This window comes from Pelophylax lessonae, assembly GCF_965119305.1.
Source record: "Pelophylax lessonae genome assembly, chromosome: 9".
Lineage (NCBI taxonomy): Eukaryota > Metazoa > Chordata > Amphibia > Anura > Ranidae > Pelophylax > Pelophylax lessonae.
This window is the reverse complement of record NC_138776.1, coordinates 103,821,999-104,110,356: the sequence shown is the minus strand read 5'-3', so window position 1 is coordinate 104,110,356 and position 288,358 is coordinate 103,821,999. Positions and strand designations below refer to the sequence as shown.

The 288,358-nt window shown below is 44.6% G+C and overlaps 1 protein-coding gene across 2 annotated transcripts; it reads left to right on the top strand.

The window, feature by feature from the left end:
- The first annotated feature begins 97,773 nt into the window (after positions 1-97,773).
- Positions 97,774-250,087, top strand: PLEKHA1 (pleckstrin homology domain containing A1). 2 transcript variants are annotated; one of them, XM_082269309.1, is made up of 13 exons: positions 97,774-97,923; positions 141,664-141,824; positions 142,091-142,147; positions 142,273-142,318; positions 169,547-169,644; positions 194,694-194,825; positions 211,365-211,502; positions 215,396-215,464; positions 215,557-215,621; positions 230,199-230,262; positions 233,528-233,617; positions 248,540-248,580; positions 249,189-250,087. In XM_082269309.1, exons 2-13 carry the CDS (start codon positions 141,684-141,686, stop codon positions 249,382-249,384), a joined length of 1,137 nt encoding a protein of 378 aa, XP_082125435.1. In that variant the 5' UTR covers positions 97,774-97,923; positions 141,664-141,683; the 3' UTR covers positions 249,385-250,087. The 2 variants fall into 2 exon arrangements, with proteins under 2 accessions (XP_082125435.1, XP_082125434.1); XM_082269308.1 differs by lacking the exon at positions 248,540-248,580.
- The last annotated feature ends 38,271 nt before the right edge of the window (positions 250,088-288,358 follow it).

Here is a 288,358-nt window from a genome sequence, read left to right as displayed (position 1 = left end):
TGTTCAGATGTTTTGCCTGCCTCAAAAGAATCCCAAAAAATGCCAAAAAAAACGCTAGCGTCAAAAAGAAATGCCCAGGTGTGTTTTTGCTGGCATTTTTTGGGGGTTTTTGGAGGCAGGCAAAACATCTGAACTTGTGCACAGTACCACTATACACAAGTTCAGATGTTTTTCCTGACTGCAAAGAACCCAAAAAAATGCCTGCTATTAAACCGGCAAGGTGTGAAAACCGAGAAGAGAAGCCAACCCCCTGAGCTGAAAGTGTTCTAATACAAACAATCTTTTTTTTATGGTTCTGGACATGCTACAGAGCTGAAACTTTACAGGTACACCTTTTAGACCTCCCAGATACGAAATCACACAAAAAAAGTTCTTAAAAATTGTCATTTTTGATAAAAAAGCCAATTATTGAAAAAATTAAAAAAAAAAAGATTTTTTGATTTTTACTTTGGATTTCAGATCTGGGGGGTCTAAAAAGTGTACATGTGAAGTTTCAGCTCTGTAGCATGTCCAGAACCATAAAAAAAAAAGATTGTTTGTATTAGAACACTTTCAGCTCAGGGGGTTGGCTTCTCTTCTCGGTTTTCACACCTTGCCGGTTTAATAGCAGGCATTTTTTTGGGTTCTTTGCAGTCAGGAAAAACATCTGAACTTGTGTATAGTGGTACTGTGCACAAGTTGTGATGTTTTGCCTGCCTCCAAAAACTCCCAAAAAATGCCAGCAAAAACACACCTGGGCATTTTTTTTTTGACGCTAGCGTTTTTTTTGGCATTTTTTGGGGTTCTTTTGAGGCAGGCAAAACATCTGAACTTGTGTATAGTGGTATATATACACACATAATTATATGTATATAGACACCTAGTCATATATAGGTGTGATAGTAGCAGAAATATATTACTGTAAATGATTTCATTAGCGCAAGCATATATTTCTGCTACTATCACACCTATATATGTCTAGGTGTGTATATAAATATATGTATGTGTGTATATACACCACTATACACAAGTTCAGATGTTTTGCCTGCCTCAAAAGAACCCCAAAAAATGCCAAAAAAAACGCTAGTGTCAAAAAAAATATGCCCAGGTGTGTTTTTGCTGGCATTTTTTGGGGGTTTTTGGAGGCAGGCAAAACATCAGAACTTGTGCACAGTACCACTATACACAAGTTCAGATGTTTTTCCTGACTGCAAAGAACCCAAAAAAATGCCTGCTATTAAACCGGCAAGGTGTGAAAACTGAGAAGAAAAGCCAACCCCCTGAGCTGAAAGTGTTCTAATACAAACAATCTTTTTTTTATGGTTCTGGACATGCTACAGAGCTGAAACTTCACATGTACACTTTTTAGACCCCCCAGATACGAAATCCAAAGTAAAAATCCAAAAATCTCTTTTTTTTTTTAAACTTTTTAATAATTGGCTTTTTTTATCAAAAATGACAATTTTTAAGAACTTTTTTTGTGTGATTTTGTGTCTGGTGGGTCTAAAAGGTGTACCTGTGAAGTTTCAGCTCTGTAGCATGTCCAGAACCAGAAAAAAAAAGATCATATAGGTGTAAAAGGAGGGTCCCACATCCCTGTTCTACTGAAAAAATTATCTTTTTTTTTCATGGTTCTGGACATGCTACAGAGCTGAAACTTCACATGTACACTTTTTAGACCCCCCCAGATACTAAATCCAAAGTCAAAATCAAAAAATCTCTCTCTTTTTTTTTTTTCTTCAATAATTGGCTTTTTTATCAAAAATGACAATTTTTAAGAACTTTTTTTTGTGTGATTAATAGTTAATGGGGCATGACCCAGAACCCTAGGGACTTTTTAGGGGTATTTATTGGGTTTTTGGGCTTAAAAATTGTGTTTTTTGATTACCGAAGTTCGGGTCCCATTGATTTCAATGGGGTTCCGAAATCGGGGCCGAACTTTCGGGAAGTTCGGATGTTCTGGCCGAACCGAACTTTTCAAAAGTTGATCATCCCTACCTATCACAGTCCCACCTCTCCACATCATAAGAGGGTACCATAACCACACATCTAAAATACCAGCTCTCATTCAACCAAGAAACCAGCAGCACCTTACACCCAGTTACAGTCAGCCTCATTGCCGTCTATATACAAGTTACTATTTAGACCAGTTCTCTTAAACAAAAAAAAAAATACTTTTTGGAAATACTTGGAAATACTTTTCCTGTTTATAAAGAGAACAGTTTATACTAGACCTCAATGAGTAATATCTATATTTTTATGTTGATCTCTGATAGATGAAGTCTAAAGAATAATATTGCGTAGATGAACTCATAGGGTCGGAGCTGTGTTTTTATGCTTTTTCTGTGTTTTTGCAGCTTGAGGCAGTTGTTGCCAGATTCTTCACCAGAACAAAGTTGTGTTTTCCTATCCAGAGCGTAACTGGCAGTTAGGAACCTTGTAGGTGCAAGAGATAACCTGCAACAGCTGCTTCCCAAACTAGAAACACATGAATGCACAAAGGCTCTACAGTGTGTTTCACAGCTATATGCCTCAGGGCGCAGTTAGGTAAGCTGTAACTCTGCAGCTATTGTAGAACTTTCCCGGTACCGGAGCAAGTGCTCTGTAAATTGAAGATCCATACCCTTTGTTAGATACAAAGCCTCTCAACCTCTCAGCCAGTGAGCCACATTAGCAGCCAAATATTGTAGAGGGTTTGGTGAAGGACAAAGCTCAGTATACAGAAAACAGACATTTCATCTTTCATCTAGTTGCTGATAAAAAGCTGATTTAATTCTATTGCCTTTTTTCCTTGTTAAAAAGTCGAAAATTTAAACTGTATATAAACCTTAGACACTATAGTAAACACCAAAGAGAAAACTGAAGAGAGGCGACCACACTCAGATATAGAAAAATCCTTATTAATACAAATTCCTAATAAAGGTGTGTTTCCCACCCTACCCATAATTACCCATAAATACCCAGTAATTGAAATTAACATTTGTCTATGTAAAGTGTTACTAAAACCAGGACCTGTATTCACTATATCTGGTCTCCCACAGTACACAGAAAATGGAAATGCAATTATTTTAGTAAATATAAACTTTTAAAAGTAGCTCCTCCCCACGGATGGATAAAATTAAGATGGACAACAATGGAGGTCCGACCTGAAGATTTTAGATGGCGAAGCCTGGGAGGAGGTAGTTGGGTCCCAGTTTACTGGGGTTATAGCGGCAGGAGACAAAATAATCCAAATAAAATATTTACACAGAATCTATTACACACCTTATAGATTATATAGAATGGGAAAATCCCAATCTCCAGATTGTCAGAGATATCAAGCAGCTGTCAGGGATTTCTTTCATATGGTCTGGGACAGCCCTAAGGTGCGTAACTATTTTTTTTTAATGAATCTTTATTTCGTTTTAACAAGAAAACAGAGAAAGTGAGACAACAACGTCAAAAGTGTGGGTGAGGGGCGTTAGCCAAACAGTGCCAAAACCCAGGGGGAACAAAAGTGCAACGTGGTACATGACACAATGAAAAAGGAGCAGCAGATATTAACATAGTACAATGTAAAAACCAACCATCAGCAGACAATAGAGGGCGGCCTGCTGGAGGCCATGAGCCACAGTCAGCCATTAACATCCTCAAGTCTCCAGGAGGCGTGGGACGCAGTCCAGGGGAGCCCCAGGCCGAGGCACACCGCAGGGGGAGGGGGGCCAACAGCCTCCATCAGAGCGTCCCCAGCGCGGCGCCTCCTTCCGTTGCCCCCCCCCCGGCACACCCAACCACCCAAAACGGGTGGAGGGGGGTACATGGCAACAGAGCAGGACCGCACGGAAGAACAGCACAATCCTCAGGCCAGCTCAATGGCCTAGAGGGGCCAGAGGAGAGGGAGAAGGTGCGTAACTTTTGTAGTGAATTGTGTACAATTATTGAAGAGAAGCTGGCTCTTCCTAATGGTTGCACTCCCAATAGATGTTTATTGGGTAATCTGGATGAGGAGTGTACGTTTATCATGGCTCTGAATGCGGCAAATTGATCATACAACATATAGAAATGATAGTTATATAAAAAATATATTTTATTACCACATCATAGAATAAGAGATTGAAAAACACAGTGTATACATGGTATGGACAACTATAAAAACCAACTGTGAGAGATAGTGATAATAAGCTGTAACTTCCTCCTGCCGACATGTTTTAGAGAGTGAATCTCTCCTTCATCAGGGATGTGGGAGGTGTTACTAAACTAAGAAAAAAAACACATAGATCAGAATATATATTTATAATAAACATGTATCATCTTGTACACATGTATCGTGTATACATGTTTATTATATGTATATATTCAGATCTATGTGTTTATTTCCTAGTTTAGTGACACCTCTCACATCCCTGATGAAGGAGAGATTCACTCTCTGAAACGCGTTGGGTAGAGGAAGTTACAGCTTATCATCGCTATCTCTCACAGTTGGTTTTTATAATTGTCCATACCATGTATACACTGTGTTTTGCAATCTTTTATTCTATGATGTGTTAATAAAATATATTTTTATATAATTATCATTTCTCAAAATGTCTTTAAAGTCCCAACATTAGAGGAACTATTGTTTCCCTTGTAGTTCTTTCTCAGGGATGTGGCACAGAGCGGAGCTTAACCACTATTATTGTGATTGCAAAGAAATTATCCCCGGAGCTTAGTAAATGTGGTGAAATTTCACTTTGCAAAAACTACTCCATCACATGCAAGGAAACTAAAAAATTGAATTTTTTCTTGCAAATGATTGGATGATGGAATTCCAAAAAGCTTCATCTCATTCACTAAGCTCTGGGGAAAATTCCCTTGCAAAGCGCAACTTCCCTTACAAAGTGAACAGTCTATTTGCCTTTAGTAAATCAACCCCACCATATGAAGCTGACACATAAAAATGCCATGTATTCTCTCAGTGGCCACATAAAAAGGCCTACACAATAACATAGTGGCCTGCAATACACTTACATAGATTCATATAATAAGCCATGGAGTACCCTGCACATGGGGGTTCCTTTCTCACTCATCAATGCCCAGGACCAGGCAGGGACCACGTTCATGTGAAAATCAAACATTAGGGCAGTTCCCCAACTTAGAGATGATCCTTGTACAGAAATTGTGCAGTGTGCAGAAATTAGGAACACAAAGTCCCTCTTAAAAAGTGCTTTTCCGTGTTACTCCACACTAATCTTGTTGTATGTTGCATTCAGGAGAGACATTGTTAAACCAGTGCCCTCTCCACCAGTCCAGCGAGAGAGAGCCCCAAACCGGACCTTCCTCCTCCATTTATTTCACAAGTCGGATAGGCAGGGTCCAAAAATCCCAGGAACAGAGTGCAGAACAATAGCCCCGTCTCCAATCTGGGTCAGCCAACTATCCTACTAACATACAGTAGGCAACCTGCCTACCAGCAGGCCTTACATGTTTCACAGCAGTAAGGATGAAGAATTCATAACTTTCATAATTTCTAGAACACATCAACACCGTTTCTTGAACAATGATATACAGTGTGTGTGTATATTTATATATATATATATATCTAGTAGATCCACCTTGCTTTTATGGCATATCTACAATTGCACTAATTCCATTTATTCATCCATATGGCTGGTGCATACTGTATTGCTGCAACTAACAACAATTCTTTTATCAGATGACTTATGTCATAATATATCAACTTTAAGGTTATTCCTGTGGCTATTATAGTTTCCCCCCAATGTTTTAGAAAAGCAAAGCAACTCATACGAACATTGTGAACAAAAGTATGTAAGGGGGACTTTAGATTGAGCAGATGTTTGTGCCAAGGAGTACCAGTTCCACCCCTCTTCTTAAATAGAGTACCCATTCCCCTGTCTTTGGCCCCCTCGCACATTCCCTGTCCAACTTAGGACTACACTTGAAATAAAGGAATGCTACAAAAGGAATTTTCAGCACTTTACTTCATCTTCACATTACTTTCTGTGACATACCACATTTGACACACTGGCAGACATTTCAGCGTAGAATGCTACTAGCATGAACATAAATCTTGCAGCAGTCATTTCAGCGCAGAGTACAAGCACACATCTTTTAACCACCTTCCCTCTACTGCATTCCTCTCCTTGGGAGCACCACAGAGTTGGGACCACTTCCCTGTGTATATTAGGTCTCTAAGTATTAGACTTTCCCCTAGCTTGATGCTGCATCGTGTGAGGACTAGCTGTACTCGCCTTGTCTACTGCTGACCTTCTTCTGCAGGTCCTGTAGTGTGATGCATATGGCCTTGGGTTCCTGTAAAGAGTCTTCGTAAATGTAAGTGGCAGTTGAACCTGGGAACAGAAGTATTCAGAGAACGTGCCCAGCTGGCTAGAGATTGGCAGTAAACTAATGGAAGGACCTCAAGGCCATATGTATCATACTACAGGACCTGGAGAAAAAGGTCAGGGTTAGACAATGTAGCTACAGTAAGTCCTCGCATGATCTGTGCCACTTCTCCTGGGAATTCAGCCCTGCACAGGGCTCTTTAGATTAGCTCAATACAGGATTACATCTTTACAGCTCTGGGGTGTCCTGTAACTGGACCCCACCCACAGCTGGCATTTATATGTGTACTAACTCCACCCATTTCACCAGTACAGGAGTGGTTTCTCTATAAGGGGAACTAACCCCTGCTTATAACTTTCCTCTAACTATGCCATAATGGCAACAGAGCCATCTAGTGACAATAAAGCTAATTGCACGTGCCAATAAATATATCCAATAAGACTTCATCTGCTATACTGTATATCATTAATGACCTTCCACTGTGAATACACTTGCTTCAATTATTCCTCAGTACATCCAACCAGGAACAAGCTCACACATTCAATTCATAGTACCACAAGTCAAATGGTTGCCATTTTCAGAATGTGGTTTTGCTGCAAATGTAAAAAATATACCAAATTTGTCATATGAGCTTAGAAGCATAGTGCAAAGCGTACTGCTCCTAGTTGATGCTTCATCCTGATGAATGGGTGATACGCATTGATGTGACGCCATATTTGGATACAGTTGCATGGAGATGTGGGTAGTGTGATGCGTACGTGATTCTGGATACATAAAGTGTTGTGAAAACAGAATATCAGTCCTTTGGTGTAGGGCAGGTGATGGACCATAAACTGTATTTACAAAATGTAGCATGTATTTCCTGAGCATTTGGTCATATTTTTCTGGTCACAGTTTTACAATGCTCAGTATGATACAATACTATATACTTCCTGGTCAGGAAGAAAATGATGTGTACTTAATGTGTCCATGGTTGGTTTTATTATATTTTCTCTTGACCTCAACAGGATTTATTAGAATTTGTTTCATTCCACTTCCTCAGTTATGCAACTACGATAAAGCTGATGATGTAACATTACATGTGACTTTACATTCCAGTGCCACCCAAATAATCTGTTAGGACTTGGTTAAAACTAGGAGCCAGCTACAAGTCATTTACTTTTATTAAAAGTAACCTACAGAAATTGTAATTTGCGTCAATGTTAACATGGTACAACAATCTTTTGCAGGCTGTAAATACGTGATTTGTGAAGCCCACCTGTATAATGTATTTATTTGGCAAAGTAACATGGTAACATTACAGGAAAAACTTTAAAGAACATACAGTATATGATACATATGTATGGCACATTTACAGCACATATTCTACTTATTGTATTTATAGTGATCAGGACTGAAACAAATAAAAATAAATATTTTTCTAATTAAGCAAATATGAGATTTTGCATCTAATCTAATATAAAAGTTTATATTTCTGTTTCTAGCCAGCAGATGGAGTTCTAGGCATTGTTCCATGTGTTTAAGGCTATCCCTATCTGCATTGCTGAAAAAGCTTGCTGTTTACAGGCTCAACATTTTTAAATGAAAATCTACATATGCAACTGAATGGGTTTGTCACATACCTGCTCAGGTGCCTGAAGTGCAGAGGATCAACTTGCTGGAACATGAAAAAAATGTATGGCAGATGACAGCAGGATGTCAGGAATCGGATAGCTGTCTACTCAAAGTCAAGAAATCAAGTTAGGTAAGCAACAGGTAGGCAAGTGTGGCACAGCATGGCAAGCAGGTGCATTGGCAGAGATGCAACAGACAGCAAACAAGCTACAAATGAGTTGGCAGGTGTGTCACTGGAGGAACAAGCAAGAACCAAGAGTAGATGGAAGGACATGCAGAAGAAAGCCAGGTAACAGAAAACTGTTTTGCTTCTCTCCTGTTCTATCTATGCTGGTTCCAAAAACTGTTTTAATATTGGCCCCTTAAGGGCATAAAAAGAAGGACTTTGAACTGAATGAGACTTAATACTCTCAACTCACATGTCTACTTGTCTAAAAATGTAGTTTGGAGATAGTATCAGGTATTATTGAATTAATTTGAATAGAATACAATAAAAAATGAAATTAGTTATTGTATGTATAATATTAGAAGTTAGTGTAATGTTACTAGCTGCTTGCCACGGACACAGTTCCAAGCACGCAGCAAAACTGGCTCAGTCTAGGGGATAGAATTTGTGGATTTTATTGCAGAAACTTGAACAGGAGGGGATTTGGGGGGCCAGCATACTCCAAAACAACATCAGAAATCAACAGGTGGACAAACTTCTTAGCACATATTCTGTAGCAGTAGCCTTGACTGGAGGTAATAGGAAATTGCCAGTAATTCTAGGTCTCTATAAGAGTAGACGTAGACCCAGTCCATACAGTATTTACATACAGCATTTCCTGGCACTCATTTGCCTCTAGCACATGCACACCTAAGTGTTCAAAGCTAGGGCTTATGCACCATGTTCTCACGATTTAGCCTGCAGTTTTGCTGCCTGTGTAATTCTTACCCCCATACTGAAGTGTTTCTTTGATTCCTTTAACATATGTTGTTTGGCTTCTGTGCTCACCTATTGGCTTCACCTGCTATTCTGTGGTATTATACTTCCTTTCCCTTCCATCACTTCCTGGCCTTTATCCTAGTTTGCTTCCCTGTATAACACATGCTCAGTGCAGCCTGCGTTGTCTGAGCAACTTCCCAGTGCTCTGAGCTACTGTGTACCTACTATTATGTGTATTCTGTGTCTGACTTTCAGTGTACCAATGGCGGCTTTGTCTAACGTCTGTGCTTGCCTGCGACTGCCCTGACTTCGGCTTGTTTTCTTGATTTCCTTTTGTCTTCTTGTACTCTGCACACGTGGGTGGTCCCTGTATCCTCAGCTGGGTGAACCTGGGGGCCACAATTTGGTTCCAGCTTGCTAAAAGTCCATCCCCACCATAAGGGGGCCTGTTGAAGAAGCAGGCTGGAACTTAGACTCTGTGCCCTGTGGAACCCCGAGTTGGTAATCTACAAGGGCTCACTATGAGACACCTGTCACTAGGACAGCTGCTGACACCCAGCTTTCACGCGACACTCTCTTAGTTTAATAGGTTTTTAACATACAAAACATTTGTCGAGAGTTTTTATTGTGTTGCTAGCTTTTTTCTCATTTTCTGTGTTCATGATATTTGTCTTGTTTACGTATATATATATATATATACTGTATATATATATATATATATATATATATATATATATAAACATAGAAACATAGAATGTGTCGGCAGATAAGAACCATTTGGCCCATCTAGTCTGCCCAATATATCTGAATCCTATGAATAGTCCCTGGCCCTATCTTATATGAAGGATAGCCTTATGCCTATCCCATGCATGCTTAAACTCCTTCACTGTATTTGCAGCTACCACTTCTGCAGGAAGGTTATTCCGTGCATCCACTACTCTCTCAGTAAAGTAATACTTCCTCTTGTGGTAGTTTTTCTTCTTTTAAATATGCTCTCCTCCTTTACCGAGTTGATTCCCTTTATGTATTTAAAAGTTTCTATCATATCCCCTCTGTCTCCTCTTTCTTCCAAGCTATACATGTTAAGGTCCTTTAACCTTTCCTGGTAAGTTTTTTCCTGCAATCCATGTACTAGTTTAGTAGCTCTTATATATATATATATATATATATATATATATACAGTTTATATATATATATATATATATATATATGTTTATATATTTTATATATATTTACATATATATATATGTGTATGTGTATATATATATATATATATATATATACATATATATATACTTTAACTTAGTTATAGTTATTTATTATATTATAATTAATGATTTTGTGTTACAAACTTTATCATACCCGAGATGTTATAAAGAAGAACACACAGTAAAAAAAAAATCCTATGTAAATTGTTTTTTTGGGCTGCTCGTCCTTAAGAATTACATGCAAAATAATGGTACCGCTTTCAGGACCTAAAATCTGAAATAATCATACAGGGAGGTTAAACGACATTTGATGCTTTTTTTCTACTGTATTATTTAACATGCTGTTGAAAATAATTTCTATGCTACCTTGGTTTTAATGTACACCTGTGTGTTGTCTATGCCATGCAAAGCATTAGGTTGAATTTAAAGCCCAACTATCCCAGCATTCAACTTTCCTTCCTTTGTCCACTGCCCCTTCAAGCATTGGGAGCAAAGAAAATACTTAAAAAACAATGGACAGGGCTGGTGCTCGGTTACTGGTTCAGAACCATCAGCTATGTGAAAAGCTCTGACTAGAGCTTACACTGAGCTATCTTTCCTCGCACCTAGCAGCTAAATGGAGTGGAAAGAAAAGGTTAACCTGCAGACCTTAGATACAGTCTTAGGGGACCATTCATAAAGCAGTAGAAAGGCCTTACAACAATTTCTATTGCTGCTTTAAAAAAAAAAAAAAAAAAACAGAATCACACATTTATAAAGCACAGAAAGATGCTTTACATATGATTGCTTTAGGTCTCTAAAGCAAGCAGAGTGCAAAAAAAAAAAGAGTATGAATCAAAAAAAGCTTCTAGACGAGCCCAATCAATTTACCTGTTAAAGTCATGTGACCAGCTTCTCCTCTATTTACTTAGAGTCCATAACTCTACGTCGTGGCCTGCATTTTTATGAGTGGGCCGTAAAATACAGGCTTTGGTGTTGAGTAATACTGCAGAGTATAAGTGTTTACCTCCATGCTTGGTTTGACCTGAGATGGAACGTGTACATGCAGCTTTGGTCATGGTATCTTCTAAAAGGTCACATGGAAATGTACATTTTCCCCCTGTATTTGCTCAGGTTCCTTGTTATTCACCATGAACTGTTCACTGTGCAACATTTTAATAGGCAAAGTCAAGTAGTGAGAATAATGTTATGTCTGTGTATGATGTTTGCAATTATAATTAGCAACTGGATGACATGGCCTAATTTTGCGGTTTCTTTTAACTTTTAAATTCAGGTCGCTTACAGTGATTATAAAGTTTCGTTTTTTTTTTTCTATTTAAATACAAACATGTTATACTTACTTCCTCTGTACAGTGTTTTTTGCACAGGGCAGCCTGGATCCTCCTGTTCTTGGGTCCCTGGCTGGCACTCCTGGCCCCTCCCTCCTGTTGAATGCCCCCACAGCAAGCAGCTTGCTATGGGGGCGCCCTAGCCGAGCTGCAGTTCAGTGTATCCATTCAGACAAGGAGCTGCAGCTTGGCCCTGCCTCCACTCCTGATTGGCTAACTGCGTTTGATTGACAGCAGCGGGAGCCAAAGGCGCTGCTGCTGTGTCTCAGCCAATCAGAAGAGAGAGTCCCGGACGGCCGAGGCACTCGTGGGGCTCAGGTAAGTATTAGGGGGGCTGAGGGGGAAGCTGCACACAGAAGGCTTTTTATCTTAATATATAGAATGCATTAAGATAAAAAAAAAATTCTGCCTTTACAACCACTTTAAGAGCCTGTTTATGGGGAGCTAATGGTGTAATAAATATTTTGTTTTTCCAGTATGTGCCTGTGTGTCTAGATAATGGATGTTCTGCCGCTCTGACAGTACAGCTCTTTTTTTTTTTTTTTTTACAGGTAAGCAAGCAGAGATGACAAAGATAAATGCCTTTCCACATACGTGGTGGTTCCAGATTCTCTCCAGTCACTACCTAACCATAAGCTGTTATTGCTAGATGTGGGAGGCAGTGAGAATAACTTGTTTTCAGTAGTAAGGTCAAATGTCTTAACAAAACCTGGAAATAAAGTTCTTTATAATATATTATAACCAGATGGAACTAGACTGACTCCACACAATTTAAATAGCTAAAGAGAAACAATTAAACCCAAAGGTTATTCTGCCTATATTTTCCCTTCCCTGGTCCTTCCCGCTCTCCATCAAGAATATACTAGTGAAGTTTTAAAATAAAACCTGTTTTCATTATATATTTATACAGTATCTCACAAAAGTGAGTACACCCCTCACATTTTGATAAATATTTTATTATATCTTTTCATGTGACAAAACTGAAGAAATGACACTTTGCTACAATGTAAAGTAGTGAGTGTAATGTATAACAGTGTAAATTTGCTGTCCCCTCAAAATAACTCAACACACAGCCATTAATGTCTAAACTGCTGGCAACAAAAGTGAGTACATCCCTAAGTGAAAATGTCCCGATTGGGCCCAAAGTGTCAATATTTTGTGTGGCCACCATTATTTTCCATCACTACCTTAACCCTCTTGGGCATGGAGTTCACTAGAGCTTCGCAGGTTGCCACTGAAGTCCGCTTACAGTTCTCCATGATGATATCACGGAGCTGGTGGATGTTAGAGACCTTACGCTCCTCCGCCTTCTGTTTGAGGATGCCCCACAGATGCTCAATAGGGTTTAGGTCTGGAGACATGCTTGGACAGTCCATCACCTTTACCCTCAGCTTCTTTAGCAAGGCTGTGGTCGTCTTGGAGTGTGTTTGGGGTCGTTATCATGTTGAAATACTGCTACAGTCTCCAAAGGTAGGGGATCATGCTCTGCTTTAGTATCTCACAGTACATGTTGGCATTCATAGTTCTTTTAATGAACTGTAGATCCCCAGTACGGCAGCACTCATGCAGTCCCAGGCCATGACCCTTCCACCACCATGCTTGACTGTAGGCAAGACACACTTCTTTGTACTCCTCACCTGGTTGCCACCACACACGCTTGACACCATCTGAACCAAATAAGTTTATCTTGGTCTCTTCAGACCACAGGACATGGTTTCAGTAATCCATGTCCTTAGTCTGCTTGTCTTCAGCAAACTGTGGGCTTTCTTGTGCATCATCTTTAAAGAGGCTTCCTTTTGGGACGACAGCCATGTAGACCAATTTGACGCAGTGTGTGGCGTATGGTCTGAGCACCGACAGGCTGACCCCCCACCCCTTCAAATTCTGCAGCAATGCTGGAAGCACTCGTCTATTTACATCTATTTCCCAAAGACAACCTATGGATATTACGCTGACCTGTCCTGTTATACTGTTGTATGATCTTGGATACTGTGCTGCAGCTCAGTTTCAGGGTCTTGGCAATCTTCTTATAGCCTAGGCCATCTTTATTTAGAGCAACAATTATTTTTTTCAGATCCTCAGAGAGTTCTTTGCCATGAGGTGTCATGTTGAACTTCCAATGACCAGTATGAGAGAGTGAGAGCGATAACACTAAATTGAACACACCTGTTCCCCATTTACACCTGAGATATAATAAAATATGTACAAAAAAGTGAGGGGTGTACTCACATTTGTGAGATACTGTATATTACACTGCTCAAAAAAAATTAAAGGAACACTTTAAAACATATCAGATCTCAATGGGGAAAAATATAATGCTAGATATCTATAGTGATATGGACTGGGTAATGTGCTAGGAACGAAAGGATGACACATCGTTTAATGGAAATTAAAATTATCATCCTAGAGAGGGTTGCATTCAAACCCGCCCCCTCCCCCCCAAAAAAAAATCAAAGTGAAAAAATGATGCAACAGGCTAGTTCATTTCGCTGAAATTTCAGTGCAGCACCTCACAATGTTACTCAGTAGTTTGTATGACCCCCACATGTGCTTGTTGCATGCCTGACAAAGTCGGGGCATGCTCCTAATGAGATGACAGATGGTGCTCTGGGGTATTTCCTCCTAGATCTGGACCAGGGCATCGCCCAGCTCCTGAAAAGACTGAGGTGCAACCTGGTGTCATCAGATCGACCGAAACTTATTTTCCTAGAGGTGTTCTATTGGATTTAGGTCAGGCGGGCGTGGGGGCCATTCAATGGTATCAATTCCTTCATCCTCCAGGAACTGGCTGCATACTCTCACCACATGAGGCCGGGCATTGTCGTACACCAGGAGGAACCCAGGACCCACTACACCAGCCTAGGGTCTGACAATGGGTCCAATGATGATGTGCCATTTTCTAGCCTGTAGAGGTCTGTGTGTCCCACTATGGATATGCCTCCCCAGACCATTACTTACCCACCACCAAACCGGTCATGCTGAATGATGTTACAGGAAGCATAACATTCTCCACGACTTCTCCAGACCCTTTCATGTCTGTCACATATGCTCAGGGTGAACCTGATCTCACCTGTGAAAATCACAGGGTGCCAGTGGCGAACCTGCCAATTCTGGTGTTTAATGGCAAATGCCAATCAAGCTCCACAGTGCCGGGGAATGAGCACAGGGCCCACTAGAGGACGTTGGGCCCTGAGGCCACCCTCATGAAGTCTGTTTCAGGTCATTTTGTAGGGCTCTGGTTGTTGCTCATCCTGTTCCTCCTTGCACAAAGGAGTAGATACCGGTCCTGCTGATGGGTTAGGGCCTTTTACGGCCCCGTCCAGCTCTCATAAAGTAACTGCCTGTCTCCTGGAATCTCCTCCATGCTCTTGAGACTGTGCTTGGAGACACAGAAAACCTTCTGGCAATGGCATGTATTGATGTGCCACCCTGGAGGAGTTGGACTGCCTGTGCAACCTTTATAGGGTCCAGGTATCACCTCACATTACCAGGAGTGACACTGACCCTAGCCAAATGCAAAACTAGTGAAAGACAGTCAGAAAAGATGAGTAGGGAAAAAAATGTCTGTGGCCTTCACCTGCAAAATCATTTCTGTTTTTGAGGTTGTCTCATTGTTTCTTCTCACCGCTTGTTAATTTCATTTACACAAAAGCAGCTCAAACTGGTTAACAACCCCCTCCGCTACTTAACTGACCAGATCAATATCCCAGGGGTTTACTTAAATTGATGCTATACCCTGATTGAAAGGTCTACCTTGAATTTTTTTGTGCAGGGTGTATATATATATATACATAATATATATATGTGTGTAAATATATATATTTATTACAGTTAGAGCTTCAAACAAATAAATATTTTCCCACTAGAGTTTCCCACTCCCACTTTACCCATTAATTATTACATTTTAATACAGTTTGTCTGCTAACTCCTTGGTCTGAGTATGGGTGTGGATGAGACCCCAGGGGTGTTTTAAACGTTGTCAGTTTAAATTCTTGTTGTGTCACCAACATTTTTGCACATATATTGATTGTTAATAAAGATATTTGAAGAGAGATAACGGTTTGTCCTCTGCATAGAATAATAGTGGGTTTTTCCCAACGTTTCTAATCTTAATCTTTCAATGTGCCTCTGATTCTAATTTATTCCCTTTCTCTGTCGCTCATTGACAGACGTAGTCCTCTTTGATTCATATCAATTGGGTTATGCTGCCCTCTACAGGAGTAGGACTAGGCAGAAGGAAAACGTTCTGGCTCCACCTTAGGGGCAGTCCCAGAGGGTATATCCTCTTCCTGTCTGCTGCAGGAAATCAGTTTTTTTTCTGTTTAGTCAGGAGTAAGGACCTAAGCTCCTTGCTGGGATCTTTTGGTCCTGGCAAGATTTTTTAGAAAAAACTTTTTTCTTTTTTTAGGTAGTTGTTTTCTCCAGTTTTCCTGTGAGATCTTCAAGCAAATCACGCCGGATCTGGGCGACGGGCTGGATGTTGAGATCCAGTGGTCACCCCAGCCGGCCTACGAGCGCGCGCAGGCCATAGCTCCGCGCTGGGTCGGCCGCGACACATTCAAGTAAGTATGCGGGACCGGGCGACGGGCTGGATGTTGAGATCCAGTGGTCACCCCGGCTCAGCCTACGAGCGCGTGCAGACCATAGCTCCGCGCTGGGTCGGCCGCGACATAGTCCCATTGGACGGGGACTGACCCTGCGAGTTGAACGTCTCGCTTGAACGCCAGGAACCAGCGTCCGTATTGGTCGACAGCCCCCCATCTCGGTGGAGAGGGTACTGTGAAGAGAGGGTGCCCGTCAGTTCCGGTATGGTGAGTAAATATTCCCCCTTCCCCCCTGTGGGGTTTTTGGGATACGGGCCCCTCTGTGTATGGTCGGATCCTTTCTGACATTAAGGTTCCCCCTTTAGCCTATGACAAATTCACCTATCCCCTGGATAGTGTGATCTGGTTTGGGAGCTGATACTCCAGCAGGCTTGGTTTGGGAACTAAACACTCTAAGCAAACCTTGGTTTAGGAGCTGACACTCTAGCAACCTTGGTTTAGGAGCTGACACTTCAGCTGGCTTGGTTTGGGAGCTAACACTCTAAGCAAACCTTGGTTTAGGAGCTGACACTCTAGCAACCTTGGTTTAGGAGCTGACACTCCAGCAGGCTTGGTTTGGGAGCTAACACTCTAACAACCTGGGTTTGGAAGCTGACACTTCAGCAGCCTTGGTTTCTCTAGCAGATTGATCCAAGGAAGCCTGGTTCGATTTACCAGAGTATACATATAAGTATCCAGAGCAAAGGAGGTATAGCCTACCTTAGTGTGTAAATATCGCCATGCTCCCGCAGGCCGACAGGCCGCCATCAGCCGTTCCAGAGCCGGTCACAGGCCGCTGCACTGGAGGAGCCACGCTAGATCGGCAGTCCGCCGCCATTTTGTTGTAGACCGCATGTCTGCATTGCCTACACAGGCCGCCCGCAGGTCACGCAGGCCGCCATTTTTTCGAAGTCTATTGTCTTCTACATGGGGGCGGCCATGTTTGATGTGCCCAGCCGACCTCGAGGAGTAGCTGGGAACGCCGGAAGGCGTGCACAGGGGGCGGAGCCACTTCCTTTCACCCGGGAAACCTAGTACAGGACTTCCCAGTCTGCATAGGACAACGCTGACAGCAGTTTGATGAGGAAACTTCTCTGCATCAGGTGGTGAGCCCTTGGGGTCTCTCTCTCTCTTCTGTGGGGGTCCAAAGCAGGTACACTGAGGGGCGCTATTGCGCTGGTGGATTACAGATAAAAAAAAAAAAAAGGTATTTTTTATTTAAAAAAAAAAAATTTTTCACTGGCAAAGTGTCCTGGATTAACAGGGACCCTGCCACACATGTATCTCCACCTGATCCCCTCGAAGTGGCTGCAGGACCCTCCAGTTCCCCACTGACTAATGAGTCATTGTCAGCAGTTTTGGAAACTTTTGTATCCCGGGTGGAAGTGGCTTGTCAGGGACAGGGCGCAAGGAGCCCCGTCTACCCCCATTTCATCTGAAAACTTCAGATTCAGAGTCTGAGCCTATCCCTGCAGTTGCAGGTACCTCATCTGGGGTTTGTCTCGGGTACTGTCTCTTCTGACAGTGAGGAGGATGTTTCAACATCTACCATAGCCCGAGAGGAAGCGTTGGTAAACGCATTAATTGTAGCCGTTCGGGAAACCTTAGGACTACAGGTTACACCATCAGAAGTAGTTGATACTGAGATTCCATTTGGTACTAATAAACGCGCCAAAATGGCGAAAGTATTTCCCTTACCCAAGTGTTTCGGTAATGTAATTAAGGTAGAACGGGGTCATCCAAAACGAGCCCCTACTATTTCCAAACGCATTAATAGGCGTTATCCGTTCGAGGAATCCCTCCTCAAGAAGTGGACAGTACCATCTATGGTGGATTCTCCAATCTCCAGATTGAACAAATCTATGGTTATCCCATTGGAGGATGCTCCGTCCTTTAAGGATCCAGAGGATCTTAAGGTGGAAGCCGTGTCTCGCGCCATCCTTTCCCTGATTGGGTCAGCTTCAGACCAGTAATTGCTATTGGTCTGGTTTCTCAAACTGTAACAGAATGGACCAAGTGGTTACGCCGGGATTTAGAAGGCAGATCTGTCAGAACAGATGATACAAGGGTTACAGTTTATCTGCGACGCTGCGCTAGACGCCACTCCATTATTGGGGCGAGCATCAGTCTCAGCAGTGGTTCTCAGGCGTAGACTGTGGCTAAAATGTTGGTCGGCAGACCAAGGTTCCAAGAAGGCTTTGGCTAATCTCCCTTTTCAGGGTGAGCGCCTATTTTGGGCCAACTTAGATGAGATTATCAAGGATCTCTCTGGAGGCAAGAGCACTTTCTTGCCACAAAGTACTAAGGGTAAAGGACTTCGTCAGAGACGGGGGCCTTCCTTTTCCGCCCATAAGAAGTTTTTTCGCCCCACGGGCGAAAAAACAAAGCCCTCCAAAACTCCTTCGGGAGGTTTTAAGGGGCGCTGGTCGGGCAAGCAAAAGCCCGGCCCTTCCAGACCTGAAGATAAGACTACTAAAGCCTGAAGGTGCACCCCCACCCATAGCTGGGGTGGGGGGACGTCTTCGCCGGTTTCCGGATCCATGGCTTTCCAGATTCCCGGTCAAGTGGGTTCGCGAAGTCATAAGGTCAGGTTACAAGATCGAGTTTCGATCTCTCCCACCGGTGCGATTCTTCCCTTCCAATATCCGACTGTCCCCGGATCGCTTAGAAGCTCTGCGGGGAGCGGTCACGGATATACTGCAACAAGGAGTGGTAATCCACGTTCCTTGGACAGAGCGTTTTCAAGGGCTTTATTCAAAACTGTTTACAATACCCAGGAAAGAGGGTAAGGTGCGTCCAATTCTGGACTTAAGAGCACTCAATCTTTTTTGTCAAGATACAAAAATTCAAAATGGAATCCATTTGCACAGTAGCAGCCTCCCTGCATCAAGGGGATTTTCTAGCGTCCATAGACATCAAGGATGCCTATCTTCACATTCCCATTTACGCAGAACATCAGCATTTCCTGCGTTTTTCCGTAGAAGGGAACCATTATCAGTTTGCGGCGTTACCCTATGGTCTCGCCTCAGCTCCTCGGGTCTTCACTAAGGTGTTGGCCCCAGTGTTGGCGCTGTTGCGTCAACGAGGGATATCGATTCTAGGTTACCTAGACGATCTGCGCCGTGCGGAGTCTCCGCAGATCTTGTTACAAAACTTAGAGATCACCATGATCTCTTTGCAAGAGTTCGGGTGGCTGGTAAACCAGCAGAAGTCTTCTCTGGTTCCCACCAGGAGGCTCGAATATCTGGGTCTAATTCTAGACACATCCAGGGCTAAGTATTCCTTCCGGCAGGGAAACTCCGGAAGATTCAATCAGCAATTCAGTTGTTACTATCCGACAACTGGCCTTCTCTTCGGACTTGCATGAGGGTCCTGGTTTTGAGGGTGACTTCCTTCGAAGCAGTACCATTTGCCCAGTCCCATACCCGAATCCTTCAAGGAAGAGATTCTTCTCAAATGGAATCGGAATCCAGAATCTCTGGACAATCGGATCCGATTGAGCGAGCGGACCAGGGAGTCTCTGGTCTGGTGGCTTCGGTCTCCGATGCTCAGCCAGGGGAAGTCATTCTTCCAATATACTGGACGATTGACACCACGGATGCCAGTCTATCCGGGTGGGGAGCAATTCGCTGTCAATTATCTGCTCAGGGGCTTTGGTCCCTGGAAGAGTCCAGGTTACCGATAAATGTATTGGAACTAAGAGCGATCAGACTTTGTCTGATGCATTGGATCGAGCAGCCCCGGGGCAGCCCGGTTCGGATCCAGTCGGACAATGCCACAGCAGTGGCTTATGTCAATCATTTAGGGGGCACCAGGAGTGTCCTGGCGGCCATAGATGTGGCCAGCATTCTTCGTTGGGCGGAACGATTGTTCCAGCTCTCTCTGCGGTATTCATTCCGGGGGTGAATTGGCAGGCAGATTATCTCAGCCGTCAGATTCTGGATCAAGGGGAATGATCTCTTCATCCAGAGGTATTCCACCAACTGTGCCTCCGTTGGGGCACCCCGAATGGGATCTGTTGGCATCTCGGCTCAACAGGAAAGTGCGGAGGTTTGTGGCTCGCTCCCACGATCCTCTAGCAAACACCGCAGACATGCTGATCGCCCCGTGGGGGCAGTATCAGCTACTGTATGCCTTCCCTCCTCTCAAGTTACTGCCGAAGCTTCTTCGCAGGATAGAGGTGGAGGGAATCCCAGTTATCCTGGTACATCAGGACTGGCCTAGTCAGGCTTGGTACGCCGACCTGGTCAGGCTCGTCGCAGACGTTCCTTGGCGATTTCCTCTTAGGGAGGATCTGCTATCGCTGGGACCGATCTTCCATCCTGCTTTACGATCGCTGGCTTTAACGGCCTGGCTATTGAGACCCAGGTGCTGAAGGACGAGGGATTGTCAGCTTCAGTTATTCCTACTCTAGTTAAAGCAAGAAGAGCGACTTCCAGAAAGATTTATCATCGCACATGGAAGTCTTAGATTGCGTGGTGTGAATCCCTTGGGTTCCCTCCACGTTGCTATTCGGTGGGCCGAATATTGGCCTTTCTGCAACAGGGGGTTGAGTAGAAGCTGGCCTTGAGTGCTATCAAGGGTCAGGTTTCAGCATTAGCAATCTTCTTTCAGAAGCTTTTGGCTATTCATTCCTTGGTGCAGAATTTCATCCAGGGGGTGCGACACCTGGCTCCGCCAGTGCGCGCACCTTTACCACCCTGGGGTCTTAATTTGGTGCTGTCGGTTCTTCAGACACCTCCCTTTGAAAATATAAGGGAGATTCCCTTGCTTACTTTATCCCAGAAGGTGGCCTTCTTGGTGGCCATTACTTCTGCACGCAGGGTGTCAGAACTGGCCGCATTATCCTGTCGTTCCCCATATCTGGTGGTTCATAGGGATAAGGTTGTTCTTCGTCCGAATCCATCCTTCCTTCCTAAGTTGGTTTCAAAGTTTCATTTGATTGAGGACATGGTATTGTCTTCCCTGTGTCCTAAGCCCAGTCATCCTCGAGAATTCGCGTTGCATTCCGTGGATGTAGTTCGGGCGATTAGGGTATACTTGAATACTACGGATTCATTTCGTAATACGGAATCACTGTTTGTGATCACGGATGGCCCTAAGAAGGGGTTGCCTGTTTTCTGCCGCGACCATCTCTAGATGGATCAGACAGACGGTGGTATAGGCTTATTCTATTTAAGGGTCGGGATCCCCCGTTCCCTGTTAAGGCGCACTCTACGCGGGCGCTTAGTGTTTCCTGGACCTTCCGCCATCAGGCGTCAGTGGTTCAGGTTTTCAAGGCGACTACTTAGTCGTCGGTTCATACCTTTACAATATTGTATAAGGTTTATGTGATGGCATCGTCAGATGCCTCTTTTGGCCGCAAGGTTTTGCAGGCCGCAATTTGAGGAGACCGGCGGTCTACCTCGAGGGTTTTTTTCAGTTGGATTTTTATTTGAGTCTCATCCCTTTAGTCTGATGAGCCTTTGAACTTCTAGTTGGCACCGGTTGGGCCTTCTAGATTGGATTTGATTTTCGTCAATCCCACCCCTCATTTGTGGCACTGCTTTGTGATATCCCAATTGATATGAATCAAAGAGGACTACGTCTGTCAATGAGCGACAGAGAAAAATAGATTTTTGTAAGATCTTACCGTAAAATCCTTTTCTCTTAGCTCATTGACAGACGTAGTACCCGCCCCTCTATCATTGAGTTGTGTTGGGTTAAATTCTCTGACACTGCTTTGTGACAGAACTGATTTCCTGCAGCAGACAGGAAGAGGATATACCCTCTGGGACTGCCCCTAAGGTGGAGCCAGAACGTTTTCCTTCTGCCTAGTCCTACTCCTGTAGAGGGCAGCATAACCCAATTGATATGAATCAAAGAGGACTACGTCTGTCAATGAGCTAAGAGAAAAGGATTTTACGGTAAGATCTTACAAAAATCCATTTTTTCCATCTTCTTTCTTCCAGCCATATCACTTACTTTTTTCCATCCCAGTCTTTTCTTTCTGCTAATTTTCTTCACGTGTATAATAAAAATGTGTTTCATGAGTTTTGGATAGAATAGGGAACAGTTACAACTCTTCATCTGGGTTATATATATTTAAATGTCAGTTATGGATTGTAGCAACTATACAGAGTAAAAATAATAATAACTAATTACTTATTGTTTTTGTTATTGGTGCTAGTACATTTATTATAACACTAGAGGTCAGCAGTTGTTTATATTGTTAAGTGAATCATACACAATCGCGTTGGTGTTCCATCGAAATATTTAAAAATTAATAGAGTAAACCAACATTTTCCACTGGACTCGAATTTTTACTATTAATGTTAGAGATATCTGTATAGTCATGGAAGTGTTAAGTCTAATTTAAACTTTTGTTAAAGCATTAAATATAATATACTTTCCTATCTATTTACTAGTGCTAGCAGCATAAGGATTAAACATAGTCAGTGTGGATTAAGAGAATTTAGTTGCACTTTAAGAGATTGTGCTTTAGAGATTAGAATATAGGCAGCTGAAGGTACATGCAAATTATGACTTTTTCAATAAAAGCTGAACATTGACACGCTGCCGCCTGTCTTCCTATCAGTCAGTTTGGTTTCATACCTCAGTAAAGCATCAACAAGGAGGTGCAGGGGTTAGTACAACATTATGAGAAAAGGTTTGGGATTTACTTATAAAGTTAGCTGCCTGTATTTCTAGATCTACCGATCATTTTAACATTTTGATTTAGGGCTTATTAAGACATAATTGTTCAACCCTGTACAACAAAAAAAGCCCTTTTGTTTCCTTTTTACTGTAATGGGTGTGTAGCCCAGTCTGCAGCTCTGGCAGGAAAAGGACTCTTTGTCTGTGCTGCAGAGGGGACTTTTACACAGGCACAGCTGCAGGAGAGACTCCTTTTGCTGAACACAGAACAGCCAGTGTTACGCCACCCACCATCCACTAGGGGGTGCACTGAGGATGTGGACTGCTAGAGACTCTAGGTATAAGTGTGGAGGATTGTGGAAGATATAGTTTCTACGGAACTGGCTTTAAATTCTGAGAGGAAAATACTTCAGCTCCCAGCAGCACCATGATGGAGAGGAAAGCGAGTGTTGTAACTTTCCTGGGCTAATGAGGGAGGGCAGGACAACTTGCAGAGAAACTAAAATTGCGTGTGAGTGAAAGGAGACACAGTGGCAGCCATTCTGAAACATTGGAGGATGCCCTGGATGCTGGTGGGCCTGCTGCCTGACTGGGGATCCAGACGCTGAGAACAACATTCAGGGTTTACTTTGCTGGTGAGCGGAAGGAGATCCCTGTTAACACAGAGTGGTGAGAGACTGCTAGTCAACCCTGCACTAAACCTTGATAAAAGAGGGACAGCATTGTCTGCAATAAACACAGTAGCAGTCCCTGCATCGGATCTTAAAAGGAACCTACATTGAGCGTTCCACCATAACAAATACAAAATGGTGCACTGTTCCTTTAAATGTGGCAATCAACTCTGAATTGATCCAACAAATAATAATATTATTTATTTTCTATATGAGAAGTAATAAATTGAAGATCAATAAAAGTGAAAATCATGCACAGTTCCTTTATATCGAACACATGTGATGCTCAACCTGGAGTAGGTATGACCAAATACAGTTTCATATAGAAAATAAATAAGTGCTGAAAATACTTTACAAAGTGCAATAAATATCAAAAGTGTAAATGCAATAAGCATGAAATAAAGTCCTTTTAAAAAATGCCAGCAGAATAAAGTGCTGGGTGCTTCACGACAAACATTCCAAGGTGCTCCAATGTGGGAAAGGTGCTCCTAAATACCAGCAGATGGCCTCTTTCCCAAACTAGTGGATCTCGATTACAGAGATCAAAAGCAGCCTGCACTCAATCTCCAAGGCAGTAACTTTATAAAAACATGTCCTCATGCTGTGGATCAGATGGAATCAACTCATCCACATAACATATATGAAATAGGGAGAAGCCTCATAGTGCAAATCAGCTTAATTAATTTAATATAAAGGTACACTTACATTGAGACAATGAAAACGAGAATTACAAACAAGCCAGCTGCGTTGTCACCCATCCAGCCGGCCGCAATGGTATCACAGGTAGTCTCCACCCGACACGGTTTCCCCAAAAATGGCGTCTTTTGGGATGGGAGGATCACCATAACAGTTGAACCCCAACGAGCTGGCCAGCAAAATAAATAGGGTAGCATATTGCTGAATGCGGAACTGTTCTTGTAATATACAAATACATCTCACCCTAGTTAGGGTTACCTAGTACAGGGTACCAGAGGGGTGTTGTTTTGTAACAATCGTTTCTGCAGCATATTACTTCTATGCGTGTCCATTCACTAATATATGGAGGCCTGCATGCAGCTCAGCAATAGGAAAGAGAAGTAAACTAAGGGCTCCTCATGCTGCATGGGGGTAAGCACCCAAGTGAATAAGCCCTTAATCATATGAAAGCTCAGCTTGAGTTGCCCAGGATTGCGATAGGTTAAACCATACTTTCCAACTTTTTGAGATGGGAAAGAGGGACACCTATAAGCAGGGCTGCCATCAGGAGGGTACAGCCCATACACATGTAGGGGGCCCAGGCGTCCCGAAGGGCCCCAAACAGGGTATGGTTGCCACCTGTCCTCGCAATGCCATTCAATTGTATGCTCCACCGTTCCCTTGCAGACTGGCACTATATTGTGGGTCCTGTCCCTCACTAGCCCTCACACACAGCTGTAGGCCCTGCCCTCCCCTGTTCTCCAGTTGTTCACCCCTGGACAGGAGGGGCGGCATTTACTAGAACCATTCACCTTTATTTTCCTGGGATGGAGAAGATGGGACTGGAGGAGGAAGAGGACATGGAATGCAGGAGGACATGGGGCTGTAGGAGGACAACGACACGGTAGGTGGGCCCTGTGGAATGTTGGTGGTCAGGCCTAGGGGGAGGGGGGGCCCAGGCCAAAAAGTGTGTAAGGGACCCAAAAATTTCTGATGGCTGCCCTGCTATAAGCAAAAGTATGTAGGCATAGCACACTCCCCCTGCCACACCCCCTTAAAGGAGAATTATAAAAAAAAAATTATTAGTTAAACCCACAAGTGATTTTTTTTTAACCACTACTATTCCTTTATATTGTTTTTTGAAATTTAAAAATGCAGCAATTTAGAAACTGGATGAATGTTTTAGCACTGGGAAAATGTTTTTGAAAGATAAATAATGCATTTTATATACAACCATATAGATCAGACCAAAATGAGGGACAAATGAGGAGGAAAGAGGGACTTTGTTCCAAATCAAGGACAGTCCCTCGAAATCAGGGACAGTTGGGAGCTATGGTTAAACCTCTGTTGCAGTCACAAATCGTTGTCATCTCATTACTGTGAGATTAATGTCACCCATGTAGCTAAGACCATGCAATGTCTGTGAGCCAGGCCACAAGCTTTCAGCTCCTCCAGGACTCTTTATTGTTCATTTATGGAACGCGACCTTACATAAATAGAATCAGTAGCCAAAGCTTTACCCTAAAACCTATTTTGTTCTAACTTTTCGCAGCCCTCCCTCAAACCTACCACACTCTCATTGTTTTCCTACCACAAGCCCCAGTTTTCTGTCTCAGCACTTTTTGCATGATGTACCAGTGACTCACTCAGTTGATTATGAGAATTTAAACCTCCTTTTCTATCAGAAATTCTAAAAGCTGGCCTCACACCATTTTAACAGATCTGTTGTTGGATAATCAATGTTCTACATTGTAGTGAAGTCATGTAAGGGAGGGGACCCTGCTCAATTAGGTCATTGTTAAATGAAGAAGTGAAATATTAACATGACCCCCCCCCCCCCCCCCATGGAATTGACTGGTCAATCAGCATAACGCACACAACCCACTGCTGGTTTGTTCTTTACTGTCTGTGACAGTCTGTGACATTGTACAAGGACAGACATAATGGATTCCTTGAATAGAACATGAATATTCAGTAATTAGGAAAGCTATGCTCATTGTCTTCAGACCAGCTGAACTCCAGGAATTAGGCAAAAAGTACCCTTGCAATGGCTGAACCCTCTCCTGACACTGCAAGGATTATTGGCTCCTAAATCTAGGGGTGTCATAAAAAGGAGTAATAATTGCTTTATCCCCTTATCCAACAAGTTTTCTCAATCTGTAAAACAAGTCCAGCACTGCTATCTCTAAGGAACTGATGGTAAAGGTTGCACTCCAGCCTCCACATACAATGCAGGGTTAATGGTCCTGCACTGTATGTGGTGATGACAAAAGACCACCCACAGTCTGAAGTGCGGAAAGTAGAGAAGGTCAGCACCAGAGCAAGCCGAAAAGGGGGGAAGGTAAGTAATGCAGCCTTTTCATCTCCTTCTAGATCAGGGGTGTCAACCTCAATTTAATCACGGGCCGCATCAGCATTATTATTGCCCTCAAAAGGGCCGGTAAGGCTAGATGTCCAGAACATCCCCTACCCTTACATAAGATGTCAAGAGCCTCCCCACCATCAGAAATTGAGTCCTCCACCCTCCCTTACATCACTATGCACCCCCTTATCTTGTGCTGCTGCTGGGAAGAAGCTGTAGGCATTGCTAAAAAGCAAAAAGGAAAGAATCTGGAGGAGGACCAGAAGAGGGCTGGAGCTCTCCTGAAGCTGCAGGAGAGGTGCAAGGGCCACATGAAATGGCCTTGAGGGCCTGATTCGGCCCGCGGGCCTTGTGTTTGACACCTGTGTTCTAGATGTTACAAACATTTAACCATTGTAATTGGGGGGAGGCACTGCAATACATTTTGCCCATGTCATGGTGTTCTGTTTGAAAGTATATGTAAACTGAGTAATTAAAATCTCTCAGCTTTCAAGGTACTTGAGCAGGCACTTCCTTTTATAGGGTGGCAACACTCTATCCTTGTAAAGAATCTGATGTGGCACTTTGCTTAAAATGATTAGATGATTATTGTTGAATAGCGACAAATAATTTTATAATTGTATCCAATTGTATATTCCACCAATTTACCAATCCTTACGTGATATTACCTGCCAGATCCTTTCAAATTTCCAGTATATACAAACTTTAGGAGTCTTCAAAGATATCCTGCAGCATCACCTGAACACCATGACATATTTCGCACCTTCAGGGCTTACCCATAAGTTCTCACTAATACAAGGTAAATTGTTGTTTTGAACCTTTTAATTTTATTACTTTAATGCAGTCAGGCTGCATACTGTGCATGGTAATAAATATGGGCACCTTTTCCTCTAATATGTGCTGCAGCAATGGGTGAAAACACACTGTACTAGCAGCATGCTCAAGAGCCAGACCTCTGCTCAACACAGAGCAAAAACAGTCTGGATCTTAAGATGCCTGACAACCCCCCCCCCCCTTGTTGAGTGGAGCAGTGTGCAGTTAGCATGGTGGTCCACTAGAGACCTGGGCTACTGTGTTCTGTGTTGAGCAGAGGTCCAGCCCTCAAGTATGATGCTGGCATAGGGCATTTTACCTACTTGGCGTCCACGATATAGCCAAATGACGGCTACAGCGAGGACCTAAATTGCCGGGAGGGCATACAATGATGTCCTCTCGCCTGCGCGGCCTGCGCATTCCCTGCAAAGCAAGCCCAGCTTGCCCTGTAATCAGTGAGTCCATGAGACTCGCCTGATCACAGATTGGAGATCAGGGGTGATGCTGCCCCCTTACCACATGATCAGCTGTCAGACAATGACAGCTGATCATGTAAAGTAAACAGCAGCCGGCGATTGGCTGTTTTTTTCCCCTCACACTGTCAGTGTGAGGAGAAAACAACAAAGATCGCCGGCTGCTGTCAGAGGGACATCGGTCCCGAAGAGGAGAGGGATAATTTGTGCCCCCAGTGCCACCTACCAGTGCCATCTGCCAGTGCCCACTAGTGCCACCTACCAGTGCCCACCAGCACCACATACCAGTGTCACCTATCAGTGCTCACCAGGGCCACCTATCAGTGCCCCATCATAAGTGTCCCCTACCAGTGCCTATCATTGCCCATCAGTGCCACCCATCAGTGCCACCTATTAGTGCCCATCAGTGCCGCTTATTAATGCCTTTCAACACCACCTACCAGTGCCCTTCAGTGCCACCCATCATTGCCCATCAGTGCCACCCATCAGTGCTGCATTATCAGTGCCACCTTATCAGTGCAACCTTATCAGTGTCTATCAGTGTGGCCTTGTCAGTGCCCATCAGTGCAGCCTATCAGCGCCCATCAGTGCAGCCTATGAGTGCCCAAAAGTGCAGCCTACCAGTGCCTATCAGGGCTGATCAGTGCCGCCTCATCAGTGCACATCAATGAAGGAAAAAGTTTTTATAACAAACTATAAAAACTGTTTTTTGTTTTTTTCAAAATTTTCTGTCTTTTTTGTTTGTTCAGCAAAAAATAAAAATACCACCAAAAGAAAGCTCTAATCGTTTGAAAAAAATGATAAAAATTTAATTTGGGTACAGTGTTGCATGACCGCGCAATTGTCATTCAAAGTGCGACAGCACTGAAAGCTGAAAATTGGCCTGGGCTGGAGGGGGGCTTAAGTGCCCAGTAGGCAAGCGGTTAAGTAAACCAACAAAAAATAAAAAAAAGCAAAAAAAACACCCATTCATGACTGCGTAATAAGAAAAAAAAAGGGAAAGGGTTAATTGGGCTTCTTACTGTGTTTTAGCATATCCAAAGATAATTTTTTTCTGCATTTATAGATGCATACATGCTATAACTAACTAGAAGTTGAGTAAAGCATGGCTGCTAAATACACAGAGCCATAATAAAGTGCCTGATAGAGTAACATTTGTGTTTTGACATTTATTGCCATCTACAGATGTGTAACTAATGTTTCTTATCAATTCCACCCTTCAGAGCGCATGCGCCAGTGATGTCACTGGCTACATGTAAGGTAAATATCTCCTAAACGGTACATGTTTAGGAGATATTTACAGTACCTATAGGTAAGCCTTATCATAGGACTACCTACAGATAAAAGTTGCAGAGGAGGGTTTACTTCCTCTTGAATAGACAACTTATAAAGGGTTACAGTTATGACACCCAGATGACAGCAGTATTTAAGACCTAAAAACCCTTTATTAAAGAGAATGTAAACTGCCTTCCTTCTAAAAACTGACCATACTAAATAGGAGAGCACATCGTGGTCAGTTCTCTAGCTATGCTGGGAATTCAGTGTGCTCTCCTCCAATGATCAGACTTGTCTTGACAGGCCCCCCGGCAAAGCTAATTTCTGGGAGCTGAGTGTGCTGCTGTTTTTCCTCCCCTAGCTCTTATGCAGCTGAGAACAGACAAAAAAACGTTTTCCTAATATTTTTTTTTTATATCTATACACAAATGTCTTGCCTTTCATTTCTGTTTAATACTACATAGGTTGTTTTGCAAGGTGAGGGTTTAAATATACTTTAATCTTTGTGAATTTTCTTTTACATAATAAAACACTACAACAACCAAGAACATAACAAGGACACCAAAATTTAAAATGAATCTTAAGCTAAACACTTTTTAAGCTTTGGATAGAGTAAGTAAGGGTTACCACCCTATCATGTTTTTATTGCTATAACGTGTATGCCGAAGGGGCTGGATCTTGATGTCTCATCCTCAAGAAAAAACAGTTTTCATGTAGATTTCACTAGTTCTGGTGAAGTAGCTTTCTTAAAACAGGGTGCCCCTAGCTGGGGGAGCAAGAATAGCAGTCTGGAGAAAAAGAGATACAATAAAAGCAACAAACCAATGGCCATCAGTGCTATTCACATTGGTGCGATGCGGGAAGCCTGCGAATCCACTGCGGGTTCCCGCATTGCACTCAAACTGCTGGGAGTGTCAATACAAAGTTAACGGCACCTCCAGATTAGTTTGCATATTGCAGTGCGAACTGTCAGTTCGGAAAGGAATCGGATAGCATAGGTGTGAACATCCATGCGATCTGATTCTGGTGCGGACCAAAAAAGGGTCCTGCGTGACTTCGGTCCAAATGCGATCTGCATTGCATGTGATTTGCATAGCAGTGCGAATCACATGCGATGTCTCACATCGCATATGTGTGAACCAGCACTCAAGTCCAAAAAAGGTTTAGTTGCACATACTGGGTTGAAAGATTTTTATTGCTGTATATGCCCCGATATGTATATCTAGGGCCAAAACTTTCATCCAGGATAGAGTATGAGAGGATTAAAATCATTGTAAGTTTTCTTTTTGCCATCTGTATTTCACTTTCTGTCCTGTAGACTCAACAGGAAGAAAGAGGATATCTTTGTAATATGAGGGACATCCCCTCTGTGACAGTTGTTATGAGAATAATCACGCAAACATATGGCGATGTTCGCGCCCGCCATATTCTTTTACATTGTGAAGAACTTTGACCCATGACACATCCATCAGGTGGTACAGGACAGCCAATTGAGACATTTCAGCACATGGACATACCCCCTACCTTATAAATAGACCTGATCTGGCGGCCATTTTACATTCTGCTTTTTGTCAGTGTAGGGAGAGGTTTGCTGTGCGGAGCAGGGACAGATTGTCAGTGACACAGATCACTCTGTTATAGGTCCACAAAAGTCCTTTCAAGGACTGGTATTTGGTATAGGTGTACTATTGTTTGGTGTGCAGTATATAGGGGTGTAATACACTTATAATATACTTTCTAATATAGAAAGCATATTATAGTGTATTTGGGTACTGCAGAAATTTTGCCTCTTTCGCTGCGTTAACTCTGCTACACACAGTGACAAAAGTTACTAGAAAATATTTTTCATAACTGGTGTGATAAACCAGTGGCCCCCCAAAATGACAGATTGAAACGGGGTGTTATACTTTCATAAGTGTTTTTGGATACTGCAGAATTGTTGCCTCTTTCACGGCATAAACTGTGCTACACACAGTGACGAAAGTTACTAAAAAATATTTTTCATAACTGGTGTGATAAACCAGTGGCCCCCCAAAATGACAGATTGAAGCGGGGTGTTATACTTTCATGATAGTGTTTTTGGGTACTGCAGAAATGTTGCCTCCTTCGCTGCGTTAACTCTGCTACACACAGTGACAAAAGTTACTAGAAAATATTTTTCATAACTGGTGTGATAAATCAGTGGCCCCCCAAAACTTCGAATTGAAGCGGGGTGTTATATGCCTTCTTCCACATATACTGCGCTTCTCCAGAGACTTTTGTCACAGGGTCATCTAAAAAATGACAGGCAAAGGAAGAGGCAGGCCCTTCCGCAGGGGTGGTAGGGTTAGGGCAGGAGCATCAGGGAAGAAAGAAAAGTGAGAAGTTGCAAAAGGTGCGTTCGATTACGTCAAAGGACGCACCAGACTTGGTTGAGTGGCTCACTCAGCCTTCCTCTTCTGCACCCTCCTCATCCTCTCTATCTGCACCCTCTTCACTCTCTGCTGTGTGCACCCGCAAAGACACCAACACCACCACCACCATATACCCTCCGCTTGAGTCAAAGGAATTATTTTCTGATCCATCACAAGACATTTACGATGCGCAGCCATTCTTGGCATCGGATCAGGAAGAGGAGGTAGCAACAGCCGCCACTCAGCAGTCTGACGACAGTACCCAGATCAGCCCAAGGAGGTTGGTCCCCGCTGTTCCTGCCTACCCTGAGATCTCAAATGTTAGTGGTGGGGAAGGTGATGTCGATGATGACGTGTCTATGGACGTCACGTGGGTGCCCACAGGAGAGGAAGAGGAGGGGAGTTCAGAGGGAGAGATGGACCAGCAGATAGGGAGGAGAAGCAAGCCGAACTTACATTGCACAGGAGGGACAAACCAGACTGGTAATGTATCAGAAGCGAGCCATCAACCATGTACGGTCACATCTGGCGCTCCCAGGACGCCGACACATGGCTCCGCAGTGTGGGCTTTTTTTTAACCTGTCCGCTGCTGACAATAGTATTGCCATCTGCAGCCTTTGCAGTCAACGCATAAGTTGCGGTAAGCCCAACACTCACCTAAGGACAAAAAAGGGGTGGATATTGCGCTCAACAATCAAACTCACAATAAGGTGCTAATGTGCATAATATAAAGCCGATAATGTAACCATAAATAGCAACAACTGCAATATTAGGTAAAAACACAGATCAGCTTATACAGTATATAAGTGAATAAATAAATAAATACATATATAAATATAGTCCTTCTTGAGGTAAATATCGTGAATTCAAAATAAATAAATAAAGTCCTTAAAGTTCTCAATTCAGAGTGATGTCTCAGCAATGTGAATCAGCATGGACTTGGTGGAAAAGCCTTCACCACTAAACCTTCACCCAGTGCTCTGATCAGATACTTCTTACCAGAGAGATATGACCCCTTAATTACAGGGGGTCATAATCAGCATTGATCTCCAAAGAGGCTCCAAGCCATCCTTATCGCTGTCTCCTCATCAGCAAGATATCATGACCAAATGCTATAGGAAACTCCGGAAATATGGACATCCTCCTCCAATCTCCTCACACCACTGCCAGCCCAGGCTCGCTCCCGCAGCCACCACGTACGCGCATTAGCCCCGGACCGCCCAGCAAACACACGTGACCATTCCACTTTTTTGTTTATAGATATCACGTTTATACGTTTTTATTGCTGCTCGCAGTGTGGAAGAAATACCCACAATTGCACATTCACATATTTATTTATAATCTTATTGATTTGGCACTCAATAGTGCCATTTTGTCAAATTATCACTCTTTTGCGCAGTTCCTTTTTGGTTTGCACCAAAAAAGTTTTTTCTATAATCACCTAGGGATGACCGCCTTAAGAAGGCACCTGGACTCCCATCACCGAGCCCAGTGGGAGCAACGCCGTCAGAACCCACAAAGCCACACTCCAGGCTCTCACTGTCCAGCCTCTTCTCCTTCTCCTCTCTCCTCACAATTGTCCTCCACTCCACCTTTCATCATGCCATCCTAAAGTTTTTCTGGAAAAAGGCAGGCTTCCGTGGCCCAAATGTTGGAGCGTAAAAAAACTTATGACGCCGGATAACCCTCTTGCCCAACGGTTGCCCGCTGGCTTTTCGGAACTGATAGCCCGCCAACTACTGCCATATAAACTGGTGGACTCTGAGGCCTTTAGAAAATTTGTGGCCATTGGAACACCACAATGGAAGGGTCTCAGGAAGGAAATATTTCTCACAGAAGGGCATCCCAGAGCTATATGGCCATGTTCAGCGGCAAGTGAATGTATCTCTGGCACACAGTGTCGGTGCCAAGATACATATGACCACAGACACGTGGTCTAGCAAACACGAGCAGGGAAGGTATTTAACTTTTACTGCCCACTGGGTGAACCTTCTGACAGCCGTCAAGCATGTAACCTGTGGCACCTGTGTAGATTTGGTTTTACCGCCACGGATTGCATGCAGGCCTGCCTCTTCTTCTCCTCCTCCTCCATCCTCCCTCTCCTCCTCGGCTGACTCCTCCTTTTCCGCTGCAACTGTCTCTTCCACTGCGCCGCCCAAGATCCCCAGAACCTATTCGACATTCCAGGTGAGACGCTGCCATGCTGTGCTGCGTCTGTTGTGCCTTGAAGCCAAGAGCCACACTGGTCCTGCACTCCTTTCAGCTTTGCGTTCACAGGCAGATCAGTAGCTAATGTGTTATAAATAATTGGTGCGCTAAACTTGTTGATGCGATTACAATTAATCCAATAAAATGATAAACACAGTGCTAACAATGTGTTAAATCTTCTGAATGAAAATCCAAAACAATGAAGTCTATCAAATCATTTCCACACTGTGATGATCAATACAATAGTTCTTGTGAAACTGTGGTTACGTTACAGAAGTGCTGGAAAAACGTCCCAAGCAATGTGACATCCACGTGAGTAAATTTCCCACCACCAGCTGGCCGTTCTTCTTACCAGATATATAAATATCATAAGCAATCCAAAAATGCAGAAATCATGCACATCCTCCCTCGTGTGAACCACACTGAAGAGCCTCTTACCAGATGTAGAATGAATTTGGGCATAGGATATATGCTCTCTCTCTCGGTCAGAACATGACAGGTAGCTGGATAGATGGTCTAATCCCCACGGACTCGGTAATAATAGATCTTCTTATTGCCTCCACAAATTGCATGTAATAAATACAAATGGGCCGACAATAGTGTATTATCCCCGGTTTACTGATTAAACATAGGCAAATGTACTTACAGGAGACGATCTTGTATCAAGCGTGTATCATGCAGAGCCTATGGTCTCACATTGTTGTGGCCATGCCACATTGGCTTGCGGTTCAAGCCTCCCTATGAATTAAATTTGATTGGCTCACACGCACTGGCTCCCCAGGTAATGAGTGAGGGTGGGAGCGCGCCCCCGGCGGCACGCGCTCGCCCCCTAGAGTCTCCTGAGTAAAACTGCGGCGGGCGGAGCTAAAGTGGTTAACCAGTTACGGACTGCCCGCCTGCGCAAACTAATGTAGGGGTACGTCTGTCGCGCGCCTGGTGCTGGGCATCGGCCACTAGGCAGCAGAGATGCCGATGCACGGGGTCAGCGGGTCACACAGGCCAGCCACCCCAATTGCTCCCCGCTGAGAGAGAAGAACGGGCAGCTGTTGTAAACACAGCTGGTCGTTCTTCTCTCTGAATTATCACAGAGCGCCTATGATCCTTCTATATAGGATCACAGGTCTCTATGGTCATTTCAAAAGCTCAACCCCCCACAGTTAGTAAACACGCCCCTAGGCTTACATTTAACCCCTTGATCACCAATTAGGTTAACCCCTTCCCTGCGAATGCCATTATTACAGTAACAGTGCATATTTTTTAGCACTGATTACTGTAGTAGTATCACTGGTCCCCCCAAGTGTCAAAAAGGTCATTTAGGGGTCGGATCTGTCCACTGTAATGTCGCTGTCCCGCTATAAATCGTAGGTCGCCGCCATTACTAGTAAAAAAATAAATAAATAAATAAAAATAACATAAATCTTTCCCCAAGTTTGTAGACATAATAAATTGTGCGCAAACCAATCAAAATACGCTTATTGCGATTTTTTTAACCAAAAATATGAAGTAGAATACAAATTGGCCTAAAAGGATGAAAAAATTTGATATTTTTTGGAATGTTATATAGCAGAATGTAATAAATATTGTTTTTTTTTTTTTTCAGAATTGTGCATAGCGCAAAAAATAAAAATCGCACAGGTGGTCGCACCAAAAGAAAGCTCTATTTGTGGGGAAAAAAAGGACATCAATTTTCTTTGGGTACAGCGTCGCACGACCGTGCAATATTCCGTTAAAGTAACGCAGTGCCGAATCACAAAAAATGGCCTGGTCATTAAGGGGGCGAATTCTTCAGGTCCAGAATTGGTTAATTTTTGGGGGGAAACTTGAGCTTCTCTTTAAATTCAAATATGAATTCAGGGGGGAAGTCCTTTTTAAAAATAAACCGTCATGTACATCTGTTCCCTTTTTCAGTGCATAAATTGGCAAAAGGGATGGGAAATTCAGATTATATACATTAGCACTGAGTATTTCCCTTTTATCCTTTTATGACACTTCTTAGTCATAAACTCCCTGCAGCGAACTTTAAAAAAATAACAGATGTCAAAATATGATTTGTTTGCCATGTATTTCCAGAAGCTTTTTATTACATAAAACCATTGGTCCGTGCATTTTATTTTTAGAAAGTATTTTGCATAATATGGACTCTGTGTAGAACATGTAAATATATTCAGAAACATTGTAAAATGTTATTTGTATAACAACATGTCACTGCATCATTCATGTAGCAAACAACAATCAATAAAGATAATAAAGATACAAGCTGTGCTAGTATGGCATAACTGTTGTGTAACAAAACCTGTTATATGTAACAAATGTGCTATCCTACAATGTAACAATACTCAGGCACTTGCAGATCACTAGAATAACCTCTCCTGCACTCAGGAGTGGACACGCTCGGGAAAGATAGGCCAGAACTTTCCTCACAACTATATAGGTTGTGCCTCGTATTGCTGCTCCACAAAGACTGGGGAAGCCCGGTGTAACGTTAAAAAACCCTACCCCGTGAAAATTCCCTACCCTCATCACTTCCGGTGCACGTACGTCATGCATCAGCTGAGCCGCTTCCCAGTGCGCATGCTCAGGCAGTAAATGATCGGCTCACACCGGAAGTTACGAGGGTAGGGAATTTTCACGGGGTAGGGTTTTTTAACGTTACAACGGCTTCCAGTGAAATAACCCTACCCTCATTCCCAGTGCTTAAAGCGTTGGGTTAGCAAATTATGTCGGCTTCCCATGAAAATACCCTACCCTCGTTCCCCGGCAGGTCGAGGGAAATTTAAAAGTGTCTCCTAATGGAGGATACTGTATATATATTTTTATTATTCCATTTCGATTAATATATATACGTTTTCTTCCATTAGGAGGCACTTTTACATTTTTCTGGACCCGCCGGGGAACGAGGGTAGGGTATTTTGACGGGAAGCCGCTGCTTTAAGGACTGGGAGCGAGGGTAGGGTTTTTTCACAGAACCCGAGATGATTTACAGTGCGCGCATGCGCACTGGAAAGCGGCTCAGCTGATGACTGACGTACCCTAACCGGAAGTGACGAGTGTAGGGAATTTTCACGGGTAGGGTTTTTTACAGAACACTTCTAAAATCACAATGGGGGGGGGGGGGGGGGCACATTGACTTAGTGCATTATCCTAAAAAACTTGAATTTAATGTAAAAAAGGTAAGTATTATACTCACAATGTTACAATTGTAAAAGCTCATCACATAGCACAACATTGAAAAGTCCTTGCAGAAGTACGAATGTGACAATTAGTCCATAGTCCGACAATCAACTAACAAGGAGATGAAAATCCCATTGGCTAACGTGTTTCGAGGATGTTCCTCAGAGCCAAAAACCTGGAAGAACTTTTCGATGTTGCACTATGTGATGAGCTTTTATACAATTGTAACATTGTAAGTATAATACTTCCTTTTTTTTTACATTAAATTTTTTTTTTTGCTATTTGTTACTTGCAGATCATTTGAATACCTTTACAAATTACAGATTGTCCATTATATACTGTATGTAGTCCTGTTTTGGAGGGGGGGGGGGGGGGTGGGGTTATGAGAAATTACCCTCTCCATACAAGATATTGTGCTATACCTGTAGGAAAATAAGAGAACCAGTACCTTCGCTAAGTAGATGAGCGGGTTTGATAATAAAGTTGGCAGTGTCTCCATCCAGGACAAGGCCTGTGTGAACAGAGGGGATTCCATTCCTGGGAAGTTAACCAGTAATCTAGTCAAAGTACTTGGGAGCAGAGGAACTACTGCCACCAGAATATAACATTGACCTTAACCACTTAAGCCCCGGAAGATTTTACCCCCATTCCGACCAGGGGGTATTTTGCGATTCGGCACTGCGTGAATTTAACGCACAATTGCGCGGTCGTGCGACGCTGTACCTAAACGAATTTGACGTCCTTTTTTTCCCACAAACAGAGCTTTCTTTTGGTGGTATTTGATCACCTGTGCGATCTTTTGATCACGCGCTATAAACAAAAAAAGAGCGTCAATTTTGCAAAAATAGCAATATTTTTCACATTTTTTTATATGAAATTCCCCCAAAAAAAAATGTAAAAATCAAAATTTTTAAAAATTTTCGGCCAATTTATTTTATGCTACCTATGTTTGGTAAAAAAAATCGCAAAAAGCGTATTTTGATTGGTTTGCGCAAAAGTTATCGCGTTTACTAACAAAGGGAAAGATTTTTGTCATTTTTGTTGTTTTTTTTTTTAACGCGTAATGGCGGCGATCTGCGATTTTTTTTGCGGTACTGCGACATTGCGGCGGACAGATCGGACCCTTGACTGACATTTTTGACACTTTTGGGGTTACCAGTGACATTTCTACAGTAATCAGTGCTATACATATGCACTGTTACTGTAAAAATACACTGGTAGTGAAGGGGTTAACTTTATTTGGAAGGGAGGGGCTGTGTGTGTCCCTAGGGGCGTGGTTTCTACTGTGATTGGCTGTGGCTCTAGCTGTAAGGACACTGATCAACGGATCTACATACCAGATCCGTTTTATCAGTGTCTTTGCAGCGAGGAGAATGACAGGCAGTTTGTTTACACAAGCTGCCTGACATTCTCCCTCTCCCCCGCCGATCGCCGAGTGACCGGCGGACATCGGGTCCGCTGGTCACACGCGCGGGGGGGTCCGTGACCACGCGGGAGCGGGAGCGCGCCCCGGGGGGCGCGCGGGAGCGGGAGCGCGCCCCGGGGGGCGCGCGCTCGCTCCCTAGACCCTCACAAGCAAGCAACGTAGCCCTACGTTAGTTTGCCTGTGGGGGGCTGACCGCCGACGTAGATAGTCGTGCGGCGGTCGGCAAGTGGTTAAGTATATACAGTATATGCATACTAGTATAGAAATAATACCAGCTTTATATGAGAAAAGAATAAATTAATTGTAAAGTTTTTTTAAATAATAACAAACATGTTATACTTAACTCCTCTGTGCAGTTGGTTTTGCACAGTGAAACCTGGATCCTCCTTTTCTTGGGTCCCTTGTTGCTGTTCCTGGCCCCTCTCTCCAATAGAGTGGCCCCACAGCAAGCAGCTTGCTATGGAGGCACCCGAGCCAAGCTGCAGCTCTGTGTAGCAATTCAGACATGGAGCTTCCGTTTGGCCCCGCCCCTCTCTCTCGTGATTGGCTAACTCCCTTTGATTGACAGTGGTGGGAGCCAATGGCGCCGCGGCTGTGTTCCAGCCAATCAAGGCCAAGGGACTCGTGGACATCAACAGACAGAGAACGACCTCAGGTAAGTATTAGGGGCAGCTGGGGAGGCTGCTACACCCAGAAGGTTTTTTTATCTTCATGCAAAGAATGCATGAAAATAAAAAACCTTCTGACTTTGCAACTCCTTTAATACAGTGATACCTTGGTTTGTGAGTAACGTGATATACAAGCGTTTTGCAAGACAAGTAACATTTTTTTTTAAATTGTATCTTAATGTTCGAGCTCTGCCTTGCAAGAAGAGCAGTAGAAGGTTCACAGTTTTAAAGTAAAAAAAAAGTGGAATTCCATTCAGTGTATATCCCGTGTTAAGGAGTCTGGTGCTCATCCATGTAAAGCCACTGGTGTATACTGTAAAGCCACTGGTGTATACAGTATTGTATGTGGCCAGAGGTCCAGGGGCACTTCCTGGAGAACTCAGAGACACTCAGAGACACTCAGAGACACTTCCAGCTGGGTGGGTGGGCGTAACACGCGATCGGAGCACCCGGAAGTGTCAACAGTTCCCAAGTGCCTCCGAGTTCTCCAGGAAGTGCTGGGAGCCACCAGCCCCCCCCCCCTGGACCTCTGGCCACATACAGTAATGTATACACCAGCAGCCTTACTGTATACACCAGTAGCTTTACTGTATACACCAGTGGCTTTACATGGATGAGCACCAGACTCCTTAATGCAGGATATTGTTTTTACCATTGTGAGTGTCTTTCCACTTTTTTTTTACATTAAAACTGTGATCCTTCTACTGCTTGTATTGCCCCTGGACCTCTGGCCACATACTGTATACACCATACACTTTATACTGTACTGTATTTTGTATTGCCGTAATCATTTTTATATGAATAAATGGTTGTGTAATGAATCATCTGAGTTTCAATTATTTCTCTTGGAGAAATTAGCTTTGATATACAAGTGCTTTGGATTAAAAGCATGTTTCTGGAATGAATTATGCTCGCAATCCAATGTATTACTGTAATAGTATATACTGTACATCCAATCCACAAACGGGTATAATTAACAGAACATTTTTCTCTGCAGGTAGTGTGAAATGACCCTTACAAAAATTATTACATGCAAGGGCCCATATAAACAATCAATTCAGGTTGTTGTCCTTGCTAAATTCACAGGTTTGCCCAAAACACAACACATTTCTTTTCTAGTAAAAATTATATTAAACTCTCATTTTTTTAGGCATTTATTGAGTATGCAGGTTCTTTGTCTTTTAATCCTTGCCTATGTCCCAGTTTAAGTTGGTGCCGTGACTGCTGTCCCAGGTTACCTGTTTCAGGGTGGCTTCCCTTCTCTTGCAGCATCCTATGGAGCCACACTTGCATGCTGGGACTAGAGTTGTGTCTCCCTACACTGTATGCAGCAATAGAAACACACAGCCTTGTGCCTTAGGATCACAAGACACTCACCTGCCCCTCCCCCTCCTTCTCCAAGCTAACAGACTGGCTGGAGACAGCACCGTACACTTTCAACTCTTCCCTGTGATGACTGGAAGTTCATGGAAGCAGCACTGAGAAAGCAGGAGACAGCAGCATTGCAAGTTGTAAACTGCAAGTGTAAGGGTAAGGATTGTAACAAATAGTTTCTTGGGGAATGTTTATTTTATTATGCTCAATGTGTTAAGCTATAAAACACTGAGGGTATAATACTACTGCATCCTAATGTGCATGGACAATTGTATATGTAGCGCTACCCTAGTGAGGGCCACTGAATGATATCTGTCCTCTGGAGCTGCCTTGATCTTGTAAGCACCACCCTTCTGACACTGTAGGTTCAGTCATTGATTTGACCCACTATAATTAGCAAACTTGCCACTAGTGATACCCAACACCAATTAATGCAGTAAACCTTAAGTTTAGTCTACACTGTTGTATTGAACACTTCAAAGCAGTTCAGGTTAGTAGTAAAATGAATTTGAAGAGAAGTATGGAGTTTTAAAAAACAAACAGGTGTACTTTCACCTACGTGGATGTAACATTGGTCCGATGAGACTGAGAACTGAATGATCAAAGACCACTGATCACCGCTCTCTGCTCTGCCCCTCCAGCTTTCACTGGGCTGTGCAGGGTGCAGCAGCAGCTGGCTCAGGCTCTCAGTGGCTTGCTGAGAGACTTAAGGCGCTTTTCCACTGCATGGTACGGATCGGTTTGGCTCGGTTTGGAGTTTTTCCACTGCATGGTACGGGTTAGAATGGTTCGGTACGGTTTGGTATAGCGACTCTTTTCCACTACATGGTACCGCGTTGGTACGGCTCGCTTAAACAGTACCACCTCGGTTGGGGTTCCAAGCAGGCCGTACCGATACCATATCCCACAATCCTTTGCATGCAGCATTGATTGTTTGTCACTACTAGCCACTGATTGGTCAGAGAATCGTTGTAATCCCACCCACCTTCTACTAAGTACTACAACAGTGGAAAAGCAAACCGAGCCGAGTAGAGCCTATACAGTGCTGAAAGGTGCCGACTCGTACCACGCAAAGGAAAAGCAAACTGAGCTGAGCTGGGCCAAGCAGTGCCGAGTGGAGCCGAGCCGGTACTTGCAGTGGAAAAGTGCCATTAGCCAGCTGCCTGTCCAGGTATCTGGGTGGATCCTGACTGTAAAGTCAGAATCAATCCAAAGCCTGCACCGGCTGAAAAAGGGTCAGAGGAGTACAGAATGGACTGCACTTTTGTGATCTATAGGAGAAATAGGGTTAAAAAAGTTTTGGCCATACTTCTCCTTTAACATACAGCAGTATACAGTCAACTGATGTATGAGAATTAGATAAGCTGAAGCAGATAACAATGATCTACTGGGTAGAGCAGCATAGACTGTAACAGGGCTCTCCAGAGATTCAGCTCACACTGTGATCAGAAGGCCTACTGATAATGCGTACAAGCTCCACATGGACACAATTGTACACCAGGGACTACCAAACCTAGGCTATATATGGTGCAGCTATGAAAGGAGGGTTTGAAGCTGAATCTTCTGCTGGCAATGTTGGGGCCCTTTAATAGTTGAAGTATATGGGACAATGATGAAAATAAATATGATATGAGTTAAAGTGTTACTAAACCCAGGACCCAGCATTCACTATATCTGGTCTCCCACAGTACACAGAACATGGACATGCAATAGTTTTAGCAACTAGAAGCTGTTAAACACTTTTCCTCATCAGCAGTTAGAGCAGTCTTGTGACTTCTATCAGTGTTTGGTTAAAGCTTGTAGGAGGAGTTTTTATTACGCCCCGACTGTCCTAAAAGGCTCTGTAGAATGGAAATGGTGCAGCGCTAACAAAAATAAATAAAATCCACAGTCCATACAAATGTTCACAATGGATCAAATATAAAATGCAGTAAACAAAGTTCATCAGAGAGTGCTCCAAAGAGAAGGGAAACTGTCCACCACTTCAAACTTGGAAAAAGCCCCGAGTGCAGGAACCGCCACCAAGATAATAAATGGCCTCTTACCAATATGCAATGACCCCCATTACAAGGATCAAAGCCAGCCTGTGTAATCAAACCGGTGCCCAGATCAACATGTACCAATTCCTAATGCTCCCTCAGCAGCTCCAACCGGAACAAATGCACATAAGGAGAAAAGGGACAACTCCAATAGACTCCGATAAAATGGCCGCCGTGTCTCCCTGCTGGCCTCAGCACGACGTACCGCAGGTTCCTCCTCCGACCGGTTTCGTCAACACCTGACTACGTCAGGTGTTGACGAAACCGGTCGGAGGAGGAACCTGCGGTACGTCGTGCTGAGGCCAGCAGGGAGACATGGCGGCCATTTTATCGGTTGGAAACAAAGTTCCTGAGAGTATAGCTCCGAGACATGCTGTGATTTCTTCATACAAATGTGAGTTGCCACTCTGCTTTTACCTAATACGTCAGGTGTTGACGAAACCGGTCGGAGGAGGAACCTGCGGTACGTCGTGCTGAGGCCAGCAGGGAGACACGGCGGCCATTTTATCGGTTGGAAACAAAGTTCCTGAGAGTATAGCTCCAAGACATGCTGTGATTTCTTCATACAAATGTGAGTTGCCACTCTGCTTTTACCTAATAAACCTGTGAACGTACTTCACTATTGGAGTTGTCCCTTTTCTCCTTATGTGCATTTGTTCCGGTTGGAGCTGCTGAGGGAGCATTAGGAATGTCCTCTGTCTGGACAGTGCTGATTGGCCCTGTGCTGATCACATGCACTTTCCCAAGAAAAAAAAAAACTTTTTGCAGCAATAGACACCAAACGGAGCATGCACAGCTTGTCGCCAAGGCTCTGTTCTATCAGAAGATGGTTTGGGGACGGAGAAGAAGACGCTGAACATTGAAGAAAAGATCAAACAGCCTTTTTACACAATGCAGAGAATTAACCCCTTAGGTTCCACAGTGTGTATAACAAGCATGCTTTACCGCATATGTAGACTGATTTTACTGTTGTGGGTTTAGTAACACTTTAAATCTGCTAACAGCGAATGGGGGGGGGGGGGGGAGATAGGATTTCATTAGCTGAGGTGGGAGTGAAGGTATCAGATATCAGTGGAGGAAAAGAACAGAAGTGAGGAAGGGATGTCCATAAATAAGGAACAGAGAAAAGGCTGGGCAACTTCCCTCCCACCAATCTCGTATGATGATAAAGCTCTGATGTAGAAGGAAGGAATGAACAGGTTCAGGAGTAGCAATAAGATGACATGAAGAATACACAAAGGCTGCAGTGTAGATCAGAATCAGTATGGCTGTCTCTTGGTTTTAGTAAGCTGAAGGAGACTGTGGTGCTGGTATTTGGCACTAAATTGTGCAGTGTCACTGAACCTCCATCTGCCTATGCAGGACCATTACCGGGGTACTTGATACATATATACTGTGTTGCTGTCTCTTCCCACACTGGCTGGCAGAGCGGCAGCACTCGACTAAACTCTCTGGAATCCCTACAGCAAGAACCCAGAGTCCACCAATTATTGGTCAAATATATAGACTCTCCCAGAATTATCTGTACTCTCACGCCCATGGAAGCTGCAGTCTCTGAGTGGCTTCACTCTTCAATAAGTGTTAGCTGGTGGACTACATGCCCCAAGGTCCTCTGCTTTCAGGTTCAAGAAGAGTGGCCTCCCTTTAAAGGCAGATAGGTGATGCTCTGATCTATTCATAAACATTAAGGGATAAACAAACAACATGCTGTGTACTCAACAATGTTTCCTCTCCTCCAACACTTAGTGGCCCCGTATACATAGGACCCTTTCACTCTGCTCCCCTGCAGTTTCCCCGCAGTGCGGGTGCAGCGCATGGTACCCTCGGTTTTTGTGCAGTTTACCCGCACTTTGCCATAGATTTCTATTAGATCGAATGGTCTGGCTGCATTTTTTGACTGTGTACCAAAACTTCTGCATGCATGCTTTCAGATGACACACCAAAATCACCCAATCAAATGGAAATCTATAGCACAGCATGGGTTACCCTCACGAAAGCTGTATATATGCTGCACTGCGGGGGAAATTGCAGCCGATCAGTGTGAAAAAGGCCATATGCTCCTTAGTATCCTTATCTGCCCTATAACTTATAATTAACATTAACAATGACAGGCTTACATATCAGGGCAGTGCAAAAGCCTCATAGTATGAATTAACCCCTTTCATTAGTTTACAGTGGTTAGAACAATGAACAATGATTGTTGACTGGATGCTATGGGTTACCCTGCACTGCCTTAGTAACATCATTTGCAGCCTCGCTATATTTTCTATTAGAATACTTCTGCATTAAAGAGGAAGTAAACCCTCCTCTACAACTTGTACCTATAGGCAAGCCTATGATAAGGCTTACCTATAGGTACTGTAAATATCTCCTAAACATGCATCGTTTAGGAGATATTTACCTTACATGCAGCCAGTGACGTCACTGGCGCATGCGCTCTGAAGGAACGGCCGATCGTGCCGTTCCTTCAGAGCCCCGTGCCGTGACTGTCGGCTCCCGCGCGCGTGCGCGGGAGTGACGTCACCGCGGCTCCGGCCAATCAGATGGCCGGATGCCGCGATCCCGGAAGACGGGCGACTAGACATGTCGCCCGTCATAGAGGTGAGTGAGCGGCACGGCGGGGGCTCGTTCTGAGGTAAGTATTGCATAATGAGCTAATATGCGATGCATACTAGCTCATTATGTCTTTCTTTTGCAGGGTGTAAAAAAAAAAAAAAAAATTTATACGAGTTTACAACCTCTTTAACAGTATCTCCAATATGATTACAGATTGTTCAGCAGATAAAAAGCAATGAGGAACAGTTGAATTCTGAATGCACAGGAAGTCAAATCCCCAGCCAAAAAAACAAAAAACAGAGATGATTGGCAGGCAAATAAATTAAGAAAAAAAAACAGAAAAGAAAAAGTAAAGTTTTCTCAGTGTAATGGATGAAACATCTCAAATGTATTGGAGAAAAAAATGCATGGTTATATTTGTGATGTGAAACAAAGGCTGCAAGTAGAAACACCAATTTTACAGATTTCAAATACAAAATCTAACTAACCACACTGGAATAAATTTCAGATAATTGGTGCCTCATATGTTACCAGACAGAATCATCTTTATATGTATTTGTTTTCTTCAGAAAGCATAGGCAATTCAGAGCAATTCAAATCAATGCAATAGAAGCAATTGGAGGTTAAAGTGGCATTAAACCCTCCTATCGTTTTGTGCCAAGGAAGCTGCCATCTTGGCTTCTGTTTAGTCTTCAATGCCATGATACTGCACATGTGATCAGTTCTAACACCAGCCATTTGATCAGTTATGCACATATGATAAGTTATGACACCAGTCATGTGATTAGTTATGCACATATGATAAGTTATGACACCAGCCATGTGATCAGTTATGCACATATGATAAGTTATGACACCAGTCATGTGATCAGTTATGCACATATGATAAGTTATGACACCAGTCATGTGATCAGTTATGCACATATGATAAGTTATGACACCAGTCATGTGATCAGTTATGCACATATGATAAGTTATGACACCAGCCATGTGATCAGTTATGCACATATGATAAGTTATGACACCAGTCATGTGATCAGTTATGCACATATGATAAGTTATGACACCAGTCATGTGATCAGTTATGCACATATGATAAGTTATGACACCAGTCATGTGATTAGTTATGCACATATGATAAGTTATGACACCAGTCATGTGATCAGCTATGCACATATGATAAGTTATGACACCAGTCATGTGATCAGTTATGCACATATGATAAGTTATGACACCAGCCATGTGATCAGTTATGCACATATGATAAGTTATGACACCAGTCATGTGATCAGTTATGCACATATGATAAGTTATGACACCAGTCATGTGATTAGTTATGCACATATGATAAGTTATGACACCAGTCATGTGATCAGCTATGCACATATGATAAGTTATGACACCAGCCATGTGATCAGTTATGCACATATGATAAGTTATGACACCAGCCATGTGATCAGCTATGCACATATTATAAGTTATGACACCAGTCATGTGATTAGTTATGCACATATGATAAATTATGACACCAGCCATTGGAAGGTTTGACAGTTTGGTTGAGAGCACAGCCAATGTGACGTGGCCGGAAATGTAATTTTTTTAAAAACTGTTAAATTGATGGGTTTACTTATGCTTTAACAGTTTTTGAAACAATCTTATTTAATTGAAATCATTTGCCCCTGCATAATGTCCTGGACTTATATTTAAATGAATAGTATTCTTGGATAGGCTCCTGGTTTTTAGCCTTTTTGCCACTTCTGAGTTCTCCTCATCTTCCACTTATCATTGTGGAACCTGGTTAACCCAGTTCCATCTCAGATGAACATTGGTTCAAAGTGGCTCGATAACATCTGGCGACGTAGTACTAAGTCACCAGACATTCCCCTTTCTCGGCGGCGCGCGCCCGCTGTATTCAGTCACAGCGGGAGTCGGGCCAGGGGAGGAGCGGCGCCGATTGCCGCTGCTCTTCCCCGATCATCGGGGAATAGAGTGTGGAGATCCGCCCTAAGTGACAGGCAGGGTCAGATTGCAGGGTTCAGCATAGCTGAACCCTCGATCTGTCCTTGTGTCACATAGTCACCTCCCCCCACACACGTCAGTAAGCACCAGGCATACATTAACCCCTCCCTCTCCAATAAAATTAACCCCTTCCCTGCCAGTGTCATTTTTACAGTAATAGTGCATATATATATACCCCCAAAAGTGTAAAAAATGTCAGTCAAGGGTCCGATCTGTCCGCCCCAATGTCGCAGTCATTGTGATTTTTTTTACCAAACATAGGTATCAGAAAAAAAATTGGCCAAAAATTTAAAAAAATTAGATTTTTACATTTTTTGGGGGGGAATTTCATATAAAAAAAAGTGAAAAATATTGTTATTTTTTCAAAATTTACGCTATTTTTTTGTTTATAGCGCAAAAAGAAAAAATCGCACAGGTGATCAGATACCACCAAAAGCTCTGTTTGTGGGGAAAAAAGGACGTAAATTTTGTTTGGGTACGGCGTCGCACGACCGCGCAATTGTCAGTTAAATTCGCACAGTGCCGAATCGCAAAAAGTGGCCCAGACGTAAGACAGCAAAATCCTCCGGTGGTAAAGTGGTTAAAGGAATTTGTATTGTTGGACTTTAAGCATAAGAAAAATCACTGCTCCTGAAAAAAAACATCTTTTTTGTCCCCAGGGCAGTACTCAGACCCCCCATAGCCCTTTTATGGCCAATTACTTGCATATACTGTAAGCCTTCAAAATGAGCACTTTTGATTTTTCCTGTTCAGCTCCCATAGACTTCAATGGGATTCGCCGTTCGGGTTTGAACATTTACCTGTTCAGGAGTTCTGCTGCGAACCGAACAGGGTTTTTTTTGGCCCACTCCTAGCGGTAACCATGGCTCCATCCATGGATATGGTGGAGCCATAACTGTAGCCACCCAGGGATGGGAAAGGTGATTTTCACACGATTATTAGGGTAAAAAAAAAAATAAGGCTGGAAAAAAATAAAACATGCAGGCATGTTCATTTAAAGCAGTATTAAACCCCAAAACAAAATTGATTAAATTGGAGCTCACCAATTCTTAAATGTGGCGGCTGCTTTTGTTTTCCTTCTTTAGGCTTTTTCTTTTATTTTGACCTGGTGATCTGGCTAGTAAGTCTGTCATTTTTTTTCTTAGCTTTCTTTACCAGATTCATCTACAACAAAAGGCAGAACATTTTTTTTTTCAGTTTCAGTGGAGAGGGATTAGAACATTTGTAAGAACACGCGTCCCCGTTAAGGAGATTCACCATCTCTATTTGTCCTGTTCACCATTATCATTGAAAGTGAAAGTAAAAGAAAATCCTAAATTTGAGGGGGTCCCAAGAAAAGTAATAGAGGGGAAATCTTCCAATGAGGACACTAGTTCTGGTGACCTGGGGGTCCAAGGAAATCCCTTCATTTGCAGGGATTTCCTCTGACTTCCTGTTTGGCTATGGGACAGGAAGTGGGGGGAAATATCCACAATTGGACACAGATGGCAAAAAAAAAAAAAAATCTGCTAGGTGTTATAGCCCTAATTACTCCAAAATGAAATGTATTTTTGCCTATAGTTTTACTTTAAGCTGTCCAGACAAGGTAGCAATTAGAGGGTTGTGACAAACCATTTACCCCTGACAGGGGTGCTTACAATGATCATTTTTTATTCATTAATGTAAAATATTTATCCTAAAAGATAAAAAAAAAAAAAAAAAAACAGTGTTGTAACTGCTTATTAGTGTTGAGCGAACACGGACTGTATTATTCGTGTTCGTACCGAATAATTGGATTTTTTTTACCCGAACACGGACACGGACACTTTACTGTATGTTCGGGTAAAAATCCGTGTTCGGTCGTTTTATTTCCGGGTTTTGCATGCTTTGGCGCTCTTTTCATGGCGGGCTTTCAACAGCCAATCAACAATCGTTTAACTGGTGTGCCTTAAGCCATCCCAGCCATGCCTGCAAATGTCTTAGTAGCTGTGATTGGCCGTCTGAAGCATGTGACCAAGTCTTTATAAGTTCGAGGCAGCCGCCGCAGCAGCGTCATTCTGCTGCTTAGCTAAGGGACAGAGCACACATCAATGTGCTGGCTGCTGATTAGGGAAAGATAGGCAGGAAAAAACCATTTGTGTCCGGATAGAATTGAGGGACAGGTCGGAGTGTTTAGGCAGGGCGAGTTGTAGGCATTTTAGGGATAGAGTCTGCTGAATTATAGGGTCAGTGTCTTCTACAAACTACAATCGATATTGCTGTGTGGGGGGTGGGGTGAATCTGCACTCAATCCTGATCTACGATCTCTTCTCAATCCTGTTAGGGACAGAGTCTGCTGAATTTTAGGGAAACTGTGTTCTACAAACTACAATCGATATTGCTGTGTGGTGTGGGATTGGAGATAGGCAGGTGTCAGTGATCCACATCCATTTTTCTGTGTGTGAGCTGCAGTGAACACAATCTTTTTGGGCTGCAGTGAACACAATCTTTTTGGGCTGCAGTGAACACAATCTTTTTGGGCTGCAGTGAACACAATCTTTTTGGGCTGCAGTGAACACAATCTTTTTGGGGTGCAGTGAACAAAATCTTTTTGGGGTGCAGTGAACACAATCCTTTTTGGTGTGCAGTGAACACAATCTTTGTGGGGTGCAGTGAACACAATCTTTGTGGGGTGCAGTGAACACAATCTTTTTGGGGTGCAGTGAACAAAATCCTTTTTGGGGTGCAGTGAACAACATCCTTTTTGGGGTGCAGTGAACAAAATCCTTTGTGGGGTGCAGTGAACACAATCTTTTTGGGGTGCAGTGAACACAATCTTTTTGGGGTGGAGTGAACAACATCCTTTTTGGGGTGCAGTGAACAAAATCCTTTTTGGGGTGCAGTGAACAAAATCATTTTTGGGGTGCAGTGAACACAATCTTTTTGGGGTGCAGTGAACACAATCTTTGTGGGGTGCAGTGAACACAATCTTTTTGGGGTGGAGTGAACAACATCCTTTTTGGGGTGCAGTGAACAACATCCTTTTTGGGGTGCAGTGAACACAATCTTTTTGGGGTGCAGTGAACACAATCTTTGTGGGGTACAGTGAACAGAATCTTTGTGGGGTGCAGTGAACACAATCTTTGGGGGGTACAGTGAACACAATCTTTTTGGGGTGCAGTGAACACAATCTTTGTGGGGTGCAGTGAACACAATCTTTTTGGGGTGGAGTGAACAAAATCATTTTTGGGGTGCAGTGAACAACATCCTTTTTGGGGTGCAGTGATCAAAATCCTTTTTGGGGTGCAGTGAACACAATCTTTTTGGGGTGCAGTGAACAAAATCCTTTGTGGGGTGCAGTGAACAGAATCTTTGTGGGGTGCAGTGAACACAATCTTTGGGGGGGTACAGTGAACACAATCTTTTTGGGGTGCAGTGAACACAATCTTTGTGGGGTACAGTGAACAGAATCTTTGTGGGGTGCAGTGAACACAATCTTTGGGGGGTACAGTGAACACAATCTTTTTGGGGTGCAGTGAACACAATCTTTGGGGGGTACAGTGAACACAATCTTTTTGGGGTGCAGTGAACACAATCTTTGTGGGGTGCAGTGAACACAATCTTTGGGGGGGTACAGTGAACACAATCTTTTTGGGGTGCAGTGAACAACATCCTTTTAGGGTGCAGTGAACACAATCTTTGTGGGGTGCAGTGAACAACATCCTTTTAGGGTGCAGTGAACACAATCTTTGTGGGGTACAGTGAACAGAATCTTTGTGGGGTGCAGTGAACACAATCTTTGGGGGGTACAGTGAACACAATCTTTGTGAGGTGCAGTGAACACAATCTTTGTGGGGTGCAGTGAACACAATCATTGTGGGGTGCAGTGAACTCAATCTTTGTGGGGTACAGTGAACACAATCTCATACTTCTGAAGATTTGAGGGTGCTGCCTGTTCCATACTCCCCCTACTCCTCATCTAGCCTTTTAGGGGTACAAACAATAGTAATTGGGGCCTAGTGTGGTTGTGTACGTGTGATATACATACACTTTTTTTGGATCATATTTTCTATTCCGCTATTTAATCAAAAACCTTTGGGGATCAGTTAAATTGGGGGATAGTCTGTGTTGGTACGTGTGAGAGAGATCCACCTTTCCAAGTTGTTGGGGTTCATCTCATACTTCTGAAGGTTTGAGGGTGCTGCCTGTTCCATACTCCCCCTACTCCTAGCCTTTTAGGGGTACAAACAATAGTAATTGGGGCCTAGTGTGGTTGTGTACGTGTGATATACATACACTTTTTTTGGATCATATTTTCTATTCCGCTATTTAATCAAAAACCTTTGGGGATCAGTTAAATTGGGGGATAGTCTGTGTTGGTACGTGTGAGAGAGATCCACCTTTCCAAGTTGTTGGGGTTCATCTCATACTTCTGAAGGTTTGAGGGTGCTGCCTGTTCCATACCCCCCCTACTCCTCATCTAGCCTTTTAGGGGTACAAACAATAGTAATTGGGGCCTAGTGTGGTTGTGTACGTGTGATATACATACACTTTTTTTGGATCATATTTTCTATTCCGCTATTTAATCAAAAACCTTTGGGGATCAGTTAAATTGGGGGATAGTCTGTGTTGGTACGTGTGAGAGAGATCCACCTTTCCAAGTTGTTGGGGTTCATCTCATACTTCTGAAGGTTTGAGGGTGCTGCCTGTTCCATACTCCCCCTACTCCTCATCTAGCCTTTTAGGGGTACAAACAATAGTAATTGGGGCCCAGTGTGGTTGTGTACGTGTGATATACATACACTTTTTTTGGATCATATTTTCTATTCCGCTATTTAATCAAAAACCTTTGGGGATCAGTTAAATTGGGGGATAGTCTGTGTTGGTACGTGTGAGAGAGATCCACCTTTCCAAGTTGTTGGGGTTCATCTCATACTTCTGAAGGTTTGAGGGTGCTGCCTGTTCCATACTCCCCCTACTCCTCATCTAGCCTTTTAGGGGTACAAACAATAGTAATTGGGGCCCAGTGTGGTTGTGTACGTGTGATATACATACACTTTTTTTGGATCATATTTTCTATTCCGCTATTTAATCAAAAACCTTTGGGGATCAGTTAAATTGGGGGATAGTCTGTGTTGGTACGTGTGAGAGAGATCCACCTTTCCAAGTTGTTGGGGTTCATCTCATACTTCTGAAGGTTTGAGGGTGCTGCCTGTTCCATACCCCCCCTACTCCTCATCTAGCCTTTTAGGGGTACAAACAATAGTAATTGGGGCCTAGTGTGGTTGTGTACGTGTGATATACATACACTTTTTTTGGATCATATTTTCTATTCCGCTATTTAATCAAAAACCTTTGGGGATCAGTTAAATTGGGGGATAGTCTGTGTTGGTACGTGTGAGAGAGATCCACCTTTCCAAGTTGTTGGGGTTCATCTCATACTTCTGAAGGTTTGAGGGTGCTGCCTGTTCCATACCCCCCCTACTCCTCATCTAGCCTTTTAGGGGTACAAACAATAGTAATTGGGGCCTAGTGTGGTTGTGTACGTGTGATATACATACACTTTTTTTGGATCATATTTTCTATTCCGCTATTTAATCAAAAACCTTTGGGGATCAGTTAAATTGGGGGATAGTCTGTGTTGGTACGTGTGAGAGAGATCCACCTTTCCAAGTTTTTGGGGTTCATCTCATACTTCTGAAGATTTGAGGGTGCTGCCTGTTCCATACCCCCCCTACTCCTCATCTAGCCTTTTAGGGGTACAAACAATAGTAATTGGGGCCTAGTGTGGTTGTGTACGTGTGATATACATACACTTTTTTTGGATCATATTTTCTATTCCGCTATTTAATCAAAAACCTTTGGGGATCAGTTAAATTGGGGGATAGTCTGTGTTGGTACGTGTGAGAGAGATCCACCTTTCCAAGTTGTTGGGGTTCATCTCATACTTCTGAAGGTTTGAGGGTGCTGCCTGTTCCATACCCCCCCTACTCCTCATCTAGCCTTTTAGGGGTACAAACAATAGTAATTGGGGCCTAGTGTGGTTGTGTACGTGTGATATACATACACTTTTTTTGGATCATATTTTCTATTCCGCTATTTAATCAAAAACCTTTGGGGATCAGTTAAATTGGGGGATAGTCTGTGTTGGTACGTGTGAGAGAGATCCACCTTTCCAAGTTGTTGGGGTTCATCTCATACTTCTGAAGGTTTGAGGGTGCTGCCTGTTCCATACCCCCCCTACTCCTCATCTAGCCTTTTAGGGGTACAAACAATAGTAATTGGGGCCTAGTGTGGTTGTGTACGTGTGATATACATACACTTTTTTTGGATCATATTTTCTATTCCGCTATTTAATCAAAAACCTTTGGGGATCAGTTAAATTGGGGGATAGTCTGTGTTGGTACGTGTGAGAGAGATCCACCTTTCCAAGTTTTTGGGGTTCATCTCATACTTCTGAAGATTTGAGGGTGCTGCCTGTTCCATACCCCCCCTACTCCTCATCTAGCCTTTTAGGGGTACAAACAATAGTAATTGGGGCCTAGTGTGGTTGTGTACGTGTGATATACATACACTTTTTTTGGATCATATTTTCTATTCCGCTATTTAATCAAAAACCTTTGGGGATCAGTTAAATTGGGGGATAGTCTGTGTTGGTACATGTGAGAGAGATCCACCTTTCCAAGTTGTTGGGGTTCATCTCATACTTCTGAAGGTTTGAGGGTGCTGCCTGTTCCATACTCCCCCTACTCCTCATCTAGCCTTTTAGGGGTACAAACAATAGTAATTGGGGCCCAGTGTGGTTGTGTACGTGTGATATACATACACTTTTTTTGGATCATATTTTCTATTCCGCTATTTAATCAAAAACCTTTGGGGATCAGTTAAATTGGGGGATAGTCTGTGTTGGTACGTGTGAGAGAGATCCACCTTTCCAAGTTTTTGGGGTTCATCTCATACTTCTGAAGATTTGAGGGTGCTGCCTGTTCCATACCCCCCCTACTCCTCATCTAGCCTTTTAGGGGTACAAACAATAGTAATTGGGGCCTAGTGTGGTTGTGTACGTGTGATATACATACACTTTTTTTGGATCATATTTTCTATTCCGCTATTTAATCAAAAACCTTTGGGGATCAGTTAAATTGGGGGATAGTCTGTGTTGGTACGTGTGAGAGAGATCCACCTTTCCAAGTTGTTGGGGTTCATCTCATACTTCTGAAGGTTTGAGGGTGCTGCCTGTTCCATACTCCCCCTACTCCTAGCCTTTTAGGGGTACAAACAATAGTAATTGGGGCCTAGTGTGGTTGTGTACGTGTGATATACATACACTTTTTTTGGATCATATTTTCTATTCCGCTATTTAATCAAAAACCTTTGGGGATCAGTTAAATTGGGTGATAGTCTGTGTTGGTACGTGTGAGAGAGATCCACCTTTCCAAGTTGTTGGGGTTCATCTCATACTTCTGAAGGTTTGAGGGTGCTGCCTGTTCCATACCCCCCCTACTCCTCATCTAGCCTTTTAGGGGTACAAACAATAGTAATTGGGGCCTAGTGTGGTTGTGTACGTGTGATATACATACACTTTTTTTGGATCATATTTTCTATTCCGCTATTTAATCAAAAACCTTTGGGGATCAGTTAAATTGGGGGATAGTCTGTGTTGGTACGTGTGAGAGAGATCCACCTTTCCAAGTTGTTGGGGTTCATCTCATACTTCTGAAGGTTTGAGGGTGCTGCCTGTTCCATACTCCCCCTACTCCTCATCTAGCCTTTTAGGGGTACAAACAATAGTAATTGGGGCCCAGTGTGGTTGTGTACGTGTGATATACATACACTTTCTTTGGATCATATTTTCTATTCCGCTATTTAATCAAAAACCTTTGGGGATCAGTTAAATTGGGGGATAGTCTGTGTTGGTACGTGTGAGAGAGATCCACCTTTCCAAGTTGTTGGGGTTCATCTCATACTTCTGAAGGTTTGAGGGTGCTGCCTGTTCCATACCCCCCCTACTCCTCATCTAGCCTTTTAGGGGTACAAACAATAGTAATTGGGGCCTAGTGTGGTTGTGTACGTGTGATATACATACACTTTTTTTGGATCATATTTTCTATTCCGCTATTTAATCAAAAACCTTTGGGGATCAGTTAAATTGGGGGATAGTCTGTGTTGGTACGTGTGAGAGAGATCCACCTTTCCAAGTTGTTGGGGTTCATCTCATACTTCTGAAGGTTTGAGGGTGCTGCCTGTTCCATACCCCCCCTACTCCTCATCTAGCCTTTTAGGGGTACAAACAATAGTAATTGGGGCCTAGTGTGGTTGTGTACGTGTGATATACATACACTTTTTTTGGATCATATTTTCTATTCCGCTATTTAATCAAAAACCTTTGGGGATCAGTTAAATTGGGGGATAGTCTGTGTTGGTACGTGTGAGAGAGATCCACCTTTCCAAGTTTTTGGGGTTCATCTCATACTTCTGAAGATTTGAGGGTGCTGCCTGTTCCATACCCCCCCTACTCCTCATCTAGCCTTTTAGGGGTACAAACAATAGTAATTGGGGCCTAGTGTGGTTGTGTACGTGTGATATACATACACTTTTTTTGGATCATATTTTCTATTCCGCTATTTAATCAAAAACCTTTGGGGATCAGTTAAATTGGGGGATAGTCTGTGTTGGTACGTGTGAGAGAGATCCACCTTTCCAAGTTGTTGGGGTTCATCTCATACTTCTGAAGGTTTGAGGGTGCTGCCTGTTCCATACCCCCCCTACTCCTCATCTAGCCTTTTAGGGGTACAAACAATAGTAATTGGGGCCTAGTGTGGTTGTGTACGTGTGATATACATACACTTTTTTTGGATCATATTTTCTATTCCGCTATTTAATCAAAAACCTTTGGGGATCAGTTAAATTGGGGGATAGTCTGTGTTGGTACGTGTGAGAGAGATCCACCTTTCCAAGTTGTTGGGGTTCATCTCATACTTCTGAAGGTTTGAGGGTGCTGCCTGTTCCATACTCCCCCTACTCCTCATCTAGCCTTTTAGGGGTACAAACAATAGTAATTGGGGCCTAGTGTGGTTGTGTACGTGTGATATACATACACTTTTTTTGGATCATATTTTCTATTCCGCTATTTAATCAAAAACCTTTGGGGATCAGTTAAATTGGGGGATAGTCTGTGTTGGTACGTGTGAGAGAGATCCACCTTTCCAAGTTGTTGGGGTTCATCTCATACTTCTGAAGGTTTGAGGGTGCTGCCTGTTCCATACTCCCCCTACTCCTAGCCTTTTAGGGGTACAAACAATAGTAATTGGGGCCTAGTGTGGTTGTGTACGTGTGATATACATACACTTTTTTTGGATCATATTTTCTATTCCGCTATTTAATCAAAAACCTTTGGGGATCAGTTAAATTGGGGGATAGTCTGTGTTGGTACGTGTGAGAGAGATCCACCTTTCCAAGTTGTTGGGGTTCATCTCATACTTCTGAAGGTTTGAGGGTGCTGCCTGTTCCATACCCCCCCTACTCCTCATCTAGCCTTTTAGGGGTACAAACAATAGTAATTGGGGCCTAGTGTGGTTGTGTACGTGTGATATACATACACTTTTTTTGGATCATATTTTCTATTCCGCTATTTAATCAAAAACCTTTGGGGATCAGTTAAATTGGGGGATAGTCTGTGTTGGTACGTGTGAGAGAGATCCACCTTTCCAAGTTGTTGGGGTTCATCTCATACTTCTGAAGGTTTGAGGGTGCTGCCTGTTCCATACTCCCCCTACTCCTAGCCTTTTAGGGGTACAAACAATAGTAATTGGGGCCTAGTGTGGTTGTGTACGTGTGATATACATACACTTTTTTTGGATCATATTTTCTATTCCGCTATTTAATCAAAAACCTTTGAGGATCAATTGAATTGCGGGATAGTCTGTGTCGGTACGTGTGAGATCCACCTTTCCAAGTTTTTGGGGTTCATCTCATACTTCTGAAGATTTGAGGGTGCTGTCTGTTCCATACTCCTCCTACTCCTCATCCATCCTTTTAGGGGTAGAAACAATAGTAATTGGGGCCTAGTGTGGTTTTGTACGTGCGAGATACATACACTTTTTTGGATCATATTTCCTATTCCGCTATTCAATAAAAACCTTTCTAGGGCAAGATCTTAAATTACAGAAATATGAGGAGACCGTCAAATAAGGGCCGTGGCCTGGGTCGTGGTGCTGCTGGTAGAGCTCCTGTTGCAAGGAGAGGACGTGGTCGATCTGTGCCAGCTACACGCACAAGTGAAACACCTTCCTCAAGTGTGAGTAGGCGACAGAACCTGCATCAGTATTTGGTAGGGCATCAAACGCCCCTAGAAGTGATGAGGCCAGAACAAGTTGAGGCGATAGTAGATTGGTTTGCTGCTGACAGTGCCTCCAGTTCCTTCACATTGTCTCCCACCCAGTCTACTGCAGAAAGGTCAGAGTTGGCACCTGCAGCCAATGTCCAACCGTCTTTCACCTCACCCCCTTGCAAATCAGGCCAGCAGTCTGAGCCCCAAGCCATACAGCAGTCTCTTATTCTTTTTGAGGACTCTGTCAGCAGGGTTTCCCAGGGCCATCCACCTAGCCCTGCCCCAGAAGTGGAAGAGATTGAGTGCAGCGATGCCCAACCACTTATTTCTCAAGATGAGTACATGCAAGGATCATCGCAGCACGTCTCCGATGATGACGAAACGCAGGTGCCAACTGCTGCGGCGTTCAGCATTGTGGAGACCGACAAGGAGGGCAGGGGTGAAGACTGGGTGGAAGATGATGTGGAGGACGATGAGGTCCTCGACCCCACATGGAATGAACGTCATGCAGGTGACCTGAGTAGTTTGGAGGAAGAGGCGGTGGTCGCACAGAGCCACCAGCACAGCAGAAGAGGGAGCAGGGTGCAGAAGCGGAGCGGCCGTGCCCTAGACACTACGCCCGCTACTGCCCAACGCAGCAAGGGAACGAGCGCACCAAAGTCAGCTCAAAGGAGTTCTCTAGCGTGGAAGTTCTTTAGAAAATGTGCTGATGACAGGACACGAGTGGTTTGCACCCTGTGCAATCAGAGCTTGAAGCGAGGCATAAACCTTCTCAACCTGAGCACAACCTGCATGATCAGGCATCTAAGTGCAAAGCACGAGCTGCAGTGGAGTACACACCTTCAAAACCAAGAAACGTCTCTGGCTCATCCTGCTTCCTCTTCTGCTGCAGTCTCGGCCGCTCCAGCCACATCTGTAGTGATACCGGCACCTGCCACCCCGCAAACAGACGATCTGTCAGCAACACCACCACCTGGGTCACCAACAACCATCTCCACAATGTCCCGTGGAAGCGTTCAGCTTTCCATCTCCCAAACACTTGAGAGGAAGAGGAAGTACCCCCCTACCCACCCGCGATCCCTGGCCCTGAATGCCAGCATTTCAAAATTATTGGCCTTTGAAATGCTGTCATTCCGTCTGGTGGAGACGCACAGTTTTAAAAACCTTATGTCGGTGGCTGTCCCACAGTACGTCGTGCCCAGCCGCCACTACTTTTCCAGGCAAGCCATCCCTTCCCTGCACAACCAAGTGGGGGAAAATATCAGGTGTGCACTGCGCAACGCCATCTGTGCCAAGGTCCACCTAACTACGGATACGTGGACCAGTAAGCACGGTCAGGGGCGTTATATCTCCCTAACGGCACACTGGGTAAATGCAGTGGCGGATGGGCCTGAGGCGGATAGCAATTTGGCGCATGTCCTTCCACCACCGAGGATTGCAGGGCGCTTCAGTTTGCCTCCTGTTCCTAACTCCTCCTACTCCGCTTCCTCATCCTCTACCGCCTCCTCATCCGGACAGCGTAACACCTTCACCACCAACTTCAGCACGGCCAGGGGTAAACGACAGCAGGCAGTTTTACAACTTGCCTGTTTGGGGGACAAACCACACACCGCGCAGGAGTTGTGGAGGAGCATGGAACAGCAGACAAATGAGTGGTTGCTGCCAGCGAGCCTCAAGCCCGGCCTGGTGGTGTGCGATAACGGGCGAAATCTCATAGCAGCTCTGGGCCTAGCCGGTTTGACGCACATCCCTTGCCTGGCGCATGTGCTGAATTTGGTGGTGCAGAGGTTCCTTAAAAACTACCCCGATATGTCAGAGCTGCTGCAGAAAGTGCGGGCCGTTTGTGCGCACTTTCGGCGTTCTCACCCTGCTGCTGCTCGCCTGGCAGCGCTGCAGCGTAACTTCGGCCTTCCCGCTCACCGCCTCATATGTGACGTGCCCACAAGGTGGAACTCCACCTTGCACATGCTGGAAAGACTGTGCGAGCAGCAGCAGGCCGTTTCAGCTGCAGCACGCACGCGTGAGTCGCTCTGCGGAACAGCACCACTTCACCACCAATAACTGGGCCTCCATGCGAGACCTGTGTGCCTTGTTGCGCTGTTTTGAGTACTCCACCAACATGGCCAGTGGCAATGACGCCGTTCTCAGCTTAACTATCCCACTTCTATGCCTCCTTGAAAAAACAATTCGGGCGATGATGGAAGAGGATGTGGCACAGGATGAGGAGGAGGAGGAGGATGAAGAGGTAACATTTCCAAGGCTTTCAGGGCAGTCATTCGCAAGGGGCTCCGAGGGTGGGTTCCTGCACACGCAAACGCCAGGGACGCAATTGTCCAGCAGGGGCACAGTTCTGGAGGATGAGGAGGATGAGGAGGAGGAGGAGCTGGAGGAGGAGATGGAACCATGTTCACAGCAGGGTGGCACCCAGGCCAGCTCATGGCCATCACTGGTGCGTGGCTGGGGGGATACAGAGGACACGGACGATACACCTCCCACAGAGGACAGCCTTTCGTTGCCTCTGGGCAGCCTGGCACACATGAGCGATTACATGCTGCAGTGTCTCCACAACGACCGCCGAGTTGCCCACATTCTAACTTGTGCTGATTACTGGGTGGCCACGCTGCTGGATCCCCGTTACAAGGACAACGTACCGTCCTTAATTCACTCACTGGAGCGCGATCGCAAGATGCGCGAGTACAAGCGCACGCTGGTAGACGCCATGCTGCTGGCATTCCCATCTGACAGCGGGGCCACAGTGGAAGCACAAGGCAGAGGAGGAGGAGGAGGAGGTCGCCAACGCAACCAGGGCACCGCCAGCACCTCAGAAGGCAGGGTTAGCATGGCCGAAATGTGGAAAAGCTTTGTCAGCACGCCACAACAAACAGCAGCACCAGCAGCTCAGATGGAACGTCTTAGCAGGAGGCAGCATTTTACCAACATGGTGGAGCAGTATGTGTGCACACGCCTACATGTAGTGAATGACGGGTCTGCCCCCTTCAACTTCTGGGTCTCCAAATTGGGCACATGGCCTGAGCTTGCCCTTTACGCCTTGGAGGTGCTGGCGTGCCCTGCAGCCAGTGTATTATCTGAACGGGTATTTAGCACGGCTGGGGGCGTTATAACAGACAAGCGCAGCCGCCTGTCCAGAGACAATGTGGACAAGCTCACGTTCATTAAAATGAACCAGGCATGGATCCCACGGGACTTTTCCGTACCTTATGCAGAATAGCAATGGATACCGACCTTACCCACCCATTGTTCCATTTTTGCTCTTTCTCACTCTTTTGGGGTGTACCCTCATTTAAAATTTTTGAAAAGAAGCAGTGTTGGCTACCTCGTCCTCCTCCTCAGGGCCAGATTAATGTAGGGGCTATTGGAGCTGTAGCTCCAGGCCCCTACCTTTTATATAGGCCCCGGGTTGGCCATATTCACTGTTACCGCTCTTCTGTCACTTGTAAACACAGAAGTCTGGCTTCTATGCTCGCTTCCCCAGGCAGCACCCTCAGAACCTCCCCACACAGCGTGAAGGCCGGACAAGGAGGGACAGTTGGCGATGCATGGATGTGTTTATGGGCTTCAGAGACAGCATCCCATGTTGAATTAGGCATGCATGGCTGCACCCTTCCTCCTCTGGGTGCATGGCAAGGCACGGCCCTTAAGGCCCTTCAAAATCCTCAGCACCAAGCCCATGATGCTGTTAATCCGGCCCTGGTCCTCCTCCACCGCCGCTTCCACCTACACCGCCCATAGGTGTGCGCAGCCTATTGCATTAAGGTGTGCACCCCAAAGTTGAAATACACATGCATGTGTTTGCCAGCAGGGAGAGTAATGTATCGGGGCCATGTACCTGTAGGCAAGGAGAAATAGAGCAGAGCAGGTCCCAGGGAGATCTTTCCCATCTCCTCACTGGCAATGCTATGTGCCCTAGGTGATTAGGGTGTGCCCAGGCACACCCAGCACACCCTGTGCGCACGCCTATGTCACCGCCACATCCACCACCACCTCAACCTCCCTCCTACTCCATATGGGCCTCGTCCTTCAGAGATGAAGAAGAACATTGTTTTATTTTTCTGTTTTTTTTTGTTGTTTTAAGTTATTTCCCTATCCACATTTGTTTGCAGAGCACTTGCCATGCTCTTAATTACGTTTTGCTGCCATTTGCAGCACTCTAGCCCTTTCCTTTGGTGTTTTAGAGCCATTTTAGTGCCTTAAAGTTCGGGTCCCCATTGACTTCAATGGGGTTCGGTGTCCGGGAAAAGTTCGGTAAAAGTCCGGGACACGGACCCGGACTTTTTTTTAAAGTTCGGCCGAACCCGTCGAACACGGACATCTAGGTGTCCGCTCAACCCTACTGCTTATAAACTGTTAACTGGAGTACAGCTTTAGTTTGTAGGTCATGTCAGTCTAAATCTGCTAGATCACCTAGCACTAACAATACCCTTCCCTCACACTTGAGAATGCTGCTGTTCAAAAGTGTCTGCTTTACTACTTAAGGCCCCTTTCACACTGCAATCTCATATCAATTGGGATGCAGCTGCTGCACGAACACAGCTGCTGCTCCCCATTTGACATCCATGTGGATGCGTGTCCCTGCATTCAGACAGTGTGAGTTTGCTGACATACACCCATATACAACCGCACAGATGTCAAATTGGAAGTAGCGGCTGTGTTCTTACAGCTGCTGCATCCCAGTTGAGTTGATTATACGCTATGTGCACAAAGCCAACATCTGTATCATCTCAAGTGTTAACTATGCCACAGTCCTGTCTCAGTTGGCTGCTAAGGATGAAAGACACAGAAGTCACAGATATACAAATAAAACTGTCACATAGACTTTGAAAATTGAGAGGCAGTCTGATTTGCTCACTCGGTATTTGATACATGTCTGCCAGCAAGTTTTACCAGTTCAGCTGTTAACCCTCTATACAGGGCTGGCCCAAGACATTGTGCTGCCTGGGTCCAAGAATTAAATGCTGCTCCCTCCTCAAAAGAAAAATCACTCCCATCAAAAGGCCCCCACATCCATTATTTTACATAAATATAACATTTAGAAAATATTATATATATTGTTATCTTCTTCCATAACTCATCCCTGGACCGGTCCACCAAACACCCACTGCCTGTCCTCAGTCCTCCTGTGTCTGCCATGCCCACCGCCCTAGAAGATCCAGCCTGCCTGCGTGAGATGGAGTGCGCTGATGTCTGACGTCATTGAACACGCTACGTTCCCGTAAGTGACGTTCCCAGGAGAAGACGCTCTGCCTCCTCATACTCATCTGCTTGTATTACGGGCGGCAGTTTGAGATGGGGATGCAGAAGTAAACCATAACAAGTTATCATACAATAATAGAAAAAAAAAAAACTGTACAAAAAAATTAATTGATGAGAGAATTGGATGAAGGAGATATTCAGGGAAATTTAGGGCCTACTACAGGTAAATCAGTGGTTGAAAACAGGAGTTGTATTTCTTTTTTTCCACTGACAGGTTTGTTGTAGCTAACTGCAAGATAACATGCAGTGTGTTTTAGATGTGTTTTACACACATTGTAGACCAGAGGTGTAACTACAACCTTCAGGGCCCCTGGTGCAACAAACTATAAAGGGCTCCCCTTACCCCCAGCTGAGACCTTTCCCTCTGGACCCGTGCCCTTCTCACTTATACCGGAGCCCTTAACTCCTGTCACAAGGCCCCAGTGGCGTACCAATGGGGGGGGGGGGGGGGGGCGGCCCGCCCCGGGTGCCACGCACTGGGGGTTGTCAGCCAGTGTTCTGCCCGGCGTATTCTGACAGATCCCGTCAGTGGCAGCTCCTTCAGTCCGCGCTGCTAGCGGGGGGCGGGCCGCAGCGGTAATAAGGAGGCGGGCCGCGGTGGGAAGAAGGGGGCGGAGCTGCGGTGGGAAGAAGGGGGCAGAGCCTCGGCGGGAAGAAGGTGAGTACGTGCCCATTGCCCAAGTGTGTGTGCTGGATAGGAGGGGGATGGGGAAGCTGCATATAGAGGAATTCATCTTTCCCTATTCTTCCTGCAGCTGCTGAATAACTGATTGTCCTCCTCTCCCTCCTGCAGGAAGAATAGGGAAAGATCAATTCATCTATATGCAGCTGCCCCATCCCCTTCCTATACAACTTCTTTTGCTGGCCCCCCAGTGCTCTTAACCCTCCCTCCTCTCCAGTGCTCCTAATCCCCCCTCAGTGCTCTTAACCCCCCCTCAGTGCTCTTAGCCCCCCCAGTGCTCTTAGCCCAGTGCACTAGACCCCCATGTTCTTTAGCCCCCCCCGATGCTCTTCAGCTCCCCACAGTGCTTTTCATCTCCCTCCCCTCTATGCTCCCTGTCCCTCCCAGTGCTCTCCACCCCCCTGGTTTTCCCTGCTCGCCCCCCAAGTGCTCCCTGTCCCCCCCAGTGCTCTCCACCCCCCTGGTTTTCCCTGCTCGCCCCCCAAGTGCTCCCTGTCCCCCCCCCAGTGCTATCCACCCCCTGCGCCTTCCAACCCCCTACAATGCTTTCGAAAACCCCCTCTTAATTCTCTCCAGTCCCCCCCCCCCCCACCGTGACCTTCAGCTTCTCCAGTGCTCTCTGCTTCCCCTGTGCTCTCCGGCCCCCCTAGTGCTCTTCTATCTTCTATCATGTCCTCAGTCTCTGACCATCTCCTGGATCATGTCTGCAGTCTCTGACAGTCTCCTGTATCATATCTGCAGTCTCTGACCATCTCCTGTATCATGTCTGCAGTCTCTGACCATCTCCTGTATCATGTCTGCAGTCTCTGACCATCCACTGTATCATGTCTGCAGTCTCTGACCATCTCCTGAATCACGTTTGCAGTCTCTGACCATCTCCTGTATCACGTCTGCAGTCTCTGACCATCTCCTGAATCACGTTTGCAGTCTCTGACCATCTCCTGTATCACGTCTGCAGTCTCTGACCATCTACTGTATCATGTCCTCAGTCTCTGACCATCTACTGTATCATGTCTGCAGTCTCTGAGCATCTCCTGTATCATGTCCTCAGTCTCTGACGATCTACTGTATCATGTCTACAGTCTCTGACCATCTACTGTATCATGTCTGCAGTCTCTGAGCATCTCCTATATCATGTCTGCAGTCTCTGACCATCTCCTGTATCACGTCTGCAGTCTCTGACCATCTACTGTATCATGTCCTCAGTCTCTGAGCATCTCCTGTGTCATGTCTGCAGTCTCTGACCATCTCTTGTATCATGTCCTCAGTCTCTGACCATCTCTTGTATCATGTCCTCAGTCTCTGACCATTTCCTGTATCATGTCTGCAGTCTCTGACCATCTCTTGTATCATGTCTGCAGTCTCTGACCATCTCCTGTATCATGTCCTCAGTCTCTAACCATCTCCTGTATCATGTCCTCAGTCTCTGACCATCTCTTGTATCATGTCTGCAGTCTCTGACCATCTCCTGTATCATGTCTGCAGTCTCTGAATATCTCCTTTAGCAAGTCTCCAATCTCTTACTCAAACTTAAACACATTGCTAATAATATTAGCTATCTATTTATGCTGAAGGTAGGACTGTGCAGGGGAGGCAGAGAGTGCAAAAGGGGGAACTGTGATTAGAGAGACGGAGGGCAGACTGCAAGGGGCACTGTGATGGGGGCTGTGAAATTTGTGCAATAAATATTCTTGAAAACATTACAAATTTTTGTGGGTGTTTTTACATTTTAAAGTTGGGGGGGTGCCAGATATAGGATCCGCCCCGGGTGCCAAATGCTCTAGGTACGCCACTGCAAGGCCCTTTATTACAGTCCAGCATCAGGACCCATTCACATGTTCATCAGCAGGTTCATGACCTTTCTGTCATCTTGGAACCCCACGCGGTGGCAGAATTCCAAGGTCCGGTCACAAGATACCGCCACTGGTATCAGTAGGACTGTGAATGTCAGTCAGTACAGCAGTGGACGGCGTTAGTATCGCAGCGGATGTGGTCAGTAGGGCAGTGGACTTTGTCAGTAGGGTAGTGGATGGGGTAATTTTTTTTATTTTTGTTATTTTATTTTTTTATATTTACTATTTTATTTTATTCTTTACCATTTCATTTCCTTTTATTTATTTATTTATTTTTTAGAATTTTTTAGGAGCCCGTTGAGGGGCTTTTGTGAAATATCAGGAGTCTAAACACACCTCTTATGTTTCACACAGCCCTTAATCTTCCTCTGGTAACTCCACGCCAAAATAAAAAAAAAGCGTGCCCCTCCCCCGAAACACATACCAGGCCCTATGGGTCTGGTACAGATTTTAAGGGGAACTCCACGCCAAAATGTAAAAAAAAACGTTGTGGGGTCCCCCCCAAAAAACATGCCAAACCCTTATCCGAGCATGGAGCCTGGCAGGTTAGAAAAGGGGGGGGGGGGTGAGCAAGTGCCCCCCCCAAACCATACCAGGCGACTTGCCCTCAACATAGGGAGGGTGCTTTGGGGTCCAGTCTAACCTCTTCAAAGCTAAGCAATGGCCTTTTCCATGCTCTCGCTGTGGTGTGTTTAGTAGCCATAAATACTGTATGCAGTATGCGTGATTAATGTACACTCCCAAAGTGAAAAATTGGGTATGGGTTAGGGCAGGAGAGCTTCCTATTGATTTTCCTGCAAGTTAACATGGAGGATTATATTGACCATCATGAACACCCGAATCCACAACCTTTTAGCCTTTGGAAAGGTCCACCAAATATGCTTAATGTCACTCAGGTCCAAACACCCCCGGAAGCAAGTAGACTGATAGGTTGGGAAATATCGGGCATTTCTAGCGTAATGTCGCTTTCGAGTGTACTACCACCGGGACCCAATCATATAGGAATTCTCAATTGCAACAATGTTACAAGCAGATTTGTGGAACGTCTCCCATATCTTATGCCAATCCTCGGGGGGCTTAGAAATTGCGTGGTCTTGTTCTCACTGCAAAAACAGTCTGAGAATTAGTATTACCCAGAATAGTGGGGCGTATGAAAGAAAGCAAGCCATTTGTCTTGGATGAGAGCGAGACCTAGACTCAAACACCATCAGAGGAGCAGACAAATCGTGATTTGTAGTGAGATACTCAAGAAGGTGATGGATCTGCAGATAGTGAAATCTTTTGATGTCTGGTATTTGATTTGATTCTCTGAGTTGCTGAAAGGACCAAATGCCTCCAACACAAGAGAATGGACTGTTGTATATTACAAACTTGTCTTAAGTGTTGAAAAAATGTTAAAGCTTTGGAACCTCTGGCAGGTTCTTATTGCTGTTTGTGTGCCTGTTGGTGGGATTTAATCTCACTTTCTGTCTTGTGGGCTTTGTCTTGGATACAAAAAAGTGATGAAAAATCCAAACTGTTTGAATTGTCCCAGGAACAACACTTGAGGGAAAAACTTTTTCTTTTTTAAACTGCAACTTTATTGGGTTTTGTTACATAATAAACAAACAGCACAATAACAGAGAGCATATAATACTGTACATGCAGATACCATAACCGGACATACAAAGCAAAGCCAGAAGTTCAGAGAGTGCTGTGTCACATAGCTATAAACATCAAAAAACTGTAAAAAGAAAACAATTAAATAACGTCAGGCAAAAAGGCAGCGGTATGATGTATTATATCACCACAGGCAAATCATCAAAAAAAAAAAAAAAAACATTAGAAAGTGGTCAGTACAGCAAACATACCTCCAAGCGGTGTGCAGAACCAGGGATGGGACCCCCCCCCCCCCCTGTACCCGCGCGACCCTCTTCAGTTAAAATGAAGGGATAGTGTACTCGCGCCTAGGTATATGGTTTGATATTACAGGAAGCAGCAAGTAGTCAAAAACACTGTCTATAATAGATAGTGATCTCAGGTGAAAAAAATGGTAAAAGATACTGCGCTACCCTGGTATTAACATAGCAATGAAAAAGTGCACGTGCAAACGTGTAAACAATGCTTACATATTAACTTATTGCTGATATGATATAGTAATAAAATAATCATAAAATATTTCTGTGATGAAAACAATGTGTGGTTAGCCACTAAAGTGCAAAACGTGTACACGTGTATACTATAAATATTATATATAGTTAATAAGCTTTACAATAAAATAAATTAGTATATGTTGTTAAAATTGATATAATGCAAAAGTCCAATGTAGAAAATACAATGTCATCCGCATAAAGAGAAACACGCTCTTCAAGAGTCTCCATACACATATACTGGATGTCTGTGGAAGTTCGGAGCAATTGGGCAAGAGGTTCTATGGTGATCGCAAAAAGGAGGGGGGACAGAAGGCAGCCCTTTCGCGTACCCCTACCTATATGAAGCGGATTAGATACAACACCATTCACCCGAATATGTGCCAGTTGCCGATCATATAAAATCAGAAGCCAGGTAAGAAAGACCTTCCCGAAGCCAAACTTAGGGAAAATCTTTAAAGTGTTTGTAAAGCCCAAATTTTTTCTATAGTGTTGGATAGAATATGAAGGGTTTGGAATCTCTGTCAGGTTCTTACTACCCTCAGTATTTGTCATGGTAAGTATTGTCTTGGGTACAGAAAATTATGGGAAATCAGAAATGTTGTCCCAGGAACAGAAGTGGAAAGAAAATCTTCCACTGGGTAAACCTGTCCTGCTGTCTTTGAAGGAATTCCCCCTCTCTTTATAAAGGTCTCTTGTTACTTTCAGTTTGGTCTCTGGGACAGAAAGAGATGAGAAATCTTTCTGATGGGCACAGATGAAAAAAAATAGCAAAATAGACAGCAGCAGTCTTAACCACTCTCTTTGTGTCCTCTATACACTCATTTGAAGTGGTTAGGGGATTTTTCATAACAATGTGCTGTGGTACATTATTTTGGCAATAAGTCTTGCATTCCATGTTACCATGCTTTGACCTGCATTTGAGACAATTTTATTATGCAATGCAAAAACACATAAAATGTATGTCAAAGCAACATCCATTGATGCATTTGTCTTGGTATGTACAAACCCTCAAACATGATGCTGATGGGCTAGTGGTTATACTAAGAAAGATCACCTAGATCAAGCCCATTGACACAATACAGGTATTGAGCATTGTACAGTATGTCCTGAATAGACAAGTGTTTATTGAAAAGGCTGCCATAAAACCTTATCTAAATTGCAACAAATAGCAGCTTTATCAGAGTTTTCTCACTAATGGTTAACATGATAACATGCATAACCTGTGCTATAAATATTTTTATTATATCGAACTTACGGGTATGATTCAACACTCTCACCTACTGTATGTTAGGCACAGAACTCTCTATTGTCCACTCATTTAAAAGAGAAGTATGGCTTTTAAAAAAAACAAACACCCATACTCACCTACAGTAGGTGGATGCATCATCAGTCCGATGCTGCATCTGTCCCCTACCACCTCCTTCAGTAGTCAGAGAACCAGTGACTGTCAGTTCCCAGATAGCAAGGATAACTTGCTACAAATGTGTGGCAGTGTTGAATTGTAAAGCCCCGTACACACATACCGATCGTCGGCCGAACGATCGGCCGTCTTTTGTCCAGGGCTGTCGGTGTCTGTTGAAAAGTGCAAAAGACTGCACAAATATTTGTCCGCCAACTACAGCCGACTGCAGAAGTGATGTCATGTAATGGTTAACTTTCCCTGTGTTTTTTCTTTTCTGAGCATGCCCAGTCTTGCAAATCTGCTGTCTGTCGGCCGAATTCTGTACTGACTGGCGAACAATCGGCCGCTCTGGTGTCGGCATACAAAAATTTTCATGCTTGCAAGACAGATTCTTTTCGGCCGAAAGTGCGCTGTCGGAAGCATCATACTAACAAGCCTACAATCGGCAGATCGGTCGTCGGCCGAAGCTTTTCGGCCGACGATCGGTACGTGTGTACGGGCCTTAAGTCTATTAACTTGCTGCACATTTTTACTGGCAAGTTGTACACTTGCAGAGCACTTGAAGCACAAGTTCTAGTTGATACTTCTAATTTGTAACAAATTTGCATGGCAAGTCTCTAGCAAGAGCAAAGTTGCAGGGGTGAGTCTACAGCAAGGGCGCTGCAAGTCTTCAGCATGAAAATTCAGCCACAGTGACCCCTTTGGTGGGATGACTATAGCACAACATAACAGAACCAGAACTTGCAGCAGACTTGCTAAAATTGTGCAACAAACTTGTGAAGCCTGGCAAGTCTAGCAATAGCTTAGCAAGCCTGTACCAGCTCAATGACGTCAGGGGACAGCGAGCTTTAGCTTGCTGTAAGTTGAATACAGGCCACAATAGTGGATAACTAAGTTCACTCTTGTGACTCACAGGAGAAGTAGGGCCAAAGGAGCTTTGGCCCTACTTCTCCTTTAAAGCTGGCTCTACTTTGGCACTAAATATTTAATTTTCTTTATGTTTAAATTCAAATGACACCTGACATCTGTCTATTGGGAATCCCTCAGCTGCAAGTAGGGGCGGTTTCACACTACAATGCTGGGTCAAACAATGCAATGTACCTGTGGTTTTTATGTGGGTCACCTGCGATTTCCTATAAATTTCTATTAGATTGCGTGTTTTGGTGCATTTTCTGAACGCACACCAAAATTCCAGTATGCTGTTTGTATGTAGGTACAGTCTGCATTCTCCACTGCAGGTGGTGTTCGTCTGCAGCAGCACTGCAATTGGCGAGTAAGTCAAGAGGATAGTTCCTCTATGATTTCCTGGGTCACTGGGGAAGCACCCAATTCGCTGCTGCCGCCCCATGTCATTCCGGCAGCCATCTTGGATTAGGCAGAGCCTAGTTAAGGACCTGGCTCCCTAGTTTGGGGCTAATATGCATGTTGATAGAATAGGTGCAGAACCTTGACTGTTAGGGACAGATCAAGTGGCATGGAAAGGTTCCTGATGAGGAGAGAAAGCTAAGGGCTCGCAACTTTTCTGAACATCTGCCTGTTGGGCACAAGACAGCCAGGCTGCATTCTTTCCCCTCCCGACAGATTCTGACAGTTCGGCTACATTCTGCTCTCTACATGCTGTTGGAATTGTGAGTTTTCCTGGTTGGGCTGCCTTCCTACTGGGTTGTTTGTGAACTGCATTATAACAATACAAGTTCTTTCATGTCATGTCTATTTTTTCAGAGTGACAGGGCCCCTAACGTAAAACAAACAATATATATATATATACAGTGGGGATCGAAAGTTTGGGCACCCCAGGTAAAAATTTGTATTAATGTGCATAAAGCCAAGGAAAGATGGAAAAATCTCCAAAAGGCATCAAATTACAGATTAGACATTCTTATAATATGTCAACAAAAGTTAGATTTTATTTCCAACATTACACTTTAAAAATAACAGAAAACAAAAAATGGCGTCTGCAAAAGTTTGGGCACCCTGCAGAATTTATAGCATGCACTGCCCCCTTTGCAAGGCTGAGACCTGCCAGTGTCATGGATTGCTCTCAATCATCGTCTGGGAAGACCAGGTGATGTCAATCTCAAAGGTTTTAAATGCCCAGACTCATCTGACCTTGCCCCAACAATCAGCACCATGGGATCTTCTAAGCCAGGAGTTCCCAAACTGTGGGTCGGGACCCACTGGTGGGTCGCGAGCTGCATTTGAGTGGGTCGCGATGAGCTGGAAATCACTGAGAGCGGGCCTGCTTAAATTGTGCTGTGCGAGTCCGTGCAAATTACAGAGAGCCAGAACAGTAAAAATCGCGATGGATTCAGGACCCCGCCCATGCAGTTTATGGAGGCTGGCATTTCCCACGTGGAGGATACTTGCATCAGTGAGTACGTATGTGGGCTGATATGTAGGATATGTTCATGGGGTGCAGAGCCAGCTCTCCTCGGTCCTGCTGGCAGCAGCGGTGGTGGCTAGATTCCCTCCGCTATAGCGGACAGAGACAGCAGCCTTGGTGTCATAGGAGGACCAGGTGGCCTGGCGGTGTCAGGAGTTCATGGCAGCTTCTGTGACCCCAGTAGAGGATCTGAAGGAGAAGAGCCAGGACACCAAGACCAGCATAGAGCTCCTCATCATGGAGACTCTGGGTGAGGTGTGCTGGGCCCTGGAGAGGGCAAACAGGGGCTTCACCTTCACTGTGGACCGCTGGGAGAGGAAGGAGGGTGAGTGCTATATAGCCTTATATTTATTTAAATATTAAGTGTATTCAAAAATAAATTGATTGATATTTTTAATTTAACATCCCCTCCCTTTAAAATATGCATTATTATTATTAATATTCACATTTATATAGCGCCAACAAATTCCGTAGCGCTTTACAATATTCAATTACAAGCAAGCGGGTCCCTAAAAATAACTGTATTCAGAAGTGGGTCTCGGCCCAAAAAAGTTTGGGAAGCCCTGTTCTAAGCAGTTGTCTAGAAAACTGAAACTGAAAATAGTTGACGCTCACAAAGCCGGAGAAGGCTATAAGAAGAGAGCAAAGCGTTTTCAGATGTCAATATCCTCTGTTCGGAATGTAATTAAGAAATGGCAGTCATCAGGAACAGTGGAAGTTAAAGCAAGATCTGGAAGACCAAGAAAAATATCAGACAGAACAGCTCGCAGGATTGTGAGAAAAACAATTCAAAACCCACGTTTGACTGCACAATCCCTCCAGAAAGATCTGCCAGATACTGGAGTTGTGGTACACTATTCCACTATAAAGAGATACTTGTACAATTATGGTCTTCATGGAAGAGTCATCAGAAGAATACCTCTTCTACGTCCTCACCACAAAAATCAGCTTTTGAACTTTGCAAATGAACATATAGACAAGCCTGATGCATTTTGGAAACAAGTTCTGTGGACAGATGAGGTTAAAATTGAACTTTTTGCCGGAATGAGCAAAGGTACGTTTGGAGAAGAAGGGGCACAGAATTTAATGAAAAGAACCTCTGTCCAACTGTTAAGCATGGGGGTGGATCAATCATGCTTTGGGGTTGTATTGCAGCCAGTGGCACCTGGGAACATCTCACGAGTAGAAGGAAAAATGGATTCAATAAAATTTCAGCAAATTTTGAATGGTAACTTGATGCCATCCGAGAAAATTCTGAAGGTAAAAAGAGAATGGCTTCTACAAATGGATGATGATCCTAAACACACCAAAGGTTTTGCCATGGCCTTCACAATCTCCTGACCTCAGCATAATTGAAAATCTATGGATAGACCTTAAAAGAGCAGTGCGTGACAGACAGCCCAGAAATCTCAAAGAACTGGAAGACTTTTGTAAGGAAGAATGGGCAAAGATACCTCAAACAAGAATTGGCTGGCTACAAAAAGCGTTTACAAGCTGTGATACTTGCCAAAGGGGGCAGTACAAGATATTAACTCATTTTTTTGTTTTCTGTTATTTTGAAAGTGTAAATGATGGAAATAAAATCTAACTTTTGTTGACATATTATAAGAAAGTCTAATCTGTAATTTGATGCCTTTTGTAGATTTTTCCATCTTTCCTTGGCTTCTTTATGCACATTAATACAAATTTGTACCTGGGGTGGCCAAACTTTCGACCCCCACTGTATATATATATATATATATATATATATATATATATATATATATTTATACTGTATATTTTTCTCTCTCTCATGCTGGATATCTGTACTGATATTTGTGAGTAATGTGTGAGGAACAAAAGGATACCACATTGTTTGATGGAAATGAAAATTGTCAATCTAGAGAGGGCTAAATTCAAAGACCCCCTGAAAAGTTAAAAAATGATGCAGCAGGCTAGTCTATTTTGCTGAAATGTCATTGCAGTAACTCAAAATGATACTCAGTAGTTTGTATGGACCCCAGTGCTTGTATGCATTCCTGACAATGTTGGGGCATGCTCCTAATGAGATGACGGATGGTGTTCTAGGGTATTTCCTCCCAGATCTGGACCAGGGCATCACTGAGCTCCTGAAAAAAAGAAGTGCAACCTGGCGGTGTTGGATGAACCAAAACATAATGTCTCAGAGGTTTTCTAATCAAATTAGGCCAGGCGAGCGTGGGGGGAATTCAGTGTTATCAATTCCTTCATCCTTCAGGAACTGGCTGCATATTCTCGCCACATGAGGCCATGGACCAAAACATAATGTCTCAGAGGTTTTCTAATCAATTTAGGCCAGCCGAGCATGGGGGCAATTCAATGGTATAAATTCCTTCATTCTTCAGGAAATGGCTGCATACCCTCGCCACATGAGGCCAGACATTGTCGTGCACCAGGAGGAACTCAGGACCCACTGCACCAGCGTAGGTTCTGACAATGGGTCCAAGGATTTTATCCCAAAAAGGAATGGCAGTCAGGGTACCATTGTCTAGCCTGTAGAGGTCTGTGCATCCCTCCATGGATATGCCTCCCCACACCATCATTGACCCACCACTAAACTGGTTATGCTGAACGATGTCACAGGCAGCATTATGTTCTCCACACCTTCTCCAGACTCTTTCACATCCTGCTCTCATCTGTGAAAAGCACAAGGTGCCAGTGGCGGACCTGAGCAGATACTGGTCCTGCTGATGGGTTAAGGACCTTCTACAGCTCTGTCCAGCTCTCCTACAGTAATTGCCTGTCTCCTGGAATCTCCTCCATACTCTTGAGACTGTGCTGGGAGACACAGCAAACCTTCTGTCAATGGCACGCATTAATCCATCCTGGAGAAGTTGGACTGCCTGTGCGACCTCTATAGGATCCAGGTATCGCCTTACGCTACCATTAGTGACACTAACCCTAGCCAAATGCACCTTTTAAATTAATTAACACCAAAGCAGCTGAAACTGATTAACAACCCCCTCTGCTACTTAACTGACCAGATCAATTTCCCAGCAGTTTAATTGATTTGATGCTATACTCTGATTAAAAAGTGTTCCTTTAATTTTTTTTGAGCAGCGTATGTTTCTAATTTACCTGTGTTTTGGAGTAATAAGGATAACTCCTCTATTGGCTATTCAGCACCCAATCCTTCCTCTTTCCCCCCCCCCCCCATATATTACTTTTGTATATAAGCACACAAAGGTTGAATTGCTTTTTTGCATCCACTATTTAATCCACTACTTAATGGCCCTGTAATCTATTTTTCATTAAATCAAGTATTACTGTGTTTCTACCTCCTTGTAACATTCTCTGGGAACTCCTGGACCTTTCCTTTTCCCCTCACTGCCATTTGCTTGTGTCAAGAAGTTGTGGTCACGTGCACTGTTCTATGCTCACTACAAATTCCATAGTCCATATTTAATCTCTGAAGCAAGCAAAAGAAGGTAGCTATGTTCCTAGATACAGTGGAACCATGGAAAAAGAACGCAGTGACCTTCTAACAGGAAGTCAGATCACAGCAGTAAAAAAAAAGAAAGAAAAAGGAGTTTTGGAGGAGGCTGAGAGCAATGGAAAGTTTTTTTTTTGAGTTAAAGTCAAATACTAAGGTCTGCATTCTGCATCACTTACTACTAACTTCTGCACTGTGTGTCACTACTGAACCCTGAGTCACCTACTACTGTCCTCTGCACTACTTACTACTGACCTCTGATCTCTATTACTTAGTACTGACCTCTGCACTACTTACTACTGACCTCTGAACTATATTACTTAGTACTGTCCTCTGCACTACTTACTACTGACCTCTGAACTCTATTACTTAGTACTGCCCTCTGCACTACTTACTACTGACCTCTGAACTATATTACTTATGTAGCGGACCCCCAGAACCCCCTAGGGCCTAGTGATGACCTTCAGAGGCAGAGAGGGGCTACATACCTCCTGTGGGTGTGGATTGTCAGGCATGGTGGGTAGCGATGCAGGTAAAATAAATGCAGGGCGCCAGTCACTTTTATGCTGAAGTAAAAGAATAGTTTATTTCTTCTCAACAGGACAAGAATAAACCGGGGGAGAGAGGGGTAGGGTCCAGGACACCCTTTAAGAACAGTCTATTAGGCAGACTCCCATTGCAAAAGACAGGTATTTAGACAGCAGTACAGTACAGGATAGCAGACCTTGAGAATCATTAGGTATCCATGAGCTTCAGATTGATCTGGGAGACATCTTCTCTCCACTAGACACAATCCCTTTCTGTGGTCTGTACTGTCTGGATAGCTGTCCTCCATAAGAAACAAGCAGGTTACTCACACAGGTTACTGGATGTCTGTGGATGATCTTTCCCATGTGGGTCGCTGGCTCTCCTCAGCAGAATCCCAGGTATCTGACCAGGCCTCAGGCTTCAGGCCTAGTCAGCAGCAAACAGCAGCACACACCCTCCCCCAAGGGGGTCCGGGCGGGAAGAGACCGATTATTGGACCTCCCCCCTCTTAAATAAGATCTCCCAGAATGCCGTAGTGACACTGTAATTGGCTGAGAGACCCATGGACATTAACAGTTTGTTTAACTGTAATTCTCACACTAGAGTCAGAGGCAACAGTGCCACCTACTGACGGAAGGGAGAAACGCAGTCAAACCAGATTAAGAGGGGAAGTTCAATTAACCACAGTAAAATTACAGCCAGGCTAGTTAAGGCCCAGCAACTAAATTTAACAGCAACCTTGCATTAAGACAAGGGTGCTACACACTCCCCCTGCCAAGGAGACTACGTCCTCGGAGTCTGCAGAGACAGAAACTCTCAAGCCTGAGAGTGGATGTCCTGGCAAAAATGGATGGGTAAGGGTAAAAAAGGAAAGGGTTAAACTTTGGTGTACAAATACGTGTGGCATTCCACACGAAACAAAAATAGGAAACAATATGTACATTACAATACTTCCTAACTGACTAACTGACTGTCAGTACATCCTACAGTGTTATAAGGCAAAAACCATACTCACCAAAGGCACTGTCTCACCTCAGCCGAGAGAGAACGCTGTGGGTATGAAAAATTAGCAACATACTCATAATATCAACTACTATACTATAGACATATATACATCTAAAATGTTGTTTAACCTCAGCCGAGGGAAACAAGATTTTAATAAGCAAACACATATTATCACATCCTAATACTCTACTCAATTTACCATGAATATATACAAAATATTGCATGTCAGAGAGAAGGTGCCTATCTCCAGGGGTAGAAGAAGAGATAAGACCCCCTAGATAAGGGCACATCCCCTGAAACATGCCAACACATCAGAGAAAATAATCCACTTTAAACTATATTAATAATAGTATAGAATTTTACTGCTCACTAGGATAGACACTCTCACGCCATCTAGTGGAGAAAACAGAAAACACTTTGCATCATAAAAAAAAACTTTTTAGTCCATGAGGTCCAAAAATGCAGGTGAAGGACTTGCCGGTTTCCAATAGCACAGCCTACCTGACTAACTAACTATTTTACAAGGTCTCTGTGACCCCAGAGTCCCAATAGTCTGTGCACCAACATTGCTATCGAAGATCATTTCTTGCTGGCTCTGTTACACCAAAGTCCAGCAGGCACTTTAACTTATTGCGTAGGTTTCAAAAATAGGAAAACACACTCCTTTCTAGGAAAGTTTGAGTTCAGTAGTTTGTACCAAAACTGTCTTACATAGTAAATTAAGCCTTAAATCAACGCTTAGTTCCAAAAACTGAACTGTAGTGTTGCAAACATCAGGCAACACAAATAACTGAAAGATAGCATCAGCCAATTTCTCCAGGAGGCTGAGGCTAGTTTTCTTCACACCTGGATGGGAAGCATGCTGACCATTCAAAAGCATAAGCCAGCAGGTATTTAACTTGAGCTTGTTTGCATGGCTACTTCCAGGAGCAACACAGCCACACAAAAATTGCAGAGGACTATCATCATCATGAACTTTGCTGATTCACTTCCATAGCAACAAAGTCCCACTGCATATGTAATTACATCTCACCTTTTCCATAAGCAAGACACGCTGACAATGAAAAGGGACCGGTCAGCATGTCACTTGTCAGGGCACCTCCTGTAGCTGCTGGCAATTCAGAGCACAGCCCAGCAGTAGCATAGCACAGACAGGAGTGTCCCCAAGCAACTTTTAAAAGAAGAACAGCTTCTGGTGAGACAGATACAGCTTCAAACTTGACATCACATAGCTGTATTCCATAGGATTTTGACACAGAAACTCAGACTTTATACATCACCAGTAGTATCCTGGATCAGGCAGTTGAATAGGCTTCCCAGAAGATCCAATGGTGGTGATGTAATGCCTTGCATCAGCTTGATTGGGTCTCCTTATAATGACACAATCCGGGTATATATGCCGACCATAGTCCCAGGTTTTCAGAACTTTAGTGTACTGTTCTGATTGTCTGGGTGATAACTCAGAGATTTTTCGGTAGACAGGAATTCTCAGGTAATCTCTGATTGCACTGTCAATCCATTGAGCCCGCTTGTCTTGAATTTCAGCTACAAGAGACTCTGGCACATAAGGATACAAATAGCCATATTCCTCAGCTATTTTCTTCATCACAATTCGCTGAAACTTAGACAATTTTGACAAGATTCTAGGGTCTCCATAGCCAGGCAACACAGGCTTATCTGGAGCACACTTGACAGGACCAGATTCATGACTTGCAGGCAAAGGCAAGGTAGGCCTTATACTGGAGGTAATATTGGGTGAATGGACATCCTCCTTTGTAGGCTCAACTTGCGGTTCAGTCTCACTATCAGACCAATGTTCACAAAATGACACAGTGTCAGAGAACAGTTCTGAGATTCGGTCAGACATTATATCAGAGTCTGACTCTGCGGAGAACTCTTCAGCTGGGAGCAGGTTAGGCCGGGAAATTATAGCAACAGACTCTCCTGACTCTGCTCCCAAGGAAGACACTGGCTTCACAGTCCCCACAGGTACGCCACCCTCACCCACATCAGGCTTACCAGGTTCAGGCGATTTCTTTTCCGGTGGTCCCATCATTAAAGCAAGTAGGCGACCTCGACTGCGACCACGGCGGGAGGTCACTGGGATGTCCGGCATTGCAGCGGTCACTGTAGCTGAAGAAGTAGAAGGAACAGGAGCTTCAGCAGGTAGAGCAACAGTAGGAGTGACCACTGGAGCCAGTCCGGAATCAGCAGCTGCAACACATTTGAGCCAGTCCACTTGCAGCACCCGGGGTGATAAGGCCGGTGAGACTACCTCCAACAGCCATTCCCCGCAACTTCCGCAGGTGATCCAGGGCCGAATACTAGTAGCCAGTCCAGAACATTTCACGCATGTCAGCCCGATCGCTTCGTAGCCTCCAGCCGTGTACAGCACCAGGTTCCCTTTAGGTGTGTACCGCACCCCGGTGTCAGTGATGACTTCCTTCAGCCCAGCGGGGCTAGAACCGATGCCTGGCACAAACACTCTCAGGTCAGAAGAAGGAATTCCAAAGTGCGCCATCTTCACACTCTTCCAACACGTGCAGCCAGGTAACTGCGCACACAAGCGCGGTTTAATTTCCTCCGCGTGGGAACAGCGACCCCTCCCCCTGCCAAGGGATTGGTCCAGCCGCTCAGCAAAATCTTCAGCGCCCGCCTCTTTTCCTTTGCGGGGCCAAAAATCTTCTGGAGTCTGCCTTAACCCCTTCAGCCCTGGCGTAAAGTGACAAAAGACCAGGCTGACACTCTCCCCAGAGCAAAGAGACAGTTAGGTTCTTCCCACGTTGTTAAAAGGACAAAACACAGTCTTTGAGGTATAAAGATGTTACTTGCCACTCTCCCACGGAGCCAAACGGTGATTCCTGCGCGGTTGCTATAGGCGACCACCACAAAAATACCGCTTCGCCCCACGTTGGGCGCCAGATGTAGCGGACCCCCAGAACCCCCTAGGGCCTAGTGATGACCTTCAGAGGCAGAGAGGGGCTACATACCTCCTGTGGGTGTGGATTGTCAGGCATGGTGGGTAGTGATGCAGGTAAAATAAATGCGGGGCGCCAGTCACTTTTATGCTGAAGTAAAAGAATAGTTTATTTCTTCTCAACAGGACAAGAATAAACCGGGGGAGAGAGGGGTAGGGTCCAGGACACCCTTTAAGAACAGTCTATTAGGCAGACTCCCATTGCAAAAGACAGGTATTCAGACAGCAGTACAGGATAGCAGACCTTGAGTATCATTAGGTATCCATGAGCTTCAGATTGATCTGGGAGACATCTTCTCTCCACTAGACACAATCCCTTTCTGTGGTCTGTACTGTCTGGACAGCTGTCCTCCATAAGTAACAAGCAGGTTACTCACACAGGTTACTGGATGTCTGTGGATGATCTTTCCCATGTAGGTCGCTGGCTCTCCTCAGCAGAATCCCAGGTATCTGACCAGGCCTCAGGCTTCAGGCCTAGTCAGCAGCAAACAGCAGCACACACCCTCCCCCAAGGGGGTCCGGGCGGGAAGAGACCGATTATTGGACCTCCCCCCCTCTTAAATAAGATCTCCCAGAATGCCGTAGTGACACTGTAATTGGCTGAGAGACCCATGGACATTAACAGTTTGTTTAACTGTAATTCTCACACTAGAGTCAGAGGCAACAGTGCCACCTACTGACGGAAGGGAGAAACGCAGTCAAACCAGATTAAGAGGGGAGGTTCAATTAACCACAGTAAAATTACAGCCAGGCTAGTTAAGGCCCAGCAACTAAATTTAACAGCAACCTTGCATTAAGACAAGGGTGCTACACTTAGTACTGTCCTCTGTACTACTTACTACTATCTTCTGAACTCTATTACTTAGTACTGTCCTCTGCACTACTTACTACTTACCTCTGAACTCTATTACTTAGTACTGTCCTCTGCACTACTTACTACTTACCTCTGAACTCTATTACTTAGTACTGTCCTCTGCACTACTTACCTCTGAACTCTATTACTTAGTACTGTCCTCTGCACTACTTACTACTGACCTCTGATCTCTATTACTTAGTACTGTCCTCTGCACTACTTACTACTTACCTCTGAACTCTATTACTTAGTACTGTCCTCTGCACTAATTACTACTGACCTCTGAACTCTATTACTTAGTACTGTCCTCTGCACTACTTACTACTGACCTCTGAACTCTATTACTTAGTACTGTCCTCTGCACTACTTACTACTGACCTCTGAACTATATTACTTAGTACTGTCCTCTGTACTACTTACCTCTGAACTCTATTACTTAGTACTGTCCTCTGCACTACTTACTACTTACCTCTGAACTCTATTACTTAGTACTGTCCTCTGCACTACTTACTACTTATCTCTGAACTCTATTACTTAGTACTGTCCTCTGCACTACTTACTACTTACCTCTGAACTCTATTACTTAGTACTGTCCTCTGCACTACTTACTACTTACCTCTGAACTCTATTATTTAGTACTGTCCTCTGCACTACTTACCTCTGAACTCTATTACTTAGCACTGTCCTCTGCACTACTTACTACTGACCTTTGATCTCTATTACTTAGTACTGCCCTCTGCACTACTTACTACTTACTTCTGAACTATATTACTTAGTACTGTCCTCTGCACTACTTACTACTGACCTCTGATCTCTATTACTTAGTACTGCCCTCTGCACTACTTACTACTGACCTCTGATCTCTATTACTTAGTACTGCCCTCTGCACTACTTACTACTTACCTCTGAACTATATTACTTAGTACTGCCCTCTGCACTACTTACTACTTACCTCTGAACTCTATTACTTAGTACTGTCCTCTGCACTACTTACTACTTACCTCTGAACTCTATTACTTAGTACTGTCCTCTGCACTACTTACTACTGACCTCTGATCTCTATTACTTAGTACTGCCCTCTGCACTACTTACTACTTACCTCTGAACTATATTACTTAGTACTGTCCTCTGCATTACTTACTACTTACCTCTGAACTCTATTACTTAGTACTGTCCTCTGCACTACTTACTACTTACCTCTGAACTCTATTACTTAGTACTGCCCTCTGCACTACTTACTACTTACCTCTGAACTCTATTACTTAGTACTGACCTCTGCACTACTTACTACTTACCTCTGAACTCTATTACTTAGTACTGTCCTCTGCACTACTTACTACTGTCCTCTGAACTCTATTACTTAGTATTGCCCTCTGCACTACTTACTACTGACCTCTGATCTCTATTACTTAGTACTGCCCTCTGCACTACTTACTACTAATCTCTGAACTCTATTACTTAGTACTGCCCTCTGCACTACTTACTACTGACCTCTGAACTCTATTAATTAGTACTGCCCTCTGCACTACTTACTACTGTCCTCTGAACTCTATTACTTAGTATTGCCCTCTGCTCTACTTACTACTGACCTCTGATCTCTATTACTTAGTACTGCCCTCTGCACTACTTACTACTTACCTCTGATCTCTATTACTTAGTACTGCCCTCTGCACTACTTACTACTTACCTCTGATCTCTATTACTTAGTACTGACCTCTGAACTCTATTACTTAGTACTGTCCTCTGCACTACTTACTACTTACCTCTGAACTCTATTACTTAGTACTGTCCTCTGCACTACTTACTACTGACCTCTGAACTCTATTACTTAGTACTGCCCTCTGCACTACTTACTACTGACCTCTGAACTCTATTACTTAGTACTGACTTCTGCACTACTTACTACTGACCTCTGAACTCTATTACTTAGTACTGTCCTCTGCACTACTTACTACTGACCTCTGAACTCTATTACTTAGTACTGCCCTCTGCACTACTTACTACTGACCTCTGAACTCTATTACTTAGTACTGTCCTCTGCACTACTTACTACTGACCTCTGAACTCTATTACTTAGTACTGCCCACCTGCACTACATACTACTTACCTCTGAACTCTATTACTTAGTACTGACCTCTGAACTCTATTACTTAGTACTGTCCTCTGCACTACTTACTACTGACCTCTGAACTCTATTACTTAGTACTGCCCTCTGCACTACTTACTACTGACCTCTGAACTCTATTACTTAGTACTGTCCTCTGCACTACTTACTACTGACCTCTGAACTCTATTACTTAGTACTGACCTCTGCACTCTGCATTACTACAGAATCCTGAACTCTGCATCAAATACTATTAACCTTTGCCGTCCGCATCATTACTGACCACTGAACTATGCGTGACTTATTAACCACTTAAGCCCCGGAAGATTTTACCCCCTTCATGACCAGGCCCTGTTTTGCGATTCGGCACTGCATGATTTTAACGGACAACTGCGACGCTGTACCTAAACAAATTTGATGTCCTTCTTTTCGCACAAACAGAGCTTTTTTTTGGTGGTATTTGATCACCTCTGCGATTTTTTGATCATGCGCTATAAACAGAAAAAGAGCGTCAATTTTGCAAAAATAACAATATTTTTCAAATTTTGTATATGAAATTCCCCCCCCAAAAAAAATGTAAAAATCAAAATTTTTTAACATTTTTGGCCAATTTGATTTCTGCTACATATGTTTGGTAAAAAAAATCACAATAAGCGTATTTTGATTGGTTTGCACAAAAGTTATTGCGTTTACTAACTACGGGAAAGATTTTTGTCATTTTTGTTGTTTTTTTTAACGAGTAATGGCGGCGATCTGCGATTTTTTTTGCGGGACTGCGACATTGCGGCGGACAGATCGGACCCTTCACTGACATTTTTGACACTTTTGGGGGTACCAGTGACATTACTACAGTAATCAGTGCTATACATATGCACTGTTACTGTAAAAATGACACTGGCAGGGAAGGGGTTAACTTTATTGGGGAAGGAGGGGGTTAAGTGTGTCCCTAGGGGCGTGCTTCTTACTGTGCAGGGATGTGGCTTTTCATGTAACAGCAGAGATCTACGGTCCTACATAGCAGGACCGTATGATCTCTGCTGTTACACAAGGGAAAATGACAGGCGGCTTTGTTTACATTAGCCGCCTGCCTTTCTCCCTCTGTAACTGACGATCGCGAGTGACCGGCGGACCCGATGTCACTCGCGCGGAGTTGTCCGTGAACGAGCGGGGGCGGGAGCACGCCTCCGGCGGCGCACGCTTGCCCCCTATTGGCTCACAGGCTAGTGACGTACCCATACGTCACTTTGCCTGCACGGGGCTGACCGCCGCAGTATATGTACTTGCGGCGGTCGGCAAGCGGTTAATGAGCCCTGAACACTGCGTCACTCCTGACCCCTGAACTTTGCATAACTACCGATCCCTGAAGTCTGCATCACTTACACCTGAGCTCTGAAATCTGCATCACTTACTATTGACCCCTGAACTCTGTGTCACTTACTGCTGGCCCATGAACTCATAACTTACTACTGAACCCTGCACTTTGCCTCACTACTGGCCCCTGATTTCTGTGTCACTCAATACTGACATCTGCGCAATGCATCACTTACTATTGAGTACTGGATCACTTACTAATGACCCCTGAACTTTGTGTCAATAACTACTAACATTTGCAGTCTACAGCAAATATTAATGACCCATGCAGTTTGTGTTACTCATTAACCACTAGCCAACCACTTACGTTGCTGCTACTGCAGCAGAGCGGCTCGGCTGGGTCCAGCGATGTAGACCTACGCCGCTGGATTCCTCCCACTCTCGGCGGCGTGCGAGTGCCGCCGGAGGCTCGCTCCCGCTGTATTCAGACACAGGGGGAGTCGGGCCAGGGGAAGAGAGGCGGTGATCACCGCCACTCTTCCCCGATCATCGGGGAAAGAGTGAGGAAATCTGCCCGCTTGTGTAAACAAAGCGGGCGGATCTCCACTGTGACAGGCAGGGACAGATCACAAGATTCAACATAGCTGAACCTGCGATCTGTGTCTGTGTCACACAACCCCCTCCCCCCACACACATCAGTAAGCATAAGGCACACATTTAACCCCTTGATCACCAACAGTGTTAACCCCTTCCCTGTCAGTGTCATTATTACAGTAACAGTGCATATTTATAGCACTGATTACTGTATTAATGTCACTGGTGCCCCCAAAAGTGTTAAAAATGTCAGTTAGGGGTCCGATCTGTCCACCGCAACGTCGCAGTCCCGCAAAGAAAATGCAGATTGCCGCCATTACTAGTAAAAAAAAAAATAAACAATAGAAATGACAAATCTTTCCCGTAGTTAGTAAACAAGATATCTTTTGCGTAAACCAATCAAAATACGCTTATTGTGATTTTTTTTAGCAAAAATATGTAGCAGAAAACAAATTGGCCTAAAATGTTAAAAAATTTTGATTTGTAATTTTTTTTGGGGGAATGTTATATATCAGAATGTGAAAAATATTTTTTTTTTTTTTCCAAATTGTCCCTCCTTTTTTTAAAAAATTAAAAATCGCACAGGTGATCCAATAGCACCAAAAGAAAGCTCTATTTGTGGGGAAAAAAAAGTACCTAAATGTAATTTGGATACAACGTCGCATGATTGCGCAATTGTCCGTTAAAGTAACGCAGTGCCGAATCGCAAAATATGGCCTGGTCAGGAAGGGGGTAAAATCTTCCGGTCTTAAAGTGGTTAAAAATACGCTCATTGTGAATTTTTTTTGTCAAAGACATGTAGCTAAATACATTTTGGTGTAAATATATGACAAAAATTGAATATATTGGATATTTTTTAACTGTCAAAGTAGAAAATGTCAATTTTCCCCCAAAATTTTTGCTCTTTTTTTTTATTAATATCGCAAAAAATATAAAGCGCAGAGGTGATCAAATACCAGCAAAAGAAAGCTCTGCTTGTGGGAAAAAAAGGACGTAAATTTCGTCCACTTTTCTCACCGTTACTTCATCCGCCTCAGCCGGCTGACAGCCGCTCTCACCATTCAAATTCGTGATTCCGGTTATCTGTGATCTCCATCTTACACATGATGGTGGCTATTATATGGTGATCATGCATACGATTTGAGCTGACCTGTGGCTAACACCATGGGATATCAGGTTGTCCCCTGGGTCCAATTGAAGTTGATGCGATCCCCCTGCGAGATATACAGGCACACTCTTGTTCAAACGTTTTATTAAGGTTTACAGGTGAAGAGAAGCGTCAGAAGAACAATGAACAGAAGAATAAATACAGCAATGTGCAGAATAACATGGTGTTACAGAAACCATAAATACAAAACCCAACTGTACATACAGGCGGTTACAAAAGCAAGCCGCAAGTAACAAGGATGAGAGGAGGTGGGGCTGTCGCAGCCGGCACACAGGCACCCCGTAAAGGGAACAAGCTGTGCCCGCGTGGGGCGATACGACCTCCCGCTCGCTATTACGTAGATAGAGGCGACTCCGAGACTCATATACATAAAAAGAAAAATATTATAGAGAAAACAGAGCAACAAAAGTGAAGTCAACAACTATGGTGGTAAAAACAGGGGTTACATATTCAGATTGAAAACGTAGACAGGAATCGTGGTGAGTGCAAAAGCATAACCATGCTGTTGAGGTACATCACGTATAGGACGTATTTAGTAAACACATGAGAGTACATACAGGGGAAGAAAGGGAAGAGGGATAAAGAAAGAGGGATGGAGGGAGGAAAAGAGAGAAGCAGGGGGAAGGGAAAGAGAAAAGGTAGGAGGGGTGTCGCCGGGGGGTAGAGCACTGGCATCAGACAAGTAACATAATGAAGCTGAAGGAGGAGTATCATGGCAACAAAAGAGAGGAATCAAAATCAGGTGGGAGGAAATGTTCAACCCAAGGTTGCCAAAGCCTATTATATTTATTCACTTTGTCCAGCAATACTGCTTCTATTTTGGCATGAATCCTCGCCTTGGTGATCCTGTGTTTTACCTCAGGTATGGGTAAGTGTGGGGATTTCCAGGCCTTCGCTATAGTCTGCTTGGCTGCAGTGGTAGCCTGTAGAAACTGTTTTTGTCGGGATTTGGAGACATTGTCCGATTTCATATTCAGAAGGGCCAGAGAAGGGTCTGGAGGGATGGACGTATCCAGCTGAGTGGAAAGGATGCAGAAGACAGCCTCCCAGAATTCTTGTACTTTAGGGCACGTCCACCATATGTGTAAGTGGGTGCCTGCGTCTAGGCAACCTCGAAAACAAGTCGAGGGGTAGGATGCTAGAAATTTTGCTATGCGGGGAGGTACTAAGTACCAACGCATTAGGACCTTGTAGTTAGTTTCAGAAGCCACGATATTCTGGGAGGCTGCCTTAGTCGCTTGCCAAATGTTGGACCAGTTGTAATGTTCTGGTACCTTTGGGTACCCTAATTACTCTTTCATAAGTGTATGCGCCCCACCATTCTCTTTTGGTAAGGTGCGCATACACCTTTAAGACTGATGCTGTCATCACTGAGCGCCGGACTGATGGCTATTTAGATCGCCGGCTCTCACTCACATGTGTTCGTTCAAACTGCTTTGTGCCTTGATGCTAACCTGTCTTGAAGCTCTCATGCTTGCAAGCTTACCTCGCTGTCGGAACCACGCTGCGCTGATCCCTGTATCCCGCTACCGGATCATCCGCTCTTGCCGAACCTCTCCTCTGCTACATTGCTATTAGTGATAAGTACCCCGTAGGGGAAACCTCTATAACTTTCATACTAAAGCTTACACTATCTAGCTCTGCATACTAAGGACTATTACTACATCTGCATTATCTAAGATTGCTAGCTCTTGAGTCTACTACCACCTGTTCTTGCACTGGGTTGATCTCTCTTGTATGTCCACCTGCTACTCTGTCATCTGCTACCATACATGATTGCTAAACCTATCTGCATCTCATCTGCTACTATCTTACTTTCAAGAACATTTCCTTTCAAGTGTCTGTCATCTACCATCTCTACCCAACCTGTCTCTTCAGCCTATCATCACTGTGTTACTATATACATAAGCCACTCTAGGAAACATCTTATTGAGTGTGTGTATTTACTTGCTGAATTGAGATCCTCCACACATGATGAGTCATTGAGAGTTGGGAATGGTGTCTCAGCGTTTCTCTACATGACTACTGAAGTGGAATATTTCTGCAGCTGAAAATCCACATCATACATAAAACGCAGGAGCGTTACAGATTGAACGAACCACAAATGGATTCAGCAGAAATAACCACTCAGATGACACAATTAAAACAGCAAGTACCTGCGTTAATACACGCACTTGCTGAATTAAAAGAAGACAATCAGGCTCTGTCGCAGCAGGTAATTAGACTGACACAACTTACCACTGCTCGGTCCCCTGAACCCAAAATAAATCCTCCTTTGGTATTTACAGGCGATCGCAAAAAATTTCACGAATTTAAAAACGCATGTGAGTTACTTTTCTTGCTAAAACCCCGTACCTACCTTACTGATCACATTAGGGTTTGTACTATTATTTCTTACCTAACAGGCGATCCTCGGGCCTGGGCAGACTCTCTTTTTGAGAAAAGCGACCAGCTTCTCAACTCCTATGCCTTGTTCCTAGCAGAACTCACTAGCCTATATGATGATCCCAATAGGCAGAGTACTGCCGATCTTCAATTAAGATCCTTGAAACAAGGTGGGAGACCTGTAGAAGACTTTGTCGCAGAATTCAAGAGATGGACCCCTGATTCAGAATGGAATGATGCAGCTCTGAAATCCCAATTTAGGCTTGGCCTATCAGAGGCCGTTAAGGACGAGCTCGCCCGAGCGGATCTGCTAAAAACCCTGGATGCATTGATACAACTCAGTATCACCATAGATAGAAGACTACGAGAAAGAAAGGCTGAGAAAATGGGAATGCCATTATCCAGTTCTTCTCGGATTTCGGCCGTTGACCCCGTTCCTATGAAGGTAGGAACCATACGCCCACCTCTATCAACTATGGAAAGAGCCAGAAGACGATCTGGTAATCTCTGCTTGTACTGTGCATCCCCGGATCACAAGATAAACGTCTGTCCCCTAGTCTACAAAAAGAAGGGTGAATGTTCACATGTCCTCCTAGGGGGATTGACAACTTCAATCACTAACCCTTACCTTTCTGTTTGCTTAACATTACAGTGGGACCAGAACAGGATTACTACTAAGGCCATGATTGACACAGGATCTTGTGGAAATTATATTGACATACGTTTTGCTGCTTTAAATAAAGTTCCTATTATTTCTAAACTTAAACCTGTCTCAGTGAGTCTTATTAACGGTGTTCCTTTATCCTCTGGTCCGATCACTGATCAGACACAGGCACTCCTAGTCACTACTAACGGGTCTCATATGGAGACCACTACCTTCGATCTAATACCTTCACCCCACTTTCCCATTGTTTTGGGACTTCCCTGGTTGCACACACATCAACCAACCATAGATTGGAAGGAACGGACCCTGACCTTCCTCTCTTGCTATTGCGAGGGTACGTGTAACCTCCCGTCTTTCGGGAAGATCCTGTCTGTGGTGACAGATGAGATTGCACCACTATGTTATCAGGATCTCTCTGAGGTTTTTCTTGAGAAAAATGCTCAAGCACTACCTCCCCATCGAGACTATGATTGTAGCATTGATCTACTCCCAAATAGCAAATTGCCGTTCGGTCATGTTTATCCTCTTTCACAGGATGAACTTTCCCATCTCAAAGACTATTTGGATGAGAATTGGGAAAAAGGTTTTATTAGACCTTCCACTTCTTCCACAGCAGCAGGACTCTTTTTTGTCCGCAATAAGGACTCAAGTCTCAGGCCTATCATCGACTATAGGCAATTGAATGCTATTACAATAAAAGATCGCTAACCTCTACCGCTTATCCCTGAGCTCATTGAGCAGGTGCGTGGAGCTACCTATTTTTCAAAATTGGACCTGAAAGGAGCATACAATCTCATTTGAATCCGTGATGGACACGAGTGGAAGACTGCATTCAGAACCAGATACGGATTGTTCGAATATCTTGTAATGCCATTCGGGCTATGCAACGCCCCTGCAGTTTTTCAACGATTTATAAACGATATTTTCAGAGACTTACTAGATGTCTGTGTTGTGGTATATCTGGACGATATACTTATATACTCACGATCCCTGTCTGAACACATAAGACATGTAAGACTAGTATTATCGAGATTGCTTGCACACAACCTTTATGTGAAACTGAAAAAATGCTTGTTTCATAAAGAAGAGGTACTGTTTCTAGGCTACATCATATCCAAAACAGGAATCGAGATGGACATGAGTAAGATATCCTGCATTCAGGATTGGCCTACACCAACCACACGCAAGGCGCTACAGCGATTCCTTGGATTTTCGAATTTCTACAGGAAGTTCATTAGAAACTTCTCTGCCATTGTGAGACCCCTCACACAGCTCACTAGCATTAAAAAACCATTCAAATGGTCAGATGAAGCAAATAAAGCTTTTCACCTGTTAAAGACAAGGTTTACTTCTGCTCCCATACTACGCCATCCAGACCCATCCCTCTAATACATTCTGGAAGTAGATGCGTCAAACATGGCAGTAGGAGCAATACTCTCCCAACGACCAACTCACACTTCACCACTTCATCCAGTCGCCTTTTTTTCTAAATCCCTAAGCAGTCCAGAGATAAATTACCCCGTGGGTGAAAAGGAACTGCTTGCTATAAAATTGGCTCTGGAGAATTGGCGACATCTACTCGAAGGCACCCAATTACCAATACTTATATACACGGACCATAAAAATCTCCAATATCTTCAGACTAACAAAACTCTCTCGCACCGACAGGTACGATGGTCACTATTCTTTCTAAGGTTTAACTTCCTAGTGACCTACACACCTACAGATAAGAACAAAAAGGCGGATGCACTATCACGACTAACTGAAGAAAACTACTTCGAAATCCCTTCCGTTCCTATAATACCTCACAAACGCATTATTGGAGTTGTCCGTTCCTTGAAGGAAGAGGTTTTGCATGGTATAAGTTTGGATTCACCCCCACCACAACTAAATACTGATGCAGAAGGCTTCCTCTACTACGACAAACTTTATATACCACCTACCATACGCACCAAGATCTTGGAATTATCGCATGATGTGCCTATGGCAGGACATATGGGTATGACAAAGACTCTTAATCTGATTACCAGGCAATTCTGGTGGCCTGACATGAAAACATCTATACAAAAATTCGTCTCTTCATGCAATATCTGTGCCAGGTCCAAAATTGACAATACGAGACCATCCGGTCTACTATGCAGTCTACCAATACCCCAAACTCCATGGGAAGTTGTGTCCTTGGACTTTATAGTGGAATTGCCTCCTTCCAAAGGATTTAATACCATCTTAGTGTCAGTGGACCATCTGACAAAAATGGCACATTTCATTGCTATTCGCAGACTACCTTCGTCCAAACAAACGGCAGAACTCCTGATGAAACATGTCTTTAAGTTACATGGTATCCCAAAAACTCTTCTGTCTGACCGTGGATCACAATTTATTTCCAAGTTCTGGCAAGAACTATGTCACATACTACGGATCGAGCGGAAGCTCACTTCTCCTTACCATCCGCAGACCAACGGACAGACTGAAAGAGTCAACCAATGCATCGAGCAATATTTACGTTGTTACACTTCTTACCAACAGGATGATTGGGTGGATCTTCTCCCTCTGGCAGAATTTGCCTACAACAACGCAACCCACAGTACGACCAAGCAGAGTCCGTTCTACTTGAACTATGGGTTTCATCCCTCTATTCTTCCACCACGCATCCTTCCTTCAAATAACCCAGTAGCTTCAGACTATCTTACCCAAATAAAGGACTCTCTGGGTTTGCTTAATACTACTATTGCACACGATCATAGTCAACAAAAGAAGTACTATGATCTTCGCAGAAGACCTTCTCCTCAGTACGCTATCGGGGACCTCGTTTGGCTCTCAACAAAAAATTTAAGACTGAAAATCCCTAGCAAAAAGCTTGGACCTCTGTTCTTGGGACCTTTCCCAATCAAGAAACTTATTGGAAAAGCTGCAGTACAGCTTACATTGCCAATAGACCTCAAAATACATCCCATTTTCCATGTGTCGCTACTGAAGCCCCATGTTCCTGACCAAGGAATAAGGCCTACTATCCCACCTCCTCCTCCTGTACAAGTTGAAGGTGGAGAAGAATATGAGATAAAAGAGATTCTGGATTCTCGTATCCACAGAGGAAGACTTCAGTACTTGGTTCGATGGAAGAACTATGGGCCCCAAGATGACACCTGGCTAAACACCTCTGACATACATGCCTCTAGATTAATCCGCAATTTTCATGCGAAGTACCCAGACAAACCAGCTCCAGAGGCCTTCAGGAGCCGGCCTTAAGGGGGGGTACTGTAATGTTCTGGTACCTTTGGGTACCCTAATTACTCTTTCATAAGTGTATGCGCCCCACCATTCTCTTTTGGTAAGGTGCGCATACACCTTTAAGACTGATGCTGTCATCACTGAGCGCCGGATTGATGGCTATTTAGATCGCCGGCTCTCACTCACATGTGTTCGTTCAAACTGCTTTGTGCCTTGATGCTAACCTGTCTTGAAGCTCTCATGCTTGCAAGCTTACCTCGCTGTCGGAACCACGCTGCGCTGATCCCTGTATCCCGCTACCGGATCATCCGCTCTTGCCGAACCTCTCCTCTGCTACATTGCTATTAGTGATAAGTACCCCGTAGGGGAAACCTCTATAACTTTCATACTAAAGCTTACACTATCTAGCTCTGCATACTAAGGACTATTACTACATCTGCATTATCTAAGATTGCTAGCTCTTGAGTCTACTACCACCTGTTCTTGCACTGGGTTGATCTCTCTTGTATGTCCACCTGCTACTCTGTCATCTGCTACCATACATGATTGCTAAACCTATCTGCATCTCATCTGCTACTATCTTACTTTCAAGAACATTTCCTTTCAAGTGTCTGTCATCTACCATCTCTACCCAACCTGTCTCTTCAGCCTATCATCACTGTGTTACTATATACATAAGCCACTCTAGGAAACATCTTATTGAGTGTGTGTATTTACTTGCTGAATTAAGATCCTCCACACATGATGAGTCATTGAGAGTTGGGAATGGTGTCTCAGCGTTTCTCTACATGACTACTGAAGTGGAATATTTCTGCAGCTGAAAATCCACATCATACATAAAACGCAGGAGCGTTACACCAGTCTACATGGTCTAGGTGCAATGACAAGTCTTGTTCCCACTTATTGGTGTAGGCGGGCAGAGTCCGGTTGGGGGAGTCCGAGAGCCTGGAAAAGAGAAGGGAGATAAGGCCCCAGGAGTGTGGGTCATGTAAGCAGACATGTTCAAAGGATGTGAGATTAGGTAAGGTAGAATCAGTATGGGTGCATTGTGTTAGAAAATGCTTGATCTGGAGGTACCGAAATATTTCGGAGCTCGGTAAACCATGGGCTTCATAGTGGGTTGGGAACGGTCTGAACGAATTGGATACCATAAGTGAGTGGGCTCGGATAAGACCAGCAGCAGACCACCGATGAAATGAGGAAGAGGATTCCCACACAGGGGGAAAGGATGGATTATGCAAGTACGACAGCAGAGGGTTATGGGGTGATTGGAGCTTGTATTTGAACTTCAGGGTATCCCACAGGTGTAAAGAGTGACGTATAACAGGATTAACAACTGACTTACGGTCCACGGGGCTTCAGCCACAAAAGATTGCCCATAGAGAGAGGGTCGCAGTCAACAGCTTCCAAAGCTACCCATAGGGGAACTTCCTGGGCCGCATGCCACTTTGTAAGTTGAGCCAGCTGTGCAGCCTGATAATACTTAGCGTATTGCCAAAGACCTAATCCGCCTTGGAGTTTGTGGAGATACAGAACCCTTTGTGGTACCCTAGGGCGGGTTATACAGGCACACTCTATACCAGTTTCTGGTAAGCAGATTCAATACCGGTGGTGGATAAACACGTTGCTGGATTTTTCAGCTCTTTATGCACTTTTACTAATATTTGTGGATAAACACTGGAGGTGGACTTTTTCACTTTCTCAGTTTGGATTTATCACAGAGACTTTATTAGACTACTAATTTTCCAATTCACTGATTATGTTTACACACATATATGGTTGTTATACTATTGATTTAGGTTAAATTACTCATATTTGGTTATTTTTAGTTCAGCATTTTTGGTATTCATGATTGATTTCATTCACTTATTCACTTGGCGCAAATTATTTATAATAGGGTCAAGTAATACAAAAGGTAACTGTAGGGAATGATCTGATGGAGAAAATAAAAGTACGGTTGTTAGGTATGGGCAGGATAGGCTTCTCTGAAGAGGAGGGTTTTCAGGGATCATCTAAAAGCAAATAGAGTAGGAGATAATTGGACAGATGAGGTAGGGAGTTCCATAGGATAGGAGAGGCTTAGGAAAGTCCTGGAGGCAAGCATGGGAGGAGGTGACAAGAGAGCTAGAGAGCAGAAGGTCTTGGGAGGAATGAAGAGAATGGTATTTTGAGACTAGGCTAGTGATGTAGCTGGGGACTGAGTTTTGGATGGCTTTGTAAATTGTTGCTAGTAGTTTGAATTTAATTTGTTGGGTGAGTGGAAGCCAGTGGAGAGATTGACAGAGAGGGGTAGGAGACGCTGAGCGGTTGGTAAGGTGAATGAGTCTGGTAGTAGCATTCATAATGGACTGAAGGGGGGTTAGCCTATGTAAAGGTAAGCCAATGAGAAGAGAATTGCAGTAGTCGAGGTGAGAGATGACCAGGGTGTTATCGGTTAGAAAGGGGTGTATTTTGGAGATGTTGCAGAGGTTAAGGTGGCAGGATTTGGCAGTGATTGGACATGGGGCTGAAAGGAGATATCAGAGTCAAGGATTACACCTAGAACCTTGGCATGGGGGGATCGGCTAATAGTTGTGCCATCGATCTTGACAGCGAGACCAAGGGAAGCAGCATGTGGGGAAGGAAAAATTATGAGCTTGATTTTGGACAGATTGAGTTTGAGGAAGTGGTTTGACATCCAGGCTGATATATCTGTTAGTAAATTAGTGATACGTGAGGAGACTGAAGGAGTGAGCTGAAGGGTAGAGAGATACATTTGGGTGTCGTCAGCTTAGAGATGGTATTGGAAGGCATGGGAGGCTATCAGCTGACCCAGGTAGGAGGTGTAGATCGAGAATAGGAAAGGTCCAGGAACAGAACCTTGGGGACCCTGACAGAGAAAGGAAGAGGTGAGGAGGAAGTAGAATTGTAAGTAGCTCTAAAGATGCTGTTGGATAAGTAGGAAGAGAACCAGCTTAGAACCAGCTAAGAGTAAAGTCACGGAGACCAAAAGCGTGAAGTCTGCAGTCTACAACAATTACTACTGACCCATGAACTCTGCATTACTTACAACTTACCACTGGTTACTTACTACTGACCCCTGACATCTACATTGCTTACTGCTGGCCTCTACACTCTGCATTACTACTGACCTTTGCACTCTGCGTCACTATTGACTCCAATTTCTATGTCACTCACTACTGACCTCTTCACAATACGTCACTTACTACTGACTCCTGCATCACTTACTACTGATGCCCTGAAGTCTGTGTCACTTACTACTGACTTCTGCAGTCTACAGCAATTACTACTGACCTATGAACTCTGAGATTTTTACTACCTACCACTGGTTACTTACTACTGATCCCTGATCTTTACATGTTTATTACTGACTTCTGCATTACTTATTACTGACCTCTGCACTCAGTGTTATTTACTACTGACCTTTGCATCACTATTGACCCCTGAACGCTGTGTCACTTACTACTGAAATCTGCAGTCTACAGCAATTACTACTGACCTGTGAACTCTGCGTTATTTACTACTTACCACTCATTACTTACTACTGGTCACTGAATTCTACATTACTATCACATATCTGGTAACAGAGCCTGATATGATGAGAAAGACCTCTACTACACCTCTGACTCGGGGCCCCTGATAGTGTAGATGGGAGACGCAGGAGTACAGAGTGGAACAAGTGCTTGCAAGTTTTGCTAGAAGCAGGGTATGTGTCCACGCTGGGCAGCTAAAGTATTTAGAAGGCTCCAGTAAGCAGACGAGCTGGTAGGCAGCTGGTAGGCAGCAGACTGAGGTAGGCTGGCATGAGTGATAGCGGGCATCTGAGATGGTTGCTCGTAGCAGATAGTCGGTCAACCGGAACAGAAGGGTGGTTGGCGGGTACCAGTGACAGCAGGCAGAGTAGCAGGGTCAGGCAGGCCAGGTCATACACAGGCAAGATGGGTCGGGTACAGGGAACAGGCAGGAGCCTGGTCAGGAAACAAGCCGGGTCTGGAACTGATCAGAAAAGCAGGATCCAATGGAGGAGACAAAAGTGGAGGTCAGGGGACAAGCCAAGGTCAGTGCAGGCAGAGTTCAGAGAGTGGTCAAGACAAGCCGGGTCAACTACTGGAGTCAGGATATAGAATCACTGGAACACAGGATACACAGCAGGCTTGAAGGCAAAGCAGCACTGATCCTGAGCACTGGCCGAGTTTAAATAGCTCATTTGGCACCAACATCTATCACAGGTGCACGCGAGCACCGGCGCGCATGAGAATGCGTGACAGCACGTGTTAGCACGTAAGTATGTGCATGCGCATATCCATCAGCCACTGCCCAATTCTTGCGAGCACAAAAGGGAACATGTTTTAGCCTGTGCACAGAAGTCCATCCAGAGAAGACATCTCGTCTAGTGGCAAGCCTTTCCATACAATTGCCTACTACTGACCTCTGCATTACTTACTCCTGACCTCTGCTATATTTACTACTAACCTTTGCACTCTGCCTCATTATTGACCCCTAAACTCTATGTCACTCACTACTGACCTCTTTACAATGTGCCACTTACTTATCGCTTATTACTGATCCCTGCCTGGACCCTGCAATCTGCAGCATTTACTACTGACCTCTGAAATATGCCACTGAACCCTGCATCACTACTGACCTCTACGCTCTGCATCAATACTAGCCCCTGAACTATGCATCACTTACTACTGACCTCTGAATCACTACTAACCCCACCGTCACTGCTGATCTCTTTACAAGCAGTGGGAGGGGATGTTCCCCCATACCTGCTGCCTTATCAGGATCTTCTGTCCAACTGGCAGTCCCAATCAACCAGCCGGCGCTTCCGCCCGCTGATCATAGCGCTGAACCAGAATGTTTTTGTTGAGCTCCATGATATAACCCGGATGCGATCACGTCACATCACTTCCGGGTTACCAGAATGTAAACAGCGCCATTTTTAAAAATCAAAAGCATTTGATCTCACTCATCTTGGTGTGATCAAATTCTTTTAAGGGCAGAGGAGGGATCTTGGGTCTTATAGACTCCATATCTCTCCATAAAGAGTACCTGTCACTGCCTATTGCTGTCACAAGGGATGTTGACATTTCTTGTGACAGCAATGAAAGTGATAAAAAAAAAAAAAAGTGGTAACCTCTAAAGGCTTTTAACCCCTTCACGACCACGCTATAGCTGAATGATGGCTACAGTGTGGTCACACATTGCCGGGAGGGCGTCATATGACATTGTCCCATGCTTGCTCTTCCTGTGCGTTCCCTTTGGCATGCATTGGCAGTGATCTGTGATCGCTGCGTCCTTTGGACACAGCTGATCACAGATCGGGGTAAAGAGCCAATCACAGTGGCTCTTTACCATGTGACCAGCTGTGCCGAATCACAGCTGATCACAGTGTAAATAGGATTTGCCAGATATCGACATTTCTCTCCTCAATCTGACAGCGCGTGAGAAGAGGAGAGCTGATAACTGGCAAATCCACACAGGGGACAGCTACACTGATCATCAGTGTCCTGATGATCAATGCAGCCCTACCAGTGCTGCCAATCAGTGCCTATCAGTACTGACTATCATTACCACCTATCAGTGCCCATCAGTGATGTCTGTCAGTACCATCTATTATTGACACCTATCAGTGCCCATCAGTGATGCCTGTCAGTACCATCTATTATTGACACCTATCAGTGCCCATCAGTGATGCCTGTCAGTACCATGTATTATTGACACCTATCAGTGCCCATCAGTGATGCCTGTCAGTACCATCTATTATTGACACCTATCAGTGCCCATCAGTGATGCCTGTCAGTACCATGTATTATTGACACCTATCAGTGCCCATCAGTGATGCCTGTCAGTACCATCTATTATTGACACCTATCAGTGCCCATCAGTGATGTCTGTCAGTACCATCTATTATTGACACCTATCAGTGCCCATTAGTGATGCCTAACTGTGCCCATCAGTGAAGCCTCATTAGCGCACATCAGTGAAGGAGAAAAATTACTTATTTAAAATGTTTTGCAACTTTTTTTTTTTTTCAAAATGTTCAGTCTTTTTTTTTGTTTGTTTAGCATAAAATAAAAACCCAGCGCTGATTAAATGATTGTTGCATGACCGCGCAATTGTCATTAAAAGTATGACAGAACTAAAAGCTGAAAATTGTTCTAGGCAGGAAGAGGGTGAAATGCCCGGTGGGCAAGTGGTTAATGCATCGCTGATGGGTAGTAGAATTTACGTTGTTTGTCGCCGTTGTATGGCTGTGTGCAATTTTAAAGCCTGACATGTTTGGTATCTATTTACTCAGTGTCACGTCATCCTTTTTATTTACCCAAAAAATTGGTTATGTATTGCGATTTTTCACATTAAATTTGATTTTTTCCAAAATAAATGCATTTAAAAAGCCACTGCGCAAATACCGTGTGACATAAAAAATTGCAGCACCCACCAATTTATTCTCTTGTGCCTCTGCTTTAAAAAAATATATAATGTTGGGGGGGTTCTAAGAAATGTTCTAGCAAAACCTACTAATAGATAAATGTAAACAAAAAATGTGAGAAAAGTCCTGGGGGTCACGTGGATTTCTTGTCATCAGTCTAGGAAGGACATGTCCAGGGGGTAATCCTGCAGGTAAGGGACACCTGACCACTCTTCTTCCCTAGGAGAGAGGAGTCACGTCACTCCGGTCAGGTATGTGTCTGGGCAGACAGACAGGGAGAGGAGGGAAGCGGCCGGAACGTCACCCACACAGCGGCCTCGGATTGGTTGAGTGGCGGGAAGCGGCGGCCATCTTGGAGGTGTCAGTGTGAGGCTGAGAGAGAGAGCGGAGGGGAAACGTGACGTGCGGAGCTGACGAGTGACCGAGGAGTGGGTGTGAGGGAGTGGAGGCAGCACCGGGCACACCGGCTAATGTGAGAGCGTTCTGTACAGGTAAGTCCCACAGATACCGACCGAGCCTCCACACACACACCGAGCTCTATAGGGATGACAGCACCGAGCTCTGACAGGGGAGACACCAATGAATGTACAGCACAGAGCCATGACACAGAAGACCTGACACACATATAGGAGGGAGGGAATCTAATGATACACAACTAGAGAGGGGCAGAAAGGTGTAAGGTGGGCAAGGGAAGATGGGCTGAATGTTGTGAATGGAGAAGGGAAGATGGCCAGAAAGTTGTGGACAGAGAAGGGGAGACAGGCAGAAAGTTATGGAAGGAGAAGGGGAGATGGGCAGAACGTTTGGGATGCAGAAAGCTAGACAGGCAGAATGTTATGGAAGGAGAAGGGGAGACGGGCAGAAAGTTATGGAAGGAGATGGGCAGAAAGTTGTGGGCAGAGAAGGGGAGATGAGCAGAAAGTTGTGGGCGGAGACGGGCAGAATGTTTGGGACGGAGAAGGGGAGACGGGCAGAAAGTTGTGGGCAGAGACGGGCAGAATGTTTGGGACGGAGAAGGGGAGACGGGCAGAAAGTTGTGGGCAGAGACGGGCAGAAGGTTTGGGACGGAGAAGGGGAGACGGGCAGAAAGTTGTGGGCGGAGAAGGGGAGACGGGCAGAAAGTTGTGGGCGGAGAAGGGGAGACAGGCATAAAGTTGTGGGCAGAGACGGGCAGAAGGTTTGGGGCGGAGAAGGTGAGACAGGTGGAAAGTTTGGGGCGGAGAAGGGGAGACAGGCGGAAAGTTTGGGACGGAGACGGGCAGAGAGTTTGGGACTGAGAAGGCTAGACGGGCAGAGAGTTTGGGACGGAGAAGGGGAGACGGGCAGAAAGTTTGGGTCGGAGAAGGGGAGACGGGCAGAGAGTTTGGGACTGAGAAGGGTAGACGGGCAGAGAGTTTGGGGCACAGAAGGCTAGACGGACAGAGTTTGGAGCGCAGAAGGCTAGACGGGCAAAAAGTTTGGGGTGCAGAAGGCTAGACGGGCAGAGAGTTTGGGACTGAGAAGGGTAGACGGACAGAGAGTTTGGGACGCAGAAGGCTAGACGAGCAGAAAGTTTGGGACGCAGAAGGCTAGACAGGCAGAAAGTTTGGGACGGAGAAGGGGAGACGGGCAGAAAGTTTGGGACGCAGAAGGCTAGACGGGCAAAACGTTTGGGGTGCAGTAGGCTAGACTGGCAGAAAGTTTGGGACGGAGAAGGCTAGACGAGCAGAAAGTTTGGGACTGAGAAGGCTAGACGGGCAGAGAGTTTGGGACGGAGAAGGGGAGACGGGCAGAAAGTTTGGGACGGAGAAGGGGAGACGGGCAGAAAGTTTGGGTCGGAGAAGGGGAGACGGGCAGAGAGTTTGGGACTGAGAAGGGTAGACGGGCAGAGAGTTTGGTGCACAGAAGGCTAGACGGACAGAGTTTGGAGCGCAGAAGGCTAGACGGGCAAAAAGTTTGGGGTGCAGAAGGCTAGACGGACAGAGTTTGGAGCGCAGAAGGCTAGACGGGCAAAAAGTTTGGGGTGCAGAAGGCTAGACGGGCAGAAAGTTTGGGTCGGAGAAGGGGAGACGGGCAGAAAGTTTGGGTCGGAGAAGGGGAGACGGGCAGAGAGTTTGGGACTGAGAAGGGTAGACGGGCAGTGAGTTTGGGGCACAGAAGGCTAGACGGACAGAGTTTGGAGCACAGAAGGCTAGACGGGCAAAAAGTTTGGGGTGCAGAAGGCTAGACAGGCAGAAAGTTTGGGACGGAGAAGGGGAGACGGGCAGAAAGTTTGGGACGCAGAAGGCTAGACGGGCAAAACGTTTGGGGTGCAGAAGGCTAGACGGGCAGAAAGTTTGGGATGCAGAAGGCTAGACGGGCAGAAAGTTTGGGATGCAGAAGGCTAGACGAGCAGAAAGTTTGGGACGCAGAAGGCTAGACGGGCAGAAAGTTTGGGGCGGAGAAGGCTAGACGGGCAGAAAGTTTGGGACGCTAGACGGGCAGAAAGTTTGGGGCGGAGAAGACTAGACTGGCAAAAAGTTTTTGTGGACGGAAAAGGAGAGATGGGTAGAAAGTTGTAGAAGGGCAGAAAGAAATTCTAGGACTTCAAGGGATGCACCAGTAGTTTCAGTCAGAGGTGACTTAGGGAGGCGGACAACATGATGCAGGCCAGGAGCGTCAGGTAGACAGTGGGGGGGATGAGCCAGTTGTGTGGGAGATGGGTCAAAAGTGACAGATGGGTAGACAGGAGGTGTGCTGTAGGGGACTGGCAGTCCAGGGAGGTGGTTGACAAGAAACCGTCAGAAAGTCCTGGCTTTGAGGTATGACAGGTAAGAGTTGTGTTGGCCAGACATGTCTCAGAAAGTTCCAGTATGAAGGACTTCATCTTTGGCTGTGACACAAGGGCCATAAGGAGATGGAGTAAAGACCACTTCCCAGTCTTTGGGAAGCCATTGCTATTGAATAAGGAGATTTTCTAACTTACTGGAAAGTTGTTTTCGGTTAATACCCAATTGAGCCATGATTGGAGAAGAGGGGACAAAGCTTTGCCTATATGCCATATCATACCATCTACTAAATTAGGAAGAAGATGGCAGTGGATCCTGATGGATGTCATTTGTTTGACGATGGTCTCAGTGAGGCAGTCTGTTTTGGCCCATAGAGGCAGGAAGCAGTAGACAGACCAGTTGTTTGTCCGTTCTTTTGTTAGCAGCCTACATCAGTTTATGTGAGCAGAAGCAGTAATCAAATGAAGCTGAAAGGTAAAAACTGCAGTGCAGGGAACATCTATAAACTGATAGCTGTATAAAAATCAGATCTGCATAATAGTTTCCTGTTTCTAGGAGTGTAGAGTGGGTCCTGATCATTGATCTCTTAGTAAATGATGTGGGTGGACTCCCATCCAATCAAGCATAGGCAATATCTGGGAATTGAACATTTCTGACCTCTGCATGTTGATGATAAAAGATTTGGCCATTTACCAAAGGCTGACCGTGAGACTGAAATAAACCAATAGAAAGATCAAAACATTACACACCTTCCTTCCCTGGTGTTTGTGATTGGAAACAGGGATCCATTTCTTTATGAAGAACATTGTTCTCAGTTTGGACCTTGCTGCACTATTTATCAGAGAATGTTATCACAGAAAGATACTCACAACTATGCCAAGATTAGATGGCTGTGGAATTTCATTAGGATTCGCATGGTACTGAAGCCTTAACCATTGCCTACTGGGCACTTTCCCTCCCTTCCTGCCCTTCCTTCATTTTCAGCTTTCAGTGCTGTCACACTTTGAATGACAATTTTGCGGTCTTGTAACATTTTACCCATATAACATTTTTAAAATGTTTTTTTTTCCACACAAATAGAGCTTTCTTCTGGTGCTATTTAATCACCACCGGGTTTTTTATTTTTTGCTTAACCACTTCCTGCAAACCGTCTTTCTTTTCCTCACACAGTGACAGCGTTGAGGAAAGGAAATGCTGATAACTGACATTTGTTTACATGGGATCAGCTGTGACTAGACAAAGCCGATCACATGGTAAAGGGCCGCTGTGATTACCCCGTACCTCGATCTGCGAAGGACAAAGTGATCACAGAGCACGCCCGCGGGGAGGCGGGGTTCTGGGAGGAAGTCAATCGAAGCCCTTTCAGAACTAGAGGACCACACTGTAGTTGTTTTAGCTATAGCCGTTAATCTAACCAGTTCTTACCAGTTCTTGGCAGCGGAAAGGAAGTAACATTGTAGAAAAGGTGCAAACTTCCATAAAACTATGGTGGTTTATTAGGACATTGAAACTCAGGCTTGTCCTATAAATCTCCCACACAACAATAATCCACATACCAAACACTAGGATCCTCCAATATAAAATACACTGCACATTAAAAGAACTCTTTGAAAACACATCAGGTCTCAATGGGTAAAAATATCATGCAGGATGTAGTGATATGAACTGGGTAATGTGTTCGGAACGAAATAATGCCACATCGTTTAGTGGAAATTAAAATTAACCTACAGAGGGCTGAATTCAATGACACTCTGAAAATAAAAGTGAAACAATGATGCAGTAGGCTGGTCCATTTTGCTGAAATTTCATTGCAACAACTCAAAATGGTACTCAGTAGTTTGTATGGCCCCAATTTGCTGGTATGCTTTACTGACAATGTCGGGGCATGCTCCTGGCGGCGTCATATGGACGAAACATAATGTCCCAGAGGTGTTCTATTGGATTTAGGTCAGGCGAGAGTGGGGGCCATTCAGTGGTATCAATTTCTTAATCCTTCAGGAACTGGCTGCATACTCTCACCACATGAGGCCGGGCGTTGTTGTGCACCACGAGGAACCCACCCAGGACCCACTGCATCAGCGTAGGGTCTGACCATGGGTCCAAGAATCTCATCCCGATACCGAATGGCAGTCAAGGTGCCATTGGCTAGCCTGTAGAGGTCTGTGCATCCCTCCATGGATATGCCTCCCCAGACCATCACTGACCCACCGCCAAACCGGTCATGCTGAACGATGTTACAAGCTGTATAACGTTCTCCGTGGCTTTTTCAGACCCTTTCACATCTGTCACATGTACTCAGGGTGAACCTGCTCTCATCTGTGAAAAGCAGAGGGCCCCAGTGGCGGACCTGCCAATTCTGGTGTTCTGTGGCAAATGCAAATCGAGTTCCACGGTGCCGGGCAGTGAGCACAGGGTCCACTAGAGGACATCGGGCCCTCAGGCCACCCTCATGAAATCTGTTTCTGATTGTTTGGTTAGAGACATTTAGACTTGCAGTGCTCATTCCGTTCCTCCTTGCACAAAGGAGCAGATACTGGTCCTGCTGATGGGTTAAGGACCTTCTACGGCCCTATCCAGGTCTCCTAGAGCAGTGTTCCCCAACCCCCGGGCCGCGGACCGGTACCGGTCCGTGGATCAAACGGTACCGGGCCGCCTGGGCCACCCAAGGAACTTTAAATGATTTCACTGTGGCGGCCAAGGCGCAGAGCATTGCGCCCCCCCGAGCCCGCCCATGGTGTGACAATAGCGAATGCTGTGGGCACTCTGCATTGATTGGGGGCAATGCTGTGGGCACTCTGCATTGATTGGGGGCACGCTGGTCACTCTGCATTGACGTCCCCCCCCTGTCCCCCCCCCAGCAGGCCACAGAAAAATTATCAAACGTTGACCGGTTCGCGACAATAAAAAGGTTGGGGAGCACTGTCCTAGAGTAACTGCCTGTGTCCTGGAATCTCCTCCATGGTCTTGAGACTGTGCTGGGAGAGGCGGAATACCTTCTGGCAATGGCACACATTAATCCACCCTGGAGGAGTTGGACACCTGTGCAACCTCTATAGAGTCCAGGTATCGCCTTGTGATACCAGTAGTGACACTGATCCTAGTCAAATGCAAAACTAGTGAAAAACAGTCAGAAAAGATGCGTAGGGAAAAAAAGTCAGTGGCCTCCGCCTGTTTTGGAGGTCATCCCATTGTTGCCCATCTAGTGCACCTGTTGTTAGTTTAATTTGCTTTGGTGTTAATTAAATTATTTAACAACCCTCTCTGCTACTTAACTGACCAGATCAATGTCCCAGGAGTTTAATCGACTTGGTGCTATACTCTGATTAAAAAGTGTTCCTTTATTTTTTGAGCAGTGTATAAGCTGAAGTTTAGGTTTGGTGATTTCTACATAGATACATTGGTACAGCTTGGACAAGTGTGAGTATGCATGCGCCAGACCTGTGAGATCCCTGTGGAAGCTGGAAATTGATGTGTTAGGATCCACTACTTCAGAGATCTCCACCAGCCTTTGGGTCCTGTGCTGAGCGGCTGCCCTGCTGCATTGTGAACACAGGAGGTTGCCCATTCGGTTTGGGCACCAAATAAAGAGCATTTTCTCAATGAGTGCAAAGTGTTCTCTGGTTGGACAAGGTGGGGTGGTGACATTGTGATCTCCACTAGAGATGCACCGAAACATATCGGTTGAAAATGGTGTTATCTGCGTTTTGTGGCAAATTTGTGGGGATTTTGCCGTAATTTTACCACAAATTTACTGTGCTTATGGTTTGTTTTCCATAGGTCATTGTGACTCAAAAACTGCATCAAAAACATAACCTGGGTGCGTTATTGATGTGTTCTTGCTGCGTTTTTAATGGGGAGGAAAGTTTTTGATGCAGTTTTTTTTTTTTTTTAACTGACCAAAAATGCATCAAGCAGGACTTTATTTATTTTTTTTATTAAAGGAAAAGCATAGACATACACCAGAGCAAGGTATGTACATACAATGCGAAAAATGGAACATATAAAACAGGTAGCATCAAAACAAAAGGCAAACATAGGGCGTGAGCCAACTTTAGATGCTGTAAACTAAATGGAATTAGTTCGCAAAAACCAATAAAGCAGGGACCAAAAGTCCCCCAGTGACACATAGTACAAACTACAACAGGTGGAGCAATCCGAGAGTGTTCCATCAATCAGATATAGTGATGGTCGTAGAGTACCAAGCAAAAAGAAGGAGCAATACAGAATAGACAAAAGGGAAAAGAAAGGAAGGAAGAAATGAAAAAGGAAGACAAACAAAGAGGGAGAAGACGATAGAAGGAGACAAAGAAGAAGAGTGGGGAAGGGGAAGGGAGAGCAGGTCCTGTGGGGCGAGCACTCAGGGGGCATTAAATGGAGAGGAGAGTGGTCTGAAATCTAGAAGGGGCAACATTCAAAATTCAGGGATCCCACACCTTAAGCAATTTGTCATGAGGATCAGAGGCTATAGCGGTCAGTTTTTCATTGATTAGGATATCATTCATAGGATTTTTGACCGCCTCAAAGCTAAGCAACGGGGTCTCAAGCAGGACTTTTAACGCCACAATGGAAGCGCAATGGACCAGTGTGAAGACATACATTAGAATTGAAAGAAATGCATTTTTCTTTAGCTTTTCTTGCGATAAAGTGTTCTTTGAATGGCAACTGTGGTCAGCGAGCGACCTCCTGTGTTCGGTATTGGGGCACCCGCTCTGCATAGGAACCAAAATCTAATGGCAATCACTGCAGTAGCGGTGCCAATTGACAAGTGTTTCCAGCTTCCCCAGGTATCCCACAGGCATAATACATACTTTAGTCCAAGCTGGACTAATTTTTATATATATATATATATATATATATATATATATATATATATATATATATATATATATATATATATATATATATATATATATAATAAAGCTATACTTAAACTTTCGGTTCAAGTTTTTATTGTACTATATTTAAACTCCCACTGTATTTACAGAAGTGTTTTGCACCATTAACTGGGTCTTTGAAGGGAATCTGTTAAAAAGACAAGCCCCCATATAGGCAACCTTTCACAGACATGAGTCTCATTTTAATTCTAGGACAGGGAAGCTGAAACAGGTTACTGAGTTACTGCCCTGTTACTAGTATGAGATTTGTCAGGGGATGTCTTTTTTCATTGTGACAGAGTTACATTAGTTCTATTCGGGAGAATCGTAGAGTGATAAGCTTTAGGGGAGAATCGTAGAGTGATAAGCTTTAGCTATATACTGCCCTCCTCTGATCACACTTGTAGAGAATTATTGATTGATTTTATAGCCTGTTTTAATTGCTTCTAGTCATATGGTAAGCAGCAGCATTTTGCATTCCTTACTCTTTCTTCCCCTTTGTTATTTAAAGTGTACAGGATTTGTATATCTACTCCATTGATATAATCATGTATGCTCTGCTGAACCTTTGTGTACATTTTTATGAGGCACTCTATAGCGCTGGACAGATATTAGATTGGGAGCTGCCTGATGATTCTTTTTGAAGTAGAACTAAAGGCAAACCACTATTCACTTTGGATAGAGAAAGAGTAGGTTATAACCTCCTGTCGATTTTTTTGCTATTATTTCCCAATGGGAAGATTTCCCTTTACTATTCCCACAACAGTAAAATCAGGGTGTATATGCAGTAAAGCATGCTTGTTATACTCACTGTGGAACCTAAAGGGTTAATCCTGTGCATTGTGTAAAAAGGTAATTTGATCCTGTCCTCTGTGTTTCTCCCCTTCCACTGTCCCCAATCCATCTCCTGATAGAGCCTTTGGGGACACTCTGCACATGCTCAGTTTGGTGTGTATTGCTAGAGTTTTCTTTCCATGGGAGGGAGCATGTGATCAGCACAGGGCCAATCAGACGGAGGGGAGGGACCTTGGCGAAGCAGGATCTGGGCTGCTTTGTGCAGAAACACTGCACAGAGCAGGTAAGTATAACATGTTTGTAATTTTTAAAGAAAAAAAAAAGAGACTTTAGTATCACTTTAACCAGACACTGATAGAAGTTACAAGACTTCTATGTACTGCTGATGAGAAAAGGTATTTAGCAGTTTATATTTACTAAAATATTTGCATTTCCATATACTGTGGGTGACCCAGTATAGTGAATGCAGGATCCTGAGTTTAGTAACACTTTCACTTCTTCTCCCATAGCCAAAATAGGAAATCCCTCCAAAGTGGGGGAATCCCTGGTTGCCACCATGAACACCAGAACTAATGAACCCATTGGAAGATTTTCCCCCTCTATTCCTGTTTTGGTGACAACCAAAATTTGTGATTTTTTTTCTTTTACATTCACTCTGGTGATAATGGTAAACATGACAATTAGGGAGGGGGCAGATCACAGGTTGCAGTAAAATCTGTGCTCTAATCCTTCTCCACTCTATCCAAAACTAAAGAAAGGAGAAAAAAAAAAAGTTTTACCTTTTTGGTTATACTTTCTGGTGAACCCATGACCCAAATATGGACATTAAATATTATGTATTCTTAACAAGCAGGAAATTTAGTTTTATAACTGACCTCTGTAGCTGCATGTACTGTGAAATAATTTATCCTCAGAGTTCACAGCAGAAACACTAAAGTTTAACTTGCTCTTACTGGTACAGCTTACCTTGCTTTCATCTCCCAGCAGTGACTTGACAGCCTTCTAATCTCTGAGAACACAGAGCATAGACTCGTCAGTGAGAAGCTCTATCCACCCTCTAATTCTAGACAGAAGTCCAGGAAATGGGTATTAATTCAAATATGGAGGGCATGGTATTAAGCTTTTGTGTAGTGTTCAGAAGTATACACTTAGCAAATTTTGGACATGTTTCCACTTGTCTGTTTTCTCTGCTGTAAAACACATACATTTTACTATATAAAGTGCAGTCGAAGTTAGGATCCCATTGATTTATATAAAGATAGTTCACTTCTATATGCTGCTTATTTAGTGTGCACCTAAAATATAGGAGAGAACCGCATTTTTGTCCATTGGAGACACATTTACCACAATAGAACATCTTTACTTTATTACTGCATAGGAAAACTTAGAGTGAAAATCCAGCCTCTAACTAAGCCTAAAACCGCTCCCACCCACCTCCCAACTCATTCTCTAACTTAACTACCCTGTAAAAGAAACATTCTTATACTTGTCTATTCCCAGAGGGCTCTGGTCATGTGATCGACTCCCAGCAGCGGCTTCAGGGGAGAGAAAAGAGCACTGACAATGGTTGCCCCATAGTAAGCCTACAAGTGATGTCACCTCCCAGGCAGTCCAGCTATTGTCTGCAATCTCTCCTCTTCGCTTAAGCTGGACGCCGTGGAGATCACATGACTGGACCAGAGTGCTCTGACAAATAGGTAAGTACTGTATATGTATCTTCCTATTAAAGCAGGGGTGTCCTAAATGGGGCCCAGTCTCCCTTTACTAGACTTTTTATACATTTTATCTTCCCAGAGAAAAATCTCCCACTCTTCACAATTATGCCTTATTCATGTCATCAGTTTTCGGCAGCACCTATATTTGTGAGCAGCTATTCTCAAGGACGAAGCATACGAAGGGCAGAATTAAAACCAAAATGTCTGATAAGCACCTTGAGAATTCTTTGAGAATCGCTACTATATCCATCAAACCAGATATTGATGCGTTTGTTTTTATAGAGTGTCAAATGTTGTCCTTTTTTTTTACTTTTTATGATAAAACTTCATTTTTTTTTTTTTTGTAATATCTATTACTCAGATGGGTACGTTATCTATATCGGTAATCGTTCATTTGTGATTTGCTCGACTTTTCCTGCTCATCAGCTATTCGTATTGTTAGTGTATTTTATGTGTGGCCCAAGACAATTCTACTTCTTCCAATGTGACCCAGGAAGGTGAAAATTTTGGACGCCCCTGTTTTACAGGGTAGTCTGAATGGGAGTCAGAAGAGGAGTGGGAGCAATTTTAGGCTTTTTATAGCATAGACTTCTACTTTAGGCCCCTTTCACACATGCGGACCGTTCATTTTATCAGTTCAGTCACGTCAAAATGGATGAAGTATTCATCAGTTTTTCATCAGTTTATTTTACCTTCACTACCAATGCAAAAATGGATGAAAAACATACCATTCGTCAGTTTACATCCGTTTTTTTTTTTTTTTTTTTTAACGGAAGAAAAATAGAGCTTAGATCAGTTTAACCACTTACCGTAAACCGACGTAGCCCTACGTCGGCTGCAATAAGTGGCATCATCCCAGTACCATTTTTTAGGGTCGGCTTTCAGGCGGTAACGAACGATGCGGCTCGGGAGGCGCTCGATCATTACCCCAGCGAGCGAGAGGGGACGCCCCCCCCCCTCCCGCCGCCTTCTGTGGCGCTGTCCGGTTCTTCCGTCCCACTGGGAGACCCGAGCAACCAGCTGACGCGTCCACGGGCTGGTTGGAATCCGGCTTTGATCGGGTCTCTGATGATGTAACCCGGAGGCGGCATCCATGGCGTCATGTCTGGGTTACCCGGCTGCTAAAGTGACTGTATTCAAAAATGCAGTTTTCAGCATTTTGAATACATTGAAGTGCAGTGGAGGGTCTAGGGTCTTTTAGACCCCCGATCCCTCCATAAAGAGTTCCTGTCACTGCCTATTGCTTTTACAAGGAATGTTTATATTGCTTGTGACAGCAATAAAAGTGATCAGATTTTTTTTTTTAAAACCTGTGCTAAAATTAAATAAATAGGAAAAAAAAATGTTTTAACCGCCCCCTTTGCTGTGAGCTCACGCACGAAAGAAAACGTATATGGAAGTCACGCCCGCAAATTAAATCGCTGTTCAAACCACACATGTGAGGTATCGCCGCGATCGCCAGAGCGAGAGCAATAGTTCTCTGCTCAGCGGGGGACCGATCCGCTGATCCCCGCTGAGCATTCAGGTGACAGCTTCCTCTCCGCTTTGTGTGCGGAGAGGGTGGTGTCAGAGCCCTGCTGCTCTCTATGGGGGAATCGGATGAGAATGGACCGCCTGTCTGCTCTCATCCGATCCCCCTAGACAGATGGAAAATAGGGTTTCCATCCGTCCGGATTTCACGGACAGGATCGGAATTGAATAGCAGCGGGTGTCAGCAGAGATGTCTCTGCTGACATCCGCTGCCCCATAGGGATGCATGGAGGATCCGATCAGATCCTCCACCTTAAAAACTGACAGGTTGATCTGATCAGATCGTTGGTGTGAAAGGGGCCTAACTCTAAACTGGTAACCGTTAAAAACTTTAAAGCGTTGCCTATAGAAATTTTTATTGAACATAGTTTGTCACCATTCCGTGGGTCTGTAACATGTTGGGTATCTATTAACTCGACGTGACAACATCTTTCACAATATACAAAAAATGGGCTAACTTTACTGTTTCGTTTTTTTTTAAATGCAGTGAAATGTAATTTTTGAATGACCGCTGCACAAATACCGCGTGACAAAAAATATTGCAATGACTGCCATATTATTTTCCAGAGTCTTTGCTAAAAAAAAAAAAAAAAAATAGACGATAACGAATGCGGATGTAAATGGATGATCATCCATTTACATCTGTTTTTCCATAGAGATGCACTGATGTCTGATTTTCATCCGTCAATGGATGAATGACAAACGGACAGCAAGTGTGAAAGGAGCCTTACATATTATTCTCACTTATAGCTGCTGTAACTATTTCTATGTTGGAGTTACATGTGATGCCAAAATCTTCACATTTCAAAACTTTAATGTATGTCAGAACCCTTACATGCAGTGGTCATTTTGTAGACAAAAACTTTTTCTTCATCAGCTGCATATTTCCAGTCATGAAAACAGAACGAAAATAACCAATTGACGAAAACTATGACAAAAATGAATTCCTTTTTCGTCAATGAACTAAAGTTTGAGAGAGGGACATTTACGCACATGAACTTTGATTTCCTCAGAGCTCCACCTGTAAATCCTGTGAGTGCTTCCCCTCTCAGCAAGTAATTTAGCTACAGTAACCTGCTTAGTGGTTTGGCATGCTTAGCACTGTGCAGCATTACAGGCTCCTCAGATGACCGCCCAGAGCACTGTTTGCATTACAAGCTGCCTAAAACCGCCCAGAGCACTGTGCAGCATTACAGGCTCCTCCAGAAAGCCATCCAGAGAACTGTGCAGCATTACAGGTCTCCTCCAACCACCGCCCAGAGCACTGTGCAGCATTACAGCCCTCCTCCAATCACCGCCCAGAGCACTGTGCAGCATTACAGGCCTCCTCCGACCACCGTCCAGAGCACTGTGCAGCGTTACAGGCTTCCTCAGACCACCGTCCAGAGCACTGTGCAGCATTACTGGCCTCCTCCGACCACCATCCAGAGCACTGTGCAGCATTACAGGCCTCCTCCGACCACCGTCCAGAGCAGTGTTTCTCAACTCCGGTCCTCAGGGCACACTAACAGGCCAGATTTTAAGTATTACCTTAGGGAGATGCAGACTAGAATACTTGCAATCACTGAGCAGAAAATTATATCACCTGTGATGTATTTCAGTTTTCTTGCAGACCTGGCCTGTTAGTGTGCCCTGAGGACCGGAGTTGAGAAACACTGGTCCAGAGCACTGTGCAGCAGTACAGCCCTACTCCGACCATTGTTCAGAGCACTGTGCAGCATTACAGACCTCCTCCAACCACCGCCCAGAGCACTGTGCATCATTACAGGCCTCCTCCGACCACCGTCCAGAGCACTGTGCAGCATTACAGGCCTCACCCGACCACCGTCCAGAGCACTGTGCGTTACAGGTCTCCTCAGACCACCATCCTGAGCACTGTTCATTATTTACAGGCCTCCTCAGATCACCATCCAAAACACGGCGCAGTATTTGCAGGCCTCCTCAGACCACTGTCCAGTGTCTGTGTAGTTTGTTCAAACCTTAATACCGTAAATAATAATCTATTCAATTTTTTTTGCTCCAGGAGTATATAATGACTTTGATAATTTCTAGAGAAATGCTTAAATGCTGCATTACAATTTAACTAAATCCATTAGATTTTAGTCACCTAAAATGTACCAGAGATTTTAGTCAACTATATACGACTAAAACAATTGCAGATTACTAAAATATAACTAAAACTAAAATGACATTTTAGTCAAGACTATGACTAGTCATGCTAATTGTGAGAATGTTGCTTTCTTTTTCCTATCCAGTAAAAATACAGATGTTACTTTTTTAGATTTTTTTTTTTTTTTTAACTACCTAGTTGAAGTGAATAGTGAAATCATGGACATATACAGATTTCTGCATTTTTATGCATCTACAGTAGCCTTATTTTTCAGCTGAGGGTTCCTCCAGTGGTTGCTAGGAGTCCTTTATACAAAGAGCGATTCCTGCTTCTGAGATAAGTTCCCATTGTTACAATGATCTTTTTAACTATAAAAGAGGATATTCTTCCCAGTGACCACAAATATGAGGAGCATTCTTCCAACTGATTATCACGCCATGTACTATGAGCTGTATATATAATAAATATTAGCAGCAGTTCCCTGAAATTGTAAAATTATTTAAAGGGTTCTTCCATTTTAAAAGATGACAGGAAGCTGGTCTTTTACTGTATAATCACTTGACCTCCAGAAGATTTACTCTCCTTCCTGACCAGGCCGTTTTCTTGCAATACAGCACTGCATTATTTTAGCACAATGGTTTGAATACCTCATACTGTAGATTAGGGATAGACCGATATGGTTTTTTCAGGGCTGATACCGTTATTTTGGTCACAACGTATCGGTATCAGCCGATATTTTGTACATTTTAAGTTTTTTGAAAAATAAAGACAATTTTTGACACAAATCTGGTACTGAACATGTTAATTTTTGTTTAATGCTTAATGGCTGGCTTGCTGGCACCCTGTGGTGGGTGGGTGGGTGGCTGGCTGGCACCCTGTGGTGGCTGGCTGGCACAGGGGCTGTGGGTGGCTGGCTGTCTGGCACCCTGTGGTGGGTGGCTGGCTGGCACAGGGGCTGTGGGTGGCTGGTTGGCTTGTACAGTGGCTGGCTGGTACAGGGCCTGTGGATGTGGGTGGGTGGCTGGCACCGTGGTGCTGTGGGTGCGTGTATGTCTGTGATACACTCCGTCAAGACTAGTCCTGACTCCAGACGAGGCTGTCCAAGGCGAGGGAGGCGGCCTAAGAAGACAGGATGACGTTACAAAAATATCGGTTCAGTTCCGGTTCAATCTGATATATCGGCCTTCCCCTACTGTATATATTTTACTTCTTTTCAACATTTCAAATGTTTGTACAATTATTTTTTATTATCCAATAAATATAATTGACCCAGAAGAAATCTACAGGCATATTATAACCTGTGTGGGTAGCCTATTTGAAATGAATGGACTGCTTAACTACAACGCTCAGTAACGCTCAACATACCTCAAATTATTACAACGAATCTGGCCTTAAAGACATGGAGACTCTTAAAAGAAGTTGTTTTTTTTTTTTTTTTCAAAATCATTCTCACCTAGGTGGATCCAGCATAGGTCGATGCAGCCCCTGTTCCCCATCGGCTTTAGGACGGAGAACAAAGCGATTAAAGATTGCTGATAGCTCGGTTCTCAGAGCTCCGTGAGGAGAGAGCCGGTGACTGACAGTCTCTGCTCTGCCCCCTGGAGTGCTGGGCTGTGGAGGGGGTGGGAGCACCTCAGTTTTTATTGTCATGATCTTGCTCGAGCCTGGAATGGCTCTGTGACATCAGCTTCAGCCCGCTGTCTGCTCAAAACGAGTCACAGGAGTGCAGAGTGAACTGCTTTGACTGAACTTCTCCTTTCTGTAAAGTTGGCCATACAATAGAAATGAATGAAAAGGAAGCACTGCTCCAGGTGAATCCACCCATGCCTTGACAAGAAATCAGGTGCAGGTCCAGCATGCATGGAGACAACATATCATGAAAGAAGATGTGGATGGGCACACTCTTGAGGCATCGAAGTGCAGTCAACGATAAAATATAATTTTGAAAAGTTTTCATTCAAATTTCAAATCATTGGGTGAGGTCGATTCAACAGTCGTTTCCAACTGTAGCGATCAGAAAGTTTGAAAGAACAGGATGGAAATTTGTTTCTCAAACAAACATGAACTGTGTGGTAGGGCTGGGCGATAAATCGATTTATCGATTTTTTTTTTTTAGTTTGAAACGATTTTTTTTTTTCAAACTCGAGTTTTTTTCTACAGGGCTCCAGCCAGCTCCTAGTCCGCCGCACAGGAACCGAACTCCCCAGTAACGGACCACCGCCGCGCCTGGATGTGACATCAGCTGCGGGCGGTGCGTCTGTACAGGGGCTGCGGCGCGCTGTGATAGGTACTAGGGCTGCCACGACGCGTCGACTGCGTCGACTACAAAAAATAGCCGACGTGCGTGAAAGGCGTCGACGCGTGACGTCACACGCCCCCTGGCCGGCTGCAGCGCTGCTTGAAGTATTGCCGGCCGGGTGAAATCCCCCCCCCCCCCCCGGCTCCGTCACTGACCGTCTCCTGCTCCCCTGTACTCCGCCACAGCTTCTGCCGCAACACATTCAGGTATTGTGGGAAGGTTTGATCTCTGGCGCCTGAAGAACTGCTGGCGATGATTGGCTGGCTTTTAGATGGAATGGGGCGTTCTGAGCCAATAAGAGAGCTTCTATGGGTGGAACGCAAATCGGCGGTGAGACGCACATGTGGTCAGGAAAGAGGCGCCGCACTTTCTGTGAGCTTGGGACAGGCAAGTATTACAGCGCGCTGCTTATACCGGGGATACCAGGAAAACCCTGCATGTCAGCAGATATTCATTCCAAGGAGCGCAGTTATGATTTCATTGCAATTAGTGTTATAGCTGAAGTGTCATCTGCTCGTCATTTGCTTTTCCCTGGTGCCCCTCCCCCCCATTATGAACATTCTAATGACCTTTTTATATAAAACCTTTCCTTATTGAAGTTTGAGTGACTGTACCATCCCTGAGTGACACCACCATCCCTGAGTGACACCACCATCCCTGAGTGACACCACCATCCCCGAGTGACACCACCATCCCCGAGTGACCCCCACCATCCCCGAGTGACCCCCACCATCCCCGAGTGACCCCCACCATCCCCGAGTGACCCTCATCATCCCCGAGTGACCCTCATCATCCCCGAGTGGCACCACCATCCCTGAGTGACCACCATCCCCGAATGACACCACCATCCCAGAGTGACCCCATCCCAGTCTGGGGTCTGTACTGGGAGGGGGCTTACTAAGGGGTCTGTATTAATTACAGGATTAATTAGCTAATCAAAAAAACACTCAATTAAGCAAAAAAAATTAAATAAAAATAATCGTTAGATTAGTCGACTAATCGTAAAAATAATCGATAGATTAGTCGACATACAAATTAATCGTTAGTTGCAGCCCTAATAGGTACAGAGAACTCCCCGGCCTAGATGTGACGTCAGCTGCCTGGAGAGGAAGCGGGCGGTGCGTCTGTACAGGCCAGGGGCTGTGATGGGATAGGTACCTATCCTATCACAGCCCCTGTACAGACGCACCACCCGCTTCCTCTCCCGGCAGCTGACGTCACATCCAGGCGCGGCGGTGGCCGGTTACTGGGGAGTTCTCTGTACCTATCACAGCCCCTGGACAATCACCAAGCACACTATTTACTGCTCTTTCCAGCAGGACAGTCAGTCACTTAGCACTCTATACTGCTCTCTCCAGCAGGACAGTCAGTCACTTAGCACTCTATACTGCTCTCTCCAGCAGGACAGTCATTTAGCACTCTATACTGCTTTCTTGAACAGAATTATATTCTGCTTTCTCCAGCAAGAGTCAACAAGTACGTTATACCACTCTCTCCAGCAGGACAGTCACTAAGAACTGTATTCTGCTCTCTCCACAAAGTCGGTCTACAGACTCTATACTGCTCTCTCCAATAGAATTCTATACTGCTCTCTCCAGCAAGACAGTCATCAAACATTCTACATTGCTTAGGACAGTCAACAAGCACTCTATTTACTACTCACTCCAATAGAACTCTACTATGTTTTCTTCAGCAAGACAGTCTACAAGCACTTTATAAAGTTGCACTTTTGACACTATATCTGATGTCTGCAGTCATTTTTTAAGTGCATTGAAAAAAAATCGAAAATCGAATCGAAACTCGAATTTTTCTTTAAAAATCGAAGATTTTTTTTTAGGCAAAATCGCCCAGCCCTACTGTGTGGTGTTCTGGGAGATTCCATTCCTTCTAAAAATCAACTCGGCAAGTAGGTTTCGTTTTTTCAGATCACTTTGGATAGGATCAATGATTAGCCACTATACGTCAATGCATTGACTTATTGTATAGGATAGCTAGTGACACCCATACAACCATAGAGTGATAAAAGGAAGTATAAGTACCCTAGGTTTATAGATATATTTCTGCCTACACACATCTGATTTCACAACTGTCAGCCTGGTAGACAACACTATCTCACAAATGTTGTCTGGTCCTGGTCATGGCTCAGTGGGGGTGGAAAAATCATGAAGGGACATGCAGAAAGTTATGTTTAAATAGAAAGTAGCTTGTGATGTTTTATATAGGCTGGTTTAATGTAGTAGAACTGGTTTACACCCAGCAGTTGGCTCAAAAGAACTGTGAAATATTTTAAATACACCCGTATCTTCCTTTGTTTGTTGTATTGTGTTTTTTTTTGTGTTTTCTTTTCTAAACCTCCAGTACTTAAAGCGGAGTTCCACCCAAAAGTGGAACTTCCGCTTTAGGGAGTCCTGACCCCCCGACATGCCACATTTGGCATGTCATTTTTTGGGGGGGGGGAGCGGGTACCTAGTTTTGACATGTACCCGCTCCCACTTCCGCTCGGAGCGCCGCGGCGCCCTGAGCGGAAGTTCTCCTCTCCCCCTCCCTCCCTGCAATCTTCTGGGACACGTCAGAGGTCCCAGAAGATTGCCGGCCAATCACGGCGCGCAGCGCGACTCGCGCATGCGCAGTGGGTACCCGGCTGTGAAGCCGCAAACTGTAACAGCCGGGTGCCCACAGCAGTGATGCCGGCGCCGAGGGAGAGGATCGAGGCTTCGGGCGGCCGCATCGCTGGACCGTTGGACAGGTGAGTAAATGGCTGGAACTCCGCTTTAAATGTAGTAGCAACCATTGCTTTCTAGCTTATGTAAATTCATGCTGCAGGACTGTCTGCTTTTGCTATACGTTTACAATTTAGATGCATCAATGAGTTGGATTTGCATGCAGTTTCAAAAACCAGCCAGCGTATTTCTGTTCTGGCGGGTTACTTTTCATTTTTTTAAATTGGCTCCATGTTTATAACAGCTCATTTTGTTGTGCTTTGAGGTATGGATGAATAAATGGTGTAGCATGCTAGATTCTGACCAAAATTATGTTTTAAAGTGAATATACAAGGATAAATGGGACATGTCATTGCTGGTTTACATTTTAGTAATGGTCTCCTGGCTTTACTGCCTAGTTCAGGTTATCTGTGAGCAAATCCCTGGGGGGTTCCACTGTTGGAGGTGGCAGAGTGGAAAAGAAGAGGCTTTACTGTGCACAGGAAAAAAGGGGATGGTTGGGCTGTAAATACAGGGAAGGCACAGACGGGGTGAGGTCTGGATGTGCAGGGGACTGATTGAACTTAGACACAACAGTTGGGACGGTGACATCTCCACCCCCAGGGGCAAGTCTGCCAGAGAAGAGCAAACACTGGTATGAAATTTAACCCAGGTTTGGGGCCTGGAATAAATGCTGTGGAATAAATTGCCATGGAATGAAATGCACAACATGAATGTGTGGACCTGGGGGTTTATAGGTCCGGGGTGGTTGTCTTGCAGGTAAGTGGTCCTGTGTGGGGGGATAATGGAGCTTTGTAGAGAAGGGAGAGCTCTAGGTCCATTACATGCCCCCTTTTATATCCCCTAACTGTCCCTTCCAGCAGCAGGCATCAAAAGGCCGCTAGGAGACCAGAATGACAGTAATTCTAGTAATAGTAATATTATAGTCATAATGGAAAAAAATAAACAGTGCCTGAGAGCTCAATTATTTACTTCCTGTATGTCTGTAGTGCCAACATCTTCTGCAGAGTAATACAGAGTACACAGAAGTATTTTAGCCTCCTGAATACCTATGCAAAATAATTTTTCACCAATGGACACCAATGCAGTTGTGTGTTTTTCACAGAAGTTAAAGTAGAGCTATAGGCAAAACTTCTTCTTTCCGACGGGTGTTCTAATCCACATGCCCACTATATATATATATATATATATATATATATATATATATATATATATATATATATATATATATATATATATATATAAAAAAAATTCTGCCTTTAGGTATACTTTAATATGTGGGCAGCAAAATACAAAAAGAGTTTTCAAATTAAAAAGGTGAACAATATTTACAAGTCACTGATTGTGCTAACCTATCACTATGAGATTTAGATTTAAAAGTATTTAGAGTGGTTACCCGAGAATTTTCTTTTTTTTTTTTTTAGCATCTTCCACTGTATAAGGCTAGATTCACATATATGCAAATTGGATGCATTTTTTACGGCATTCACTTTGCATAACATGTGAGCTGGCAGCCTTCTTAATGCAGTAGTTTCACACATGTGCGGGGTGGCCGCAGTGCGGTTTTAAAAAAGAGTCCTGTGTGATTTTGGGTCCAGTTCAGGTGCGATTTCAGGTAAAAATTAGCACCGGAACCGGTGAACAGAACTGCACCATACTCCTGCAATTAAACCACAGCCGGACATGTGTGAGGCCAGTCTAAGGCTACATGTACACGGGATGTTATAAAAAGTCCCTTGAATGCTGGAATTAAGGCCGTTTAAAACGTCCTTTGTGTCGCGTTTGCACCCGCGTTTAGCGGGCGTTTGCGTTTTAGAACCGTTTCTAGAGGTCAAAAAATCATTCCCATTTAAAATGGAAAAAACGCGTTTTGCGTTTAAAACGCCGGTAAACACACGTTCTGAACGTCCTGAACGCAAATAATTCCTTTCCAAAAAACGACACTGAACTCAACTGCCTGTAAATGACTGTAAACGACCCTGTGTACATGGACAGATAAGATAACATAGAGGTGGGTTCAGGGTCTTCTGAAAAAGACGCCCAACTGCTCAAAAATGGCCATTTACAAGTTGCAGTGTACATGAGCCCTTAAGGTTCAGAAGTCTGGTCTAGTAAGCCCTCGACCTGAAATAAACATTGACCAAGATCAGATCAAACTATGGCCCTCCAGTTGTTCAGGAACTACAATTCCCATCATGCCTAATCTTGTCTGTAAATGTCAGTTTTATAATGCCTCAGGGGATGTATAGTTCTGCAAGATCTGGAGGGTTTGAGGATTCCTGCCCTAGATAGTGAACCAAGGTTTAAAATGTGTATGATTGTTGCATGTCATTTGGTAAGAAATTCCTGAAGGCAATAGAAAACCTGGTAGTTTGTATTCTCAAAGTATAACTGAAGGCAAAACTTTTTAGTTTTGGACCGGGTGGAGAAAGGTTAAAACACCTGTAAGGTTTTATTGCTGTCTATCTCGTTGAGGAGATTCCCTTTTTTTTCGATTTATCATATTTACTGTTTTCACTGAAAATGAAATAAAATCCTGGATTTTGGGTTGTCACTCGAACAGGAATAGAGGGGAAATCTTGCTATGGGGACGCTAGTTCTGGTGACTTTGCCAGAGATTCCTTCAATTTGTGGAGAATAACTCACTTACTGTTTTGGCTATGGGACAGAAAGTGGGGGGGGGGGGGGGAAATCTCCTCAGTTGGACACAGATGGCAAAAACTGACAGGGGTTTTATCTCCTTATTGAATCCAAAATAGTGGGAAAAAGGGATTCCCTTTTTGTTTTAATTTAACCCCTTGGCGCCGGCCGGACTCAAATATGCGGCCTCTTGGTGCTGAGGGGCTGCATATTTGCGTGAATTGCTGCTTAAACAGCTAGGACACCGTTACCAGCACCTAACTGAAAGCTCCTGGGAGTTTACGGATCACGTGGTCACATGCTCTTAAGCCCCGCCCCCGGCATCATAAACCTTTAAAGGCCTGGGAGTGAAATGGCTAAGCTGGCACACCGTTTTTTTTTCCCCCCCAGCCTGTAGGATGAACAAAAATATCTAACATACCTCCATCCATGCTAAACAGTGTGATGGCCGTCAAAATACCCAAACAGTGCCTGCTTCTATTTTTCATCCGTTTCCTCAGCCTTTTTACTTTATTGTATTTTGAGGAAGTCTTTAAAATGGCCTCTCCATCATCTAAAGCCTATAGTGCATGTTGCTTTATTTGTGTTATTAAACAAAGCCAACATTTTTAAAATAGTTGTAAATGGAAGATGGCAAAAAAAAACACCTGATTGGGATTCTGACCCTTCCTTTCCCCGTCCAAAATGAACAAAACAACATTTAAGCTAGTCATACTCCATTAGTTTTCTCTTGTTCAGCCCACAGTCTAAACAGTGTAGATAAAGGAATCTTCACTCCAGGTATTGTACTGATGACTGCTTATATACCTAAACACTAACTGCATCTGAAAGGATTCTTAAAGCGACTGCATGTGATAGAATTTCCAGCCAGCTCAGTTAATTGTTTTTTTTTTTTTTTTCTCTTACGTCCTCTGACAGTCGCAGCCCTTCCATATGTTCTTCACTATTGGGTAATGGCGCCCTCTGCAGGAGCAGGCTAGGTAGTGAAAACTTGAGAAAAAAAGGGTTAAACAAAGGCTGTCCTTCTTGACATTACCCTTAGCTACAGAGTGCTGCTATTCAGTTTCTTGCTGCCTAGCTTAGGAGGACTAGGTTTCCCAGCTGGGACTCCTGCCTTTTTTTTTTTCTTTGAAAAATATATTTTTTTTCCTCACTCACTATCGCTAGTTAGTCAGGGGGATCCTCCTGGAGAACTACAAGCGACAGCTGGGCTGGGCCTCGCACTGGATAATCTAGATCCTTATGGTGTCCCAGCCTGGCCAGCGAGCGTGCACAGATTATGGTCTGCCCAGGCCTCGCCACGAAGGTGCCCCTACAGATGGGGACTAACCTGCGGAGAGCTTTCTTCACTGGGACGCATCAACCCTGGAATGCCCTGGGTTGCAGCGTCCCCCTTTGGCTGACGGCACCCCCGCTCAGGGTGGGAGGTGATCCGTATCGGAGCGGAGCCCGCGGTCCGTGGTATGGTGAGTGATGCTACCCCCCATGTCCCTGGGACAGTCATCTGGGGGGGTGTGATGTGGGCCCACTCCATGGGGATGTCAGAACATGCGGTCTCTGTAGGGTCCCACCTGGCCGGTCTGGATGGTCCCTGCCTGCCTGCCCCCTTTGGCCTTGTCTTGGGGGGCTTCCTGGTGGATTCCCACATTGGCCAGGTCCTGGGTTCCTGATAAATTGGCGCCGTTTGTTTCGGCCGCTATTTTGGGTGAGGGCAGCCTGGCTTGACTCCCTGTGAGGGCAGCAGCCATTTTTTTTCTGTATCTGGCGCCGGTTCCGGTACCGGGCCATTTTGCTGGTGATTTTCTCCATTGACTTCTATGGTATCCATTTTTTGGTGGCTCAGGGCACTGTATCAGCTTCTAGTGGATGATGTCACTTCCTCCATCCATCTTCAGTTTGCTGCAGGGGTGAGCGGTTTCGTTTTCTTATCTCTGTCACTTTTAGGGTTTTTTTTTTTTCATGCTTTTTGGGCATTTTATCCTTCAATCCATTGCTCTTTCAGGTCAATCTAATAATATTAAAGGGGGACTCCGGGGGCAGTGCAGGATCGCGGTGCAGACCGCAAACTTGCCGATTTTATAGGGCCAGTGTCCTGTTTTTTTGCAGTGCTGTCAAAATGGAGTCCTGGGTAAACTAATTCCACCGCTGATCTGTTTTTTGCGCTTCTGATTAGTGCGGAGCACCTTTCCTCTACTTTTCTACTTTGGCATCACATATGATGTCACTGTGTGCTGTTCAGAACCGACCGATGACATGGTTGCCACGGACAACGCCCCCCCCTTGAGGGGTTCCAGTCCGCACACTGAGAAGGGGAGGTGGTGTCATCCTCCGCCGCAGCGTGGGAATGCGCTTTAGTTGCAGCACTTATTCGCTCCATTTGGGGTGTTTTGAATATTAAGGATGAGCCCACCCAGTCAGGTAAGCGGGTTTCCTTTGGGTCCTGCAAAGCCCAGATGTCAGGTCAGGTTTTCCCCTGTCCCGAGGAGTTTTCACTACTTTGTGAACGAATAGTGGCGCCAAGTTCAGCACACGCTGGCGGTGCCTAAGCGGTTTCAACTCCGCTATCCTTTTTGCGAACCCCATTAACAATCGCTGGACGGTGTCCCCTAGGTGTTTCCAGGTGGTGCCCGTGGAGGACTCCTCGGTGTTTGAATACCCGATGGATAGGTGTGAGGAGTCTCTTTCCCGCTACATTTATTTGGTGGCGGGCCCCCTACTCAAGCCTGTGTTCGCTTCCATGCTGGTTTCACAGACGGTTACGGAATAAACAAGGTGCTCGGATGCTTCCTTTGAGCATGGCAGTTTGTTGAAGAGACATGTTTTGTCTCTTCCTGGGGTGAACATTGTTCTGGGGTTGGCTCTTGTTGAGCTTCTGTTGCTTTGTTGGCTCAGGTTTCTCTGGCCTTGTTGACGCGTTGCCGTGCTGTTGGCTGTGTCTTTTTCCCTCACACCTGCACTGCTTTGGGACATCCCAATAGTGAAGAACATAGGGCTGTTACTGTCATAGTTACATAGTAGGTGAGGTTGAGTAAAGACAATAGTCCATCCAGTTCAACCTGTGTAGGTGTGTGTGGCCGTAATCATCTCACATACCCCTGATCTGATCCTAGAGATGTACGTCTAAGAGTCTTTTGAAAGCCACCATACTTCCCGCAGAAACCACCTCTTGTGGTAGCGAATTCCACAATCTTGTAGCTCTAACAGTAAAGAACCCCCCCCCCCCCATTACCTGAGGTTAAAACGCTTCTCCTCTAATCGCAATGTATGTCCTCGAGTCCTCATGCACTCCCTACGACTGATTAGCTTTTTTTCTACGCCGAGATCACCATTGAGATATTTTTTAAATTGCTATCATGTCCCCTCTCAGGCGTCTCTTCTCCAGGGAGAATAAATCAAGCGATTGCAGACGCTCTTCATAATTAAGGTCCTCCAATCCCCTAATTAGTTTAGTTGCCCTTCTCTGGATCCTCTCCAGCTCCAACACATCCCTCCTGAGGACTGGCGACCAGAACTGGACAGAATACTCCAGATGCGGTCGGACCAGAGTTTTATAAAGTGGAAGGATTATAGTCTTATCTCTGGAATACATCCCTTTCTTTATGCATGCTAATATTCTGCTGGCTTTGGCAGCTGCCGCTTGACATTGCATGCTATTGCCTAGTCTATCATCTACCAAGACTCCCAGATCTTTCTCCATTTTTGATTCCCCCCCCAAGGGTACCCCCCCATAACGTGTATTGTGCTTTTATGTTTTTAGTCCCCAAGTGCAAAACCTTACACTTCTCCACATTAAACCTTATTTGCCATGTTGTAGCCCACTCCGTTATTTTGTCCAGGTCATTTTGTAGGATATCTGCTTCATGCTGTGCAGTTATTGCCCTGCCCAATTTTGTGTCATCTGCAAAAACTGATATAGAACTACTGATCATGTCCTCAATGCTGTTAATGAATAAATTAAACAAGGTTGGTCCCAGGACTGAGCCTTGGGGGACCCCGCTTACCACCTCAGACCAGTCTTGAGTATGCGCTGTTTATTACCCTTTGGACACGCCCTTTTAGCCAATTCCGTATCAAAGAGCCAACCCTGCGGTCGATACCTGCAGACCTTATTTTATAAATTAGGCGCTTGTGGGGAACTGTATCAAACGCCTTGGCGACATCCAGGTACACCACATCCACTGGTCTGCCCCTATCTAGCTCACAGCTCACCTCCTCGTAGAATGTTAAGAGATTGGTTTAACAAGAACGCCCATATGTAAACCCGTGCTGATTACTGCTGATGATGTTGTTGTCGTTAGCAAACTGTACGATATAGTCCCTTATCATCCCCTCCAGAAGTTTACATACTATCGATGTCAGACTGACAGGCCTGTAATTACCCGGGACATGCCTCTACCCTTTTTTGAATATCGGTATCACGTTCGCTTTCCTCCAATCCCCTGGTACATTTCCTGTCATAATACTGTCAGCAAAGATCAGGAACAGTGGTCTAGATATAACCTTACTGAGTTCTTTGAGTACTCTCGGACGTACGCCATCTGGGCCTGGTGATTTGTTTGTGTTAATTTTATCCAGCCTTTCCCTGATTTCACCCTCTGTTAGCCATAGCGGCAAGTCCTGTGTAATACTACTGACCATACAGTCATGGTCAGTGTACCCCTCCTTTTCCTGAGTAAAGACTGATGAGAAAAAGGCGTTCAGCACGGTTGCCTTTTCAGTGTCCTCTGTAACCATCCCCCCATCTTCATTAATTATGTGTGCAATATGCTCTGCCCTAGCTTTTTTTGCTGTTGATATATTTAAAGAATTTCTTTTGGTTCTTTTTACTATCCTCCGCTATTTGTCTCTCAAAGTTGATTTTAGCCATTTTGATCTCATATTTACTTTTCTTATTTGCCTCCTCCTTGTATTGCTCGAAAGCCGATACTGTGCCCTCTGATTTATATTTCTTGAAGGCCAATTTTTTTCCCCCTAATAAGTTTTTTAACATTACGGTTTAGCCAGCCAGGTTTGGCCTTGTCTCTTATAAATTTATTTTCCATAGGAATGCACTGCAAGATGCATTTGTTTAACCGCTTGCCGACCGCCGCACGACTATTTACTGCGGCGGTCAGCCCCTCTTCGCTAGCCTGTGAGGGTCTAGGGAGCGAGACCCCCCCTCGCGCGTGTGTGACATCGGGTCCGCCGGTCACTCGGTGATCGTCGGTGCAGAGGGAGAAAGGCAGGCGGCTGATGTAAACAAGCCGCCTGTCATTCTCCCCTGTGTATGAATGTGATTATACGGTTTACTATGTAGGACCGTTGATCACTGTTCCTACACCTCAAGCCACAGCCAATCACAGTTAGAATCATGCCCCTAGGGACACACATAACCCCTCCCTCTCAAAAAAAGTTAACCCCTTCACTGCCAGTGTAATTTTATAGTAACAGTGCATATGTATAGCACTGATTCTGTAGAAATGTCACTGGTAACCCCAAAAGTGTCAAAAATGTCAGTCAAGGGTCCGATCTGTCCGCCGCAATGTCGCAGTACCGCAAAAAAAATCGCAGATCGCCGCCATTACGCGTTATAAAAAAAAAACAACAAAAATGACAAAAATCTTTCCCTTTTGTTAGTAAACGCGATAACTTTTGCGCAAACCAATCAAAATACGCTTTTTGAGATTCTTTTTTTTTTTTTACCAAACATATGTAGCATAAAACAAATTGGCCGAAAATGTTAAAATATTTTGATTTTTACATTTTTTTTTTGGGGAATTTCATATAAAAAAATGTGAAAAATATTGTTATTTTTGCAAAATTGACGCTCTTTTTCTGTTTTATAGCGCATGATCAAAAAATCTCACAGGTGATCAAATACCACCAAAAGAAAGCTCTGTTTGTGGGAAAAAAAGGACGTTAAATTCGTTTTAGGTACAGCGTGGCACGACCGCGCAAATTCACGCAGTGCCGAATCGCAAAAAACCCCCTGGTCGGAATGGGGGTAAAATCTTCCGGGGCTTAAGTGGTTAATATGTTCCTAAAGCATTCCCATTTTTCCTCCATGGTTAGTGATCCCAGGGTTTGGTCCCAGTTTACCCTTTCCATCAATGAGCACAATTTTGGAAAGTTTGCCCTTCTGAAGTTTAGGGTTCTTATGTCCCCCACTTGCCTTGTTATATTGTTATTTACGCTAAATGTGATCATCCTGTGATCGCTAGAGCCCAGGTTGTCCTGGACTCCTACCTGCGAGATTATGTCTGGGTCATTAGTAATCAATAGATCCATGACTGCATTTCCTCTAGTAGGAGAATCCACCAACTGTGACATGTAATTGTCCTTTAAGGTTTCCATGAATAGACGGGCCTTCTGTGAGTGTTTAGTCCCCTCTTCCCAGTCAATGTCGGATAATTGAAGTCCCCCCAATATGATGACTGATCCCAGTTTTGCCACTTTACCCAACAGTGATATAAATTCCAGCTCTACCTCCTCCCTTTGGTTGGGTGGCCTATAGCAAACTCCCCATGTGGACTGGGTCTCTGGGCAGATCCTGGCTTGGGGCCCCTCATGTCTCTCGTCATGCCTTTCCAAGATGACTCCAAAGGAGAGACTTCCGCTTGCTACCACATCTGTATCTTCTGACCTTCCCACTGCATACAGCGATTACCGGGATGCGTTTTGTAAGCAAACCCCCCTGTCAGAGGACATAAGGGAAATATAATTTTTGTAGGAACAAAAATCCGTTCCTTCAGAGCGCATGCGCTGATGACATCAGCTGCATGCACTGTAAATATCTCCTAAATGGTGCATGTTTAGGAGATATTTATAGCACCTATAGGTAAGCCTTAAAGCGCGGGAGTGATTTAGGAGATATTATGCCGGTTTAGGAGATATTATTTGTACCTACAGGTAAGCCTTATTATAGGCTTACCTGTAGGTAAAAGTGTCAAAAAGCGGGATACAACCGCTTTAATCTAGGCTTACCCATAGGTAAGTCTTTAAAGTGGGTTTACAACCACTTTTAAGTTTTATTAAAACCAGTACATAGTCAGCCGTACCCTATAAGCGTACTTTGGGGATACTTCATGTACAGCCATAATAGTATAAATCTGGAATGTTTAGTGATTTCTACTACAGAGGAAGTGAATGTTTTAGCCAAATTGCATTAACGCTATTAAGTGTTATTTTCTAGCTATTAGGAATTGAAGGCTGAGTACAGGATTTTTCACATGAGAGATGAAGAGTTGGTTTAGGTTAAAAAGCAGCATTTTCAGTGTTTTCGAAATCATCTTGTAACTCCCAGTGGAAGGTTCTTTTGTTTGGCAGTATAAACATTTGGGAATTCTTAGTAGTAATATAAAGAACAATGCTAAATATAGCTTGTACTGTTTACAGGTCTCATTTTACACACATTTTCTAGACTAACTTTACATTTTTTGTTCTGCATTTTATATGCCAACTGCAAATGGCCCCTAATTGTAATCCCCCACAACAGCAAAAATAGATCGAGGCAGTGTTTGAATTTGGTACGGTAAGTATATTCACATTCTGCATTTTTTAATATAGTGCAGCTTACCAATTCTTAGATGCGGCGACATTCATTTTCTTTTGTTGGCTTTCTTTACTATATTTTCACATTGATCTGTCCAGTAAGTATTTTTTGTTTTCCAACAGAACAAGCCGTCCTGTAAATGTAGCCGTTAGACTGAGGCTCCTTTCACACGGCCGCTCCGTGTGTCCGCAAATCATCCAATCCGTTTGCGGATGATTTGCGGACATAATATAAGTGAATGGCACTGCGGGTGTCAGCGGAATACCATCCGCTGACACCCGATTTTCCTCCTGTCAGTTCTGTTCCGTTTTTACGAATGGAACAGAACCCCATTTTTCCTTACGTGTAAAAAACGGAAAGGAAGGAAAATCGGATGTCAGCGGTGTCATCCGCTGACATCCGCAGTGCCATATACTTACATTATGTCCGCATATCATCCGCAAACGGATGGGATGATATGCGGGCACACGGAGCGGATGGCAGAAATGTCATCCGCTCCGTGGAAAAAAAAAAAAAAAAGTCCCGCAGCGGACCTTTCACACGGAGCGGCCGTGTGAAAGGAGCCATAGTCACATAGTTAGTCAGGTTGAAAAAAGACCATTTGGCTCAACCAATAAAAAACAAAAAAAAAAAAATAAACAGTAAAGAAAACCCAACCATACAATCCCATATACACAATCCTATACCCGCAATTGATCCAGAGGAAGGTGAGAAAACCCCAGCAAAGCATGATCCATTTTACTACAGCAGGGGGAAAAAATTCCTTCCTGATCCCCCGAGAGGCAATCGGATATTCCCTGGATCAACTTTACCTATAAATATTAGTACCCATTTTTATTATGTACACCCAGGAAATAATCCAGGCTTATTTTAAAGCAATCTAGTGAGCTAGCCAGAACCACCTCCTAAAGGGAGTCTATTCCACATTTTCACAGCTCTTACGGTGAAGAAACCTTTCCGTATTTGGAGATTAAATCTTCCTAGTAAATAATGAAATCAGTTCCTCTAATCTTTTCTCATAGCTGAGCTCCTCCATGCCTCTTATCAGTTTGGTTTCCCTTCTCTGCACTTTCTCCAGTTCCCCGATATCCTTTTTAAGGACCGGTGCCCAAAACTGAAGTGCATATTCCAGATGAGGTCTTACTAATGATTTGTACAGGGGCAAAATTATATCTCTCTCTGGAATCATACCTCTGTTAATACAAGAAAGGACTTTGCTTGCTTTGGAAACCACATCTTGGCATTGCATGCTATTATTTAGCTCAGGCTCTATCCGAACACCCAGATCCTTCTCCACTATGGATTCCCCCAGTTCTACCACCCCCCCCCCCCCCACTTTGTATGATGCATGCATAGTCTTAGCCCCCAAGTGCATAACTTTACATTTATCAACATTAAACCTCATTTGCTACATAGTTGCCCAATGAAACCGTGCATCCGAAAAAACGTTTACCCCTGACAGGGTTGCCTACAATGATCAGCTTTCATTTATTCGTGTAAGACCTTTATCCCAAAAGAGAAATGTTACTGTAACCGCTTGTGTAACTGCAGTGCGAGCTGGAGTTTGGCTATAAATTGTTATTGTATCTAAATCTGCTAGTACATTTAACACTACCCTCCTCCCAGACTGGCGTTGCTGGGCAAATCTGCCCCTGTGCTCCTTCAAGTGTGTAGGCAATGTAATACAGGATGGGTGTTACTGGATAAATCACCAGGTGAAAACAGGGGGGGGGGGGTAAGCTCTGTCTGTGTGTCTCTCTCCCTTGCTCTGTCTCTCTCTCCCTCGCTCTGTCTCTCTCTCTCTCTCCCTCGCTCTGTCTCTCTCTCTCTCCCTCGCTCTGTCTCTCTCTCTCTCTCCCTCGCTCTGTCTCTCTCTCTCTCTCCCTCGCTCTGTCTCTCTCTCTCTCTCCCTCGCTCTGTCTCTCTCGCTCTGTCTATGTCTCGCTCTCTCGCTCTGTCTATGTCTCGCTCTCTCGCTCTGTCTCTCTCTCTCTCTCGCGCTCTGTCTATGTCTCGCTCTGTCTGTGTGTGTGTGTGTGTGTGTGTGTCTCTCTCTCTCTCTCTCTCTCTCTCTCTGTGTCTCTCTGTGTGTGTCTCTCTTGCGCTCTCTCTCTCTGTCTCTCTCTCTGTCTCTCTCTCTCTCTTGGAGTTTCCTCTTCTCTTTTGGAATTTAAGTCCGGAATGAAAGCAGATAGTCTCTGGAAGTGAGTGTTCCTCACTGACGAGTACTTAGGGCACTGTAGCAGGAAGTGGTCCTCATCCTTTAGGATCCCCTGGTCACATTGCTGGCACAATCTGCTCTCCCTAGGCTTGTAGGTCTGTCTGTGCTGTCCTAATTCGATTTCCAGGCTGTGGGCGCTCAATCTGCACAGGTTTAGGGTCTGTCTGTCTTTGGGCTCTTGTAGTACCTCTAGAGAAGGAAAGAGAGGGGAGGGGGAGGGGGCAAGAGGGAGGGAGATAAAGGGTGGGAGAGAGTGAAAACCTCAGGCAGATGTGTATATGTACAGGGAGGTCCGCTCAGCTCTATGGTGTGTACAGAGGAATCCTCCAGAAGTGTGGCACTCCCCCACCTCCACTTTCCTCACATACACACAGAAAATGGCCTGCTCTGCTCCCCCACACACGTATCGATGGGGGGGGGGGGGGGGCTACCACACCTGGCCAATTAAAGGTTAACTGTGCCCCCCAGCTAATTGTAGGTGGTGCCCTTCCCTTAGCCACGGCATTCCCACCTCCCCCAGGGGCTGAGGAAGCAGTGACACACAGGCAGACTGGAGCAGTGGGATGGGGAGCGGCTGACACATGAAATTCTGTGCAGAGCCCAGGCCCGGTGCACCATTTCCCCGCCTCACACACACACTGCTCAGCCACGGATCCAGCACTCTTACCTGATGTCAGATAGATGTGTGCCCTGGTGACCGCAACGAGGAGGGCTGACAGTGGCAGAAGTCAAGCAGTGCGTTCTATGGATGTGCTGAAAGTGGAGAAGAGGCTGCCAATTCTCATTGGTCAGCGCCGTCCATGTGACGGTGCTGACCAATTAAAATGCCTCTTGTTGGTACACAGAGAATTATGGATAGGAGCCGTGGGGATTTCAAATCTCTGCATCAGCGAAGCGGCGTCCCGATGCCTGACAGCAGATAGCTGAAATCCTAGGCGCCCAGACTCAGTTTCTAGTCGTCAATGCGACCTGGTGCCCGGGCATTGTCGAGCCCTGGCATAGAAGGCTCTTCATGCCTTATCTTTTAGTGCCTCTATGGTTGGCATGGAACTTCCTGATTGGTTAATTTCTAGGCTGAGGTAAGTTTAGCTGTTAGTTTCACCAAGAGCGCGGTTGTTTAATGTAAATGAAGGGCTCTTTGTGTTCTTTTTTTGTAAGACCATGATTTTTGTTTTCTTTGAGTTGTTAGGTAGTTCCCATGTGGCACTGTATTTCTCCAGCACTTCCAGGCTGTCTTGTAGGCCTTTCTCTGTTGGTGACAGAAGTAGGAGGTCATCTGCATACAGCAGGAACTTCACCTCGGGGTCATGCAGAGTCAGTCCAGGTGCTGGGGAGGATTCTAGAGGTGCAGCCAGTTCATTGATGTAGATGTTGAAGAGGGTTGGACTTAAGCTGTATACACACTATCCAACTTTTGTGGTTAGATTTCCTTCAGATTTACCTTTTCTATGTAGTGCAAGGGCCTGCCAGATTGCATACAAATTGAACGTGTTTAGGTTTGACCTCATATTATATGGTTTTGGTAAGTCTAAAGGAAAAAGTCTTCAGAAAATCGTATAGTGTGTATGGCCCATTAGGCTGCATCCCTGTCTGACTCCTCTGGCCTGCCGGAAGTGCTCTGTTTTTCTATTCACCTTTATGCTGCAGCTGTTCTCAGTATATTAACTCTTGATGACATCATATGTTTTTCCTCCTATTCCACTCTTCAATAGTTTGAGGAACAAACCTGGGTGCCACACTGAGTCAAAGGCCTGTCTTGTATTGTGGACATGGTTCTTGATGAGACTGTGCAGGGTGTAGATGTGGTCTGTGGTGCGATGGTTTGGCATGAACCCTGCCTGACTTCTGCTGAGGATGTTGTGTTGTGTCAGAAAGTTGAGGATCCGTTTGTTGAGGCTACTGTTGAATAGTTTCCATAATGTGCTGCTGACACACATACCTCTGTAGTGGTCTCCATTCTTATGGAAGGGTGTTATGAGGCCTTGGTTCCATACTTTAGGGTAGTGGTCAGGACCAGGTTGAACACTTTACATGCAGCATGTACATCTGGGGAGCCATGTTTAATCACTTCAGGCAGGATTCCATCCATCCCACTGGCTTTTTTAGTCTCTCTCTCTCTCTCCCCCCTCTCCCCTAAAACTTCACGTTTTCTACTGCAGAGCTCATTAATCCCTAAATATTTTTAAGGAATATGTAAACTCACATTTCATGTTCCTAAAATGTACCATGTACTTGTATGAAAAAGTATCCTGTTCTCTTAGTATTCCTACCTTTTGTGTAAAATCCCTGGTGTTCCTGCCAGTCCCTCTGCTTTCCTATTAAAAACGGACCACACTAGGCATGAGAGCAAAGTGTGTGGTCAGTCCTCTAGGTATGCTGGGAACTCAGCCTGCTCTCCTGCATTGATCAGATTTGTCCTGACCCCCCCCCCCCCTTTCCTGCACAGCAATTCACTGGGAAGTTCCATGTGCTCTTATGAAACCACCCCTTCTATGCAGCTGAGAACAAAGCATATGTGATCACTTACAAGAAAGGGGGAAAAAAGTATTTATAATATTTTATATATATATATATATATATATATATATATATATATATATATATATATATATATATATATATATATATATATATATATATATATATATGTGAGATATACACACAAATGTTGTGCCTTTCATTTCTATTTTATACTGAATGGGTTGTTTTACAAGGTGAGGGCTTACATTCACTTTTTATGGTGTATGGTTGTTCCTCTGCAAGCCATTGCTTGTGTTTGACTATATCAAAATGTAATTTCCATTCCATTGTCCTTGCATACATTTTTATAATTTTTATACAGGTGAGAGTTTGTTGTGGTGAGACTGTTGAGCTCTTTACTTCAAACCTCACAGAACTGCCATTGAGTTTCCTCCAACTTAAGTATTTAAATAGCTTAATAGCTTATGAGTTGTCTTCCCTGGGTGCTGGTTGGTGTTGGTAGTAGAGTCTGGCTTGTAGGTTGGTTTCTGCACTGTACAATAGAAATGGAGGAATGTCTTAGTATAAATCCTTTACTGCACTCACCATAACGTCCTTGTTCTTAGAAGGGTTAAAAAAGTGGAAAATTTGACAGTTGATTAGCTTTTGTGTCTTTGTAGAAAGCAGGAAAAAAAAACTTTTTTATTATTTGGGCATTCTGAATACGTGATACTAGTTTTATTTATTCATCCCTGAAGGCTCTTACATGGGACAGAAAATGCCAGAGTAATATTGTGTAATCTGACATTAAACAGCAGCTACAGTTTTTGTTTGTTTTATGAAGTAATTGCTTTTACTGCTAATATTGTTTATAACTGTTAATATTGTACCATTTATGGTTTAGTGTATAGTGACACAGGAAATATTAAGTGCTTAGTTACTACACGGACAATAGTAGCTGCAGGGGGACTGAGCTGTGAACTTGCTGAAAGCTTTGGCTGTAGAGAGCAATGCTTGGCATCTGTGTAAGGAAAAACACATAATATCTGCTCTAAACATCTGCACTGACAAGCCATTGTCAGACAAGCGTTCTTAAAGCTAGGCAGCGCCTCTTACAGATAACTCACAGTAGACTGTTCTGATTGGCCCACCTTTGTCCCCATCCTACTTTCATGCTCACAATAGAGCTGATGTTGTGCTAGAGTTCTTTTAGCTCTTCCCCGGGCTTCCTGACTATGGCTTTCATTTATCTTTTTGTACCTACCTCAGCCTGTTGGACAACTCGCTAGGGATAATTCATAAGAACTGTCGTAGATCTGCCTTATTATTCCATCAGCTGCCACACCAAACTTGTTGGTGCATGCAATTACTTGTAAACTGAGTTTCCTGCAGCCCCAGAGTCCCGGGCATTGAAAGATCCAGAGATCCCAGGGGTCCTGAGCAGCGCTCAGGGATTCACAGTGGCCACAACAATAAATTTTTCCAAAGTACCTGTGGGGCCGTATTAAAGCAGACTTTAGACTTGCCTGAGAAAGCGGAGTTCCACCCTGGGAATACTTTTTTTAATAAAAATACCCCCGGGACAGTCAGGGCTAGTGCATTCCACAATGGCTAGCCTCTGATCTGTCCTGGGTTGCACTTACCTTTTAGGAGAAATACTTACCTTGAAAAAGTATTGTCCAGCGCTGCCATCTCAGGTGTGGGCAGCTTGAAGCCAGCGCGATCCTCTTCTGCGTCCTCTTCCTTCTTCTTCGGTCCCACGATGCACTGCACCGGCCCCGCCGTCACTTCCGGTGCGCGCGCGTCATCCCGCCACAGCTTCTGGGCATGCCCAGAAGCTGTTTAGAAGGGAATGACGCGCGCACACCGGAACTGACGTCGGGGCCGGTGCAGGCGCATTGATTCCTGGGAGCGATGACGTTCAGCTCCCAGGAATCATTGCAAAAGCCAGGAAGTGAGGAATCGCCGTGGCCGCCGAGGGGAGGAAGAAGGAAGTAAGGTAAGTATATTTTCTCTACAAGGTAAGTAACAAAAAAAAAAAAATTGCGATTATCCATTTGTTTTTCAGGTGACCCGGAGCGAGAAGATGGAGGTAAGTATAAATTTAGGGTGGAACTCCACTTTAAGGAAAAAAAGTGTTCTCAAGATTTTTAAATCCTTATATGAGACACACAATTCAGAGGCTTTGGGTGGGAAAGATCCAACCCATACTAAAGTAACTGTGAGTCTTGAATGAACCCCTGTGCAGGAGAGAACTGACAAGGAACAGGAAGCAGTCAGCAGGTTTCTATGAGGTGCAGCAGAACAGGACACTGCTGTGTGAGAAGTGTGCTTGTGACTGAGAACCAAAACTGAATTGTGGGTGCTGCTGAAGACTCATTGACCAGGTCCTCTTCAGTTATTACCCACTGGGAGTGCAGGCAAGGACAGAGGTCATCCCAGCTCCAGAACTCAAAATTAGAAGAAAAAATCCTCTAAGCTGCACATCATGGCAAAACTGAGTGACAGCTTCAGCCACGGGCTCCAAACGAGCCATGCCTCCAACAAATTTTGCTAGAACCAGTTTTGGGTTCCATGATCTGGCGGGTGGGCAGATCTTTTCATGGGAGCACATTGACACATATTCTGTTTCAACTGCTGCTTTATGCAGTCGAAGACCATTCCTCCTGAGACCCAGAATATGCAGTGTTGCAACTTTCTGATCTTGTAGAAGCCACAGGCAGCCTCAATTTACCAACTATACTAAAAGAGTGAAATCAAATCCAGTGTAGTTTATTCCAGACTTTTTGAAGATTGCAGGGATGTTTTCTCCGGTCCTTTGACATCATTTTTTTTTTGCTAAATGGACTGCTAATAGCAGAACTTGTATACTGTTGCTGTTTTTATTTATTTTTTCTCCTTTTTGAGCTTCCTCCATACTGTTGCTGTTTTTATTTTTCTCCTTTTTCAGCTTCCTCCTCATACTGCCCCCCCCTCCCCCCACACTCTGCCAAACTCTGGGTTTGTTGGTGCCCCTGTAGCTGCCAGGACCTATGGAATAATGCTGGAGTCTCCACTATGTGCGCATTCCTGTTTAGAACTACAAACTTCTGTTCAGTCACTCTAACTTGCTGTGGAGTAGAAAAGGCATAGCTTTGGCTCTATGTCCTTCTCACGCTGCCTGTGTGTGGAGCTGGGAACAGCTGCATGTCTGATTGTAGTTCTAAATAGGAGTTCGCACATAGGGGAATCTGCAGCAGGAGCAAGCGCGTTTTAAGTTCTGCTATTAGCAGCGCACTGCAAAAAAATAAAGATGATTTTTATATTACTTTAAAGGTGAAAGAACGTCAAGGAACAATTTGCTTTCTAAAGCCCCGTACACACGTAGCGATCGTCGGCCGAACGATCGGCCGTCTTTTGTCCAGGGCTGTCGTGTCTGTTGAAAACTGCAAAAGACTGCACACGAATTTTGTCGGCCAACAACAGCCGACTGCAGAAGTGATGTCATGTGATGGTTAACTTTCCTTGTCTTTTTTTCTTCTCTGAGCATGCCCAGTCTTGCTAATCTGCTGTCTGTCGGCCGAAATCTGTACTGACTGGCGAACAATCGGCCGTTCTGGTGTTGGCCAACAAAAATTTTAATGCCTGCAAAACAGATTATGTTTGGCCGAAAATGCGCTGTCGGAAGCATCATACTAAGCCTACAATCGGCCGATCGGTCGTCGGCCAAATATTTACGTCCGACAATCGGTACGTGTGTACGGGGCTATACTATTCTTTACTGAGTGCCAAATTAAAGTGATTTATTTTTCTTTTTTCTATTAAAATAGCAAACATTCTACTTACCTGCAGTGGTTTTGTACAGAGCAGCCCTGATCCTCCTTGGGTCCCCTGCAGGTGCTCCTGGCTCCTCCCCCCTCTAAGTGCCCCAATAGCTAGCTGTGGGGGCACTTGTGTGTGCTCACTCCCAAGCCGGCTCTGTGTGTCCTCAAGACACACTGATCGCGGCTTTGCCCCAACACCCCATCCCTCGTCTCTGGCTGTGATTGACGGATCGGGCTCAGGTAAGCATTTGGTGGGGGGCTACAGGGGGAGCTGCATGCAGAAGGTTTTTTACCTAGAATAATTTATTCTGGCTGTTGAAATGTATCAATGCAGAAACGCTGGTTGCGTCTAACGCTTACATGTGTTTACGCAGGCGGCCCTGCAGTTACTTGTGTCAAAGGAGGCCTAGAAAGAAGCGCCCCCCACCTTCACCTGTATCCCCAGAGTCTGATTTGGATTTGGCCACCGCGGATGCTAGTCAACCCACCAGTGCTCTTTTTATTCTCTTGGGTCTCTGAAAAAAAAAAAAAATATATATAAATATATATATATATTATAATGTTTGGGGATTCTAGGTAATTTTTCTAGCAAAACAATACTGATTTTAACTAAACAACAAATGTCAGAAATAGGTTTGGTCCTTTAGGTGGCTAAGCTGAACTCCAGGAATGATTTGTATTGCATATTTATATTGGTTCAGCTTGGCACAATGTAAGTATGCATATCCCAAAAATGATGGGCCATAGGGGAAGCTGAAAATCAGTCAGCGCTACTACAGTAAAAGCCACAATCTTTGGGTTCCTGCTATGGCTCTGTGTGAGCGACTTCCTAATGGCACTCTGACCACAGGGATTGCTCGCTCGGTACTGTCACCATTCATATACAGTGCATTGCGAAAGTATTCAGCCCCCTTGAACTTTTCAACCTTTTGCCACATTTCAGGCTTCAAACATAAAGATATAAAACTGTCATTTTTTGTGAAGAATCAACAAGTGGGACACAATCATGAAGTGGAACAAAATTTATTGGATATTTCAAATTTTTTTAACAAATAAAAAACTGGAAAATTGGGCGTGCAAAATTATTCAGCCCCCTTAAGTTAATACTTTGTAGTGCCACCTTTTGCTGCGATTACAGCTGTAAGTCGCTTGGGGTATTTCTCAGTTTTGCACATCGAGAGACTGAAATTTTTGCCCATTCCTCCTTGCAAAACAGCTCGAGCTCAGTGAGGTTGGATGGAGAGAGTTTGTGAACAGCACTTTTCAGTTCTTTCCACAGATTCTCGATTGGATTCAGGTCTGGACTTTGACTTGGCCATTCTAACACCTGGATATGTTTATTTGTGAACCATTCCATTGTAGATTTTGCTTTATGTTTTGGATCATTGTCTTGTTGGAAGACAAATCTCCGTCCCAGTCTCAGGTCTTTTGCAGACTCCATCAGGTTTTCTTCCAGAATGGTCCTGTATTTGGCTCCATCCATCTTCCCATCAATTTTAACCATCTTCCCTGTCCCCGCTGAAGAAAAGCAGGCCCAAACCATGATGCTGCCACCACCATGTTTGACAGTGGGGATGGTGTGTTCAGGGTGATGAGCTGTGTTGCTTTTACGCCAAACATAACGTTTTGCGTTGTTGCCAAAAAGTTTGATTTTGGTTTCATCTGACCAGAGCACCTTCTTCCACATGTTTGGTGTGTCTCCCAGGTGGCTTGTGGCAAACTTTAAACGACACTTTTTATGGATATCTTTAAGAAACGGCTTTCTTCTTGCCACTCTTCCATAAAGGCCAGATTTGTGCAGTATACGACTGATTGTTGTCCTATGGATAGAGTCTCCCACCTCAGCTGTAGATCTCTGCAGTTCATGCAGAGTGATCATGGGCCTCTTGGCTGCATCTCTGATCAGTCTTCTCCTTGTATGAGCAGAAAGTTTAGAGGGACGGCCAGGTCTTGGTAGATTTGCAGTGGTCTGATACTCCTTCCATTTCAATATCATCGCTTGCACAGTGCTCCTTGGGATGTTTAAAGCTTGGGAAATCTTTTTGTATCCAAATCCGGCTTTAAACTTCTCCACAACAGTATCTCGGACCTGCCTGGTGTGTTCCTTGTTCTTCATGATGCTCTCTGCGCTTTATACGGACCTCTGAGACTATCACAGTGCAGGTGCATTTATACGGAGACTTGATTACACACAGGTGGATTCTATTTATCATAATTAGTAATTTAGGTCAACATTGGATCATTCAGGCTCCGTTCACATGTAGGCGTTTTGGGGCGTTTTTTGGGAGTTTTTCTGCTCTAGGATCAGCTCTCAAAACGCCCAACAAGACAAATCCTATTCATTTCAATGGCCCCTGTTCACATCTGAGCGTTTTGACGCTGTGAGCAAAACGCCCAACGCTCAAAAAAGTACATGAGCTTCTTTTTGGGCAGATTACAGGCACTTTCCATTGGTCTCTATTCAATCTAAAAACGCCTGCACAAAAAACGCCGGTAAAAATCGCGGTAAAAACCGCGCGAAAACGCTACGCTCAGGTGTGAATGTAGCCTCCGAGATCCTCACTGAACTTCTGGAGAGAGTTTGCTGCACTGAAAGTAAAGGGGCTGAATAATTTTGCACGCCCAATTTTTCAGTTTTTTATTTGTTAACAAAGTTTGAAATATCCAATAAATTTCATTCCACTTTATGATTGTGTCCCACTTGTTTTTGATTCTTCACAAAAAATTAGTTTTATATCTTTATATTTGAAGCCTGAAATGTGGCAAAAGTTCAAGGGGGCCGAATACTTTCGCAATGCACTGTAATTCTGTGTATTTTTTTTTTCATTCAAGTTGAAGTTCTCCAGGTAGACAAAGTAGAATTTGTGATATCACCACCCCTACTTTCTAACCCAGGGGTCCTCAAACTATGGCCCTCCAGTTGTTCAGGAACTACAATTCCCATCATGCATAGTCATGTCTATGAATGTCAGAGTTTTACAATGTCTCATGGGATGTGTAGTTCCGCAACAGCTGGAGGGCCGTAGTTTGAGGATCCCTGCTCTAACCTGTCCATACAGAGAACACCTTGTGTTCACTGAAAAAAAAAATACAAAGCTTTTGAAGAATGGCGGAAGTGCAAAGCGAGCAACCCCCTGTGATCAGTGTACAGAGGGAAGGCCGCTCGCACAGAACCCAAAAAATCGCAATGATCACTGTGATTACGCCGAAACTAAAATGATTTTCAGCTTCCCCAGCAGCCCCAAAAAAAACAAACCATTATAATCGCCTAGCTGAAGGCCGCATCGGTCCCCCTCCACCATCAAAGTCTGATCAATCGGTTCTTGGTCCTCCGTGAGCAGAGAGCACGTGACTGTCAGTCATCGACTCTTTGCTCTGCCCTCCAGCACTTACTGGAGCGCTGGGCTGTGGAGGGGGCGGAAGGTGCTGGTCCAGGCATCTGGGTGGATCTTGACATTAGTCAGGATCTCTCCAGAATCTGGACTGAGTGGCATCAGCTGACAGCAGACTTTTTAGCCTGCTGTCAGCTGAAAACAGGTCACAGGAGTGCAGAAGAGGAGGTGCACTTCTGTGACCTACATACTGGAGAAGTAAGGCCAAAAGAACTTGGCCCTACTTCTCCTTTAAGTATGCAATAGGGGTCAGTCCTGGAGTTCAGCTTTAAATGAACCAACATTCATTCTTTCAGCTTTGTTTCCACTGAAATGGGTCGTTGTTTCTCATTCCTCTGTACTGTACCCAAAAAAAAAAAAAAAAAAGTTTTAGTTTTGATCTTTTTATGTGTGCATCTCAGCTGAAATCCTTAATAGTGTTATGAATATTCATAGGCGCAGTTTTCAGAAAACCATCTTTGTTCCCAGTGGAACCGCAGCAGAATGAGGGGAAATGAGTATGTGCCTGTTTTCCATATCCCTCCATCCCATTCCTAGCTGCGCCCAGAGTTTGTCCACAAGGGCTGCCGGTCTTTAGTCCCCGTCTCTGAGGGGTAATTACACATAGCACTGTGCTGGAGGAAAGCCCCAGGATGAAGGGGGGTGAGCCTTGCGCGTCCTGCAATTGTTTCCGTAATGCAGAACAATTAGGCTAATGTTTGCTGCACTAATAGCATTCAGCAGTAGAAAGGAGTATATTGATGGTAGCTCCTTGTCCTGTTGTCCTAGGGTGGCCCTTTGCTCAGAGAGGTCCAAATGCCCGTTATAATGAGGAGCTGCTCCCTAACCCTGTGTGTGTATTTAGTAGCCACATTTCCTGCAACTTCTCTAAGGCATGGATTGTTCCTTCTGAATAAAATACATAGTGTTTAAGCTTCCTCTTAAAGTGGAAAAAAGAAGTAAACTTGTATTTTCGGGAAGTGGTACAATAAGAATACTTGTTCTGGAGCATCTCCTGGTTGCTAGAATAATTAAGTGTGGCAGCTCAGTAATGACTTCCTTGCTTTCCACATCATGTAGCAGCTTATATACTGTACCTTTTTATAGTGGCTTTATTATATTCTATAGTCCTATAGTAGCTGCAGCTCTTATTTCTCCCAGTTTGCATCTAATAGCAGCAATGTTGCACACCGTATCTTATAGCAGCTACAGGTCCACATGATCTACAACAAAGCAGCTCTATGAGAGGTCATGTCTAGTTATTTTTTTAGCCAATCCAGGATTGAAAATAAAGTGTAAAAGTTGATTTGCTGCTCTTGATGCTACCTCTATTTTATTCATATAATATTATGGCTTTGACAGCAGGAGAATTGAGAATGCACTTGCTGCAGACAGAAAAATGAGACACCATGGCTAGAATGATGGGCAAAACCCATGGGCAATGCACCTATCCCCATCTATCACCCTTTTTTTTTTTAATAAATAAATAATAAGGTAAATAATAAATATATTTTTTTTTTATTCACTGAATGCATTCATTTTACTGATATGTTTGTCATATTATTTTGCGTTAATGAAACCCGGTTAGCCATACATTAGATCTTAAATAAAGGTCCACTTTAAAATGAATAGTGGCCCATAATCAATGATTTATTCGTAACATTTAGGGTTCATTTACTCCAGCCTAAATGCTAAAACACATGTTTGCTGGTAAACATTGTGTAGGGGTGAAATTAAGCAGTATTAAAACGCATTACACGTTTTTCATTTAACAGTTTTGAAGTGTCACAAAATAATTCACTGTTGTACTGTGTAAAAATGCATTTTAAAGTGTTTGTAAAGCAAAATTAAAAAAACAAAACAAAAACAAACATGTCGTCATAGCCCTGATCCTCCTGTTCTCAGGTCCCCCGCTGGTGCTCTGGGCTCCTCCCTACTGCTCCCGAGCCAGCTTCCTGTAACTTATGCCATGGAGAGTGCAGTTCAGCCCGTCCTCCGCTCACTTCTCACTGGCTGAGATTGACAGCAGCGGGAGCCATTGGCTACTACATCTCGACCATTAGCTCCTGCTACAGCATCCCAGCCAATGAGGAGGGAGAGAGACAGGAAAGCCTTTTGCTCTTGTGCACATTGTTGGGTTGAGATTGGGCTCAGGTATGTGTTGGGGGAGGGGGGGCACTGAGGGGGAATCTGCATACTGAAGGGTTTTTACCTTCATGCATAAAAAACCTTATGGATCCTTATACACAGGCTTTCCACCCAGCGGACCCAATTTGGCTCAGCGGGAATTGATCCGCTGATTCCCGCTGAGCAAGTGGATGACAGGTCCGTCTCCGCTCACTGTGCTGAGACGGACCTGTCAGAGCCCCACGCCGTCCCCTATGGGTGATTGGATGAAAACGGACCACTTGTCTGTTTTCATCCGATCCTCCCAGACGGATGGAAAATAGGGTTACCATCCGTCTGAATTTCACAGACCGGATCGGATAGTAGCGGGTGTCAGTGGACATGTCACAGCTGACATCCGCTGCTCCTATGGAGTGCATGGAGCATCCCATCCGGTCCGCCTGAAAAACTGACAGGCGGGCCTGATCGGAAAGCCTATGTGAAAGGGACCTAAGGGCCCTTCCACACGGGCGTTCGTTTGTCTGTTTTTCAGCCATCTGTTGACGGATGAAAAACGGACATCAATGAATCCCTATGGAAAAAAACGGATGATCCTCCATTTACATCTGTTTACATCCGCACACAGGAAGCTATTTCTCTTTATGTCCCCTTGCCTTGCACGCTGCAGTGCGATTTGTGACACTTCAATACGATTTAAAAAAAAAAAAAAAGTACACATGCGTTGTGGGAACATATCACTGCTCTTCCACATTGTACACCAACAAGCACACTTTAACGTATACAGTATGCTGATGTAAAGGAGTCCTGCATTATCAACATATTCTGAACAAACAATAAAAGCACTTCTAAAGCAAGCCCTCATTCAACCTCTGTATCTATAGGAATTGTGAAGATATTAGTTCACAACACAGGCTTTTTTCTAGGAGAACAGAATATAAATAATGGAAACTCACAGCAGGTGTTTCTAAGTTTGAAACCCAACTCAAGAGTTTTTTTTTTGTGATTCTTGAGGATCTTGGAGAATGAATAACTTCACATTAAAAGCAGCTAGAGTGCTCAGGGATGGCTTATTTTAAAGCTGTTTACTGCTTGTTAGGAAAATGGTAATCAGTTTAATGTGCAAAGTTTGGGCACAGGTGCACTCTTGATGAATGTCTTACCCTAAGCCGCAACCTTCGTTTAGTTCATGGTCTGACGAAGAGGCGATTTAATATTTTAGCCATGTTCTTTTTTTCTGTAATAATGTTCCCCCACACTGTTGATGAGAGCTGTGACTCCTTTCACACAGGGTAATGTTCCAGTCCAGACATGCCTTATGTGGATCGTCAGAATCGCATTTGTGGCTTCCTGGACATCGAGGAGCATGAAAACAGTGGCAAGTTTCTGCGGAGATATTTTATCCTGGACACCAGCCAGAATAGCCTGCTTTGGTACATGGACAATCCACAGGTGAGCCTGACACAGACAATGTATACGCAGCAATAATACGCAGCATGGAATGCTGGGAAATGTATATAGATCAAGTCAGCCTGTCTGGTATGCTACTGCCCTCTTATCTTTTGTGGTTAGCGTATAATCAGGTGAATTAGTTGGTGTCAATATCCTTTTGCTAGTTTTATGTATAATCAGTTGTGGTTTCTATATTGTAGCTGTTTTCCTGTCTCTAGTGTTTTTTTTTTTTTTTTCTTATTTCTGAATGTTTTCTGTTTTTGCAGAACCTTCCTGCAGGCTCCCCTTCTGTAGGGTGTCTTAAACTCACATATATTTCAAAGGTAAGCTTTTTACCATTTTTTTTAGAGCTATATCAAAAAAATTCCTTGACCTATTGCTTTCCATTTGTGCCGTAGGACTCACTTGTTCATATTTGTTGGTCTCATTTCATGCTCTTGCTTGACAGGTGAGCGATGCCACCAAGCTCAGACCAAAAGCTGAATTTTGTTTTGGTGAGTATGTGATTGATGACTTTAGTTGTGTGCTTTTCCAGTATTGCTTCATGTGATCTCCAGTAAAGCATCAATTTCCATTCTCGCACAGATACATTAATTGGACTGTAAATTTACCGTGGATTTTTTTTCCCATATGACATAACACAGATGTTTAAAAACTAGAGGAAAGAAAGTGAAAATATGGCCACAAACTGAATTTCAGCTTATGTTTTTCTAATAGAGAAAAAATAGGATTCCCTATATTTGTTGTTGCTTTGAACAAATTACCAGTACCTGTTTATGTTTAATTATAAAGTGTTTGTTATTTTAAAACAAAAAAACTTGTTATACTTACCTGCTCTGTGCAACGTATCTGCGCAAAGCAGCCCCGATCCTCTTCTCTTTGGGTCCCCCAAAGGTGGTACTGGCCCTTCCCCCTGCCAAGTGCCCCCAATTTCAAGCCTCTTGCTGTTGGGGCACTTGAGTAGCCTTGCTCCCAATCTGTGCTCCTGTGAATGGACATTGTTCATTCACACAGCAGTGGAAGCCATTGACTCCTGCTCTCAATCACAGCCAGTGAGCCAATAAGGGGAGAGAGGGGGCGGAGCCAAACTGTGTGTGTGAATGGAATGGGAGAGAGGCCCAGGAGAGCCGCTGCTCTCATGCACATCGCTGGATGAAGGTTGGACTGCATTAACCCCTTCCTTACCGCACCATGTCAAATGACGTCGGCACAAATCCTTTCTCGATCCGGGCGGATGTCATATGACGGCGCCCGGACCTCCCCGCTACTGCGCGCCCCCGGGGGCGCACAGCGTGGCGATCGGGGGTGAGGCTCGTCCCTCGGACTGAGCCCAACCCCGATCAAGGTAAACAGCCAATGAAATTGGCTGTTTACCACGTGATCGGCTGTGTCAATCACAGCCGATCACATGAGCGGCTCCAGCGCGAGCCGCTCGTTCCTTCCTTAATGCGCGCCGATCGGGGACAAGGCTAGTCCCTTGGACAGAGCCCATCCCCGATCTAGGTAAAGAGCCAATGAAATTGGCTCTTTACCACTTGACTGGCTGTGTCCAATCACAGCCGGTCACAAATGTCATCAGAGAACTAGCTGTCACCGTGTTCTCCTCCTCACACACTGATCCTGTGTGAGGAGGAGATTGTGGTAACAGCTAGTTACCAAGTACAGTGCACCCCAACCACACTGATTGCCCCCCCCCCCCCCAATAAAAAGCACCTGTCACTAGCCCATCAAAGTACCCGAGTACCTGTCACCAGCCCATCAGGTACTCTGATGACAGGTACTCTGATGGGCTGGTGACAGGTACTCTGATGATGGGTACTCTGATGATGGGTACTCGGGTACTCTGATGACAGGTACTCGGGTACTCTGATGATAGGTACTCGGGTACTCTGATGACGGGTACTCGGGTACTCTGATGACGGGTACTCGGGTACTCTGATGACAGGTACTCGGGTACTCTGATGACAGGTACTCTGGTACTTTGAGTACCCGTCACCGGAGTACCCGAGTACCCGTCACCGGAGTAACCGAGTACCTGTCACCTACCCATCAGAGTACCCGAGTACCTGCCACCTACACATCAGAGTACCCGAGTACCTGCTTATCAGAATACCTGACACCTGAAGTACCCGAGTACTTGCCACCTGCTCATCAGTACCCATCACTACTCATCAGTACTCATCAGTACCCATCAGTACCTATCACCTATCAGTATCAGTACTGATCATCCGTACCCATCAGTACAGTATCAGTATCACCTATCAGTATCAGTACTACTCATCAGTACCTGTCACCTGCCTATCGGAGTACTCGAGTACCTGCCACTTGCTCATCAGTACCAGAGTACCTGTCACCTGCCCAGCAAAGTACCCGAGTACCTGTCACCCTTCATACAGCCACCATGTCTAAGTCCAAAAAGGTTTATATACGTCCTCCGTTTAAACCTAAATACCGGTGTTATGGCAGCAGATAGCTGCCATAACCCTGGTATTTTTTTAAACGGTGGACGGTTGGCTTTCCGATAAGGGTGGTCCCAGCGGCGGATTCGCCGCGGGATCACCCTTCCGGGGTGGCGGAAGAGGTGCCCCCCCCCCTCCCGCCGCATTCTGGTCCTTTTCCCCGCTTACCGGACCCGCCGGCAGCGGGGAAAACGATCCGGTCCCGGATCCTCACATACAGGATGTCGAGTGAGGGCAAGCTTGCCCTCACTCGACTCTATGGTCTTGGAGGACCGGAGCTACGGCAAACGTCGTTGCCTAGCAACCAGTTTAAAGGTCCCTTTTTTTTTTTTTTTTCATTTTATCTAATTTTTTTTTATTTTTTTTTTCTATCTTTTAGTGTACTTGTGAGATCTGAGGACTTTTTGACCCCAGATCTCACAAAAAAGAGGTCCTGTCGTGCCTTTTTCTATTACAAGTAATGTTTACATTTCTTGTAATAGAAATAAAAATGATCAATTTTTTTTTTTTTAAAAAACAGTGTAAAAATAAAAAATAATAAATAAAATAAATAGTAAAAAAAAAAAATTTAAAGCGCCCTGTCCCCGCGAGCTCGCGCGCAGAAGCGAACGCATACGGAAACCCCGCCCACATATGTAAACAGTGTTCAAACTACACATGTGAGGTATCGTCGCGATCGTTAGAGCAAGAGCAATAATTTGAGCCCTAGACCTGTAACTCTAAGATAGCAACCTGTAGAAATTTTTAAAGTGTCGCCTATGGGGATTTTTAAGTACCAAAGTTTGTCACCATTCTGTGAGCGTGCGCAATTTTGAAGCATGACATGTTGGGTATCTATTTACTCGGCGTAACATTATCTTTCACATTATGGAAAACAATTGGTCTAACTTTACTGGTTTCTTATTTTTTAATTCAAAAAAGTGAATTTTTCCCAAAAATTGCGTTTGGAAGACCGCTGCGCAAATACGGTGTGATAAAAAATATTGCAATAATCTCCATTTTATTCTCTGGGGTCTCTGCTAAAAAAAATATATAATGTTTTGGGGTTCTAAGCAAAAACAACTGATTTTAGCTTGTAAACACCAAATGTCAAAAATAGGCCTAGGCAAGTGGCTAGGATGCATGATGGTGCTCCTTGGATGTTGGGCCCCTCTTTATGGCTAGGCTGTGAAAAAGTCTCACACATGTGGTATTGCCATACTCAGGAGTGGCAGAATGTATTTTGGGGTGTCATTTTTGCTATGTACATGCTATGTGTTAGGAATATCCTATAAATTGACAACTTTGTGTAAAAAAAAAAAAAAGTTTTTATTTTTTTCCCACATTTTCCAAAAACTTGTGGAAAAAAATGACATGTTCAAAGGACCCATAATGCCTCATAGAATATATGTTGGAGTGTTTGCTTTCCAAAATGGGGTAATTTTGTGGACTTTTCCATTGTATTGGTGCTCTAGGGCCTTGAAAAGTGTGATAGGAAGTAAGAAAGTTTTATGTGTATTTATGCTCCTAAAACGCCTTATGGTGCTACTTGGACGTGGAGTCTCTTTTTGTGGCCAGGCTGTGTAAAAGTCTCACACATGTGGTATCACCATACTCAGAAGGAGTAGCAGAATGAATTTTGGGGTGTCATTTTTGCTGTGTACATGCTATGTGTTAGAAATAGCTTATAAATTGACAACGTTTTGGGAAAAAAAAGAAAAAAAAAATTTTTCTTCATTTTCCCAAGAATTGTGGGAAAAAATTATAACTTCAAAAAACTCACCATGCCTCTTACTAAATACCTTGGACTGTCTACTTTACAAAAAGGGGTCATTTGGGGGGTATTTGTACTGTCCTGACATTTCAGGGCCTCAAGAAAGGAGATAGGCCATCAGTACATCTGGTGTGATCAATTTTCAGTAATTGGTACCATAGCTTCTAGACTCAATAACTTTCACACAGACTAAATAATATACACTAGTTTGGGTTAATTTTACCAGAGATATGTAGCAGTATAAATTTTAGCCCAAATGTATGAAGAAAAATTAATTTTTTGCAAAATTTTATAATAGAAACTAAAAAAAAGTGTTTCTCTATCGCTCATTGACAGACGTAGTCTTCTTGATTCTCAAGAGCTGGGTTATGTTGTCTCCGCAGGAGTAGGACTAGGCAGAAAGACAAAACGTTCTGGCTCCACCTTAGGGGCAGTCCCTGAGGGTATATCCTCCCTCTCTCTGCTACAGGGAATCAGTTTTTTTCTGTCTAGTCAGGAGTAAGGACCTAAGTTCCTTGCTGGGATCTTTTGGTCCTGGCAAGACTTTTTTTCTTTAAGAAAAAGACATTTTTTAGGTAGTTTTCTCCAGTGTTTTTTTCCTGTGAGATCTTCAAGCAAAAATGCCGGACTGGGCGACACTTGTGGTCACCCCAGCCGGCCTACGAGCGCGCGCAGACCATGGCATTGCGCTTGGTCGGCCGCGACATATTCAAGTAAGTATGCGGGGCCGGGCGACGGGCTGGATGTTGAGATCCAGTGGTCACCCCGGTTTCTGCCTACGAGCGCGTGCAGACCAGAGCTCCGCGCTGGGTCGGCCGCGACGGAGTCCCAGTGAAGGGACTGACTTTGCGAGTTAAAAGTCTCGCTTGGATGCCAGGTACCAGAGAGTCGAGGCGTCCACAAACCCCCACCCCGGTGGAGAGGGTATTGTGAAGAGAGGGTGCCTGTCGGTTCGGTATGGTGAGTAAACGTTCCCTTTTTTCCTCATTATGAGGCAGTATATATTATGGGCCCCTCCATATATGGTCAGTATATATCTGATACTTACAAGTCCCCCTTGTAATACAGCATGTGTTTGTGGGAAGTGGACTTGGTTCAAGAGCTAACACTCTACCCAGCAGACTGTAACATTACAGCAGACATAGGAGGTATAATCCTACCTTATGTGCAGTGTATCTCTGTAGATCCATATGTCACCTCTTAGCAGAGTGCAGGTGGATGTGCTGGGAAGACGATATCGGCGGTCCGCCGCCATTTTGCCGTAGACCGAATGCATGTATGTCCTCAGGTCACGCCGGCCGCCATGTTTTTGGAGTCTTATGTCTCTTCTATGGGGGCGGCCATGTTTTGTGAGCCCAGCTACCTCGTGGAGGGCTGGGAACGCTGGAAGGCGTACACAGGGGGCGGAGCCACGCCTTCTGCCCGGGAAAAAGCAAACAGCTCCTTCCAGTCTGTGTAAGACAGACGCTGACTGCAGTTTGTTGGAAACTGCACTGCATCGGTTGGTGAGCCTTGGGGGTCCCTCTCTCTCTCTCTGGGATTGAGAAGCAGGTACTCTGAGGGGCGCTATTGCGCTAGGGGGAGACACACAAAAAAAAAAAAAAAAAAAAAAAAAGGAAAAAGTTTTTTTTGTTTTGCTGGCAAAGGTGTCCTGTATTAACATGGACCCTGCCACTCATGTATCTCCTCCGGATCCCCTCGAGGGGTCTGCGGGATCCTCCAGCACCCCATTGACAATTGAATCTTTGTCAGCTATTATGGAAACTTTTGTGTCCCGGGTGGAAGTGGCTTGTCAGGGACAGGGCGCAAGAAAGCGACCCCCGCCTAACCCCTTATTATCTGAAACCTCGGATTCAGACTCTGAGCCTATTTCTGCAGTTGCAGGTACTTCATCTGGTATTGGTGTCTCGGGTCCTGTCTCTTCAGACAGTGAGGAGGATGTTTCGGCATCCGCCATAGCCCGAGAGGAAGCGTTGGTAAACGCACTCATTGTATCTGTTCAAGAGACCTTAAGGTTACAGGGTATTCCATCAGAAATAGCTGAAACTGAGATCCCTTTTGGGACTAAAAAACGCATCAAAGTGGCGAAGGTTTTTCCATTGCCCAAATGTTTTGGCAATCCAATCGAAGAAGAATGGCGTCTGCCAAAACGCACTTTTAATATTTCTAAACGCATTGACAGGCGTTATCCGTTTGAGGAAACCCTTATTAAGAAATGGACAGAACCACCTGTGGTGGATTCACCTATTGCTAGATTGAATAAAGCCACGGTTATTCCTTTAGAAGACGCTCCGTCTTTTAAAGATCCAGTGGATCGCAAGATAGAAGCTATGTCTCGCACCATGTTTTCCTTGATTGGATCAGCTTTCAGACCAATAATTGCTATTGGTCTGGTTTCGCAGTCTGTAACTGAATGGACCAAGTGGTTACGCCGGGACTTAGAAGAAGTCCCTCAGGCGGTATCAGATTTGTTGGAACAAATGATACAGGGGTTACAGTTTGTATGTGATGCGGCGTTAGACGCCACTCCATTAATGGCGCGAGCATCAGTCTCAGCAGTGGTTCTCAGGCGTACACTGTGGCTAAAAGGTTGGTTAGCCGACCAAGGTTCCAAAAAAGCATTGGCTAATATCCCCTTTTCAGGAGAGCGTCTATTTGGAGCCAACTTAGATGAGATCATTAAGGATCTCACCGGTGGAAAAAGCACCTTTTTACCGCAAAATTTTAAAGGTAGAGGAACTCGTCAAAGACGAGGGCCTTCTTTTTCTGCTCACAAGAGGTTTTTTCGTCCAGCGGGTGAAAAAACTAAGTCCTCCAAAGCTCCTGCAGGAGGCGTCAGGGGTCGTTGGTCGGGCAAGCAAAAGCCCGCCCCCTCCAGACCTGAAGATAAACCATCCAAAGCCTGAAGGTGCGCCCCCACCCATAACTGGGGTGGGGGGACGTCTTCGCCGGTTCCCGGATCCATGGCTTTCCAGAATCCCGGACAAATGGGTTTGCGAAGTCATAAGGTCAGGGTACAAGATCGAGTTTCGATCTCTCCCACCGGCGCGATTCTTCCCTTCCAATATCCGACTATCCTCAGATCGTTTAGAAGATCTGCGGAGAGCAGTCATAGATCTACTACAACAAGGAGTGGTAGTCCACGTTCCTTGGACAGAACGGTTTCAAGGGTTTTATTCAAACCTGTTTACAATACCCAGGAAAGAGGGCAAAGTGCGTCCAATTCTGGACTTAAGAGCACTCAATTCTTTCGTCAACATAAGATTCAGAATGGAGTCCATTCGCACGGTAGCAGCCTTCCTGCATCCAGGGGATGTCCTAGCGTCCATAGACATCAAGGACGCCTATCTTCACATTCCCATTTTCGCAGGACATCAGCGTTTTCTACGCTTTTCCGTAGAGGAGAACCACTATCAGTTTGTGGCGTTACCTTTCGGTCTCGCCACGGCTCCGCGGGTCTTCACAAAGGTGTTGGCCCCAATGTTGGCACTTCTGCGCCAAAGAGGTATATCGATTCTAGGTTACCTAGACGATCTTCTGCTTCATGCAGAGTCTCCTCAGACCTTGCTACAAAACATAGAAATTACTATGATTTCTTTACAGGAATTCGGGTGGCTGGTGAACCAGCAAAAGTCATTTCTGGTTCCCACCCAGAGGCTCGAATATCTGGGTCTAATTCTAGACACAGTCAGGACAAGAGTTTTCCTTCCGGTAGGGAAACTCCGAAAGATTCAATCAGCAGTCCAGTTGTTACTGTCCAACAGCTGGTCTTTCCTTCGGACTTGCATGAGGGTTCTGGGGTTGATGGTGGCTTCATTCGAAGCAGTCCCATTTGCCCAGTCCCATACCCGAATTCTTCAGCAAGAGATTCTTCTCAGATGGAATCGGAATCCGGAATCCCTGGACAATCAGATACGATTGAGCAAACAGACCAGAGAGTCTCTGGTTTGGTGGCTTCGGTCTCCAATGCTCAGCCAGGGAAAGTAATTTCTGCCAATATATTGGACGATAGTGACCACGGATGCCAGTCTATCCGGATGGGGAGGAATTCTCGGTCAGTTATCTGTCCAGGGACTTTGGTCCCCGGAAGAATCCAGGTTACCGATAAATGTATTGGAACTGAGAGCGATCAGACTTTGTCTGATTCACTGGACCGAGCAGCTCCAGGGCAGCCCGGTTCGGATCCAGTCGGACAATGCCACGGCCGTGACTTATGTCAATCACCAGGGGGGCACCAAGAGTGTCCGAGCGGCCAAAGAAGTGGCTTGCATTCTTCGCTGGGCGGAACGATTTGTTCCAGCAATCTCTGCGGTGTTCATTCCGGGGGTGGAGAATTGGCAGGCAGATTATCTCAGCCGTCAGACCCTGGATCAGGGGGAATGGTCCCTCCATCCAGACGTTTTCCACCAGTTGTGCCTACGGTGGGGCACCCCGGATGTGGATCTGTTGGCATCACGATTCAACAGGAAAGTTCAGAGATTCGTGGCTCGCTCCCGCGATCCTCTAGCAGAAACCGCAGACGCACTGATCGCCCCGTGGGGGCAATACCAGCTAATGTATGCCTTCCCTCCTCTCGCGTTACTGCCAAGACTTCTTCGCAGGATAGAGGAGGAAGGAATCCCAGTAATCCTGGTAGCTCCGGACTGGCCTCGTCGAGCTTGGTACGCCGACATGGTCAGACTGGTGGCAGACGTCCCATGGAGACTTCCTCTCAGGGAGGATCTACTGTCTCAGGGACCGATCTTCCATCCTGCTTTACGATCGCTGGCTTTAACGGCCTGGCTATTGAGACCCAGGTGCTGAAGGACAAAGGTTTGTCAGCTTCAGTTATTCCTACTCTAGTTGAAGCAAGGAAAGCGACTTCCAGAAAGATTTATCATCGCACATGGAAGTCCTACATTGTATGGTGTGAACCTTTGGGGTTCCGTCCTCGGTCTTATTCGATTAGTCGAATATTGGCTTTTCTGCAACAAGGGGTTGAGCAGAAACTGGCCTTGAGTACTATCAAGGGTCAGGTCTCAGCATTAGCCATCTTCTTTCAGAAGCCTTTGGCTACTCATTCCTTGGTGCGGAATTTCATCCAGGGGGTGCGACATCTGGCTCCGCCAGTGCACGCGCCGTTACCCCCCTGGGATCTTAATTTAGTGTTGTCGGTTCTTCAGAAACCTCCCTTTGAAGATATTAGGGAGATTCCTCTACCCACGTTGTCCCAGAAGGTGGCCTTCTTGGTGGCTATTACTTCTGCACGCAGGGTGTCAGAACTGGCCGCATTATCTTGTCGTTCACCATATCTGGTGGTTCATAGAGATAAGGTGGTTCTTCGTCCGAATCCATCCTTCCTACCAAAAGTGGTTTCAGAATTTCATCTGAATGAAGAAATTGTATTACCTTCCCTGTGTCCTAAGCCCAGTCATCCTCGGGAGTTTGCTTTACACTCCTTGGATGTGGTCCGGGCAATCAGGGTATACTTGAAAACGACAGACTCGTTTCGCAAGACGGATTCACTTTTTGTGATCCCAGATGGACCCAAAAAGGGGTTGCCTGCATCTGCCGCGACCATTTCCAGATGGATCAGACAGACGGTAGTGCAGGCTTATTCTATTAAGGGTCGGGAGCCCCCGTTCCCTGTTAAGGCGCACTCCACTCGGGCACTTAGTGCGTCATGGGCCTTTCGCCATCAGGCGTCAGTGGTCCAGGTGTGCAAGGCGGCTACCTGGTCGTCGGTGCATACCTTTTCTAAACATTATAAAGTTGATGTAATGGCATCGTCTGATGCCTCGTTTGGCCGCAAGGTTTTGCAGGCCGCAATTTGAGGAGACCAGTGGTCTACCTCGAGGGTTTTTTTCCGTTGGAAAATTTTTCTTTAGTCTCATTCTTTGTTTATAATGAGCCTTTAAAACTTCTAGTTTGGCACCGGTTGGGCCTTCTAGATTGGATTTGATTTTGTCAATCCCACCCCTCATTTGTGGCACTGCTTCTGGATGTCCCAGCTCTTGAGAATCAAGAAGACTACGTCTGTCAATGAGCGATAGAGAAAAATGGATTTTTGTAAGAACTTACCGTAAAATCCTTTTCTCTTAAGCTCATTGACAGACGTAGTACCCGCCCCTCTATCATTGAGTTGGGTTGGGTTAAATTCTCTGTACTGCTTTAAACAGAACTGATTCCCTGTAGCAGAGAGAGGGAGGATATACCCTCAGGGACTGCCCCTAAGGTGGAGCCAGAACGTTTTGTCTTTCTGCCTAGTCCTACTCCTGCGGAGACAACATAACCCAGCTCTTGAGAATCAAGAAGACTACGTCTGTCAATGAGCTTAAGAGAAAAGGATTTTACGGTAAGTTCTTACAAAAATCCATTTTTTTTTTTTTGCAAAATTTTTGCTCTTTTTTTGCTTATATCACAAAAAAAAAAACCCCAGTTGTGATCAAATACCACCAAAAGAAAGCTCTATTTGTGTGAAAAAAATGATAAAAATTTTGTTTGGTTACAGTGTAGCATGACTGAGCAATTGTCATTCAAAGTGTGAGAGTGCTGAAAGCTGAAAATTGGTCTGGGGAGGAAGGGGGTCTAACTGCTCTGTATGGAAGCGGTTAAAGTAAAAAACCTGCTGCCTTTAGTACCACTTTAACACACAATAAATTGTACTGTTAAAGGAGAAGGAGAAGTAGGACCAAAGCTCTTATGGCCCTTTTTCTCCTATGGATCAAAGGAGTGCACTTCGTTATGCACTACTGTGACCCATTTTCAGCCGACAGCACAGATGGTGCAGTAACCTGCGATTAGGGACAGATTACCCCTGAACGCAATTATTTAACTGCTCACTGGCTTTTTATTTCTGTAAAGGACTCCAGTGTTTAATTGTCTAGTTGTGAATTCCCCACTGCTCACTGCTAGTATAGGTATTGTAATGGTGCATTGATACCACTGAGATATTCTCCAGGTGTTCATTCTACATTACAGTAAAACCAGCAGGGTGAGATTTTCTTACTTCCTAATGGCTGGGGTGAAAGGGGGAAGCCAGTAACCAGTCATAACACTGACATGTAGGAGCCAGTGTGTATTTCAGATTCCAGTCGTCGTGTATTTCAGATCCCAGCAATTTATCTTTTTAAAATGGATCATTCCCTCTCTTTAAAGTAGCCAAACGTTTTCTTGTTTTATGTGATAGTCAGTGATGCATCCTATGTACCCCTTTATCAGGTGCTGCAGGTGCATTAGACTCTGCTTCAACAGGCATTGCTTTTTGTTGGACTTATAGGCGGAAAATCTGAGCCATCTCTTTATGGTAAAACTGACCTAATTTAGGATTTGCTGCGTCCTACAAAATGTGTCACTCAGTAAAAAGCATCTCTTTGCTTGAACTGAAATGCCCATTGATCTGTATATAGATAAACGTCCTTATTGCTACATTCAGGAGCTTATTTAAATACTGATTTCTGTCCAGCAGACCCTTCGGAGATCAGCTATTTTAAGTCCAAGCTTCCTGTATAGATGTGCATCATTTTCCTCTCTTCCTGAGCAGCTTCCTTGCTATCTAACTCATGTTACGTTTAAGACGTTGCTTTCTTTCTTTGAAAACGAAGCACAAAGGAAAACCGTTCTCGATGGCTGTAAAAAAAATATATATATTTTGGTAATGAAAAAAAAAAGGAATCCTATACTTTGTCTCTCTGACATTGTGCCTCCTTGACATAGCAGGGATGGGCAGATGATTTATAGAATAGGGAGTCAGAAGGAATAAAAACATTTTTAGGCTCTGAGAGCAGTGTAACCTGAGAATTTTGTTTTTGTGGAGCTTGTAGTTTTATAAGTTGAGAAATTAAAAGTAGCAGAAGGCTGTAATGGAAGATGCCAAAGTTGATGCTGGTGAACACTGATGTAGAACTAAAGCCACCCACACACATATAATGTCCAGATAGGACATATTCAACCATAAAAGTGAAAGGGCAAATGGTGGGTAAGGCCACACAAGGTTAGATCCCCCATGGGGCGAACCAGAGAAATCACTTACTTCTCCCATCCATGCTAACCATTGTGGATGGAGGAATCTTCCCCGCGAGCTGTTGTATTCAGTTATGGTTCAGCCGAAAGTTTTCCACCCATCTTCTTTGAGTTTTCAGGTGGTGCTGAAGGGGCCACCCACAGCTTGCATTTTTGCAGGACATTGAGTCATGTATGGCCAGCTTTGAATGGCCTGATCTTCAGGTGTTGCAGCCATTGCATCAGAAATATACTGTTCAAAAAGCTTCTAAAGATCTCCAAAGAATTTGGATGGTCACTCCACATTACCGTTTTGCAAAAGAAGCCCTTATTTACTGGGCAAATATTTTCTATAGCTTTGAAGCTTTGACTTTTTGGTAGACAATATCAAACTGCTTACTGATTCCAAACTGCAGCATTAGAACAATGATATTTTGAGCCTGATATAGAAACCGTGATTTGAGAAAAGCAAGAAACTGCAAAGATTTGACCCCTTAAATAGTGACACCATCAAGGATAAAGGGGGAGAGACACTAGAAAATAGGGTCTGTTATGCAGATAGAATTTTGAAAATGCTTCATAGATTTAAAAATATAGATTTATTTTTTTAATTTCACCTTTATAACATTCTTGCCCTGATCTCCTATCTGCATAGCTTTAACTTTTACAGCATTACCATTTCAAGTGTGTCTAGAGAAAAAATAGTTGTATTTTTATTAGGATTGTATTCAATTGTTCTTTCTCTATAATCTATGTATAAATGTGTGTTTCTGAACCATTTTTACAATTGTAAAAAGCCTAAGGAAGGGATATAATGGGTCCTGACCGTTTACATCTTTAATAATTTAAGTTATCCTGTAAAAAGGTATGGAATAAACTCCAAAGCTTGGAGACGGAGAAGGCATACTTGTAGTATCTAGTGCCTGCCAGCACCAAACTTCTGCTCAAAACTTTCAAAGTGAAATTTCAGCTTAACCCTGACTAGCCTTAAAAATACCCCCTACTAACACCAATGCTGACCTACCTGTGTTAAAAAGATGCATATACTTGCCTATTTTCAGCCCGCTCCAATCTAGTCACATGATTCATGTCCCCTGTGTCAGCCAGCAGCAGCTGCAGAGGAGAGGAGGGAGAGCTGACAATGGATGGACCATAGAAGCTTATGGGTGACGTCACCACCCTAGGCTTTGCCAGCCATTGTTGAGTGCTCTCTACTCTCCCCTGCAGCCGGTTGAAAACTGAACCCAGGGGTCATGTGACTGGATTGTACTGAAAGTGGGTAAGCATATGTATCTTTTTTTACAAGTTTGGTCAGCATAAGTGTTATGAGGGGGGAGAAAACCTTTTTAAGGCTAGGTAGGTTTAAGCTGGAATTCCACGTTAATGGGAGTCTTGTGCTAAATGAAGCCGTGTACAGTCATTTCATCAAATTGAGTGTTCTCTTTTATAGTGAACTGCTTAAAAAAAATTGTATATAAATGAAATGTATAAGTTAGGTAATCTTTACTAACCTCATTAGTGTCCCAACCCCCCCCTTCCCTAATCGTCCCCGTGTGTCCCTCATTTCCCACCTAATTCATCTTTATTTTAGCAGCATATGCAGAGACACTAGCCCCATGTATGTTTCCCTGCCACTGTCCTTTTTAGAGATCGGAGAGGAGTCCATCAATGCATATAAAGGAAATCCAAGGCATTCACAGAATAGCAACACATGGTGACTAACTTACAGGGATTTCCGGTGACGCTATTTGCTACCATGGCAACAGGGCAACATATATACAAAATTGCTAAACAGACTCCTAAGAAACATTTTTTGGTCACATAACCATGTCCCTAGGGCTGAACTCAGGCACTCCCCTCCCTAGCTAAACACTTGGTTATATATTTTTTTCTCTTCCCTTCTTTCTATTTTTAAAATATGTTCTTTCATTAACATAAATCACATGACGTTCCAAATCCTAAATTGGATTTTTTGTTGTGGGGTGGGTTATAGTTTCTTTTTCGTCCCGTTTCTTTATTCCTGAAACCATGATTACAGCTACTTTGGGGAAGAATTTTGAAACGCCACATTCTTGGAGTGCTTGGTAATTGCTGGCTGTTATATAATGATACATCAATAAATACAGAATATATATTTTCAGTATTGTTGCATACCTGCCTCCTTACAGTAATTTACAGTATACAAGATACTGAATTTATCTTTTTTCTTTTTGTTAGATTGTAGTCACGTAGTTCAACACGTGTAATTATTCAGTGATGCAATACTTTATTTGAGCATTTAGTATACATTCAGTAAAATGAATAGGGTAAGTAGGACAATAAGTGGGTGTCTCAAGGTGAATATGGGACTTTTGATTCTATACTGTGAAAGTGGGAAGTTTAATCCAGAATTGGGTTTTCCAGTGTTTGCCAAGTTTGCACTTACTGCTGAAGCGGGCAAAATTGTAGTTGACTGATTGTAAAATTGATCCAAGCACTCTCAGGTTGAAAAATCTTGAGTGCATCAAAAGAGAAGTATGGACTTTAAAAACCCAAACATTTATACTCACCTAGGTGGATGCAGCATCCATCCAATGCTGCATTTGTCCCCACCCCCCGGCTCTGCAGTGAGAACTGAATGATTAAACACCATTGATCGTTCATTACTTCCCTCTGCTCTTGTCAGTCTCCGGCTCTCTGCTCTGCCACCTCAGTGCTCACTGGAGAGTTGTGCTGTGGAGGGGGCGGAAAGTGCTGGCTCAGGCTCCCAGCGTATTGAGAGGCTGAGCTTGCTGTTGGTCCAGGCATCTGGGTGGATCCTGACCATATGGGCGGGATCTTTTCAGAGCCTGACCGGCTTTGTGACATCCGCTAACAGCGGGCTTTAGATTTGGCTATACTTTTCCTTTTAAAGCAATCCAAACAACTTGGAGGCATAAACGTAAGAGTCTCTATGAATGGGGAGAGGGCAAAGCCACTACCAGCTTTTCAGAGGGAGAAGCAGCGACTCAGTACTGGTCATAAGTAACTTTGATAACTTAAGAAACCCTAGTACTGCAGATTGGAGACGAGTGGGGACAAGGCGGCAGATAATAACAAATGAGTCAGCATCATGTTGGTAATTACTCTGTCTTAAACGCTTAAAGCAAATTCAGCACAGCATTGGAATTTTCAGAACTTTTGTATTGTGTGAAAACAATATGTTGTGAGCTAGAATTTCCCTACACACACAGTCAGTTATGTGTTCCCTCTTGTATGGACCATTTTAGTGACATGCTTTAAAATAAATACTTAAAGCTTGTAAGCAGTATCGTATTATATCAAATGTATCAGTGCTAATGTTTACAGTCAAATGAGCCACCTTCCTAAAAGACTAGTCCAAACCTGTCCCTTGAATTCCTGCTCTCAGTAGTATTTCCTGTACATTCCTCACATGCCATTCTATATAATATCATCTGTACACTTTGGACAACTGGCTAGAGTTCCAGAGTGCTACACGATTACACTGTTAATACTGACTTTTTTTTTTTTTTTTAAATTTAGGTGTGAACAGTCAGTAATAGCATAGACAGTCCCAGAATAAGGTCCTCGAAAAATATCCAGACACTCATTTGGGAAAGCAGTCTGTAGAGTGAATGTAAGAGCCCAATTTTTAGTTTAGCTGCACATTGATTAGCAGTTTGGTTGTTTGGAGTTCTCCTTAGATATCCAAAAATTGCATTTAACAGTAAATTTCATTACTTTGTATGGTAAAACAAATGATATACACTTGCTAAAGTAGCTCAGTTCTACTCAAAGACAGCAAATGATGGTATCCAAAAAACTTGTATACAGAGATAAACCCCAAAAAGGGATTTGACAGACGGGGAAAGGGATGTTGCGATATACAGTTTGTGTATATTGTGCATTTTTTTAATTTTTTATTTAAAGGTATGCCATGAACAAATAAGTAACAACCATACTACAAGTCATTTGGAAGTTAGCGACAGAAAGTCCGGCCATATAGTAGCTCCGTGTCTGAATAGATACACGGAGCTCCGGCTCGGCCTGGGTGCGCCATAGCAAGCTGCTTGCTGTGGGGGGCACTCAACTGGAGGGAGGGGCCAGGAGCGCCGACGTGGGACCAGAAAAGAGGAGGATCTAGGCTGCCCTGTGCAAAACCACTGCACAGAGCAGGTAAGTAAAACATGTTTGTTATTTTTATATAAATAAAAAAAAAAACAGGACTTAAAGTATCACTTTAAGCTGGCCATGCATAGATCGAAATTTCCCATTTTTCTGTTGGATCAGATGAAATTTGATTGGTGTGTGGCACAAATCTCAATATGAAAATTGAAGGATTTGGGTGGAAAATATTTTAGCTAAACAGTGACTACAGCCAATCACCTGCAGTCACTGTTTTCTTATTTCAAGAGCCCCAGACGATTCATCCATCTGTGCTGTTTATCAGAGATAGTGGAATCTGTTCAGTTTCATTCATTTAGCCCACAGGTTGAATAAAAGAAATTTCTCTTACGTCCTCCGACAGTCGCCGCCTCTTCATATTCGTCACATATGGGGTATTAGACTTTGCTCCGAAGGAGTAGCTAGGCAACAGAATATGTTAACAATAAAGCTTTAACATATCCCACCCTCAAGGGGTGGTCCCCTCAGTCAATACCCTCCTACTTCCTGCAACCATATCTCAGTTTTTATGTCTAGCTTGTCAGGAGTGGCTGGCTCTCTCTGTGCTGGGACTTTCTGTCCCAGACTCTTTCTTCTTTTTAATATTTTGTTTGAGTTTTCTCTCTATCTTTACTTAGCTGTTATTTTTGTCAGCATTAGTTAGTTCTTCGGACGAAGAGGATCATGCGGACTGGGTCTCGGGCTGATCCCCCTGGTCGTGGGTCAGTGGCTTCCCAGTCTGCCATCGAGCGTTCAGCCAGGTAACGCTCCTGGCACAGTGAACGACCCATCCCTGTTCGGTGCAGGGATGATTGGTGAGGTGGCTACCTCACCGGACGCTGTGCGGTTTCTTAACCTCCATTGTGTGCGTCTTGAATTGCGACTCTCCCTGCCTCATGTGCAGCGGCTTGTTCGCCTGTGCGGGTTCCCCACGCCATGTGAGGTAAGTGTTTTTATGTGGGGACCTGTCTGTCTGGGGGGGTCTCAGTCTGGGACTGTGTAACCTGCCTTTAATCACACTGCTTGTCTCCCTATCTCTCGGCTGCATGCTGTGGGCTGCAAGGGGGGGGGGGAGCTGTATGACACTGTGTGTGTCAGGCTGGGCAGTGTGAGAAGCTGTGTGCTGTGGGGCATGTTTTTTCTTGGCATGTTTGGGCATATACAGCGATCGCTGCGGCGATCTAACATGTATCCTTATATTGGGATGTAATGTGTGTGTTTTTATGCACTGTGGAGCGGCGTTTTCGGCGCCAAACGACGCCATTTTACCGGCGCCCGCTCCGGCCGCATGGTTTACATGCACGGCGGCCATTTTCTTGTAGCCTCCATAGGCTTACATAGAGCGCCCTGGCAGCATCACTTCCTCTTTCCAGGAACACCGATCGAGGCAGCAGCAGCAGCGGGGTCTCCTCAGGTTTTATCCTTCTGTTCTTGCTATCCATTGCCTGTATTCAGTTTGTATATTCCCTGTGGGGGTCTCATTGTGCCTGAGTGTGGTGCGGTGGGCTGCGCTTGCCGCGCTTGCTAAAAGGGGGCAGTTAACCCTTGGTTGTCTGGCATTACAGGGGCAATGGATTCTCAGGAGGGCAAGTTTCCTACAGTATTGGTGGAAAGCCAGGGGACCGCTGTTTCCCCCCCAGGGGGGGATTTAGCCACTATTGTGGCTGGCCTTGCTGCCCAGGTGCAAATGCTGGTGGCTGCTCAATCTACTAAACGGCCCAGAGTTGCTCTGTCCTCTGATTCTGAGGGTGAAGGTGATGGGGCTGTTCTGGCAGGGACCTCCTTATCCGGGTCCCGCTCCTCTCTTGATCTAGTAGGGTCTGAGGTAGAGGCTGAAGTTGAGGGGGTTGACAATTCTCCCCCTGGCTCGCCTGAAGAGCTTGCAATCATGGATGAGTTGATTGCTTCCATTAAGCAGACGCTACGTTTGCAGGACGAAGTGTGTCCCCCCGCTGCCTTGGCGGCTTATGGGACGCAGAGGAAACGCAGGACGCCGCAGGTTTTTCCCTGCAATGCTGATTTTCAGCGCGCTGTTAAGGATCAATGGCGCGATCTGCGCAAGCCTTTTGCGGTACCAAGTAAATTCAAGCTGCGTTATCCTTTCTCGCCTGCCACTGATGAACGGTGGTGTGTGCCTCCGCCAGTGGATCATGCAATTGCGGTTTTGAACAAAGCCACTGCGATTCCTGCAGAGGGTTCCCCTGTTTTCCGTGATGCCACGGATAGGAGACTGGAGTCTCTTGCCCGTCATACTTATTCTGTTACGGGTTCTATGCTTAAGGCTCTGTTTGCTTCTCTCATGGCGGCCCAGGCGATCGCAAGTTGGACGCAGATGCTTAGGCGCGTCCTAGTGGCCGATTCGGCCTCGGCGGCGACCCTGGATATGGTGGATCAGATCCACCAGGGTGTCATGTATCTGTGTGATGCGGACCTGGACCTGATTCCGTTGGCTGCACGTGTGCACAGCGTGGCGGTGTTGTCTCGCCGCCTGGTTTGGTTGAAATGTTGGTCGGTGGACCAATCTTCACGTAAGACCTTAGCCAATCTGCCTTATGATGGGTCTCGCCTTTTTGGGGAGTCCCTGGATGTGTTGATTAAGGGGATCACCGGGGGTAAGAGCACTCTCTTGCCCCATTTCCCCAAGGCTAAGGGGGCTTCTGGGAAGAAGCATGCTAATTTTCGGCCCCCTCAGGGGTCCTTTCGTGCCTTTCGGCCGCACTACAAGGGCAAACCGTTCAAAGGTCAAGGCTCTCAGAAGAAGCCCTGGTCTGGGAAACAGAAGTCCGGCCAATCCGGACCTGCAGCCCATAACAGTTCGGCCTGAAGGGGCGCCCTCACCCAGTTTTGGGGTGGGGGGACGCTTGCTCGGTTTTCTTCAGCCCTGGTTGGCCCGTGTGCGGGACAGATGGGTTCTGGAAATCGTTCGATCTGGTTACAAGATCGAGTTTCTCTCTCGGCCGGAGAGCAGATTTTTTCCCTCAAATCTTCAACTGTCTCCAGAGCGCCTGCGGGATCTGCACCTGGCGGTGCGGGACCTGAGGGCTCAGGGAGTGGTGGTTCCGGTGCCTCATCGGGACAGATTTCGGGGGTTTTATTCCAATCTGTTCACCGTGCCCAGGAAAGAGGGCAAGGTTCGTCCGATTCTGGACTTGAAGGCTCTGAACCGCTCTGTGCGGGTTCGCAAGTTCCGCATGGAATCCCTGCGCTCGGTGGTGGCTGCCCTTGTTCCGGGGGAATTCATGGCCTCCATCGATTTGAAGGATGCGTACCTTCACATCCCCATATTCGAGGGTCATCAGAGATACCTTCGTTTTGCCATTGCGGAGGATCACTACCAGTTCGTGGCGTTGCCCTTTGGTCTCGCCTCGGCTCCGCGGGTCTTCACCAAGGTGCTTGCACCGGTTCTGGCATTATTGAGGGCCCAGGGCATTTCTGTCCTGGGGTATCTGGACGACATTCTGGTTCGGTCTGCGACCAGACAGGGTCTGGAGGAGGACCTGTCTGTCACAATGCAAACTCTGCAGGAGTTTGGTTGGACGATAAATGTTCCAAAGTCGACACTGAGTCCGTCGGTTCGTCTCCCCTATCTGGGAATGATACTGGACTCGGTGCAGGCGAAGGTCTTCCTGCCGGAAGACAAACTCAGGACTCTTCAGGAGGAAGTCAGGTCCCTCAGGGACGTTCCACACTCGTCTCTGCGGACGTGTATGAGATGTCTGGGATTGATGGTCTCGGCCTTCGAGGCGATTCCTTTCGCGCAGTTTCACACGCGGGGTCTCCAAGCGGAGATCCTGTCCAGGTGGGACGGGCGACCTCAACCTCTGGATCTTCAGATCTCGTTGAGTCATCGCACCAGGGAAAACCTTCTGTGGTGGCTCCAGTCCCCGTTGGTGTCCGGGGGCAAGTCGTTTCGTCCGATCTCGTGGACGGTAATCACCACGGATGCCAGCCTGTCGGGCTGGGGTGGTGTTCTGGGCGTTCTGTCCGCCCAGGGGACCTGGTCGGAGGGGGAGTCTTCCCTCCCGATCAACATTCTGGAATTGCGTGCGATAAGGCTCTGTCTTCATCGCTGGACGGACCGGCTGCAGGGCTGCCCGGTTCGGGTGCAGACGGACAATGCCACGGCGGTGGCCTACATCAACCACCAAGGGGGCACCAGGAGTGCCCGAGCGGCTCGAGAAGTGGCCGACATTCTATCTTGGGCCGAGACTCATGTCCCGGCGATAACGGCGGTTCACATTCCGGGAGTGGAGAACTGGCAGGCGGACTATCTGAGTCGCCAGACCCTGGATCAGGGGGAATGGTCTCTCCACCCGGCTGTCTTCCAGATGTTGTGCGCGAAGTGGGGTCTTCCAGATGTGGACCTGTTCGCGTCTCGCCTCAACTACAAGGTGAAGAGGTTCGTGGCAAGGACGCGCGACCCTCGGGCAGACGCGTCGGACGCGTTAGTGGCCCCGTGGCATCAGTACAGGCTGATGTACGCGTTTCCACCGATTCAGTTGCTGTCCAGGTTCCTTCGCAGGTTACACTCGGAACGCAGCACGGTGATTCTTGTGGCACCGGACTGGCCTCGCCGGTCCTGGTACGCAGACCTCGTGAATCTGGCGGTCGACGCCCCTTGGCGTCTGCCTCTTCGAGACGATCTACTGTCTCAAGGACCGATTTACCATCCTGCTTTACAGTCGCTGGCTTTGACGGCCTGGCTGTTGAGACCGAGGTCCTGAAGGAGAAGGGTCTCTCTCCAGAGGTCGTTCATACTTTGATCAACGCGAGGAAGTCTTCCTCGGGGAAGGTTTATTACCGTACTTGGAAGGCCTATTTTGCCTGGTGTGAGTCCAGGGGGTTTTCACCCCGCACGTACTCGGTTTCCCGTGTGCTGTCTTTCCTTCAGACGGGTGTCGATCAGCGTTTGGCGCTGGCTACGATAAAGGGTCAGGTGTCTGCGCTGGCCGTTCTGTTTCAACGTCCCGTGGCTTCCAACTCCTTGGTTGGCACCTTTATTCAGGGTGTGCGGCATCTGGTTCCTCCTAGGAGGGATCCTTTGCCCCCTTGGGACTTGAATCTCGTTCTATCTGTGTTACAACGTGCTCCTTTTGAACAGATCAGGGAGATCTCGTTGTCTATGTTGTCCAAAAAGGTCGCCTTTTTGGTGGCGATCACTTCGGCTCGCAGAGTGTCGGAACTGGCGGCTTTGTCCTGCAAGTCTCCGTACCTGGTTGTTCATTTGGATAAGGTGGTCTTGCGACCTAATCCTTCTTTTCTGCCGAAACGAGTTTCGGAATTCCATCTTAACGAGGATATTGTTTTGCCTTCGTTGTGCATGAAGCCTAAACATCCAAAGGAGATGAGATTGCACTCTCTGGATGTTGTTCGGGCGATAAGGGTTTACCTTAAATCGACTGAGTCTTTTCGTAAGACGGACTCCTTGTTTGTTCTTCCAGAGGGTCCTCGGAAGGACATGGCGGCTTCGGCCTCTACCATCGCCAAATGGATCAGGCAGACCATTGCACAGGCCTATGCCTTGCAGGGGAAGGTTCCCCCTGTGCCTGTGAAGGCGCACTCTACTAGATCTCTGAGTACGTCTTGGGCCTGCCGTCATGGGGCTTCTGTAGCCCAGGTGTGTAAGGCGGCGACTTGGTCGACCGTGCACACTTTCACAAAATTCTACAAAGTAGATGTTCAGGCATCGGCGGATGCTTCCTTTGGCCGCAAGGTTCTTAGTGCGGCTGTTCCCTAGGGTCCCTTGTTGGGGAATCCTGGCTGTTGGGATAGTTTTTTGTATCCCCTGGGTTTTTTGTCTTTTCCTGGGTTGTTGCTCCTGTTGAGCACTTATTTTTGCTGTTGCCCAGCTGGTTTCCTTACTTTGGTAAGGTTCCTTTCTTTGATGTGGAGACTGCGTTGCCTTTCGGTGCGGATGCGTTTCCCACCCCTCATGTTTGCACTGCTTTGGGACGTCCCCATATGTGACGAAATCTTACCTGTAAAATTCCTTTCTCTGAGTCCTCCGACAGTCGCCGCCCCCGCCCCTCTTTTGGGGTTTGAATGTATACTCTACTGCTATTCCACTAAAACTGAGATATGGTTGCAGGAAGTAGGAGGGTATTGACTGAGGGGACCACCCCTTGAGGGTGGGATATGTTAAAGCTTTATTGTTAACATATTCTGTTGCCTAGCTACTCCTTCGGAGCAAAGTCTAATACCCCATATGTGACGAATATGAAGAGGCGGCGACTGTCGGAGGACTCAGAGAAAGGAATTTTACAGGTAAGATTTTACAAAAATTCCGTTTTGTGTGTGTATGGTCAATTAATTTGAACTTTTTAAACTTAAATTAGAAAGTACCTTTCTGCGTTGAAGAGAAGTAAGAATACTTTTTGTTTTGTATTGAATTTTTTATTTTATTTGCAACTCTGACAGATCTTTTGTCACACTTTATTAGCATAGAACCTTGATTAAAACATTTTAAGCAAATATTACAAAGATAAAATAAAAACTTACTATCAAGTATCAGGTGCAGATAACTAGAGGTACCTGCACCCGACTGCAGAAGCCTCCAAGCCCCTGAATACTAGGCTAATCTTGATGGGCAAAGCTCCCACACTGGTTGTGTCACTTCTTAGCTCATGCATGTTGCTTTTGGATGCTGGACCAACCTATCAAAGTCGTGAGCCCAAGGGAATGTGTGAGAGAGGGGCATGCTTCAACACAATTCGAAAGTGTCAGAGCTGTGCCTGTTAGAACATCTCAGTATTTGGGTATAATGGCAGATCTTAGATGATGCTGCATAGTCAGGTGCCTGCAATTCTACCTAACTGCAGTTTATTTTTTATTTTGTCAAAGATCATTTACTAAATGTGTATATTGAAATGCAACAATAGTGTAAAAAATATACTAATTATGGAATAAATAATGGAAACAGTTCAAATCGTGCTAACAAAATAGTCCGAAATGTGACTGGTGAATCACCAATGTGCAATAAACGTCCATATTAAAAGTCCATGAATAAAGGTGCAAATGTGGTGACATAAACTTCAAACTCAGGAAGATTTGAACTGTGATTGGAAGGTGCAAGGTCCCACCACCAGCTTAGCCTCTTACCAAAAGTTGAACTTTAAGGGCATATACGGATGTGACCGCTCCAGGGGTCATGCAACCAAGTGGAGGGATTCCCAAAAAAAAAACTCAGAAGGCACTCTAACACACTCGTGCTCCCTAGACTCTTACCGGACAAAAGCCAGACAAGAAGCTTGGAATAATATTGATGAGTGATCCTGCCGGGAATTGCTGGGCTCTAGGATGGTTGCTGTAGTTGCTTGTGTCCAAGAGGAACAGACCCAAACAGAAACCTGATGGTAAACGATCCTGCCAAAAGTGCCAGGACTCTGATAGGCTACTGTGACTTCTGTGTCTGGTTAACTGATGGGTTCTCTGTGTTCCAGACCATCTGATGAAGCCATCAGTTAACCAGACACAGAAGTCACAGTAGCCTATCAGAGTCCAGGCACTTTTGGCAGGATCGTTTACCATCAGGTTTCTGTTTGGGTCTGTTCCTCTTGGACACAAGCAACTACAGCAACCATCCCAGAGCCCAGCAATTCCCGTCAGGATCACTCATCAATATTATTCCAAGCTTCTTGTCTGGCTTTTGTCCGGTAAGAGTCTAGGGAGCACGAGTGTGTTAGAGTGCCTTCTGAGTTTTTTTTTGGGAATCCCTCCACCTGGTTGCATGACCCCTGGAGCGGTCACATCCGTATATGCCCTTAAAGTTCAACTTTTGGTAAGAGGCTAAGCTGGTGGTGGGACCTTGCACCTTCCAATCACAGTTCACATCTTCCTGAGTTTGAAGTTTATGTCACCACATTTGCACCTTTATTTATGGACTTTTAATATGGACGTTTATTGCACATTGGTGATTCACCAGTCACATTTCGGACTATTTTGTTAGCACGATTTGAACTGTTTCCATTATTTATTCCATAATTAGTATATTTTTTACACTATTGTTGCATTTCAATATACACATTTGGGTAGCGCACCTGATTTTTTACACATTCCACATTATTCACTCTAAGGTAGCGGCACACCCTTATCCGAATCGGCGCACTTTCCTACCTAACACTAAAGATCCTTTACTACTTGGCTAATATTTTCCTGACCGATTGTACTTTTTAGTAACAATATTGTACTGAGAAGCGCAGATAACTTCTGCTAGAAGAATCCAGGCTTAAAACACCTTTATTCAGTAGTAGGTGATTAGAGGTCTGCTTTACCAAAAATATGTCAGCGAATGGGGTCAGATGCAATTTTTATAGAGTGGAATCATAGCTTGATTGGTCAATGATCAGCTCATGCATTTAAGTACCTTTTTGCACATTTATGTATTTGGAAGTTGCTTTTGGCAGTGTGACTAAAGTTAGACTTTACTGCATTTCAGTGAAGATATAAAGGGCAGCAAGAACGGTTTTGTTAAGATGGAAGTGATCTCATTCGAGTCTCACTTTGATTTATATCTTTATTACAATTTAGGCTGTGTTGGCATTCTGTGGTCCAGTGAAGCTTTGGCAGACACCACTGCTTCATTATAAGACATGCTGTAGTAATGCACCTAGATGCTTCCCTCCAGGCCAGCATAGTGCAAACAGACAAGGAGAAAAAACTGCACAGACCAGGTGTACTGGGTGTGTAAACATTTTTTAAAGGAAGACAATTAGCAAATCACAAAAAGTAAGATGGATTATGTTTATCATGGTTTTTAAAAGGATTCCCAGCTGGGGAAGACGCCTAGTAAACTGGATATGGTAGGCACCTACAATTGGAGTGTGTGGGTGATCTCCTGCATTACAGTCATTGGTGCATCTGCAGCTGGGAAGAGGAGGCATCCAAGATCCCAAGATGGGAGCAGCTGCTGCAAGGAGTAGAGTGTGGTAGCCAGGGTGACAAGGCAGGCTCTGGACAGGAAGGTGGAACACATGCGAGGAAAGGAAGTGATGTCAGGGGGTTCATAATGGATTCACCTCTAACATGGTAAATAGCGGCACTAGCTTACACAATAAAACCTCTTTCAAATAGCCACTAAAAATAACAAAAAAAAAAAAAATCTTAAACTTGTGATAGAAAAAAAACAAAACACCTAGTGATATTTTAATATGGAAAAATATTTAGAACAAAAAAAAAACATATAAATGTCCACTTAAATTCCCAAAGGAATTCTGTGTGAATCTTCTATATATTCTGCAATCTTCACACCAAACCTTGTGCTTTTGTGTCACCACCTCCCCATAGGAAACTCGCTCACTAGATTTTTTTTTTTTTTTTGCCTTTCCGCAAAATGAGCTTTGACTCTGAGGTCAGTATATTCCAATATTGATAGCACCATTGGGTGAAACGCCATTTTATAGTACCCAGCTAATGTTTTTGGTCACTGTAGTGAATATATGTATTTAAAAGCTTTAAAGATCGAGTGTAATGTGAGACGAATAAGTAATGAAAGGTGTTTTTAACATAGTACACTATTGGAGCTTTTTTTCTCATGTTTGGAGGAGAAATGTTGGGCTTCTGAATAACGTGGCCTGGAGAGTATCGATGATGGAATATACTGACCTCCGAGTCAAAGCACATTTTGCTGAACATGAGTGTTAGGCAAATAAATCTGGTGAGTGAGTGTCCTATGGGGAGGTGGTGACACTGAAGCATAAGGTGTCGTTTGAAGATTGCACAATAGAAGATACTCTCAGAATTCTTTTGGGATTATATTAAGTGGACTTTTACATGGACTTTTTTGTTATGAATATTTTTCCACATTAATATAACTGGGTGTTTTTTTTCTTTAACAAATTTAGGATTTCTTTATTTTGTGTTTATAGTGGCTATTTAAAAGATAGCGCCGTTAATTGCCTTTTAAATCCTCTACTTCTATTGTTTTAGAGCTGTTTCGTATGGTTGAACTCTCTATTTATGGTACTTTTATACCAGAATGGCCTAAGGGCTCATTCAGCTATTAAACACTGGTTTTGGAAGGTGGTTGTAATACTTCTTTTCAGCAGCCCCTTAGGGGCTTCAAAGTTGGAAGGGAGACGAGTTTAGAGGGTGGGGGGTGGAAGAAAGGTTTACTTTGTGTACTGTTAGATTACCAGGTTTTTGTTTTTCTAGGATGTTTATGGCCCTGCTTTGCCATTTTCATGACGGATTGTCGCCACCTTGTTTGTTATGTCAAATATAAATTCAATAAACGGAATAAAAAAAAATAAAAAAAAAAATGTCTGTTATTTACACTGTAGTTAGAGGTGAATCAATTTTGATTATTTAACATTGCTTTAAAAAGTGGCAGCAATCAAGTTAGAGGTGTTCTGCCCCCTAGTAAAAAAATTAAGTCAGCAGCTACAAATACTGTAGCTGCTAAATTTTAAATATTAGAAATTACTTGTCCAGGGTTCCCACGATGTCGGCACCCAAAGCCGATTTTCGTATCAGCTCTTGGGTGCTGCCCCCGCCATTCAGGGTGAGGGAACCCGGTTGGCAGTGAAGCCTTTCGGCTTCACAGCTGGTTCCCTACTACGTGCCATGCTTTCTAATTGGCCTGGCGGAGGAGGAAGAAAAAGGAGGGCCGAACTTCTGAGGGACTTTGCCGTGGCGCTGTCTCTCCCAAAGTGGGGGAAGGGTACCGGTTTTTGATATGCGGAGGAGGAAGCATGTAAGTGGAAGTTCCTAGGGTTCATCTTTTCAAGCCAAGTGGAAAATTTTACTTTTCAATCTAAGTTGAAGTTTCACTTACATTTTTGGCAAAGAAAGAGAACAGTCAGATTAAAAAGTTTATGGCCAGTTTGAGAAAGAGAGAGAGTTAATTTTCAGTTTTAGGAAACCAGTTAACCTTAAAGCAAAACGACAGGCCTCATGGGAAAAGAAAATAAATATCCGCTGGTTAAGGTTTCTGGTGCTGGTTTGTGGCTGTATGTGATTGGCTACAAATACAGTCTATGTAGTATAATGGTTTGGAAAGTATTTATGTTCCTACTCTGTGGAGATGTGGTGCCAGTTACCCCAGGACTTTCAGGACCTCTACCCCATTTAAAATTATAGCTGCACTCAGATTTGGCTATTCAGATTTGTATGTTTGCAAGGTCGGGAAGTATTATATGCCAAAAAGGCCTCAATTGCCGCCAACAGTTAGATGAATGTAGCTTAGCATTGTGCTAGAAGTTTGCAAGATTTGGCTCCAATTAAAATGTTTCCAGGATGCTGTTTTGAGAACAAGGATTGTTCCCTTTGTAGAATACTCCATAAATTGAAACCATTACTGCTTGGAACTGTAGGCAAAATTTGTATAATTGATTTGTGCTGCTGATGTGTTGAATAACTATGTTCTCATCCTGTCTGCTGCTCTCTTCCAGTAATGAATGCTGGCATGAGAAAATACTTCCTGCAAGCCAATGATCAGCAAGATTTAGTAGAATGGGTTAACATCCTTAATAAAGCAACCAAAATCACAGTGAGTATCCACTTTAATCCCACACATGGCTGATGTATGTAGCTGGGTACACAGGAGCAAATCGTGAACATGTTATTTATACCAACCAAATTCCAGCTCACCTTTCCAGGACAGCAAAAAATAGGGCATAGATATAATTTGACAAATCTAACAAGTATGCAATCTTTAAGTGTCATTCTCTTGTTTTTCTTAATTCTGTCCCTTGCAAGCTCTGCTGCAACATTTAATAGTTTCAGACTTCAAATGTCTTGTCCATTGACTGATCAGATTTATCTTTAAAGGCTAGTTGCACCTTTTGCAACATTTTAGGTGTTACACCTGTATTTACAGTGTAAAATGTTGCTAAACAGCTCCCATCCCCAAAACACCCCAGGCACCTTGCATTTTTGGAGGAAGCCACCAATAACATCTTTCAAAGTAGCTTCACTGCAGGCTACGTTAAAGGGCACTGTATATTGCTTGTTTTCTTACTGCTGTTAAAATACTAAATTGAGACCTAACAGGTCATTTGTAAAAATTATTAGAAAAGTGTATATATTTAGGGCAACCAACTGTCATGTCCGAATTACAGGGAATCCTGAAGGTCACTCATGGAATCTATAACACACACACACACTACTGATTTTTATCATCCAATCATATGCAAGCAAAAATGCTGTTTTTTATGTTCCTTGCATGTCCCCCTCAGATCTACAGTGAGTGCACTTGTAATGCACAATGAATTTGCTTGAATAAATAAACCCCATTGTTTTTATGCAGTGGTTTTTATATAGACTAGCTTCCAAATATTGCATACAGCTGTGTACAGCTCTGTTTATTCGTACACCTTTTACGTCTTTCTTAAATGCTGCTGGCTTTTTGCATTCTCTGCACATTTACATGATGATATCATAAAGCAAAATCTCACACTCACAAGCCATGGTGCCCAGTGCCATGGTGTAATGGTCTCCATGGGCTCATGGATTCTCACTGACTGCCTGATATTGCAGTGTCTGTCACCAGGCACCACCCTGGGCCTTTTACTCCATTATCTCTCTGATGCCAGCAATAGGGCATTGCTATTAATGCACCGCATAGGGGTCCAGGGGAAAAATTCAGTTGTGCTGGGAAAGTATACATTTATTTATTGCTTCAACATTGCCAGCATAAGTTGGTTGATCCCACTAGACACTAAGTGCCGGTTCACACTGAAACGGCACGACTTCGGGGGTGACCTGTGAAGTCGCGTGCACCGCGACTTCAGCACGACTTGCACGGACTTCATAAAATGAATGTCTATGCAAGTCGCTCCAGGTCACCCCAAAGTAGTACAGGACCCTTTTTCTAAGTCGGAGCGACTTGTGTCGCTCCTATTAGAACCGTTCCTGTACTACACTATGGACCACGACGGTGCACGACTGGTCAGGCTGACCAAGTCGCCTGACAAGTCGTACTAATGTGAATGGAGACTCAAGGTACATTTGTATAGGTGACTAAATATCTGCTGTAAGTTGATCTTCAAAAAAATGTTTAATTGTTTAATCTATAGGTTAAACAATTAAACAGGTTTAACTGCATGCTATATTAAAGAAACCAAACCGTATTTGCATATAAACTAGTAAAATAATTAACATCGATTTAACTTTAGAAAATCATCATCTCTTCCCCTGGAAACAGTGCAGTCTGGCTTCCAGTGAATCCTAAGCTGGGTATACACCGTTAAAGCCTTTTTTCATTCAAACAGCCCCCCCCAATCAAAATACACTGATAAGCCCTGCAGCCGTTGGCTGATTAAATGTTGGTTTTTCAGCACAACTGTTCGACAGAAGCCGGTCTAACAATTGGCATTAGGCAGCATGTAACAGGAGGAGTTAGGACACATAAAAGTGGGTGGGAACACTCCCAGATGGAGAGAAACATAGCTGGGAAATCTTACTTTTAGATATATTTTGAACTAAACTCTAGTGAGCTCCAAAAATGTATTTAGGTAGAGCCCCCCCCCCTCCCCCCAGGGCCAGCAGTATTTGTGAACATCAAGGGTTTGCTCACACACAGGGAGCATTAAGACTGTTGGAAGAGGACTAATGTTGGAGTTACCAATACACAAAGTATTGCTGTTGATTCCTTTCCCCCTAGATGACACAATACTCTTGCAGTTTTTTGATTGAGGCACCAATTAGAAGTTTCAGGCAGATGTGTAGAAATGCTGTAAAGTAAGAATGCTTTCAAATATATATATTTTTTTAAATTGTTTTGATCAATTTGCAAAAGTGAACGAACGGAAGAAAAATCAAATCAATATTTGATGCGACTGCCCTTTGGCTTCAAATTAGCATCAATTCTTACACTTGCACACTTTGTACACTTGCACAAAGTCAGGGATTTTGTAGGATTAGAGTCAGATGTATGATTAGGCAGTTATACCAAGCAGGGGCTAATGATCATCAATTTCATATGTCGCTTGAAACACAGCCATTAACTGCAACAGATATAGCAGGAGGCTTAAAACTGGGTGAAAAAGTAAATCCAATCATTTGAAGTCCTGGATAAAGGTTGCCATCATCCCTTGAAGAAATGATAAAACCGATAACCTCCTTAGTGGGTGGGACTATAAAGGCAACCAATAACCAAAATATGGTAAAATTGTAAATTTTATTTCATACTAAGGGGCATTGGAGGATTGCTCTCTTCCAAGAATGAGGCTGTCACATCTCCTGTTAAGACCATATTCATAGCCGTGATAATTTAATTAATTGTCATTTTGTATGTATGTTTATCATTATTCCATGTGATGCACTTTCTATGTGTATAAAATAACATTTACAATTTTACCAATTTTGGGTATTGGTTGCCTTTATAGTCCCACCCACTAAGGGGGTTATCTGTTTTAAAAATAGGTAAAGAACAGCCAAACTCTGCAACTAAGGTGAGGTTGTGGAAAACTGTTTAATGTCACAGATACACCATGCTAAATCTGAGCACAGCAACAAGACACAAGGTAGTTATACCACATGAGCAATTGACCATGGTCTCTTCCAGGCAAAGATTTTGAAGAAAACTAGGTTTCAAGATGTGCTGTTCAAGTTCTTTTGAAACAGCACAAATAAATGGGCAATGTTGAGGACGCAGTGGTCGGCCAAAGAAACGTAACCACTTCCCGACCACTCACCCCCTTTTTACTGCAGCAGGGTGGCTCTCCTGCACAAACCGACATAAGTCTATGTTGATCGTGCGTGCCGACGCGCTCCTACCCCCACTCGGCAGCGGAGAAGCCGATGCACGGGTTTGGTGGCTTCGACTGCTGCCTGACACCCACGATCGCTCCCCGCTGAGAGAGAAGGACACGGTCGGCTGTTGTAAACACAGCCGACCGTTCTTCTCCCTGCAATAACCATAGAGCCCATGTGATCCTTCTATATAGGATCACATGTCTCTATGGTAATTTCAGAAGCCACGCCCCCCACAGTTAGAATCACTCCCCTAGGGTCACATTTATCCCCTTGATCACCTATGCTGTTAACCCCTTCCCTGCCAGTGTCATTATTACAGTAACAGTGCACTGATTACTGTAGTAATGTCACTGGTACCCCCAAGAGTGTCAAAAATGTCAGTTAGTAGTCCGATCTGTCTCAGTCCCAGAAAAAATCGCAGATTGCATTGCTGCCATTACTAGTAAAAAAAACAAAACAAAAAAAATGACATAAATCTTTCACGTAGTTAGTAGATGCGATAACTTTTGCGCAAACCAATCAAAATACGCTTATTGCGATTTTTTTATTTTTATACCAAAAATATGTAGCAGAAAACAAATTGGCCTAAAATGTTAAAAAATTTTGATTTTTAATTTTTTTTTTTTTTTTTGAGAAAGTCATAAAGCAGAATGTGAAAATGTGTTTTTTTTTTTTTTTTTTTTCAAAATTGTCGCTCTTTTCTTGTTTATAGCGCAAAAAAATAAAAATCGCACAGGTGATCAAATACCACCAAAAGAAAGGTATTTAGGTACAGCGTTGCACGACCGCGCAATTGTCCGTTAAAGTAACGCAGTGCCGAATCGCAAAATAGGGCCTGGTCTTTAAGGGGGCAAATCCATCTGCTGCATTAACCACTTTAAGACGGGAAGAAGGACCCATCATGCTTACTTCCCTTTGACATTGAAAGATGTCCAGCAGTGCCATCAGCACAGAAATGGTAGAAACCAGTGGGACCCAGTTAAACCCATTAACTGTCCAGAGAAGTCTGGCCAGAAGTGGCCTCATGGAAGAATTGCAGCCAAAAAGCCACACCTCTGATGTGGAAAAAGGCTAAGAGACTCAATTATGCACAAAAACCTAGGAACAATGGCGGTAGGTGCTCTGGACTGATAAGTTAAATTTTTAAATATTTGGCTAAATCAGGAGGCAGATTGTTCACGAAGGGCCAGAGAGCAGTACAATAGTGAGTATCTGCAGGCAACAATGAAGTATGGTGCAAGTTTGCTGCTGCATTTCTGCAAATGGAGTTTGGAGATATTTGGTCAGGATCAATGGTGTCCTCAATGCTAGGAAATACAGGCAGATACTTATCTATCATGTCATACCATCAGGGAGGTGTGTGATTGGCCCCAAATGTATTCTACAGCAGGACAATGCCACCAAACATGCAGCCATTTCTGAAAGCATTCCTCATTTACAGCATTTTTTTACACCTGCCTAAAACTTATGCACAGTAGTGTATGTTATAATAATATTTTAATTGTTCTCTATGCTGCTGTCCGAATAGTACATTGCTGTTGTGCAGTATTCAAATGACAGGTGAATTGAATGTAGAGCTTTGTTTTTGCTACTCTTTTTTTTGTAGTTGACTTGAATGACATTTGACATTTACAGTGCATGTCATATATGAGCAGCAGAAAGGATAAACTATTGTCAGTTCATCTCACACAGGAAATGGCTTGTGGAAAGGCTCTGTGCAGGGCTTTGCTGCGCCTGACTCCACTTGCAGTGCAGAGGACGGTCTTTGTGTTAAACTCCCAGCTCACGACATGAATTGATGCCTATTAAAAGCACAGGGCTGTGGGAGGCTAGGTTTCCTGCTAGAAACCATCTTCACTCCCACACACATTTGATTGGCTGCAGAATAATCACTTCTTGTGAGACCTTGGTTGAGTTGTAGATGACGAACCTTTGCCTATTCGTACAGCTACGTGAAATAGAACATTAGATGTGGCTTGCAGGGCTCTCGGCTCTCTAAGCTGCTAATGCTTGTTTTAATAGGGAGCACACCTGGCATGTTCAGTGTAGACCTTAAGCCAGTTTCTCCTCTGACACACTTCATTCTACTCTTACATGGATTAAATTAAAGAGGTTTATGGAGTGGTCATAAACTGAGGCAGTAGTTCTTTCAATGAGTAGTTAATCTGGATATATAGTCAGTGTTTTTAATCCTAAATTTACTTTTTATATCTATTGGAGACTGTTATAGGTGTACCTTTTTAGTAATGTGAAATTAAAGAATGTTACCTCAACATTTCATATTCCTAATATGTTCCTTGTTTTATCATGTACTTGTATTAAAAAGTATCCAGTTCTCTTTGTATTTTATCCTTTGTGTGAAATACCAGTTAGCTGCTGCCAGTCCCTCTGCTTTCCTATTTCAAACTGACCACACTAGGCATAGAAGCACAGCTTTACCAGTGTGAACAGTTTTCTGGCTGTGCTAGAACAGCTTGCCTGTCCTCCAATGGTTAAACTTTGCTGACACCCCCCCCCCCCCCTGCTCAGCCATTCACTGGAAAGATCAGTGTGCTGCTGTTTCTTCACGCTCACCTCTCTGTCTCTTATGCACCTGAGGGTCTGGAGAAGCCATGGAGAACTATATGCTGCCTGTAACATTGTTCAGCATGACCGGTTTGGTTGTGGGTCAGTGATGGTCTGGATTGGCATATTCATGGAGGGATGCACAGACCTCTACAAGCTAGACAATGGTACCCTGACTGCCATTAGCTATCAGGATGAAATCCTTGGACCCATTGTCCGAACCTACGCTGGTGCAGTGGGTCCTGGGTTTCTCCTGGTGCGCAACAATGTGCGGCCTCGTGGCAAGAGTATGCAGCCAGTTCCTGGAGGATTAAGGAATTGATACCACTGAATGGCCAACGATCTATTGGATTTAGGTCGCCTTACTTAATCACATCCATACCGGCGCATAGTAATATGACGCCGGCAGGATGGCTTTACCGTTCCGGGCGGCCGTCATATGACGTCCGCCCGCTCTAGCTGCTACTGCGCGCCCCCAGGGGCGCGCATCGCAGCGATCAGGGATGAGGCTCGTCCCTCGGACATAGCCCATCCCTGATCAAGGTAAACAGCCAATAGAAATTGGCTGTTTACCATGTGATCGGCTGTGTCAATCACAGCCGATCACATGAGCGGCTCCAGCACGAGCCGCTCGTTCTCTCTGCCATGCGCGCCCCCGGGGGCGCGCAGAGCAGCGATCGGGGACGAGGCTCGTCCCTCGGACAGAGTCGATCCCCGATCTAGGTAAAGAGCCAATGAAATTGGCTCTTTACCACGTGACCGGCTGTGTCCAATCACAGCCGGTCACAAATGTCAACAGAGAACACGGTAACTAGCTGTCACCGTGTTCTCCTCCTCACACACTGATCCTGTGTGAGGAAGAGAGTGTGGTAACAGCTAGTTACCAATCATAGTGCACCCCAAACACACTGATTGCCCCCCCCCCCAATAAAGAGCACCTGTCACTAGCCCATCAAAGTACCAGAGTACCTGTCACCAGCCCATCGGGTACTCTGATGACAGGTACTCGGGTACTCTGATGGGCTGACAGGTACTCGGGTACTCTGATGACAGGTACTCAGGTACTCTGATGACAGGTACTCGGGTACTCTGATGTCGGGTACTCTGATGTCGGGTACTCTGATGTCGGGTACTCTGATGTCGGGTACTCTGATGTCGGGTACTCTGATGTCGGGTACTCTGATGACGGGTACTCGGGTACTCTGATGACGGGTACTCGGGTACTCTGATGACGGGTACTCGGGTACTCTGATGACAGGTACTCGGGTACTCTGATGACAGGTACTCGGGTACTCTGATGACGGGTACTCTGATGACAGGTACTCGGGTACTCTGATGACGGGTACGCAGGTACTCTGATGACGGGTACTCGGGTACTCTGATGACGGGTACTCGGGTACTCTAATGACAGGTACTCGGGTACTCTGATGACAACGGAGTACCCGTCATCAGAGTACCTGAGTACCTGTCACCTACCCATCAGAGTACCCGAGTACCTGTCACCTACCCATCAGAGTACCCGAGTACCTTCCACCTGCTCATCAGAGTACCTGACGCCTGAAGTACCCGAGTACTTGCCGCCTGCTCATCAGTACCCATCACTACTCATCAGTACTCATCAGTACCTATCACGTATCAGTACTGATCATCAGTACCCATCAGTACAGTATCACCTATCAGTACTACTCATCAGTACCTATCACCTGCCTGTCACCTGCCCATCAGAGTACCCGAGTACCTGTCACCTGCCTATCGGAGTACCCGAGTACCTGCCACCTGCTCATCAGTACCAGAGTACCTGTCACCTGCCTGTCACCTACCCAACAAAGTACCCGAGTACCTGTCACCCTTCATACAGCCACCATGTCCAAGTCCAAAAAGGTTTATATACGTCCTCCGTTTAAACCTAAATACCGGTGTTATGGCAGCAGATAGCTGCCATAACCCTGGTATTTTTTTAAACGGTGGACGGTTGGCTTTCCGATAAGGGTGGTCCCAGCGGCGGATTCGCCGTGGGATCACCCTTCCGGGATGGCGGAAGAGGTGCCCCCCCCCTCCCGCCGCGTCCGGTTCTTTTCCCCGCTTACCGGACCCGCCGGCAGCGGGGAAAACGATCCGGTCCCAGATCCTCACAGACAGGATGTTGAGTGACGGAAAATGTTGTTGCCTAGCAACCGGTTTAAAGGTCCTTTTTTTTTTTTTTTTTCATTTTATATAATTTTTTTTTTTTTCTATCTTTTAGTGTACTTGTGAGATCTGAGGACTTTTTGACCCCAGATCTCACAAAAAAGAGGTCCTGTCGTGCCTTTTTCTATTACAAGTAATGTTTACATTTCTTGTAATAGAAATAAAAATGATAATTTTTTTTTTTTGTTAAACGGTGTAAAAATAAAAAATAATAAATAAAATAAATAGTAAAAAAAAAAAAAAAAATTAAAGCGCCCTGTCCCCGTTAGCTCGCGCGCAGAAGCAACGCATACGGAAACCCCGCCCACATATGTAAACGGTGTTCAAACCACACATGTGAGGTATCGCCGCTATCGTTAGGGCAAGGGGAATAATTTGAGCCCTAGACCTCCTCTGTAACTCAAAGATGGCAACCTGTAGAAATTTTTAAATTGTCACCTATGGGGATTTTTAAGTACCAAAATTTGTCGCCATTCCATGAGCGTGCGCAATTTTGAAACATGACATGTTGGGTATCTATTTACTCGGCGTAACATTATCTTTCACATTATGGAAAAAAATTGGGCTAACTTTACTGGTTTCTTATTTTTTAATTAAAAAAAGTGATTTTTTTCCAAAAAAATTGGGTTTGGAAGACCGCTGCGCAAATACGGTGTGATAAAAAATATTGCAATAATCTCAATTTTAATCTCTAGGGTCTCTGCTAAAAAAAATATATAATGTTTGGGGGTTCTAAGCAGTTTTCTAGCAAAACAACTGATTTTAGCTTGTAAACACCAAATGTCAAAAATAGGCCTAGGCAAGTGGCTAGGATGCATGATGATGCTCCTTGGATGTTTAGGCCCCTCTATATGGCTAGGCTGTGAAAAAGTCTCACACATGTGGTATTGCCATACTCAGGAGGAGTGGCAGAATGTATTTTGGGGTGTCATTTTTGTACATGCTATGTGTTAGGAATATCCTATAAATTGACAACGTTTTAGGAAAAAAAAGAAAAACAATTTCTTTTCTTAATTTTCCCAAGAATTGTGGGAAAAAATTATAACTTCAAAAAACTCACCATGCCTCTTACTAAATACCTTGGACTGTCTACTTTACAAAAAGGGGTAATTTGGGGGGTATTTGTACTGTCCTGACATTTCAGGGCCTCAAGAAAGGAGATAGGCCATCAGTACATCTGGTGTGATCAATTTTCAGTAATTGGTACCATAGCTTCTAGACTCAATAACTTTCACACAGACTAAATAATATACACTAATTTGGGTTAATTTTACCAGAGATATGTAGCAGTATAAATTTTGGCCTAAATGTATGAAGAAAAATTAATTTTTTGCAAAATTTCATAATAGAAACTAAAAAAAAGTGTTTTTTTTTCAAAATTTTTGCTCTTTTTTTGCTTGTATCACGAAGAAAAAAAAACCCAGTTGTGATCAAATACCACCAAAAGAAAGCTCTATTTGTGTGAAAAAAATGATAAAAATTTTGTTTGGTTACAGTGTAGCATGACTGAGCAATTGTCATTCAAAGTGTGAGGGTGCTGAAAGCTGAAAATTGGTCTGGGAAGGAAGGGGGTCTAACTGCTCCGTATTGAAGTGGTTAAATGCAATAGAAGACCTCTGGGACATTGTTTTGCTTCATCTAATACCACCAGGTTGCACCTCAATCTGTTGAGGAGGTCAGTGATGCCTTGGTCCAGATCTGTGAGGAAATACCCCAGAATGCCATCTGTCAACCCAAAAGGAGCATGCCCTGACGTTGTTAGGCATGCATACAAGCACCTGGGGGGCCATACAAACTATTGAGTAGCATTTCGAGTTGCTGCAATTAAATTTCAGCAAAATGGACTAGCCTGCTGCATCATTTTTTCACTTTGATTTTTGGGGTGTCTTGGAGTTCAGCCCTCTGTAGGTTGATAATTTTCATTTCCATTAAACAATGTGGCATCCTTTTGTTCCTAATATATATATATATATATATATATATATATATATATATATATATATATATATATATATATATATATACATAAATATGACACTGTAACAGCTTCAAGTCTTCTTGGAAGGCTGTCCACAAGTTTTAGGAGTGTGTCTAGGGGAATGTTTGACCATTCTTCCAAAAGCTCATTTGTGAGGGCAGGCACTGATGTGGACGAGAAGGCCTTGCTTGCAGTCTCCTCTCTAAATCATCCCAAAGTTGTTAGGTTGAAATCAGGATCCAGTGCAGGCCAGTCAAGTCCCTCCACCCCAAACTCGCTCATCCATGTCTTTATGGACCTTGATTTGTGCACTGGTGTGCAGTCATGTTGAAACAGGAAGGGGCCATCCCCAAACTGTTCCCACAAAGTTGTGAGCATGAAAGCATGAAATTCTCCAAAATGTCTTGGTATGCTGACGCCTTAAGAGTTCCCTTCACTGGAACTAAGGGGCCAGGCTCAACCCCACACCATAATCCCCCCCCCCCCTCCCTCCACCAAATGATCTAGACCAGTGCACAAAGCAAGGTCCATTAAGACATGGATGAGCGAGTTTGAGGTGGAAGAGCTTGACTGGCCTGCACAGAGCCGTGACCTATGGCTTGACAAATTTGCTTTGAATCAAGAGCCAGCTAAAAAAAGTTAGGAGCAAGTTTTATTTTTTTTTAAACTTACAAAATCAGGTGGAACATGTAACCTGTTCCCAAAGGAGAACTTATCCTTTACCCTTTCACAGCCAAAGCCATTTTTTGCACACGTTTAACCACTTCCTTACCGCTTGACGTCATATGACGTCCAGGGCTTTAAGTGGGGATATCTGAATGATGCCTGCAGCCGCTTGATTGTTCTTACAGGTGGTGGGAGGAGACATCCCGCTGCCCTCCGGTGCTTCTACCGAATCACTTGTGTGATTGCCAAGCCGAAGAAGGAATCGGCTGCCTGCGGAAGTACTACCACAGAGACTGCTGAGAACCAGATGGTCCCCGACAGGCTCTATGACTCTCAGTTGTCAATACTGCCGTGATCTCGGCTGCATAGCCGAGATGTTTTTTTTTTTTTATTTCAGGCTTTCCAGCCTGTAGGAGAGATCTGAGGTCTTATTCACCCCAGATCTCTCCATAAAGAGGACCTGTCATGCCTTATTCCTATTACAAGGGATGTCATTCAACGAGCAGGACGTGTTGGGTATCTGTTTACTTGGCGTAACATCATTCTTCACATTATACAAAAAAATTGGGCTAACTTTAGTGTTTTGTTTTTTTAATTCATAAAACTGTTTAAAAAAAAAAAAAAAACACGTTTGAAAATTTTCTGCGCAAATACCATGGGATATAAAAAGTTGCAATGACCACTATTTTATTCCCTATGGTCTCTGCTAAAAAAAAATATATATAGAATGTTTGGGGGTTCCGAGTAATTTTCTAGCAAAAAATTTATGATTTTTACATGTAGGAGTGGAGTGCCAGAAATGGCCCGGTATGGAAGTGGTTAAAAAATAATTTCTCTATCGTCCATTGACAGACGCAGCCTCCATATTTCTTGTCCATTGGGTTATGCTGCCCCCTGCAGGAGTAGTTCTAGGCAGGGAAAAACGGGGGCTGTCCCCACAGGCATAACCCTTCACCCTCTGCTCCAGCAAACCAGTTTTTCTGCCTAGAGAAGGAGTAGGACCTAGGTTTCCCGCTGGGACTTCGGTCAAAAATATTTTGTTTATCTTTACTCACTTTGCTAGTTAGTATTCAGGGAGAATCCTCCTGGTGAACTACAAGCAATGCCGGCTGGGGTTTCGCACTGGATAATCTAGATCCTCAAGGTCCCCCCTGCCTGGCCTATGAGCATGAGCAGTTTATAATCCCGCACTAGGCCTCAATATGACGGAGCCCCTTTCTGGTGGGGACAAGCCTGCGAGTGGATGTCTCGCTGGGACGCGACGACCTGGAACGCCCTGAGTTGCAGCGTACCCCTCGGTTGGCAGCACCCCCCACTCCAGGTGGGAGGTGGTTCTGCCTGGAGCGGAGCCCACCCAGTCCATGGTATGGTGAGTAAATGTGGCCCCCCTTGGTGGCCTTGGGGGGGATGTGGGCCCTCTCCTGGGGATAATAGGTACTGGACTTCCTAAAAGATCCCTATGGCCTGTCCGGTTACCCGGTCTGGTGCCCTGTCCCCCTTTCCCGCCCCCTGGTGGGTGCTGTGCTTGGGGCGCCTGGCATCCTGGTGGGGGTTGCAATGGTACCTTTTTTTTCCTGTTGGGTCTGATGGTAGATCCTTGAGGCCTTCATATTGGGGGTCCCTGACCGCATTACATTCCGCGGATGCCGCCGTCTTCAGTGTGGGCAATGTAAAATATTTGACTTGTATGGTGCCATTTTCCCTGTGCTTCCTATTGAATTGCATTGGCAGCCATTTTTGTGTAGCCCTATGGATCTATACAGGCAGCGTGACCTTTCACATACCAGGCTGATGTAATTTCCTGTGACTCCCTCCTCCTGCTGCACAGTCCGATTCAGGACATTTCCTCTGAAGGTGGTACAGCACTGGGGTCTTTGTGGGCATATCCCTGCACACTCTGCTGTCGGTATATATTTAAGGGGGACTCCGCAGACCACGGCGATCAGTGGTGGGAACTGCGATCTGCGTTTTTAAAGTGACAGTACTCCTCCTTTTTTTCGGTTGCATTGAATATGGATTCCCAGGCAGTAAATTCACTCTCAGACCCACTTAGTGTGACGCCCGGATCGCAGTCGCTGGCCACAATTTCAGCAGCCCTGGAAAGCTTGGCGATCAAGGTCGATTTTTTTAATGAAAAAGGTTACTAGCTTGAAAATGGCCGCTGCCTTCTCCATCATGGTGGGGTCCTCTGATTCAAAGGCTGATATGGTCGCCAGGGACGGCACCCTACCTCAGGGGTCGCTGTCCTCGCAGTCAAATGGTGAAGAGGCCCTGTCTTCTTCAGCTGCAGTGGGGGAACACGCTTTGGTGGAAGCCCTGATTGTTTCAGTAAGGGAAACTTTAAAAATGCCAGATGAGCCCACGCCAGCGGGGACACTGGTGTCTTTTGGCTCTCGCAAGACCCAAAAATCGAGCAAGGTTTTTCCTTGTCCTGAGAATTTTTATGACCTTGTTAATGACCAATGGCGGCGCATCAAACACGTGCTAGTAGTGCCTAAGCACTTTAAACGCCGTTATCCCTTTGCTGAGGCTGTTTCCAACCGTTGGTCGGTACTGCCCAAGGTGGATCATCCTGTTTCCAGGTTGAACAAATCTACTATAGTGCCTGTGGAAGATTCCCCGGTTTTTATGGAACCGGTGGACAGACAGGTGGAATCCTATTTCCGCCATCTTCATGTGTTGGTGGGTCATATTCTCAAACCAGTTTGTGTCTGTTTTAGTATCACAGATGGTTACGAAATGGGTGAAGGTTCTGAAGGGGAACTTGGATCCTGACATAGTTCCCCTGGAGCTGATGGAACTTATGGACCAGATGGCCCAGGCCCTGGTGTTCCTGTGTGATGCTTCCTTGGATGCGACTCCCCTGGTGGCCAGAGTGTCGGCTGTGGGGATTGCCTTAAGATGCATGGTTGGCTGAAGAGCTGGTTGGCTGACCAGGCTTCCAAGAAAGTCCCGACAGATCTTCCTTTTCTGGGAGAGTGATTATTTGGCGACTCGCTGGATGAGTTGATCAAGTGTCTGTCTGACTGGTGGGAATAGTACTCTTCTTCGTCAATCCTCCAAAGGTAAAGCGCCCCGCACTAAGCGGGGGCCTTCTTTTACCGCTCATAGACGGGTTTTTTGTGCCTCCGGGGCGCAAGAAAAAGGTAAGCCGTTCAGAGCTTCTGGAGGGACTAAAAAGCACAAGGGCAAGCCCAAGACCAGTCAGCCCGGTTCTGCGGACAAGTCCTCTTCAGCATGAAGGGGCGCCCTCATCCACTTCTGGGGTGGGGGGGGATGTCTGCGCTTCTTTCAGGAACTTCATTCAAGACAAATGGGTTAACGAACTGATTTGTTCCGCGTACAAGATAGAATTTTGGTCCCGGCCGGTGGACAGGTTTCTTCAGTCAAATCTTCACCTGTCTTCAGATCGTTTGAAAGGTCTCCAGGAGGCTGTGCAAGATCTCCTTGCTCAAGGAGTGATTGTACCAGTTCCTCCGCAGGAACGCTTTCAAGGTTTCTGTTCAAACCTGTTCACGGTGCCCAGAAAGGAGGGCAAGGTGCGTCCAATGCTGGATCTCAAAGCTTGTGCGGGTGCAGAAGTTTCGAATGGAATCTATTTGGTCGGTTGTGGTTGAATCAGGGGGATTTTTTGGCCTCCATCAATATCAAAGATGCGTATTTGCATGTCCCCATCTTCGAGGGACATCAGCTATTCCTCCTCTTTGCGTGGCAGAGGAGAACTTTCAATTTGTGGCGTTACCCTTGGATCTCGCCTCCACTCTCAGAGTTTTCACCAAGGTCCTGGTCCAGGTGCTGGACTTGTTATGTCAGAGAAGGAATTGCAAATGGGATATCTGGACGAACTCCTGTTGCGAGCAGACTCCCATTCGGATCTGTTTTGTAACATCTCAATTACGGTTCAGACCCTTCAGGAATTTGGGTGGACCATCAATTTAAAAAAAAATCTGCCTCTTGCGCCATCCGTATGGGTCACTTATCTGGGGCTAACTCTCGACTCTGCTCTGGCGAGTGAGATTCTTGCAAAATGGAACAGGGACCCTTGGTCATTGGACCAGAAGATTTGTTTGAGCCATCGCACAAGATTGGCTCTCTCCTGGGTGGATCCAGTCGCTAGCTTTGTCTCGAGGCAAGTCCTTCCTGACGATGTTCTGGACGGTGGTCACCAGGGATACCAGCCTGTCGGGCTGGGGCGAAGTGCTGGGGAAGCTCTGTGCCCAGGAGGGGATTTGGTCGACAGAAGAGTCTTCCTTGCCGATCAATATTCTGGAGCTCAGAGCGATTAAGCTTTGCCTGCTCCACTGGATGAGTCGGCTACGTGGGTCTCCGGTTCGGGTACAGTCGGACACGGCCATGGCTTACATTAATCATCAATGAGGCACCAAAATTGCCCGGGAAGGCTACGGAGGTGGCTGAGATTCTAGTTTGGGCGTGAGCCAATTTTTTCCCGGCTCTTTCCGCAGTCCATATTCTGGGTGTGGAGAATTGGCAAGCGGATTACCTGAGGATCAAGGTGAATGGCCCCTTCATCCGGAGGTATTTCATCTCCTGTGTGTCCAGTGGGGGACTCCGGAGGTAGATCTGTTTGCCTCTCGCCTCAATCGAAAAGTCCAGGGGTTTGTGGCCTGGTCTCCGGATCCTCTGGCCTACGCCACAGACGCTTTGGTGGCTCCTTGGAGCCAGTATCGGCTGATTTATGCATTCCCTCTGCTCATACTCCTGCCAAGGTTTCATCGCAGGGTGGTGGTGGAAGGAATTCCGGTCATTTTGGTTATACCAGAGTGGCCTCGATGGTCTTGATACGCCGACCTGGTAGAATTGGTCGTAGATTCTCCATGTAGACTTCCTCTGCGGGAGGATCTGCTGTCTCCGTTACCGATCTTCCATCCTGCTTTACAGTCGCTGACTTTAACAGCTTGGCTGTTGAAAGTAAGGTGTTGAGGGATAGAGGCCTTTCTGATTTGGTGATTCCTACACTTTTGAAGGCCAGGAAATCGACGTCCAGGAAGATTTATCATCGTACGTGGAAATCGTGGTGTAAATCGCTGCAGCTGCACCCTTGCTTGTTTTCCATAGCTAGGGTTTTGGCTTTTTTACAAAAAGGGGTTGAGCAGCATTTTGCTTTGCGCACTATCAAGGGCCAAGTGTCGGCCTTGGCTATTTACTTCCATCGTCCATATGCTACTAATAGCTTGATTCGCACCTTTATTCAGGGGGTGTGTCATCTGGCTCCTCCGAGGAGATTCCCGTTGCCTCCGTGGGATCTCCATCTAGTTCTGTCTGTTCTTCAAAAGCCTCCCTTTGAGAATATTAGGGAGATTTCTCTGCTTTCTTTGTCATGAAAGGTTGCCTATTTGGTGGCTATTACTTCTGCTCACAGAGTGTCTGAGTTTTGCGGCGCTGTCCTGTCGTTTGCCTTATTTGGTGGTCCACAGAGAAAAAGTAATTCTCCGACCTAATCGGTCTTTCCTCCCTAAGGTGGTGTCAGATTTTCATCTCAATGAAGACATTGTGTTGCCTTCCTTATGGCCTAAGGATCCCAAGGAACTTGCTTGCATTCTCTAGATGTGGTTCGGGCAATAAGGGTTTATCTGATGGTAACGAAGTCTTTTAGGAGATTGGACTCTCCCTTTGTGCTTACTGAAGGACCTCAAAAAGGTTTGACTGCGTCTGCTGCGACCATATGCAGATGCATCAGGCAGACGGTTGTTCAGGCTTATTTACTTAAGGGTCAGGTTCCTCCTTTCCCTGTGAAGGCTCATTCTACTAGAGCGCTGAGTGCCTCTTGGGCTTTTTGCCATCAGGCCTCAGTAGTGCAAGTTTGTAAAGCAGCGACTTGGTCGTCTGTGCACACCTTTACAAAATTCTACAAGGTTGATTTGTTGGCATCTTCGGGTGCTTCCTTTGGCCGCAAGGTTTGGCAGGCTGCTGTTTCATAAGAGAATCGTTTTTCTCTTTAGGGGTTTTTTGTCCTGCGTGAGTTCCTGTTCTTGGTTGGCTTCATGTTACCCAGTGGGCTAAGTTTTTAGCCTTTGGAGTTTACGTTACTATCTGGTTGCGTTCTTCCCACCCTTCATGCCTGCACTGCTTTTGGATTTCTGAATGGATAAGAAGTATGGAGGCTGCGTCTGTCAATGGACAATAGAGAGAACTGGATTTTTGTAAGAACTTACCGTAAAATCCGTTTCTCTGAAGTCCATTGACAGACGCAGCACCCGCACCTCTGTGATGGGGATGGTTTTTGTATCCTCTTTACTGTTTACATCTTAACCTATGCATTATTGTTATGAATTGTTGATTATTATTGTTGATTGCGTATTTACACTTGACACTTTATTTTTATTTGCTATCTAGAGCAGCGCTGATACTTACACCATTTACTCATTTAAGGATCACATTGCCTTATATCAGCGGCAGCCTAGTTTTAGGAATCACATACTTTATGTAGTAAGAGCAGTGCTGATACAAACTCGCTATATGCATACTTCTTATCCATTGGGTTATGCTGCCCCCTGCAGGAGTAGTTCTAGGCAGGAAAAAAGTAATTTTCCACGCCCACGGGGCTGTCCCTACAAGCATAAGCCCACACCCTCTGCTCCAGCAAACCAGTTTCGTTGTAAGCCGTAAAGATGATACAAAAAACATTCCCATAACAGAGGTGTGGGTGCTGCGTCTGTCAATGGACTTCAGAGAAACTGATATTACGGTAAGTTCTTACAAAAATCCATTTTTTTGGCCTGAAGATTACATAAACCCCCCAAATATTACATATTTCTCTTTTGTTCATTGACGGACACAGCTCTTCATCTTCTTGACCTTAAGGTTATACCGCCCCCAACAGGAGTAGGACACTAGGCAGAGAAAAAAGCTTGAACACCCCTATAGGGCAGTCCCTGGGGTATACTCCCTCTTCCTGCTATCGGTATTTAGTTTTTCAGGAGTCATGACCTAGTTCCTTGCTGGGATATCTGGTCCTGGCAATTTTTTCTCTTTATATGGAATTTTTTCCTCCTTTTTTTTTTTTTCCTGTGAGAATCTACGATCGCCGGACTAGGCGACGCTCTGGATAATCTAGATCCTCAGGCCTGCGAGTTAAATGTCTTGCGAGGGCGCATGCAAACTGGTTTGATAAGTAGCTGTCCCCCCCTCTACCCCTTGCAGGTTTTGGGGTGGATGTAGGCCCCTCCCTGGGATGGTCGGACCCCAGGTCTCGTTGGTCTATTGAGGCTTGTGCCCCCCATCTGATCATTACACCAGGTATTGGTACTTTGGCAGTGTGGGTACTTTGACAGTGCTGGAAAATGGAATCAGCACCTCCATAAAGCTGGTCAGCAGAGGGAAGCATGAAGTGCTCTAGAATTTCCTGGTAGAGGGCTGCAGTGACTTTGGACTTGATAAAACACAGTGGACCAATGCCAGCAGATGCCATGGCTCCCCAAATCATCACAGACTGTGGGGAATTTAGCATTTAATTTGTAAATCAAGGTCCCAGAATCTGGAGGAAGAGTGGAGAGGAAGAGAATCCAAGTTTAATGAAGTCCAGTGTGAATTTTCTACAGTTCATGATGATTTGCTGAGCCATGTCATTTGCTGGTGTTGCTGGCTATTCAATCAGGGTCTCACCAGGTACTCCTCAGTTAAGTTTCCCCGACCCCACCCCCTGTCAAATCTTTGGCTATACTTCTTCTAGTTCCCTCCATTCACCTTCATTGAGTCCGAATGGTGCAATCAAATATTTCTTTAGAAACTGATTGGATGGAACTCAAGTCTACTTTGCTGTGATGCTTAAGCAATAATAATGAGTTGTTATGTCTGAATCTGTCTTTCAATATTTACAAGTTCCTTATCCTATCTTCTGACATAAACAGTTAGCCAATTTGGCATCCAAGCCCCATAACCAAATGGAGACAGTGTCTGGTCACTATCCTAAAGACCAAAGCCAATTTTTTTTACAATGCCTGTTTGGCTCTGACATACTACTAAAGGCAACAAAGAGGTATTCTTTAGACCAGCTATGTTCATAAACCTAACACTATGTATTCCCACATATATCCTATTAATCCCATAAAAATATATTCCGTACATAATTTTTCTATAAATATATATTTTACTGGGCAAGGCAATTCCTTACAACTTTAACACTGATACACCCAATACTCTCCAAGAAAAATAAAAAGTCGACCTGAGGTTCAAAACTCTGCCATGCTTTTACTGCTATTTGTTTTTCCCATTGGGAAAGTGTTTCCAAATTTACTACCCTAGTGTAAGTGGTCACCATGGGAAACTTTCACCTTCCCACTCTATCCAGAAATAAAGAAAAGGTATTAAGTGCCGGTTCACACTATAGCGTGTGCGGCGATCGCATGTAATATCGGAGCGCACTGCTCCTTCATTACATGCGATTGGATGTGCAGTGCGAATTCAGCCATACACTTTGTATGGCTAAATTCGCACTGCACCCGCACAAATGTCGCACATGAGGCATTTTTTCAGCCGTTTCAGGATCGGATCGCACAGTGGTTCACACTTGTGCGATCCGATCCTGTGCGAACTGTCAGATCGCACTGCTATATGCGATCAAACTGGGGGATGTCGTTAACATTTCATTGACACCCCCAGCGTATCGCATATGGCAGTGTGAACTGCCAGATGTGTGTTTGCGATGCGGGAACAGGCTGTGAATTCGCAGCCTTCCGGCATCGCACAAGTGTGACCCGGCACTTAACCTCTGGTTTCAGAAACCTTGTTGCTATTAAAAATTGCTATTAAAAATTGTTTTTATATTTGTTTTACCAGGATACATTTCTCGATCGTTCATCGACAGACGCAGTGCCATATCTTCTTAGACCATTGAGTTATGCTCCTCCAATCAGGAATAGGACACTAGGCAGGAAAAAGCTTTACCACACCTATGGTGGATGTCCCTGCAGGCATAACCCCACACACTCTGCTACAGCAGCAAGTTTGTATCTATCTAGTTTAGGAATAGGACCTAGTTCCCTGCTGGGACTTCGGTCTTGGCTGTAATTGGGAAATTTGTTATTTTGTGATTTTTTTTTTTCATTTTCACTAGTTAAGAGTTCCTGGAGAACTACAAGCAACAGCCGGCTGTGGTTTCGGACTGGATATTCTAGATCCTTATGGTCTCCCAGCCTGGCCAGCGAGCCTGAGCAGGTTATAGTCCAGAACTAGGCCTGGCCGTGACAGAGCCCCGATGGATGGGGCGAGCCTGTGAGTTTACAAGTCTTGCTGGAACACCCTGAGTCGCAGCGTACCCCCTGGCTGACAGCATCCCCACCGAGGGTGTGAGGTGGTCTGTGCGGAGTGGCGCCCACCTGGTACTATGGTATGGTGAGCAATACTGTCCCCCCAATCCTCTGGCGGTCTCAGGGTGGATGTGGGTCCCCTCCCTGGAGTATTCGGACCCTCGGGGCTCCCTCGGTACCCCTGGCCTCTGGAATATTAGGCCCACCCCTTCCAAGTCTTTTCCCCTACCTATCTGACAGGCTGTGCTTGTCATTTCCTGTGAAGGAGCGTTTTACTTTCACTTTCACAAGAACATGCTGGCAGTCTCCTGAGCGGTCTGGAAACATTTTCTGGTGTCCCCTGTAGGTTTTACTCACCCACTCTCTCTGCTTTTATTGGATTTGGACTAGGTTTACCGATAATTTAGCGGTGGGATCGTGATTTAGCAACTTTTAAAGTGACACTTTTTTTTCATATCCGTGTAATATGGAGTCCCAGGGTACTATTTCACCTACAGACCCCCTAGGAGTGGCTGCGTAAGCTTCTGGGTCGCAGCCCCTGTCTGCGTTTAAGGCAGTCTTGGAAAGCCTTGTGTACAAGGTAGATTTTGTGTGTAAAAGCATTGCTAGCCACAAACACGCTAAACCTCGCCTCGCTCGGTAGTTTCCTCAGATTCTGATGCAGACTTGGCCACCGCAGACACACCACACCCTGAGGGGTCGGTGTCCTTGCATTCAGATGGTGAAGAGGACCTATCCTCCCTCGCCGCGCGGAAACGCGCATTGGTGGAAGTACTTATAGTTTCAGTGCGGGAAACTTTAAATTTGGCAGATGAATCTACAGCGTCGGGTTCACAGTTGTCTTTTGACTCCCGCAAATCCTGAAAATCGGGCAAGACGTTCCCTTGTCCAGAACTTTTTGAGGATATTGTCAATGAACAATGGCGGCGCATCAAGCACATGCTAGTGGTGCCTAAGCGCTCTAAACGCCGTTATCCTTTTGCAGATGCAGTTTCCACTAGGTGGACTGTGCCACCTAAGGTGGATCACCTGGTTTCCAGGCTGGATAAGCCTACTGTGGTTCCGGTGGAAGAATCCCAGCCTTCACGGACCCTGTGGATAGGTGAGTGGAGTCTCTATTCCGCCATCTGCGCATGCTTGCGGGTTCCATTTTGAAACCAATATTTGTGAATGTCATGGTGTCGCAGACAGTTAATGTATGGATGAAGTTACTAAGAGGTAACTTGGAAGCTGAGCAGCTTCCCCCAGTGGTGCTGGAACTAATGGACCAGATGACTCAAGCCCTGGTGTTCATGTGTGATGCGTCCCTGGATGCGGCTCCCCTAGTGGCCAGTCAAAAAGGCTTCCCTATTTGGGGGAGAGGTTGTTTGAATCCCCTCTGGATGAGTTGATCAAAGGCATTACGGGGGGAAGAGTACTATTCTTCCTCAGTCCTCTAAGGGCAAGGTGCCACGTCATAGACGGGGGCCTTCCTTCACTGCTCATAAGCAGCTTTTTCGTACCTCCGGGTCGCAAGAAAAAGGGAAGCCGTTCAGGTCTTCTGGGAATTCCAAGAAGCCATGGTCAGGTGAATCAAAGACCGGCCAGTCCGCATCTGCAGACAAATCCTCCACTGCAGGAAGGGGCGTCCTCACCCAATTCTGGGGTGGGGGGACGTCTTTGCTTCTTTCCGGAACCAGGACAAATGGGTTCACGAAATGATCCGATCAGGGTACAAGGTTGAATTCTGGTTTCGTTTGTCGGACAGATTCTTCCCGTCCAACCTGCGCCTCTCTCCAGACCGGTTAAGGGATCTGTGGGCGGCGGTGCAAGATTTGCTGTCGCAAGGGGTGATTGTACCAGTTCCCTCTCGGGAACGCTTTCAAGGGTTTCATTCAAACCTGTTTACTGTGTCCAGAAAAGAGGGCAAAGTGCGTCCAATTCTGGATCTCAAGGTTCTGAACCGCTTTGTGCGGGTACAGAGGTTTTGCATGGAATCCATTTGAATGGTAGTGGCGTCACTACAGCAGGGAAACTTTTTGGCCTCTATAGATATCAAAAATAAAAAAAAGCTTGGGACTTTGCGTGAGGTGTGTGACCCACTGTGACTAAAATGGATATAGACATATACAAAATGTAAAAAAAAAAAAACGGTCCAGATAATCAAATAGTGACACCATTTTACATGGAAGGGTTGGGTAAGAGGGTATAGAATGTACATATTACAATAGAAACAAAAGCACTAATGAATAAATAATAATATACATATATTCATAGTGAGTATGGAGATAAGTGTACATATGATACAAGGATAATTAAAACAGTAATGCAATTGAATACATGGTAGGATAGGGAATAGTAAAATGAAATTGCTTCCTATGAGGGTCAATCACTTTTATCAGGAGCAGGTGCAATTCATGTATATAGAAAAAAAATAAATATATATATATATTTATATACATGCGTAATGCCGATGCGCTGCGGCCACGACCCTCCCCCTCTGAACTCCGCCCCAAGAAAATGAGGAGGAGGACGGAGGGAGAGGGAGGCAGACGGAGTGCATCGCACTTTGTATGTCTCTATATCCATTTTAATCACAGCACACAAAGTACCCAACTTTTTCTTTCTTTGTTATATACAGGGATGGAGGCACATGTCATTATGAGCCTCATTCAAAGTCCCAATTCCCCCTCGCCTTTTTCTATAGATATCAAGGATGCATATCTACACATCCCTATCTACTCTGGTCACCAGCGGTTTCTACGCTTTGCCATAGCAGAATAACATTATCAATTTGAGGCGTTACCCTTTGGTCTCGCCTCTGCTCCCAGGGTGTTTAGCAAAGTATCAACCTTTGAGGCGGTTCCATTTGCTCAGTTCCATACCAGACCTTTACAAAGAGAGATTTTGGTCAAATGGAACAAGGATCCAGAGTCTTTAGACACTTTGATTTGGTTGAGCCACAACACGAGATCTGCTCTGTTATGGTGGCTGCACTCTCCAGCACAATGCCAGGGCAAGTCCTTCCTCCCGTTGTTTTGGACAGTGGTAACCACGGACGCCAGCCTGTCAGGCTGGGGCGGGTACTGGGAAGGTTCTGTGTCCAGGGAACCTGGACAATAGAAGAGTCCAAGCTACCGATAAATGTTTTGGAGCTCAGAGCACTAAAGCTTTGTCTGAGCCACTGGACGACTTGGCTGCAAGATTGTCCGGTTTGGATTCAATCGGACAATGCCACGGCTGTGGCTTACATCAATCACCAGGGGGGCACCAAGAGTGTCTTGGCGGCCAGGGAGGTGGCCGTAATTTTGGCCTGGGCGGAACAGTTTGTCCCAGCTCACTCTGCTGTGTACATCCCAGGTGTGGAGAATTGGTAAGCGGATTACCTGAGTCATCAGGTGTTGGATCAAGGGGAGTTGTCCCTACACCCGGAGGTGTTTCATCATCTGCGTGTCAGGTGTGGGACACCCGAGGTCAACCTGTTTGCTTTTCGTCTCAACAATAAGGTGCAGAGGTTCATAGCCGGATCTCAAAATCCTCTGGCCTATGCCACAGATGCATGGCTGTTGAAAGTCAGGTTTTAAGGGATAGAGGTCTTTCTGACTCTGTGATTTCTACGCTCTTGAAGGCTAGGCAGTCGACTTCCAGGATGATATATCATTGTACGTGGAAATCGTTCATTTCATGGTGCGAATCGCTGAAGGTGCACCCTCGCTTGTGTTAGGTTGCTAGGGTTTTAACCTTTTTGCAGAAAAAGTTTGAACAGCAGTTGGCTTTGGGCACTATCGAAGGCCATGTCGACCTTGGCGATATATTTTCAACGCCCATTAGGTACACATGCCTTGAATACCTTCATTCAGGGAGTGCGCCATATGGCTCCTCCGGGGCGGTCCCCGCTACCTCCGTGGCATCTAAATCTAGTATTATCTGTTCTTCAAAAGCCTCCTTTTGAGAAGATTCGGGAGACTCCTCTGCCTTCATTGCCTCAGAAGGTTGCCTTTTTTGGTGGCTATCACTTCTGCCCGCAGGGTGTCTGAATTGGTGGCGTTGTCCTGCCGTTCACCTTTTCTGGTGGTCCACAGAGATAAAGTGGTACTCCGACCAAATCAATCTTTTCCCCCTTAAGTGGTTTCTGATTTTCATTTGAATGAAGACATTGTGCTGCCTTCACTCTGTCCCAAGCCCAAGCATCCTAAGGAAATTGCCTTGCATTCTTTGGATGTGGTTCAGGTGATCAGCGTTTACCTGGCGGCTACTGAGTATTTCAGAATGTCAGATGCTCTTTTTTGTCCTTACTGAGGGACCTCATAAGGGATTGGCTGTGTCTGCTACGACCATTTCCAGGTGGATCAGGCAGACAGTTGTTCAGGCTTATTCGCTGAAGGGTCAGATTCCTCCTTTTCCCAGTGAAGGTGCATTCTACTAGAGCGCTGAGTGCCTCTTGGGCTTTTTGCCATCAGGTGTCAGTGATGCACATTTGCAAAGTGGCAACTTGGTAGTCTGTGCATACGTTCACAAAATTCTACAAAGTTGATGTGTTGGCATCTTGGGATGCCACCTTTGGCCGCAAGGCTGCTGTTTAAAGACAATCTTTTTTTGTTCTCTTTGAGGGCATATGTTTTTGCTAGGGGAGCTCCAGTTGTTTCTGGTTGAGCTCCATATTACCTGGTTAGCTACGTTTAGCCTTTGGGGAGTTGCATTCTTCTTTGCGTTGTCTTCCCACCCCTAATGAAAATACTGCTTTGGGACATCCTAATGGTCTAAGAAGATATTGAGCTGTGTCTGTTGAACAATAGAGAAAACTGGATTTTTGTACTTACCGTAAAATCCTTTTCTCTGAAGTTCATTGACAGACGCAGAACCCGCCCCTCTGCTTCTGAGTGTGTGGGTTTTTTTTGTCTTCTAAACACTGCTTGCAACAAAACTGGCTGCTGTAGCAGAGTGTGTGGGGTTATGTCTGCAGGGACAGCCCCCATAGGCGTGGTAAAGCTTTTTCCTGCCTAGTGTCCTATTCCTGATTATAGGAGCATAACCCAATGGTCTAAGAAGATATGGAGCTGCGTCTGTCGATGAACTTCAGAGAAAAGGATCTTACAGTAAGTACAAAAATCCAGTTTTCTTCACTAACATGTTTATGTAGCCACATTATGTTTATATAACATTGTTTTTCTGCTTTTTTCTTTGATTATTTACTTGTAGGTACCAAAACCTTGTGACCATCCATGCCCTGCAGACAGCACGCACAACCAGCTTGAATATACTGGCAGTAAAAAACAGATCTCTTACAAGACTGAAATTGTGGGTGGTGTTCCCATTATCACCCCCACACAGGTAGGCACAAACTATTGATTTAAACCAGTTAAATAAGGTTTTGTTAGCGTAAGGTTTTTATTGTGTACTCTACAGGTCAAAATGTTTGCAATTTTTTCTTGAGACTCCATTTACATCTAGGCTTTTTTGGGCGATTTTGTGCTTGAAGCCTCAGCTTTACAAATGCCCAACAAGATAAATCACATTAATTTCAAAGGTCCCTGTTCACATTTGCGCGTTCTGTCGCCTTAAGCAAACCGCCCGTTGCTCTAAAAAGTACAATGAGCTTCTTTTTTGGCACATTACAGGCGTTTTACTGCTTTTCATTGGTCACTTGTCAAAACTCAAAATGCCTGCACACAAACGCTGCAAAAACGCCAGAAAAAACGCCCGAAAAACGCCTGTAAAAATAGCAACGCCTAGATGTGAATGGAGCCTGAGATATAAACCAAATTCTACTTTTTTAGCACTTGCTGTGTGGGACAATTTTGAAATGTTTCACATGTTAAAATCTGCTTTTTTTTTTTTTTTTGATAGAAAATTGCTGGCGGTGCACCGAATAAAAATTTTGGTGCCCGAACCGACAATGCAAGATGCACTTAGCAAAAAAAAAAAGAAACTGAAAATAACAGTTTTTCAAAAATATATATATTTTTATCTATAATTTATAATTTATCTATAATTTTATTATATTAGACTTTTTAATAATATTGTGAATTTAAATGAATATGAATTTGTCACCCATTGTTGGCACCTTTAGCGCAAGAAAAGCTCAAGTAAAATGAACCCCTTTAAAGGTCTATGTATGTTTTCACTTTGGTCCATTGCGCTTCCGTTGCGGTGTTAAAAATCCTACTTACTGCATTTTTGGTCAGTAAAAAAAAAAAAAAAAAAAACGCACCAAAAATGCATCTCCCAGCAAGAATGCATCAATAATGCACACCTGTTACGTTTTTTATTCCGTTTTTGAGTCACCTGACCTATGAAAAACAAACAATAAGCACATTTTAGCTCAATATGTTTTTTGGCCAAAATATTTGCACAGTCGTTTTTTAAAATGCAGTTTTTCAGGAAAAAATACACTTTAAATGAATTTTAATGCACAACTGCACATAAACACAAAATAATACCCAACTTGTTGGTAAAATAGAAAAAAGATTATTTCTCTTTCATTCATTGACGGACACAGCTTCATATCTTCATCAGACGGAGGGGTTATGCTGCTCTTCCTTAACAAAGCTTAACCACTCCTATAGGGCAGTCCCAAGTGGTATACTCCCACTTCCTGCTCTAGAATCTCAGTTTTTTTCTGCCTAGTCAGGAGTAAAGACCTAGCTCCTTGCTGGGATCTCCCACTCGCCGGTGCTTCGAGAAATAAAAACCCTTCTTCCCCTGTCCTGGAGAGTGGTTACCAGGGACGCCAGCCTGTCCTAGTGGGGAGGGGTTCTGGGCACGACATCAGCCCAGGGGTTTTGGTCCAGGGAGGAGTCCAGTCTGCCGATCAACATCCTGGAAATTTGTGCGATCAGGCTTTGCCTGTCATGGGGGGGGGGGGGGGGGGGTGCAGTGAGGATTCAATCGGAAAACGCCACGGCTGTGGCATATATATCAATCACCAAGGGGGCACAAGAAGTGCCCTAGTGACCAAAAGAGTAAAGAGTGGCTGGTATTCTACGGTGGGCAGAACGCTTTGTTCCAGCGCTCTCTGCTCTGCACATTCCAGGGGTGAAAAAATTAGCAGGCAGACTACCTCAGTCATCAGGCACTGTGTCCTGGCTAATGGTCCCTTCACCCGGAAGTGTTTCAAAAACTATGCCTCCGGTGGAGGACCCCCGATGTGGATCTGTTGGCCTCTCGTCTCAACTGGAAGGTTCCGAGATTTGTGGCAAAATCTCGGGATCCTCTGGCAGACGCCGCAGACTGGTTAGTGGCCCCCTGGGGGGGTCGGTATCGTCTCATTTATGCCTTCTCTCCAATACAACTTCTGCCAAGACTTCTGTGCAGAAACTAGGCAGAATGGATTCCAGTGATTCTGGTGGTCCCAGACTGGCCTCGTTGGTCCTGGTATGCGGGTCTGGCAAGACTGGTAGCCGATGCCCCTAGGCGACTTCCTCTCAGAGAAGATCTTCTGTCTCGAGGACTAATCTTCCATCTTGCTTTACGGTCGCTGGCTTTAACGGCCTGGGTATTAAATCGGTGGCCCTACTCTGTTAAAAGCTAGTAAATCTTCTCTGAAGATTTACCATTGAGTTTGGAAATCTTATATTACTTGGTGTGAGTCTAAGGGGGTTTCTCCCCCCATTCCTTTTCGGTATCATGTCTATTAGAGTTTCTCCAAAGAGGTGTAAATCAGCGTTTGGCTCTGGGCACCATTAAGGGTCAGATTTCAGCTTTGGCAATTTTTCCTCCAAAGACCATTGGCTGCGAATTCCTTGGTCCAAACTTTCGTGCACGGGGTTCGCTACTTGGCCCCGCCAGTGCGGTCCCTCGTGCCTCCATGGGACCTTAACCTGGTGCTGTCGGTCCTACAAAGACCACCTTTTGAGAATATTCATGAAATTCCTTTACTTACCTCGTCACTGAAAGTGGCTTTCTTGGTGGCTATTACTTCTGCTCGCAGGGTCTCGGAGCTGGCTGCGTTCTCCTGTCGGTCGCCTTTTTTGGTGGTCTATAGGGGCAAAGTGCTCTGCCCTTATCAACCGTTCCTTCCGAAGGTAGTTTTGAGGTTTCACTTGAATGAGGACATAATGTTGCCTTCGTTATGTCCTAAGCCAAAGCATTCGAAGGAGGTCGCTTTGCATTCTTTGGATGTGGTTCGAGCCATCAGGGTGTACTTGATGGTGGCTGAGTTTATTTGGAAATCTGATTCCTTTTTTATCCCTACAGATGGCCCTCGTAAGGGGCAGGCTGCATCTGTTGCGACAGTTTCCAGTTGGATCAGGCAAATGGTGGTGCAGGCCTATTCAGTTAAGGGTCAGGTTCCTCCTTTTCCTGTTAGGGCACATTCCACAAGGGCGCTTAGTGCCTCCTGGGCCTTACGTCATCAGGCGTTAGTGGTGCAGGTTTGCAAAGAAGCCACCTGGGCGTCAGTACACATGTTCACCAAGTTCTACAAGGTGGATGTTTTTGCTGCCTTTGGCCGCGCAGTTTTGCAGGCCGCTGTGGCAGAGACCTCTGCCTCTTGAGGGTGTTTTTTTTCTGGTAGGTGAGCTCCAGTTGTTCCTGGTTGAGCTCCTGGTTTACCTGGTTGGCTAAGTTTTTAGCCTTTTCTTTTGGGAATATGTTTATTGCTTTGTCCCCCGCCCCCCCCCCCCCCCCTCATGCTGATACTGCTTTACGTCCCTTCTGTCTAATAAAGATATGAAGCTGTGTCCGTCAATGAACGAAAGAGAAAAATTGATTTTTGTCTTACCGTAAAATCCTTTCTTCTAAAGTTCATTGACGGACAAAGCACCCACCCCTCTGTGGGGTTGGGTTATGTATTCTTCTGACACTGCTTGTTACAAAACAGATCCTAGAACAGGAAGTGGGAATATACCACCTGGGACTGCCCAATAGGCGTAGTTTAAGCTTTGTTAACTTTTGTTAACCCTTTTCCGCCTAGTGTCCTACTCCTAGGAAGAGTAGCATAACCCATCTCTCTAATGAGGATATGAAGCTGTGTCCATCAATGAACATCAGAGAAAAGGATTTTACGGTAAGACAAATATCCAGTTTTTGCATTGTATAAATAGATACCAAATATGTCCACATTTAAAATTGTGCATCGCAACAAACTACAGTACCTAAAAATTTTTTATAGCTGGCATTTTAAAAGCCTTTTCAGGTTATCAGCTTACGGCTATTTATGAATTGGGGCCCTAAAAGTATTGCTCTCACTCCAGCTTTCGCAGCAATCACCTGTGTAGTAAAATCACCATTTACATATGTGTGCTGAACCTACGAACGAATTTGCATTTACGGGGGGGGGGGGGGATGTGGGGGTGCTTTTTACTTTTTTTTTTTTTTTTCTCCCCGGTACAGTCATTTTTATTGGGGTAAACAAAGCCAAATTACAGGCTTGAGGAGAAAGAAGGCAAAAAGATCCCGCGCAGTGGAACAAACATCAAATTACTTTTAGAGTAATCTGCACAAGTGTTGGAGGTGGTAACGGGGTACAGGGGCCTGAGACAAGGTGAGACAGTGGGGGTGGGATTGTCTTCCCTTGGTGGAGGAAGGGGGGTGGAATAGGGAAGCATTGGGAAGCAGAGGGAGAGGTAGGGTGAAGGAGGAGCATAGGTGAGAACCAAGCAGAATAAAGAAGGAAGGAAAAAGATGCAGGGCTAGACAGGGGGAGAAAAAGAGATGGTAAAGACAAGAATCGGAAAAAAAAAAGATGTAGGTTTAGGCGGGAAGAGAGTGAAGCCTACAGGTTAGATGGTATACTAATGCGATCCAGAATACCCAAGCTGGCCAGGGGCACAGTAGGAAGAGCATAGGACCACCAAGGATTCCACATCTTGAGGAACTTGGCATGAGAGTCATGAAGTATACCGGTCATCTTCTTGTGCAACATAAGGGTGGTCAGAATGCTCTTCACCTCTGCAAACCCAACCGAGGGCTTCCTCCAAGCTATGATAATAGCACGATTTGCGGCAATAAAAAAGTAGGTGGCCAGCTTTTGTTGATAGCAGAGGAGGCCTGGCAGGGAGCAGTGGAGAAGTGCATGCCGAGCGTCCTTATGGAAGGATACATTAAAAAGTGTTGAGAGTAGGCCATAGACCCTTGACCAAAATCCCACCAACCATGGGCAAGACCATCAGATATGGATCTCGTCTCCAGGTTGGCCACACCTCCTGAAACGTCTATCATTGAATGATGGGTTTGAATGGGATATGCGGGCCGGGACCCAATACCAGCGGAATAGAACTTTATAGGCTGCCTTTATTGGCTATGGATGACCAGGCCCTGCTCCAGTCCTCTAGATCTGTAGAGGAACCCCCCCTTCAAGCAGGAATAAATAGAGGAGAGGATTCCCTGTAATCCAGGTGAGTGAAGACAGATATGTTCAAAGGTCATCATTTGAAAAGGGAAAGCAGAAATGCGGTGGAGGGTTGAAATCCATTGTAAAAATTGTTGATAGTGAAACAATTCTGTAGAGCGTGTGTCGTGGGTCTCACAAATGGAGTCCCAGGATGGAAAAGTGCAGAACCCTAGGAAGTGACGGACCTGGGAATAGCAATGAGCAGGCCACCAGGTGAAAGCCTAGGGATTGGTCTAGCCCCGGAGGATTAGATTTTTTTTTTTTCAATTATTTTTATTTAAATCCATTTTTTACACTTTTTTTAATTTGAAATACTTACTTGAGGCCAATCTCGATCCAGCGCTGTGCCCATCTGCAGCAGCTCTGCTCTTCTCTTCTCTCTTCTCACCGGAGGCCCAGCAGCAGGAGCATTGGCTGCTTCTGTGCTGTCAGTAAAATCCTGTGGGTGGGGGTGGACTGTGGACTGAGTTACTGTGTGTTTGTTAATAGCCGCACACAGTGAGGCTTGTGATTGAGCCTGCATGAGTGCCTCCATAGCAAGTGGCTTGCTTTGGGGGCACTCAGAGAAGAGGGGAGCCAGAGTCGCCGTCAGCAGACCCCAGAAGAGGAGGGGTCCAGGCTGTACTGTGCAAAACCACAGAGCAGGTAAGGATGACATGTTTATTATTTTAGAAAAAATAAAAATTAAAACCTTACATACTGTAACTTTACGATAAGGGGAAAAGGCTCCAATGGAAACATGTAGGTGTAAGTTGGTCTGCTAAACCAGGGAAGGCATAGCAAAAACTATACCCAGTAGGGGTCAAGTGAAAGAACAAAGAGTATTTTACACTTTTTTTATTTAAACTTTATAGCTATCACAAGCAGGTGAACAAGACCCCTTTAATAGCTTTGGACAGGTGACAGGTACTCTTTATGAAGACATCAGGAGTCCAGTGCCCTTCAGAGCAGCTGATCAAACAGAAATTGTGTTTGATCAGCTGCTTCCCTGGCTTTAACCGCTTGAGAATGATAGCTCTAAAACAGCAAGTGACAACATTATTGTCGCTTCTGGCTTTATTTGTCCTCTGTGGGAATCCGGGAGGAACCACCATAGCTGGATGGGGACGGGGTTCCCTCAGCATGGTAAACATTCTAGTCTAAGCTCCGCCCACACATCCGCATCATTCATTCATTCACACAGCTCTGTGAACTATGAACTACAAGCCCCAACATTCTTTGCAGGTGACGGCTTGAAGTTCTCAATGAACTACCACTGCGCGCTGGAGCACTGTGGTAGTTCATTGATTCTTCCTGCCAGATTGTAACTGCTTGCCCATATGGGATGTATGGTCACACAGATACTCTGACAGATCTGCAGGAGACGTTCCCTTTCAGGCTCCAAAAAGAACAAAAAAAAAAACAAATTTTCTCTTTTGTCCATTTGATGGACACAGCTCCTGTTCTTCTTAACAATTGGGTTCCACTGCCCCCTACAGGAGTAGGACAGTAGTTAGAAAACAAGTCTGGCTATGCCTGTGGGCAATCCCAGGGGATCTACTCCCTCTGCTATATGTACTTTTTTCTGCCTAGTCAGGAGTATGGGCCTAGTTCCTTGCTGGGATCTTTGGTCCTGGCAATTTTATCCTTTTAGATAGAAATTTTTCTCCTGTTTTTTTTTTTTCTTCCCTGTGAGATCTGCAATCAACTGCTGGACTGGGTGACAGGCTAGATATTCTAGATCCAGTGGGCACCCCAGTCTGGCCAGTGAGCGTGTGCAGACCTTAGCTCTGCGCTAGGTCAGCCGCCTCACCGGATGGGGGCTGGCCTGCGAGTATGCCTCACGAGGTCACATACGACCGGGTCTTGGGCCGAGTCACAACATTCCTCCTGGCCAAAAGCCCCCTCCCCATTTAGATGGCAAGGGGTTTTATCTGGTGCTTTGCCCACCTGGTTCCTGGTATGGTGAGTAGCTGTCACCCTCTCTCCTCCTGGAGGCTTTTGGGGTGGACGTGGGCCCCTCCTTGGGACGGTCGGACCCCCCGGGTTCCCCTCCTTCCTGTTAGGCACCCCCTTCATCTGTCCCCCCCCTCCACTTATGCTGGGGCTGTGTGGGTGTTCTGGTCCACCGTCTTAGGTAAGGGCAGGGTGCTAAGCTGGCGATGGGGGCCTGGGGGGGGGGGGGGGGTGCGCGCCACGACGACCGGACAATCAGCTGTGCGGGGGGGTTGTACTTTGTGGTTGTTCCTGCCAGGGCCCCCCTTCCTGCCTGAGCCTGTCCTTGAGGCCTAGGTATCCCTCCTAGGTCCCTGGGATCCTCGTGGTGCTGCCATTTTGCTGTAGCCTGTGTGCTTGATGCACAGAGGCCATCTTTGTGTAGTCCGGTGGCCATTTTGCAGTGGTTGAAAATAACAGTGCCAATGATGGTGGTGCCCAGTAGGCGGCGATTTTGGCGATGGGAACCCCTCCTCATCCCCTGATGCTGACTCCTAGATATTTTCACTTCCTGATCGCCGCACGTGGAGTACAGATTATCCTGGTGGCTGCTGGGAGGTTAGTCTGGCGGGGTCCTCTCCCTCTCTGCTGAGGATCACTTGGTGCTTTGTGCCTGGTTACCAGGTAGTGCTGCCAGGTGGGGGCTGTCCCTTTGCAGTGGTTTACACTTTTTGTAGGGTCCCCCTGGTGAATCATGGAGTCTTTGGAGCACATCTCCCCACCTGATCCCCTCTCTGAGACTGCGGGGCCCTCTGGGTCCCAACCATCTATCCATGCTCTGACGGCAGAACTGGAGTTCTTTGTATCCTGGGTGGAGGTGGTTTTCAGGCAACAGGCTAGTAAAATACGCCCCCCCGTCTTCCCCTGCCTCTTTGGATGCGGCACCCTTAGTGGCTCGGCTGTCTGTTTCGGCAGTGGTCCTTCGCATTTCTTTTGGCCCAAATGCTTGTCTATGGACCAGACTTCAAAAAAGGCCTTGACTGATCTTCCCTTTCAAGGAGATCGCCTGTTTGGAGCTACCCTGGATGACACCATTAAAGGTCTCACAGGGCGAAAGAGTACCTTTCTTTTGCAGGCTACTAAAGGCAAGTAACCTCGTCGTAGACGAGGGCACTCCTTCTTGGCTCATATGAAGTTTTTTCATCCCTCAGGGTCGACTGACAAGGCCTCGAAGCCTTTCAGGGCCTCCTCCTGGAGGATCCAAACGAACCTGGTCTGGCAAGCCGAGAGCGGGCTTCTCCAGACCCAAGGACCAGGTTTCTTCAGCATGAAGGTGTGCCCTCACCCTTATCAGGGTTAGGGGGGGGGGCTCGTCTTCGCTGGTTTCCAGACCCGTGGACTTCCCTGGTACAAGACAAGTGGGTCCATGAAGGTATTCGGTCTGGCTACAAGATCGAGTTTTGCTCTTGTCCCCCCGGCAAGATTCTTTCCTTACAACTTGTGCCTGCCCACTTACAAGGGTCTGTTTTGTCCCGTTTCCATCTTTGGAACTTTTTTAGGGTTTTAAATCAAACCTGTTTACAGTTCCCAGGAAGGAAGGCAAGGTGTGTCCCATCCTGGACCTCAAGCCACTGAACTGCTTTGTGCGGGTGCAGAAGTGCAAGATGTAGTCCATTGCATCAGGGGAATTTTCTTTCCTCAATCAACATCGAGGATGCTTACCTTCACATTCCAATATGTGTGGTCACCAGCGCTTCCTCCGTTTTTGCATGAGAGAGGAACATTATCAGTTTGTGGCGTTACCCTTTGGTCTCGCCTCCATTCCTCGGGTCTTCACAAAAGTGTTGGCCCCGGTACTAGCATTGTTGCGTCAGCGGGGGATTGTGGTACTGGGGTACCTGTACGATCTGCTGTTGCGAGCGGAGTCTCCGACTGCTCTGTTGGACAACTTAGAGATTAATCTGCAAACTCTGAGGGAGTTCAGTTGTACCATTGGACAGATCGTCTTCAGGGATGTCCAATGCGCATTCAATCTGACAATGTCATGGCCGTGGCTTATGTCAATCACCGGGAGGGGGGCACAAGAAGTGTCCTGGCGGCTCTGGAGGTAGCCGGCATTCTAAGGTGGGCAGAACGGTTCATTCCAGCCCTCTCCGCCGTACACATTACCAGAGTGGAAAACTGGCACGTGGATTATCTCAATCGGCGGGCTTGGACCAAGCTAGGCTTGGTTCGCTGATCTGGTGCAACTGATCGCCAACATTCCTTGGAGGCTTCCTCTCAGGGAGGATCTGTTGTCCCAAGGACCAATCTTCCATACTGCTTTAGAGTCTCTGGCTTTGATGGCTTGGCTGTTTTAACGCCAGGTGCTGATGGATAGAGGTTTGCCTGTCGGTGTTTCCAGCACTGTTAAAATGCTAGGAATTCTAGGAAGATCTACCGTCTACCATGGGGTTCATCCTCGCTCTTTTTCGGGGCTCGAATCTTGGCCTTCCTTCAATGGGGGGGGGGGGGGGGGTTGAGCAGAAAGGGGCCTTGAGTACTATTAAGGGTCAGGTGTCGGCCTTAGCGGTCTTCTTTCAACAGCCCTTGGCCACACGCTCCTTGATGAGTAATTTTCTTCAGGGAGTCAGGCACTTGGCCCCTCCAGTGCAATCTCCGTTACCGCCTTGGGACCTCAATTTGATGCTCTCGGCCCTTCAGAAGCCTCCTTTTGAGACTCTTTAGGCGATTCCCCAGCTTACGCTGTCCCAGAAGGTGGCCTTCTTGGTGCCTATTACTTCTGTGTGCAGGGTGTCGGAATTGGCAGCATTATCCTGTTGTTTACCTGGTGGTTCACAGAGATAAGGTTGTTCTCCGTCCCTGTCCGTCGTTCCTTCCAAAGGTTGTCTCTGATTTTGTTTGAATAAAGACATTGTGTTACCTTCCCTGTGCCTCGGGCCAAAACATCCAAAGGAAATTGCTTTGCATGCCTAGGAGGTGGTCCGAGCGATTAGGGTGTAACTGGCAGCTAAGGATTTTTGTAGGAAGTCAAACTCACTATTTGTGCTCACGGATGGGCCTGGGAAAGCGTTGTCCGCTTCTCCTGCGACCATTTCCATCAAGGGTCAGGTTCCTCCTTTCCCTGTCGAGGAGCACTCTACTTGGGCGCCTCAGTTCCTCTTGGGCCTTCTGTCATCAGGCATCAGTGACGCTGGTTTGCAGGGCGGCCATCTGGTCATTGGTGCACAGTTTCACAAAGTTCTGTAAAGTGAATGTGTTGGCATCTGCGGATGCTTCCTTTGGCCGCAAGGTTTTGCAGGCTGCTGTTTAGAGGACCTGGTCCTCTTTTGAGGGTGTATTGTTTTTTTTTTTTTATTTCAGGTAAACTCCAGTAATTTTTTGTTGAGCTCCTGTTTACCTGGTTGGCTATAGTTAGACTTGTGAGTTTATTTTTCGCTGTTCCCACCCCTCATGTTTAACACTTCTTTGGGACAACCCAATAGATAAGATCAGGAGCTTTGTCCGTCAATGAACGAAAGAGAAAATGGAATTTTTGACTTACCGTAAAATCCATTGTCGGACACAGCACTCACCCCTCTGTGGAGTTGTAATTCTTCTGACACTGCTTGTAACAAAACTGAGTACCTATAGCGCAGAGAGGGAGTATACCCCCTAGGACTGCCCATAAGCGTAGCCAGACTTTTTTTCTACTTGGTGTCCTACTCCTGTAGGGGGCAGTATAGTCCAATGGTTAAGCAGATCAGGAGCAGTGTCCGTCAGTGAACATCAGAGAAATGGATTTTACGGTAAGTCAAAAATCCAATTTTTCTACCTGCAAAAGAATGTGCATTTATTATTTTTTTTCTCTAAAAAGCAAACTTACCCTTTAAAGAAAAAATTGAGAACCTACCTGTTCTGTTGTTGGTCCAGTCTCAAGAGGTGCCCTCAATGTGCAGATGAAAGCCAACAACGGCTGGGAAGTGACGCCACTCATAACACAAGCCACAGCTGACAGCTCAGCCTGGGACCGGACTGGAGGAGCTGCAGAATAGGTAAGTATAGTGATTTTTTTCTCAGCTAAGAATGTGGCTGAGAGCAGATTTATAGTTAGGTTTTGCCTTCACTTCCACTTTAACCACTTTCCATCAGGATGTTTATATATGTACACGGAACAGCAAATTTTTTTTTTTTTTTTTTGTAAAATGTAGCCCAGTATTTATAAAATGCAGTTCTTACCTCTCTGTCGCTATTCATAACAAGCTTATGACTCCAAAGGTCCAACACCTGTCGTCTTCCAGGTTGAATGATGTCCATCATCATTCAACCCACTTCCTTGTGAGTGCAAGGTGTCACTGCCATTCCCTCTAGAGGGGCATAAACATTCGATTCTTAGTATAAGATGTGTTCTGTATCACAAAGGACTATCCAGTGCCAGTGAAGAGGACCCCATGTGAACTGCCAAAGGCATATAAAAAAGGGTAAATATGAAAAAAAAAGACAAAGAAAAAACAAAATACATGAAAAATAGCATCTGGGAAGGGGGCTAGGGGGCAACTGAAATAGGGGTGAAATCGGGCTTTAAGCAGTTCATTAACCTGAAATGGTACAAATGTAAGTGGTAAACTGGCAGAGATTAAAATTTAACCCTTAAAGCCCAAATCTGGGCAAAAAAAGAATAGTTTTCTCATGCAGTGGGGCAGTGCCTGCATTGCACAGATCGACTGCTCATTTTTGTCTAGGGGAAATGGAGAACGGAGATATACTTAGCCAATTCTCCAATCTCACTTTTAAAAATGGAGGTTGCGGCTAATGCCACGGCGGAGGCAGAGTTTCCTTTTGGTACCCACAGGCCCTCCAAAGTGGCGGGATTGTTCCTCTTTCCGCTTACCTTGACATCTTGTAGGGTTGTCCAAACCGCAGTGGTTGATAGGCGTTTTTTGCTTCCGGGAACCTTATGAGGATTTTCTGCGTTAAAGGTGGACGGTCCCACCTGTAGTTTCCAGGTCAAATTGGGTTACCTTCATCCCGGTTGAGGAGTCATTGACCTTTACAGGTCCAGCTAAAAGGAGGGTAGATGCTCTGGCCCACCATATGTCCGATATGGCTGGTTCGGCAATTAGGCCGGTAATTACTATTGCCCTAGTGTCGCAAACTCTGACTGAGTGGGCTAAGCTTTTACAATGGGACCTGGAGGGTGAAGAGCCTCCCCCTGTCTTTGCGGAGCTGTTGGACCGGTTGGTCCAGGGGCTACAGTTTGTCTGTGATGCCTCTTTGGATGCAGCTCCTTTGATTTCTAGGCTGTCTGTATCAGCAGTGGTCCTTCGGCGTATTGTCTGGCTGAAATGCTGGTCTGCAGACTAGACTTCTAAGAAGGTCTTATCTGATCTCCCTCTTGTAGGGGATTGCCTGTTTGGAGCTTCCCTGGATGACATTGTTAAGTGTCTCACAGGGGGGAAGAGTACTCTACTCTTCTTCCGCAGGCTACCAAGGGCAAGGAGCCCCGTTGTAGACGTGGGCCATTCTCCTCGGCTCCTAGGCGGCCTCCCAGGGTCTCAAGACAAGGGATCAAAATGTAGGGCCTCCACTAGAGGTTCCAAGAGGATCTGGTATGGCAAGCCACGAGCAGGCACTTCCAGACCTGTGGACAAGGCTGCCTCTGCATGAAGGGGCGCCCTCACTCCTATCTGGGGTGGGGGCATGTCTTTGCATGTTTCCGGATCCATGGACCTCCCCGGTACAGGTCAAGTGGGTCCACAAAGTTATTCGGTCAGGCTACGAGATCGAGTTTGTTCTTTTCTTCTGTATAGGTTTTTTCCCTTCCAACCTGCACTTGTTCCCAGATCGCTTCCGGGGTCTCTTTGGGGCAGTGCAATACTTGTTACTTCAAGGGGTGATTGTTCCAGTTCCAACTTTGGAACATTTTCAGGGGTTTTTACTCAAACCTTTTTACAGTCCCCAGGAAGGAAGACAAGGTATATCCAATTCTGGACCTCAAGGCGCTAAGCTGCTTTGTGCAAGTACAGAAGTTCCGCATGGAGTCCATTCACATGTTAGTGGCGTCTCTCTTTCAGGAGGATTTCTTCTCGCTTCTATCGACATCAAGGACTCCTATCTGCACATTCTAATATGTGCTGGTCGCCAGCGCTTACTCTGTTTTGCCGTGGACAAGGAGCATTATCAGTATGTGGCGCTGACCTTTGGTCTCACCTCTGCACCTCAGGTCTTAACAGGAGCGTTGGCCCCGGTGTTGGCATTGTTTGAGTCGGCGGGGGATCGCGGATCTTCTGTGAGCGCAGTCTCTGACTGCTTTGATGGACTACTGGAGATTGCTCTGAAAAGTTTGGTTGGATCTTAAACATTCAGGAGTCTGCTTTGGTTCTGTCCATAAAAACTGGACCATCTGGGTCTGACTCTGGACTCGGCCTCAGCCAGAGTGTCCAGACATTGCAGGAGACAATTCAGCTTCTGTTGTTCAGCAGACGGTCATCCCACTGAGCTTGCATGTGTTTGCTGGGCCTGATGGTGTCCACCCTCGAGGTGGTCTTTTTACACAGTTCCACACAAGATCTCTGCTAAAGAAATTCTGGTGAAATGGGTCAAGGATGCACAGTCTCTAGCAGGGGCTTCTCTCTCTGGCACTTCGACAGGGAAAATCTTTCTCCCCCTGTACTGGACAGTTGTTTCCACAGATGCCAGCCTGTCCGGGTGGGGAGGCGTCCTCAGCACAGACGTGCTCAGGGGGTCTGGACTCTGGCAGAGGCCAGACTGCCGATTACAGTACTGGAACTCCGAGCGATCAGACTTTGTTTGGCTCATTGGACAATTGTCTTCAGAGGTGTCCGGTACGAATACTTTCGGACAATGGCATGCCATGGTCTATGTCAATCACCAAGGGGATACAAGAAGTGTTCATGGTGGCTCGGTAAGTAGCCGGCGTTCTAAGGTGGGCTGACTGATTCATTCCAGCCCTCTCAACTTCTGCCACGACTCCTGTGCAGGATTCAAGCAGAAGGGATTCCGACAATTCTAGTGGCTCCACACTGGCTTCGCCGGTCTTGGTATGTCGATATGGTACTGCTGGTCGCCAATGCACCTTGGGGACTTCTTCTCAGGGAGGATCTGCTCTCCCAAGGACCAATCTTCCATCCTGCTTTACAGTTGCTGGCTTTAATGGCTTGGCTGTTGAACGCCAGGTGCTGAAGGATGAAGGTTTGTTTGAATTTGTGATTCCTACTCTGTTAAAAGCTAGGAAATCAGCCTAGGGAAAATCTACCATTGTTTGTAGAAGACATGCATTGCATGGTGTGATTCTCTTGGGGTCCATCCTCGCTCCTCCTCGGTGGATCAGATCTTAACCTTCCTTCAACAGGGGGCTGTAAAGAAGTAGGCCTCGAGTACCATCAAGGGCCAGGTATGGGTTTTGGCGGTCTTTTTCCAACAACCTTTAGCCACACACTCCCTGGTGCGTACCTTTTCTTCAGGGTGTCCCGACATTTGGTTCCTTCAGTTAGGGCTCCGTTGCCACCCTGGATCCTTAATGTGGAGCTTTCAGTTCTACCGAAGCTTCTCTTTGAAAATATTCCGGAGGTTCCCTGCTTACGCTGCCCCAGAAGGTGGCCTTATTTGGTGGCTATCACCTCTGAATGCAGAGTGTCAGAACTGACGGTGTTATCCTGTCGTTCACCTTATGATTCACAAGGATTAGGTGTATTAGGAAGTCAGACTTTGTGCTAACGGATGGACCTCACAAACGGTTGTCCGCTTCCTCTTCTGCGACCATTTACAAATGGATCAGATGGTGGTTCAGGCCTATTGCGTCAGGGGTGCTCAGGTTCCTTCTTTCCCTATTTAGTCGCACTCTACTAGGGAGCTTAGTGTCTCCTAGGCTTTCTGTCTTCAAGCGTCAGTGACACAGGTTTGCAAGGCGGCCGGCCGCCTGGTTGTCGGTGCACACTTTTACAAAGTTTTTTTGTAAAGTGGTTTGGTTGGCATCTGCAGATGCTTCTTTTGGCTGCAAGGTTTTCCTAGCTGCTGTTTAGAGGACCTGATCCTATTTGAGAGGTGAGCTCCAGTTGTTTATGGTTAAGCTCTATGTTACCTTGTTGGCAATGGTTAGCCTTGGGAATTTTTTTCTGATGTTTTCCCACCCCTCATGTTTGACACTGCTTTGGGACATCCCAATGGTTAAGAAGAATCAGGAGCTGTATCCATCAATGAACGAAAGAGAAAATGGGATTTTTGACTTACCGTAAACTCCATTTCTCTGATGTTCATTGACGGACCATAAACTCCATTTCTCTGATGTTCATTGACGGATGCAGCACCCACCCCTCTGTGGAGTTGGCTCTCTTCTGACACTGCTTGTAACTAAACTGAGTGCCTATAGCGGAGAGTGGGTGTATACCCCCTGGGACTGCCCATAGGCGTAGTCAAGCTTTTTCCTACCTAGTGTCTTACTCCTGTAGGGGGCATTAAAACCCAATGGTTAAGAAGAATCAGGAGCTGTGTCCGTCAATAAACATCAGAGAAATGGATTTTACAGTAAGTCAAAAATCCAATTTTTACAGTAAGTTTTTTTTCCAAAATTTGCCATTTTTTTTTTGTTATATCGTAAAAAACAAAAAAACGCGAAATAGTATTCCACGGAAGCGCCCATACAACATACCCTATTTAATTTAATAATTTCTTACTGTCTTTTTCTGCCTCTTTGTAACATTGTCCATGAACTCCTGAACCTCCCCCCTTCTGATGATTTTTAGTGTCACTTCAGGTAACCCTTTGCTGACAGGTCACTTTAGCAGTCAGTGGTTGAGGAAAGTAATTCTTACTTTCAACTGGTAGGGCCGGTTCACACTGAAACAATGTCAGACATCGCATTTGATTTGCGCAATGCAAATTCAGCTATACAGATTATATGGTTGAATTTGCATCGCATTCCGACCAAACACGTGCAGGACCCGCTCTGCTCACAGAGCTCTGAGAACCAAGCGATCAGCATTGTTTGATTGCTCAGTTCTCAGTCTTCGAGCTCGATGCTGCATTGGAGCTGCAGGTTTCATGGATCACTTGAAATTAAGGGATGGCAAAAAAAAAAAAAAAACGTTTGGCTTGGGTTACCAATCACGACCAGTGGACTATTCAGGGCTGAAAGGGATGTTCTGGACTGATAAATTAGAATTTTAAATGTGTAATTTAGTATGCTGCTAAGTAGGTGAAAGAATGGTTCTTCTGTGTGTTAACAACAGCTTTCAAACATGGAGGCAGAATTTTGCTGTATCCAAAGCCAAAGGATTGCACAATGCGATTGGTAACCTGAACTTAAAGGCCTACCACAGGATTTTGCAGAGCCATGCAATACCCTCCGGTCTACTGCTAAGTAGTCAAGGTTTTATCCTACAGAAGGATAATGACCCAAAAACATCCACCAGGTTATGTAGGAACTACTATAGAAGAAATATCATTCAGAAGTTAAAACACTGAACACCATACTGTTTAATATATTGCTATTGTAAATCTTAAATGGATTTTCCTGCATCATGTTCCTTAAACACTCAAAGTAAATCTAAAGAAGTATTACAATTTAATTTCAGTTAAATGTATGCCATTTATTTATAGATCTTCTCTTTTTTTCCCATGTACAGCAAGAACTTAGTGAATGTGCCAACACTGCTGACAAAGGCAACCTAAAACGTAGTCAAAGCCAGCTCCCATCTCCCCCTTATCGGTTATCTGAGGGCGGCGTGATAAAAGCTGGATACTGTGTTAAACAGGGGGCTGTGGTAAGATGCTGATATGACAATAATGATAAACAAAACATGTATTCACTGTTCTAATGTGGCTTACAGAATGAAACTTGTTTAAGGCCTAATGCATACTGGACGTTTTTGCAGCTGCTGTTTTTGGCGTCAGATGTTTTTTTTCTGCAGCTAGTAAACTCCCTAGCATGTTATCCTATTCTACCAAACTGAGTTGGGATGGATCACTGCAGGGGGGTATTGACCAGTGGGACAGCCCCCATGGGTGTGTCTATGCTAAATGCTTTTGTTCTTTTGACTAAGTCTTATGCCTAGCTACTCCTGCGGAGCGGAAGTCAATACTATTACTATAGTATTACTAATATATATATATATACTATTACTAATATATATATATATATATATATATATATACATACTATTACTAATACTATAGTATTGACTTCCGCTCCGCAGGAGTAGCTAGGCATAAGACTTAGTCAAAAGAACAAAAGCATTTAGCATAGACACAACCTTGGGAGCTGTCCCACTGTTTAATACCCCCCTGCAGTGATCCATCCCAACTCAGTTTGGTAGAATAGCAGTAGGTGTACAAGAAAAAACCCCAAAAGAGGGGCGGGGGCGGCGACTGTCGGAGGACTCCGAGAAAGGAATTTTACGGTAAGATTTTACAAAAATTCAGTTTTCTCTTGCGTCCTCCGACAGTCGCCGCCTCCTCTAAGTCATCACTATTGGGATATCCCAAAGCAGTGTAGACATGAGGGGTGGGAGACGCAACCACAGAAAAGGCAACGCAGTACCCACATCAGAGAAAGGAACCTTACACGCACAGTAAGAGAGCCTTCTGGGCAATAGAAAAAAGCTCAACAGGAGCAACAACCCAGGAAAACAAATACCCAGGGGATAAACACCCCAACAGCCAGGGACCCACAAAAAAACAAGGGTACCCTATGGCACTGCCGCACTGAGAACTTTACGGCCAAAGGAGGCATCAGGTGATGCCAGAACATCCACCTTATAGAATTTGGAAAAGGTGTGCACCGACGACCAAGTCGCAGCCTTGCACACCTGGGCCACCGAGGCCTGATGCCGGTAGGCCCAGGACGTTCTCAATGATCTGGTAGAGTGCGCCTTAACAGGGAAGGGTAGAACCCCAATAGTGATGACTTAGAGGAGGCGGCGACTGTCGGAGTACTCAGAGAGAGGAATTTTACGGTAAGATTTTACAAAAATTCCGTTATTTGAAAATGTCCCTTTACATTTTCATGTAGCCCAGTGCATTTAATGTATTGCCTAAGACATACAGTACAGTCAAGGCATTCAGATTAGCTAACTAATGTTTACATTGACTCTTAAAAGCTGAATTGAAGTTTCCTAAAAGAGAAATTTGCAGCTTAGCGGGGTAGCATTGTGTTGAACCCCTCAGGCAAAGTACCATGGAATGGTGTACTGAAGTTTTGATCAGGAACATGGTATTGGCTGTTTTGTGTCATTGTCATATTCTGTAGTGGAATGATACACCTTAGGCTGCAGGAAAATGCTGTTCATTTATAGCTTCACTAATATTTTTGGTTATATATAATGCTAGGGAAAAGGTGGTCCTGTTGGTAGTGCCCTTTCCTTTTTTTATCTGCTTGTAAACTATTCTACGGTCTCACTGGTGGGCATTTGTTTACTCTGATGTGATGTTATACTGGGGAGTCTGTAGTCAGGGCAGCCATCAGAAATTTTGGGGCTCCTTACACAGCTTTAGGCCTGGGCACCCCCTTGGCTGACCACCAACATTCCCCAGGGCCCGCCCACTGGCTGTCCCACTGAGTCTTTCAGTGCACCCACCTTCAGAGAGAGGAGGACATTGTGGGGAGGACACACTGCTTTATAAAAGCTCTGTCGCCTCAGGAGCTTCCATCTTTTCACAGGCAGTCTCTGTCCCTCATATCTCCTCATAGCCTCTATCCCCTCAGCCTCCTCTCCCCTGACAGAACTTTTCCCTGCCATGTCTGAGTAGGGTTGCCTCTCTCCCATTAGATATACTACAGGAGACGGTCAGAGAGAGCGGGCCAACTACAGGAGACGGTCCGAGAGAGCGGGCCAAATACAGGAGACGGTCAGAGAGAGCGGGCCAACTACAGGAGACGGTCAGAGAGAGCGGGCATACTACAGGAGAAAGTCAGACAGCGGGCATACTACAGGAGACGGTCAGACTGCGGGCATACTACTACAGAAGACGGTCAGAGACTGCAGACATAACTACAGAAGACGGTCAGAGACAGCGGGCATACTACAGGAGAAGGTCAGAGACTGCAGACATACTACAGAAGACAGTCAGAGACTGCAGACATGCTATAGAAGACGGTCAGAGACTGCGGGCATACTACATGAGACGCTCAGAGACTGCGGGCATACTGCATGAGACGGTCAGAGACTGCAGACATACTACAGAAGACGGTCAAAGCCTGCGGGCATACTACAGAAGACGGTTTAGAGACAGCGGGCATACTACAGGAGACGGTTAGAGACTGCAGATATTGTACAGGAGAGGGTCAGAGATGGCAGACATGGGGCAAGAGATAATCAGAGACATAGTACATGAGATTTTCAGACTGGTTTAGCGGACTTGCCCTGTTTGCTCACTGTGTCCATCTTCTCAGTGTGGTGTGTCCTCTGTGCCAGTGCTGAGCTGGCGCTGTGTCTTTCCACTGTGCCACTGCCAGGCTGGTCACATCACAGAAGCAGAGAGGACCTGGTGAGTTGTCACATCTACACATAGATCTGGGCCTGTACAGATCATAGGGGTGCAGTTTTTGCAGACCCTCCACATTGGACTTATACAGAGCATAGAGAGGGACAGCCCCTCCATCTTCCTGGCTGCAATTCTGCCTGCATATGCTGCTCCATCCTCTGCCAGTCTGCCTGCAGCTGCTCTCTGTCGCGCTGTGACCTCCGGTGCAGTCTCCTCAGGATGTCATCCTGTCGGGCTGGTGGGAGGAGACTGCACCGGAGGTCACAGTGGGACAGAGAGCAGCTGCAGGCAGACTGGCAGAGGATGGAGCAGCATATCCAGGCGGTATTGCCGCCAAGAAAATCTACAGCGGTACTGGAGCTCCGGTTAAAAAGATCCTCTCATGCCGTGCTCGGCCACGTCCCCTTCAGTCCTTAACTATTCGTAAAAGGTGCCGAGCGGTGCCATGACATCACTGGCTCCTTGCTTGGCCTCGCTCCTCCTCTGACACACTGTTGGCAATGGCGCAACCCTGTGCACGGGCCCATCGTGACGGCTGGGCCACCTACAGCTGTATGGCGGCCCTGTCTGTAGTTTTTTATATTAAGACTTTTTTATACCTATACGGTCACTATCACCAATTTGCACCTATTTATTACTGTATTATTTATTATTAATATTTATTATTGGAAATTTGTGCATCATATCATATTTTTTGAATACTGGTTTAGTATATGACACACTTATTTATTTATTTACAAAGTCACAATATTTGCACATATACAATTTATGTATTTATCTATTTATTAATATTTATTATTGGGCATTTGTACATTGCACTACATATTATATTGGCTCATTATATTTATACACACCCTAAATCTTTCCCCTTCACTTATTGTATCTTAGCTCATTGGTGATAGACAAGTAAACACTGGAATTATATGTTCTTAGTTCACATTACATGGACTGAGGTTTACAACCACTTTAACTTTGTCTTTGCTAGTTGCATGCCTCTTCTGAGTTTGTCACTGACACTGGAGACAGCCAAGCCACTAGCATTTTCAGAAGAATGTCAGCAATGGCAGCTTTAATACTTTATTTTTTTGTTCTTTTTCCTTTACTTTGTACAAATAAACAGCAGATAAATGTAGGAAATTACATACCTTTTTTATCTCGCTTTTATACCCTAAAGATGAAGAACTGGAAAAGAAGATTCTTTCTCCTTGATGAGAATACAATAGGATACTTCAAATCCGAATTGGTAGGCTTTGTGTTTTTTCTACTCTTTCATTATCAGTGCTGGCTTGGTTATGGAATTGACTTATCTGTTTTTACTTTACCAATATGTCATAGGACAGGGAGCCACTGCGAGTGATACAACTGAGAGAGGTGCAGAAAGTACAGGAGTGCAAACAGGGGTGAGCTTGCTTTCATTTGATTGAAGATTGCTAAACATAATACTGAGATCACACTGATGACATCACGCTATTTCAATATGTATAAGATGATAACAATCACAGCAGCAGTAGTTTGGAGGTCTGCCTTCCTATTTAAAGTTAACATGCAAACCCTGCAATTCTGGGTTCACTGTCTAGTTAGTCATTGACTCAGAGGAAGAATGCAGTACAGATTCAGACTTTTTTTGTTCTGGGTCACTATTCTCCATAGGTAAGCCATGATGAGGACAACCGCTCTGCACTTTTAGGACCTGTTCATACCAGGTGCGCGTTGACTGCGCTAAGCAGTCTTGCCCATCGCAGCCCCAACTTAAGGCAAGGCAACGGCCTTCTTCCCTATCATGCCAATTCACTGTGCTGTAGTGGTGTGCATGAAAATATGTACAGGATGCTGTTCTTTTTTCAGCACAGCATGGCGCTACAATCCACCGCACTGCTTCGTCTCGGCAACTTCAGTAGTCTCTGAAGGTCAGTTATACCTTAGCATCAGCAGGAAAGTCGAGAAACCAGAAATTTCCTTTAAAGATACTTGGTGGGTTAGGAAAAAAAAAAGCTATGCTCTTAACTATTTTGCTTGTATGCTACAGAAATCCTATTTCCTGGAGTCTCTTGTGTCCCGGGTGGAGGTGGCTTTCGGGAGATGGGCTAGCAAACCCCCCCCCCGCCTTCCCCTGCCTCATCTGTCTCATCAGATGCTGAATCTCATCAGATACCGAATTCGCAGCCTGTTCCCGCATCGCAAACGCACATCTGGCAGTTCACACTGCCATATGCGATACGCAGGGGGTGTCAATTGAATGTTAACACCACCCCCAGTTTGATCGCATATCGCAGTGCGATCTGACAGTTCGCACAGGATCGGATCGCACAAGTGTGAAAACAAAACCTGATTTTGTGCGGGTGCACATCCGATCGCATGTAATGAAGGAGCAGTGCACTCCGATGCACACGCTATAGTGTGAACTGGCACTTACAGAGGGAGAAAGGCAGGCGGCTAATGTAAACACAGCCGCCTGTCATTCTCCCTTGTGTAACAGCAGAGATCAAACGTTCCTGCTATGTAGGACCGTTGATCTCTGCTGTTACATGAAGAGCCACATCCCTGCACAGTTAGAATCACGCCCCCTAGGGACACATTTAACCCCTCCTTCTCCAATAAAGTTAACCCCTTCCCTGCCAGTGTCATTTTTACAGTAACAGTGCATATGTATAGCACTGATTACTGTAGTAATGTCACTGGTACCCCCAAAAGTTTCAAAAATGGCAGTCAAGGGTCCGATCTGTCCGCCGCAATGTCGCAGTCCCGCAAAAAAAATCGCAGATTGCCGCCATTACTCGTTAAAAAAAACAACAACAAAAATGACAAAAATCTTTCCCGTAGTTAGTAAACGCAATAACTTTTGCGCAAACCAATCAAAATACGCTTATTGCGATTTTTTTTTTTTTTTACCAAACATATGTAGCAGAAAACAAATTAGCCAAAAATGTTAAAAAATTTGATTTTTACATTTTTTTGGGGGGAATTTCATATAAAAAAATGTGAAAAATATTATTTTTTCAAAATTTACGCTCTTTTTTTGTTTATAGCGCATGATCAAAAAATCGCACAGGTGATCAAATACCACCAAAAGAAAGCTCTGTTTGTGGGAAAAAAAGGACGTCAAATTAGTTTAGGTACAGCGTCACACGACCGCGCAATTGTCCGTTAAAGTCACGCAGTGCCGAATCGCAAAATAGGGCCTGGTCAGGAAGGGGGTAAAATCTTCCGGGGCTTAAGTGGTTAAGGATGCGGCTGACCAGAGGTTGGAGGCTGTGGCCCACAATATGTACACTCTGGCTGGTTCGGCAAACAGGCCAGGATTCACCATTGCCCTAGTTTTGCAAGCTCTCTGTCCGAGTGGGCTAAGCTATTACGCGACGACCTGGAGGGAGAACAGCCCCCCCCGCCTTTGCCGAGCTGGCGGACCAGCTGGTCCAGGGGCTGCAGTTTATCTGTGATGTCTTTTTGGATGCAGCTCCCCTGATGGCTCGCCTCTCTGTTTTGGCAGTGGTCCTTCAGCGTATTTTTTGGCTCAAGTTCTGGTCTGCAGATCAGACTTAAAAAAAAAAAAGGCCTTGACTGATCTTTCTTTTCAAGTAGCTACCCTGGATGACACCATTAAAGGTCTCACAGGGGGCAAGAGTAATTTTCTTCCGCAGGCTATTAAGGGCAAGGAACCTCGTCATAGACATGGGCTTTCTTTCTCAGCTCATAAGAAGTTTTTTTGTCCCTCAGGTTCGACTGACAAGGGCTCAAATTCTTTCAGGGCCTCTTCTGTCAGGCTTCTCCAGACCCAAGGACAAGGCTCCTTCTACATGTATCGGGGGTGGGGGGACGTCTTTGCTGGTTTCCAGGCCCATGGACTTGCCGGGTGCAAGACAAGTGGGTCCACAAAGTCATTCAGTCTGGCTACAAGATCAAGTTTCGCTCTTGTCCCCCTGCAAAGCTTTTTCCTTCCAACTTGCGCCTGTCCCAAGACCGCTTATAGGGCCTGTTTGGGGCAGTACAAGACCTGTTCCTTCAAGGGGTTATTGTGCATCCAATCCTGGACCTCAAGGCGCTAAACTGCTTTGTGCAGGTACAGAAGTTTAGAATGGAGTCCATTCGAATGGTGGTGGCATCCCTGCATCAGGGGGATTACCTCGCCTCTATCGATATCAAGGATGCCTACCTTCACATTCCAATATGTGCCATTCACCAGCGATTTCTCTGCTTTGCTGTGGGAGAGGAGCATTATTAGTTTGTGGAGTTACCCTTTGGTCTCGCATCTGCTCCTCGGATCTTCACAAAAGTGTTAGCCCCGATGCTAGCTTTGCTACGCCAATGGGGGATCGCAGTACTGGGCTTCTTGGACGATCTCCTGTGAGCAGAGTATCCCTCTGCTCTGGTGGAGAACCTGGAGATCACAATACAAACTCTGTGGGAGTTTGGCTAAATTCTGAATTTTCAGAAGTCTGCTCTGGTTCCGTCCACAAAGCTTGACTATCTGGGCCTAACCCTGGACTCAGCCTTAGCCACAGTGCACCTTCCTCTGGACAAACCCCAGAAATTCCAGGCTGCAATTCGCCTCCTGCTGTTCAACAAATAGTCATCCCTCTGGACTTGCATGCGCGTGCTGGGCCTGATTGTGTCTACCTTCAAGGCGGTTCCGTTTGCACAGTTCCATATGAGGTCCCTGCAAAGGGAAATTCTGACCAAATGGGACAAAACTCTGCAGTCTCTGGACAATCAAATCCGGCTTAGTGGGGGCACAAAGGAGTCCCTGATATGGTGGCTTCGTTCTCCGGTGCTTCGGCTGGAAAATTTCTTCCTCTCTTTCTATTGGACAGTGGTTACCACGGATGCCAGTCTGTCCAGCTGGGGAGGCGTCCTCAGCAAGCATTCTGCTCAGAGGTTCTGGACCCTGGAAGTGTCCAGACTCCCGATCAATGTTTTTTTGGAACTTTGAGTGATCAGACTGTGTCTGGATCATTGGTCTGTTCGTCTTCAGGGTTGTCCAGTGCGCATTCAATCGGACAGTGCCACGGCCGTGGCTTATGTCAATCATCAAGGAGGCACAAGAAGCGTCCTGGTGGCTCTGGAGGTAGCCAGCATTCTAAGGTGGGCAGAACAGTTTGTTCCAGCCCTCTCCACCATACATATTCCTGGGGTGGAAAATTGGCATGCTGATTACCTCAGTCGGCAGGTGTTGGCCCATGAGGAGTGGTCCCTTCACCCGGAGGTGTTTCATCAGCTATGCGTCTCTGGTGGGGCACCCCCCCCCCCCCCCCCCCGAGGTGGATCTGTTGGCGTCTCGACTCAAGAGAAAGCTGCAGAGGTTTGTGGCTTGGTCAAGGGATCCTTTGGCAGACGCGCTGGTGGCACTGTGGGGTCAGTATCGTCTGATTTACTCCTTCCCTCCTCTCAAGCTTCTGCCAGGACATCTACTCAGGATCAAGGCAGAAGGGATTCCGATCATCTAAGTGGCTCTGGACTGGACACGCCAAGCTTGGTACACCATTCTGGTGCAGATGGTTGCCGACATTCCTTGGCAGCTTCCTCTCAGGGAGAATCTGCTGTCCCATGGACTGATCTTCCATCCTGCTTTAGAGTCTCTTGCTTTGACAGCTTGACTGTTGAACATCAGGTGCTGAAGGATAGGGGTTTATCTGAGTCAGTGATTCCTACACTGTTGAAAGCTAGGAAATCTACCTCTAGGAAGATCTACCATCGTACGTGGAAGACGTACATTGCGTGTCTCTTGGGGTTCTTCCTCGCTCCTTCTCGGTGGCTTGGATCTTGACCTTCCTTCAACAGTGGGTTGAACAGAAATTGGCCTTGAGTACCATCAAGGGCTAGGTGTCGGCTTTGGCTTCTTTCAACGACCTTTGGCCACACACTCCCTGGTGCGTGCCTTTCTTCAGGGTTTCCGACATTTGGTTCCTCCAGTGCGTTCTCTGTTGCTGCCTTGGGATCTTAATTTGGTGCTTTTAGCTCTACAGAAGCCTCCCTTTGAAAATATTCGGGAGATTCCCCTGCTTACGATGTCCCAGAAGGTGGCCTTTTTAGTGGCTATCACCTCTGCGCACAGGGTGTCAGAACTGGCGGCTTTATCCTGATGTTCACCTTACCTGGTGATTAACAGGGCTAAGGTGTTTTTTTCGCCCCTGTCCGTTGTTTCTTCCAAAGGTTGTCTTAGTGCCAACAGGGCTTTCCGTCATCAGGCGTCAGTAACGCAGGTTTGCAAGGTGGCCACCTGGTCGTCGGTGCACACTTTTACAAAGTTTTATAAAGTGAATGTGTTGCCATCAGCGGATGCTTCTTTTGGCCGCAAGGTTTTGCAGGCTACTGTTTAAGAGGACCTGATCCTCTTTGGGGTGTGTTTGTTTTTTTAAGGTGGGCTCCAGTTGTTTGGTTGAGCTCCTGTTGCCTGGTTGGCTAATATTTTAGCCTTGGGAATATTTTTGATGTTCCCATCGCTCATTTTTAACACTGCTTTGGGACGACCTAATGGTTATGAATATTTGGGACGACCTAATTGTTATGAATATCAGGAGCTGTGTCCGTCAATGAACGAAAGCGAAAATGAGAGTTTTGACTTACTGTAAATTCCATTTCTCTGATGATCATTAACGGACACAGCACCCACCCCTTTGTGGAGTTATGATTCTCCTGACACTGCTTGTAACAAAACTATCATTGTTGCGTCAGCGGGGGATTGCAGTACTGGGGTACCTGGACGATCTTCTTCTGCAAGCAGAGTCTCCGACTGCTCTACAGGACAACCTGGACATCACTGTGCGGACTCTGCAGGAGTTCTGTTGGACTTTAAACTTCCACAAGTCCGCTCTGGTTCCATCTATCAAGTTGGACTATCTGGGTCGGACACTGGACTCCGCCTCAGCCAGGGTGTTTTCTTCCCTCGGACAAGCTCCAGAAGCTGCAGGATGCTAATCGACTTCTGTTGTACAGCTGTCGGTTGTCTCAGGACTTGCATGCGGGTGCTGGGTCTGATGGTGTCTACCTTCGAGGCGGTTTCGTTTGCACAGTTCCACACTAGACCTCTGCAGAGAGAGATTCTTGCCAACTGGGACAAGAATCCACAGTCTCTAGACAATTGGATCCTGCTGAGTCCGGGTACAAGAGGGTCCCTGATCTGGTGGCTTTGCTCTCCAGGCTCTTCGACAGGGATAATTCGTCCTTCCTCTGTACTGGATGGTGGTCACCACGGATGCCAGCCTGTCCGGGTGGGGGGGGGGGGGAGTTTTGGGCATGGATTGTGCCCAGGGGGTCTGGACTCTGGAGGAGTTCAGACTACCAATCAACATACTGGAACTTCAGGCAATCAGACTTCGTCTGGTTCATTGGATGGTTCTTCTTTAGGGGTGTCCGGTACTAATTCAATCAGACAATGCCATGGCTGTGGCATATGTCAATCGCCAAGGGGGCACAAAAAGTGTCCTTGCAGCTCGAGAAGTAGCAGGCATTCTAAGGTGGGTGTAACGTTTCGTTCCAGCTCTCTCTGCCGTGCATATTCCTTGGGTGGAAAATTGGCAGGCGGATTACCTCAGTTGACAGGCCTTAGACCACGGGCATCTGGAGGTGTTTCCTCAGCTGTGTCTGCGGTGGGGAAAATCCTCTCGTCTCAACGGGAAGGTGCAGAGATTTGTGGCAAAGTCTCGAGATCTTCTAGCCGACACCACAGGCGCACTGGTGGCTCCTTGGGGCCAGTACCCTCTGATATACACTTTACCCCCTCTACCAAGACTTCTACAGAGGATCGAGGCAGAAGGAATTCTGGTCATCCCTGTGGCTGCAGACTGACCTCGCCGGTCTTAGTAAGCAGATCTAGTATGGCTAGTCACTGATGTCCTTTGGCAGCTCCCTCTCAGAGAAGGCGTGTTGGCCCAAGGGCCGATTTTCCATTCTGACTTAAAGTCGTTTGCTTTAACAGCTTGGCTGTTGAAAGCCAGCTGCTGCAGGGTGGGGGTTTTCAGACTCGGTGATTGCCACACTGTTAAATGCTAGTAAATCTACCTCTAGGAAGATTTAGGCTTAATGTACACGGGACGTTTTATGAAGTCCCTTGAATGCTGGAATTTAAAGGACGTTTAATACGTCCGTTGTGTCGCGTTTGCACCCGCGTTTAGCGGGCGTTTGCATTTAGAACCGTTTCTAGAGGTCAAAAAATCATTCCCCTTTAAAATGGAAAAACGCGAGCGCTAAACGCGGGTCATCGCGTTCGGTCACGTTCGGTCGCGTTTTTGCGTTTGAAACCCCCGGGAAACACACGTTCGAACGCAAATAATTGCTTTCCAAAAAACGTCACTGATCTCAACTGCCTGCAAATGACTGTAAACCACCCTGTGTACATGGACAGATAAGATAATATGGAGGTGGGTTCAGGGGCTTCTGAAAAAAACGCCCAACTGCTCCTAAACGGCCGTTTACAAGTTGCAGTGTACATGGACCCTTACCATCACGTTTTAGAAAGCATGCATTGCTTGAAGTGAGTCTCTGCGGGTTTCGCCCCTTTCTTTTTCGGTGGCTCGCTATTTGGAGTTCCTCCAAAGAGGTGTGGAACAGTGCCTGGCACTGGGTACCATTTAAGGGCCAGGTTTTGGCCTTGGCGATTTTTTCTTAATGTCCTTTGGCTACGCATTCCTTGGTTCACATCTTTGTTCAGGGGGTTCTCCACTTGGCTCCACCTGTGTGGTCTCCGTTGCTTCCATGGGATCCCAATTTGGTACTGTCGGTTCTTCAGCAACCACCTTTTGAAAATATTCACGAGATTCCTCTGCTCACATTGTCCCAGAAGGTAGCCTTCTTGGTGGCAATTACAAACCCAATTCCCAAAAAGTTGGGACACTGTACAAATTGTGAGTAAAAAAGGAATGGACTAATTTACAAATCTCAAACTTATATTTTATTCACAATATAATATAGATAACATATCAAATGTTGAAAGTGAGACATTTTGAAACGTCGTGCCAAATATTGGCTCATTTTGGATTTCATGAGAGCTACACATTCCAAAAAAGTTGGGACAGGTAGCAATAAGAGGCCGGAAAAGTTAAATGTACACATAAGGAACAGTTGGAGGACCAATTTGCAACTTATTCGGTCAATTGGCAACATCATTTGGTATAAAAAGAGCCTCTAAGAGTGGCAGTGTCCCTCAGAAGTCAAGATGTGCAGAGAATCACCAATTCCCCCAATGTTGTGGCGAAAAATAGTGGAGCAATATCAGAAAGGAGTTTCTCAGAGAAAAATTGCAAAGAGTTTGAAGTTATCATCATCTACAGTGCATAATATCATCCAAAGATTCAGAGAATCTGGAACAATCTCTGTGCGTAAGGGTCAAGGCCGGAAAACCATACTGGATGCCCGTGATCTTCGGGCCCTTAGACGGCACTGCATCACATACAGGAATGCTACTGTAATGGAAATCACAACATGGACTCAGGAATACTTCCAGAAAACATTGTCGGTCAACACAATCCACCGTGCCATTTGCCGTTGCCAGCTAAAACTCTATAGGCCAAAAAAGAAGCCAAATCTAAACATGATCCAGAAGCGCAGGCGTTTTCTCTGGGCCAAGGCTCATTTAAAATGGACTGTGGCAAAGTGGAAAACTCTTCTGTGGTCAGACGAGTCAAAATTTGAAGTTCTTTTTGGAAAACCGGGACGCCATGTCATCCGGACTAAAGAGGACAAGGACAACCCAAGTTGTTCTCAGCGCTCAGTTCAAAAGCCTGCATCTCTGATGGTATGGGGTTGCATGAGTGCGTGTGGCATGGGCAGCTTACACATCTGGAAAGGCACCATCAATGCTGAAAGGTATATCCAAGTTCTAGAACAACATATGCTCCCATCCAGATGTTGTCTCTTGCAGGGAAGACCTTGCATTTTCCAACATGACAATGCCAGACCACATACTGCATCAATTACAACATCATGGTTGCGCAGAAGAAGGATCCGGGTACTGAAATGGCCAGCCTGCAGTCCAGATCTTTCACCCATAGAAAAATTTGGCGCATCATAAAGAGGAAGATGCAACAAAGAAGACCTAAGACAGTTGAGCAACAAAAAACCTGTATTAGACAAGAATGGGACAACGTTCCTGTTCCTAATTTTGGGCAACTTGTCTCCTCAGTCCCCAGACGTTTGCAGACTGTTATAAAATGAAGAGGGGATGCCACACAGTGGTAAACATGGCCTAGTCCCAACTTTTTGAGATGTGTTGATGCCATAAAGTTTAAAATCAATTTATTTTTCGCTTAAAATGATACATTTTCTTAGTTTAAACATTTGATATGTCATCTATATTGTATTCTGAATAAAATATTGAAATTTGAATCTTACACATAATTGCATTCTGTTTTTATTCACAATTTGTACAGTGTCCCAACTTTTTTGGAATCTGGTTTGTACTTCTGCACGCAGGAGGGTGTCTGAGCTGGCAGCCTTGTCTTGTTGTTCACCTTATCTGGTGGTTCACAGAGATAAAGTGGTGCTTCGCCCTTGTCAGTCGTTCCTTCCTAAGGTTGTCTCTGGTTTCCATCTGAATGAAGACACTGTAATGGCTCCCCTGTGTCCTAGGCCTAAGCATCCTAAAGAGCTTGCCTTGCATTCTCTGGGTGTGGTTCTGGAGATCGGGGTGTACCTGGCAGCAACCAAGTCGTTTAGAAAATCGGACTAATTTTTTGTCCTTACGGATGGACCTCGCAAAGGGTTGTCTGCATCTGCCGTGACCATTTCCAGATGGATCAGACAGACGGTAGTGCAGGCATATTCGATTAAGGATCAGGTTCCTCCTTTCCCTGTTAAGGCGCATTCTACCTGGGCACTTAGTGCTTCCTGGGCATTCTGCCATTAGGCTTCAGTGATGCAGGATTGCAAGGGGGCCACCTGGTCATCTGTGCACACTTTAACAAAATTCTACAAAGTAGAGGTGTTGGCATCTGCGGATGCTGCTTTTGGCCGCAAGGTTTTGCAGGCCGCTGTTTGAAAGGACCTGGTCTTCTTTGAGGGTGTATTGGTTTTTCAGATGAGCTCCAGTTTTTCCTGACTGAGCTCCATGTTACCTGGTTGGCTAGTTTTAGCCTTTGGGATTTTTTTCTGCTGTGTTTTTCTCACCCCTTATTTTGACACCGCATTGGGACGTAACAATGGTCAAGAAGATTCTGGAGCTGTGTCAGTCAATGAACGAAAGAGAAAATTGTATTTTTGTCTTACCATAAAATCCTTTACTCTGATGTTCATTGATGGACACAGCACCCACCCCTCTATTGAGTTGGGGTATTTTTCTTACTACACTGCTTGCACCAAAAAGTAAATGCCTTTAGCAGGAAGTGGGAGTATACCTCCTGGGACTGCCCCATAGGTGTAGTAAAGCTTTTTCCTGCCTAGTGTCCTACTGCTGTAGGGGGCAGCAAACCCAATGGTCAAGAAGATTCTGGAGCTGTGTCCATCAATGAACATCAGAGAAAAGGATTTTTATGAGACAAAAATCCAATTTTTACATGTAGGAGGAAATGCCATTATTGGTCTGGGTTGGAAGTGGTTAATTGAACAAGCTGAAGTTAGAAACTGATTGGCTACCATGCACAGCTGCACCAGATTCTGAGTGCACTAGTTTTAGTAAATCTACCCCACAGTCTAAGGGCTCTTTCACACAGGTGGACCGTTCAGATCCGCCTGTCCGTTTTTTTGGCGGATCTGAACGGTCCCCCCATGCATCCCTATGGGGCATCAGATGTCAGCGGAGACATGTCCGCTGACATCCGATCCAATCTGTCAAATCTGGAAGGATGGAAACCCTATTTTCCATCCGTCCAGCGGATCGGATCGGATGAGAACGGACCGACGGTCCGTTCCCATCCAATTCCCCCATAGAGATGTATGGGGAACTGACAGCTGTGTTTCTGCACACAGTGCGGAGAACAGCTGTCATCCTCCTGCTCAGCGGGGGATCGGCGGATCGATCCCCCGCTGAGATAAACGGAGTCCGTCCGACGGACGGGCTGTGTGAAAGAGCCCTAAAAGTGTCAGTTGTTAGAAGCCAGTTTAGCAAAAAGCTGCTGAATGTTTTTTTTCTAGCAGTTGTTAGTGTTTTGTGGGTTTTCTGCTCGAATAGACAAGTAGTGAAAAGCCTTTGCTGTGGCTACAGAATGTTTTGCCCACAAAGTTCATGAAAGCTTGTGTAACTAACTGTACACTAGAAATATTTGTATGTAGATGTGAAATATGTCCATTCTCAAGCAACCTGCGTGTGCCTAGTACACTTGTGGACATTGAGCAAACCACACATACACAAAAAAAAAGTAATTCAACTACATAGGATGTGTGTAGTACCCCCTTGTACTCCAGCCCCATTGCTGCTTTCCCTTTGCATTTGAGGGTGATTGCTGTGTGAACACAGCAGCTGCTGTCAAAAAAACATACATTCTAATATGGTGATTATAAACACTGTTCAAATGGAGAGAGATCAAGATCTTGAGATCGGAGCTTCTTTATCTAATGTCAGTTAAAGCAACCTGGCAATTATTATTTTTGTTTTTACTAAATGTGTTACTATGTTGCTTCTTATTAGCCCATAGTTTATTTTAAAGGCATAGTTCACCTCTACCAAGAAACTGTCTATGCAGGTAAGGGATGCCTGTAGCTAAAAACAGCACAGTAGCTAAGTAATTAGCACTTCTGCCTAGCAGCAATAGGGTAATTGGTTTGAATCTCAACCGTGACATCACCTGCCTGGAGATTGCATGTTCTCCCTGTGTCTACGTGCGTTTCATCCGGGTACCCCGGTTTCACCCCACACACCAAAGAAATGTCGGTAGATGAATCTGATCCATCTGAATTTGCCCCACTATGTGTATGTAGAATGTGAGTTAGGGACGTTAGATTTTAAGCTCCTTGAAGGCAGGGACCAAAGGCCATGTACAATTTATATGTAAAGCGCTGTGTAAATTGATGGCGCGACTGCAGTACGGTTTTGAAAAGGGACCTGTGCTTTTTAGTCTGGTTCAGGTGTGAATTCAGAGAACAATTTGCACCTGATTCGGTGAACATAAACGCACAGGACACCACAGGTCAGGCAAAACCGCAGCTGCAATATGTGAACCCAGCCTTACTCCTTCCCATAACATATATATACAGTATCTCACGAAAGTGAGTAGACCCCTCACATTTTTGTCATTATTTTATTATGTTTTTCCATATGACAACACCAAAGAAATTACACTTTGCTACAATGTAAAGTAGTGAGTGTACAGCTTGTATAACAGTGTAAATGTGCTGTCCCCTCAAAATAAACACACAGCCATTAATGTCTAAACTGCTGGCAACAAAAGTGACTACACCCCTAAGTGAAAATGTCTAAATTGGGCCCAATTAGCCATTTTCCCTCCCCAGTGTCATGTGACTCGTTAGTGTTACAAGGTCTCGGGTATAAATGGGGAGCAGGTGTGTTAAATTTGGTGTAATCACTCTCTCTCATACTGGTCACTGGAAGTTCAACATGGCACCTCATGGCAAAGAACTTCCTGAGGATCTGAAAAAAAGAATTGTTGCTCTATATAAAGATGGTCAAGGCTATAAGAAGATTGCCAAGACCCTGAAACTGAGCTGCAGCTTCGTGGCCAAGTCCATACAGCAGTTTAACACTCAGAACAGGCCTCGCCATGGTCGACCAAAGAAGTTGAGTGAAGGTTCTCAGCGTCATATCTAAAGGTTGTCTTTGGGAAATAGATGTATGAGTGCTGCCAGCATTACTGCAGAGGTTAAAGGGGGGGTCTGCATGGCTGTCATCCCAGAAGGAAGCCTCTTCTAAAGATGATGCACAAAAAAGCCTGCAAACATTTTGCTAAGGACAAGCAGACTAAGAACGTGGATTACTGGAACCATGTCCTGTGGTCTGGCGAGACCAAGGTAAACTTTTTTGGTTCAGATGGCGTCAAGCGTGTGTGGCGGCATCCAGGTGAGGATTACAAAGAAGAGTGTGTCTTGCCCACAGTCAAGCATGGTGGTGGGAGTGTCAAGGTCTGGGGCTGCATGAATGCTGCCAGCACTGGGGAGCTATAGTTCAATGAGGGAACCATGAATGCCAACATGTACTGTGACATACTGAAGCAGAGCATGATCCCCTCCCTTCGGAGACTGGGCCGCAGGGCAGTATTTCAACATAATGACCCCAAACGCGTCCAAGACAACCACTGCCTTGCTAAAGAAGCTGAGGGTAAAGGTGATGGATTAGACAAGCATGTCTCCAGACCTAAACCCTATTGAGCATCTGTGGGGCATCCTCAAATGAAAGGTGGAGGAGTGCAAGGTCTCTAACATCCTCCAGCTCCGACATGGAGAAGTGGAAGAGGACTCCAGTGGCAACCTGTGAAGCTCTGGTGAACTCTATTTCCAGGAGGGTTATGGCAATGCTGGAAAATAATGGTGGCCACACAAAATATTGACACTTTGGGCCCAGTTTTGACATTTTCACTTAGGGGTGTACTCACTTTTGTTGACAGCGGTTTAGACTAGAGATGCACCGATCCGATATTAGGATCGGATATCGGCGCCGATATGGCCATAAATGCTGGATCTGGGGATCGGTAAAATTAACAGATCCACGGGCCGATCCGGTTTTGCCCTTTACATTGCTTTGAGGGAGCAGAGAACAGCTGTCAAAGAAAAAAAGAACCTCCTGCAAATGCCTGTCAGGCTCCCAGTTAAGTAAACACAATGAATACAATGTATCTTTTCGTTCCCTCTGCCTGAGGAGGGAAGTTTAACCTCTTAAATGCACAAATGTTATAAGGTATCTGCCGATTCCGATCCGGAAGTATTATTTTGTTATACGCTCACAAAACAGTACTTCTGGATTGGACTCGGGATTGGCGATTTCACAAAGCAAAAGATCGGGACCAGAAAAGTCGGATCGGTGCATCCCTCGTTTAGGCATTAATGGCTGTGTGTTGAGTTATTTTGAGGGGACAGCAAATTTACACTGTTAGTGCCGGTTCACACTGCAGCGGCACGACTTCGGGGGCGACCTGTGAAGTCACGTGCACCGCGACTTCGGCATGACTTGCACAGACTTCATAAAATTTATGTCTATGCAAGTCGCTCCAGGTCGCCCCGAAGTAGTATAGGACCCTTTTTCTAAGTCGGAGCGACTTGTGCCGCTCCTATTAGAACGGTTCCTGTACCAGTCAATGGACCGCGACAGTGCGTGACTTGTCAGGCTGACCAAGTCGTACTAGTGTGAATGGACACTTATACAAGCTGTACACTCACTACTTTACATTGTAGCAAAGTGTCATTTCTTCAGTGTTGTCACATGAAAAGATATAATAAAATATTTACAAAGATGTGAGATGTGTACTCACATTTGTGAGATACTGTGTATGTATATGTGTGTGTGTGTATATATATATATATATATATATATATATATATAGTGTTGTTTTGTTTTGCATGAAAAATAAAATCATGTTTGCATGACAAACACTACACTAAATAATCTAATCACTTTTCTAGCCTTGTTTGCCCAAGTACAAATATCATGACAAAGTTATTGTTGAATAAACTGGCCCTTAGGACAAATGCAAATGTTGCTAAGGTCCAAAGGGGGTTATTGTTTAAATTCTAGCCTGGTGATATCCTGTAACTGGGCTGCTCGCAGAGTACTGACACCTCTGTAAAGTTGTAATGAATGGGTTCAGCTTCAACGTTTTAGCCTTGTTCTGCGTAGCATCAGCTCAGACTCTATCTGCCACCCTGTGTAAAAGTGAACCTGAAGGTGGATTGTGCCATTGAATGCAAACTTCCCTGGATGCTGTATACTCCAGGTTTGCAGAAAACTCACAGGCTCAGTTTACCAACCCTCCAAAGCATTTCTTTCCTAGGCTGACGTATATGTGACTTTTCTTTAAATCCTGGTTCAGCCACTTGCCTTAAAATATGCGCAACGTAAATGTACAGCCATGTAAATCTGTATTATGAATTTCTTCTTTCTGTAGTGACATCATGATGCGCGACAATTTGTTTGAAATTGTAACAAGCTCACGAACATTTTTTGTACAGGTATGTAAGTTTGCTGTGCAAGAAAGAAATGTTGTTGATTTTGTTTAAATGTCCTAATCTGTAAAATACATTCACTTTGACTCAAATTTCGTAGCCCACTTCCCTTTGTGAGCATGCTATTTAAAACAGATCTACACCCTCCCCCTGGATTTAATTGCTAGAAAAAAATATGCATTAACGATTACTTGCAAAAGTGCCGTCCCAGTGGGCGGCATACAGTATGTTCCTCAGAGGTCATGGTTTTTTTTCTGCCTCCCTCTGTGTACATTACGAATATAAGCATTTTGCATGGCACTGTACAGGTCATTATTGCTGCTCTCTGTCTACCTTCACGTCCTGAGATGAGACACTTTGCCCCACTTCTGGGTGCAGGTATCATTTGACTAGTGCTGTTCTAGAATTGAATACTGGCTCTATCTTGAGTCCAGCAATATTTAGCACCTGTCGGTAACTGCGTTTAAAGTGCGCCATCATTTTGAATTAAGTTATTGGTTATGCTACTGCTGCACTGATTTTGACTGCCTTCCCAATTGATGATAATGATTAGGGTTGAGCTCATGTGTCTGAGATTCCGAACCCAACAGAGCTATCCCACCAGCAATCGCAGGCAGTGGAGGCATTCCCTTGCTCCACATCCCTTGTATACGTGCAAGGTTGGGAACGCCTCTGCTGCCTATCATTGGCTGTCAGCTGTGAAAGCTTCCTGGCAGGATAGCCCAGGAGGGTTCTGGCATATATTCAAACACGCCTGAGCTAATCCCTAATAATGGTCAGGCCTCTTTATTACAGTAGGGACCTTTCCACTACAGTACATTTTAGCTAACAGCTTGCTGAGCCATTTCTATTTTAGACAACCAAGAGGATGCACAATTGCAAATACCCAGACCACAGATTTGCATTCCTGTTCCTCAGACAGAACTGGCATGTCATATTATTCTCGTGCACGCACAACTCATACTATTTGTATTACTGTTATTTGTACATTTTGATGCAAATTTTGTACAGTTCATTGTAGCAGTTCTTTCCACAGGAGAGAGAGAGCAGGAGAAGGGGGCCATGGTGTAAAGGTTGCCTTACACAAAAAAAACTTTAACATTTTTTTTTTTAGATATAATTGTACCTGTTAATCTAACAATCAACTTTATTTGAACAGGGATGGCTGCACGCAGACCATGCTGAACTGTCTAAATTTCCATCCATCTATGGCCACCTTAGTCTAGGTTCGCACTGTATGGCTCAAATCTCACTGCATCTTCACCAAAATGGTGCAGAATCCGATTTTCTTTTCCGCTTCGGGTGTTCACACTCATGTGATCTAATTCAGGCAATTTCATTGCGTTTTGCGAGCTGTTTTGGGGTGTTGTTAATTTAACATTAACACCTGCAGCAGATCGCATGAACGCTGTGCGATTTCAATGAGGTGCAGGAAATGCACAGGATTGTCTGTTTCTCACGCTGCATATATGTGAACCAAGGCTTAAAGCGATATTAAAGTCTTGTTTTTTGTTTTCTTTTCTGAAATAACAAACATGTTACACCTTCTCTGTGTAAATGGTTTTGCACAGATAAGCCCAGATCCTCCTCTTCTCGGATCCCACGCCGGCGATCCTGGCCCCTCCCTCCTGCTTGGTTCCCCCACAGTAAGCAGCTTGCTCTGGGGGCACCCAAGCAGGCGTGCTCCCGAGCCACGGCTCTGTGTGTCCATTCTAGAGCTGTGGCTCGGCCCCGCCAACTCCATCTCCTATTGGTTTATTGGCTGTGATTGACAGAAGCAGGAGCCAATAGCTCCCGCTGCTGCCAAAAGCCATTTAGGATCGAGCTATGTATAGTATGCATGAAGGTAAAAAAACTTGCGCCTTTACAACCACTTTAAGGCTGCTTTCACACTGATCCCCATTTTTTATTTATTTTTTTTTTAACACAAAAGCGGAAGAAAAACGCATTACCATGAAATTCTATGGAATTGTTCACACTGATCAGTTGCAGGTCCACTGCATTTTAAAAAATTCTGCTTGGCACCTTCCTATTCAAACAAATAAAAACTGCATCAAAAACGCACCAGCAGTTGCGTTTTTGATGTGGTTTTTGAGTTGCATGCCTTTTTTACAGCTGCAAAATGTACCAGATGCACAGTAAAAATGCAGCAAAGACGCAGATGCCTTTTTGCTGTGTTTTTGCAACGGAATAGTGTAAAAGTAGCCTTACTTTGAGAAGCATGCAAGACATGTTTTTCACTGTCACATAGGAAGAGGGGGAGTGAGTTGCATGCTTCCCCGTACCTGCAAGGGATAATTATTTACTTCTAACAGCTGAATGGAGATGCCAGGGAAAGGGAGGTAGGTAGGAATGTACTGCTGGTCAAAATACCAATAAAATGAACCCTCAAGTTTGCTCCTGTTAAACTAGAACTATAGGCAATTTTTTTTCATTTTGGATAGAGCAAAAGAAGGTTATAACCCCTATCAGATTTTTTTTTCTCCGGCATCTGTGTCCCATTGTGGAGATTTCTCTTCACGTCCTGTCCAATAGCCAAACAGGAAGTCTACTAGTGTACCCATTAGAAGATTTCCCCTCCATTACTTTTTTGTAATTTCTTTTACTGGACAAAAAGAGAGGTTGAATCTCCTTACCAGGGGGGCATAGACAGAAAAAAAAACTGACAGGCGTTCTAATCCTTCTCCACTCCATCCAAAACAAAAGAAAAAAATGTTTTGCCTTTAGTTATACTTTAGATTTTTTTTTTTCTTTTTACCGTATATTTTGTCATTTGTTTCATGTACTAGTAACAAAAACTAAATTTTCTAATAAAAAGATATTTGATATTAATACACATCTAAAGTTTTTTAGAAAGCTTTTGAAATGTGCATATTTATCAATGATTTTTCAGAAAACTCTCAAATTATTTATAAAAATATTATGTTGCTTTTTTTTAACTTAAAGCAGTGGTCCCCAACCCTGGCCCTCAGGGCCCACTAACAGGCCAGGTTTTCAAGATAATTGATATACATCCCAGGTGATATCATTTGCTGCTCAGTGATTGCAGTACTCTAGTCTGCATCTCTCCAAGGTAATACTTAAAATCTGGCCTGTTAGTGGGCCCTGAGGACCGGAGTTGAGGACCACCAACTTAAAGAGTTACAGATGCTTATATTTTTAAACCATGTAGTTCAGTTCCTAACAGTGTATTGGTTATAGCATGGTTATTATTTGTGTGTTGAAAACTGTATTCTTGACATAATGTCTGTTTTGTCTTCACCCCTGGCAGGCTGACAGTCCTGAAGAAATGCACAGCTGGATCCGAGCCATATCTGGTGCTATTGTGGCACAACGTGGGCCAGCCAGATCAGCAGCTTCTGTAGGTTTCATCACCACATATAGCTCTGAGCTAGAAGGTGTTGGTGACTGTATGCAAGCTGCAGGACACAAATATTTTGTGGTTAATGACTGTGATGAGTGGACATACAGGACAGGTTATTTATGTCTATGGTGATCTAATTTCCTGATTTTGCCAATGTACAGACCCCAATGAATGTTTCATTCTCCTTTGTACAGAACTGTACACTACAGATGAAAACAGCAAGGCCGTGCTAGTTCCTCTGTATGTACAAATCTCAGTCCTGCGAGAAAATTCCACAGCTGGGACTCTAGGTGTGTGTAAAGGAGAATCAGAACTAGTCACTGTGTGACTGTTGATAATAAACTACTGATGAGTACTACTACAAATTCCAAGCTACTCAATGATATTCTAGGAATAGTAATTATACCCTATATTTAACAGATTCTGGGCTGAATTTACAAAATATAAATTACTTTATTTCTATATGCATAAAAAATATTGTTACAAGCAGTTTAAACTGGTTTGGTAACCATAATCACATATAAAAATATATTCCCTCTAGGCTAAATATTGAATGCAACTGTTATTCTGTGCTTAAAGGATAAGGTCAGCTTTCTAAAAAAAAAAAAGAAATATATAGTAAATATGCATTTTTTGCAGGTAAAAAAAAGTGCATTTTTTTTTAAGGAGCCTGCAAAGTATTGCACCCGTGATTAGCAGATCACGGATGCAATCTAAGGCTCCTGCAGACTGTCTGTGTAGCTGTCTGCTCGTATCTCGTATGGGCAGGCAGTTACTGAATTGACTGGAAGAATAGATAAACTGATAGAATGCTTACCAGCGCCCTGTTAGTTCATTGTGAACTACAAGTCATGAGCTGCAAAGGATGTTGGTACTTGTAGTTCATTCATTCACAGAACTCTGTGAATGAATAATGCAGCCGGGTGGGCGGAGCCCCACTTGGCTACTTTTTTTTTTAAATTGTGACAGCGGGTGTGAGGAGAAGATCCCCGGCCCACTGTCATAGTTAGGAGGGGGAGCATGGATAGGCTGCAGGAGTGGAAACGTGACATATTTCACCCTAATAATGGGTGGAACATGTCACATGTTCCTAAAGGTGAACTTATCCTTTAAGAGAAATATGCATTTGCATCTAGTGTATAGGGATATATATATATATATATACTGCATGTTTATTTTTATATATATATATATATATCAAAAAGTTTGTATATAGTCTATGATATTCTAGTACCTCATCCATAACATATATCCACAAACAATAGAGAACCTTTACTGGTACGAGAAAAGGACAGTGAAACAATTGGTAGTGTTAAAAAAGAGTATTTTATTATAAAAAGCTGAAAAAATATAAATATAAACCTGCAAATCGGTGCTTATATGGATAGTGCAGATCATAATAATGAGAATTCTTCCATATTCCTTTGCTACCATTTTAAGAGGTCGACATGTTTCACAATTTTTTTCATGGGAAATCTCATAATTAATATTAATTAATATGCATCTAAAGCATCTAGCAATAATTCTGCATTGTAACTCTATTGTGCCTTGTTTTTTTTGGCTATATATATATATACCCTTTTCTCTTACGTTCTCTGACAATCGCCGCCCACTCATACAGTCTTCACTTATGGGGTATTGTCCTTTATCCATAGGGGTAAACTAGGCAAAAGATTTTTGTTAAAATCATACATAAAAGCATTTGCATGTACATACCCACAGGGGGCTGTCACGCTGGACCATACCCTCATGCAAGTAGCATTCCCAACTCAGTTTGTCTTTTGCCTAGATAAGGGGTAGACAGGCTTTCCCCAGCTGGGGCTGCAGTCTCAGCCTCTCTACTTTTCTTATTTCATTTCTCTTTCTCATGATAGAATTTTATTTGTTCCTGCGCTTAGTTAGTCAGACTCAGAAGACTACAGCGTTTGCGGAGCTGGGAATCGGACTGGTTGTCCTGGTGTGTCAGGACAGAGAACCTTACGGAATCCCAGCCTGCCATTGAGCGTTTAGCAGGCTATGCTTACGCCCAGGCCTCGCAAACGACCTGTCCCTGTCCATAGGGACAAATGCCCGCGAATGTGGCTACTTCGCTAGGATGGCTCTACTGCGGTACGCCGCGTGTAGCTAGCGTCCTGTTGGCTGATGGTACCCCTACCCGGGGTGGGAGGCTTCCCGTCTCACGGCGGCACCCACGCTATCGCTGGTTGGTGAGTAACCCTCTATGTGGGGGGGTGTCTGTGGGACCTCTGTGTTGGGGATGACAGTCTGCCTGTGATGTCTGTATTTTTCCCCTCATGTCTGTCAGTGTCCTTCCCGGTCTCTCCCTGTCCCTGTGGGCACTATTGTGGTTCTGCCGCGCTGTGGGGGGGTCGCGGGGGGTCCCTCTCCCCGATGTGTGCCTTTTTGTGTACTTTTTGGGGGTGCCAGACATGTGCGTGCGGCCCGCTGCGAAAAATCGCGGGGCCGCCATTTTTAGTGTGGGCGCACTATTCAGCTTCATTATGGGCTCTGCGCTCCTCCCTGCAGCAATTTCGCTCCCTTCCGGCGCCATCTTGGATGTGGCAAGGTTCTTCCAAAACATGGGCTCGGCGGCCATTTTCCCGAAGCCTCCCCATTACATTACATGGGCAGCCATTTTCCCTTAGTCTGTGTCCTCTAGCCGGTTACCGACTGCGCACAGTATATTTACTGCGGCAGTCAGCCCCGGCCTGGCAAAGTGACGTAGATCTACGTCACTCGCCTGTCACTGCTACTAGAGCCAATAGCGGGCGAGCGCGCGCCCGCCTCGGCTCGTTCACAGAGGAGTGCGGGCGTGTGACCGGCGGACCCGATGTCCGCCGGTCACACTACGATCGCCGGTACAGCGGGAGAAAGACAGAGCGGCTTATGTAAACAAGCCGCCTGTCATTCTCCCCTGTGTAAAAATGAAGATCAGACGGTTCTACTATGTAGAACCGTTGATCTTTGTTTTTACACTAGGAGACCTGTCCCACTACAGTTAGAATCACGCCCCTAGGACACACTTAACCCCTCCCTGTCCAATACAGTTAACCCCTTCCCTGCTAGTGTCATTTTTGCAGTAACAGTGCATATATATAGCACTGATTACTGCAGTAATGTCACTGGTACCCCCAAAAGTGTCAAAAATGTCAGTCAAGGGTCCGATCTGTCCGCCCCAATGTCGCAGTACCACAAAAAAAATCGCAGATCGCCGCCATTACTCGTTAAAAAAAAAAAAAACACCAAAAATGACAAAAATCTTTCCCTTTTGTTAGTAAACGCGATAACTTGCGCAAACCAATCAAAATACGCTTTTTGCAATTTTTTTTTTTACCAAACATATGTAGCGTAAAACAAGTTGGCCGAAAATGTTAAAAAATTTTGATTTTTACATTTTTTTTGGGGGGAATTTCATATAAAAAAAGTGAAAATATTGTTATTTTTGCAAAAATTACGCTCTTTTTTTGTTTATAGCGCATGATCAAAAAATCGCACAGGTGATCAAATACCACCAAAAGAAAGCTCTGTTTGTGGGAAAAAAAGGACGTGAAATTCGTTTAGGTACAGCGTTGCACGACCGCGCAATTGTCCGTTAAAGTCACGCAGTAAAAAATCGCAAAAAACCCCCTGGTCAGGAAGGGGGTAAAATCTTCCGGGGCTTAAGTGGCTAGCTGATGACATAATTTCCTTTCCTCAGACTGCAGATCGTTCCAGCAAAGCGTGGAGGTTGTATGTATGCACTTCTGGGGGTCTTGTAGCCTTTCTTGGGTAATTTTTTCATGCTGGCAGTCACTTTCCTGTTGTTTGCTTGTGACAATATTTCATTTCTGCTGCGGTACCGCGCGGTGCGATCCGCATTGGTTCCTACTTAAAGGGCCAGCGCTTTCCAAATTCCCAGGACAGCTAATCCCCCCCCCCCCGGCTTTGATGGAGGATTCAGGTACGCCCGGGTCCTCTGAGCAGAGCTCCCTTAGCGCTGCACTTGCGGCTTTAGCATTAAAGGTGGATCTGCTGATGTCTGAACGGTCTTTTAGCAAAAGATCCAGGCCTTTACCTTCTTCTGGTTCAGATTCTGATATGGTTGTCCCGGACAGTGTACCCCTGAGGGGTCTCAGTCCTCTCAGTTGGAGGGGGAGGGGGAAGTGGAGGAGGGGGAAGTTTCCCCCGCCAGGGCTGCCAGAAATCGCGCTGCTATGGCTGCGCTCACTAGTTTTGTCAATGAAACGCTGCAGTTGGAGGATGAGCCCCACCAGCAGGATACGCGGTCATCCTTTGGGACCCACAGAACCCAGAAATCGGTTCAGGTTTTTTCCTGTCACGCCGCATTTCATGCAATGGTGAATAAACCAGGGCGCAATCTAAAGCGCAACTTTGTGTTACCTAGGCGGTTTGAGTACCGTTATCCCTTCGCGTCTCCCACGGATTCGCGTAGGCCTGTGTCCCCTAAGGGGACCACACTGTGTCCAGGTTGAATAAGGCCACTCTAATGCCCGCGGAGGATTCTCCGGTGTTTAGGGACCCGGCGGACAGAAGGGTGTAGTCTATTACCCGCCATTGCTATATGGTGGCGGGTTCCTTGCTGAAACCCATGTTCGCTTCAGTTCTGGTCTCTCAGGCTGTGCTGGAGTGGCTTAAAGTTATTCAACGCACCATGCAGGCGGATTCTGCTCCCCCTGCTACGATGGCCATGATAGAATGTGTTATCAAGCTGTACTATACCTGTGTGACACGGCCTTGGATGGTCTCATGTTTGTCTGCATGCGCGGAACATATCCGTCGCATTGGGTAGTTTAAAAGCTGGTCGGCTGACCAGTCTCCCAAAAAAGACGATGTCTGACATCCCTTATGCGAGGAACAGACTCTTGGGGGAATCCCTGGATGTGTGGGTTAAGGGGGTGACTGTGGGTAAGAGCACTCTTCTACCCCAAGTGGCCAAAAGAAAAAGTAAGCGGGGCCCTTCCTTTAAAACCAACAGGGGTCCTTTCGTGCCTTTAGGGCACAAGGCAAGAGCAAACCCTTCAAGGGCCCGAGTGGTCAGAAGAAGCCCTGGGCGGGCAAGCCGAAAGCCGCCAGCCCTAACTCGCCGTCCCAGTCCGCCCCCGCCTGAAGGGGCGCCCTCACCCCCTTCAGGGGTGGGGGGCCGTCTGCGCTGTTTCCCAAACCTTGGCTGTCCAAGATTCCGGACAGGTGGGTTCAGGAACTCACCCGATCAGGGTACAAGATCGAATTTCGATCATGCCCGACAGACAGATTCTTCCCCTCAAATCTTCACTTTACCCCAGGTCGTCTCCTCGATCTCCATTGGGCGGTGCAGGATCTGGTCGCTGGGGGGGGGGGGGGGTGATTGTCCCGGTGCCTCATCGGGACAGATGTCGGGGTTTTTACTCGAATCTGTTCACGGTGCTCGGAAAGGAGGGCAAGGTACGTCCGATTCTGGACTTAAAGTTTCTGAACCGCTTTGTGCGAGTTATGAAATTCCGTATGGAATCCCTCCGATCAGTGGTGGCCTCTCTGAGTCCGGGAGGTTTCCTGGCGTCCATCGACTCCAAGGATGCGTATTTACACATCCCCATTTACAAGGGTCATCAGAGGTACCTCCGATTCGCGATTGCGGAGGAGCACTGTCAGTTTCGGTATCGCTTCGGCTCCAAGGGTGTTTACCAAAGTCTTGGCTCCTGTCCTGGCCCTGTTGCGGGCACAGGGGATTGCAATCCTGGGCTATCTGGACAATTTCCTGTTAAGGTCGAGTTCCAGTGCGACCTTGGTACACAATCTGGCTACCGCGGTTCAGATACTCCAGGAGTTTGGGTGGACCATCAACTTCCAGAAGTCGACGTTGTCCCCTTCTGTCCGGCTCCCCTACCTGGGGATGGTTCAGGACTCTGCTCAAGCAAAAGTCTTCCTGCCGGAGGTATAACTCCAGCCTCTACAGAGCGATGTCAAGTCCCTCAGGGACAATGTTCCTCGTCACTCAAGACTTGCATGCGGATCCTGGGGTTGATGGTGTCCGCCTTCGAGGCGATGCCATTTGCACAATTCCACACGCGACCTCTGCATGCGGAGATTCTGGCCTGGTGGGACAGACATCCTCATTCCTTGGAAAGGAACTGAGAGCGATCAAACTATGTTTGTTGCATTGGTCGGGTCATCTGCAGGACCGCCTTGTGCGTGTACAGACAGACCATGCCACTGCGGTGGCGTACATCAATCATCTAGGGGGCACCAGGAGTGCCCGGGCGGCCAAGGAAGTGGCCGAGATTCTGTCATGGGCCGAGACACGGGTCTCGGCACTTTCGGCAGTTCACATTCCGGGTGTGGAGAACTGGCAAGCCGGCTATCTGAGCTGCCAGACCCTGGACCAAGGGGAATGGTCCCTACACCCGGCGGTGTTTCAGATGCTGTGTGCACGATGGGGATCCCCGGACGTGGATCTGTTCGTGTCTTGTCTCAACAACGAGGTGGAAAGGTTCGTGGCAAGAACTCGCGATCCTCTGGCAGACGCCTCGGACGCGCTGGTGGAGCCGTGGATTCAGTATCGTCTGATCTATGCCTTTCCTCCGATTCAATGTTGTCCCGGTTCCTTTGCAGGTTGACCTCGAAACCAAAGCAGGTGATCCTAGTGGCTCCAGGCTGGCCGCGCCGGTCCTGGTCCGTGGACATCATGCAACTGGTCGTCGAGCCTCCTTGGCGGCTCCCCTTATGAGACGATCTTCTGTCGCAGGGGCCGATCTTCCATCCTGCTTTACAGTCACTGGCTTTGACGGCGTGGCTGTTATAAGCCAGGTCTTGAGAGATCGAGGTCTCTCGTCGGCGGTCATTCCTACCCTCCTCAAGGCTAGGAAGGCCTCTGCTGGTAAGATTTCTTATCGTACCTGGAAGGGGCTTATTTTGCCTGGTGTGAATCTCAGGGTTTTCATCCTCACTGCTTTTCGGTGGCGAGGGTGTTAGCCTTCCTGCAATCTGGTGTGGATCCGCGTTTGGCGCTGACCACAATTAAGGGTCAGATATCCGCGCTGCCTATTCTTTTCCAGCTCCCTCTGGCATCAAATTCCTTGATGTGCGCTTTTGTTCAAGGTGTGCGTCATCTGGCTCCCCCTAGGATGGCGCCATTAGCCCCTTGGGACTTTAATCTAGTCCTGCCCGTTTTTACGACGTCCTCCCTTTGAAAATATCTGGGAGATTTCTCTGTTGGCTCTGTCCTGTAAAGTTGCCTTTTTAGTGGCTATCGCATCTGCTCGCAGAGTGTCGGAGTTGGCGGCCTTGTCCTGCCGCTCTCCCTACCTGGTTGTCCTTTGGTACAAGGTGGTCTTGCGACCTCTTCAATCCTTCCTGCCGAAGGTGGTTTCTGATTTCCATCTCAATGACGATATTGTTTTGCCTTCGCTGTGTGCGAAGCCTAAGCACCCTAAGCAGTTTGCCTTGCATTCCTTGGATGTCTGGGCGTTCAGGGTCTACCTGTCGTCTACTGAATCCTTCAGAAAGTCGGATTCTCTCTTTGTCCTTCCTGAGGGTCCTCGGAAGGGTACGGCTGCTTCTGCGGCAACCATTTCTAAATGGATCGGACAGCCTATTGTACAGGCCTATTCGCTTAGGGAACAGGTTGCGCCTTTCCCTGTCACGGCGCACACTACCAGGGCGGTGAGTGCGTCTTGGGCTCTTTCGCCACCAGGCCACCAGGCGTCGGTGTCCCAGGTGTGCTAAGCGCCGACTTGGTCGTCTGTGCATAACTTTACCAAATTTTTACAAACTTAATGTTTTGGCATCGGCCGATGCCTCCTTTGGCCGCAAAGTTGAGTGCGGCTGTGCTTTAGGGGAACGTGACAGTTTTGCGTCTGTCCCCTCTTGTTGGGGCATTCACCCCTTGGTTTTTTTGCTTTCCTGGGTTTTGCTGGCTCATGTTGAGCTTCCTGTTACCCTGCTTTGGGACGTCCCATAAGTGAAGACTGTATGAGTGGGCGGCGACTGTCAGAGGACGTAAGAGAAAACAGAATTTTTGTAAGAACTTACCGTAAAATTAATTTTCTCTGAGTCCCCTGACAGTCGCCGCCCCCGCCCCTCTTTTGGGGTTGTTGGATCTATATACTGCTTGCTACCAAACTGAGTTGGGAATGCTGCTTGCATGAGGGTATGGTCCAGAGTGACAGCCCCCTGTGGGTGTGTACATGCAAATGCTTTTATGTATGATTTTAACAAAAATCTTTTGCCTAGTTTACCCCTATGGATAAGGACAATACCGCATAAGTGAAGACTGTATGAGTGGGCGGCGACTGTCAGAGGACTCAGAGAAAATAATTTTACGGTAAGTTCCTACAAAAATTCTGTTTTCTCATCCCCTCCCCCCTTATGGGGGCATCTATGGTGGTCCACGCCGCTCGTATTGGCTGGATTGTGGCATCTGAGTGGTGGTGCTGGAGCTGTTTGTTGTGCTGTATTTGCTGTATATGTTTGGGACCCGCAGCGCATGCGCAAGAGGCTGGACAGCTACATCACTAGGCCGACGTTCTGCACGGGCCTTGGCGGTGACGTATGGCCTATCAATTGCGACTCGGGATGAGGGCGGATGTCAGGGATTTTTATACCTCTTCCCCCTGTTTGGGCGGAAGGGGCTAGAGAATTCTCTGATGCCCTAATAATACACACACTTCTGTTGATTAAATTGATTGATAATTAGGGGGCTGTTTATTGGCGCCACTGACTGCCTTAAATAGGAGTCAGTTTTTAGTGGTATGGTAAGTGTCCCCCTAATTCCCTGGCGGTCTCAGGGTGGACGTGGGCCCCTCCATGGAATTGTCGGTCTCTCGGGTATCCTTCAGTTCCCCCTGCCCTCTCTAATGTACCAGGCCCCCCTTGGCTGTACACCCCCCCCCCGCAGCAGGTTCATACCTCACGGGGGTGATTATATTGCGGCCGCTGCGGCAGCTCTGGGGGAGGGGCATCTGTCCTGGTGGGGGTCTCCTTCTGGGGACCCTCTGATGCCTTTGCTCTACTGACCCCCATGGCTTTGCCTTAATGTAAAAAAAATTTCTCATTACATTGCATGGGCGGCCATGTTTTTGTTAATTCCCTATAGAAATGCATGGGGTGGCCATTTTCTTGTAGTCCACGATCGCTGGACAGCAAGGGGAGACACTAAAGGCTCTAGGGATGACCCAAGTGCTTTTCATTTCCTGTGCCAGATAGTTTCTATCTTTAGCAAGGAACGTTCCTGAAGCTTCCAGACCAGTTTGGTGGTAATGTTTTTGGGGTCCCTGTAGGCATTCCTCATTCACACTGCTGCAGGCTGTGTTAGGCTGGGACTTGTAGTACCACTAGTGCGAATCGCGTTTTTGCGACTTTATTTTAATGGACACTGCATTTTTTCTTTTCAATGCTAATGGAGTCCCAGGACAAAAATTTCACCTACAGACCCCCTCAGTGTGGCTGCGGGACCCTCTGGGTCGCAGCCTCTGTCTGCTTTTACAGCAGTTTTGAAAAGCCTGTTGTCAAAAGTGGATTTAGTTTTAAAAAGTACCGCTAGCCGAAAGCGCCCTTTGCCTTCACTACCCTCTGTGGTATCCTCAGATTCTGAGGCAGATATGGCCGCTGTGAACGCAACCCACCTTGGTGGATCTGTGTCATCGCATTCTGATTGCAAGGAAGACATGTCCTTGTCAGCCGCTGCACGGGAAATCGCGCTGGTGGAAGCACTTATAGTATCAGTGCGGGAAACATTAAAAATGGCAGATGAGAGCGGACTCTCATTTAGCCCTGTCGGGGGTGACTTGACGATCACAGTACGGACTATGCATTAAGACTGGATTATCTGGGCCTGACTCTGGATTCCGCCTTGGTGAGGGTCTTTCTCCCTCCAGACAAGCTGCAGAAGTTGCAGGGGGCGATCCATTTGCTGTTGGCAAACAATTGGTCCTCTCTGTGAACTTGCATGCGCACCTTGGGTCTGATGGTGTCAACCTTTGAGGCGGTTCCGTTTGCAACGTTCCATAGAAGATCCTTACAAAGGGAGATTCTTGTCAAATGGAATAAAGATCCAAAGTCTTTGGACACTTTGATTTGGTTGAGTCACAACAAAAGACTGCTCTTCTATGGTGGCTTCGCAAGTCCTTCCTTCCGTTGTATTGGATAGTAGTAACCTTGGACGCCAGCCTTCCTGGCTGGGGTGGAGTGCTGGGTAAGCTCTGCACCCAGGGCTCCTGGGTGGTGGAAGAGTCAAAGCTTTCGATAAATATCTTGGAGCTCAGGGTGATAAAGCTTTGCCTGAGACACTGGACATCTCGTCTGCAGGATGGTCCAGTCTGGATACAATCAGACTGGCTGTGGCTTACATCAATCATCAAGGGGGCACAAAAAATGTCTTGATGACCCGGGAGGTGGCTGACATCCTGGATTGGGTGGAAACGTTTGTTCCAGCCCCCTCTTGCTTTGCACATTCCAGTTGTGGAGAACTGGCAGGCGGATTACCTGAGTCGTCAGGTGTTGGATCATAGTCCCTACACCAGGAAGTGTTTCATCTCCTGTGTGTCTGGGCCGAGGACACCCGACATCGACCTGTTTGCTTCTCGACTCAACAAGAAGATTCAGAGGTTCATAGCCAGGTCTCAGGATCCTCTGGCCGACGCCACAGACGCGCTGGTGGCTCTTTGGAGTCAGTATCGCCTGATTTATGCATTCCCTCCGCTCAAACTTCTACAAAGGCTTCTTCGCAGGGTAGAAGTTGAACGGATTCCGGTCATTCTGGTGGCCCCAGACTGGGCCTTGCCTGTCTTGGTACGCAGACCTGATAAGGTTGGTCGCTAATGCTCCCTGGAGACTCTCTCTCAGGGAAGATCAGTGGTCTCAAGAACCGATCTTCAATCCTGCTTTACCGTTGCTGGCTTTAATGGCGTGGCTGTTGAAAGCCAGGTATTGAATGATAGAGGTCTTTCTGATTCAGTGATTCCTACACTGCCGAAGGCCAGGAAGTCTACTTCCAGGAAGATCTATCATCGTACGTGAAAATCGTACATTTGATGATGTGAATCTTTGAAGGTGCACCCTCACTTGTTCTCAGTGGCTAGGGTTTTCGGCTTTTCTTCAAAAAGGTGGTTGACCTTGGGCACTATCAAAGGCCAAGTGTCTGCCTTGGCTGTGTTTTTCCAACATCCTTTAGCTATGCATGCCCTGATTCGCACTTTTACTGAGGCGATCCCTGCTACCTCCTTGGGATCTGAATTTGGTACTATCTGTTCTTCTGTTTGAGAAAGTTAGGGAGATTCCTCTGCTTACCTTGTCTCAGAAGGTTGCCTTTTTAATGGCTATTACTTTTGCCCGTTCTCCTGACGCTCCCCCTATCTGGTGGTCCACAGAGATAAGGTGGTACTCCGACCTAATCAGTCTTTTCTTCCTAAGGTGGTTTCTGATTTTCATTTGAATGAAAACATTGTGCTGCCTTCACTTTGTCCTAATCCCAAGCATTCCAAGGAAATTGCATTGCATTCTTTGGATGTGGTTCGAGCAATTAGAGTCTACTTGGCGGCTACTAAGTCATTCAGAAGATCAGATGCCCTATCTGTCCTTACCGAAGAATCTCGTAAAGGATTGGTTGCGTCTGCTGAGACCATATCTAGATGGATCAGACAGACGGCAGTTCAGGCTTATTGGCTGAAGGGTCAGGTTCCTCCTTTCCCTGTGAAGGCACATTCTACTAGGGCGCTGAGCGCTTCCTGGGCTTTTTGCCATCAGGCCTCAGTGATGCAAGTTTGCAAGGCGGCAACCTGGTTGTCAGTGCACATGTTCACAAAATTCTATAAAGTAGATGTGTTGGCATCTTCAGATGCCTCTTTTGGCAGCAAGATCATTTTTTTTCTCTTTGAGGGTGTATGTATTTTCTGGGTGAGCTTCAGTTGTTCCTGGTTGAGCTCCATGTTACCTGGTTGGCTACGTTTAGCCTTGGGAAATTACGTTATTTTTTGCAGTGTTTTTCCCACTCCTCATGCAAATACTGATTTGAGACATCCCAATGGTCATAAAGATATGAGCTGCGTCTGTCAATGAACGATAGAGAAAACTGGATTTTTGACTTACCGTAAAATCCTTTTCTCTGAAGTTCATTGACAGACACAGCACCTGCCCCTCTATTTGAGTAGAATGGGGTTGTGGTCCTCTAAAACACTGCTTGAAACATAACTGAGGGCTATAGCAGAGTGTGTGGAGTTATGCCTGCAGGGACAGCCCCATAGGCATGGTAAAGCTTTATCCTGCCTAGTGTCCTACTCCTGTAGGGGGCAGTATAACCCAATGGTCCAGAAAATATGAGCTGCGTCTGTCAATGAACTTCAGAGAAAAGGTTTTTACAATTAAGTAAAAAATCCATTTTTTTTTTTTTTTTTTTTAACTGCCAATTTTCTCTGTCCTTTGCTGGTACCAGTAAAGTCTGAAAGGTTCTGTTTCGTGTGTGTATGTATAGATATATATATGTATAGATATATATATCCTATACAATAGATACACATTAAAGATTCTCTTAAAGAATGTGTTCGCTTTTGGGAACATGTGACGTGTGTGTATGTGCGTGTGTATATATATATATATATATATGTGTGTGTGTGTGTGTGTGTATAATATATGCAAGTCCATTTATGGTGTGTGTGTATGTATGTTTTATATTTACAGGGAGCTTCCATACATGCAATATGAGTGAAATCCTCTAGACATTGAGCAGTCTGGTTTGTTTTGTAGGATCCATGGTGTTTTAATCATTTTGTACTAGTAATCAAGTTTTTTTGTTGGGGCACAGCCGTGTTACATATTTTTGGACTTTTCCTTATTATTTTTTTGTTTTGTTAGTAGAGAAAAAAAATCTTTAAAAAATAAAGCTACCCAAGCTATTTCAAATTTAGAGAAACATTTGCAGTTTTTATAAAAAAGAGCATCTTAAAATGGCATTGTAACCCCACTGGGTTGTGACACAGATATTTTACTTAAAGCGGAGTTCCGGCCACAAAATCGTCATAATCGATTTTGGGCCATCCGCTTGCTATTGGTCACCTGAAAAAGAAATGGATAGTTACGATTTTTTTTTTGTTTACTTTCCTTGTTATTGAAGAAAAATATACTCCCCATTTCTTCCACTTCCTCCCTCTGCGGCCGCGGCCCGCGCCGTCACTTCCTCTTTGCATTGATTCCTGGGAGCTGAACGTCATCGCTCCCAGGAATCTATGCGCCTGCACCGGCCCCGCTCGTCACTTCCAGTGCGGGCGCCTCATTCCCTGCTAAACAGCTTCTGAGCATGCCCAGAAGCTGTGGAGGGATGACGCGCCTGCACCGGAAGTGACGAGCGGGGCTGGTGCAGGCGCATTCTGGGAGAAGAGGACGCAAAAGAGGACGCGCTGGTTTCAGCTGCCCACATCCAAGATGGCAGCGCTGGAGAAGAAATTTTCAAGGTAAGTATTCTAAAAGGTAAGTGCGACCCGGGACAGTACAGAGGCTATCCATTGTGGAATGTACTAGCCCTGACTGTCCCGGGGGTATTTTTATCTAAATTTCACCCCCGTGGTTGGAACTCCACTTTAAGTGTTATGAAACTAAACTTTTATCATGATGTATTGTGAAAGTCTTGAAATGTTCACACCACTTTTTTTTTTTCTTCCTATATTTTTATTTTTTTGCTGCATTTTTTATAGGCTGATTTAGGAAGTCAGGTGAACAAAATAGTGACTTCATAAGATGCCTTTCAAAAAATGATTCCTGTAGACAAGTAAAAGAAAAGTCAGTTACCTTGTATTCTGTGTATGCTGCTGCTCCACGTGGGTCTGCCACACAGCCCCTTTCACCTCCAGTGTATTCAGGTGCAAGCCATGCTCGTCCAGCCATGTGGAACTAATGCAATAGGATCCAAAGGGCTGCACAGTTGAAAACTGCATTCACTTTATTGGTAATCTTTAAAACGCCATATACAGCAACAGTTAACCCAGTAAAGGAGACAGTTTATGCGTTTTGTGCTGCTAGCACTTATTCATTACTAAACGCTAGCAGCGCAAAATGCATTGACTGTGTCTCCTTGCTCCCACGGTGTCTACTGTTGCTGTATATGGCATTGTAAAGATTACCATTAAAGTGGATGCAGTTTTCAAGTGTGCAGCCCTTTGGATCTTTTTACTTTTTTTCATACAGTTGTGAGCTTTTCTTGTACAGTAGCTGGGCAAAAAAACTTTGAGTGTCCAGTGCTTTAAAACATATTAGTCCTAAAACTTTGATTTCTTTTATATACATCAGTGATGGAGTAAATAAGAAATGGTGGCTCTGGTTTTACTGGCCCTTGAGATAGGATGGCAGTCTATACCCTTGAAGTGGCCACAAACAGCCTGATAAGTGATTCAGATTTCAAACATTGCTTGCGACTACTTGACTGTTTGTGCTGCAGGGCATGATGGAAGGTGATGGTGCTCTATATCACTTGTTGGGAAATCTCTAGGTGAACAGAACCCAATTTTTCACTCTTCTATGTATAAGAATTGAGGGTCAAAAACACTGTGAGCATTCATACAATTCCTGGTGCTAAAACAAATCTTATTGAGTATGAGTAGAACTGTGGCAATAAGATTGATTTTCCATTTCCTTTTCCTTCTTATTGCACCAGTGGAAAAATCTCCATGTTGTGTGGTTGATTGTTAGAAGCTGCCTTTCTTAAACTGTATGAGGCAATTATGTAGGTAGGTGAATGTTCATTATTACCTAAAAAAAAATACCTTTTATGTCTGGGAACTTTCCTTTGGATTTTGTTAATCCCGAAATGTGTGTTATCTCCATTTTACAGATCAATCTATGAATCCTTTGCCAGCAGCTGTTTTTGTCTCTTTCATCTTTTCTTTCTTTCTCTTCTCCTTCCTTTATTCTACCCTCCTACGGTGTATCTAATTCCCACCCTGCCCTGTCTCCCTGCAGATGCGACAGGTCAGACGTCTTTCAAACCCCTGTATTCCGAGGTATATGGGCAGCCATGCATGCCCACAGTACTGACCAATCGCTGCCTCCCCATACCATGTAACTCATCCCCATGTCCACACAGTCCTCATCCACTCATCTGTTATCAGTGGGTTTTTTGTACGTAGCTGTACCATATCATAATATATCATAATGTTCTTATGCTTGCATGCAACATGTTTGACTATTTGACAAAGCATGCCTAATCTCAGGAAGTCACCGAGACAAACCGATCACATCATTAAACTGCTTTGTGTTACACTTATAACTCTAACAACAGCCTTTTTACAGCTCTGCCTGAACGTGCCTTCAACTGGTAGTTAAGGATGCCAGAACAATACAGTGTGTTAAAATGTAATTACTCATGGATATATTTTGAGCAGAGATGACTTCACACACAGTCAAGTGCCCATGAACTCCTTCATGTTTATTCAGTTCTTGTAAGGACGTGAAGGAATATTCTAGTGTATGTAACAGCTTACCTTGCTTCTTGATCTTACAGTTGCTGACTTGCTCTCTGGCTGTTTCACTGTTTTGAGCCTGACACTGACTTACTAACCTGTTCAAATTAGCTGTTATTATTTTGTAACTTACTTTTTTTTTTTTGCAGGAGGCCCCCACCTCATACTCCGAGCACAGCTCCACTTTTCGCTCATTCAGTAACCCTCACTCGGCCGCCCGACTTCAGCACTCTGACCTCGGGCCACCATATCGGGATAGGGACGAATCTAGCACCTTTACCAAGACCCAACCAGGATATCCCAAGGTCACGACTGTCTCTCCAGGAAACCAGACTAGCAAAATGATCCCTTTTTTGTCTAATACCACATCCATTGTTCTGGCAGACATGGATGTTGATATAGATGATGCCAGCCTGCCAGTCACTGATGTCTGAGGTTATTGTAAGGGACTGTATCTGGACTAGCTATGATTTCATACCTAGTTTCCAACCGCGTGTGTTTAACCTGCATCTTCACTCCTGCTATGCACCCTTGGACCAGTAGCAAGAGATGGGGGTTTCCACCGCATCAGTTGGACCATGCATCTTGGTGACTTGCATAACATACATTCCGAAGTTGGAAGTTTGTTCCCCACCTGCAGCCAACATGGGGAAGGAGTGACCATTGTTTTCTAATACCTTACTAAGGAACTGTCTGATTCCGTTCATACGAGTGTGCCATGTTCGGCGTGGAGTGCCTTGTTACCCTTTTAGCAATTGTATTTACACAGCTCTACAAGCTGTAGCTCTGGCCTATATAATAGTTCTTGTACTACAACTGGTGCAGATACCAGAGAAAGACGTCTTTTTGTGTTTTAACTGGTAGTACTAAAACAGTATTTTCATTTTAAAAACTGGTATATTGCTGCAAAGCAATACAACCCTCACAAGATTTCAGAACCACTGTAGGTGAATTCTTGCCACCATTCATGGACCCCTAATGTAATTTACACACCCTCTGCCAGTGCCACTAATAGGGAAAAATGCTGTTTTTTCCAGAAATGGGAATGAATGGAATTTGCTTTTTTATTTATAGATCTGTATTACCTACTTGATGTCAGTTTTTTATAGAGTGTGGTCCCACTTTAGGCTCTACATACAGGGTTGCAACAAGTGTGGTTGGTTCTGACCTAGCTTGGTCCTAAACAAATTTCCCTTGAATAGACTTTAGATTTCATTGGTTTTTCACTATGTAGTTTAAGTTAGAAGGATGGACAGTACAGTCATCCATCCGTTAAAGCAGATCTCCCCACTGCTATTCTAATTTCTGCATTCTGTTGGTAATAACTTTTTCCAAGCAGTCAATATATCATGAGATTCTGTTTGATGGAGTGGCTGGTGGCCATGAACACTTTCAGCCCTGTACTGCCTTAGAGCTGAGGGTGCAGGTGGGATGACATTGCAGCTCTAAGATTTTAGCAAATTTGTCAGCTTTGCTAGAATAGATGCAAGCTGGAGATTTGTGGTCCTGTGACCACTTAAAAAAAGTAGAAAAAAAAAAGTATTACATTACGATTTATTAACTGAATGCAGGATATAGCAGAGCAGTGAGCAGGCTAAGTTTAAAAAATCAGTGCTCTGTATTGCCTTTCCTTCTACTTGCAAAGCAATCTACGTTGAAAGAATATTGAGAGTCCTAATTTTACCTCCTGAAGATACTATTGGCTTGGTTGTCTATGGTTTTGTTTTCAGTACTTTAAGACACCTATTAAGAACTGGTATGCATTCATTCTTCCCTGTTTACTTTTATTTGCTTGTTCCAGGTCAATAAGTCAGAAAGTACTTAAGTCCTAAATGGTCATTATAAGTATTTTTGGAAGGAGGCCAGCAATGGAAGCTCCTTTATTTAAGTACAGAAGTTTTTGGTATTCCTAGACCTAATAAGGAAAAACAATTGCTTCATGCAATAACCATTTAGATATTACTTTTTTCTTTTACCTTACTGCACTGAACTATGGCAATTGGGATCTGGTAGCTGTGTACAGAATTTATAAACCATTGCTCCTTCAGCTATTTTGGCTATGAAGTCACATGTTTTATGGTCTTCATAATTTAGGGTAGATATATACTGATCTCTGTGGTCCTATAAAATACCATTGTAATGCCCTAGGCACATATATTTATATAGACTGTAACACTTTTGGCAATAACAGTTTGTAGATCATTGTAATTCAACAATAAAGGCCTTGTACATATAGGCTTCTGGTTGTATGATAGCAGTGTGTACAGGAAGTTTTTACAAAGTATTTTCATAGCTTTCAGCCAGATTGAAGTAGCTCTGTTGAAACCTTTAAAGAGCCCTTCAGCGCCAATTTTGGATTAAACTGCATCCATGATATCTCCTGGTGGCTCCAGGGCAGCCTGTGCACAGCTTATAAAAATGCGGTGCTCTAGGATGTAATCAATACTCCTTGCAACCAATGTGTATGAGGCTTTGCTCTCACTGTGCCTGTTGTAAAGCTCTTGGTTTATCAGTGAATTCCCCAGAAAGATCATCTGGTCTCCGCAGTGTTTTGTCTCAGGTGCTGACACGCTCGTTGGACCTCTTTTGCCGTAAGACTGTTGTCTTGTGAACTGCTGATACTAACAGGTCTACTGTAAACTCGTGCTTCCGTTCATGACTGTTCCTAAGATGACAAAATCCAAAGTGTTTTTTTTCTTCTTTGTATTTTTTTATTATTATATTTGTGGGTGATGGGTTCTAATTTATAAAGAAAAACTTCATTATGTATAAAGTGCACTTGTTCGAATTAAGGCCCTTATATATCACTTGAAATAAAACTTGTTTTCATTATTAGTTTGTAAATGTGATTGTGTATTGACATTCCATGTATGTTTTTTTGTAAACTTAAAGCCCAACCCCAGCCAAAACATTGTTTTGGTTTTAAATATAATGGGGAAGGGGTAGGACCTCTATCAGGTTGTTAATGTGATATATGGCTGTTGATGGGGTTTCCCCTCGCTCCCTGTTCTTCACAGTGTAGGGTATTACCAGCCTAGGAATTGAGGGGTTTCCCACCAATAAAGAGACTGCTAGAAATCAAATTCTCACAGAAGTTCTAATTCTTTCCTATTCTCCCAAACACGGTCTCTTGTCTCTATAGGAGAAATCCCCACTTCCTGTCCCAATAATAGGGGAAAGGAAGCAAGAGAAAGTCACTCCAATGGGAACACAGACAACCATAGAAACCTGATAGTAATTGTGAGAATGACTTTATAGGTTTTATAGGTAAAGCGGACCTTGCACTATGAAGCAAATCCTACTCATTTCATCAGAGCCCACTTTATAAATCATTGTATGAGGCATGTAAAGAGCTCCTACCTGTGGGAAGAAATTTTAGAATGTATACTATCTTTGCACCCAGCTTCCGTCCACTATGCCTAGTGGAAGGTGAGGTCAGGATCTTTTAGGCAGGAACCTGGGAATGATCCTAAAATATAACTAAAGGCAACACTTTATTTTTACAAAAAAAGCTGAATTTTTAATACCACTTTAAATCTCGAGATTAGACACTCTTGCACTATACTGAAGGCTTCCTGCAGGGCAGAAACTGGGGGTAATAGAAGTATATGCATCATACTGCAATTTATAAAAGGAATTGTAGTGTAACTGTAATGTCTGCCCTCATTTTGTTAAGCGCTGCGCAAACTGTTGGCGCTATATAAATCCTGTATAATAATAATAATAATGTATCCAATCAGGATTGCTTCATCAGTAAAAAGGATATGATAGGAGATAAAAAAAAAAATAATATATGCTCATAGTGTAATCCATAGAATGTATTTATTGAAAAACATGATAGCAAGCGACACAATACTTACAAAATGAGCCACACCTAAAATGTTAGTAAAATGGGCAAAAAATCTAAAATACGCATATAGCAGGACAGGTACAAGATACTTTTCCCAAAGCAGCAAGTGTGGTTGCACCGGACTGTGCGCGCTGGTGGGCAGGCTTGTGTGATGTAGCGTCGTAGCCACCCCCAACATGTTTCATCAGAGAGGACCTAGTCAGGGACTTCATCTCTCTGATGAAATGCATTGGGCATGGCTACGTCATCATGCACGCCCGCCAACTGGCGCGTGCAGTCCGTTGTGGCCACACCACTTGCTGTTTTGGGAAAAGTATCTTATACCTATCCTGCTGTATGCAGATTTCATGTTTTTTTTTTCCCATTTTACTTGCATTTTAAATGTGTGAATCATTTTGTAACTGTTGTGTCGCTTGCTATAAGTTTTTCAATTAAAAAGGTTTAATAGATTACATTATGGGCATATATATTTGTTATCTCCTTTCATATCCTTTATGCTGATGGAGCAATCTTGATTGGATACGTGCCTGGTCCCTGGATCATCCTGCTCAAAGGGATCTAACAAGCGCTTTTGACCATTTTTTTTTAATGGTCCACTGGATCTGGTAAGAGACTAATTTATATGGTGTCACTTGCCGGCGGATACCCAGAAATTTGGAGTGAGGGGACTCGTATGATATACAGACTGTGGATCCACTTTTTTGGAGTTTGTTATTCAAAACATTTTTATGGTGCCTTTGTGAATTGGCTCCTATGGACTGAATTGCTTTGTCACATATTTCTAATCTTTTCACTTTGTTTTTATTTTATTTATTGTATTGAATCCACACTAAGTGACAAACTATCTTTTCTATATCAGTGCTCATTCACACTGACGCAAAAGCATTTGCAGATATAACCCGCTCCAATCATAAGCACTTTGTTCTGTAATTTTAAAAAAATATTTGAGATCTACGCTGTGATTTTAGATGTGCTGTCCTTGACTGGTTCCATTCAAACAAGTTGAACTAATTCCTTTCGAAATGCAGGACAGATGAAATCACTTACATTCAGCTGCGTGCAAGTTATTGTATTGTACATTACTGTTTGCATTGTCATGCAAAAAGCGATCAGACATGGCTATGTGTACATGGACAAGATCAGTGTATGAATGACCTTCTTTTGACTCCCTCAATGCTATAAAAAAGATTGTGTCACTGCTGGACACAATCTTGTGGCTGGGTAAAACTGAGAAATCTGGTGGGTATATCCAGGCTTTTTTTCCTCCCAGAATCGGTGCAGGACACCCCCTTCCAAGTTGCCCCATGCCTCCACCCCTACCCATCTCTAAACACTGTCCCTTGCTTCCACCCCCTACCCACTTCCCAGTTCTGCCCCTTTTAGAGAATACAGAACCAAGTATCATTTTGTGGTACTAAAAAATTTGTATGGAATTTAGTTTTTGATAACAAGAAAAGCAGTAAAAGGGATCCCCTCCAGCCAGCAACAATAAACCATCTCCCCAATCCAGTACTACAATATATGCACCCAGCAATAATGGATTTCCCAACAGCCAGCATTAATCGACCATTCAGCAACTATAAACCATAGACCCCTCTTTCAAGACTTTGTCTCCCAGCAACAATTGAAACTACTCACACAAATCAAGAGATCCCCCCCCCCTCCCCCCTGCGACAATATATTGCTCAGCAGCCAGCATAAATAGACCATCCAACACACCCAACCATCCCTTGCCACTACAGTGAGCGGAAAAAGTATTTGATCCCCTGCTGATTTTGTACGTTTGCCCACTGACCGAAATGATTCGTCTATAATTTAATGGTAGGTTTATTTTAACAGCGAGAGACAGAATAACAAAAATATCCTGAAAAAAGCATTTTAAAAAAATGATAAATTGATTTGCATTTTATAGAGTAAAATAAGGAATTGATACCCTATCAATCAGCAAGATTCCAATATCTCCACCATGGCCAAAACCAAAGAGCTGTCCAAGGATGTCATGTACAAGATTGTAGACGTATACAAGGCTGAAATATGCTTCAAGACCATTGCCAAGCAGCTTGGTGAGAGGGTGACAACAGTTGGTGCGATTATTCGCAAGTGGAAGAAACCCAAAATAACTGTCAATCTCCCTCGGTCTGGGGCTCTATGCAAAATTTCACCTGGAGTTTCAATGATTATGAGAACGATGAGGAATCAGCTCAGAAACAACATTGAGGAATCTTGTCAATGATCTCAAGGCAGCTGGAACCATAGTCATCAAGAAAACAATTGGTAACACACTATGCCGTGAAGGACTGAAATCCTGAGTGCGCGAAAGGTCCCCCTGCTCAAGAAAGCACATATACAGGCCTGTCTGAAGTTTGCCAATGAACATCTGAATGATTCAGAGGAGAACTGGGTGAAAATGTTGTGTCGATGAGACCAAAAACAAGCTCTTTGCCATCAACTCAACTAGCCATGTTTGAAGGAGGAGGAATGCTACCTATGACCCCAAGAATACCACCCCCACCGTTAAACATGGAGATCGAAACCTTTTGCTTTGGGGTGTTTTTCTGCAAAGGGGACAATTTCACTGCATCAAATGGACGATGGACAGGGCCATGTATCGTCAAATCTTAGGTGAGAACCTCCTTCCCTCAGCCAGGGCATTGAAAATGGGTCGTGGATGGGTATACCAACATGACAATGACCCAAAACACATGGCCAAGGCAACAAAGGAGTGGCTCAAGAAAAAGCACATTAAGGTCCTGGAGTGGCCTTGCCAGTCTCCAGACCTTTATTCCATAGAAAATATGTGGCGGGAGCTGAAGGTTGGAGTTACCAATCGTCAGCCTCGAAACCCTAATGATTTGGAGAGGATCTGCAAAGAGGAGTGGGACAAAATCCCTCCTGAGATGTGTGCAAACCTGGTGGTCAACTACAAGAAACGCCTGACCTGTGATTGCCAACAAGGGTTTTGCCACCAAGTACTAAGTCATGTTTTGTGAAGGGGTCTAATACTTCTTTCACTCATTAAAATGCAAATCAATTTATAACTTTTTTGAAATTCGTTTTTCTGGATTTTTTTGTTATTCTCACTGTTCAAATAAAAATTAGATTGATCATTTCTTTGTCAGTGGGCAAACGTACAAAATATGCAGGGGATCAAATAATGTTTTCCCTCATTGTACATACATTCAGTGCTGGAAGTGACGGAGCTGTGTTTCCACTGAAAAAAACCCTGAGCATATCTCATTACTGAACCTTTGGAAACATTAAACCAGTGTGTCAATGTACACTTTGCTATTTATTTTCGTTTAAATTATTCCTGTTTATTGCAAAGAGATTAAAATTTCAGACTTTCAACACAGTTTATATCCCTTGCAGCCAAGATACTGCATTTTGTCCCTTCAGTTATGATATAAACACAAAAGTGTCTTTGTTTTGACAAAGTATAATGTAGCAGTGCCAGGCAGAGGTTTGTGTACATTCTCCCTAAGGAGTTCATCTAATGATGAGATTTACTAAGGGCCGGTTCACACTCTTGCGAGTGCAGCAATCGCATGTAATATCGGAGCGCACTGCTCCTTCATTACAAGCGATCGGATGTGCGGTGCAAATTCAGCCATACACTTTGTATGGCTGAAATTCGCACTGCACCCACACAAGACGCACAGGACCCTTTTTTCCAGCCGCATCAGGATCGGATCGCACAGTGGTTCATACTTGTGCGATCCTGTGGGAACTGTAAAGATCGCACTGCGATATGCGATCAAACTGGGGGTGTTGTTAACATTTCATTGACACCCCCTGCATATCGCATATGGCAGTGTGAACTGCCAGAGGTGCGTTTGCGATGCTGGAACAGGCTGCGAATTTGCAGCCTTCCCGCATCGCACAAGTGTGAACCGGGACTAAAAGAAGTACATTGACTGCCATTGTTGAGCTCTCCTGAAAATGTAGGAATACTGCTTCTGGCATCAGTGTTTTCTGAGTTTTCGACATATAAATCATGCATTCTAAATATTTAGTTTAAATTTGTAGTCTAGGTTAGCCACTCTGTACCAAAGCCATTGGATCAGCATGAGGGCCAGGCAATCAGCATTTCAGAAAACGTTTATCAGTTCTTGCATGCCTTGATCTCTCAGCACATTGATTTTTCATTACATTAATTAGATGGTTATCGCTAGAATTTTCATGTAAAGGTGCTTGAAAATGCAGATCTGTGAATTCCTGTACACAGAGGTATGCTTCTGACTGGTTTCTATATGTACATTGCATTCTTTGATTCATGACACAGAAAACACGCAAGATGGCACTGTGATTAAGGCAACGAGACACATTTTGTGTGATGGCTCACAGTCAGAAAAGACATCAAGTGTCATAGAGCAATAAAGGGCTGACATTACTTTTCACCTTTGTAAATGGTATTCAACTGCCTGGTTTGAAAATTTATTTGTCTTTAATCAATTCTAAATCACTAACTCAAAAGAAGTAGGCAGATCAGGAAAGTCAGGAACATAGTCTAGACCAGTGATGGCGAACCTTGGCACCCCAGATGTTTTGTAACTACATTTCGAATGATGCTCAACTACACTGCAGAGTGCATGAGCATCATGGGAAATGTAGTTCTAAAACATCCGGGGTGGAAAGGTTCACCATCACTGGTCTAAACACGTGTGCTAGGCCACTAATTTAAAGAATTAAATAAGATGGCCAGTTTAAGAGCCAGGCAACCATCATTTGTAGAGAAAGCTCAGCCTCCATTTGTGTCTCATTTTGTGTTTTTTTAAAGCGGTACAAAGCAGAGTAGCCCATAGGAACCGATTATCAGTAAACCACTTGCTTAGTGGGCACTTATACCCCCTTCCTGCCCAGGCCAATTTTCAGCTTTCAGCTCTGTCGCAGTTTGAATGACAATTGCGCGGTCATGCAACACTACCCAAACAAAATTTTTATAATTTTTTTCACACAAATAGAGCTTTCTTTTGGTAGTATTTATTCACCACTGGGTTTTTTATTTAATTTTTTCTACAGAAACAAAATAAGACCGAAAATTTTGAAAAAAACTTTCATAGTTTGTTATAAAATTTTGCAAACCGGTAATTTATTATCGTTCATTGACAGACGCCGCTTCATATCTTCTTTGCCATTGGGTTATGCTTCTCTCTTCAGGAATAGGACTCTAGGCAGGAAAAAGCTTTCACCATGCCTATGGGGCTGTCCCTGCAGGCATAACCCCACACACTCTGCTACAGCCTCAGTTTGTTTCTGCCTAGTTTAGGAGTAGGACCTAGTTCCCTGCTGGGACTTCGGTCTTAGACATTGTTTTTTTGGGAACCTTTTTTTTGTAATTTATTCTTTAAGTAGAGTTCCTGGAGAACTACAAGCAACAGCCGGCTGGGTTTCGGACTTCATATTCTAGATCTTTAAGGTCTCCCAGCCTGGCCAGCGATCGTGAGCAGGTTATAGTCCAGCAGTAGGCCTCACAACGACAGAGCCCCGATGGATGGGGGAAGAGCCCACGAGTGGGCCGACTCGCTGGGACTGAGTCGCAGCATACCCCTTGGCTAGCAGCACCCCCATCCCGGGGGGAGGTAGTTTGTTTGGAGTGGCGCCCACCTGATTCTGTGGTATGGTAAGTGTCCCCCCAATTCTCTTGGGGTGGACGTTGGCCCCTCCATGGAATAGTTGGACCCTCGGGTATCCCTCGGTTCCCCAATCCTCTCAGGTATACCAGGCCCCCTCCCTTTAGCTGTTCCCCCCCTCCCATATAGATTCCTACCTTTTGGGGGGGCGGATATATTGTGGCAGCTGAGGCGGTTCTGCGGGGAAGAGGGCATTTTCTCTGGTGGGGTCCCCCGATGCCCATGTTTGCTGATCCCCCCCCCCCCGTGGGGATCCTGGAGACAGCATAGCACGCAGTGGGGGCCACCATTTTGCTGTAGACTTGTCCTGCATTAATGTCAGAAACCCTCATTGTAATGTATGGGCAGCCATTTTCTAAATCTTCCCCAAAGGAATGCAGGGGGTGGCCATTTTCTTGTGTTCCACAGTTCTGGACAGCATAGGCAGGCATCAGACACTCTAGGCATGACCCAGGTGCTTTCACTTCCTGTGTCAGATCGTTCTGCTCTAAAGATTGTTCCTGCAAGCCTCTTGATCGGTTTGGTAACATTTTTTTGGGGTCTCTTGTGGGTTTCCTCACACACACTAACAGACTGTGTTAGGCTGGGACTTGCTGCGATCGCGTTTTTGCAACTTTTTTAAAGCAACACTGCATCTTTTTAAATTTATTGTAAACGGAGTCCCAGGACAAAATTTCCCCTACAGACCCCCTCAGTGCAACTGTGGAACCTTCTGGGTCACAGCCCATGTCCGCATTTTACAGCAGTTTTGGAAAGCCTAGTGTCAAAAGTGGGTTTAGTGTTAAAAAGTAACACTAGCCGTGAGCGCCCTTTGCCTTCATCTTCCTCTGTTGTATCTTCAGATTCAGAGGCACATGTTGCCGCCGCAGACGCACACCACCCTGGTGGCTCGGTGTCATTGCATTCTGATAGCGAAGAGGACCTGTCCTCATCAGCCGCTGCGCGGAAAAGCGCTTTGGTGGAAGCACTTTAGGACTGCTCACTGTGCTGCTACTGCGGAACAGTGGCAGGCAGCCCTGTGTCCAACGACGTAGACCTAGACACAGCGGGAGCCGGGCCGGAGGAGGAGAGGCGGTGATCACCGCCTCTCTTCCCCGATTGTCAGGGAAAGTGTGAGAAGATCCGCCCGCTTGTGTAAACAAAGCAGACGGATCTTCTCTGTGACAGACAGGGAGAGATCACAGGATTCAGCATAGCTGAACCTGCGATCTCTGTCACAGAATCCCCTCTCCCCACACACGTCAGCATGAGGCATACATTTACCCCTTGAGCACCAACTGTGTTAACCCCTTCCCTGCCAGTGTCATTATTAGAGTAACAGTGCATATTTTTAGCACTGATTACTGTAGTAATCTCACTGGTGCCCCCAAAAGTGTCAATGTCAGTTAGGAGTCCGATCTGTCCGCCGCAATGTCGCAGTCCCACAAAAAAAAATTGCATTACTAGTAAAAAAAAAAAAAAAAAAAAAAAGAATAAAAATGACAAATCTTTCCCGTAGTTGGTAAACACGATAACTTTTGCGCAAACCAATCAAAATACGCTTATTGTGATTTTTTTTTTAACCAAAAATATGTAGCAGAAAACAAATTGGCCTAAAATGTTAAAAAGTTTTGATTTATAATTTTTTTTTTGGGGGGGGGGGGAGGAATGTTGTATAGCAGAATGTGAAAAATATATTTTTTTTTTTTTTTTCAAAATTGTCGCTCTTTTTTAAAAAAATTAAAAATCACACAGGTGATCAAATACCACCAAAAGAAAGCTCTATTTGTGGGGAAAAAAGGACATAAATTTAATTTGTGTACAGCATCGCACACCCGCGCAATTGTCCGTCAGGAAGGGGGTAAAATCTTCCGATCTTAAAGTGGAAAAAAATATGCTCTTTGAGAATTTTTTTGTCAAAGACCTGTAGCTAAATACATTTTGGCCTAAATATATGACAAAAATGTAATGTATTGGATATTTTTTAACAGTCAAAGTAGAAAGAAGGATAACGTCTCTACTCGGTGGACCGTGCCGCCAAAGGTGGCTCATGCAGTTTCCAGACTGAATATGTCTACTGTGGTCCCGTGGAAGAATCCCTGGCCTTTATGGATCCCGTCGATAGACGGATTGAGTCTCTGTCTCGCCATGTACACGTGTTAGCGGGCTCAATATTGAAGCCAATTTTTGTGACCACCCTGGTGTCGCAGACTGTCACTGAATGGGTGAAGTTACTAAAAGGTGTCTTGGAAATGGAACAGCTCTCCCCAGGGCTGATTGAGCTCTTGGATCAAATGGCTCAAGCCCTTCTGTATATATGTGATGCGTCGCTGGATGCGGCTCCAGTCGCTCCAGAGTGTCCGCTGTGGGGATTGCTATTAGGCGCATGATGTGGCTAAAAAGCTGGTCTGTGGACCAGGCTTCCAAAGAGTTGGTAAGGGTATTACCTCTCTTTTCTTTACACGTGGGTGCCAAGAGGGATTCGGTGTTTGCACGTCCTTTTCTTCACCTTCATTCACCATCAAGAATATTTCAGCCTTTTTTTCATTTTGGACTTGTTTTGGACTGCTTATATTTCCATAGCACGTTTTTGTTCACATTGTTCACCATTTATAATATATGTGTATATTTATTCATTAGATATTTTGTTCATTGTGTTTTCCCTTTTGGTTCAACACACATTGCTCACATCTAGCGCACCCATTTTTGCACGTTTACTTTATCAAGGTTAAAGTTTCGGTTGCTGCTGGAGATTCATTTTTGTTTGCGCACCTAATTTTTCAGCATATCTACACATCCCTATCTACGCTGGACACCAGCGTTTTCTCTGCTTTGCTATAGAAGTGGAGCATTATCAATTTGTGGCGTTACCCTTTTGTCTCGCCTCTGCCCTCAGGGTCTCCACCAAGGTGCTGGCTCCGGTGTTGCCATTACTGTGCAAACGGGGGATTTTGGTACTGGGGTACTTGGGCAATCTCCTATTGAGGGCGGACTCTCATTCAGCCCTGTTGGGCGACTTGATGATCACAGTCCGAAAACGGCAAGAGTTTGGTTGGAACACCAATTTAAAAAACTCCGCCCTGATACCTTCCATGAGACTGGATTATCTGGGCCTGACTCTGGACACCGCTTTGGCGAGGGTCTTTCTTCCCCCGGAGAAGTTGAAAAAATTGCAGGGGGCGATTCAGTTGTTGTTGGCAAGCAATCTGTCCTCTCTGCGGACTTGCATGCGGGCTTTGGGTCTGATGGTATCAACCTTCGAGGCGGTTCCGTGTGCTCAGTTCCATGTGAGACCCTTACAAAAGGAGATTCTCGTAAAATGGAACAAGGATCCAAAATCGCAATGGCTTCACTCATCAGCACTTCGCCAAGGCAAGTCCCTCCTGACGTTGTATTGGGCGGTGGTTACCACGGACGTCAGGCTGGGGAGGAGTACTGGGGAAACTCTGCGCCCAGGGATCCTGAACAGTGGAAGAGTCCAAGCTGCCGATAAATATATTGGAGCTCAGAGCGATAAAGCTTTGCCTGAGTCATTGGACGGCTCGTCTGCAAGGTTGCCTGGTCCGGATTCAATCGGACAATGCCACGGCCTTGGCGTACATCAATCATCAAGGGTGCACCAAGAGTGTCTTGGCGGCCCGGGTGGTGGCCAAGATTCTGGATTGGGCGTAGAAGTTTGTCCCATCTCTTTCTGCTGTGCACATCCCAGGGGTGGAGAACTGGCAGGCAGATTACCTGAGTCGTCAAGTGTTGGATCAGGGGGAGTGGTCCCTGCAACCGGAGGCATTTCACCGCCTCTGTGTCCGGTGGGGGACACCCGATGTCAACCTATTTGCTTCTCGACTCAACAAGAAGCTTCAGAGGTTTGTGGCCAGGTCAAGGGATCCTCTGGCCAACACCACAGATGCACTGGTGTCTCCTTGGGGTCAGTATCGGCTGATCTATGCATTCCCTCCGCTGAAACTCCTGCCGAAGCTGCTGCGCAGAATAAAGGTGGATGGGGTTCCGGGCATTTTAGTGGTCCCAGACTGGCCTCACCTGTCTTGGTACGCAAACCTGGTAAGGTTGGTCGCCGATGCTCCTTGGAGGTTTCCTCTCAGGGAAGATCTGCTGTCTCAAAGGCCGATCTTCCATCCTGCTTTACAGTGATTGGCTTTAACGGTGTGGCTGTTGAAAGCCAGGTATTGAAGGATAGAGGTCTTTCTGACTGTGATTCCTACACTGTTGAAGGCCAAGAAGTCTACTTTCAGGAAGATCTATTATCATACGTAGAAATGGTACATTTCATGGTGTGAATAGTTGAAAGTACACCCTTGCTTCTTTTTGGTAGCTGGGGTTTTGACTTTTCTTCAAAAAGGGGTTGAACAGCGTTTGGCTTTGGGCACTTTTAAAGGCCAAGTGTCGGCTTTGGCTGTGTTTTTCCAATGTTCATTAGCTACGCATGCCCTGATTCGCACTTTTATTGAGGGGGTGCTTCATATGGCGCCTCTGAGGCGATCCACGTTACTTTCGTAGGATCTGAATTTGGTGGTATGGATTCTTCAAAAAACTCCTTTTGAGAACATTAGGGAGATTCCCCCCCCTTACATTATCTCATAAGGTTGCCTTTTTGGTGGCTATCACTTCTGCCCGCAGGGTGTCTGAATTTGCGGCGCTGTCTTGCCGTTCACCTTATCTGGTGTTCCACAGAGATAAAGTGGTACTTCGACCTAATTTCGAACCGTTTCTTCCTAAGGATTGAATGAAGACGTGCTGCCCTCACTCTGTCCTAAGCCCAAGCATCCCAAGGAAATTGTTTTTGCATTCTTTGGTTGTGTTTCCCCCAATTAGAGTTTACCTGGTGGCTACTCAATCTTTCAGGAAATCAGACTCTCTCTTTGTCCTTACCGAAGGACCTAGAAAAGGATTGGGTACGTCTGCTGCAACCATATCCAGATGGATCAGATAGACGGTGGTTCAGGCTTATTCACTGAAGGGTCAGGTTCCTCCTTTCCCGGTGAAGGCACATTCTACTAGAGCGTTTAGTGCCTCTTGGACTTTTCGCCATCAGGCTAGTGGATCCAGAGTGGAAGAGGACTCCAGTGACAATTTATGAACCTCTGGTGAACTGCATGCCCAAGAGGGTTAAGGCAGTGCTGGAAAATAATGGTGGCCACACAAAATTTTGACACTCTGGGCTCAGTTTGGACGTTTTAATTTAGGGGTGTACTCACTTTTGTTGCCAGCGGTTTAGACAATAATGGCTGTGTTGAGTTATTTTAAGGGACAGCAAATTTACACTGTTATACAAGCTGTACACTCACTACTTTACGTTGTAGCAAAGTGTAATTTCTTCAGTGTTGTCACATGAAAAGATATAATAAAATATTTACAAAAATGTGATAGGTGTACTCACTTTTGTGAGATACTGTATGACATACAGTATCAGTGACTGCCACAAAAAATCGAATTACCAACATAGGGGGAGCTCCTATGTTTCCACCACCGCAACTCCACCACCTAGGGACATTGGGGAATATAGATAAATTCCCCAATACCTAGATTACTACCATACAGGGGAACCTTACCAAGGTAGTATAACATAAGTATGTAAGACATATTCATATGTGGGTAAACAGACTTACCTCCATCCCTGTGCATAACCCCAGACGATACCCAGCCATATGAAAAGGCTCAGCACACTCCAATTCCCAACAGCTGCTAACAATATGCAGCACTATTTATAGAACTCTTCGATGTCCTATATTATACCATATAAAGTAAGGAAAAACCCCAATAAACAATCCAATGCATATCTATACCTTTAGCGTGATGTACATTTTTTTAGTAAAAGACGGAAACCTATATACTAGGGACATATCCAGCAATATTATACTACAGGAAAGGTGTAAAACTAGGAGCATCATTCAAGGCTGGTAGAGAAGTGGTATTCAAATTGAATATCCATCTTGCCTCCCGCTGTAACAATTTTTTTTATCAAAGTTCCCTCCCCTTGGATCCCCAAGGACTTTCTCTAAAACAGTATACTGAACCATAGAGGTATTATGATTGTGTTTTAGGGCCACATGCCTTCCTATTGATGTATTTAAAATATTTTTTCTAATATAATAGATATGATCATATATTCTTCTCCATAAACTTCTAATTGTCTTTCCAATATAGAACGCACCACACCTGCAGAACATAATGTAAATGATCCCAGCTGTCTGGCAGTCCACATGATGTCCTTTCATATGCGTGCGATTGTTTGGCAAGACATAAGATGGCCCTTCCAAAATCCAATCACAATATTTACAGGCATCACATTTGTACACACCCTTCCTATTATCCTCTAGTGAGGGGTTTGCTTGAAAATGACTATGGACCAACTGATTCCTGAGTGATCTATCCTTCCTATAGATCAACTGTGGATATTCCTTAATCTATTTCTGCAATATTGGGCCTCCGGTTAGGAGATGCCAATGTTTGCGTATGGCACCTTCCACAGCCGGTGATGGCTGGAAAATGTGGTAACAATCCTGGCCCTCTCTAGTTTCTTGGTTTCTTTCTTCCCAGACAACATCTCATGTCTATCCTTCAGTTTCACTTTATTGCAGGCTTTCTTTACAGTAGTTTTAGTATAGCTCCTTAACAACAATCTGGACCTCAACAACCTTGCCGCCTCCTCAAACTTTTCTTTAGTAGAACAATTTCAATGCTCGGTTCTATCATGAGATGGGTTGGAGTCAGGTAAAGAAGATTTAATTCTAATTTAATTTTCTGTTGGCCGATGAGATAGCATTTTTGACAAATCTGCCATCTGGGGCTGCTATGGAGTCTCGGCGCTAAGGTCCGGATCTCGTAGTGGACTTCCGGTTCGTGTTGATGTAATTTCTGATCCCTTGGATCCCTTGGATGTGGAGCTCCACTCTCACTATTTGTTTACATTTGGGCAATATACGTCATATCCTCTTCCGGTTTATGACGTGTATTTCCGTTTTTTTATTACCATAACGAAAATGGCCGAAAAGGAACTTCCGGTCATCGATTCAACTATATTTATAGGTGGCGTCAGCACGCCGCCCGTACCTTTGAAAAAATCATCTCTGATGAAACTAGTCAGGTCACGGCGTGCTGACGTCCCACCCACCTACTTGTTGTGAAGGACGGGCGAGCGGTGGCGTCCGGCCGGCGGCTGTAACCTCCCTCCAACCCCTCTCACCTACGTTCTTTGTCGTCTGATATTTGTAAGTGCAATACATTTTTTGTGTCAATAAAAAGTCGTTGGATTTTATGCTATGGCTCTCCCCTCCTCATTTCTCGGGTAACCTGCATCCCTCCCTGAGCCTGGTTGATGAGCGCTATCAGGAGTGTTGTCCAGCGTCACTTTGAACCCCCGCTCATGCAATATCTGGAGCTGGTAAGAGTACCCATTCTCACTGGTGCCCTCTAGGTTTTATTATATGTTTATCTTCTAGTCCATCTGGTAAGCGGTTTATCTCACTACTTGATTAAGCTTCTTGGTCCAGTCAATAAGGGGATCCTACCCTCTTCGGTGGTGGCTGTCACTATTCACCAATATTGGACTTTTAGTTATCACTATTTGGGTGTCATCACCGTTTGTTTTATGGTTTTACGCTATGGCGTTTGCCTTTTTTTTCCTCATTGTATAAACGTATCCTTGGACATCTGCATCACCACGGTACGGGTTTGCTACCTTCTGAGGTCTGCGGATTCGGTTCCCATCATTTTGGCTACAGTATCTGCTACTTCTGGTAAGCGGTACCCGCACAAGTCACAACGCATTTTTATCCATTTTTGTTACTGGTTTACACTATGGTGTTGTTTTTCTCCTTTCTATTCATATACCATTGAGGAGATTCTTATTGGAGCCCTATGAAGCTTGCTGTGTTCCATATTTGAAGACCCTGCCTCTACTCTTTTGGCTCTTTAATGATTGGAATCTGGTAAGCGGTACCTGCACAAGGGTCATCATTTTTTCCTTTCATCTATGGACATTCACATGGACTGTTTCAATTGTTAGCGCAGCTTTATTTATATATTTATATATATAATCAGGTAAAGAAGAGCAGGATCAGAAAGATAGGATCACACAGCCTTTATACACAATGCAGCAGATTAACCCCTTAGGTTCCACAATGAGTATAACAAGCATGCTTTACTGCATAGAGACTGATTTTACTTTTGTGGGTTTAGTAACATTTTAAAGAGTGGCTCTTTACAAAGGTTTCTGATGCCAATTGACATCTTGGGGTTTGAAAAGCTGTGCAGTAGAAGACATGACTGCATTTGTTTGGAGCAACTTTAGGCTGAAGAGGAGTCATTTTCCTGGTTGATACTTTTACTCAAAGTGCTCAGAGTAGCAGGAAAACTTTACCATGGTAGCACAAGCACAGGTATGTATAACTCCTAATAATGCACAGTTTTCAGGCATCCTCTTTATTCTATAGGTAGAACAACTCATGCATGAGCAATATGATTGAACATAGGTATGTATAGCTACAAAATGTGAAATGTTGGTGGGACCTAATGTAACCCCAATAACTAAAGTCTCATATAAGCTTCAATGAAAGATATTTTCAATATTTTTCAATCTGTAGCATACTTTATAATAAGACCCTATTACAAAGCTCCTTGTTTAGGCCCTTCTTATAATGGCCCTTCTTATAATAGGGTAACAGTGTTCTGTCTCCCAAATGTGCTCCTGCAGTGTCACCTTGTCACCAGGTGGGCTTCTGATGGCTGTTTTAACACATATTAAAGCGTTTATTACCCCAACACTTCATATTTCTGATATGTGTCTGCTCTACCATGTACTTGTAGGAGAAAGTAGCCTGTTCTCTTTGTATTGCTTTCTTTATGTGAAATCCTTGGTGTTCCTGACAGTCGCTCTGCTTTCCTAGTAAAAACTGACCACACTAAGTGGGAAAGCACAGCTTGGTCAGTTCTCTAGCTATGCTGGGAACTCAGCCTGCTTTCCTCTAATGATCAGACTTTTCCTGACAATCCCTCAGCCGAACAGCCATTCACTGGAAAGCTCAGTGTAGTGCTGCTTCTCCTCCCCCCAGCTCTTATGCAGCTGAGAACAGAGGGAATGCGATCACTTATAAAAAAGGGAAACAAGGTGTGACGGACACGGGTATCAGATCCCTGCCCTCTTCACTAACTCGTGACAAGGGACTGGCCAATCCCACAATCACGCTGTCACTTGCATAACAATGCCACTCTCAGCTGCACCCTGCACAAAGATTTTCCAGCTCACGGGACCACAATCTAGGTGCCAGCAGGCTGAGAGCGATTGTCACTGGGCTAATTAGGCAATTAACCATTTAAATGCCACCACCTCCATTTGGTCCGAGCAGCAGGAAGCTTGTAATTCTAGCAACCAGTTACGATTTTAGAATAATCGTCAGTAACCCACTGTCACCACAGACCGGTATGTTCATAGGATTTATTCTATACAATACCACTCTTCAAGAGACAGGTTCTATTTTAGCTTGCATTAAAAGCTTAGGGACAAGGTTAACACTTTTTAAAATATGGTTTTAATAATGTCCTGGGTGTTGTCAGAGTTCAGTCGATGAGCCAGGTGTTGTCAGTTCTCAAACTTTGGGTTTTGACAGATGCCCCTGACCAAAAAAAAATGGAGTGTCCATGGGCTGTCCTGGGTTTATAACAATATTAGGTTCCCTCCTCTACGGACAGTTTTATACCACTATTCATATCTTCCAATATGTACTGGTTGCATTCTTAAAATTGATAGATTATTGTTCAGCATTGAATTTCACATCCAGGGATACTAAACACAGGGTAGCTCAGATAAACTTGTCACCCAGGGAATATCTGACAGCTATCTTCCCTTCTATATGTGCTAGTGTGGTCATGTATGACCTTATTTCTTTCAGTACAATATTTCTCATTCAAATACTGTATATACTTATTATTGTGTCATGTTCCTGTCTGAGTTCATGAATCGTGTGTGGATCTGTTAAGTTTTAAATTGGGAAGAGCTTTCTGATTGCCTTTTACGATCCCCATTGGTGCTAGGTATCCTTAATAGATTTAGTCCTAGTTTTACGACAGGCCTAGACAGAAGAAACAGACATCCTGCCAGGACTCAATTAGCGGTTTACAGCTCTGCACAGGCCTAAGCGCTGGATTCTGATGTCTCTGTGTTGAGATAATGGCTCTTTTGAAGTATAAAACCTATGCATTCAATGAATTAAAGGATGAGGGAGGGTGTAATATTACTGCGGCAATGTGTAACTGTTTTGCAAGACTGTCATGGCTTACTACGATAACTGAACAACATGGCCGCTTGCTACAGCTTTTTGTGTATCCAGTACGTGATATTACACAAGGTATTAATAATTTTTTTTTAATTTATACAAAAATGTTTAGCCTTTCGTATCTATTTTATACTAAATGGGTTGTTTTACAAGGTGATTGTTTGCAATCACTTTAAAGATGTCCACTGTCATCACTATCATTATGGGAAGTGCTTCAAAAAGGCAGCAGGAGCTTGGCAGCACTAGGAAGCAACAAATGATGAAGATACGTGTTTTACATAGTAAAATTGGAAATGTTTTATGATGCACAATGCATTCCATACTAAATGTCATTCAGTAAGGCTTTACATCTACTTTAAGGACAAGTTTAAGAAACACTGCTTTCTATCAACATAGCTGATTTTGTAAGCATACATGAATAAAACATTTAGAGCTCAAGCAAAATGTTTTTTTTTTTTTTTTACACAGGAAATAACCCGAAAACACCTAAAAAATGTTAAGTAGCAATTGTGAAATAAAATTGTTTGAACGTTGTTTTTCTCTTGCTTGTGAGGTTAAGTCCTGAATTGCTCTGTCCATTCTTGGCTTACTGATGTGATACAGTTAAGAATTTGCACTGTTGGGTGGTCAGTAATGAGAGCCACATATTTTTCTCAGCACAGGTGTCCTTTAACAAAGTTCTGACCTCATGTTAGGGTATTGTTAGCCACAACTGTAAAGATTATGTCTGTTTACTGGTACCTGAAAGACCACATTGGGAGACTGGTGTGCTTGTCATGGTACCTGGTAGGCTTTACATTTTTACGTAAATGGCTTTCTTTGCTGATATATTTAGTGATGAATTGTACTCTGTCATGAGCGGTACCCAGCTGACATGAACTGAATAGAATATAAAGATTTTGGGTGGATCATCTGAGGATCTGACCATTTGTTTTTATAAACTTAATTTAAAGTCATGAGGGCAAATAGTATTTTTTTCTTCTTTTCACATATACAGGTATAAAAATAAATGCATGTATTACCTTAGCACAGCCTTTCTCAACCAAGGTTCCTCTAGAGCGGGAGTCTCCAAACTTTCTAAACAAAGGGCCGGTTTACTATCTTTCAGACTTTAGGGGGGCTGGGCTGGCCAGTGGGAGTAGAAAATGCCCCAGCGTCAGTAAAAGTAAAATATTTACATAGTGCCCGTAGTCAGCAGAAGGAGATATAGTGATTGTTTATATTAGTGAGAGAAATAGTGCCCCATTGCTGTTGTCAGTGGGAGGAATAGAGTCCCATCATTGGTGTCAGTGAGAGGAATGGTTTCCCACTGTTGGTGTCAGTGGAAGCAATGGCGACCCCTTGTTGGTGTCAGTTAGAGAAATACTGCTCCGAGGGCTGAATAAGGGCAAGCAAAGGGCTGCAGTTTGGAGACCACTGCTCTAGAGGTTGCTAGGGGTTCCTTGAGCAACAAAAACCTTCTGTCTGTCAGATAAATAACCACTGACCATTATGACTTTTCAGCCATCTGTAACAGTGGGATTCTTCCCAATAACCACAAATGTAAGGAGCATTCTTCTTGGCCATCACACTAATGTACTAATAACTGTAAAGGTCATTTATTAGCAGGATTACTCTTGAGTCTGGAAAGTTATTTAAAGCGTTCCTCTCGTGTCAAAAAGTTAAAATTAGGTTACCTTAGCAGTGCACCCACTATGCAATACTCATGCCATTTTGGTGATATCCTCAGTGTACACGTGACAGCTATGAACATCCATTCTCTAACCCAAAATACCTATAAATGTAACACCAGAGATAAACTGATCAAACAGTGTGAACCTACTGTCTGTGGGCTTAATGACTGGAGAAAAAAACAAATCCAGGTGCAAACCACTGTGTGTCATGGGGTAGAGGCGCCTCCATAATACATTGAATACTTTTACAACTCAGCTTTGATGAGAATCATTTGTCTGACTATATTTTTATGTCCATGTAAGGTATCTCCTCATTGAGGTGGAATGCACAATTCAGCGTTGAGGCTGAATATCGGCAGGGTATTGAAACTCTAACGGGCTGGTGCAGAGACATTAACTTAGAGCTAAATGTGAATAAAAGGAAGTAACTCTGAAAGTGACTCTGAAAAGCTCTTTACTCCTCCAAACTGCAGGAAATCTTCTGTTTGGGAATCTCTGTAGCAGGGAAAATGGGCTCTCCACCTGGAGGTGTTGCAAGTCCTTTTCTGCACTTTGAGGATGCTGGATATGGATGTTCTGGCATCCTGATTCAACAACAAACTGGACAGATTTGTCGCCAGGTCTTTTCACTGGATGCTCTGGTGACTCTGTTCCACCTGCCTCTCCAGCCTCTCCGTTAAGTACTTAAGTAGTGAGAGTGATTCTCATTTGACCCAACTGGCTCAGGAGGACACACTCAGACTTCTCGTGGACTTTCTGTATCGTCCAGACCTTCTGTCCTAAGGGCCAATCCTGCTTCTCTGTTGAAGCCCAGGTCCTGAGAGATTTTTTGAACTGAGAGTAAAATCCATTTCTTAGAGTACAGTACAGGACACAGTTCCCTCACCTCTTTTCTTTAAGATTTCCCTATTACTTGCTACAAAACAGAGACCAGCTGGAAGTTGGGGATGGTGAGCTATATATGTCTCTGCAGCTTTCTTTTTGACGAACAATTGAAGGCAGCGATATTTCACCCATGGCTAAAAACGAAAGATTCTGTAACCTGTATTATACTCCAAGAAACCAGTTTTACAGGTAGGTCAAAAATCCTATTTTGTCTCTTTAAATGCTAACTTTACCTTTTACACCACCTTACACCAATGTTGCAAGGTGTAACATTGTTGCAAGCCACCACCTGACAGTGTGCTGGGGTTCTTTTCCCTTGCAGCACGCGTCACTTTTAAATTGTGCACTGTTGTCCGGGGCTTTACTCCCACAGCTGCATGATTCTTTTGCAGAGATTTGTGACAGACTGACTTGTAATTTCAATGGAACAAGAGGCAGCTGTAGTGTCAGCAGCGACAGTAGGTCCACAATGTCAATTGGCAGGTCTGTGCGGGAGAACCTCAGACCAAACAGGAATAAACATAACCGCCAATTGCGCTTAACTTCCTTAAAACTAAGAGGGGTATATGCTAATGCCAGGAGCCTAGCTAATAAAATGGATGAGTTGGAAATGTTAGTACATGAGGAGGACATAGACATTGTGGGAATAGCGGAGACTTGGTTCAACCCCTCACATGACTGGCTGGCCAATATCCAAGGGTATTCGGTGTACCGGAAGGACAGGGTAGGAAAAAGAGGGGGAGGGGTATGTCTCTATGTCAAGAACAATATAAAGGTGATTGAAAGGAGTGACATTACGGATGGGATGAGCATGGATTTAGAATCTGTGTGGGTTGAACTCCATAGGGAAGGAGAAAAGGGGAAAGTAATTGTGGGGGTTTGCTATAGGCCACCTAACCAAGGGGAGGAGGTAGAGCTGGAATTTTTAGCACTAATGGGCAAAGTGGCAAAATTGGGATCAGTCATCGTATTGGGGGACTTCAATTCCCCCGACATTGACTGGGAAGAGGGGACTGCATACTCACAGAAGGCCCGCCTATTCACGGAAACCTTACAGGATAATTACATGTCACAGTTGGTGGATTCCCCTACCAGAGAAAACGCAGTCCTGGATCTATTGCTCACTAATGACCCAGACATAATCTCGGAGGTAGGAGTCCAGGACAACCTGGGCTCTAGCGATCACAGGATGATCACATTTAGTGTAAATAACAATTTAACAAGGCAAGTGGGGAACATAAGAACCCTAAACTTCAGAAGGGCAAACTTTCCAAAATTGTACTCAATGATGGAAAGGGTAAACTGGGACCAAACCCTGGGATCCCTGACCACAGAGGAAAAATGGGAATGCTTTAGGAACATATTAGGCAAAGGCATCTTGCAGTGCATTCCTATGGGAAATAAATTTAGAAGAGACAAAGCCAAACCTGGCTGGCTAAACTGTAGCGTCAAAAAAATTATTAGGGGGAAAAAATTGGCCTTCAAGAAGTATAAATCAGAGGGCACAGTATCGGCTTTCGAGCAATACAAGGAGGCAAATAAGAAAAGTAAACAAGAAATCAAGATGGCTAAAATCAACTTTGAGAGACAAATAGCAGAGGATAGTAAAAAAAACCCAAAGAAATTCTTTAAATATATCAACAGCAAAAAAACTAAGGCAGAGCATATTGCACACATAATTAACAATGATGGGAGGATGGTTACAGAGGACACTGAAAAAGCAACCGTGCTGAATGCTTTTTTCTCGTCAGTCTTTACACAGGAAAAGGAGGGGTACACTGACCATGACTGTATGGTTAGTAGTAATAAACAGGACTTGCCACCATGGCTAACAGAGGGTGAAATCAGGGAAAGGCTGGATAAACTTAACACAAACAAATCACCAGGACCGGATGGCATACATCCGAGAGTACTCAAGGAACTCAGTAAAGTTATATCGAGACCACTGTTCCTGATCTTTGCTGACAGTATTAGGACAGGAGATGTACCAGGGGATTGGAAGAAAGCTAACGTGATTCCAATATTCAAAAAGGGCCAGAGGCATATCCCGGGAAATTATAGGCCTGTCAGTTTGACATCAGTAGTATGTAAACTTCTGGAGGGGATGATAAGGGACTATATCGTAGAGTTTGCTAAGGACAACAACATCAGCAGCAGTAATCAGCACGGGTTTACAAATGGGCGTTCTTGTCAAACCAATCTCCTAACATTCTACGAGGAGGTGAGCTGTGAGCTAGATAGGGGGAGACCAGTGGATGTGGTGTACATGGATTTCGCTAAGGCGTTTGATACAGTTCCCCACAAGCGCTTAATTTATAAAATAAGGTCTGCAGGTATCGATAGCAGGGTTTACTCTTGGGTATGGAACTGGCTAAAAAGGCGTGTCCAAAGGGTAGTAATAAACAGCGCATACTCAGACTGGTCTGAGGTGGTAAGCGGGGTCCCCCAAGGCTCAGTCTTGGGACCAACCTTGTTCAATTTATTCATAAACAACATTGAGGTCGGGATCAGTAGTTCGATATCAGTTTTTGCAGATGACACAAAATTGGGCAGGGCAATAACTTCACAACATGAAGCAGATATCCTACAGAATGACCTGGACAAAATAACAGAGTGGGCAACGACATGGCAAATGAGGTTTAACGTGGAGAAGTGTAAGGTTTTGCACTTGGGGACTAAAAACATAAAAACACAATACACGTTAGGAGGGGAGCCCTTGGGGGAATCAAAAATGGAGAAGGATCTGGGAGTCTTGGTTGATGATAGATTAGGAAACAGCATGCAATGTCAAGCGGCAGCTTCCAAAGCCAACAGAATATTAGCATGCATAAAGAAAGGGATGCATTCCAGAGATAAGACTATAATCCTTCCACTTTATAAAACTCTGGTCCGACCGCATCTGGAGTATTCCATCCAGTTCTGGTCGCCAGTCCTCAGGAGGGATGTGTTGGAGCTGGAGAGAGTCCAGAGAAGGGCAACTAAACTAATTAGGGGATTGGAGGACCTTGACTATGAAGAGCGTCTACAATCGCTCGATTTATTCTCCCTGGAGAAGAGACGTCTGAGGGGGGACATGATAGCAATTTATAAATATCTTAATGGGGATCCCAGCTTAGAAAAAAAAGCTGTTCATTCGAAGGGATTGCATGAGGACTCGAGGGCATACAATGCGATTAGAGGAGAAGCGTTTTAACCTCAGGCAACGCGGGGGGTTCTTTACTGTTAGGGCAACAAGATTGTGGAATTCTCTACCACAAGAGGTGGTTTCTGCGGGTAGTATGGTGGCTTTCAAAAGACTCTTATGCCCCATACACACGTGCAGATTATCTGCAGACTTACCTTTTCTATGTAGTGCAAGGGCCTGCCGCATTGCATACAAATTGAAAGTGTTTAGGTTTGACCTCATATTATATGGTTTTGGTAAGTCTGCATACAAAAGTCTGCAGATAATCTGCACGTGTGTATGGGGCATTAGACTTACATCTCAAGGATCAGAACATTCAGGGGTATGTGAGATGATTACAGCCACACACACCTACACAGGTTGAACTAGATGGACTATTGTCTTTATTCAACCTCACCTACTATGTAACTATGTAACTATGTAAGAGCGACGTATTCATACTCCATTGACTCTTCCCCCATTTGAGTAACTAAAAATCTCTACCTCAGTACTGACAAAAAGCTGGAGGAAGAGTTTGCAGTAGCCTGTCCAGCCTTTCCATTGCTACCATAATTCACTGATTGCGGTTGCAATGTTTCTCAGGCTCATTCACAAAAAAATATGTATGCAACAAAGTAATGCAATTTTTTTTTTGCTCCAAATAAGAGTGCATTTACATACTTTGATGTTTTTGCAAAAGGTGGACTGAGTCTTTGAGTGATGTACAAGCTTGTGCTAGATAAACTAGGTCTCATGGATTGAGTCATATTTCAAGGAAACCAAACAAAACTGGAGCTTTGGTTTGTTTACCACATTTCAGGACACATTCTGAAGACTGCATACAAAAATAGACACAGAAACATACTGATTAGGCAATACAGCACTCTAATAAGATTCTGCTATGTAAGCCTGTCAGGTGCTCTTCCATCAAAAAGTGGTCAAATATATTTTTGTCTGACTATTTCTATTTAATGTGCTCAAAAAAAGTTTGTGTGTGGTCTAAAGAGAGTTGTGGGTCTTATGCAAGCCATTAGTGGGAAGGTAAAAACAAAACAAATAACAGCACAGAATATCAGACATATTTACCCAAGAATTTTGCTGATGATCTGTTTTATCCAGCAGTACACGTAGAGAGAAAAGCAGGGTATAGATTTTGGGAGTTTTTTTTTTCTTTATTTAAAGGTATGCAACAGAACATTACAGTATGACATTGCAAACCAAAATTTAAGACATCTGCCGATAGGAATGTATAATACAATAATCAGAGAGTTACATGTAGCGATAGAAAAGATAACCGTGAAGGTTCATGGGTAACGAGGTGAAAAGACTGTATCTTTCAAATTGTAGCTTCCATAGCAAGTAAAACCTACGTTGTGAAATAGAACCTCTACTGAAATATGCAAAACAGATCACACTAATAGAACAGAAAATAAAGAAAAAAGGCACTAACCAGTGTGTATAGGACCCTTAGGGGGCATAGGGGTAACAATGTAAGAGACTTTTCTCCACACTAGTTGTGCACAACATTCATAGCATACCAAGCAACATTTTTTATTTTTTGTAGTTTAAAGCAGGAGAGAGTGGACTCATTAGGGTCTAGAAAAGAAAGGAAGAGAAAAAAAATTAGAAGGAAGGATGGGGTGCTCTGGCAGAGTTGACAGTCCTGGACATCTAGTCCCCCACAAGAGTAAAAGCTCAATCAAGAGTAGGTCAAATACTCATCTGAAAAGTGAAACCGATCCCAGTGTAGTCAAAGATCATTGTGTTCCTCCGCTTTGTCTCTAAAGGCCCGTACACACGTACCGATCGTCGGCATACAAACGTCGGTGGACGAAGGATCTGCCGATTGTACGCGTGTTAGTATGGTGCCTCCGACAGATGTCTGCGCACAATCCGCGGACAAAAGTCTTTCGTGCAAACATGAAAATATTTGTATGCCGACACCAGAACGGACGATTGTTCGCCTGTCAGTACACAATTCGGCCGACAGACCGCAGATTTGCAAGACTGGGCATGCTCAGAAAATAGAAAACACAGGGAAAGTTAACCATTACATGACATCACTTCTGCAGTCGGCGGACAAAATTCTTGTGCTGTCCTTGTGCTGTCTTTGCACTTTTCAGCAGACACCGACATCCCGGGGAGAAAAGAGGAACATTTGTAAGCCGACCATCGGTACGTGTGTACGGGGCTTTAGGGCAGACGTCATATATTCCATCAGTTGAATATAGTTCACCCTGGTGAACCATTGGAGTACAGTATGTGGGGATTGTTGTTTGCATTTGCTAAGAATGCAGGCTTTGTTAGCGTTAAGAAAGTGCTTCAACACAGATTAACGGTATCTCCTGCTAGACATTGGAGTTAGGTTAAGGAATACTGCTGCTGCATCATATGGAAGAGAAATATCAGTAAGTTTGTGAACAATCTGTAGTACCTGGCGCCAAAAGGGATGCACTTTTGGGCAGTCCCAGAAGATATGAAGGAGTGAGCCAGGCTGAATACCACATCGCCAGCACAATAGGTTGTGTGCAGAAAACATTGACGCTAGGACAGTTGGGGTCTGGTACCTGCGCGTTAAGATTCTATAAGTGATCTCCTAGTATTTGCTGCAGAGGGAGGACTTATGGGCAAAGAAAGAATCCTGTTCTTTTGATCCTCCGAGAATGTGTTGTTAAGGCCTGTACACACGTAACGATTGTCGGGCGTAAATATTCGGCCAACGTCCGATCGGCCGATTGTCGGCTTGTTAGTATGATGCTTCCGACAACCGACTGCGACTTTTCGGCCAAACAAAATCTGGTGTGCAGGCTTTAAAATTTTTGTTGGCCAACAAAGAACGGCCGATTGTTCGTCAGTCAGTACAGATTTCGGCCGACAAAAATGTGATGATCAAGACTGGGCATGCTCAGTGAAGAAAAAACACACGAAAAGTAGACCAGAACATGACATCACTTCTGCAGTTGGTGGTTGTTGTTGGCCGACAAAATTCGTGTGCGGTCTTGAGCACTTTTCAACCAACAAAACAGCACCGGACAAAAGATGGCCGATCGTTCGGCCGACAATCGGTACGTGTGTACGGGGCTTTAAGGTCTCTTTCCCATTTGTTCAGATACAGAGGGTCAGTTTGGGATGTAATTGCCAGTAGAATGCCGTAATAGCAGGAGAGAGATTTCCGTAAGGGGCCTTCTCCCATACAGAGATCTTCAAATGAGGTAAGTTGTCAACGTAAACTGCAATGGTCTAGTAAGGAACCGAAGGAAATGTCAAGGAGTCAAAGGCACCATATAAATCTGATGGATGGTTCCACCCTGAGGAGCCTAGAAAGGCAGAAGCAATGACCAGGCTCTGGTCGGTTTGTAGTTAGAAGGCTTTGTCAGTGAGACCCGGTACAAAATCTGGGTGACCAAAAATAGGTGTCAACGGAGAGGGGAAGCTGGACACCCCGGCTAACCTGTAATATTTGTGAAGGAGAATAGCTCATTCATATAGACTAAGGAACAAGTTAAAGGTACATCCCTATAGCAACAAATGTAGGACAGAATGTGGGGCAAAGGTCGGGACTTTATAGGTACCGTCTGAGACCAATAAATACAAAAACATTGTATAAAAACATTGAGTTTATTATGTGTATCTCCAAAAAATGGAAAAAAGAGAAAAGGTCAAAATTTACAAAAGGACAAGGGAACAATTGATCTATACATAGATACAATGTTGAACAATAAAAGCATCACAACAAGTGCATAATACTCGTACATTGGTATTGAAACCTATGGGAAGAAACGCTGGGCCAGACAATTCCGGTACCAGTCAGAAATTCCCTAGGTAGACCATAACCCACCACCCTACATGTTTCGCAGTGTGAACCGCTTCTTCAGGGGTATATAGGGGTGCACATAGGTGTTTCAAGAGGATGACTGTTGAATAATTGAAACAGACATTAGTTACAGAGCAGTTTTGCTACAGATCATGCATAACATAATGTTGACAGTAGATTCTATTTAAAAGACATTCGAGAACATTATACATAACATACCATATCATATATCATGTGAACATAGAAGCCAAAAATAAGCAAGGATAATCCCACCTTAAAAGGCTGCCGGACTATGAATAGGACTGAAGAAGAACATGTCAAGGACACACCAAGTCCCCCGGGCGGACATGGACGGCCCAACAAATAGCCCCAGAAACACGGTAAGTATGTAACCTGGATAATATATTGGAAGTGGTAGGATAATGAGCAAATGTATATGCTAGGTTAATAATCTTTCAAGTGCTTATTGACCATACATGGAAGCATATAGCTCCCCCGACGGTCTAATAAACTCACTAGCCATATAGATGCATGTTATACACTACAATGGGAAGGACAAAAAGCATAGCCATATTCAAACCTACCGGTATCACCGCCTTAGAGTGTGAATGTCAGATGGTGGGATGGATGGATCACTGCAGACGGACCCAATTGTTTGTTAGCCAGTGGATAGGTATTTGAGGAACCAAATAGTCCCTATATGTATATGGAGGAGAAGCAGAATATCACTCTATAATTACCACATATATAGTGATAGATATATACTGTATTGTTAGTCTCAGGGAATGAGTATCTTGAAAATAAATAAATACAATTTATGGCAATCAACAGGGTGTCCCAACCAACACCCTGGTGCCAAGCTATAACATATAAAAAGGTTCTTATGGGGCAGTAAAACATTTCCTTGGTCCCAAAAGTAGAATCCATATAAAAGGGGCAACAGAGAGATAGTAATCCAGCTAATCCTATTGTGTTTTACCTTAGACGTCCCGTGCTGCGGCATCCACCATCTGCAACTCGTCTGTTGCAGCGTGGGGCATATAAAGGCCGTCAACACCGACGTCATCGGTGGAGACGGCGCTCCGCGATGACGTAATGGTGCCCGACATATAGACTGCGCATGCACGCGATTGCGAAAGCCTCGCAGCTGCTGAATTGCGGGCCAGTATCAACCAACTGGTCGCTGGGGCAACACCACGGATACCGATTGGCTGCAGATGGCACAGGCTATCCAGAGGGGAAGAAGCCCGCTATAATGCAAGGAACCCCGCCATAGTATGGCGAGAATTTCCCCCGTATGTCGCATGTCCGCCCATGGGACACATCATATCCGTCCCATCCATCCCAACTAGGGATCCTTTGTCATCTGAGCAGTTATATGGCTTCAATGTTGACACAATTAAATACAATGAATAAACAGCATGTCACTAACAATTAATTCATATAGGGAATGTCCGATTTTTCAATCACTATATTTTACTGTGTGGCCATACACAGTCAATATTGCTTAAGGAATACAACTTAAAGTGAAAATTGCTCAGCACAGGAAATCTCGGGCTAAAGCAATCAATATCATATTCATTAACTATACCAATATCCACATATTTAGACATGTCCCCACATGTAGGTGGGACACGGCAAAGTTGTATGTCTGACAACATAGATAAAGAAGTGAATAATAAAACAGACACAGGGCAATGGTAAACAGAACATGGCTTGACATGATGGAACAATTGGTGTCAAGTCATGTTCCGCGGCCATCCCAAAGTAGGGTGGGGGGGGGGTGAAAAAAAAAATCCGCCCGGGGGACTTGGTGTGTCCTTGACATGTTCTTCTTCTCTCCTATCCATAGTCCGGCAACCTTTTAAGGTGGGATTATCCTTGCTTATTTTTGGCTTCTATGTTCACATGATATATGATATGGTATGTTATGTATAATGTTCTCGAATGTCTTTTAAATAGAATCTACTGTGAACGTTATGTTATGCATGATCTGTAGCAAAACTGCTCTGTAACTAATGTCTGTTTCAATTATTCAACAGTCATCCTCTTGAAACACCTATGTGCACCCCTATATACCCCTGAAGAAGCGGTTCACACTGCGAAACATGTAGGGTGGTGGGTTATGGTCTACCTAGGGAATTTCTGACTGGTACCGGAATTGTCTGGCCCAGCGTTACTTCCCACAGGTTTCAATACCAATGTACGAGTATTATGCACTTGTGATGCTTCTATTGTTCAACATTGTATCTATGTATAGATCAATTGTTCCCTTGTCCTTTTGTAAATTTTGACCTTTTCTCTTTTTTTCCATTTTTTGGAGATACACATAATAAACTCAATGTTTTTATACAATTTTTTTGTATTTATTGGTCTCAGACGGTACCTATAAAGTCCCGACCTTTGCCCCACATTCTGTCCTACATTTGTAATATTTGTGGATCTCCAGTAGAGTAGATTCAATCAAAGGGTGTGGTGAAAGGGATCTGGAATATCGAATCCTAGTCCAGGGAAGACCAGCTAAAGAGAACGGTACTGATTCTTGTTCTAGGGATACCCATAGTTTATGGGAAGAGTGTCTACACTGGTCAACTATTCTATTCCTATGTATCGCCGAACAATTTAGGGCTGGGTCAGGGAGACCTACCCCCCCCCCCCACCCTCTAAGTTTTTGTCATTGCAGAAGCGACCTTTTAAGATGAGAAGGTTTATTTATTTTTGCCATACATATTTGATAAAGATTGTCAAAAGTTTACAAAAGAATCCCTGAGGTATTTCAACTGGCAATGCTTGCAAAAGATATAGAAGCATGATGTTCATCTTTAGGACATTGCATTTACCAAACCACGAAACCGCAAAAGTTTTCCATTTGTCCATGTCCATGGAGAAAGCGCTTAATAAAGGCTGAAAGATGTATTGAAAAATGAGGTGTAGATTGGAGGGAATTTTGGTTCCCAGGTATTGAGTAGTGTGAGAGGCCCAGCAGAAAGGGAAATTACAACTAAGGCGAGCTAGAAGATGCAGAGAGAGGGAGATGTTGAGGGCTTCCGATTTTTGTAGGTTGAATTTAAAATCCAATAGATCACCATACGTGTGTATTTCGTATAACAGGACCCGGAGGGAGATAAGTGGGTCCGTTTATATAGAACAATAAGTAATCTGCATATGCAGCAATTTTATGGTGGTATGAGTTAGTCTATAAGCCTCTGATGTCGAGATTGTGTCTAATATGTTGCAGAAGTGCTTCTAGAGAAAGTATGAAGAGGAGCGGAGAGAGAGAGCAGCCCTGTCTCATTCCATTACTAATAGTAAATGAGTTAGAAGCAACTCCATTTATTTTGACTATAGCAGTTGGATTTGAATAGATAGCGGAGATCCAAGACAGAAGCTGGCATACCAATGTGTTGTAGGGTGGCAAGGAGGAAGATCCAATTCACCCTGTCGAACACTTTTTTAACGTCTGTTGATAATAGCATAAGCGAAGTATTAAGCTGTTTGGCTCTGGCTATTATGTGGATAGTCCTGACCGTGTTGTCTCTGGCTTTTCTATTGTGAACAAATTCAACCTGAACTAAGGGAACTATACGCTAAAGAACAGAGCTCAGTCTCTCGGCAAGAATTTTCGTAAACAATTTAAGATCGCAGTTAAGCAATGAAATGGACCTGTAACTGGCACAGAGGAGCGGGTCTTTTCCCGGTTTTGGGATAACTGATATACTTGCATGTAAAAGGTCTGGGGGCATGGTATGACTGTCTACTAATGCATTAAAGGCGGTAGTAAAATGGGTTACTAAGTGTTCATGAAAGGTTTTGTAGTATGAAACTGTAAATCCGTTAGGTCCAGGAGCTTTTCCCGCTAGGGCCCCGCTATTGCACTCTTAAATTCTTCTGTGGTAACAGGTTGGGAGAGCATCTCTATCTCCTTAAGAAAAGGCAGATTTGTGGCTTTGATATATGCTTTGATTGCCGCTGACCTATCAGAAGCGTTGGCCGTGGAAGAAGTAGAATGTAAATTAAAGAATGAAGCATAAAAATTGTGGAAGGCTTCGACCATTTCTTGAAACAAATGTATTTTTCCCCCCCAAGGGGTAGATAAAGCTGGAATGTATGATAAGTTGTTTTGGGTATGTATGGCGTTAGCCAGAGATTTACTACATTTATCGCCAAATTCATAGAATCTCTACGGGCTTTCATAAGGTTACTCTGGGCCTGAAACAAAGAATGCTCCCTAATCTGTTCTCAAAAGTGAGCTACTTCAGCTTCTATCAGTTGGTCTGAGTATGTTTTATGAAGTTTTTCAAAGTCATGTAATTTAGATAACCCAGAAAGTGTTTGATCGCTCTTGTTTTACTCTGTGACCATGTTTAATAAGCACTCCACTAATGTAGCATTTATAAGCCGACCATATGGAAAGAGGGTTAGTTACTGAATCTTCGTTTGTCTCAAAAAAGGGTTGTAATTCCTTGAGAATGTCTGCTTTGATTATAGGGTCCTGTAAAAGCAATTCATTTAGCCGCCAAGTGGTGGGTCTGGGAGCCTGGTGTTGCAAGGCTAGCTCCAATGAAATCGAAGCGTGGTCCGAGAGTGCGATATGACCAATTTCAGCCCTAGAGACTATCGGAATCATGGTATGGGATAAAGAGATCTATTCTTGAGTATGATCCATGATTCGATGAGAAATAGGTGTAGTCCTCCTGTGGATGGAGTATGCACCAAATATCTACCAGTTGGTGAGAGTGTAAAAATTCTTTAAGCCAAGTTCGTGATCTCTGGGGTAAGGCCAAAGAGCCTGTCGATGAATCTTTATGTGGATAGTAAGATTGAAATCACCCCCTAGTACAATCGTATCCTCCACAAAAGACGCTAAGGAAGATAAACATGTTTCCAGAGCCCAGATTTGGTCTACATTTGGTAGATATTCGCCAGGGTGAATGCCTGTGACTGGATTTTACCCTTTAAAAACAGATATCTGCCCTCATGGTCAGTGCGGAGGTCCAAGAATTGACAGGGTAGAGTTTTAGCTAGTAGGATGCTCATCCCCTTAGATGGAGGGGATACACTATGATAAGCTGTTTGGAAATGTTTATTGGACAGCTTTGGAAATGTTTATTGGACAGCTTTGGAAATGTTTATTGGACAGCTTTGGAATTCTGTCAGTACGGAAGTGGGTTTCCTGCAAAAACACGACTTGGGATGAAATAGGGGGGTGGGTTGAAAAGGGGAAAGAAGAGAAAAAAAGAAGGGGGGGGGGAAGAATCCCTAACTCTAGAAAGGGGGAATGTAGAAGAGAGGAGATAAACGGGGAAAGGAAATTAGGGTGAGTGATGAGCAGATAGATGCGAAGGAGGTGGAGAGAACTAAGTCTCCAAAAGGAGAGCAACTGCCAGGATGGGCAGCAAAGGCCTAGTGGGGGAAACAGCCCATATCAGTATTGGCCAGTCCACAAATGGAACGGTATAAATGTATAGATTTCTCGGAATTGCAAAAAAACATGAGGAGAACATAAATGAATAAAGAGGATTGTAGCTGAGATTGGATCCTAGTAGATCAAAATATCTTGCGGTGGAGGGACTGACCACCCCTCCAAGGCCGGAGCCCCGTAAGAGGGAGCAGTAACTCGCGACTCTGTACCTGCCTAAATATAGGCCTCCGGTAATGAAATCATACAAATCAAACTGTACTAGTGAAACTAAATAAAATGCATAACTTGGCAGGAACACATAAACTATCAGAAACATTAGTCAAAAAGTGATGCCTAGTCTACAAATGCATCTCGATACCATTCAAGGGTGGTCACCACCATGGAGTTCCTGTTACATCTCCCTGGTCAAGAGACTTCTCAACCCAGGCATCATGACGCTCCCTAGACTCATAGATCTGGAAAGAGGGGTCCAGGGTGAACCCTGACGGGAAATCAAATGGGACCGGTAGCTACCATGCATGTGTCTCAGCGTTGTAAGCTAACACCACTTGTTGGGTGGTTTTTGTTTTGAGTCATATCCGCTAAACGTGTGTTTTATTTATTACTTTTTTTGCAATTTTGAAAAACCAAATTTCAGTTGCGTTAAATGGCAAAACACAGTTACACACACAAAATTTAGCTTGGAAAGCCTTTTTTTTTTCTCATTAAGTGAAAGGTGTTAGCGACTACAGGCTCTGTTGTAAAAAAATTGTTTTTCTTGTATCCAAGCATTTTATTGTGTTTTCCAATGTTTCCAATATGCTTGGATGTGACAAAATCCATTGTTTACAATTGAGTTCACACCCAATGACGATACATTTAGGCTGTGTTTTGTATTCCTTTCAGACACTGACCCCTGCTTACTTGATTACTCAAAAGTTTAACTTGTTAAATAGGTTGAAAAAGACACATGTCCATCTAGTTTAACCAATAAAAGGCGGGGGGAAATATATAATCCTCAATATACAATTCTATACCGACAGTTGATCCAGATGAAGGTTTCTCTAATCTTTCCTCATAGCTGAGCTCCTCCATGCCTCTTATCAGTTTGGTTGCCCTTATCTACACTGACTCCAGTTCCCCGATATCCTTTTTTTAAACTGGTGCCAAAACTGAACTGCATTTTCAAGATGAGGTCTTGCTAATGATTAGTACAGGGGCAAAACTTTATCATTCTCTCTGTCTATATAGTCTATTAACTCTTAATAATAAGCGGTTTCCAAAGCGAGCAAAGAAAGGACTTTACATGCTTTGGAAACCGCAGCTTATTAAGCTTATGATCTACACTTGTTGTAGCTCATGAGATATCAGCACAGTATATTTGGCATATGGGCCTTTATCCCCATGGCAGCAAGGCTTACAACAATGCAGACCATACAATGCTGATACTAGCCATCACCATATGGGGGGTGGGTGGTATGTAGAAAAAATGTTGCATACCTCTCGAAAGCACTGGTGACTAATACTTTCACGAGTAGGTCTTTGGGGGGGGGGGGGGGAGGGAAAAGATTATGTATAATTTACCTATCCATTGATGAGCCAAACAGGTTAAGACACTTATCCATTCACCTATACTGTAGAGTAAATGTACTTTTTCATAAAAAAAAAAACTCAGTGATGACACCATGGGTTTGTATGTTTGCCCATGCTCCTGCCATTAGAGTAACAAACAATATGCTTGTTGTACCAGGCTGGTCCTCTCTGTAGCAGGAAACTGGGATTGTTGGGAAATGCAGAATCCAAATGTACTGGTGGATTAAAAACAAAAGCTAAATAATTTTCCAAGTTCTCTATTCTGCTCATTTTTGACACAGATATATCTAAGTCAGTACTGTATGTATATATAAGAAATGTATTGGTGAAAACACTTTAGGGCAATAAACTCTGAATAAATTCTGCTGGTTTTTTGGCTGACACACAAAGAAAACAAATCTGTTTCCAACTTGGACATGCATAAGAGTAACATCAGATTACAATGTTTACAGGTGGCACATTGTAGCTGACTTGTGACCATGCATAAATTCCCATCACTGATGTTTGTGTTGGTACAATGGATGGTGATGCAAAATCAGCTCAAAATGTGCCAATAAAAGTCTTTAGGCGTTTTATTTATTTTTGTTTTATTTTTTTTGTACTGATAGTGATTTTATGGTGTTTTTGACTAAATTAAGGAAAATTAAACTTCCAGATAAATGTAACATTTTTTGTTGGAAAAGGATGGCAAGTTAAGAATTAAAAAAATATCTGAGGTCAGAAACTCAGACTAAAACTAATGACAGAGTTATCTATGAAAAAATGAACAGGCTTGTGCTGGCCATGGACACTAAATATACAGTAGGTAAATGTGCCTGTACAATCGATTTGCTTGATAATGTCAATAGTCAAACATCACAACTCTATACATAAAGCATGCAGGCATGGTCAAGAGGTTCAGTTGCTGTTCAAATGTTAGAATGGGCAAGATATGTTATTTAGGCAATTTATTGTAGCATGATTAATGGTGCCGGATGTGGTAGTTTCAGAATATCAGAAATTGCTGACCTCCGGAGATTATATTCTAGCTAGAGAAAGGTTAGAAAAACAAAAACCAAAAAAAAAAATCAGCTGCAGTCTTGCGGGGGAAAAAAAACCTTGTTTTTGAGAGATGTCAGAGTAGAATGGCCAAGCTTGTTCAAACTGGCAGGAAGTCAATACCTTCTCAAATAATCACTCTTTAAAACAGTAAATAATAAATTATGCTCAACTTATATTACAATATATATATAAAATATTTTTATAAATAAATAATCCACAGTAAGTGTATGACTTTAAATAGTGTGTATATATATATCACCACAAATGAATAACAAAACCTAAATTTGTGAAAAATGTCCATCTGTGATAATACGTCCATCCAGTTTCAATGCTTGCAATACATGGAAGGAAAAGTGTATTCTCCCAAAGGAATGGACCTCAATAGGAACCCTAAAAGATGTCCGCTCACCCCAATAGATGACCTTCATTACAGGCAACAAAAGTCTTTAGCCCAATAAAACTACTATTCACTGCTCAACCTCCAAGAGTGCTCTTTGGCAAAATGGATTCCACAAGTGTGCTCTTAAATGAAAAAAAAAAAAAGAAATCCTAGTGTTCTCTGTTTGCTATTTATTAACCTTTTGGAGTCATTGCCCTGAAACCAATGTCAAATGAGCTAAGTCAAATCAGAGACAGAAACCTTCCTCTTGCATGTTTTCTTTTTTGGGGTATGGAATGAGTGATTTCAGTCTTTCAAAACCAAGTCTTTCACAGCAGATATCATTTGACTTTGCTATTGGTAGGATGAGTTACTTAACAGTTTCTGAGATTATTCTTGAGATCTGTCTACAAGCATTTTTGGTGTCTCATCTTAAATTGATCATAGATCACTAGTATTTGGACACATTTTAATTCATCTATGGCCAGCTTTACTCTTGCTTGCTTATATCTTTAATGTGCATTAAAGCATATCTAACACAAATTTCATTTTTTTTTTAGAAATAACACTTTGCTACAATGTAAAGTAGTGAGTGTACAGCTTGTATAACAGTTTAAATTTGCTGCTCCCTCAAAATAACTCAACACACACCCATTGATGTCTAAACCGCTGGCAACAAAAGTGAGTACACCCCTGTGAAAATGTCAAATATGGGCCCAATTAACCATTTCCCTCCCTGGTGTCATGTGACTCGTTAGTGTTACAAGGTCTCAGGTGTGAATGGGGGCAGGTATGTAAAATTTGGTGTCATCACTCTCACTCTCTCATACTGGTCACTGGTACAACATGGCACCTCATGGCAAAGAACTCTCTGAGGATCTGAAAAAAAGAATTGTTGCTCTACATAAAGATGGCCTAGGCTATAAGAACATTGCCAAGACCCTGAAACTGGACTGCAGCATGGTTGCCAAAACCGTACATCGGTTTAAAAGGACAGGTTCCACTCAGAACAGGCCTCGCTATGGTCGACCAAAGAAGTTGAGTGCATGTGCTCAGCGTCATATCCAGAGATTGTCTTTGGGAAATAGACATATGAGTGCTGCCAGCATTGCTGCAGAGGTTGAAGGAGTGGGGGGCAGCCTGTCAATGCTCAGACCATACGCCGCACACTGCATCAAATTGGTCTGTATGGCTATTATCCCAGAAGGAAGCCTCTTCTAAAGATGATGCACAAGAAAGCCCGCAAACAGTTTGCTGAAGACAAACAGACTAAGGACATTGATTACTTGAACCATGTCCTGTAGTCTGATGAGACCAAGGTAAACTTAGTTGGTTCAGATGGTGTCAAGAGTGTGTGGTGGCAACCAGGCGATGAGTACAAAGACAAGTGTGTCTTGCCTACAGTCAAGCATTGTGGTGGGAGTGTCATGGTCTGGGGCTGCATGAGTGCTGCCGGCACTAGGGAGCTACAGTTTGAGGGAACCTAGAATGCCAACATGTACTGTGACATACTGAAGCAGAGCATGATCCCCTCCATTCAGGGACTGGGTCATAGGGCAGTATTCCAACATAATAACGACCCCAAACACACCTCCAAGACAACCACTGCCTTGCTAAAGAAG

Coding starts and splice junctions, on each gene's coding strand:
- PLEKHA1 (XM_082269308.1), top strand. CDS start 141,684: ATGCCTTATGTGGATCGTCAGAATCGCATTTGTGGCTTCCTGGACATC. Junction 142,319..169,546: donor AAAAGCTGAATTTTGTTTTG/GTGAGTATGTGA, acceptor GCTCTCTTCCAG/TAATGAATGCTGGCATGAGA. Junction 215,622..230,198: donor GTACAGGAGTGCAAACAGGG/GTGAGCTTGCTT, acceptor TTCTTTCTGTAG/TGACATCATGATGCGCGACA.